We start from the raw sequence: 275,792 nt of genomic DNA, 5'->3' as shown, positions 1-275,792 counted from the left end.
TTATATCTGTACTCAAAGGATTCCTCTTTTTTGTGATGAAGGATTGTTGTTATTGACCTGTCCAGGTTGTATCCCTGCCTGTCACCCAAAGAGAGCTGGGATAGGCTCCAGCAGATCCCTGTGATCCTGGTTAGGAATAAGCGGGTATAGAAAATGGATAGATGGATTTTTGCTACTTCTTAAAAATGCAATTTTTGTATTATCTGTTATTTTTTCGGATTTGTACATTTATTAAGAACATAAGATTTTTAGTAATTATGTATTTTGTTTTTCTTTAATGAAAAAAATCATTGAAAAGCTTTTTTTTTATTTCATAAGGCTTTTTGTAGGGTTTTCCCTTTTGTGAGGGTTCCTTACATCAAATTGATTTTACTGTTATTTGTAGTTAATTTTTTATTATGTACTTTATTTTGTCATGAATCTTACTCATTTCATGTGGATATTGACCATTTTTGTGAAGGTCATAATTTTCTTTACTCTTTGATTAAATATGTATTCTTTGGAAGGCTCTGTGTGGTGTAGTGGTTTGTGCACCCATCCATGAACGTGATTTCGCTGGTTCAACTCCTGGACCAGTTGTCTTATACCGTATGTCTCCCCTTGCTCTCCTTCCACACTCCTTGTCTCTCTCCACCTTCCTGTCAAATAAATGCAAAACTGCTCCAAAAAATAATGAAAAGAAATGTGTATTCCTTGTGATTAAGAAATTGTGTATAGCATTTTTACTATTATTGTTTTCAATGATTTGACTTGCTACCAATACTTTGGATGAGTATACAGAAGCTGTGACATCATACATCAGCATCTGTGAGAACTGCTGTGTTCCATCATGCACCAGGCTGACCTACAATAGTGACAAACCCTTGTTCACAGCTAGTCTGAGACAGCTGAGGTTGTGAAAGAAAAGGCATTTAAGATTTGTGACAGAGCAGAGTTTAAAGAGACTGAGTACAGGTTTAGCAAGGCAGTGAGTCAAGCTAAATGTCTGTACTCCCAGAATCTTCAAAATCAGTTCTCCTCCAACGACTCTGTTTCTGTCCAGAGGGGGCTCAGACGAATCACCAACTACAAGCCAAGAGCCCCAAGTTCTGCCAATGATCGACTTGCCAACAGCCTGAACAACTTCTGTCACTTTGAAAGACAATGGAACAGCCCTGACATCAACCACTATACATCCTACACATCCTCCCACCAGATCCAGCCCCAACCCCCTTCTCACACCCAGAACTAAACTCTCACATCTTCCTCCACCACAGCTTCCCCCAAATATGTTACACTCTCGCCCAACGTTCACACCTCTGTCCGTCCGTGAACGAGATGGTAACAGACTCTTCAAGAGACAAAATCCCCAGAAAGCTGCTGGACCAGACTCTGTCTTTCCATCCTGCTGAAGCATTGTCCTAATCAGCTGTCTCCTAGTGTTCACAGAACACTGGAAACATACCATTTGCCAGCCTGTGTCAAGACCTCCAGCATCATCCCTGTCCCCAAAAAACCTGGGCCCACAGGATTAAAGGACTATATACCAGTCAACCTGTACTCTGTAGTTATAAAATCCTTTGGGCACCTGGTTCTGTCCCACCTCAAGACCATCACTGACCCTCTCTTGGAACCCCTACAGTTTGCCTACAGAGCCAACAGGTTTGTAGACGATGCTGTGAACCTCGCCCTTCACTTCATTCTCCAGTACCAGCACCTGGACTCTGGGATCCTACTTCAGGATTCTGTTTATGGATTTTCAGCTCTGCCTTCAACACGATTGTCCCAGCTCTCCTTCAGGACAATGCTCTCCCAACATCTGTCCCAAACACCTCTCAGGACCCATCAGTCTATGTAAAAGGTTGGTTTTCTACCTCAGCATAAAAGACTAGTCCTCACTTGATGAATGCTGTAGGCTACTTCTTTGTAATGTCTTTAGATATTCTCAGACAGTACAGACCAATCATAATGTACAGGGGTAAGTTTGATCATTTATGAGTTGATACAGGGGTAAGTTTGATCATTTCTGAGTTGATGTGGGCTCCACACTTACATTGCTGTGATATTTGTGAGGTACAATTTAATCTATACTTTGTCTCCAAACAGTAAATGATGGTGTAATATGTTTGGATGAGCCTTCTGCCACAACAGAACTCCATGGGCTACTGTTGTAAGTATTTTATTCTTCGTAATGAACAGAACAGAATGGAGACTAGAGTGGTAAATTGTTTTCCATTATAGGAGGATGATGATGAGGAGGAAACCTTGTCTGCTGCCACACAGACAGGACGCCCTGAGAATACTATTGAGGTATACAAGTTTACAGAGCATTTAATAGTTTATGCCACCATACAATAGTATAACACACATTTTTATGCCAAAGAGCAATGCTGAATGTGGTAATGAAGAGGAATCATCCATCCATCCATCTACATCCACATCCACTGCCCAACTAGTCACTGTAAGATTGTGTCTCCTGTTAAACATATGTATAAAATATATATACTTAATATAATTTTTATAAGTTTTAATATAATGAAAACAATAAATATATTATAAAATATATAACTTAATGTTCTAGAATGGCACCGCACCTGTTAGGTGGCAGCCAGTTACAGCAGCTCCTCTGTTTGTTTTTTGTTTTCAGTTTTTTTTTACTGAATTATCATCTGTTAATCCAAGTCAAGTCAAAGTCTATGCTTTCTCTCTGATAACAGATGAAAGTGGATGAGTTGAGATCTTCTAATTCCTGTGGAGAGACATATGGAGATTATGGAAACTGCATCAGAAAATATACGTTTCTGTGGCAACAGCATCTATACAAGGGAGCAACTGCTAGCTCTCAAGGGAACAAGTCTGCTTCATGGTATAAAACCTGAAATCCCCCAAGACCTGAGGAGGCGTAGGAGGGGCTGCAGAGCAGGAGTGAAGCATTGAGAAAAAAGTCGGAGATTTAAACCATTTCTCCCAACAATTATTATGGGGAATGTGAGGTCAATGCAAAAAAGTGGATGAACTTTCTGCTTTAGCAAGCAACCAGCAAGAGTACAGAGAGTTTAGCTTGCTTTGCTTCACCGACACCTGGCTGCATGAAAATATACCGGACAGCTCGCTTGAACTGCCTGGGTTCTCACTAGTGCGAGTGGACAGAGGGAAACAGAGCGTCAAGAAAAGAGGAGGTGGTCTCGCTGTTTTTGTAAACTCCAAATGGTGCAACTCTGGACATATAACAGTGAAGGACTGCATCTGCACTCCAGACATTGAGCTGTTGGTTGTTGGACTGAGACCATACTACCTGCCCCGTGAATTTTCACATGCCATTGTTGTGACTGGTTGCATTCCTCCATCAGCTGCAGCACAGAGTGCATGTGACAGCATCCATACAGTGGTTGCTGGTCTCCAGAAAAAACACCCCAGTGCCCTTATAGTAGTTAACGGGGATTTTAACCATGTCAGTATTTTGGGAACTCTGACCAATTTCAAACAGTATGTGGACTGTGCAACACGAGAAAATAAAATTCTTGATCTCCTTTATGCCAATGTGAAGGAGGCATACAGCTCTTCAGCCCTCCCCCCATTTGGTGGATCAGACCACAACTTAATATATCCAGTACCAACATACAAGCAGACAACAGTCTGCTACCAAGAAGTATGTGAAGGTTTGGTGAAAGGATGCTGAGGAGGCCCTGCAGGAGTGATTCAGGGTTACAAACTGGGACCTTTTTCATGGGCGTTCATGGTGACGACATCGAAGGCATCTCTCACTGTATCACAGATTACATCCACTTCTTTGAAGACAATGTTGTTCCATTCAAAAACAGTTTGTTGTTTCCCCAGTAATAAGCCATGGCTAAATAAGGACATTAACGGCCTCCTCAACAAGAATAAGAGGGCGTTCATGGCAAGAGACAAGGAGGAACTCTGAGCTGTGCCGAAAGAACTCAAGAGGAAGCTGAGGGACAGAAAGCAGCTCTATAGAGACAGAGTAGAGCACAAGTTGAGACAGAATAATATCAAAGAGGTGTGGAATGGGATGAAAATAATGACTGGCTATAAGAAGTCACACACTGCTGTGGAAGGAGACTCGAAGTTTGCTGATGAACTTAACCTGTTCTTTAATAGATTTGATACCACCGCTGCTTCTTACTCTGACCCAGTGTCCTCACACACAATACCTCCTCCCTCCACCACCTTAGCTGATGCCTTGGGGTCTCTTCACATCCCTCCACCCAACATCTCTTCCAATGCTGCCTCCCCATTGCCCACTGATACCATCTCCTCTATCAGCAGCCATATAACATTGAAGTAAACCTCACCTCCAATACCTGCTCCCCTGCCCTCACCATCTGACTCCTCATCAACACAATACACAGGTTGGTTGGAAACTCTTCAACCTCTCTCTGAGGCTCAAAAAGGTGCCTAACTTATGGAAAACTTCCTGTATTGTCCCATTACCAAAAAAGAGGCCGTCCCAGTACCCTTAGTGACTTCAGACCAGTAGCGCTAGCATCACATGTCATGAAAATGTTTGAGAGACTGGTTCTGCAACACCTGAGGTCTCAAGTGTCTGAATTTCTGGACCCCCTGCAGTTTGCATATCATGAACACATCGGAGTGGAAGATGCCATCATCTTCTTAACGCACGGAGCATACTCCCATCTGGAGAGGCAGGTCAACACTGTGAGAGTCATGTTCTTTGACTTTTCAAGTGCTTTCAACACTATTCAGCCCCACCTGCTAAGTGCAAAGATGCAGGATATGGAAGTTCCCACAGACATGGAGGAGTGGATCAAAGACTACCTCACTGGGCGGCCACAGTTTGTTCGCTTAGATGGATGCATATCTGATGTGGTGATGAGCAGCACTGGTGCACCCCAAGGAACTGTACTAGCACCATTCCTGTTTACACTCTACAATTCAATTCAATTCAATTTTATTTGTATAGCGCCAAATCACAATACAAATCATCTCAAGGCACTTTACAAAAACTAAAACTAAAAACCCAACAATTCCCTTATGAGCAAGCACTTGGCGACAGTGGAGAGGAAAAAACTCCCTTTAACGGAAGAAAAAAACCTCCAGCAGAACCGGGCTCAGTTTGGGCGGCCATCTGCCTCGACCGGTTGGGGTGAGTGGAGAGAGCAGAGAGAAAAGAACAGCAACAATAAACAACAAATAGACACTGCAAGTTGGTGGGGCCAGTAACTGCACATCAGCGATAAACAGCTCCAGTACCAGGGACACCTGCAGAAGGTACAGAGAGAGAGAGAGAGAGAGAGGGAGGGAGAGAGCACAAACTAGGGGAGAGAGAGAGCACAAGGTTAGTAACATTCAATGGTGGAATATACATGAGGTGGGAGAGAAGGGGGGGGGGGGGGGGGGGTGGGGTAGGGGAGCTCAGTGCACCGATGGTCCTCGGGCAGTCTAGGCCTATAGCAGCATAACTAACTAAGGGATGGTTCAGGGTTGCCTGAAGCCAGCCCTAACTATATGCTTTGTCAAAGAGGAAGGTTTTAAGTCTAGCCTTAAAAGTACAGAGAGTGTCTGCCTCCTGAACCCAGGCTGAGAGCTGGTTCCACAGGAGAGGAGCTTGATAGCTAAAGGCTCTGCCTCCCATTCTGCTTTTGAGAACTCTGGGAACCACAAGTAGGCCTGCACTCTGAGAGCGAAGTGGTCTATTGGGATAATATGGTACTATGAGGTCTTTAAGGTATGAAGGAGCTTGATTATGAAGGGATTTGTATGTGAGAAGAAGGATTTTAAATTCTATTCTATATTTTACAGGGAGCCAATGAAGAGAAGCCAATATAGGAGAAATATGATCTCTCTTGCTAGTTCCTGTCAGGACTCTGGCTGCGGCATTCTGGATTAATTGGAGGCTTTTTATTAAGATATTAGGACATCCAGATAGTAATGAGTTACAGTAATCTAGCCTTGAGGAAACAAACGCATGGACTAGTTTTTCTGCATCATTTTGAGACAGGATGTTCCTAATTTTGGAAATGTTGCGCAGGTGAAAGAATGCAGTTCTAGAAATTTGTTTTATGTGTGAGTTAAAGGACATGTCCTGGTCAAAAATAACTCCAAGGTTTTTTACAGTAGTGCTGGAGGCCAGGGCTATGCCATCTAGAGTAGCTATAATTTTAGAAAAGTTATTTCTGAGATTTTTAGGCCCAAATATAATGACTTCTGTTTTCTCCGAGTTTAAAAGTAAAAAGTTACTGGTCATCCAAGCCTTTATGTCAGTTAGACAGGCTTGAAGTCTGGTTAACTGGTTTGTGTTAACAGGTTTAATAGATAGATATAACTGAGTGTCATCCGCATAGCAGTGGTAATTAATAGAGTGCTTCCTAATGATATATCCTAAAAGAAGCATGTACAGGGTGAACAGAATCGGTCCTAGCACAGAACCTTGTGGAACTCCATAACTAACTTTTGTTCGTGTGGAAGGTTCATCATGGACATGAACAAACTGGAATCTGTCCGATAAATAGGATTGGAACCACTTTAACGCTGTTCCTCTGATACCAATCACATGCTCCAGTCTCTGTAATAAGATGTTGTGGTCAATGGTGTCGAATGCTGCACTAAGGTCTAGGAGGACAAGTATCGAAACAAGTCCATTATCTGAGGCTAAGAGAAGATCGTTGGTAACTTTCAACAGTGCTGTTTCTGTACTATGATGTGCTCTAAATCCTGATTGGAAATCTTCAAATAGTTCATTCCTGTGTAAGTGGTCTGATAGCTGCTTAGCAACAGCTTTTTCTAGGATTTTAGAAATAAATGGCAGGTTGGATATTGGTCTATAATTAGCCAAGACACCTGGATCAAGACTAGGCTTTTTGAGTAAAGGTTTGATTACTGCAGTCTTAAAGGCCTGTGGTACGTAGCCTGATACTAGAGATAAATTTACCAAGTCCAATAAAGATGAGTTCATTAATGGCAGGGTGCCTTATAGCAGTCTAGTCGGGATGGGGTCCAAGAGACACGTTGATGATTTCGATGAAGCAACTACTGATGTAAATTCAGAGAGATCTATAGGAGAGAAGCAGTCTAAACATAACTGAGGTCCTACAGATGATTCAAGAGCTACTGTAGTAAAAGATTCATTTATTGCAGGTATAGGAAGCATCTGCTGAATTTTATCTCTAATAGTTGTGATTTTATTTGTAAAGAAACTCATAAATTCATCACTGCTGAGAGCTAAGGGAACACTGGGCTCAACGGAGCTGTGACTTTTTGTCAGCCTGGCTACAGTGCTGAAAAGAAACCTGGGATTGTTCTTATTTTCCTCTATTAGTGATGAATAGTATGCAGTTCTGGCTTTACGGAGAGCTTTTTTATATGTTAGTAGACTGTTTTTCCAGGCTAGAAAAATTTCCTCTAAGTTTGTGGAACGCCACTTCCTTTCCAGCCTTCGTGATGCCTGCTTTAAGGTACGAACATGTAAATTATACCATGGGGCTAGTCTTCTCTGAATCACTAACTTCTTTTTCAGAGGGGCTACAGAATCAAGCGTTTCACGCAGTGAGGTTACAGCGCTGTCAACAACATGATCAATTTGGTAGGGAGTAGGATTAAGGCAGCTGCCCTCCACTATGTTTATACTTGGCATAGATGCAAATAAAGATGGAATCATTTTCTTAAATTTATTAACAGCGTTGTCGGATAAACATCTGCTGTAGTGGAATTTTCTTCCAGACGCTGCATGATCCATCATTTTAATTTCGAAAGTTATTAAAGAATGATCTGACAAAACAGGATTTGGGGGGAAAATTATTAGATGTTCAATTTCGATGCCATAGGTCAGAACAAGATCAAGGGTGTGATTAAAACAGTGGGTGGGTTTATTAACGTTTTGAATGAAACCAATTGAATCTAATATAGAATTAAATGCAATGCTGAGGCTGTTATTTTCAACATCTACATGAATGTTAAAATCTCCCACTATAATGACTTTATCTGATCTAAGCACTAAATCAGACAGGAAGTCAGGGAATTCAGTTAAAAACTCTGAGTAAGGAACAGGTGGACGGTACAAAATGACAAGTAGAACTGGTTTTTGTGTTTTCCAGTTTGTATGTGAGAGACTAAGAGTGAGGCTCTCAAATGAGTTATAACTGTTCTGAGGATGAAAGTTTAATAATAAGTTTGACTGGAAGATTGCAGCTACTCCTCCACCTCGACCTGTGCTTCGAGGAACATGATAATTTTTATGACTGAGGGGGGTTGATTCATTCAGACTGACATATTCATCCTGCTGTAACCAGGTTTCAGTAAGATAAAGTAGGTCAATTTGGTGATCAGTTATCAAATCATTTACTAACAGAGATTTAGAAGAAAGGGACCTAATATTTAATAATCCACATTTGACAGTTCTGTTTTTCTGTTCAATAAGAGGAGTGGTCTTAATTTTTATTAAGTTTTTATGAATAACTCCTCTTCTGTTAACTTCTGATTTGTTTGATTTATATGTTCGAGGGGCAGACACAGTCTCTATGTGGTTTGAAGGGGGCGGCGGCTCTAAGGAAACACCTCAGACTTCCACTACAACTCAGAAACCTTTCACCTCCAGAAGTTCTCTGATGACTCTTTAATCATTGGATGCATCAATAATAATAACGATGAGTACAGACACTTAATAAAAAGCTTTGCTGATTGGTGTAACAACAACTGTCTAAAGCTCAATATCAAGAAAACCAGAGAACTGGTGGTGGCCTTTAGGAGGAGCAGGAAGACCCCAATCCCTGTCTCCATCCTTGGAGACAAAGTAGAGATTGTAGACTCCTACATATACCTTGGAGTCCACATTAACAACAAACTGGACTGGTCAAACGATACAGATGCACTCTTCAAGAAAGGACAGAGCAGACTGGTCTTCCTCAGGAGACTTTGTTCCTTCGGTGTGTGCAACAAGCTATTGAAGACGTTCTATCAGTCTGTAGTAGCGAGTGCACTGTTCTTTGCAGTTGTGTGCTGGGGAGGTGGCATCAAGGCTGGTGAGGCCAACAGACTAAACAAGTTGATCAGGAAGGTAAAATCTGTTGTTGGACTGGAACTGGACAGTCTGGAGGCTGTGGCAGAGAGGAGGATGGTGAACAAAATCAACTCCATACTGGACAATCATGCCCACGCACTCCATGAGGAACTGTGGTGAATGGGAAGTTCATTCAGCCACAGACTAATTCCTCCTAAAGCCAAGACTGAGAGATTCAGGAAGTCTTTTGTGTCCACGGCCATAAGACTCTACAATTCCACAATATAAACAATAACACGCACACGCACACGCACACACACACACACACACACACACACACCACATACACACACCACATACACACGCATGCGCGTGCACACATACACACAAACCCCCAAAATAATTACTTTGTTACTTTTCTACACACAAATTTATTACTTTATTATATATTTAAATATTATTAAATTGAATAACTTTAAATTACAGTAACTGCTGTAACAATTGAATTTCCCCTTGGGGATTAATAAAGTACTTCTTCTTCTTCTTCTTCTCCTTCTAAATAATGACTTGCAATAATACTAAGTGGCTATGGCACTATGAACATCATTCTTTTTGTGTTTTTCTAGCCCCCAATGAAACAACTGTACAAAGTATAATTGGAAAAGCAAATACACAAAACAAATCTGGAGATGGATCATTTAAAACTCCATATTACTAAGACCCAATGAGAAATCCAGCTGCTGGAATACAAGTTAACAGTGGGTAAGGTGATATGGTGCTACTGGTGTATGATGGTTTTAGCATAAAATTACCATTTATTGCATCTGTACTTGCGAGAAATAAAGAAGACTTGATATATATATATGTTCTCTTCGTTTTATTATGTAAAATGATAGTAACAAATTGTGTACCTAATTATTCCGCCATCTGGCACATCTTGAGGGTAGTCAAGATGGACTGTTTCACTTTCTGTTAGTGCAGGCCCTGTCTGGTGTGACCCTGAGCCTGCAAAGGCACTGGAACCCAGCCTTGAGTATGCCCGTGGTCATTTCAATTCTGGCCCGTATAGAGATACATGAATAATGGAACATAGGGAGGTGTATGTTAATGCAACCACAGGGGGGCACAATCCAGTGTCTTCATGTGTCGGTCCCAGGTCTGGGTAAATGCAGAGGGTTGTGTCAGGAAGGGCATCCGACATAAAATTTAAGCCAAATCAAACATGCGAATCACAAAAATGACTTCCATACTGGCCCGCGTTAACAACGACCGCCACTGGTGCTGTTGACTTACAGTCTGCCAGTGGAAATTGGACTACTGTTGGTCGAAGAAGGAGAGGAGGAAGGCGTGTTCGTAGGCAAAGAGAGAAGAGAAAGGGCAAGAGTGTAGGACTTAGAGTAGGGACTTTGAATGTAGGGACTTTGTCAGGGAAAACTAGAGAGTTGGCTGATATGATGAAGAGAAGAAAGGTGGATATCTTGTGTGTTCAGGAGACCAGGTGGAAAGGTAGCAAGGCCTATAGATTAGGAGCCGGGTTCAAGCTGTTTTATCATGGTGTGGATGGAAAGAGGAATGGAGTAGGAGTTATCCTGAAGGAGGATTTTGCTAGGAATGTTCTGGAGGTGAAGAGAGTGTCAGATAGGGTGATGAGTCTGAAGCTGGAAGTTGAAGGTGTGATGTTGAATGTTGTCCGTGGTTATGCCCCACAGGTAGGATGTGAGTTAGAAGATAAGGACAAATACTGGAGGGAGATGGATGAGGTGATTCAGGGTATCCCTATTGGTGAGAGAGTGGTGATTGGGGCAGACTTCAACGGACATGTTGGTGAGGGAAACAGAGGTGACGAGGAAGTGATGGGTAAGTTTGGTATGCAGGACAGGAATGCAGAAGGACAGATGGTGGTAGACTTCGCCAAAAGGATGGAAATGGCTGTAGTGAACACATTTTGACAGAAAAGGGAGGAGCATAGGGTGACATATAAGAGTGGAGGCAGGAGCACACAAGTTGATTACATCTTGTGCAGACGTTACAACCTGAAAGAGATCAGTGACTGCAAAGTAGTGGCTGGGGAGAGTGTAGCCAGACAGCATAGGATGGTGGTGTGTAGGATGACTCTGGTGGTGAGGAAGATGAAGAGGACAAGGGCAGAGCAGAGGACCAAGTGGTGGAAGTTAAAAAAGGAAGAGTGTTGTGTGGCTTTCAGGGAGGAGCTGAAACAGGCTCTGGGAGGTCAGGAAGTTCTTCCAGATGACTGGACAGCTACAGCTAAAGTGATCAGGGAGACAGGTAGGAGGGTACTTGGTGTGTCATCTGGAAAGAGGAAAGCAGATAAGGAGACTTGGTGGTGGAATGAGGAAGTTCAGGAGCGTGTTAAGAGGAAAAGGTTAGCTAAGAAGAAGTGGGACACTGAGAGGACAGAAGAGAACAGAGGAGTACAGGGAGATGCAGCGTAAAGTGAAGGTAGAGGTGGCAAAGACCAAACAAAGGGCATATGAGGATTTGTATGATAGGTTGGACTCTAAGGAGGGAGAGGTGGATTTGTACAGGTTGGCGAGGCAGAGAGACAGAGATGGGAAGGATGTGCAGCAAGTTGGTGATTAAGGACAGGGATGGAAATGTGTTGTCAGATGCCACAAATGTGATGGAAAGATGGAAGGAATACTTTGAAGAGTTGATAAATGAGGAAAATGTTAGAGAGCACAGAGTAGAAGAGGTGACTGTTGTGGAGCAGGAAGTAGCAAAGATTAGCAAGGATGAAGTGAGGAAGGCGTTGAAGAGGATGAAGAGTGGAAAGGCAGTTGGTCCTGATGACATACCCGTGGAGGTATGGAAGTGTTTAGGAGAGGTGGCAGTAGAGTTTTTGACTGGGCTACTTAACAAGATCTTGGAGAGTGAGAGGATGCCTGAGGAATGGAGGAGAAGTGTACTGGTGCCCATCTTTAAGAACAAGGGAAACGTGCAGAGTTGTGGAAACTACAGAGGAATAAAGTTGATGAGTCACACAATGAAGTTATGGGAAAGAGTATTGGAGGCTAGGCTGAGGTCAGAAGTGAGCATTTGTGATCAGCAGTATGGTTTCATGCCAAGAAAGAGAACCACAGATGTAGTATTTGTTTTGAGAATGCTGATGGAGAAGTACAGAGAAGGCCAGAAGGAGCTGCATTGTGTCTTTGTAGATTTGGAAAAAGCATATGACAGAGTGCCGAGAGAGGAGCTGTGGTTTTGTATGAGGAAGTCTGGAGTGGCAGAGAAGTATGTTCGAGTGGTGCAGGACATGTATGAGAGCTGTAAGACAGTGGTGAGGTGTGCTGTGTGTGAATCTCCGTGGACCATGATGTTTGCACATGACATGTCTTCTGTAGTGAGAGCAGGGAGCAGGTTGAGGAAAATCTAGAGAGGTGGAGGTTTGCTCTGGAAAGGCGAGGAATGAAGGTTAGCTGCAGTAAAACAGGGTACATGTGTGTAAATGAGAGGGACTCAAGTAGAACGGTGAGGTTACAGGGAGTAGAGGTAAAGAAGGTGGAGGATTTTAAGTACCTAGGGTCAACAGTCCAGAGCAACGGAGAGTGTGGAAAAGAAGTGAAAAGACGTGTGCAAGCAGGTTGGAAAGGGTGGAGGAAAGTGTCAGGTGTGATGTGTGACAAAAGAGTGTCTGCAAGAATGAAAGGAAAGGTGGACAAGACAGCGGTGAGACCAGCAATGTTGTATGGTTTAGAGAACAGGGCTGAGCATGTTGAGGTTCTCTCTGGGAGAACCTCAACATGAACCTCGTTCATGTTGAGGTTCTCGTTCTCACTCGTTCTCACTCGCACTAGTGAGAACGAGGATGGATAGGATCAGGAATGAGTCCATCAGAGGATGGTTTGGAGAAAAAGCCAGGGAAGCCAGATTGAGATGGTTTGGACATGTTCAGAGGAGGGACAGTAATATATACATTGGTAAAGAATAGAATTTAAAATCCTTCTTCTCACATACAAATCCCTTCATAATCAAGCTCCTTCATACCTTAAAGACCTCATAGTACCATATTATCCCAATAGACCACTTCGCTCTCAGAGTGCAGGCCTACTTGTGGTTCCCAGAGTTCTCAAAAGCAGAATGGGAGGCAGAGCCTTTAGCTATCAAGCTCCTCTCCTGTGGAACCAGCTCTCAGCCTGGGTTCAGGAGGCAGACACTCTCTGTACTTTTAAGGCTAGACTTAAAACCTTCCTCTTTGACAAAGCATATAGTTAGGGCTGGCTTCAGGCAACCCTGAACCATCCCTTAGTTAGTTATGCTGCTATAGGCCTAGACTGCCCGAGGACCATCGGTGCACTGAGCGCCCCCCCCCCCCTTCCCCTCCCCTCTCTTCTCTCCTCCCACCTCATGTATATTCCACCATTGAATGTCACTAACCTTGTGCTCTCTCTCTCCCCTAGTTTGTGCTCTCTCCCTCTCTCTCTGTTCTCTCTGTACCTTCTGCAGGTGTCCCTGGTCCTGGAGCTGTTTATCGCTGATGTGCAGTTACTGGCCCCACCAACTTGCAGTGTCTATTTGTTGTTTATTGTTGCTGTTCTTTTCTCTCTGCTCTATCCACTCACCCCAACCGGTCGAGGCAGATGGCCGCCCAAACTGAGCCCGGTTCTGCTGGAGGTTTTTTTCTTCCGTTAAAGGGAGTTTTTTCTCTCCACTGTCGCCAAGTGCTTGCTCATAAGGGAATTGTTGGGTTTTTAGTTTTAGTTTTTGTAAAGTGCCTTGAGATGATTTGTATTGTGATTTGGCGCTATACAAATAAAATTGAATTGAATTGAATTGAATTAAAGGATGCTGAGGTTAGAACTGCCAGGAAGGAGGCCTAGAGGAAGACCAAAGAGGAGGTTCTTGGATGTAGTGAAGGAGGATGTGAGGATAGTTGCTGTGGGTGAGGAGGATACAGGGGATAGGGTTAAATGGAGGCAGATGATTCGCTGTTGCGACCCCTGAAGGGAGCAGCCGAAAGGAGAAGAAGAAGGGAGGTGTATGTTAGTACTCAACACAGGCAAATGTGTGGCTTAGTGCACACAAAGTGGCACACAAAGTGGCCTGGATCTGCACAAAAATTTGTGCACAGATCCAGGCCACTTTGCTTCCACATTCATTGTTACATGATGCATCACATATGACCTTAAGCACACAGAACAAAAAAATCAGCATTAGCTGTGATGGAATTATCTTTCATAACGAATGCTAAAGGCCTTACCTGTACATTAATGCTGTGGAAGGACTTCCTATTGACATAAAGGAGTCACAATAGGGATATGAGTCGCATCTATGCAGCTGATCACACCTGAAAACCCTAAAATATACAAATTGATTTGTGCATAAAGTGTCAAAGTTACAGGCTGAATGTGCCAATTGTTGCTTGTAGTCATACCTGCAATTTTGTAGAATTCCTGAAAAACAAATCTCATCTCCACAAGTAGAGCGGACTAAACCTGTACTCCCTCTACCCTGAGACTGCTGCTTAGGAACATGTTCGGTCAGTGTTTTGTTAGTGTTAAGGTGTTATTTCTTCAAAGGAGGGAATAGGCTGAGAGATGATGAGACAGAGGAAGTCATATTTGTGGGGAGAACATCCCTTGTACATGCAGTGCAATGAGTGTACAAAAGACTGTGGCAAATTTTATAAATGCAGTGATTTTTTTACTATAGATATTCTTACGATATATTCCTATATCTCGGAAGCTAAGCAGGGCTGTGCCTGCTTAGTACTTGGATGGAAGACCAACTTGGAAGCCCAGGGGCCACTATCCTCAGCCACCGAGGTTGCGACAAAACGTGTGCCAAATCAACTATACGGCTCAACTGATCCACTGTAGTGATCCCAAATGAGAGTAGCCAAAAGAAAAAAAAATTAAAAACACAAAAGTCATACATCCACATTACAGCAAACTAAATTTAGAATCAAAATCATGTTTATTGCCCCATGTGTTGGACACACAGGTATTTGACTACGGTGCAGTTCACACATTATGTACATAGATTAAATATTTAAATATTCATAATTCACATAATTCGCCTATTCACAATATTTACAGATGTTATAGATACGGTGTTTACAGTTATTCACAGTTAATGCACCAGTTACAATTATTGCACTTGGACAGATATTGCAGATATTGGGGTTGTAGATATTACCTGAAAAAAGAAGTATCCAAAATTGAATTCAGGCACATCATTTAAATCTTAATACAGAATCAACCATCTTGACCACATGAATTGTGAATTACTGATGAAGTGTAAAAATACTTGACTAATCAAAATGACATATACACAACTATTAAAGTTGAATTAAAATAGGGTTTGTAATATAAATCATAGTGATGATTTCAAAAGACTTTGTATGTGTTAAAATATTAACAAATTATATTATGACATTTATTGACCTAACAGTGTGCTGGTCTGCTATATCTGCCTTCAGGAACATTACAGTACGGTGGCCGACAAGGGCAAACGCACTGCAAAACAGAAACGCTGCAAAACAGAAACGCTGCAAAAGAGAAACGCTGCAAAAGAGAAACGCTGCAAAACAAAAACGCTGCAAAAGAGAAACGCTGCAAAAGAGAAACGCTGCAAAAGAGAAACGCTGCAAAACAGAAACGCTGCAAAAGAGAAACGCTGCAAAACAGGAACGCTGCAAAACAGGAACGCTGCAAAAGAGAAACGCTTTATTAGGAGTGATATCGAGCGATACTTAAGAAAGTATCGACTCCAAAGTATGGAAGTATCGATTCCAGAGAGTCGATATTCCCATCCCTACTTAGCGTGGCTACGGCTGAAACAGTAGCCTGTTACCTGTTACCTGTTCTGACTAAAAACTTAATAAAGCAAAGTGACAAAAGAACGTCTGCTGGCTGTGAATTTAGCGGGCATTAGAGTACGTTTTACATTTATTATTTTTCAAACACTTGGCCGTCATGTTTTACAGTATTATAAAAGTACAATGTTGTAAAAGATGACGGCCAAGTGTTAAGTAACAAATGGAAAACGCACCTTCAGATCTCCCAACCCCCCCACGTTGTATGACATTTTGATCAAGTAAACAAATGTAACAGAACATTGTTAGCACATATTAGCACATGAGAACAATCTTCAGAGGTCGCTCATTCAATTCTTTTGCAATTCAACACTATAACCTGCGTCATTACGCAGCCTCCAAAATGAGACGTGACTTATGTCACTACATGTGTCTCTCTCGCCTCGGTAAAAGTTCTTTGTTCATTGCACCCCTCAGTTCGGGGTCCCCCTATCGGCCTGGCGCACTTCCGTTGTGTTCTCTCTTTTGCAGCGTTTCTGTTTTGCAGCGTTTCTGTTTTGCAGCGTTTCTCTTTTGCAGCGTTTTGGTTTTGCAGCGCGTTTGCCCTTCTCGGCCACCGTATTACGGAACTACAAACCACATAACAGGACTACAAAACGTCACAAAACGATGGCGTCACAAGACAACGACGGATCTAAGGCATAGAGGATAAAAAATATAGCTATTTATTTTTTTATATTTTTGCAGTCAGAACAAGTTAGTGAACGTGACAACAAGTTTGGTAACAATCACATGATAACCATAAAACTGGCCGAATAAAGCAGACTGTGTATATATGTCTATGGTTTTACTGTAGAAATAAATTGCATCAGCCCTTGTGAAAGGACCCCGTTTCGTCTAACGTACTGGCTCAAATCAAGCAAATTACAAACCAAAAAATAAATGTATGCCACACCGCGTGTATAACATAATCTATTATATCTATTTCATATCTATTTACTACTAAACTATAAGGTAAAAATCGCATGTGTTTTTTTGTTACTGTTTAAAAATGACGGGTGTCATGGTCTGATCAGGCAATCGCTAGGGCTGCTTCTCCCTTTTCATTCAAGATGGCGGGCGACGAGTCAGGCACGACGCTTGGCCAGCCTCACCTGGCTAAACAAGACCTAAGTTCTCTGGTAGGTGTCAGGGAAAAGGATCCTACGCTCACCTACATTTGTGCGGATGGTTGTCGGTCAGTGGTTTTGCCGAGACGGGTACACAAAGAGTGAACTGTCGTAACGTTAATGGTTCACGTGAATGTTAGCATCATTTGCTAATTTGAGGTGAAATGTTACAAAGAGTCAATGGGATTGATAAAAGTCATTAAAGCATTGATGTAATTTAAAATAACATAACCATCGCAAGATTTTCCTCGTTTAGACCTCAAGTTAATACAGTAAACGGGAGTGTTGAAGGTGTTCTTGGTGTTACTCATCGCTTATGGACATGGCTGAGCGGCGTGTTTCGCTGTATCATCAGCTCACTCATTCATTTTATGTATCTTTATATTTATATTGCCTGGAGACACAGATGCTTCTTTGAGCTCCTGTAACTGAGTGTTGCTAAATTATGTTACTGAAAAATCATTATTTAATGGACTGTAGAGACCTCACCGAGCATGGTGGGTCATGTTCAGCTTTCACAAGGTTATCTATCATCTGGTAGCACAGTTTCCTCTTGACACAATTTAGTTTTTTAGGCTTGTGTGTTATGTATAAATACGAAGACTGTGGGTGACTGGGGTGTAAGGATGTAGTAGGTGATAAAGAAGCCATAATATTCAGAATCAATGTCTTCATGGCGTATATATATGTCAGGAAAGGCGATACATAAACTGAAAGCATTTGTTTTACCTGAAACAACTTATTTCTTTGCTAGTGTTGGCAATGAGCCTTCAGCACATACATTTGTAGTCCTGTGCGCTGGCCCTGTTTGTTCCTATTTATCTCCTGGATTGAACAGAGAGAAGGAGTGCAGCTGTGTTCAAAGTGAAAATCTGTCAAATACTGTGTTGGTATTCTGTGTGATCACCATAATGTCCTCTTGGCAGGATGTGTCCAGCCTGACACCTCTATCTCCAGAGATCATTAGCAGACAGGCCACCATAAACATTGGTAAGAAAATCAGTCAGAAATAGATCAGACGCAGTGAATGTTATCTTAACAAATGAGGATGGCTTGTCTTAATTTTGATCCTCCTCTCTCCTAGGTACCATTGGTCATGTGGCTCATGGAAAGTCCACAGTAGTGAAGGCCATTTCAGGTGTGCACACTGTCAGGTTCAAGAATGAGCTGGAAAGGAACATCACCATCAAGCTGGGATATGCTAATGCTAAGGTAAATTCAGAAACAGGTTTGTACCTGTACGATTTGTGATTTATGCTGATGATCATTTCCATGTTTTGCCTGTTCCACATGTTGTAGATCTACAAATTGGATGACCCAAGCTGTCCCAGGCCAGAATGCTACAGGTCATGTGGCAGCAGCACTCCTGATGAGTTTCCCACAGACATCCCTGGCACTAAGGGCAACTTTAAACTTGTCAGGTATGACTTGAGAGAGAGGTGGGCATTTCAGCTTAGGCTTTCAGCTGTGAAGCATACGTGCATTTCAGGTAACTTAGCGAAATGGTAAAATCTGTAAACTATTTGTTTATCAAGCAGTGGGACTTTTTGTTGTTGTTGTTGTCAGACACGTGTCATTTGTGGACTGTCCTGGTCATGACATTTTGATGGCAACTATGTTGAACGGGGCTGCCATCATGGATGCAGCCCTCCTCCTTATTGGTGAGTCTCTCATTGCTTCTAACAAGACAAACTGCTTTAATTCATGTTTTTTTTTTTTTTTTTTTTACTTTTTGTTGAAAATCATCTGAATTTGGTTCTTGTCTCAATTTGCCAGCGGGAAATGAGTCGTGTCCTCAGCCCCAGACATCAGAGCATCTGGCAGCCATTGAGATCATGAAGCTGAAGCACATCCTCATCCTTCAAAATAAGATTGACCTTGTGAAGGAAAGTCAGGCCAAAGAGCAGTACGAGCAGATTCTTGCCTTCGTACAAGGTAAGTCAGCAGGAATCTGCACTCTGTGTGCACCTTCTCACCTGTCTAGCTAAGTGTAATATAACTGAAAGTAAGTTTTTATATAGTTTTTTAAAAAAACTGTCAACCTTCAAGTTCATTTTAGGTATTTCAACTTAGATATTTCTGACAGTTTAGTCTGCTTTAAATATAATCATGCCTGAAAGTTACATACAAAGGTACATAATGGTTAAATTTGATCAGAAAGTAAAATACTGCCTGATTAGTTTCATCTGTGTTACAAAATTCAGGTTTTGTTTTTCACTTTGTTCATCTTGGTCATTCTCTAAACCATTTGAGATGGTCATCTGATGTAATGGATTTTTTTTTTTTTTATTCTCCTGCAGGCACAGTGGCAGAGGGTGCTCCCATCATTCCTATCTCAGCCCAGCTGAAGTACAACATTGAAGTGGTTTGTGAATACATTGTCAAAAAGATCCCAGTGCCCATTAGAGACTTCACTTCTGAGCCCAGACTCATTGGTAAGAGGAAAAAAAATGTGCTACTTGCACATTAACTTTGTCATTTCTGTGTTTGCGTTATAGCGGATAGCACTTACACTTCAAAAAAAAAAAAAATCATGTTGGTCAATGTTTAATTTTTGGTATGAATGAAAGAAGAAGCCCTCTGATAAAGCTTTTTATTTTTGGCTTTCTAGTCATTAGATCATTTGATGTGAACAAGCCTGGGTGTGAAGTTGATGACCTGAAAGGAGGTGTGGCTGGAGGAAGTATTCTGAAGGGTGTGCTCAAGGTGAGATGTGTTCTTCATTGAACAATACTTGGACCCATTTTCAGACTGCAGCCTCAAGCAACGTACGCTGACATGTATGAATAATAACTTAGCAGCTAAGTTGAACAGTGCTAGTTCCTCTTTTTAAATAATGAGAGGCAACTGTGACTGCTTATTTCACATTATAATCTCGATTTTTAGCATTATTTTAGCCCAGGTAGAGTGTACCTTAAAACTGTACCATAATAAATACATCTTTGAAGCCTTCATTTCAGGTTCAGTTGAGTCAGGTTAGATCATCAGGTTTTAGGTTTATATGTGGTGCCTATATTTAATGGTCAGTTTTTTTAAAACAATTCAGTTCAAATAGAAAACATTTATAGCATTTGGAGCACCTTTCATGTACATATGGGTTCTTTTCATTTTAGCTATGTGTACCTGAAAAAGAGAGTAATTATAAATCACTTGAGGCCATCATCTGCCACTTGAATTGCACTTTTTCTAGATTTTTCTCTGTCTCTCCAGGTGGGTCAGGAGATTGAGGTGCGGCCGGGTATCGTGTCCAAAGACCAGGAAGGAAAACTGATGTGCAAACCCATCTTCTCCAAAATCGTCTCTCTGTTTGCTGAGCACAACGACCTGCAGTACGCTGCACCTGGAGGTCTTATTGGTAAGTCCATGTAAACGCATTCAGCATGTTGTCCACCATCAACACAGAGACTGTTTCAGGTTGACATCCACAAACTCTCTGTTTATACTTATGCTCTTCTGCGCGCACACACACACACACACACCACATTGGGGTATTCAGGGACACAGATTAGAAATAATTACACATAAGGTAGCACATAAGTATGTTGCAGACATTAAAGTAGACAGGAATTGGTCATGTCAAGCTAACATCTAGCAGCATCAAGTGAGAAGAGTCACATCTTACTCAGATAATTATTTACAACTCAATATATGTAAAATAAATCAAAGAATTAAAGCATTTCCTTGTGTGAAATAGAGCAGTAGAAGGTGCAAAACCTCAAAACAGTCCTGGAAAAAATATATACATTTTGTGTGCAGGTGTGGGCACTAAAATCGACCCGACGCTGTGCCGTGCGGATCGAATGGTTGGTCAGGTCCTGGGTGCTGTTGGAGCGCTGCCAGAAATCTTCACCGAGCTCGAGATCTCCTATTTCCTCCTCAGGAGGCTGCTCGGAGTCCGCACAGAGGGAGACAAGAAGGCTGCCAAGGTGAACTGTGAATGGCAACTGTAGTTCAAAGTTTCTGAACTATGAGAAAGTAATGTCTTTCTGAGCTGTAAGTTTAGTAAAGATGCAGAGACATGGTGGAGGGCAGGGTTGGAAATTAGCGCCTGTTACCTGCCCATACCTCCCTAAGAATTTAAATATTTATAACATAAAGAAATAAAGAAAGAAAAAGGCCTATTTACCTAAATAATCATGCTTAAATATTTCAAATTAAATACTGCTGTTTAAAACAAAGCTTATAAGAAAATAGATTTGCTGGTGGATTTTTAAATCAGAGGAACGTGGATGAAAAAGCTAACCTGGTGGAGGGCATTAGCTGGTTCTGAAAATATGGATATTGATGGTGATACTCAAGACCATGACACATATTTATTCATTTACAGATCTTACAGCTGGTCTGTGAAGATGTTTTAAAATGAGGAAATTTTAGTTGTGTTTTTATAAACCATGATGCTTGCTTACAAATCAACCAGAAATGCTATTTTAAGAGTCTGGGAAGAACAGGGTGATCTTAGCATTATGAATCTTTTCTCTACAGGTCCAGAAGCTTTCAAAGAATGAGGTGCTAATGGTGAATATCGGCTCGCTGTCGACAGGCGGCCGTGTTAGTGCCGTCAAGGCTGATCTGGCCAAAATTGTCCTCACTAACCCTGTCTGTACAGAGGTTGGAGAGAAGATCGCTCTGAGTCGACGTGTGGAGAAACACTGGCGGTAAGGATATTGAGTAAAATATTAAAGTACATATAATGACCATATTTTCAACATTCCTCATATAAAGACTAAAATCAAAATTGAATTTCATCTACTCACAGTTAATGTCAGTGAATCTCCAATCTGGATTAGCTTGTTTCTTCCTCCATTGTTGTTCAGGAACAATTAGAAACGTACAAATCAACTGAACCGTCATGCTGCTGAGCAGACCCCGACCAGTCAGTTTTACTCTTTGACAATTCCAGCTATGTTTATCAAAACAATATGGCTGTATTCTCAGTGCTGACAAAAAAATGTTTAAAGCACGTTACTTGGTGCAAAGAACATGAAGTAGGAAGAGAAAATGAAAAATATGCAGCAGCAGATGACTGAAGGATGTGTTCTGTTCTTCAGCAAAGCTCAGTTTTGTACCACGGCCATTGCCAGACTACAGTTTTAGCCACATCATGAAAAATACTTTGCAGGTACTAGTTAAACAAGCTCACTGCAGATAACTGTTTTTTCTGACACAGCCCATAAATGAAATTGTTGAGCAGTCAGTCAAGCAGAAATGATAAGACGCTGAATAAAAATAAAAAGATCTGTTTGGAAAAAAAAAAAATATATATATATATATATATATATATACACATATATATACACATACCCCCCACAAAGAAAGGTGATTCTCTTCTTCCTGCACAGGGAAACAAGCTCCACAAAAAATAGTCAAGGAGATATGGTACACTGATGTTCTGCTCTGGTACTAGATTATATCAAGCAGGCTGCATTAATTACATTTCTAACACTGAAAAAGAATTTCAGCTAAAGTTGGGCATTACAGCTTCATCACAGGACAAGCAGCGAACAGTGCCTGGAAGAAGCAACTATTCGTAGTCATTAAGTTGCTTCTTTATTCCAGATCAAGTTCAAAAAAAAGTTGCCGCTACTCCCACCATCTGTTTGATCAGTGATCTAGGAAAGTTTTTACACATCTCCCTTTTCTCTGTACATATCACAATGGCTGCTGCCAGTTTTAGATTTAAGCACCCTGAAGGCTGTTTTGTTAAATCTGTTTTAGGGAGGGAAAACACCATTTGAGTTGGACGGACTGCCAGTGCGGAGAGAAAGATGTGCTTATGAATTAATGTTGTTGTAGTGTAAATGTTTAATAGGTGCAGCCCTAGAAACTTAAATCACCAAGTCTGCAATCACACAACTGACAGTGGTGCTGATGTAAATGCTAACAAGCTGTAAGCATTGGAATTTGTGACATTAACTAATTTCATTCACCAGCCCAGCTCATTGCAAATACATTTATTCAAGCGGTTATTGGGCATTAAGTGTTGGAGGATCCTTTTTGCTATCTAACCATCTCCATCTCCTGTTTTTTTTTTTTTTTTTTTTTTTTTTTCTCGTCAGACTGATTGGTTGGGGACAGATTCGGAGGGGTGTGACCATCACACCCACTGTGGACGATGACTGAGGACAATAACATGGGACACACAGCCATCACATTCTTCTTAGCTTTTTGTTTTATTGTATTTTTTCATGGAGGAAGGAAGCAAATTGTGGTACCTCCTCCCTCTGCACCACTTTTCTTTCTCTGCAGTGACATGTAGACATGCAGTGATTCAGGTGATGTACTTTCTGACACTTGTTACATAATTTTACTGCAGATGGAGAGCAACAGAGAAAGTGGTTTTTTTTTTTGGTTTTTTTAAATGCCATAATGCTCCAAATAAGGTTATCGTGCAGTCACCTGCAGAATGAATTAAAGGTTTTATTCATTACCAAGGTTATCCTGTACTGTCCACAGATTTCAGTTGGATCTAATAAATTTAGAAGAGAAGTGCTGTCAGGTGTCGTCCATTAATACAGTGTCACAGCTAAAAATATGCCAACTACACGTAAATTACAATGGCAAACAGGCATAACTGTCCAAAAGATCAAAATGGTTTGATGGAAATCAGCAAATCTACCAGTCTGTGTCTAAATTGGGACAAATAATTTAACAAATTATTTAATGTGACTGCTGGGATGTTTAAAATGGATGTTCAACCTGTTCACCTTTCTGTTTCTGTTGGTAAAGGTGGAGCTAATGTTAACTACTTTATATACTTATATTTTGAAGTACTTTAGACAGTGCTGGGGGGGCTTGTGAATTTCCCAGCGGGCATTAATAAAGTTTACTAGACATTGTTTGATTCATCTGATTCTGAAAAGGAACTAAAGTTGTCAGATAAATTGGTGCAGTAAAAAATACCGGATTTATGAAATGTAGAGAAGTCCAAGTACGAAATAGCACAAATTGGACATACTCAGGTAAGTATATATATATATATATATATATATATAAATTAATTAATGTGAAATATAATGCTGACCACTTTTACTTATGGTACTTGAAGTATATTTTGGCTGGGAGTGCTTTTTACACGCAGGTATTCCACAAGGTATTTCCTTGAGAAACGTGTTCATCCAGCGGACAATGTGTTTTCAGAGACATTTATTTTGAAATATTTTTTAAATTAATTGGGCATTTCCGTTTTGAAGACGTTTGTTTTCGCAGTGATATTTTTTCTGTAAGTAAAGTGACAGCAGGGCAAGTTCATCCTTGAAACAAGTGATGCCGATGTTTACTAAAGGTGTTGCTGCACTTCCTGGATCATCACCTGACGAGCACGCGACACGACGTCACCCAGGTGTCAAACCAGGACCAGAGCGACGTAAAGAGTTTGCACCTTTAAACTAAGCCGAGTCGGGGATATTTGGGTTTGCAGGCGCGAGTAAGATAAGGATGGGTTTACAAACAGCTGTGCGCGGCTGATTTGATCGCGGACTTGTTTTAATTATCTTTACACGGTGGCACATCTCGGTCCAAACACAACCTGCACCAGTCGAACTGATAATCCAGCAAGCGGGCTTTTTCCACTTTCTCACCATTTGTTTCTGTTTTGGAGCTGAACTCTTCAAACCCCAGCTCATGGAGGCTTCAGGTAAGATGTGGTGCTGAGTAGACGAGCAGTAGCAAACCTGCATGACTGAAACGAAAACAATGGTTTCTATGCTCCTTCCTCTAGAAGAAAATATTTCAATTCACACCACTGTAGGCCTACCTCAGTTTTCCTTTTCGGGCCATTGTTTGATTTCTGGCTGTGCAGCAATTAGGTGATCAGTTAAAAGAAAATCAATCTGCCAATAGTGAAATGATTGTTTGAGACAGTTTTAATGCAGAAAAGCCAAATATTCTCTCGTTCCCGCTGAGAATATGTTACTACAGGGTCAAAGAACCATGAAGGAACTGTAAATCAAGTTCAGAAACTACAAAAAAGCACAAAATTATAAAAAAGATTGGTGCAATAACTACAAAGAAATACAGAAACACTAAAGAGAGACACAAGGACATAGAAAAGACATTGATTTATGGAGGATCTCATAATTAAGGAACTTGTAATTCCTTACTTGACATCGCAGTTCAAAATAACTGTTATGTAATGTTATTTTCTTATGAATGCATCATCAATTAATCTAGAGGTTGAGTCATGGCAACTGAACTTTCAGTTTTTTAAGTCGAAACATTTCACCACTCATCCAAGTGGCTTCATCAGCCTGAGAGAAAACTGGTATGGAACCTCCAATTTATCTTCCAGGTTGGTTTCACTCCACCCCTAGACCTATAGACTCTTTAGGTGATCTATGTAAATCAGGTGACAGTCTTTAGACCCACACTCCTGAGTTGGTTTCTCTTCATACCTGGTTTGAATAGGCTTGTTAGGTGAACAAAAGAAGTGAGCTCAGGTGAGGGTCATTAGGATCTAATGGTGGATCTTTCATTTTCACCAACTGGCTGCAGAGTGTGTCCTCCCTCGAAAACATTTGATTTGTTCCTTAATTTCCTGGGAACAGATGAAAGGGCAGCCTGTGGATTGAAGACAGGTTATGTCTGAGCTCTCCACCTGTGAAGGGAGGGTTTTTCCACTTGAACATATATAGCTTCTCTGACCCCTCTCTCAAACCATCCAAAATATGTACATCACTGTCTTCAAAAGAGTGTCCTGTTTCCTATAAATGGAGCATATACTACATTGCTCCTCTTTTGTTTTGGTGTCTGGTCTTTAGGGTGAACCAGTCTCTGCCTCAGTGTGTTGGTGGGTTTGAAGTGAACTGGTATCTGATGTTTCCCAAAAATCCATTTAAGCCTCTCTGAAACACCTGCTACACAGGGAATGAGCAGGTTTTTCTTCTGTGGATCTTGAGGCTCAGCCATGTCTCTTGTTTTTCTGCCTGATGTGGATGTTGACTTGTTGAAGGTCCACTTGGGGTAGCCACAGGTTTTGAGGGCTGTCTTCAAGTGTGTGTTCTCCTTTCTCTTGGTCTTCATGGAAGTAGGGATGTTGTTTGTGTTAGATAGGCCATTGTTGCAAATGGCAGATTCTGTGGTGGTGAAACGTTTCGACTTAAAAAACTGAAAGTCCAGTTGCTGTGACTCAACCTTTAGATAACCCCCCCTGGATGACTGAGAATCTTCACACACATCATCAATTAATGCTAAACCTGCTTAAAATTAGTGGGCATCCAATGCTGTGGAGCAGTTGGGGGTTTCTGTGCCTTGCTCAAGTACGGTGGCTGACAAGGACAAACGTGCCGCAACGGCCAAAACACACGCAAGAGAGAAAACACAACGGAAGTGCGCCAGGCGATAGGGGGACCCCGAACTGAAGGATGCTATGAACAAAGTTTGGCTAAGTTACAGAGGCAAGAGAGACGTAGTGATATAATCCACGTCTCATTTCAGAGGCTGCGCGATGAGATGCAGCTATAGTTTTGAAATGCAACAGAATGAGCATACTCTGATGATTGTTCCCATATGCACTAATATGTGCTAAAAATGGTCTATTACAGTTGTTTACTTGATCAGAAGTGTCATACAATGTTGGGAGACGGGTGGGACATCTGAAGGTACGTTTTCCATGTTTTATAGTACTGTACTTTTATAATATTGTAAAACATGACAGCTCTCAGTTCAGGGTCCCCCTACAGGCCTGGCTCACTTCCATTGTGTTTTCTCTCTCGTATGTGTTTTGGCCATTGCAGCGCGTTTGCCCTTGTCGGCCACTGTACTCAAGGGCCTCACCTCAGTCGGCAGCAACCACTAGCTGCTGTTAAAGCTTTCACATTTTACATAATTGTACCTTTAATCTTATTTCCTAATTTATAAGATAATGGTGTGTCATTTACGAAGAAATAGCAAATACTTTTGCTCATCAGTCACAGGTCATTAAATAACTTATGTCACAATACTTGCCTATTAATTACCATGTAAACATGCAAATAAGAATAGAAATCCCTTAATCACTGGAGCCTCAATGGGTCAACTATTAACACAATTTATAAAAACCCAGAATTTTCACCTGTATACTGTTTAAACTCTAATTTTATGAGGAATTAATCTTGGTGTGAGAGAGAGAGGCATTAAAGGGCTTTAAAGAGATACAACAATTTTTGTGTTAAAGAGATATCAGATTAAACTGCCTGTCATTATCAGATGGACAGCGTGTGCGGGACAGTCACAGGCGCTCTCCTCTTGACGTCATCATGAGCCAGATCCGCAGAAAACGCACGGCCTCAGACAGGAAACCGCTGGGACGTTTTCTGTCCCAGACCTCAGACCGAGCAGGTATCCCTGAGGATGGAGAGATGGAGGGCAGGGAGGAGAGAGGTTTGTTCTCATTATCTTGTTAGTTGTATCTTGTTAATGTAAATCTTTCTATTACAACATTCCCCTTTTGTGGTAATTGCTGTTCTTCCAGCACAGTATTTTTGGAAGATATTCCACATACTTCAAACTCATATCAGCTTCAGCTTAGTCAGTGAAGCCTTTTTAAACTTGTCCCTAGTCGCTTACATTAGGATTGCATTAGGCAGTGATGTCTTTTGATAAAGCATCTAATAATAATATAAATTTGGGCATGTGAAAGTAGTTTCAAGAACGGCTTCAGAAACGTGAACCTGTCTTGTAACATCTATTATGTTGCTGAAACTACCATAGACAAGGTAAGTTTATTTGTAGACCACGTTTTTGTAAACACACTCAATATTTCACATGATACATCTGAAGAAAGTCAGCATTGTCAGACTCTACAATGATCACTGCTAACTGGACGCTTGTCATCCATCAGCTGAAATCATGTACAATAGTGTAGCATAATGTAAATCACATCAGTGCAATATACTGTAGTCACTTTACCTGGTATTTATTTATATATCCAGTGATGTCCATATACTGTACATACCCATAGGCACATATTGTATATACTTATAGTCTTTGTAGCTTCATAGTTTTATTCCACTTAGTACTTTTTAATATTTTTAATTTCCTATTTATCTCACATCTTGCTACGTCTGGCTCTCGGCTGTGTGCTGTACTTACTGTTGCAACAATGCAATTTCCCCATTGCGGGACAAATAAAGGTTTTCTTATTCTTATAAAAACAATAAAATGACAATTAAAAAAAACTATTGAAATATTAAAAGAAAATACATGAGAAAATGTCAAAAAAATGTAAGAGATTAAATATAAAATGAATAGATAAGAGACAAATCAAGATTACAAAATATTAATGATAAAAGCATTGGTCAAAGCAACAGGGTTTATCTCAGAAATATGAAAATATACTTGTGACCTGAGTCAGGTTAATGTGACAAAAGAAAGCAAGTGAAACACATGAACATGTCAGCGCCTTCCTGATCAGGTTGTACATGTGGGTTTCAGGTGTTGGAGAAGCAGCAGACACTGAGCAGGATGTGGGCTGGGGCCAAGTCTGTGTTTTCCTGCAAAGGTTGGGGAAGAAAGCTGACAGCAGGAGCCTCAGTCTGGCTCACTGTGACCTGACTGCCACAGACCTGCTGGAGCTAGGTGCACACCCATACACACAGTTAAAATGCTTTATTTCAATCTGTTAGTTACATTACACATGCAGGGCATTCAGTGTAAAAAATGTTAAATCAGTATAATTCTGAATAGAAAGTAACCTCAAATTTAATTGAGGTTAATTTCAGTGGTGCAATTGTAAAGCTGCTCTTTCATATGGTGTAGTGTCTTAAGAATTAAGAAAGCAGTTGTATAATATGCTCACTTTTTAAGACTTTTGAATTATTGGAAAACTTTGCTCCTCCAGGACTTTTTTGAAACGTGTTGCGTTCAAAATGACCTTACTTTTTCTTAAAATGATTTTCTCAGTTTAAACATTTGATATGTTTGTATGTTTTATTGTGAATAAAATATGGGTTTGTGATTTGCAAATCATTGCATTCTGTTTTTATGGAGATGTTACACAGCGTCCCAAGTTTGTTGGATTTGGGGTTATATTTATAAAGGCATTGAAAATCTAAAAAAAGAGGAAAGCACAATGAGGACTATATAGTGTAGGAGGTGTTTTTTTAAGGGGTCACAAGTCCAAAAGTTTGGAAACTGCCTTTTTTACTGTATTACTTTATGTCATGTTGCAGTAGGAAAAATTCACACACAGATAAAATGAATTATGTCTGAAATCTGTTTAGTTGCTTGACAGTCACTGGTCTATATGCAGCTTTAGAGGCATTGATGCATACAAGCAACAAATGTCAGCACATCCACATTTGCACACTTTTCTCTGCAGCGACGTTGCTCCAGTTTCTCCCTCAGCTGGAGGAGATGGACCTGTCCTGGAACGAGCTGATTGGTGGATGTTTGAAGGCACTGACCTCTTACCTCCACTATGTTAGTGGAGTCAGGACACTGAGGCTCTGCAGCTGTAGGCTGAATGCTGAGGACATTGTTGCAATGGGTGAGTTGTTTCTGTTTACTGTTGTTTATTTCTGTCTACAGCATCTTTCAGATGTTAAGTACATTTATTCAAGAGCTTCTGTCGTCAAAATAGCAGCAGCTGTGCAAATTTTTTAATTATCACTTATTCTACTAATTTTTACAGCAGAAATACAGAATATTATCTAGTTCTAGCTTCTTTAGTGCAATTTTTTGCTTCTTTGTGATGTGATTGAAAACTGAATATCTTCTGACAAATTAATATGAGGACAACCTTTGGCTTTGTGAAGAGCTTTTCAAAAAACATAATTAGTGGATTACTCAATTATGAGGGTTAGAAGGGTTAGAAAAAATAGCTACAGCTCATGGGAAATGTTGTTTCTGAATGCTAAACTTTATATAGTGGCCAGTTTTATTAAAATTTTCAACTGTTTATGGATTAAATAACCAAACAAACAAGTAACATACAACATTTAGTCTGTGTGTTTTTGTAGGTGATGGTCTTAGCTGCGCCCTTCGTTTGGAGCTTCTCGATTTGTCCTGGAACGGCAGTGTTGGTGGTGGAGGGTTGCAAGGCCTTCTGGGTAAACTTCACCCAGTGCTGAGAGAGCTCCACTTGGTGGGCTGCCAGCTCACTGCAGCTGATATTACTGTACTGGGTACTAATGTTAAATTATTATTAAATATTAAAATAGGTAGTTATCTTATAAATTCTCAAAAACACTTTTACAAAAAGAAACTCATTATATATATATATATATACATTAAAAGCTACACCATACTCTGGTCTGAATGTAGGACTGGACTTTTTACTTTCTCTCTAATTATCTCTGTCTTAATCACCTTGGAATAATGTCTTAATGTCATGTCCATCCTGTCTGGTTTGTATTGAAAACTTAAATATTTAGGTTTATTTATTTGAATATTATTGTTTGACTTTCACAGAAATTGTCGCCTTTACAAATATGTGGCTTTTGAACCACCAATAATGTAACTTAAGAAAAATAAGTACAGATGGCAGGACATTGAAACTGTTAAAATAAGAATCAACAATGAAAGAGCTATTTAAAACCATATGTTTCTGCATAAAGGTTTTTTGTCTGACAGACTTCATAAACACTTACATTGTGTCCTTTCTCATTCCTTCCTAGGAGGACTGGTGTCTGCTCTCCCCACACTCTGCGTGCTGGACCTCTCCTGTAACCCTCAGCTCGCACAGGAATTCAGTGGTGGTGGTTTCAAAGAGCTCGCCGCCACTCTCTCTCATACCACCTCCCTGACCACACTTCGGCTCCAAGCCTGCAGCCTGACGACAGAGTGCCTCGATGCTCTCGGTAGGAGACCTGCTGTTTGTGATTACCGTCAGCACAGTGTGTAGGAGAAGAGTGGGTGTATGTAACCTGACGGTGGAGCTGACTAAAGTGAAGTTGTGGTTTTTTGCTGTTTTTTTGCTGTTGTGGACAGAGATGTTATATACCAGTCACTTCTAACTGGGAGTTTATATCTTAGCTACTATTTGTCTCATAGTCACCCACACATTTCAAAACATACTCACAGGAAATGCAAACAAGAAGAAGTGATGTGTTTTTGGTGCAGATCACACCAACATGTGGCAGTTTTCTCCTCAGAATGTTTTTCATTGTTTTTGTGTATGTGCATATTCTGTCTGTATCCCTATGATAACTCAGTTGTAACTCAAAAAGTTTTCTGTTCTCACCGTAAAACACCTTTTCAACATGCTGCTATACAAACAAACCTGAATTGCACTAAATTCTTCACCAAATATAATTTAAATTAAATGTCGATATTTAATATTAACTACCTGTCCAATTCAAGCACCTGTTATTTCTTAACAGTAAACATTTTAGGAAACCTTTTACATTTTTAAGCTGCAGCTGAATCAGATGTTATCTCACATGGTTTACAATCTTACTACACCAACAGGATGTTCATATGTTGCCATAAATTTTTTAATGCATTGTGCAAATTCAGATTACATGTGCAACTATCTTCTCAACTAGCAACTGTATGAAATGTGATGGTGTTTTATATATGGGTGGTGAAATAGCAACATAAACAGTCTCTATGGACACAACTCAGTCTTCATGGACAGGGAAGCAGAAGTGATGAGATTTCATCTTTTTACTAGAAAGAGCAGGAAATGAGAGGAGAGTGAGGAGGGTGATGACCTACAAAAAAGGTTGGACTCCATCTGGGCACTAACTAAAACTGAGTGTCATACTGGATTATTTGGTATATTTACATTAGAAAACATTTGGAAAAACCTGTTGGGTTTACAAGGTAATTTGTTATTTATGCCCCTACGTGCAGGTGGTTCACTCCGCTGCCTCCCCTCAGTGCGAGAGTTGGACCTGTCCTGTAATAAAAGTCTGTCTGGAGGACTCAACCGCCTCACTGTACACCTGTCTCACCTGACACAACTGGAGAGCCTCAACCTTCACCTGTGCTGTCTCACACGTGCCGACCTCGAGGCCCTGAGTGAGTGAGTGAGTGAGTGAGTGAGTGAGTGAGTGAGTGAGTGAGTGAGTGAGTGAGTGAGTGAGTGAGTGAGTGAGTGAGTGAGTGAGTGAGTGAGTGAGTGAGTGAGTGAGTGAGTGAGTGAGTGAGTGAGTGAGTGTATATACACACCATGTTTTTGCTACATTGTGGTGACCTGTTTACACAGTCAGGACTCACTGAATTTTAAAGGGACAGCTTGGGTTAAAGTTAGGGTGAGGGTAAGGTTAGGGAAAGGTTTGGGTAAAGGTAGGTAGTGGCGCAGGTCAAGATTATCTTGATGCAGAGTGCATGTTCCATTTGTTCTGGTCTTTCACACACTAACTAAAACTGTAGCCTCACCACTGAAATTCAATCTTCTGGGTATGGGAAATTCAGAAGAAACTTATTTACTTTACGTCAATTGACATGAAAGCTATAAACAGATATAGACCCCACACATAACTGCCACACATAATATAAAGCAATATAAAGTTCATTTCCAATGACTACCAGCTACTGTTTATGCAGCTTATTTAGTGTTAAACTCCTAATATCAAGTGCCAAAATTTCCATGTAGCAAACCGTGCACAGACTGGGCTGTTTCTGTCAGAGGACATGTTAATAATTGGACATTAGGCAAAGCTCGATGGTAGCTAGCGCCTGACTGTTAGCTGGATGTTTAGGCTAATGTTAGCTGAATGGATACTTGCCTCATTATAGTTAATAATAATGGGGTTGAGCTAGTAGTTGAAACCTCATCTTCCACTTGAATATCTTTTTGGTATAGTTCCTTGCCATTTTCTCCTTTTAGTGTTTCTATTCTTTTCTGAGCACCAAACTTTGGCGATGGGCTGTCTCTGCTAACACCATTACAGTTGTACCTGCAGAATTTATTACAAGCCACAGCATTTCCGGCACCAAAACAAACAATGAGTAAATATAAGACCCTGTAGCTGCTCAGCCATGTATTGCTCCTAACCATAATGCCCGCCCACACGCATCAATTGAATGACTTAACAGCAGTATTATACAGAGTTTGTAGGTTTAGACACACACACACACCATACAAACACAGTCTTAGACTAATAATAACGACATACACACAAAGAACATTTGCAATAATACTGTAAATCACATTACCACAGGTAAACAGCACAGGTTTGACTTGATGGTTATGGTAGGAGACAGTGGGGCTTTGTTTTGCACCTAATACCTGAATTTATCTAAATAAGAACAAAGTGCTTTGTTCAGCCAATCACGAGGAATGAGCCATCACATTCAGCCAATGTGATGTTCCCACGAGGAATGAAAACTAATGTGTCCGTGTGAAGCTCAAACCTCAGATATATCGAATGATCAGCAGGTACCTGCAGCAGTCATGTGACTCTTTGTCTCCAGTCCAGGTGCTTCCAGCTCTGATGGCGCTGACAGAGCTTGATGTGTCGTCTAATAAGGAGGCTGGAGGTGTGGTCCACCCGCTGGTGTCTGCCCTCCCACTGACACAAATGAAGAGGCTGCCACTCAGCAGTTGCAGCCTCAATGAGGAGTCCTGCACCGCTCTGGGTAGACACACATACACACACTTAATTGTGCTTCTCCTTGTGATTGTTTTGCTTCTCTTTGCAGCTGTTTACTATCTGCAGACATTTTGTGCATCTTTGAGACCATTTTACAGCTCTTTGTAATTGTTTTGTGAGTCTTTGTAGTCTTTTTCTGCTTGTGCTGGGTCTCTGTGTGGTTGTGTTTTGTCACGGTGATTGTGTTTTCTCTCTGTGGTTGTGTTGTTGTGTCTCTCGGTGGCTGTGTTGTGTCTCTTGGTGGCTGTGTTGTTGTGTCTCTCGGTGGCTGTGTTGTTGTGTCTCTCGGTGGCTGTGTTGTGTCTCTCGGTGGTGGTGTTGTTGTGTCTCTCGGTGGTTGTTGTTTTCTCTGTGGTTGTGTTGTTGTGTCTCTCGGTGGTTGTGTTGTTGTGTCTCTCGGTGGCTGTGTTGTTGTGTCTCTCGGTGGCTGTGTTGTTGTGTCTCTCGGTGGTTGTTGTTTTCTCGGTGGCTGTGTTGTTGTGTCTCTCGGTGGCTGGGTTGTTGTGTCTCTCGGTGGTTGTTGTGTCTCTCGGTGGCTGTGTTGTTGTGTCTCTCGGTGGTTGTTGTTTTCTCGGTGGCTGTGTTGTTGTGTCTCTCGGTGGTTGTTGTGTCTCTCGGTGGCTGGGTTGTTGTGTCTCTCGGTGGTTGTTGTGTCTCTCGGTGGCTGGGTTGTTGTGTCTCTCGGTGGTTGTTGTGTCTCTCGGTGGCTGTGTTGTTGTGTCTCTCGGTGGTTGTTGTGTCTCTCGGTGGCTGTGTTGTTTTCTCTGTGGTTGTGTTGTTGTGTCATAATTTCTGCTTTTGCTAAAGTGACAGTACTCCTGAAACTATAGTGACCTCTAGTGTGTCTAGTTGTGTCCTTCTGTGTCCTCCTTCTGTGTTTCTGTGATTGGTTGTTTTTTTTCTCTTTTTTTTTGTTGCGCTCTCAGGGCAGCCATCAGTGTGTGAAAAATGACAATAATAAATAATAAATAAATCCTGTGTGTTAAAGTGTGAATTTCGAAGTTCAGATGTAGATTTAGGGCCTTAAGTCTATCGCTGCGTTAAATTGCTCAGTAAGTAGGTTATTGCGGATATTGCTTACTACTGATTAATTAAAGAGTGTGTGTGTCTGTGTGTGTGTCAGCTCTGGCAGTGCCGTACCTCCACAGTATGGATGTCTCCTGGTGTAAAGTGGTTGGCGGACGGTTAGCACTGCTGCTGGATGCTTTGCAGCCTTCAGTCATCACAGAGCTTTGTCTCAGCAGCTGTGACCTCACCACTGACGACCTGCGTCATCTCGGTACTAAACGCACACACACACACACACACACACACACACACACACACACACACATTAACTACCTTGTATACTTTAAATACTTTCCATACTGCTGGGTAGCTTGGAATTTCTGAAACTGAAGAGAAACCTAAACTGATTCTAAGCTTAAAGTTACAATGTGTAAAATGTGAAATATTTAGCAGCATTTACTGGTGAGATAGCAGAGTGCAACCTTCTGAGCACCCCTCATATCCTACAACCCCCAATCTCCAGGCCCAAGGGAGGGTACAGTGGCTAGTGGTCATCACCTTTAAAATGAAATCTTTGTCCATTCTGGGTTACTGTAGAAACATGGAAGTGCAATGTGGTTGCCTCAAAAAAAGGAGATCTGCTCCCTATGTAGATTTAAAAGGCTCATTCTAAGATTGAGAAAACTCAACAGTTGGTATTTTCCATTGATTACACAAAAATGACAACATATTTATGAGTACTATATTCATTCATCCATCCATCCATCATCTATACCCCCTTATTCCTAACCAGGGTCACAGGGATCTGCTGGAGCCTATCCCAGCTCTCTTTGGGTGAAAGGCAAGGGTCCACCCTAGACAGGTCCCCAGTCCATCACAGGGCCACATAGAGACAAACAACCTCACACACTCACACTCACACTCACTTCTATGGGCAATTTAGAGTCACCAATCAACCTGACATACATGTTTTTGGACTGTGGGACGAAACCAGAGTACCTGGAGAAAACCCACACAAGCACAGGGGGAACATGCAAACTCCACACAGAAAGGCCCCTGATGGGTTGCAAACCCTAGGTCCTAATTGATGTGAGGCAACAGTGCTAACCACTCTTCCATTGTGCTGCCCATATTGTATTCAATTTCTGCTAATACTTCGCTCCAAATATAACTCATTGAACCTCTTAAACCAAAAATTGACAATGACATTAACAATAAAAACATGTGCACGAACACAAAAGTTATTGGATTTTTTTTTTTTTTAACAAAATGTACTATATCGGCTTTATCTGCATATGGAAAGACTAAAAAACAGACTTGTACACACGAGTGTGAAATTTCTTCAGACCAGTTGTTCTTAATTGCATTAAACAGCTTTAGTTTTTTTGGCCAGGGAGTGTCATTTTTAACATCATGCAGGGCCTGATTAAATAAAGGAGAGAAGTTAGCAAAAAGAAAGTGCATACTTAGGAAAAGAAAAATTTATGTTAATTAAATTCTCTAAATCTCAGAGAATTATTTGCTCAGACAAAGCTGTTTCAATCCAGATGTTAATACCTGACAAAAACATTTTTTCATGGTGAATGGAAAACCCATCAGATACACGTAGATACATGTAGTGGAGTAAATACAGTTTTTACACCTCAAGTGTTTAGCAAAAGTACATCCTGCGTCTTAATTCATTTTATCAGAAATTGCTCTGCCATAATTGTCCTGTGCAGCTGCAGTGTGCAGAAGGGGGTGTCTGTCCTCTCTCCGAGTGCTGGATGTGTCTTACAATGGCTTTGTGGGCGACGATGGCTGGTCAGCTCTGTTTGCCGCAGGAGGTCTGGGCTCGCTGGAAGACATTGATCTCAGCCTACGACCTTCGACCTCTGCATCCTGTGCAGTCTGGTTGCCAGTGCTGCTCTGTGCTCTCCCTCAACTCCCAGCACTGACTCGGCTGGCAGCACAGCGATGGACGATCGGCTCTCAGGACCGACAGCAGCTGAACCACTGCCTGAAGAAGAGGAGTGTCCTGCTGGAGTGGGATCCAGACATTAGAGATGCAACTTCATCATTTAAACTGACCAGTTATGAAGAGAGTCAGCCTGAGGAGTAAGCAAACTTCCTAAAGGTGCTGGAGAAACTAGATCCAAATTTAAAAACATCACCAACACCCATTCATTTCACTTAATTGTTGAAGTTTTAACACATTAATGCACCTTGTAAAAGAAACACATGGTTTTCTAATACTAATCAACTTCAAAGCAAGTCATATATTTGTCTGGTTTTACATCAAGAATATCTGGAAAAATATGAAAAATAGTCACAAACACTTACATTTGTACATTACTTACTTACTTACGTACATTTGTGAGTACAAACAAAATAACACCCCCCCTCCAAAAAAAAAAAAAAAAAAAAAAAAAAATCACCTGATATTCATCCACACTGACCATTTTGAATATTTGAACAATTGATTACTCATGCACATTCCTACTATACACACTATTGGTCAAAGGTTTGGGGTCACCTCCATTTTTCTGTTTTTAGTGACATGAATGTGTGAGCGAATGGGTGAATGGACAAATAGTATAAAAGCGCTTTGAGTACACTTGAGTGCAGAAAAGCGCTATACAAGTATAAGACCATTTTCCATTTGTTCAGGTCCAGTGATGAACCTTAAATAGTACAAAGAAAAAGTTAACTTGTCAGAGATTTAAAAAAAATACATGTATATATAAAAAAACTAATGAAGTCATGTGTTAACCTCCATGTTTTCTGCAGCAGTAGAAGTAAATGAAGCCTTGAAACTGGATGCAAACTGTTCCTACAGGTGTCCCAGCTTTTGTTGAGTCCTTCCAACCAACTGTGAGTGTATAAAGGCAGTGTTGGAAAAGACTGTGTTACTACACTACACTGAAGTATTATTTGGACAATACAGCCCAGCAGGTAGTAGTACTGGATTTTACTATTATAATGGTGAGGAAAAGACAATGAACACAGGGAGTCAGGATAATGAGACAAAAACTACTTCCAGGCTGTGGAAGAAAAGAACAAATGATGAACAGCAGCACAGTCTCCAGACTCTCCAGGTGAAGAGTGAAAGCAAAGAAACCTACAAGTGCAGCACATTTGTGGGAACTTCTGCAACAGTGCTGTCTAACAGTATTTGTTTTGTGTTTTAATTTTGGAGACATTACAGTAAATTACTGCCTGGAAGTGTTTATAGAATAAGATAAACATATTTATAATAATTTTAAAATACTCAAACTACATACCAGAGAAACTACAGCTGTGACATGATGATTTGAAAGTCTGAGCATCTTTATCAGGTTGAACATAAATTGCAGAGAAATCAAATATAACTGCACAAACCCAATCTGCTGAGGAGGTCTGTGTGAAATGATTAAAAGCTCCAAAAAAGCTTTTATGACTGGACCAACACCCTATGCCGAGGAAGACTGTGTGATATAATCAAAAGCTCAGTGACTGAATACATAGCCTTTCTTTTGTGTGACCAGTTTTGTTAATCATGGAAAATGGACTTAGCTTGTGTACAATATTAAATGAACTCAGGTGCACTTAACACTTGCACTGCAGTGTGTTTTCAGAAACTTAAATCTTTGCAGTTCACATTTTGCATGTTTTAACAGTGCATGATACATTTAAATAAGAAAGATCTCAAGATACAGATGTCTATTTTGGATGCATCTTGATTAAAAACAATCTCACAAGAAACGGTTTGTTGTTCAATACATTTATTTTATCACCAAATGCTTGAGAATATATGGCTTTGGCATATTTGTATTTAATATTTTCTGGTTGGTGTCTCTTTTATATCTGTTGTTGGGTCTCAGCATTTGGTGCAGTGCTGGAGTCCAAGCATTTGTCTATGAGATCACTGTTTGAGCTGTAATGTCTCCTCAAACCTTGGAAGACTTCTGCCAGAAACACTTGGCCATCTACCTCGTACACACTGACATCTGTCTGCTCTGGCAGCAAGCGTCCACTGGATATCAGCTCTCTGAAGGCCTGGGGGAGCAATGGTGTAGGTTTCATAAATAAAATTTTAGTTAGTGTATCTAGGATGCATACCATGTGTGTGTAAGTTACCTGGCAGACAGGTTCATCCAGGTGGTTTCCCCAGATGTAGATGTTTGTTAGAGTAGTGGCACCTTTCCTGGCCTGAGCCAAAGACAGTAAACCCTCTGTCCTGATATTGTTACTGTTGACAGATAGTCTGACAGACAATGTCACATGTAAATAGTTAGAGACAGTGCGGTCTGATAGTGGCTGTAAAAATATAGTTCCCTATCAGGAAGTCAGGACCCTACAAAATGTCCTAGGGGACAGACGTCAAACTCCAGTTCTTGAGGGCCACTGTCCTGCTTGTTTTCCAACTCTCCCTGCCCTGCCCACTGCTGATTACCTGGATCGAAGTGTTTAGTCAATCAGAAGCTGCAAGGGCAGGGATAGTTGGAAAACAAGCAGGACCATGACCTGCGAGGACTGGAGTTTGTCACCACTGTTATAGAAATCTGATGGCTCAACAGGTAATAAACAACTAAACAAAGATACATGTTACGTAAAGTTTGTACCTTCCTTAATTTTGTGCATTTTTTTCTGTTTAGTTAAATACAGGATACTTTCAGGCTTCTAAGAGTTTATAAAAATTGAACACTTCTAAAGGAAAAATAGAACATTCTCCTATTTAGACCTTTTAGGAGGTGTAAATAATTAGAATAATTGAAACTGGATATTGCTTCTTCTTCAGGCCTCTAACCTTTTGTGCCCATGGATGTCGTAAAATATGAGTAATATTGAATACCTTAATACACTTCAGGCCCATAAAAATCAAATACCAGATAACTTCACCTCTAGAAGTAAACATGGCTCCATTTTAAGGGAATCTGAATATTTCTTAAAAGCAAACTCATGTTTGATATGACTTTCTGATAAAGTTTGAAAGCAAGTGTTTGGACTGTCCCTCTTACTTTTTAATGGTTCATTAACAGTGCAAGAACAATACTGTCTCAGTGTGTTAGACTCACTCTCTCAGGCCACAGCCCGGCCAGGTGATGGCTTCACTCAAGTACATGGCCCCCTCATCTTCAATCCGATTGGATGACAGATCTATGATCTCCAGGGTCGGGTTCTGCTTCAGCACTTGGGCGAGATGGCGTACACCGTCACGAGTCACACGGTTACTACATACAATGAAAATATCAGCTAGATCAAAGGAAGATTAACAGTCTGTTTATTTAAAAAAGTGTTATGAATATAAATATATCAGCCTCCAGTGGCTGACGTGTTACTGATTAGAATGTCTGATGTTTGTTCCTACCACCGCAGGTCCAGGTAGCGCAAGCTGTGGTTGAGTCTCAGGCCTTCACTCAGCCTCTCCATCCCAGTGTCAGTCATCTCCATCTTCCCTATGTGGAGCTCCACCAGCCTGCTGTTCACCGCAAGCATCTCAGAGAAGTGCACTGCCCACTCCTCCTGAGAGACGGACAGAGAGTCATATATCCTGCTGACGTATTTTGGGCCTTATACCAAAACCTTGTTGATCTTCTTTGCACCTGGTGGCTGAAAAGCAGTGGTCGGCTGATGTCGACAGAGCAAAGAGTCTTGTTGCTTTTCAACACAATGGCAAGTGCTATCACACTCTGAGTGGCCTAAAAGGACAGAGGCAGTCAAAGAAAATAGCTGCTGATTGGTAGGTCTGAACCTTCCCTGGATGAACAGGATAACTGCTCTGACAATAAAATCTGTTTTTTACAAATTAAAAAATTCAATTTTTTTTCATACATATATTTGGTATTACCACAAAAATCTAAGCCTTTACACACTTTACAAACAAAGGATATAGAGCAATGTTGTTATAAGTCATTCTGTGTGTCTGTTTACCAGATCGCAGTCAGCTAGCTCAAGCTCCTGCAGGGTGTTGTTCACCTGCAGCATGCTGGCCAGGTGCATTGCTCCTCTGTTTCCAATTTTATTACCCGACAGCCTGAGAGACAGCAAGCTGCTATTACACTGCAGAGACAAAAAGAGAGGGATACTGAAATAAATGCATCTTTTGGGGTTATTAATTAATACCCACTTTGATACTAGGGATGGCCATTATAATTATTTGGATAAGTAAAATAATCCAGACAATTTAACTTGATTATTTGATTAGTTGTCTTTTCGTTTACTTAGAGGGAATCATATTTTTGTGGTTATTTTGTCAATGACTTTATCATGATAGTAGATCCATGGAAAGATAGCTTCATTCTGTAGAGTGAGCACTCAACTTCATTGTTGAATAAAGTTAAATACCACCACATTACTTTTGTGCCAACATCTGCTCTGATCTTTCGCCTGCTCTGATCTTTCACCTGCCAGAAACTAAAGTGAGCACACTATCACAAACATAAGTTCCGCTTTTCTAGGAGGCAAAAAAATAAATACCCCAAAACCACATCTGACTTTTTCCTCCTAATATTCAACAGTGTTGATAATTTTGACTAATCAAGTAATTGATTATTCATGCACAGCCCGAACAGAAAGAAGAGTTATTAAAGGAGAAATTTTGACATAATTGAAAAATCTGACAAGGGTGAATAATAAAAAAACTAGTTACTGTCAAGAACATACCTTAAAAATGAATCTTATTCTTCAGTGCAATAGAGCTCCAAACATACTAAAAACACATCAGTGTGCCATGCCATCATCACCATTAAGGTCATCACCATACATTCTCCTGCTGCCTCTAGTACTCACTAGAACACCAGATGTTAAATAATGCACTGTGTGGTAGAAATTTCTTTAAGTTTGAGAGTTGCTAATTCTCAGAAAACAACCACAAGTGTGATGAATCATCTCAGTTTAATCACCGGGCCCGTGATTAAACTGAGATGATTCATCACACTTGTGGTTGTTTTCTGAGAATTAGCAACTCTCAAACTTAAAGAAATTTCTAACACAATTTGGCGACGAGGATGGGATGGACAGGCCACTGACCGGCGCTTGTTCTGGACCGAAGGAACCACCGGTGGTAAAATTTAAAAATGAAGGGAAAGTTCCGCTCCGACAAACGGAGGGCTGGAATCCCGCCTGAGGTCAGAACGGGTGGCGGACAGTGGATGCTCCATTCATTTAATAAGTGAGTACAGTGTTATGAATCATTTCTTCTGTATGTCTGTTAAGTGTTGATTTATGTTTTTGGTCTATTTTTGGTCTGCGTCAAAATGAAAAACCCTAGGTGTGTGTGTGTGTTTGGTAATCACGTGATCTTTGTAATCCCTCCTGGTAATGAGACCAGTGTGTCTGAGGGACAGACGCCAGATGATGAAAAAATAATCCTAACAAAACAAAAAACAAAAAAGAAGAAAAAAATAGAAACAACGAGAAAACCCCACTGGCTGAGGATTACAAAAGTAAGTCTTCCTTCGGGAAGCCATATGGTTTATTAAGGAAACGACCCGTACGTGGAAAACATGAAAAAATTAAGACAGTACTGAAGAAGTAAGCTCTGATTGTTAATGAGAAGTTCGATAATGTTGTTAATGTGAACTAAGCTGTTAAATGAGAAGTATGCTATTGTTAATGAGAAGTATGCTATTGTCTATGAGGAGTGAACTATTATTGTCTATAAGAACCACCTTAGAATTTGTCCCATATCATGAACTGGGCATATGAATGTGGTGATAATTTTATAAGCTTTGTGGTGACTGCTTCAGTGTCTTGTATGCACAATGTGTGTACAGTAAGGGTACGTTGCTCGGAACGAAAGTGTCATACAAACTACCTGGCTGAAGACAGTTACCCAAAGTTAGTGTTTGTCTGATAAGATCTGACCATACGATGAGATGGGAAGATCAGTGTGAATGAGAATTTATTGTGTGTGTGTTATAAGCCCAATGAAAGTGTAAGCACCAGCCCCAGTGCTAAATGATGGTAGATAAATGGGTTAAAAATGTGGTTATAGAATGTTGTTGAGAAGGAGAAGAGGAAGTGAAAGAAGGAAAACAAAGAAGGAAGAAATAAATTGGCACTCTTTTCAAGAGTTTAGAAAGGGAGGCAGAAATAGAAGTAAGAAAAAACTGCTGCAGAATTAAGGGTAAAGTTAGAGAAGTGATGTTGAGGAGAATAAGAAGGTAAAATTGAAATGTAGGGTGAGAAAGTAGAAGTTATGTTTTGCAGGTTCGTCAAACTCCGATGGGGACACATCAGACCCACAACACAGCACCAGTGGGATCACAACAATTCACCGCTACGATGGACACCTTGGATGAAGCTGTGCGGACTGCAATTCCTCTGAGAGTCTGCTGGTTTCAGATTCATGATACTGGACAAAAGGGGGGTGAGTCACCCACTGATTATTGCACCCGCATGGAAACTGTATTCACTGCACACTCCGGATAATGCAGCATACAGTCACCTGTGGAAGACTGCATTAATAAATGTCTCAACCTGGCCCAAGGAGCTGCGTCATGATGTCATGTGTCGGCTGGGAAACAAAGACTGAAAAATGTATGGACACATGTCTTACACGCAGAAAGGAACCGAGAGGAGTCAGACATGGACCGGGTAAAAAAATAAAATTCTCCGCTCACCAGCAGGAAACTACACAACCTCGCAGAAGGAGCCTGCGATCTCGACAGAACAATGCAAGGAGATGTCAGGGAAATCAAGGATTTGTTCAGAATCAGCTTCAAAAAAGGACAGTTTCACACTTTAAAGGACATGGACACATATCCTATAACTGAATCAACAAAGACTGATGAAATACAATTGAATGATTGGACCTCAGGAAACCCATATGACAGTGCTATAGAAATACCCTGACTAATAATGTAATGTTTTTTTCCCTCTGATTGGTAATTATAATTGTGTTGACACTTTGTGTCAAAAAGGGGGAATGTGAGGATTTTACAACAGAACAAATGGTCACTAACTTAAACCAATGTGGGGGGTGAATGTTTGCTTGACCCTTTCATGGTACAGTGGGTACTGAAAGTATTCAGACCCCTTTAAATTTTTCACTCTTTGTGTCATTGCAGCCATTTGCCTAAATCCAAAAAGTTCATTTTATTTCTCATTAATGTACACTCAGCACCCCATCTTGACAGAAAAAAACAGAAATGTAGAAATTTTTGCAAATTTATTAAAAAAGAAGAACTGAAATATCACATGGTCATAAGTATTCAGACCCTTTGCAGTGACACTCATATTTAACTCACATGCTGTCCATTTCTTCTGATCCTCCTTGAGATGGTTCTGCTCCTTCATTGGAGTCCAGCTGTGTTTAATTAAACTGATTGGACTTGATTAGGAAAGGCACACACCTGTCTATATAAGACCTTACAGCTCACAGTGCATGTTAGAGCAAATGAGAATCATGAGGTCGAAGGAACTGCCCAAGGAGCTCAGAGACAGAATTGTGGCAAGGCACAGATCTGGCCAAGGTTACAAAAGAATTTCTGCAGCACTGAAGGTTCCTAGAGCACAGTGGCCTCCATAATCCTCAAATGGAAAAAGTTTGGGACGACCAGAACTCTTCCTAGACCTGGCCGTCCAGCCAAACTGAGCAATCGTGGGAGAAGAGCCTTGGTGAGAGAGGTAAAGAAGAACCCAAAGATCACTGTGGCTGAGCTCCAGAGATGCAGTAGGGAGATGGGAGAAAGTTCCACAAAGTCAACTATCACTGCAGCCCTCCACCAGTCGGGGCTTTATGGCAGAGTGGCCCAATGGAAGCCTCTCCTCAGTGCAAGACACATGAAAGCCCGCATAGAGTTTGCCAAAAAACACATGAAGGACTCCCAGACTATGAGAAATAAGATTCTCTGGTCTGATGAGACCAAGATTGAACTTTTTGGCGTTAATTCTAAGCGGTATGTGTGGAGAAAACCAGGCATTGCTAATCACCTGCCCAATACAATCCCTACAGTGAAACATGGTGGTGGGAGCATCATGTTGTGGGGGTGTTTTTCAGCTGCAGGGACAGGACGACTGGTTGCAACTGAAGGAAAGATGAATGCGGCCAAGTACAGAGATATCCTGGAAGAAAACCTCTTCCAGAGTGCTCAGGACCTCAGACTGGGCCGAAGGTTCACCTTTCAACAGGACAATGACCCTAAGCACACAGCTAAAATAACAAAGGAGTGGCTTCGGAACAACTCTGTGACTGTTCTTGACTGGCCCAGCCAGAGCCCTGACCTAAACCCAATTGAGCATCTCTGGAGAGACCTGAAAATGGCTGTTCACCAACGTTGACCATCCAACCTGACAGAACTGGAGAGGATCTGCAAGGAAGAATGGCAGAGGATCCCCAAATCCAGGTGTGAAACACTTGTTGCATCATTCCCAAGAAGACTCATGGCTGTACTAGCTCAAAAGGGAGCTTCTACTCAATACTGAACACAGGGTCTGAATACTTATGACCATGTGATATTTCAGTTTTTCTTTTTTAATAAATTTGCAAAAATTTCTACATTTCTGTTTTTTTCTGTCAAGATGGGGTGCTGAGTGTACATTAATGAGAAATAAAATGAACTTTTTTGATTTTGGCAAATGGCTGCAATGACACAAAGACTGAAAAATTTAAAGGGGTCTGAATACTTTCCGTACCCACTGTATGTGGTTCTGTCTGTTTTATTGGTTTAGTGTTTTAGGGTAGGAAGTTGTAAATAACTGCCAACAATTTGTTTCTTTGATGGTAAGAAGACTGAAGATAGTACCTGAACAAACGTGGAGTCTGTTCAAGATTAGTCCACCCCTTTCTTGTCAAAATGTATATAAACTGGTCTTTTAACACAGACGGGAGAGGACATTCTGCAAGAACGTCGTCTCCGGGCCCGTGATTGAACTGAGATGATTCATCACACTTGTGGTTGTTTTCTGAGAATTAGCAACTCTCAAACTTAAAGAAATTTCTACCACAACTGTTCAAAACAGTTGAGGCCCTAGGAGGATTAGAGAAGATTGGGAAGTCTTCAAAAAAATGAAAATGTGTATTTACTATGTGTTTTTAAAGATTTACATCTTCAGTGGGACAAAAGGCTGGAGCTTAGTGCCACAGGATCAATTTTTTGTGGGATTTGTCAAAAATACAGACTCGTTATCCCTTAAACCCATAAGCAAAGAAAAAATAACCAGGAATTATGTCTATGTGTCTATGCATGGCAGTTTTGTGTGTGTATATATGTATGCATGTGTGTGTGTGAGAGAGAGAACCTGCAGGCTCTTGGCAAGAGCTTCAGCTCCATCTGTCTGAATATCATTGAACTTCAGGTCCAGAGAGCACAGAGATGAATTTTCACCCTGGTCAGTAAAAACACAGCCTATTGTAAATTACACCAACAGCATAAATATGAGCTACAACAAAAAACAAACTTTAGATTTGGAGTACATGTGATCTCATGTGTTTGTTTTTAAACTTTTAACATCAGCCTTTTTGTAGACTGCACATGAAACTAACCATTTCACTACTGTAAATCAGGTACATTTTCATTATAATGATATCATCTAATGTGTGGAGTGGCCCTAAACAGCAAAGCTTTTACAAGGTTGTGTCATTAAATTAATTAAAAATGTAATGTAATTTAATGTATGATAATCAACGAAATGATAAACTGCTCACTTGTAGGAGGTCAGCAAGGTGTCCAACTCCTTTATCAGTTATGTTATTGTAACACACATCAAGACCTGTTGATACGAAGGAAAGCAAAACTTATTACTTATTATTATTACTATAATGGTTAACATATTCATGCGAACCTGACTGCTTACTTGTCACACGCGTGTTGTTTTGCAGACATTTAGAGAGAACAAAAATGTCATCATTGTTGAGTCTCTGAACTTGTCTGTTGTTTCCTGACAGTTTTAAGACTAATTTTCTGAAAACAGGAAACAGAGTTTAATTAAGTTTTCAATCAGGGACATGTGCACTTGTAAAGTGGAGTTTACTTTGTGCAAAACTAAACAGAGTAGCTGCAATCTAAACTGCTGTTTGTTGTTTGACACAAATAATAAGCAACTATTTAGATAACCCATTAATTGTAAACAATTACAAAGCAAAAATAACAGATATTTGGCTTAACAACTCTGAAAACTATATGCTTTTGTGAGTCATGTAATATAATCAACTGTCCCCTGTTGACTAAATAAAACAAACTGAACATATTCAAAGTATAATGTGGATTTCTGACTATTTAACGCTATGTGTTGAAATAAAACAATCATTTAATTGTGAAAATAACTGCTTGTTTCGTCCCTATATTATATACTTTGGGGTATAACCTATAACAAAAATACATTTGACCCTAATAAATAGCTAGCTCAGTGTAAAGGTCAACATTGTACTTCAGTTGCCATATTTAGGATTTATAGCATTTTAGTATAATAAAGTAAATAAAGTATTTATTAATGTACCCACGGTATGTGTCATCGCCAGCTATAATGAAATAATACTGGATTTTACTTTGTCATTCATCATTTCCTTATAAGGAAGCCTCGTTTACAATGGGACCTATTAACTGTTATAGAAAATCCATTAATAAACGTGCGGAGTGATAGTTACTTCAAATCGCCACTTTTAAGTAAATAATTAAAGGACTTTTACAAAGTGATGTTGAATTCACCTCAGACACTAGAAAATCTCAATTTTTGTCGAGAGCACCTGAAGGCAACATTAGCTAGCTTGGCTAAAATCCTTACTTTTAATCTCAATTTTAGTTAAGTGTCTCTTTAACCACTTACTTCGGTGCTGTCGACTCCTTCAAAACCTCTAAAACGTGTGGATTTATTTTTATCTGATGTTCTCTGCAAACAGCTTCGTAAAACTCTAAAATATTTTCGTTAGCCATGGCTAAGCTTAATGTAAAGTTTGAGTTACTATGGCAACAAGGAAAGGATGGCATCTCATAAAGGACAAAAATAGAAAAAAAAACTCAAAGCAAAAGTTTTTTTCCCAGGAAGATACTTTTATATATATTTTCATACAGTGAAGAATTTTTTCTGTTCACAAAGGTAGATATCCTTACTTTTCTTACAGATATCCAAGGTACCTCTTTTTTGTCAAGTACCAAGTCAACGCACACCCCTGAAAAAAGGATTTATTGTTTTAATTTACTATTTGCACCCATTAAACTATTATAGATAGTCTCTGTTTTAATTCCTGGCATCTGTCTAATGGTCATTTTTATAATTCGTTATCGTGTCATACAAATACAAGTGTCCAGCCCACATGGAGACAGACACATACATATACTGATTGTGGCTAAATTTGAAAAAAAGCTAGCCCATTAAATTTGAGTTGTAGTGGAGTGGGTATTTTAAACCAAGAAGGTGAACTGTAAAACAGCACACAGGCTAGAAACCTGAGAAAATGTATTTTTATATCATACAAAAAGTTTCCTTTTTAACTGACCTCCTCAGTTTATATTGTAGATAACTGGGTTTTGATTTTACTGATTTAACTGGCGCTACACATGAAGGACATTATGGGATCAAGAACTGGACACTATGGACGTCTGTGAGGGAGTGCAGGTCCCACTTTGAGAAGCTCATTTGCAAGGCTGTTGAGATTAGGAAAGAGTTTGCCTGGGGATTCTTTTTGGGCAAAGGGGCCAAAATAGGTCAGGTGGGGAGAAAGATTATTCAAAGTTTGTATGTTACATTTATTTTGCTGTGCTCATGGAATGTGAACAAATGCACAGATATCACAGTGTACCAACCAAAGACCCTAGAGATTCCATTCATCCATAATCTAGCACTTACTCTTTCAGGGTCAGGGTTTGAACCTTCTTGCTGTGAGGTCACCTCAGCGCCAAGCCCCTCAGAGAGTCTATTTCAATGTGTTGGATATGTGGATATACAGTGCATTTAGATAGTATTCAGACCCCCTTCACATTTTTCAATTGTGTTATCTTGCAGCTTAATAGTATAACTGTTTGAATTCATCTATTTCCTTATTAATTCAGTACCACAAAATAACAAAATGAAAACTGAATTTTAGGAATTATTGTATATTTATTAAAAAGGAAAACCTGATACTTTAAAAATATTATGAAATATGCACACAGCGATCCTCACATACACACAACAGATATTCCACATTTGTCTTTAGTTTTATTATCCTGTCCTGATGTACAGAATGTATACAGTAGTGAAGTTGTACATGTAATTCATATTTCTGTACAAATATTTCAGACATTTTATCCAAAATGAAACAAAAAAATAAAAACAAAAATGAGATTAAAAAATGGAAAGGAAACTACTATTACTATCATTAGGTGTCACAAATGCTCTATATAATGCAGTTTTCCAACATGAAGCACAAACACATTTGCTGGAAGATCTGAAACAGCTGCTCTAAAAAGCACATTACCTATGCTGTTTACGCCATTAAAGCCACCATCAAGCCAAACACACGTGAAACATTTATGATAAACAAAACCATATTTTATGGTAATAACTATGCTTCTACAAACTAACTTACCTATTAAATAAATGTGACTTTTGCCATCTGTCTCATTATTTCTAATCAACATTAAAGACTAATCCAAGACTAATTTCATCCAGTGAGAACTGTAGCAGAGTAGTAACTTCTGCCTTGTCAAGGACAATGTTAGTGAAGTTTTTTGGGGGGAAATTTAAGTACCTGACACGGAACCTGTTTCGTTACAGTAGTGAATGAAAAAGCTGTTTCTAAACTGGAAGACAACATAAACCAGAGAGAACATTGTAGTTGAAGTTGCTGATGTTACATTTAGCTTGTTATTCAAAGTGTGAGGTTAGTGATGAAGGGAGCCAACTCTAAAAGTGGAATGACACAGATTCTGCAGAGCATTTCCACCTTTATATCACAGATTGCTCAAAGTTAGTCCCCCCCCCAATTTTTATCTTTGACCCAAAACTAGGAATAATTTGCATTTTCTTTTGAATGGCCGTGGAGTTTAGGAATATGGGCTATGGGATATGGAGTGGAGTGTTTCTCCCCTGAACACAGACTGCCATTAATGATTGTGTCTAGCACACACCTCGTCATTTTATTATGGTATGGATAAGTGATCCATGTACCCCACTGAAGATTTTAGACAATTTTCACAAGCAACAAATGAACATAAATTCATCTACAGTTGCAAAACTTTTCCAAGCAATGTAAAAACCTGCTCTTTTCAACCTCTCAAATATTAATCTTTCCTACCTCTCAAATATTAATCTTTCCTATTTTATATCACAGTGAATGGATACATTTACGCTTCTAACTGTTAACTGGATAAAACAAGAAATCATCTTGGAGATGGAAAAAATGCCCTTTTTAGATACCCTAAACTCTGTTTGATTTTATTTACAACTGCGAGAAACATGTTAGTTAAAGAATAATTCTAGTTGTTTTATTATGATCAGGTCATATTTTTGTAGGTTCTGCCATCATTTCTACAAGTAATAATAAACATTATATTAAGTCCAAGTTATTAGTGGGACCTCGGACCAGAGCAGTTTGACAAAGTCAGAAAAACAAGCAGTCAGGTACCAGATGCAGCTCAGGCCAAATCAGTGAGTGATGTTTACAATTGTACGAATTACAATTTTACTGTCTAATCATCAAAATGCTTGGAGTTCTTGATATCTGAATGCTTTTTTTTCATATTGTGTTTACACAGAGACCTCTGATCCTGCTGTGGCTTGGTCATCACTGCTGAGGAGGGTTGTTCTCGGATGTGTCCACCGTTCTGATGATAACGATCTGCTCCAGGCCCTGGGCGGGGGAGGGCGGAGGCCGCAACTGCTCCACCAGAGCATGGAGGGTGTCAGAGTTGATTGTTTGCTCTTGGTCAGCTTCGAAGGTCACCTGGTCAGTAGTGGTGATAGGGGGGTGTGTGGGCTCCGGCTTGAAGGCCTGGATGATGGTGGCAGTAGAGTCGATAGAGGAGGTGGTGGAGGTTTCAGCATCAGCAGTGGTGCCTTCTGCAGATGGCACTGTAGCTTTGAGGTTGGGAGTGGCTGGTTCAGGGTTGGGTGGCTCACCTTCAGGGACAGAAGCCAAACCTTTGTTTTCCTGGGAGAGTTTGCTCTGGACGAAGGCCACAGGATGACTGGAAGCCAGGAGGACCACTGCTCAGACACACACAAACACAAATTCAGCTTTTAGCAACGGGAATGTCAAACTGAACACTTGAAACAGAAATTAGTTGGTGAAAGGTTTGATAAGCAGTTCAAGAATGACACAGTCAAGCAAGGCCAGTTAGACACCTTCCACCCTCTGGAGCTCTCTGCCAAGTGGCCCTTCATGGTTGGTTGCTCAAAATGACTCATGGTTTAAATACACTTCTTATATCCTTTCATGGGTGGCAAGTAGGTATAATTTAGGGACCTATTAGTTTACAGCAGTGCACCACATTCCGTCCGATTCCCACTGGATTTATCAGACAGTATGTAAAATCTTAGTTATTGCATGTTTAGGTCTTACGCGTTCAGATTCACAACTGAAAATATTTAAAATTAAGCAGATGGTCAATATGGGCTTTTTGTCGGGACAACTTGCTGCCCCATACATGCTGTAACATTGTTGTCTGCAATATTATCATTCATGATAGGTAATTCTGCATAGTATTTGTAAGTTTTTCTGCTTTTCAATGTAAATAAATAAAAGCTAATCTTCACACACAGAGAAACACATCCACAGCCTAAAAGCTCACCAGCTCTGGCCCTTTCCTTGTGTTGCCGCACTTCATCAGCATGAGCCTTCTCCTGGTGTTTGATCATGTTCTTCACACTGGCAAATCTGTTTCCACACAGCAGGCACTGCACACCAGCATTACCCTCTGAAGAAAAAAAAAAAAAAAAGCACACACACGACATTTGTGTGAGAAATACTAAATCCATCAGCTCTGATTGTGTTGCTTGTCTTAAGTCTAACAATTACATGACAATGCAGTCTTAAAGTATTCTTGAAGACCAAGACAATATGGAAATAGCTGATGGTCCAAATTGCCTAGATTTAAACATCTGGAAACAACTAGTCAGCTAATATTTGTTTTTAAATGCCTAAACATGATTTGGCCTTTTGACAAAAATGTAGATTTAGTAAAAGTATAAATATTAAATTTAATAAAAATCTTTTGGAGTTTGTTCAAACCATTTTGAAGCTATGGCTATTGTTATTTTGGTTGTGCACCATAACAATTTTACAACAACAGCTGTTGTTCTCATCTATCTCAAGGTTTGTAGAAATTTTGTCATGGTTTGTTCAGTGTCCGTTTGCTCTGGATGAATTAGATTCACTCACATTTTTAATAAAACACCATTCATTGTCTGATTCATCATGAAAAACTCATCAATGAATATTTTTTCTTGATAAACAAATTCACTAGTAACTCCAAATTTCCACACCTTGTCAGTGGGGTTTTTTCTGTCTTGCAGATTTTACTTTAATTTCCACCATCTGTGGACTGATCCAATTTAAATAATGTTCTGTTCAGTTTTAAATTCTAATAATTAAAGGTGTAATGTTTCAGTATGCACTGGGTAATAAGTACAATACATTTTTAGATAAGTTTAAAAGTGTAAATTATGACTTCACATAGGAGGAAAAAAAATAATGCTAGTTATATTTTTCAGTGTTTTACTACAAACCAAGCTTAGGTTCAATGACTTTATGGGGTTAGAAAAACATACCTGGATGAAGACGTCGCATGTGTTTCTTTAGTTCGGAAGATGTCACAAAACGCGCATCACATTTTGGTTGTGAACATTTATATGGGGTTTCCCCTGAAACAAACACATTCACACACATAAACATCAAAATATTCAGCAGTATATTTAGGACTGTAACAAGACAACTGGTTTGAAGAAAAAAGCCCACAGGTTTTGGCTGTGAAATTACATACTGGCTGAACCTTAGTCTCCTCATTCACTGTACAGAAACTGTCTCACCTGTGTGTTTTCGTGCATGTGCGATGAGGGAAGAGGAGACGGAAAAGGACATGCCACACAGATCACACTGGTATGGTTTCTCTCCGGTGTGACGCCGTTTATGATATGTCAGGGTGCTGGACTGCGCAAACGCCTGACCGCAGATGTCACAAACATATGGTTTCTCGCCACTATGCAGTCTGTAGAAAACACAGACACATAAAAACAAGTTAGGGAGTCACACTTGGGCTTTAAATGTGCCCCCCCAGACAAACATAAAAAAACCCCCAAAGTTACCTGCAGGTAAATGAGGGGTCTCATCTCCTCTGAAAAAACTTGTCTATTAAAGATTTATAGGTCACTATGGGGATTCAGGCTAGTTTAAAGTCTAGAACATCCATAATTAAAACTGGAAAAACAGCAGCTTTTATCATTTAAGTCGTTCATGAAATCATCCAATGTGCTGCTTTTCTTCTTTCATTCTAACTTGAATATTTTTGAGCGGGGTGGACCAAAATGAGATATCTGAAGATGTCTGCAGGGCCTGTTCTGATGAGCATTTTTTCCACTGTCTTGTACTAGTTTTGGACTACACTAAATAGACAAAAAATAAATAAATAAAATTTTAAACATTAATAAAAATAACTGCAGCCTTATGGTATCTATGCTTCAAACAAAGCGCTTCTACAGTAGTCACTTTCCCAATGTTAAATCTCAGAGGGCTGCATTTTTTGTGACTTGACAAAATTGACTTGATATGCTAGTAAGTAAGGCATCACTTATACCTGATGTGTATTTTGTAGTTGGAAGAGGTAGCAAACTTGAAACCACAGCGGTCACAGGTGTAAGGCTTCTCTTCTCCGTGGTGCATTCGACGATGAGCAACCAGCTGGCACTTCTGAGCAAAACACTTGTCACAGTCACTGCAACTAAACGGCTTCTCACCTGCAACAAACAGAGAGGCATGGTTGAAAAAATTAAACTTTTAGAACATTGTAAAAACATCTTGGTAATGGTAATTAAACCCTTGTTCGGGATATGTTTGATTTTGATACCAGTCTGATGATACCAGACCAGTATTTAACGCAATGGGAATGTATAATGTAATCAATCAAACAATCATCTTATAAATTGAATCATACAGATCCTGTTATCTATGTACAGTTGTCGCTGACAGATTAAATAGTTGCTCAATAAATAGTTATACTCAATAAGTACACTGACATGATGTTACACCTAAGCATGTTTTTTCAAAAGCTCACCGTTATAAGCCACTAAAATCCTAGATGAGTTATTAAAAGTTAATGACAAAATCTTTGTTGTTTATTTAGAAAAACTAGCAAATGTTCCCCGGTTTCAGTTTCTCAAATGTGACGATTTTGATATGATAATATTGTAAAAGGTATTTATTTAAAGGTAAAAGGTAATTATTGCCTATTATATTGGTGTATGGACAAAAAGGAAATTTCAAGTGGTCACATTTAACCAGTTGGGCATTTGCTATAGACCAAACAATTAATATAACAACATAAACGACATGACAGTAATGACAATGATCATTTGGATTAGCTTGATTCTGCTGTACCATTATGCCAGAAACTGCTCTATTAGGTTTTTTTTATTATTCATAACTCAACTCACCTGTGTGTATACGCAGGTGTGTTTTCAACTGAGTGGCCTGTCTGAAGGTTTTGGAGCAAAAGATGCAGACAAATGGCTTCAACCCCTTGTGGATTTTCTCATGCCTGCGCAGGCTGCTTGCATCTTTAAAAAGTTTGTTGCACTCGGTGCATGACAGCGACAGCTCATCCATTTCTAATGAATCCTCTTCCCCAACCTCATCCCCCTGCTCCTCGTCATTGGTTTCCATAAAACTGCTCTCCTGTTCCTCCTCTGGAGTCTTCTTCCTGGGTCGGCCCCTGCCTCTCCCTTTCCCCCGGCCTCGTCCTCTCCGTCCCTCTCCACTGCTCAGTTGTAGTTTCTTGCCTAGATACTTATCAGTCTGCGAGGGGCTCCAGTCTGCAGAGGTGTCCCCAAAGTCCTTCACACTTGTATCAGAATCTTCCAAAAACAGATATTCACTTGTAAAACTACTTCTGCCCCTACCTCTTCCTCTGCCTCTCCCCCTGCCCCTGTAGCTCTGGGTTTTGGGGTTGCTGTCACCTGAGCTGCTGGGCTCCACTTGCTCAAAGCTGAAACTCTTGGGTCTTCTCCCCCTCTTCCTGCCCTGTCCTCGTCCAGCGCTCTTTGAAATTGTGGGGATGTACTCTTCATCATTTTTATCTCTCTCCTCTACACCTACATCTTTAACGTCACCATCCTGGTCTTTGTCATCCATCACAACATCATGGCATTCTCCCACAACAGAGACAATAGTCAAGGGTAGAGGAGAGCTGGGGCTGCCAGGAGAGACAGGACTAGATGGAGAGAGACCACTTTCTCTATCTGGGTCTGACTGAGATGTTTTGCTCGGCTCAGACCAGTGGGGGATTTCCTCCAGGTACTTTGTGGCTTCAGACATTCCAAGGAACACAGCTGCTCGACGTACAGCTGCTTGTCTGGTGCTAAAATCATGAAACCAACATTTTATTCATTAAATGAACTGAAAAATGGTATTGTATTTTCCGGAGTATATGTTGCAATTTTTTAAACTCTTTTGGCTTGTAGCATGACTTATACAGCGAAGCAACTTTTGTGTGTATATTTCCAGTAATTTTGTTGAGTAGTCTCTAGTATTAGATGACACTCTTGACTCAATTGAAGATAACATTACACTGCCAAAAAGTAAAAACATTTATGTTCACGCTAAACTCTATCTCCTAGTGTAAGAAGTGAAAATGTTACCTAAAACAAAGAGCTATACTGCAGACTTCAAAGTGCATGTAATAAAGTCTGCAGCTGAAACAAGGTTTGGAATGAGTGTCGGCATTCAGACAACCTGAGAGAGGAGACTGCACACGCCTTTTCATCTTCTCCCTGACGTTGGTGCAGTTGTTCAACGTTACTTGACCCGAGTGAAGGAGTTTTGTAATGCAATTCTGCCTGTTATGTCTAGCTTACGTTTTTCATAGGCTAATTTAGAACTAGCATAACTAGCATAACTAGAAATGCAACACACCAAAGCGACTTATAGGTTTTTTTTCTGTTCTGTTTTTGCTAAAAGTGACTAATATTCCCGTTGGACTTATAGCCCGGAAAATACAGTGATTTTAATTCTCTTTTAACAGCACCACAATTTATAGTATATTAAACTGGTATTACCTGCTGAGGTTCATCTGTCCTGTGTAGATAAACTCCAACAGCTTCTCCAGAGCATACCGGCTGACCTTGTCAGGGTCCAGGGTTGTGACATCTTGACCCTTTTCAGCCTGGCAGGAGAAGTACTTGCTGAAAGCAGCCAGGATGTTGCGGTGGGCTCTGAACTCAACATCTCTGACCATTATGGTGATGTCACATAAGAAGTCCATCTCCCGCTGCTCATGTAATCGTTGTAAGAGGAGCTTCCCATGATTGGTGACATGAGCCATCTTTGTTGCAGGTTAGTGAAGAAGAGAAAATGAACATGGCAAACACAGTAAATTATACAACTGTATTTCAAATCAATAAAATAGTTAATAAATTAAATAAATCTTTATTCTAAACAGTCTAAAGCCTGTTACAGGAGAACACACTAAATTTGGTCAACTCCAAATAAATAAATCAAAATTTGATCATTAACGCTGACACTCAAGTTGTTGTCAACATTTTCCGAATATACACTATTTCACAGCCAAAACAACTGTAGTTTCCCACTTATATGTATCCTTCACTGTCCACTCAACAAAAATGTCTCATTTGAAGCACAGATTTGCTCAGTAACGTTAAATACCGCTACAATGAAGACATACAGTGCACAGATACACAAATACTGTGTACTATTATAAAACTGTGTATATTTATTTAAATAATGTGTATAATTAGTTATTTCATAATGCCCTACTTATTTATTTAATTTTGAACACTCTGGGGTTCCATACTTTAGCAACGCTGTAACAAAAAACGCTATAGTAAATCTGTGTCAGGAGAGGGATGTCATCCGACAGTGTATATGTATGTTCACTGTATAAATATTTTTGTGGACGGATGGCTTTGAGATCTTTCAAGTTGGTCTTAAAACAATACTGATGTGCCCATATGTACATAAGAATTGGTCTTAGTTGCTGTAACATTTTCTACTCTCCATATCAACTCTTAAACCTTCCACAGAAACACAACTACACTGTTCGTACAGGGACAAATAAACAGCTCTTGTTCTGGAAAAATTCATTTCATCTCAGTGAAGCTCAGATAAAACTCTAGTTTTTCCACTAAGTTAATCTGAGTCAGTATCCTTTATAGTTAGTGTATTTAAGCCAAATTTCCCCCTTTTGTTTACGAGGACAGTAGCTCTGGGAAGTCCCCCCCCCCCAACACTACTTGGCCAGGAACTGCTATTCTGGGAAACAAAAAACGGAAAATCTGTGTTAAGTCATCTTAACAGGATGACTGTAGCTTGATATAGGCCTCAGACAAACTTCTGAGTGAATTTTTGCATGGAGCAGCTATGCATTTGGCCATATTTTTTACAGCCTCATTCTGGGTGAAAAACTGCAGAGGACAATAGGAAAAGTTAAAGCAACTCAGACCTATTCTCACATATATATATATATATATATGGGCACATCATTATTGTTTTAAAACCCCAAACGTATCCTTTCATAGCCATACATGGAAAAAATCCATGAATGCATCTTACAGTGCAATATTTTTAGAGTGGATTGTTACGTTGTGTATTATGTGTGTACAATGTAAATTAGTTCCTATTCTTTTTTAGACTTTTTTCAATTCTTTAAAATTTTTACTTTATTGGGTATTAGGCTTTTGCATATCATTTTGCCTTTAATTGTATATATCCTTGAATACCTTGTTTGTTACTGTGAATCTGTGAAGCACCTGATACAACACAAGAATGTCCCTTTGGAATGAATATAGTATTTTATTTATTTATTTTTATATCAAATATTTCTAAACAAAGATGATTAATTTGGTTAACCAGAAAATTGCACACTCATTGTTAGTTCTGGCCTTTTCTAATAAATTTAGAAAAAAAAAAAAAAACTTACCAGAACTCTCCTTTATATTTCTCAGACACCAGGTGAAAATCCAATATCTGACCTAGAAAACATAATAAGATTCAAATACTACCAAAAACTGTCTCAAAGCTCAGAAAATTTGCTGCTGGAATTGTAAACTTACAAGAAAATAAAAACTTACTCTTAATGGTGTATCAGTGATGGTGAGTGGTTGAGTTACAGCTCCAACTCCAATTTATTTGTAGATATCTCTGTTGGTAATGGCAACACAAAAGGGAGTACAAGAATGTGAAAAAAAAGGACAATCCATCAGTGATAATGAGACAAAACAGGAGCACAAATAGACATTTCACATTAAAATAAACATTTATTAATATTTAATTATCCAAAAACTGCAGCCTTGACAGATGTGATGCAGAAGCAGTTTTGTAAAATAAAAGCTCCCGCCTGCTTGTTGTACAGGCCTCCAGGTCTGGCTAATGCTAACAACACTGTCCTAGATACGTTAAAATGACTTCTGGCGGTTGTTTGTCATTTCACATACACGTATGAATCCTGTGTGTGCTGTACAAGTCGCGTCATAATAGGATGTAGTCCGTCAGTGTCTAATAAAATTGGTTAGTGTATAAAGCTAAAGCTAACTGTTTTCGTAGTGGTAAAAAGCGCGGAAAACATTGTGCTCTTATTTCGAAGGTTCGACGGTTTGTCCCGGCGGTGTCGACGTAAGTTGGAACAAAATGCTAGAAACGCTTATTTCACACACGGGCTGCAAAACACGTCGTTGATTATAATAAACCGATTAACTAAATGCATTAATTTTATCCAGAGCAAACTAAAATAAAAGCAGAAAACTACCTTCTCATATCCGCGATCTCCAGCCATTAACCGGTGACGTCAAAGGTATCGCGAGACCTTGCTCATCAAAGATACTTGGTTAGATCAAGATGAATGCTGTCACATCCCGACAACGGAAGGGACTTAAGCATGATTCTTATCACTACTTATAGGACCCAGGGCCAGGTTTGTGGCCCTAGGCTGTTGATATTTCAGGCCCCTGTTTGTTGTTTTAAAACAAATAAAAATTTAAGTCCACAGAGCTGCTATGCTAGTGATTAAAAATAAACCTAATCAGAGATTTATATCTTCATCACTGTTGTAATATGATGCTATTGTGTTTCTTAGTGGTGATGAATCATGAAGTTCCATGTATAAAGTTGTGCTAGATTTTCAAAAACAAACATCAATACTAAAGAGTAGGACAGCACTCTTCTGGAATAATTTATTCACATGTTGCATGGACATTTTGGGCAACAGCCCTTTCTTGGTGTACAAACCAAGAAACCTTGGTGTACAGGTAAGGCAAGGCAAGGCCAGGCAAGTTTATTTATATAGCACAATTTATACACAGAGTAATTCAAAGTGCTTTACAGAAATAAAAGACAAGTTAAAAGTACATAGGCAAAAATCAAAATAAGAAACAGCAAATAGTGGAAGATGAACTTGAAACAAAATTAAAGGAGACTGAGTGCAGATAAATAACTTTGGATAAAACACTGTCAGTTTTCATATGTTATATGCCACTCTATAAAGAAAAGTTTTTAGCTTGGACTTAAACATTGTCAGAGATGAGGCTTGTCATCATCAGGAAGACTATTCCAGGTTTTAGCCGCATAGAACTGAAACGCTGCTTCTTCCTGTTTAGTCTTGAGTCTGGGCACAAGCAGAAGGCCTGTCCCTGATGTTCTCAGAGTTTGAGATGGTTCATATGGCATCAACATGTCAGAGATGTAATGTGGTGCTGAGCCATTATACACAAGCAGTGCTGTTTTAAAGTCTATTCTCTGAGCAACAGGAAGCCAGTGCAGAGACCTGAGAACAGGAGATGATGTGGTTGTACTTCCTGGTTCTAGTCAGGACCAAGCAGCAGCGTTCTGAATGCACTGCAGCTGCCTTACAGCTCGTTTTGAGAGCCCCATGAACAGGCCGTTACAGTAATCTACCTGCTAGAGAGAAATGCATGGACGAGTCTCTCTAAGTCTGGTTTGGACATGATCCTTTTGATTCTGGCAATGTTTTTGAGATGATCATGTTTACAACTCATGATTACAACTCCTGGTCAGCGGATGCCCCCAATAGCCAATGAGAGAGAGCAGTCCGGAAAACGTCACCAACCGGATGTCATGTACCTTGACGCCATACTTATTATTTACTACTTATTTTACACTTTTTAATTGTATTTAAGTGTAGAATAAGTTGAAATGTTTCACCAAAATTGTTAATTTCCTACTAGGATATTAAATAAACAAAAATATGAACAGTTACAAAATACATTAAAAAATCATATTGATGTTAACAAATCATATTTACTATGATAATCATGAATGTGTTTATCACAGATTAGCTGTTTGTGTAAAAGCCCAAACTGTCCTTTGCAGCACATGTAAATAAATAATTCTTAATTATCTAATTCAGTCTCAAAAAGTAGGCTAACATCTGGAAACAGCTGGAAATTCAAGTTTTCACATCTCTAGTGGCCGAAATACTTATTGATGGCATTGCTGCATTAGATAGGTCAGGGACAGTTAATATGAAGAGATGAATGGGTTAAGTTCAACTCATCCTTTGGTTACTACTAGATCAAAGCCCATAAAATACTATGTAAAGGCTTATATTCAGGGATTGATCTGGTTTCTGGTCCTCAGCATTTTATACTAAACTCATCCTCTCTAGTCCTCAACAATCCTGTAATATTCAGATGTGTTTAAACCTTTAATGGGAAGATAACTTAGCTGAATATTGCACTAATAAACACCATCAGCTTCTCAGTGTCTCTCCTCATCTCTTTTAATTTCCTGGCCAGGAGGCTTGTTCAAATTATTATATTGCTCTCAAGTAACCAGCATCAATTGCTCTGCTTATATTTAATGCCACTTGAGCCATTTGACTGTTCCATATTCAACCTACCATCTAGTGAACTTGTTTTAGCTCATGAATACCATCAGTAAAGGTTCTCTCATACAGAAGAGAATAAGAACAACACAGCTCTCCACAGCCATATTTATTTTTGATAGGCAATGAAATTTATATATTTGTCTTAATGGACTGAAATACTGAACATCACAGAAAATCTAATGTTATCAAAGCTGATCCATCCTGATCCTAATTTTCGACCACATGCATGTCACAAGAACATATTGGTAATTTCTAAAGCATTTGAAGTCTGGCTAAATAAAATGATTACATTGCTAAATGATTTGGTAAACAGACTGTGACTGTGACTTAACTTAACAAAAATAATGAATTAAATAAATAAATAAATAAAATGTGTGCAAGAAGAGACTTAAAGTGATGTTTCTGCTCTGCTGTGGCTGCTACGTAAAATAAAGACATTAAAACATATTTAAATAAACAATCTGCATAGTGGAGTTTTTGTCGAAAAACTTAACAGTTTATTTTAAGTTAGTAATTAAAACTAACTATTACCAGCTGACATTTAATAAATTATTTATAATACACTGTGATAGCTAAACACATAAAAGGACTTTATAAGTATTCATTTATGCATAGTACTGTACTCATAGTTGTAGTTCTTGAGAAATACAATAACTGTTATGTCTATACAATACACTACTGTATAGTGTGTTATAAACCATTTATTGAACATTTGTAGACTCAACTTTTAAATGTTACTGAAAGACATTGTGACTATGCCAATACATTTATTAATCTTTTTTCCTGAAAATACGAATAAAATAATGTTGCAAAAGTGATAAATGTTACATGGGTGTACCGTCATCTGAAGCTTTTGTTGGTGCATATTACTGTTTGGCCCCAAGATCTGTTTCCTGTCTGTCTTTTATTTTGGTAAGTTTCCTGTGTTCTGGTTCTGTGTGATCCCAGGTAGCTTTGTGTTTCGTTTGGTCATTAGTTTGATTACTTTCACCCGTGTCCTTGGTTCTGTGTATATATGTCCCCTGCATTCCTTTATTCTTTGTCGAAGCATTAATATGGCAATGTGTGTGATGGTTACCGCCGAAGGTGCTTTTCCCAATCTGCCCGCCTACCTGCCTACCTGCCTGCCTGCCTGCCTGCCTGCCTGCCTGCCTGCCTGCCTGCCTGCCTGCCTGCCTGCCTGCCTGCCTGCCTGCCTGCCTGCCTGCCTGTCCACTGAGTAGTGGAGGTAATTTGTGTTTTGCCTGAGTCCTGGATGATCCAGGGGAAATAAAGCCTGTTCGTGTCCAGCATTTGGGTCCTCACTTGTTCCTTCATCACCGACATCACCAGTTCGTAACAATTACTGGCATTGATGTGCATTTCACTAAAAGAGCAAATTGCACCAGAAATTCCCCCTGGTCAGTGACTTGAAGCTGCCGATGTAGCATCTGTCACCTAAACACGTCAATATGGTGTTTTCAGCCTTGAAAACACAGGCGTATGTTCAAGAAAACCTGTTTAAACCTAAACTCTGAGATTTCTACCGAAAACAGTATTAACTTTATTTTTTACATGTAGTACATTTACTATGCAGCCTGTAGATAAAAAAACTCACCTTTCAATTACAAATTGCCCAGTTTTAAAACTACAATCGTCCTCATAAACATTCACACAGTCTTTAATACAATATGATAACCATGATAAGAATATTCCAACAATCACAGCATGAGAAATTATTCTTCATCGAGTCGATTCTGCTGTAGTGAACAACACTGCAACAACACTGCCCTTATTGTCCCTATGGAGACATGCTGTGGCTTTTCTTCCCAACAGGATCTGCAGGAATGTTTGGCTGCTTTGAAATGGAAATTTTTCATCAAGCGCTCCCATGAGCACACATATGCTCGGTGTTCAAACATACCTGTTTAACTTGTATCACCACTACATATGGCTGCATGACTAACATCTGCAAAATGTGGGATCAAATATAATTAATGCACCTAAACTGATGAAAGTGATAATGAGACTGTTAACTTCATAGTAATTTTTCTGTTTTACTAATTGGTGTTTTTATTGTTTTGTTCATGTGGCATGTGCTGCATTATACTCTGTTTGGATGTGAATTGGAGGGACAGTTTGTTTGCAGGACTGTTGGATTTGTTTGCATCAGTTTTACCTTGGTGTAGCCTACTCGATAAACTGCCAGCTGAGTGTTTTTTATATGTGGTGGTGAAGTGATGGAAATAATATTTAATTATATTTAAATGTGGTTTAAAGTTGTAAACGCATACAGCTCTGTTTTTCTCAGCGGCCTTGGTATGTTACTCATAAGCAAAAGCACAAGAGCCTTTCTCAAAACAGTTCTTACAAACAGCACCACACCCTTGCTGAAAATCCTTAGATTATCTCTCAAAAATATTTTTGTCAGTGAATGTGTCAGTGACATCAGGATGTTCTTGTGTTGTTATTCACAGACTTGTCAAACTGCTCAGTCATGTTGTCAATACAACAGTGGACTGTATTTCTTTTATGTAAACTGTTACTGTGTTACGATGTATGTATGTATGTATTACTGTATTGTGAAATACTGTCCTACGTAATATGAAGCATAACAAGTACACAGTGTTATAATACAGTGCACAATGTTGAATTAAATATTTTTCATCTCTAAAAAATGTTTGAGTGATTTAGGACATAATTCGATATAATTGTAATATTCAGCTGCATCTTTCGGCCATGACTGACAACATGATCCACCAGTGTGGCCTTTATTTCCTCAGGAACGTATCTGTGTCCTCGGTCTCTTCTACCCTTTCCTCTGTTTTACCCTTCCACCAGGCAGCACCCCTCTCTTCTAGCACCTTATTCCCCTTCATCAGTCAAGGTCAAGAGTCACTCACAATACAAATAACAGTCTGATGGAAATGTGTGGAAATATGATTAACAGATTAACCATTGTACTGACCTCTGTAATGAACTAATGCCTGGGTGTTTTGGAGGTAAGACTATTCAACATTGAACCAGTATAACACATTTTGATCAGCATGACATAAGCAGTTGACATTTGTAGACAGTCATTTACATAAATGTGCAACAGCTTTGTGTTCAGAAGAATGACAAATTGCTTAAGTGATGTGCACAAGCTACTAGACTCAACATTTGTGAGAATTTTGAAAAACAATAGGCCTGCTTGTCTCCATCAGCAGGTCAGTGAGATTTTACAAGCTCCAGGAAAAAAAAATCACAGCTTTTACTTCCACCTAGTCAAAGATCTAAATGAGAGAGTGAAAAACAGCCTTGTAATAATGAGTCAGTGAAACTGATGTTGTTGACCCTGTTTTATAAACGTTGAAATGCAGCTGTACTAAATGTAATGCACTGTAAATGAAGCACAACAATGCAGCACGATCAGCGCATTTGGTACTTTGGAGAAACACTTGTGCCATGCTCTGAGAAACTAATTGCAGCAGCAGGTCACATTTTCTGCTACAGTTAGAGGAGTTAATGATGCAGTGGTTTTAAAAATATTAACTAATAAACATATGTGCTAAGGTATCATATCACAGCCTAATAAGTAATTGACACTGTTTTAAAATGACAACTGAACACAGTTCAGTACATGACACCACATTTATATAGTTCAGATGTGTAAATATCAGAAGTATAGATTCATAAAGTATGCAACGGCTTATTGATGGTTTAAGATGAGCACTATATTTATATTATTATATGTGAACCTAATTATGTTTTAAAACTTGAAAGTTTTGCAGCAATGTGGTACTTATTTTTTAAATTTACATGAATGCTTCCGAGAGTCATGACAAGCTGGCAAAACAAATGGCTCTCACTTCCTACGTGAGCACTGCAGAAAATGCAAATTGTGTCAGAAAGAAAAAGAGAAGAATATTTTGAGAGACTGTGTTTAGTTGGGTTTATGATATTGTGACTAAATATGTTACTGGAAAAAACTACATTTACCCAGTAGACTCTACTTAGAAAACTGCTGCTTCTATCTGCTGGACATATCTTTGCAAGTATGAAAGAAAAAGAGGACAGAGGAGGGGTTACAGTGGTTTAGCACTGTAAACAGTTTTCCCGTCCATCTAAAAGAGACAGGACACTCATTTGAAGACAGTGATGTACATATTTTGGACAGAGAAGATAGATGATTTGAGAGAGGGGTCAGAGAAGCTATATATGTTCAAGTGGAAAAACCCTCCCTTCACAGGTGGAGAGCTCAGACATAACCTGTCTTCAATCCACAGGCTGCCCTTTCATCTGTTCCCAGGAAATTAAGGAACAAATCAAATGTTTTCGAGGGAGGACACACTCTGCAGCCAGTTGGTGAAAAAGAGGGGTCACATAAGTCCACCACTAGATCCTAATGACCCTCACCTGAGCTCACCTCTTTTGTTCACCTAACGAGCCTATTCAAACCAGGTATGAAGAGAAACCAACTCAACCTGGAGTGTGGGTCTAAAGACTCTCACCTGATTTACATAGATCACCTAAAGAGTCTATAGGTCTAGGGGTGGAGTGAAACCAACCTGGAAGATAAATTGGAGGTTCCATACCAGCTTTCTCTTAGACTGATGAAGCTACTTGGATGAGTGGTGAGACGTTTCAACCTAAAAACTAGAAGTCATAGACATAGAAACTAACCTAGACAGGATAATGAATAATTGTCTATTTAATTCACTTCAGGTTGATATGAATCATCATGGCTTTTACAGATAAAGCAGCCATGATTGTGGCCCTTAATTTAACAATGCCATAATATCAGCTGTAGAGCAGTGCTTGGATGATCAGATTTTATACATGTAATGAAAGTGAACTGAAAAATATAGCAGCTTGTGGTTTATATATGGAACTTAAACACAATTCTAAGCTGTAAAATTATCTACTATACAAAAACCAGTTCAACAAATGGACTGTTTGTAATATCAGGTTATATAAATACCTCAAGGTCATATTAAGGGTGATGAAAGAAAACAGGTTTTATCATGATTAAGTTCAATGTATAAATGAACAATGAACGTACTATTTAAATTGCCCACATATGTGAAAGCGAATTTTATTTCTAGCCAGACCAAAAGAATTGAATACTTATGTTTAAGTGACATAGGTAGGTTTAAGCTGCGGTGTGTTTTATCACTGCTGTGCCCCATTGTTTTTTGTTGTTTTCTCTATGTAAACATGCAAGTTAAATAAAATGGGAAATCAGAACAAAATATGGTTTTAAACAATATATAGAACGTTCATAAGGCTTTATCTAAGCAGAACTGAGTTCTGAGTTCTGCTGTATTATAAAAGGACCAGTGGTGTCCAGATCCTTAAATTAAAAGCATAATTACCTGTGTAAATTCTTTCAACATGTTCGAATTGTACTTGAATATAATCAGCAAAACATACATAATTAATATGTAACAACTGCCAAATAGATTTTAATATATTTTTAACATATTTCTGAAATACAGTTAAGTACAATTATGAACTAAATAAGAGCTAAATACTCACTGTACAAACATTTCAGTAGTAAACGTGCTGGTTGTATTTTAAAGACAACATCTCAGCAGTAGTCAAACATACTCACTGAAGCTACATTGTTTTAGCTCTGAGAAAAGATGAAAATGCAAATAATGAGGTGAAGTGATGCTAATCACAGAGGGAAATTGCAACAGCTGGTTAAGTTGTCATAAAACTAAAGAGGATCAGTCCTTGAACACACCACAGGCTTGTAACAATTATTTATTTTAGAATTTAGAATTACACATCCATCCACACATTGTCTTCCTTTTGATGAGTCCAAGGGCCCTGGTATCACTCCCAAATGGCACTATGTGAGATGTGATGTACACTCTGGACAGATCTCCAGTCTATCAGAGGGCTGACTCAGAGACAGACATCTACATTCCCACCTATGGGTAATTTACAGTAACCAATTAACCTAACCCGAAACTGCATGTTTTTGGACTGCAGGACAAAGGTGGAGCACCCAGAGAAAACCCACACAGACATGGGAAGAACATGTAAAACATAGAAAGGGCCCGATTTCAAATGGGATTCAAACCCAGAACATTTTTACTCTGAGGTGACTGGTAACTGCTGCATTACCATGCTGTCCAAAATTAGACATACTGCTCATTTAAATTAACTTTAAGAATGACACCTCTGTTTCTTCAGCTGAGCTCTGTTTGTGTATCAGTATGTTTGTGCAGCGTTCATGCAAACAAATGCCTTCAGTTGTCCGACTGAGTCAGTGTGGCTGTGTGTAGGTGAGAGTGTGTTTGAATATGTGGTTTTACTGGCTCTCTGCAGAGATAACTGTAGCTGTAAATTAAGGTGGAGGCTGGTGATGTGGCTCAGGGAGGGAGATCTTTCCTGTCTGACTGCTCACGTTTCTGCATGGTCACAAACCACACTTTTGATACTTCCTGCACACAGCTTTTATGGATAAGGGTTGTTTTGGCTTGCTTTGCTTAGAATAAAGGTGAATGAATCTCTGACATGTATTTTTGTAAGAGTCCTATTTTTACAGCAAAGCACTGAGTGAAATGTTAAATGTCATCCCTTTCTCCTATTTGTATATTGTCCAATTTGTCTTGATAAACATGTTTTAGAGGAAATGCAATAAGAACCTGCAGCATTTTTCCTGACACTGCTTTTGTGTGAATGAAGGAAGTTGTACTTTCATGAACTGCACAGACTCTGTCAGTGGCTGGCTGAGGCAACAGAAGCAGCTAAGTTCATCCATCTACCCATTATTAGTCACTCATCAGCGTGACTAATCTGCAACGTTGGTTGAAGATTTAGTAGACAGTCCAGACATCTTTCTTCCCAGCATTATTTTTCAGCTAGTCCTGGGAGACACTGAGGCTTGATGAGATTCATAAACTCATCAGCACATACAGGACACCTAGAAAACACATTTAGCATATTTTAGTTGCTTTGAGTGGATGTTTCAGTGGCATATTTAAAAAAAAAAGGAAAAAAAAGCATTAGTAAAACAGGTGGTGACAAATGAAAAGAAAAAACCTTAATGTCTGACCCCTGTAGTGAGGGAATCTGGTGGATCTGTGATGCTGTGATGCTGTGGGGGCCATTTCACTCACTTCCACTGCAGCTCAGTCAGGTCAATAATGTCACTTTTATCCTATGACATTTGACATTTGAAACACCTGTCTGATAAAACCATCAGGTTTGTATGATGGAATCAACTGAAGCAGGACTGAGCAGAAGACAACACTCAGAAATGAGAAAACAAAAGTTTATTATAGCTATCAAAAAGTTAAAACAATACACTGATGTACATTGATGTATGGGGCCAAGTCCTTAAAATTGTTAAGCTAGAGGGAAATATCAGGAATAGTAAATGTCTCTCATCAGGTTAAAACAGGAGAGGAAAGGGCCAATTCATACTGAGTCCAACAATAGAAGCAAGAGACTACAGATCCGTCTGCCACCTATTGCTTGCTTGTCACTCAGAAAACAGCTCTTGGGGTCATTGTGGTTCTGCTTGTTAGGCCACCCTCGCCTGGCTGGAACAGACTTCCTGCTCAACTAGCCTGAAGACAGACATGGGGCGGTATAGGTCAAACACAGAGAGAATGAACACACACTAAGTCCACATGTACATACAGTTACATCCTAATAGTACATACACAGCAGAAGCAGAAGAAAATAAACTCTAAATAAATCCACATCTGGAACATATATACCATACATATCTAACAGCACCGGCACAGAGGAAACACCCAAGAGAATAAAAGCTGATGGTGGCTGTCACATGTTCTCCCACATAGCCTACAGGGTGGAGACCACACACATACACCTGTGATCAATCCACTCACTGCAAATTAATCATGAAACCACCACTTCACTCATGCACATCTAACAACAAAAGATTCACCCTCTTACGCATTTCTATCCTGATGGGAGAGGTCTCTTTTTTCTTTTTTGTGTTTTTAATTGTTTGCATCTCATTGTAGGTGTTTTGTTCCTCTTCTTTTTGTTCTACATGATTTGTAGTTGCAGTTACAAAGCCTTTTTTTATTAATTTGCGTCTCTTTGTAGCTGTTTTGTATCTACTTTTTTGTCATTTTATGGCTTATAGTTGTTTTATAGTCATTTGATAGACTTTGTGATGGAAAGTTAACAGTCCCTTCACAGTTCTTTGGTCTAGTGTGCCAACCAACCTCAATGCACAGGGTGTGAGAGGTCACTGGTTTGATGAAAATGATGTGGATCACCTATGGGAGATTTTATAGTAATGTGACATACAAATATTGTTTTTCTTAGAAAGAAAGAAAAACTGATCTCTTAGAACAGCACCGTTCTCAAAAGCCCCCACTGTGCCACACTGACCAACATTCATGATTTTTTATTTCAGAATTGGACTTTTTTTTACCAAATGCAACATTAATATGTTCCTGAGATTATTGCAGTGTTGTGCAGCTATTAAAAACATAGTTATTTACACTTGTGTTTGAGTCATAACTAGGATGTCTTTATTGCGCACCTGATTTAAGAAAATGTAAGCTTAATTTAATAAAACTCACAGTTAGTCAGACAGAGGATACTGGAGTTACTCTGAAACCATATTCTCTCTTCAACTCTCACACTCTTCCACCTCCTCCCTCCCGAGTTCCCTCAAACACAAAGATCCGGACACAGTGATTATGTGGTTCAGCTGACTGCAGACAGCTTCTCACTGCACAGACAGGTTTGTGTGTTTAACGTGCATGTGCGTGTGTACACTGGTGATGTGATGCTTCCTATTTCTAAATGTGACCATAAGTTATTGCAGCACTCCTTTATTGTTCCAAGACTTTGTTTGCTTTGATCTAATGTGATTTTGTGGTGGTATTTTTTTATTTTTTAGCCTTTTGCTGTCATTTATTAGTATCTTTCAAAACTTGGACATCTTTAAGTGTGCGAAGAGACCACAGCGGTTTCAAGCGTGGTTTGTCAAAGCAATCCTCTCACTGTGATCACCAGTGTGAGAACGCGACTGTATCCGGAAGTAAGTGCTACACGTCCTTCAAAATAAACATGTGCATTTAAGTAACCAGTAAGTTTTTAAATAATCTTTGTTTTTTTAAATATAAATATATATTTTAAAGTACCGATTAATCCTTACATCTAGTCTTACATGTTTTCCTCCATTTTGCATCTGTTTGACAAATGCCAATTGATTATTATCAAACCTGTTCCCAGTCTTTTCAATTACTACTCAACTCAGTATCTGTCTGTCTGTCTGTCTGTCTGTCTGTCTGTCTGTCTGTCTGTCTGCCTGTCTTTTTTGATATTTTTTGGCTGCTCAAATTCAGTGATGAACCTTAAATGCTACAAAGCAAATTGTTGAACTGCCAGAGATAAAAAGAAAATATGAATGTAAATGTCCAAGATGAAATAATGGGGTTTCTCCATCTTCTCTGCAGCAGTAGAACAATGCTATCCATCGCAATGATATTTCATTTCAGATGGAGAAATACTGAAACAAGCTGGATGAATCAAACATTTAGGATCTAATGATTCTTGTTTTAAAAGTCCAAAGGTTTATTTGTATTGGCTTTAATTTCAGTAACAATGTGCATTTCAGTAATAGCTAAATCTTTTGAGTCTGGCCCAGTATTAGAGGTTTTCATGCTGGGTTTATTTTGAAGGTAAGATCGGAAGTCGTCTTGATGGTTATTGTTGTTGGCATACACTATACTGGTGGTTTGGTCACTGGCTCTCAGTGTCTACGCACACTCAAACCAGCAGCCGCCTTTTCTTCACACCCGGAGGTAAGATACTAGTCAGACTTTTATTTTTCCAGCATGGTTTGCCCACTCAAATATATAACCTGTACATCGTCGTTGTTTGGTGAAGTTTGTTCGTGTTGTGGCAGCGCAGGAGCGTAAACGCGTAATTATTGATCATTTATCGCTGCGCGTAAAGTTTGCGCGTGATTGGTGATGTGGGGAAGGTAAACAGCTGTGGCGGCGCTATGTCTTGGGTGTTTTTTGTCATGTGAGGGCGTTTATCCTCTGCAGTGACCGGGCTGAGCATCCTGGTGGACTGTGCTGGATCGCAGCGAGCAGGTTTGCCAGCTGTGTGTTGGACTCGGTCATGTGAAATCTCGTGTGGTTTAAAATCATTTTCCTAAGCAGGAGGCAGGTTCGCAGGTTCGTTTCCTGATCAGGATCAGAGCGGGTCAGACCTGTATTTGACGAGTGTGCCAGTACCAGCATGGTTTGACTGTATTGCCCTGTCACAGCGCGTTTCTTCCTTTTTTTGACTCCTCGTTAGATTGTAGTTAAAGCAAACACAAACCACTTCCTCCAAATCAGCCGGGTCATTAAACAGCTTGTAAACTTATCTATTTAATATCAATTTCATGTGCATCTATATTTAAACACAACCACTCGGCCAATATCAGCTTATCAGTTTGCTTTTTCTCAGACTGGGGCCGTGTCTTAAATATTTCCTCCTCCACTTATTGTCAGTTTCTACATGATAAACACTCAGGATTTTAGTGAAGGGAGTCATAAATGGAGATTTCTGACACTTGATTCTTCCTCTCCTGTGACATTGGTCTAATCCAGCAGTCCTGCAGTAAATCCTCTCTTTGCTGAAGGTGCTACTGTTTAGTTTTAGTTTAAACAGTTTTAGAGATGTTGATTTGAGTGTGTGATCATTTTGGAGACTGGAGTTTGTGCTGCTGCTGAACTTTTGTACTAAGGAATCACCCTGTTTATATAAAAACTATTTACGAAACACCTCATGTTAACAAGGTGGGATAAACAGTGAAAGTATCAGTACCACACTGTGGAAATACTCCACTACAAGTAGAAGTACCGCTTTCAAATCTTACAAATGTGTCTAAGTATTATCAGCAAAAGGTACTTGAAGTTATATATGATGTGTTTCAATTACTGTTCCTGCTGCATTAATGTGCATGTTGAACTTTACTGCTGTAGTAGTTTAAGATTGGACCAACTGGAAGTACTGTAATTATCTTAATCTGCAGATGTGCATTATTTTCTACAAGATTTCATATGTCTGAAATTTTCACTGGACAGGAAGGGGATGAAAAACTCATTTGAAAGTCGAAGTAAAACCCTTTGTTTCAACACAAACTACACATAATACTAGTCAAAAAGGTCTGATATACTGCAGTAGCCTGTTAGATTTAATTGATTTTCTTTGGGTGTATCTACCATATAAACTTGCAAATAAGCGCATACTGCAAAAGTGTTACATGCAGGAAGTTACAAATGTAAAACATATTGCACTAGATACCAAATGAGCAATTTCAGACTCATATTTGTTTTGTCATCCTAGGTTTCCCAAAGAAAATTCCAAGTATTTTAAAATTATTGTTAAATATTTTAGCTGAGGTTGAAAGCTAACAATGTCTCACATGGCTCATTGTCAATTTAGTCACAGCTGCACTGGTTACAAGTGGTAAATGTATTCAGAGGATCAGACAGGACAGTACAGTTTTTAGCATAAATGTTAATCGCCCATACAGTGTCAATTATTATCATGATCATAAATATGTTTCAGTAGGGGCAAACTGCACCCACCAGTAGGCCAGAAGCATGTTATGATTAGGTGACTACTACCAGCTGTAGATGTCAGGAGGTTGTGGTAGTTGGGTGTGACAAGAAATTGAAACTCATTTCTTGTTTCAAACCCTACTGTTAATGATGTTATCACAGTAAGTTATTTATTATTGTAACCCAAACCAAGATACCGCCCTAAATCTAATCAAGTTATTTAGGTGCTTAAATTGGACACAATTGGTGTTTATTACCGTGATAGAGAAGGCCCAGCCTGGGTGGATCAGCTATGGTCTGATAATGGTGTGATAAGATGCGGGTGTTTTTGCCGTTTTTTTCCGGACAGCAAGGCACTAGTGTTGTAGTTTAGTATTATTTGTGTGCGTGTGTGAAAAGTCAATATTTGCAGACTTGCATGTTTTCCTGGTGTTGGTAATTCAAATGCATAGAAGTTTCTTCCTTTCTTTTTTTGTTGTCCATTCTGACAAAAGTCTTTAACTCCTGAGGGGAAAACGTGGCTCGTTAGCTGCTAAATGCTCCTTTATGTTCACCAGCTAGTCTCTCGCTGTGTTTACCTGCTGCCTGGAGGTGTGCTAGTATGCTTTTTTTTTAAAAATGAAAATAGGCACCCACTGTAGGTAAATGCAATGGGTAGAGAGTGTGAAGTAAATTTATGGTTTGGACAATGACATGAATGGTTAGTGCAAGCTGTAACTTCTACTTGTCAGTAGCACTGCTTCCTAATGAATTTCAACCATTGGTTTTGGAGATTTCTCTCAGAAAAGCACTTTAGAAGTCTTAGTGTTGAGTGTATGACTTTTTATTAAAGGACCAGATATTGAATTAATTTAATTTGATTGCTTCTGATACTTCAAGTAGATTTTGATCATTTTGTGCTTTCAACATGTTCAATGGAGACTTGAGTGAAAACAAAGAATCTGACCAATGGTCATTCGTCTTTTTGTGGTTGCCTCGTGTCTTTTGATCAATTTTCTTAAATAAATGTTAACAGTTCCTTTAAACTTGTTAACCCCCAGAGTTTTATGGCCAAATGGTTCATTTGCATCGAGCATGATTGTTTTGCAATGACACTGTGCTCATGCTGCAATGCTTGTGGAGTAACAACTCTGGGCATTGAAGGGTTGCTGTAATATCACTGTTACGTGATACATGAGAAGTCAACAAAGGAAGTCTGAGAGATAAGAGAGGAAGAAGGTGGAAAAAATACTTTTTTTGTTCATTTCTATTCAGTTTGTTGTGTCTTCTGCTGGTTTGTGTTTTAAGAAGACCATCTCTTCTGGTGTTTGGATGCAGTTTTTTCATAAATCAATAGGGCTAGCTGACTAACTTGCTCAGTGCCGTGGAGACTGACTAATGGATTTGGCTCTAGTATTGTTATACACAGGTAGGATACTGAGTGTGTGTGTGTGTGTGTGTGTGTGTGTATTATAAAATCAGATACACACCCACAAAGTCAATTAAGCACTCCCATCTCCTGTGCTGTGGACTGTATTTGCTGGAAGAGCAATTACGCAGACATGCATTCACACATACACACACACACCCACACCCACTGATAGGGATAACGGGGAGCACTACAACAACAGCAGGAACTGAGGTCGTAAATTAAAAGACTGAGACTGGAAGTTACCCTAAAGGTTTTTTTCTGTATTTTTTAGTTTTATGTGGTAGTGTTATTCTGAATATATATGAACTTGTTTTTTTAACACTATAACAAAATGTCACCATGGGTTCTAATTATATGACATTTTTCACTAGTTCAATTCAATTCAATTCAATTTTATTTGTATAGCGCCAAATCACAATACAAATCATCTCAAGGCACTTTACAAAAACTAAAACTAAAAACCCAACAATTCCCTTATGAGCAAGCACTTGGCGACAGTGGAGAGGAAAAAAACTCCCTTTAACGGAAGAAAAAAACCTCCAGCAGAACCGGGCTCAGTTTGGGCGGCCATCTGCCTCGACCGGTTGGGGTGAGTGGATAGAGCAGAGAGAAAAGAACAGCAACAATAAACAACAAATAGACACTGCAAGTTGGTGGGGCCAGTAACTGCACATCAGCGATAAACAGCTCCAGTACCAGGGACACCTGCAGAAGGTACAGAGAGAGAGAGAGAGAGAGGGAGGGAGAGAGCACAAACTAGGGGAAAGAGAGAGCACAAGGTTAGTAACATTCAATGGTGGAATATACATGAGGTGGGAGAGAAGGGGGGGGGGGTAGGGTAGGGGAGCTCAGTGCACCGATGGTCCTCGGGCAGTCTAGGCCTATAGCAGCATAACTAACTAAGGGATGGTTCAGGGTTGCCTGAAGCCAGCCCTAACTATATGCTTTGTCAAAGAGGAAGGTTTTAAGTCTAGCCTTAAAAGTACAGAGAGTGTCTGCGTCCTGAACCCAGGCTGAGAGCTGGTTCCACAGGAGAGGAGCTTGATAGCTAAAGGCTCTGCCTCCCATTCTGCTTTTGAGAACTCTGGGAACCACAAGTAGGCCTGCACTCTGAGAGCGAAGTGGTCTATTGGGATAATATGGTACTATGAGGTCTTTAAGGTATGAAGGAGCTTGATTATGAAGGGATTTGTATGTGAGAAGAAGGATTTTAAATTCTATTCTATATTTTACAGGGAGCCAATGAAGAGAAGCCAATATAGGAGAAATATGATCTCTCTTGCTAGTTCCTGTCAGGACTCTGGCTGCGGCATTCTGGATTAATTGGAGGCTTTTTATTAAGATATTAGGACATCCAGATAGTAATGAGTTACAGTAATCTAGCCTTGAGGAAACAAACGCATGGACTAGTTTTTCTGCATCATTTTGAGACAGGATGTTCCTAATTTTGGAAATGTTGCGCAGGTGAAAGAATGCAGTTCTAGAAATTTGTTTTATGTGTGAGTTAAAGGACATGTCCTGGTCAAAAATAACTCCAAGGTTTTTCACAGTAGTGCTGGAGGCCAGGGCTATGCCATCTAGAGTAGCTATAATTTTAGAAAAGTTATTTCTGAGATTTTTAGGCCCAAATATAATGACTTCTGTTTTCTCCGAGTTTAAAAGTAAAAAGTTACTGGTCATCCAAGCCTTTATGTCAGTTAGACAGGCTTGAAGTCTGGTTAACTGGTTTGTGTTAACAGGTTTAATAGATAGTGTCATCCGCATAGCAGTGGTAATTAATAGAGTGCTTCCTAATGATATATCCTAAAGGAAGCATGTACAGGGTGAACAGAATCGGTCCTAGCACAGAACCTTGTGGAACTCCATAACTAACTTTTGTTCGTGTGGAAGGTTCATCATGGACATGAACAAACTGGAATCTGTCCGATAAATAGGATTGGAACCACTTTAACGCTGTTCCTCTGATACCAATCACATGCTCCAGTCTCTGTAATAAGATGTTGTGGTCAATGGTGTCGAATGCTGCACTAAGGTCTAGGAGGACAAGTATCGAAACAAGTCCATTATCTGAGGCTAAGAGAAGATCGTTGGTAACTTTCAACAGTGCTGTTTCTGTACTATGATGTGCTCTAAATCCTGATTGGAAATCTTCAAATAGTTCATTCCTGTGTAAGTGGTCTGATAGCTGCTTAGCAACAGCTTTTTCTAGGATTTTAGAAATAAATGGCAGGTTGGATATTGGTCTGTAATTAGCCAAGACACCTGGATCAAGACTAGGCTTTTTGAGTAAAGGTTTGATTACTGCAGTCTTAAAGGCCTGTGGTACGTAGCCTGATACTAGAGATAAATTTACCAAGTCCAGTAAAGATGAGTTCATTAATGGCAGGGTGCCTTTAAGCAGTCTAGTCGGGATGGGGTCCAAGAGACACGTTGATGATTTCGATGAAGCAACTACTGATGTAAATTCAGAGAGATCTATAGGAGAGAAGCAGTCTAAACATAACCGAGGTCCTACAGATGATTCAAGAGCTACTGTAGTAAAAGATTCATTTATTGCAGGTATAGGAAGCATCTGCTGAATTTTATCTCTAATAGTTGTGATTTTATTTGTAAAGAAACTCATAAATTCATCACTGCTGAGAGCTAAGGGAACACTGGGCTCAACGGAGCTGTGACTTTTTGTCAGCCTGGCTACAGTGCTGAAAAGAAACCTGGGATTGTTCTTATTTTCCTCTATTAGTGATGAATAGTATGCAGTTCTGGCTTTACGGAGAGCTTTTTTATATGTTAATAGACTGTTTTTCCAGGCTAGAAAAATTTCCTCTAAGTTTGTGGAACGCCACTTCCTTTCCAGCCTTCGTGATGCCTGCTTTAAGGTACGAACATGTAAATTATACCATGGGGCTAGTCTTCTCTGAATCACTAACTTCTTTTTCAGAGGGGCTACAGAATCAAGCGTTTCACGCAGTGAGGTTACAGCGCTGTCAACAACATGATCAATTTGGTAGGGAGTAGGATTAAGGCAGCTGCCCTCCATTATGTTTATACTTGGCATAGATGCAAATAAAGATGGAATCATTTTCTTAAATTTATTAACAGCGTTGTCGGATAAACATCTGCTGTAGTGGAATTTTCTTCCAGACGCTGCATGATCCATCATTTTAAATTCGAAAGTTATTAAAGAATGATCTGACAAAACAGGATTTGGGGGGAAAATTATTAGATGTTCAATTTCGATGCCATAGGTCAGAACAAGATCAAGGGTGTGATTAAAACAGTGGGTGGGTTTATTAACGTTTTGAATGAAACCAATTGAATCTAATATAGAATTAAATGCAATGCTGAGGCTGTTATTTTCAACATCTACATGAATGTTAAAATCTCCCACTATAATGACTTTATCTGATCTAAGCACTAAATCAGACAGGAAGTCAGGGAATTCAGTTAAAAACTCTGAGTAAGGAACAGGTGGACGGTACAAAATGACAAGTAGAACTGGTTTTTGTGTTTTCCAGTTTGGATGTGAGAGACTAAGAGTGAGGCTCTCAAATGAGTTATAACTGTTCTGAGGATGAAAGTTTAATAATAAGTTCCTGGCATTTTAGGAACTTAAAGTAGAAAATAATTGCTTATTAATTAAAAGAAACGAAAATATTTTTGTTGCAGTCCTGCAGCATTAATTGCAATGTATTTGTGCATGTTTAAGTATTGTAATCTACCTGGTGAATAAAATGTTAAAACATGTTTTTTCCTTCCAAAATAATCCATATTGGTATTTTTGACTTCTGACACCCTTAAAGTTTAGGTTATAATTGGTGCATAAACTACTTGGTGGGTTTGTGTTCTGGTCATAGTTAAAAGAAACTATCGCTGCTCTTAGGAAACAAGATATGAACAGTGTCAGAGTGACACTGTATTGATCCACTTATCCATCTCTCTAAGATGTTTTTTTGGTGCAGTCATAATTTACAGAGCTGCAAAAGTTAACACTGTTAATATCTGTTGTTTTGGTGAGTGTTGGAAGACATACTCAGATCGTTTGCTTTGTCGAAAGTGTAAAAATATTCTGATGCAAGTCCTGCATTCAGAATATTACTACAGCAAAAGTACAAAAGTATCAGCATCAAAATCTACTTGAAGTATCAAAAGTGAAAGTAGTCATGCAGAATGGCACATTTCGCATGAATGTATCTGATATTATTGGATTCTATTTATTGATTATTGTGTTCATCACTTCAGTGTTGCAGCTGGTAAAGGTGGAGCTACCTTATATTCTTATCTGTTGTCAGATAAATGTAGATGAGTAAAAAGTACAAGATTTGTCTCTGAAATGTAGTGAAGTCCAAGAAAAATCATAAATGGGAATACTCTGTTAAACTTCAGATACCTCAAAACTGTACTTAAGTACAGAACTAACTTGTACTTGTTTAGTTTGTACCACTAGATTTAGTTACTTGAACAAATTATTAATGGAGTTGTTTTTCTGGTGAGGAGAGTTTGTAGAGATTCAGAATTGTATTAGGTATTGGAATCCTTGAGATTTTATAGGGTTAAAATAAGATTTTTAAGCATGTATGTTATTAGGCTGGGTATTGTGCTTTGAAACCAAATGCTGTCTAAACAAAATTGGCATGAATTTGATTTAGATTTAGTTTGAATAAGTAAATAAGACTCTTATGAATCTGATCAAGTCGTAAAACCCGTGAGATGAACAAGTCAGCGTGTACCAAAACCATTACTAGGGCTGAACACCCTAGGTGGTGCTCAGATGAAGCAGCCAGTGTTCCTTAAAACAGCGGGAGTCGGAATATTTTCCTTTTTTCCTGACTTCAAAATGAGGTGTCTGTGATGCCTGAATTTATCCTAGTTTGTTTTACATAAACATATTTTTTTAGATTTTGACAATTTTATGAAGCAACTCAAACAATATAAAAATCAAAAGCAAGAATTATATAAGAAACAGATATTGATTGTTAAAACTATTCACTTACCAACGTGTAGTGCAAGATAGAAATGTTATACTTCCACAAGGGCCCCTGGTGCTACTGAAATATGAAAGAGAAATGTATCTTATCACCATGTTCATAAACACAATGTGCCAGCATTAAGGGCTTGAAGAGATGATTGCATAATTAAAAGGTCACGGTTTTATCTTGACTGCAGCAGTGTGTCATGATAAATTTACTCTTTAAGATGTTGAAGCCCTTGAATCTCTCTTATGTCCATTGTGCCAGGAATTGAAGTGGCTTTGGTTACAAGAACAACATTTGTTTTTTGGGGGGGGACTATATTCAGCTTAATTGCTTACAGCATGTGATTGCTGAATTTAAGCAGAGGATCATGTGTCTGTTTACAGTCTCCACCGTTAGTAATCAGAAGCACAATTCAGACAAATTATGACTCCAGCACTCCACCATATGCAAACTAAAGCCTCGAGCTTCAATTGCATCTTTAATATGCTGCAGTTCTTATTACTGAGGCAGCAGGTTCATTGTGTTACACAGATCTGCATCACTTCATTTAATCCAGAATCTCCTGGAAACTAGGAAACGTTACTTATTTCCACGTTTTGCCGTCGACCGTCTGGTTTTACTCCTGTTTTCCTGTAAGGTCTTTATTGTTTCTATTGAGCCCATCCCACTGCACCAGTCAGCTGGTCTGTGAGTCTGCGTTTAGCTTCTTCCTGCTTCTGCATCATTACACCAGCTTTAAGAAAAGAGGACCGGTAGAATACTGCACTGTATAATGCGGATGCTATGAAAATCTTTGTACTGCGTTAAATCAACAACTCATAAGCACCAAGTCATGAGGTAATCAGTCTCAACTGTGTCAGTTAAGTCACTGAGGCATCTCCACTGCCATAAAGTCTATGTACTATCAGTGAAAAGTTTTAGAACACCTCAGTTTTTCCAGTTTTTAGTGAAATTCATGCAATCTAATGTCTGAGTGTTGGCCTGCTCTGAAATTAAAGCATAGAGGACATAAACAATTGGACAGAAAAAATAAATCATGGAAGCATTTTGCATAACAAAAGTTGATCTAAATTTTTGACCCACAATATAGCCACAGATACGAAGGAAGTAAGTAGATACAGTTGTGCTCATAACTTTACATACCCCTCTATATACACCTCCAGTTTCCAAGTGCCTTTTGATGGTGTAGGAAACTGTGGCCACTGACACTTTGGCTTTCTTTGTAATTTCTCTAAAACAAAGACCTACACTTGTAAGGGTTATAATGGTCTGCCTGTCCTCATTTGTTTTTTCATCATTATGAGAGCAGTGTACTACTTGCTGTATACCAGTACTGTCCAAATATTAAAGGGTGTGGTAACATGCTCTGTTCCAACGCAACTTAAACAGACAGAGGGTCATTAGCCAAGTTTGGGACACCTGTGGGAATTATTAGCATCAACTTTCAAGGCTTAATTTACTTCAAGAGCTTCAAAACAGCTCTAAGTTGTGAACTCATTTCTACATCCCTGAAAAAGGCCTTTTAGTCCAATTCTGAAATTAACATGATTTTTAATTTTCAAATAAAGTTTTTTTTTTTTTTCTTCTTCACTGCTGGCATTTTACGTTTACCTTTGTGCCATTTCAGGTTATTTACTGGACTTCAACTGTTTAAATTTCAGTAAAAACTGGAAAAATGTCTTCTTAGTAAGACGAGCACACACAGAGAGCCTGTTGTATCACGAGTTTGACTGGTAAGGGTCATGTTGTTGTTGTTGATCATCTGATGGAAAATAAGATACTAAGAGGAAACATGCAATAGTGTACTTTGTTACACAAGCATAAACGTGCAGGTTTCAATGCACTGAATCGATAACGATAAAAATGTTTCAATACAAGGGTCCTTAATCATCTCAATCATGCAGTGAGGCATCTCATTTTCCTCCAAAAGAACATTAAAAATTTCTGGCTCCATCATTAGGGATGGGTTTTCCCAGTACCGTCGCCCAATTCTCATCCAACTGCAGCTGTGAAGGTTGCTAGGCAACAGCAGTGGCATTTCATAACTCAACGGTAGGGGCGGGAACATTTCGGTTCAGCCCATAGTTGGTCCTATCTAGTGTACAACAGCTAAGAGGGTCACAGCTTTGTAAAGGCCGCAGCCCCTGAATTGAGATGCACACATCATCTTTATTCTGATAGTGAACAGTGATAGTGGCCCTGAGAGTGGACTGTAGAGGACCTCCGGCCTCCAGAAAATAAAACTAGATCAACCAAAATGTAGTGTTTCTTTTTAGTGTTTTCTTAGTTTTGAATCCAAACCCGAATCTAGGTACTTATGCACAGGGCTGACATATCATCTACCATACAATGAAAAGGACAACATACTGATTTTATACAGGTATGGGACATGGATGGATTATTGTTGGGCCTACCACAGGGACAGGGGAACTGTGAAGAGGGTGTTAAGCCTTTCTGTTGGAAAGTCAAACAGAGGACTACTAAACTATAAAAAGCCAAAAAAAGAAAATATACAGTATCTAAAGGGAGATGATGTCAAAGCAAAATGACTAGAAAATATGGAAAATGACTAGAAAAATATGCAAAATGACAAAATGATACAATAAATTACTACCAAGAGACATAAAACAAAGACTATAAAGTCATGCTAAATGAGTAAAAATAACTAGGTAAAAATAGGAATGTTACCATATTCATCATTATTCATCATCAATAGGAGCTTAGCATATTACCATCTTAATATTTTCAGGTTAGCACAAAATGGAAATGTTAATTCTTTTTCTACATGAAGTCGGGATCACCATGAATATCTGTAGCAAATGTGATGACAGTACATCCAGCAGTTTTTGAAATATTAAAGGCAAATATTGATGGCATCACAGTGAATCACAGTCAGTCCAGTTCATCCCTTTTTTGTCTTCTGTCTTTCTTCCTACTTCTCAAAACATGACAAAAATATCGAGTGATATCAAGGTTTTTAATTCTAAAAGGAAGTAAACTGGTTTCTGAATAATTTTACTTATTTGACTAAGAGTTCATTTTACATTCAGTCAAGATCATCTACATTTTTACCTTTACGTTTTTAGTTGTTTCTTTTTCTCTGGAGGTTGAGGAGTTGATTTGATATTGTTAAACTCAATCCACAAATAAACAAAAAGTAACTGATTTCAGGATTGGCTTATGAAAGTAAAAAAAAGTTTAAAACATCCTTAAAAAGTAACCATTTTCAAAATCCACTTAATTCATAATTCCAGTAATGATAAAACTACAAAGTACAGACAATGATGTGGTCTTGGATTTTCTACCAGACAACTTGCCTGAATGCAAATATTCAAGGTGTAACTGAAGTGATGAAGACTGGGAGTCAACATTAAATAAAGTATTACCTGCTTCAGACACTTACCAGCATCACTGTCGGCAGCAAACAAGCAAAAACGTTGTCAAAGTGGCAGAGGCACTTTGACAGCAAAGACTTTACTCTTTTATATTTTCAATTACATAGTGGCAGCAGTTAGTTGGCCAATAATTTAGTCAGTCAACAGCAACTTAATTGATAACTGATGATAACTGCATCATGTTTCAAGCAACCTGCACACTGCTGATAAGTTTAGTATTTCCTTTACAATGGAGAGCATTGGCCACTGGCCGCAGTTTGTACTCATTAAATGATGGATGAGTTTGGCTGAGCCGGCCACTAGGTGGCAGCGTCATATTGTGTCTTGTTGCATAATGAAATAAGTTTCACATGCCAACAGCCTTGATCAGAGATGCTATTTTTAATTTTCTACTGGCAGCCAAGTCTAGTCAGTAATATATTAGTGGAGTGCAGAGGTAGTTTAAGTCTCTGTGTTTATAAATTACTTTGGGTGAATGTCTGTTTTTCTCTTGAGTCATTGTGGCACTGGCCTCCTGCCACCCTGCTGCAGTGGCACAATGTCACTCATGCATCAAGACAAAAACCTGTTTCTTGTGGGAGCAACAAGAGAAAAACCTGTTTCTCGTGGGAGTAAATCACCTAACAAGTCCACAGTTTTTGACTCTGAAGAAGCTCTGATTGCCAAAAGTAAACGTGTAATCAGCTGAACTTTGTTTTCCCTCCTTATCAAAGACAAATGAAGCAGAGGAGAACAGCTGCATGGTGCTAAATAAGCCAGGTCTTTTTAATGATCTAAGCACTGTAAGATTAGCCAAGAACAATCATGAGGACAGACGTTAAGAGTAACGAAAGCTCAGTTTACAGTGGGTACGGAAAGTATTCAGACCCCTTTTAAATTTTTCACTCTTTGTGTCATTGCAGCCATTTGCCAAAATCAAAAAAGTTCATTTTATTTCTCATTAATGTACACTCAGCACCCCATCTTGACAGAAAAAACCAGAAATGTAGAAATTTTTGCAAATTTATTAAAAAAGAAAAACTGAAATATCACATGGTCATAAGTATTCAGACCCTGTGCTCAGTATTGAGTTGAAGCACCCTTTTGAGCTAGTACAGCCATGAGTCTTCTTGGGAATGATGCAACAAGTGTTTCACACCTGGATTTGGGGATCCTCTGCCATTCTTCCTTGCAGATCCTCTCCAGTTCTGTCAGGTTGGATGGTGAACGTTGGTGGACAGCCATTTTCAGGTCTCTCCAGAGATGCTCAATTGGGTTTAGGTCAGGGCTCTGGCTGGGCCAGTCAAGAACGGTCACAGAGTTGTTCCGAAGCCACTCCTTTGTTATTTTAGCTGTGTGCTTAGGGTCATTGTCCTGTTGAAAGGTGAACCTTCGGCCCAGTCTGAGGTCCTGAGCACTCTGGAAGAGGTTTTCTTCCAGGATATCTCTGTACTTGGCCGCATTCATCTTTCCTTCAATTGCAACCAGTCGTCCTGTCCCTGCAGCTGAAAAACACACCCACAACATGATGCTCCCACCACCATGTTTCACTGTAGGGATTGTATTGGGCAGGTGATGAGCAGTGCCTGGTTTTCTCCACACATACTGCATAGAATTAACGCCAAAAAGTTCAATCTTGGTCTCATCAGACCAGAGAATCTTATTTCTCATAGTCTGGGAGTCCTTCATGTGTCTTTTGGCAAACTGTATGCGGGCTTTCATGTGTCTTGCACTGAGGAGAGGCTTCCGTCGGGCCACTCTGCCATAAAGCCCCGACTGGTGGAGGGCTGCAGTGATAGTTGACTTTGTGGAACTTTCTCCCATCTCCCTACTGCATCTCTGGAGCTCAGCCACAGTGATCTTTGGGTTCTTCTTTACCTCTCTCATCAAGGCTCTTCTCCCACGATTGCTCAGTTTGGCTGGACGGCCAGGTCTAGGAAGAGTTCTGGTCGTCCCAAACTTTTTCCATTTGAGGATTATGGAGGCCACTGTGCTCTTAGGAATCTTGAGTGCTGCAGAAATTCTTTTGTAACCTTGGCCAGATCTGTGCCTTGCCACAATTCTGTCTCTGAGCTCCTTGGGCAGTTCCTTCGACCTCATGATTCTCATTTGCTCTGACATGCACTGTGAGCTGTAAGGTCTTATATAGACAGGTGTGTGCCTTTCCTAATCAAGTCCAATCAGTTTAATTAAACACAGCTGGACTCCAATGAAGGAGCAGAACCATCTCAAGGAGGATCAGAAGAAATGGACAGCATGTGAGTTAAATATGAGTGTCACTGCAAAGGGTCTGAATACTTATGACCATGTGATATTTCAGTTTTTCTTTTTTAATAAATTTGCAAAAATTTCTACATTTCTGTTTTTTTCTGTCAAGATGGGGTGCTGAGTGTACATTAATGAGAAATAAAATGAACTTTTTTGATTTTGGCAAATGGCTGCAATGACACAAAGAGTGAAAAATTTAAAGGGGTCTGAATACTTTCCGTACCCACTGTATTATGTAACGAGCAGCCTTACAAAGCTAAAGTGTTACTCAGTATTGATCAGGAGCAGAAAAGGAGAGGAGAGAGTCAAACACATTGTCTTAAGTAAAATAGATTTGTTGTACATATAACATTGTGTATGAAATCTAACCTCAGTTTGTGGAAAAGTTTTGTTTAAAATGATCAACATCTCAGGAGGTGTCAAAAGAGCTAAATAACCCTAAAAATGAGCATGTCATTATAATAAATAACATTTGAGTGATTAAACACAAAATTATTTGGTAATAAAACTAAACTAAACAATAATGATTTGAGCTCTACTTTAGAAAGATGTTAGTAAAGCATGAAGTGTTCAGAATCACAAAGACCTCTGACATTTTTTTCCATCCTTGACACAAAGAGTGAGTGTATTTTTACTTTCCTCCAGGTCTGATTTACCATTAATATCCAAGTGGCAGAATGTCACTAACTTGCTCATCCCAGTGAGTCGAAGTCAGAGCGACATTAAACTGGCACTTTTCAATCAGCACCTGAGCTAAATTGACACTTAACAATGGAAGGGTTAACTAGCAGGTTCATATCTGTTTGAAGAGTGGGATAAGTGAGTTTCAGACATGTGCCCCCCATCTCAGGTGTAGCCACACTAGAGTTAGAAGACGGTAGGTAGTTGTCTCCTGGTCCGTCAGTGGTTGGTTGGGATTTGGAGTAACTGTTAATTTTTATCAGTGGTTTCATATTAGAATATTTATTTGGAATTAATTAATTTTTACATTGAATAAGCTGAATTTTAGCCAAGACAATGCTGTAGACTTAAGTCTCAACACATTTTTTTTCCCCACTTCTTGAGTTCTGTGCTGGAGAATGTCTCCCCCTGTTCAGAGGTTTTGAAACCCTTTCGTGCTACCGAGGCTGTTTATTTGCAGTTCATAAAACCAAAACAGTGATCTGGAAAATCTGTGGAGATCGGCAGTCTGGTTGATAATTTTATGTTGGTTCATCATCTTCAACTTCTCTGTAGACTCTTCACACAGCTATGGAAACAAATATTGCTCCACATTTTTCCTTCAGTTTGTACTCTAAAACCTTTATGTCTATACAGCTATGACTCTGAGTGTGCACGTGTGTGTGGGTGGGAATCTGAATGCTTTGGTTTGCTTTGCTTTTCTGGAATGTCAACAATGAGTCATGTTGCCCTTCTTGTCTCTGGGCAGGGAACCGCTCAGGCTGCCAACTTTACACACACTCACTTCTACATTTTTTGTACAGGTCCAGCCTGTTTCCTATTACAGTGTTTTCTCAGAGAAATAGTCAAACTGTGCAGATGCACATCATGACCTTGATACTACTACTGCTATTACTACTACTATTAATAATAATAATGATAACAATAACGTTAAAAAACATTCCTATAATAGTTTTTGTGTTTCTTTTCATAGTCTGTTGCCACATTTTATAATGTGAAGACATTACTCATTAATCAGCGACCTTTAATAGTGATCATATGAACTGTAGCAATTAGCTCCAGGCCTCTTGAATTATTGCTATTAAACAGAGAAGCTATTTGAATGAGAAACTGTTTAATTACTTTTTCTAGCAAACATCTGGCAAACTATTCCTATATAAAAGTGAAATAAATATCTTTGTTTTGTGGACTGTTGGTTGGGCCAAACAAATATTGTGAAGATGTTATCTAGTTCTAAAGAAAATGATAATGGGCCTGCATTTTATTATATTTGGTAGAATAAACAAACAGGGAGTAGACTAAAGAAACAGTTCATCATTTTGCACGCTTTGGTTTTTTGGTTAGATGAAAAGATCAGAAAGTTATCAGAAAGATCTGAGAACTGTCTGAGCCAGATACCTGTTAGCTTTGCTTGACATAAAGCCATGCCTTGATTAATGCAGTCCCTCAAGGCTGCAGTGTGATCAGCTGAAAATAAATATAACAAAAACAACCTCTTCTAAAAGTACTTAATTGCCTAATATGCTGGTTCTATCTCAGCCTTTCTTCATCTCTATCTTGTCAAGAAATATGAATCTATCTTTTAAATGACCTATTAATTGACTACAATTGCAACTTCAAATGATGGATGTGTCTTGAAAAATAGAAGAAAACACTCAATTATTCACTGGTCAGCATATTCAAGAATAATTTGCATGGCTGCCCCTTTAATGCAGAGAGGTGCCTCAGATGGGAAGCTGCCTTCTGATTGGCTGTCTTTGGGCTCCTGAAGGTCCTTCAAGCCAATAGCATTTTATCCCTCTCAGCTGCGTCCCGCCTGTTTGAATCTTCCCCTCCTCTGTCTGTGTTGCTGCTGCACTCTGCTCTAAGCCTCCCAGGCTGTCTGTGAGGGCTCCATTGGAGTGCACATCTGTGGACGTGTGTGTTGCTGTAGCAAGGGTAGAAGTGTGTGTGTCTGTGTCTGTGGGAGGAGATTTAGAAAAGATGCTGCAGTGGAGGAGAGCAGCAGATTCTTTTGTTTTAAAAAGAGTGAAGGTTTAGGGAAGTGTAGACCTCAAGATGATGATGGTGATGATGATGATGATGATGATGATGGTGATGATGGGCTTCCCTCAACCTCTGCAGGCTCAGGTTAGTGCATGCCAACACTATAGACATGCCATCTGATGTGTGCATGTTGTCTGTGTGCACATGAAATGAAAATATATGCTCCTCCTGCTGTTATATAATAGTGACAAACTCAGACTATTGGTTGTTTCCAGTTTGGCTGTGTCTGTGTGAACTTGTATTTCTGTCTTTGTGAGGACCATTTTGAGCATAACTCTATTGGATTGAGGATGTTTTGGCAAAGTGAGGACCTGTTGGCCAATCATCACTTTTTCAGATTCCTGTTTGAAGGAGTATATGTGTGTGTGTGTGTGTGTGTGTGTGTGTGTGTGTGTGTGTGTGTACACACAACAATCAAGTTACATATTGGACATTTTTCACTATTTTCTGACATTTTATAGACAAACGGAGCAATTGAATGAGCAAATAATCAGATTATCCAATACTGATTATCCAATTATCCAATACTGAACATTAGTTAGTCTGAAAGGATAATCATGACACCTTTGGATTTGGCAGCATAAATGAAAAATTGTGAACAAATTTAAGGTTGTTGTGAAAATTTTGGTTGTCATTCTTGTGACCAAGGCACTACAACAAATTAAACAACAATGTTATTTTTATTAGACTACATAGAGTGCTTTTTGAATTACATGTCACTTGTTGGTTTGTAAAGAATTGTGACTAGGATACTGTATTGAGCAGAATATTTTACAGGATTACACTTTTTTTTTTTTTTTTAAAGATTATTTTTTGGGCAGTTTTTGCCTTTATTTGGCAGGACAGTGGAGAGAGACAGGAAACTAGGGCAGAGAGGAAGGGAAGACATGCAGGCATACATGACGGCGTCTCCTGCGTTTATGGATGGGCACACTAGATCTGTAGTTTGGGAGATGGTCTGACATAAATAATTATAGTATTATAGTTGATTATAGTATGGACCTTGTGAGAAATGCTCAGATCTTTAGGCTTGTCTGTTTTTCATCAACTTAAAGGCCTGAATGTTCACCTGCTGCTTAATAAACCTCAGTGTTATTCACTTCACTGTCAGTGGTCATAATGTTACGGCTGATCTATGTGTATTTTGTCTGCAGTAACCACTCTAACATGTGTCTTTTGTTAATCACTGTGCAAATGGGGCAAAAGTGTCTCCGATTGATAATTTTCAAATTCAAGAGGCAGGGAGCAGTAAAAGTGATTTTTTTTTTTTTTTTTTTTTTTTTACCTTGTAATTAAAACTTAAAATTAACCACTTAATGTCAGTGATTGCTGGAAAGAGGATGAAGGATTCGAACACTGAGAAATGTCAGTAAGTATGAGTCAGAAACTATGGAAGTTGAGAAAAATAGAAAGATCATGATTTTGTGTGGCAATCAACCTGTTTAAATGGGGTTTTTGAGTGTGTATGAAAGGACTCACCTGGCTGGTGAGCGATGCAGTAGGAGGGGGTTATGATCTACACTGTACCCAATTAATGTAAGTGCTCGCTGGCCTGCGAATAATGCACAAACACACACACAAACTACTGCTTACATAATCTTCTTAATTTTTTTCCAAGGTTAACGCAAACCTTCAAGCCTGTTCTACTTTTTATGCTTTATGACTCAGTTCCTGTCTTCAAAAAATACCATCTAACCTCCTCTCATTAACACAAGAATCACTTTTGGTTCTGAACACACACACATATTTCTTGCCAGTTCTGCAGGTCTTCTTAGCTTCTTTTAGCTCCTGACGTTTTAATTTGTGGCACATATACTATATGGTTCAGTCTTCCAGCAGCAGCAAGCAGGTCTTTTACCTTTAGCCTACTGTAATCTGCGGCTCACCACCAAACTGCAGAACATACAGATTCTTGCTCCATTTAAGAGTACCCGAGGAAATTTTTCCTTCATTTTAATTATGTATTTTTTAAACCTGTCCTGTTTGGCAGCCTGAGAGCACAGAATCGTAGGTCTAATTGCCTTGTAGTGCCAGACAGAGTTGGTCTGCAAGAGGAGTCTGATATAATCCTCCTTTAGCATGTTTTTTATTTATTGACATATCTACTGCAATACACAGAACAGGTGGGTTAGGAAGGAAGGGATAGGGAAGAGGATAGAGATGGAGAAGGGAGTGGGGTGGGACTGGCAGTCAGACAGAGACAGAACAGTAGATCTGTTAAAGCATAGCAAAAAACATAGCTGTCATAATATAACCCTGTCACATACATTTGTATATTCATGCTTTAATAACTGTTCGTGTGTGTGTGTGTGTGTGTGTGGTGTGGGTGTGTACATGTGAGCTTTCTGCATGCCGCATACTCACATGTATATCTATTTGCATTTTTAAGGAACTGCGTATCTAAATCTTTACATTTGCATTATGCTACTTTATCATTTTGACTCCACTGCATATATCTGGCAGCTGCATTAGCTTTTAAAGGTAAAGGGTTAATTCAATTCTCAGTGCACAGATGGTCCTCGGGCAGTCTAGGCCTAGCACAGAGCCTTGTGGAACTCCATAACTAACTTTTGTTCATGTGGAAGGTTCAGGGCGAGGGCACTAAGAAAACTGCAGAGAGGCGTTTTAGACCAAGTCTCTGCGTCCCGGTCCTCACCGTGGATTGTCAGGCTTTAGGTTGGTTAATAAACTCGGTCAAATTTCTAGAGATGTGAGCTGCACCATTCACAATGGGATGGATGCCGTCTCTCGCTACCAGACCGGGTTTTTCCCAGAAAGTGGCCCAATTGTCTATGAAGCCCACATCGTTTGCTGGACACACGATCCATCGAAAAATAGAAAATGTTAAGGATTAAACCTGTGGTTTCACCTTTTTTGCCTGTGCCCTCTTATAAGGAACACTCTACAGGTTCCTCATTAGGATTAAGGAAGAATTTGAGTTATCACTGCCACCAAAGAGACATTTCTCTTGTGGCAACCTGTTATCATCATGAGGAGCAGTGTGACTAGAGACTAAAAATGTATTCACAATGCTTTAGGGCGGTCTGCTGCAAATGAGCATGGAAAACTGAAACTCCAAAAGGGTTTTGCATATGTTTATTTTGAAGAAATTAAAATATTTTTTTAGCAGCTCTTGTACTGACATGATTCCAAATGTATTAAAAAATGTAGTTCAGATGCAGAGAAGAGGTTTGTATTTATTGTGCTGGTAACATTATTCTCTGACAGACAACAAATATGAGTATGCAAAGACTCAAACCAGCAATACAGGAATTATTTAAATCCCATCTTTCTGCTCAGTGCTAGCCAGGTTTTGTCTGGTTGATCCCTACATTCATATTTTATTTCTTTCTTTTCTATTACTTGTTAGTTGACAGATAATTCCTGTATCACCGGTTCCTCATTTCACATACACATCCCAGGCTCACTTTCACACAAAAATTTAAACAGAAACGCACATTATGCTGTGAATGGTTTTACATATATTACATGGTTTTACAAACAGTACTGTACTGTGTACAGTACTCTGTGTTTGTCAGTGCGTGTGGACTGTACAAGAAGATTTACATATCAGGTATTATTCAGTTGGTGTACTAAATACCTGAAATGGATCAGAGGTTGCTGGGCCTGGACATGGTAGCAGAGGCTAGAAAGGAGAAAAACATTAATTGTGATGCAGAAAATTCTGTTTATATTTCTGACTTTTGCTTCTTCTTTGAGAAATATTGTGGCTTCTTCTACTCAGGTATCTGAAAATGATTCATATGAAGTGAAAATCTCTCCTTTTTTTGCGCACAATTTGTATACAGGCAGCTTGTGACAAAGCAGCATAATGAAAAAATGCTCTGGCTTCCTTTAATTTAAGGTCCTCACATGGTCTAGGGGGTTATTAAAAGCTTTTGTGGGCAAATTTGGGATAGGGCAAATAATAATGGTCTGTGTTTACCCTTTATGCAGAGTTGTCTAGATCGTTTGGAACAGAATTATTCAAAAGGTAGGCCTATCTCTACCTATTTTTCATTTTTAAAGTGATGTATATTTTACTCTATTTTAGTAAGAAGTCTACCTGTGTCTGATCTGCTGTTCTTTCAATTTAATATTGATGCAAAATGTAATCTTCGCCCTCAATAATAAATTCCGGATAACATGGAGTCCAACAGCACTGATTCATTTAGTTACTGATTTCAATCACTTCAGCTTAGCTTATTTTGGTTGTTAAAAAAATAGGTCTGATTAAGAAGTAGATGTGTAAGCTGTGCTCACAGTTTCTTTATATAGTGGTTGAAATGGGTGAAACCTTAACAGTGTGTTGCTAAACTGTGGATTAATTGCTGTAAATGCTTGTAATGGCTGTGAGGCTTTTGTGAGTGTGTGTATATATATATATATATATATGTGTGTGTGTGTGTATATGTATATGTGTATATATATATATATATATATATATATATATATACATACATACACACATATACACATATGAGTTTATTTGCCAGTTCATACAGAATCAGGTCAGATGTTGAAACTACTTGGCGAAATACTTTTTTATCTTGTGTCTAAATTCCTACTTTAGATGTTCCATGTGAGGCTTTTAGCTTTTTGTGTCGAACACATTTTGGCCTTGGTGGGGGTTAGGACCTGCCCCTTTTTGGACATCTCGAATGGCCACAGTCGCTGCTGCTGGTGTTTTCTGGAGGAGGAAGTGAAAGGAGACAGACCACAGTGAAACAGAGAACCAAAACATACTCATTCTTTTCTTAGAAAACTGTTGAAACTTCCTAAGACTGTGTGGCCTGAAACGGGTTTTGAGAGATTTACTTAGCCTTGTTAGATCTTGGACCCTTGACTTTAGCACATCTGACACTGTGATATTATTACACATTAGAGGTGCATTAACTAATTTATTTGCAGCCACTAGAGCAGGGATGACAACACTAGTCCTTAAGATCTACTGCCCTGCTGGTTTTCCAGCTGTCCCTGCCCTACCCACTGCTGATTACCTGGGTCAGGTGTGTTCAGGCAAACAGAACATGGAAGGGATCTCAAGGACCAGTGTTGGTGACCCCTGCTCTAGAGTGTCTAGTGAGACCCGAAACAAAATCACACTATAAACCTTTCCTGCGGTGAGGCGCAGTACATGATGTCCCTGGTTGGGACAAACTGCGCCAAAGTCAGGCTCCAGTCCAGAGCTAGTGGTTATGCCAACTAGGTTATGTGTTCTACTGTGTGACAATTTGTCAGTCTAGTGGAAGGCTCTGGTTAGTGGTAAATTTAGTTTTATAAACTGCTTTTTACCTACCTTTCATTTTAAAACTCCTTCACCTTGTTAGATAAATGTGACGGCAATCACATTTTGGTTTGAACAAGCACCTGAGATCTGAGACATCTAAAGAGCAGGATTAGCAGAGGAATAGCACAGGTAGCAGGGGCCTTTTTACAGACATGCCTCAGTAAAAGTGGTTGTTTGGCAGATATGTGGAAAGAAAAAAAACAGGTCAAATATTACTGACTCATGAATGAAAAGAATTGGCTGGGAAGATTTTCTAGAGTGGCCCTGAAATGTGCAAAGCATGTTATGTGTTGGTGGCACAGTGACACAGAGATGACTGGAAATCTGCACCCAAACAACATGCAACAAGCAATCATGTGTCATCAGTGATGCAGCAAAACACTTGAGTTGAAGACACACGTCACACGTGCTTAACAGTTTGACTCAATCAGGTCAATTTATATTGTCAAATTATGAACCTTTCAGTGACTTTCTTTAAACATAGAAACAGAGAAACAAAGGTGAAATGTGGCAGGTTTTATTCAAAATATTTTCAGAAATATGACTCTTTTTACATACAGAGCTTCCTTCAGGTCTATCAGAGTCTAAATGCTGGGACTTTTAATTCTCACATATATTTTCAGAGATACCAGCTGCACCAGTCAGTGTCCAGATTTAATTTATACTGGCAATATGGGAAACATGGATCCATCCATCTTCTTCCTCTTATCTGGGGCCGGGTCGTGGGGGCAGTAGCTTATCCAGCTCATCTGGGGCAACACCGAGGCGTTCCCAGGCCAGCCGAGTGACATAGTCCCTCCAGCGTGACCTGGGTCTTCCGGGGGGTGTCCTCCCGGTCATGCCTGGAACACCTCCCCAGGAAGGCGCCCAGGAGGCATCCGGTATAGATGCCCGAGCCACCTCAGCTGGCTCCTCTTGATGTGGAGGAGCAGTGGCTCTACTCCGAGCTCCTCACGGGTGACTGAGCTCCTCACCCTATTTCTGAGCGAGCGCCCGGCCACCCTGCGAAGGAAGCTCATTTCAGCCGTTTGTATCCGAGATGCCCCACCCTACTTTTTAAAATGATATATTCCTCAGGTTTGACAATGGAGTAGTCCTACTAGCCTGAAATCTAGAGTTTCAGCTAAACCCAGAAGACCAATTTTAAATATATATTTTCTGCGCTAAACATTGACAATTACCTTGAAATGTGCTCTAGAAATAAAGATATTTTTACCTTGACCTTTACATTACAGCTTATCAAGCTTCATGGGAAATGGTGCTAGATCACCCAGACCACATACATAGTCACTATACTGTAGTTACTATATTAATAATAAGATGAGCTACTTTATTTCATACTTTTATGTGGCTTTTATGGATCAAAGCAGCACAGGATGATGTCAAGAAAGAAAAGTCCTAAGTTTACAATTACGTGCTAGACACCAGGTAATATTAGTTTGAAATGCAATACATAATCACCGTAAACTGAAAGTTCATTTTTTTGTTTATTGATCGCCCAGCTAAGGTAACCTCTAGGTTGGAGTAAATGCTTTCTTACAACTTATCTTAAAACCTGGGTGTTGAAGAACTTTGTAACAACTACTATAAGAAATGAAAAAGTTGAAATGACTTAACATTGTATAACTGGAGTTTGTCTACTGGACAAGTGGTCCAGTGGTGCCATATCATCTCCAGATCTCAGTAAGGTTAGTGGGTAAACAGCTGTCAAGACAAGAACTAGATATCTCATGTTGAACATGCTGAACAAAGCTGCTTCAGGTGATCTGCATCTGGGTTATTTTAGGTGTGCTGTGCCTGCACTTTAGTCTGGCTAAGACGAGGAAACTGTAAGGATGTGATTCAAGTTTTACTCTTACATTTGACTTACATCCCTTTCCTGTCCTTTCCTGTCCTTTCCTGTCCTTTCCTGTCCTTTCCTGTCCTTTCCTGTCCTTTCCTGTCCTTTCCTGTCCTTTCCTGTCCTTTCCTGTCCTTTCCTGTCCTTTCCTGTCCCTCCAGGAGAGCCCCAGGCTCCAGACTGAGTGCTAGCCATGCAGTCAGACCCGACCTCCAGCACTCTGCACCTGGTTGCCAATGATATGACTGGTATCATGGAGAAACTAGACACCCGGGAGCTCGACCTGGGAGATGGAGAATACGACACGACAGACACCAACACCCCAGGTGTGTGCATTTTGTCAGTGTGATGTGGTTTAACATAGTATTTTTCTTTTTGTCTTTGTGTGATATCTCATGTATGTTTGCATATGTCTGTTTTTTCAGCGGACCGGTTGCCTTTCACAGCAATCTACCATACAGTAGGTTTCAAGGAGCCTGAGGCCAAAGTCTACCTGTCTTCTCCCATCACCGCCAGGATCTTGGAGGTGGAGCGGTTCACGTCGGCTCAGGACCGCTTTAATGTCACCACACAGAGGAGCGTCAACAAGGTGTGCACAAACACACATTTCACTCTGTGCACTTGTTATATTCTGTGAGAACAGGTTAAAAAGTCAGTAACAGTCAATTCACACACAGAACTCTCACCAATTACACACAAATGCTTATACCAATTTCACAATTACCTTATTTTGTTCTTAAAATGTTACACTTTATGCTACATCTCCCAGCATTTGATATGGTTTCTATGTTCTATTGTGAATAAAATATGGGTTTATGAGATTTGCAAATCGTCTGTTTTTATGTAGATCTTTCACAGTCTTGCAACTTTCTTGGAATTGGATTGTATTGACCAAGATTGCTGTGATTTTTAACAACTTAAAATTTCATTTAAATTAAAAATGAACTGCAAGTCACAGGCTAATATTTTGAATAGACACTGCCATCCCCCAGGTCCTGTGCTCAGCAACACTACCTGTTATCCATCTGTTACTCCAGTCTGTCCAAAAAATAAAACATCAACATGAACAAACAAATGATGACCAAATGTTGACACTACCTTTTTATACAACTTCACTGATACGTTAAAATCCCTGTGCCCTGGAAAGAGGCTATTTATGTTAGCTGACATCATTGTGAAAACGATATTTTAGATCAATACCACACTTGTATCTTTTAGTTCTGCTTGTAGTATTTATATTTGTGAAGTACAAGCATGTGAGATTTACTCCAACTGTAGCTATTAATAAAATTAAGCTACCAACTATTCTTTTTTTCCCACTGCTTCTAATTAATATGATACTTATTCTGTAAATGTGGATTTAAATTTGTTTTTCCTTTCATGCATTACATACAGTAAGGCACTTGAAATTGCATTTTGTGTATGAAAATGTGCTTAACAAATAAATGGCTTGCCTTTATGCTAAGCTTATTGTCTACTACAAGCCGTAGCTTCAGAAAATGTCATTGATCTTCTTGTCTGACTCTAAACAAAAAGCTAATTAATCAATATTAACATTTAAAAAGTTTCTTTAAATCTTCATTTAATAACTAATAACCAGTAACCACTGATCATTTGCCTGGGTAAGTATTTCAAACCTCATGTGAGTAATTAAGTAATGAAATTGGGTTTATTGAAAAACAGTCAGAAGTATAAAGCACTAAAAGTAAACATTAACTTGATCATCACTGATGTCTGTTCAGGCGATGCCGGCTGTGTTTAAGATAGAGTTGAAACATGGTGAGTTTACATGGCTGGTGAAGAGGAAGGAGAAACACTTCATGGATCTCCACAGAGAGCTCAGGACCTACAAGACCTTCATGAGGCTGCCGTTGCCGTCACGCAGGTGAGCACTCCTGTACTTTTGTCCTGTTTGACGTTTGGATTTATTAAGGCTGCATACACTTAGATGAGAGGGGGTGTAAACAGGAAGAGGAGATGATTACTGGAGCTATATTAACTTGTATCATATCAGATCCGCAAAGCACATTTTGTCTTCAGTATACAGTGTTTCTTAAATGCCTCCATCTTCTAAACCTTACACCAAATTGCTAAATTACATTAGAAACATTATTGGTTAAACGTTTTACCTGATTCATGTAATTTCCCTCTGCAGTCACACAGTAAAGAGGCAAACGGTGATGATGAGTGAGGTGAGGCAGATGCCAAACCTCCCCAGAGGAGGAGAAGGAGAGCTGGATAGGGAGGGCCAGGTTTCTAGTCGCAGGGTATGTCATTCGCCAGAGCAATAGTCATTCATTAGTCTCTCTTATTTGATACTTGGTGAACTTTATTTTTTTACTGTGTTTCAGAAACAACTGGAAGATTACTTGAATAAGCTGCTAAAGATGCCAATGTACAGGAACTATCATGCTACGGTAAGGATGACACTAGGGTTTAAAAAGGTTCTCCCACACATCTTAGAAAGCTTTGAGAAACCCCACAAGTCCTGGAAACTGATAAAAAAATAAAGCAAAAGAAGTTAGAGGTTGGTGGTCTCCTCCTGCATAAAAAAACTTTGTTGTTTTTCAGATGGAATTCATTGATGTTAGCCAACTGTCCTTTATCCACGACCTGGGACCAAAAGGCTTGTAAGAACTACTTGTTGTCATATATGCTTGCCATTCACTCTTGGTTTTTGTATTGACATCTTAAACTTTAGCCCTCAAAACAACTATGGAAGTGTATTGGTTCATGCAAAATGAGCAGAGAATGCACATTTGTACAAATATCCTCAGCACTCAATTAACCCCACCAAGAATTGTGGCTGATATTTAACTTCAGAAGAAAGGTTTCAAATTTGCAGCACTGCTGTCGGCACAGCGGCTGTTATTCATTTGAGAAGTTGTCAACATTAACTACAAATTTTAGGAAGGAGAGGGTGTTTCTACATTACATGTTTATGAGAGACTTTTTAAGACTTTCCAGTCAAGTGTGAAGATGATTGAAGTTCAGAAATGGGGTTATTGGTTAGCAGTTCTACATGTGTGCATTACAGGCACTGTATTCAGATTAACATTGCCATGTTTGTGCTCATTCACATCATCTTTGTTGGTAAATTCACTGGAAAATTCAAATACAGTAACACAATATATTACTTTAAGGCATTGGGAATCTAATCTATTGAAGGAAAGGGTCTACTTTCTTGGCAGGAGTTCAGTCTCCTGCCAAGAAACGACACTGGACGACACTGTTCATACCCTGATGTCCTTAAGCCTCCAGTTCCTGGAGCCGGTTCTTCGTACATGGATTAACTGGTGAGCTGGATAATTGTGTTGACAATTTGACATGATCCCGAATCTCAGTTTTGCTGAGCTGGTTGTCCTGACAACATATCCAAACTCTCAAATCTGGTCTGGAGCAGGTTTATTCTCAGGTTTAGTCATTGTAAGCAGGTTAACCTCCTGGATATAATCGATGTCGGACCAAGTCCATTCAACTATCGATGCACCGTTTTTACCGACATTTGGACAGTTATAAGACAGGCTGAATACAGTGCTGCATGATCGGTAGGACTGTTTCCCAGTAGAAATATTTAGTCAGGAGGGCATCTTCTACTTGAGTGGCTCGTCAGTGCCTCATATCAAAGGCCAAACAAAAAGGATCCGTACACTAATACACAGTCAGGGTGCATTATACTGCACTTCTTAACAACTGGCAGTTTCCTTTGTACAGTAGGAAATGCAGCACATTTAGGGAAAAGGGCTGTTTACAGTGTAGTAAGAAAAGCATAGCCTACCTGGATTCTAAACATGTTTCTACAGTATAGCTTAAAGAACACACCCGCTTGCAGGAATATTCTTGTATTTTACTTTCATTTACACATTTTCACAGGTTTTAGTTGTGCTTGTGCTTGGTCTGTTGAATGCAGTCAATTAGAGATCTGTCATGTTGCTGTCATTGTAGATGATACCATATTGGTGGCAACAGAAAGGATTAAAATCATTTTGCATTTAATTTGAGTGACACTTCTTGCCATACATTTTTCTGCATTTTCATTTGATACTGTAGCCAGTGGGAACCCGGCTGATCATGGTTTCTGTGGTTGATACATATGGGCTTGTCAACCATGGCAAGAGCATGCAATATATCTCAGATGACTGAATCTGAATCCAGCTTTTGTAATCAATCTTTCAGCTGTGTTTGAAGAACCAGCATAATTGAATATCCTTATCCATGATTAGAATTTTAAGCATTACGTATCTTATCTTGGATCTGTTAAGCCACGTACGAAGAACTGGGCCCTGGTCTGCCGTACATGCTTGGTCAGGCCAGATATAAATTCTTTCTCTGCTTCTAGAGACCAGGAAAACTTGTCTGGTGAAGAGTTAAGGGCACAGAGAGGCATGCCAATACTGCTATACCCACAATTGAACAGCCTGTAGAAATGGGTGAACCCATCTACCATTGGAACGGTTTATGGGAGATGTAAGTGGGCCAGTTCATCACCACCTGCGCTTAGTTTGGGTCAGTGTGTTGTGTTTGGTGTTAAAATAGTCCTGGAAAGAGCACAGAGGGCAGGGTGGAATTTACATTTCCTTACTTTGAGGAATAGCTGGTTCTTCAGTAATCTCTGCAATACCTTTGGCACATGACACATGGAGGTCTTTTAAGAAAATTACAGTATGTTTCGATTACAGGATACCCGTTTTTAACTGTAACATCATTTAGGCCACTGAAAACCTTACAAGGAGTAAGTTATTTTGTTTTTCACAATGAGGAAAGATGGACAGCTCTTGCAGCTAGAGATTTTACAATATATTTCTCTATAGTCCCCATTTGCAGGCTTGTATAGGGATTTACAGATAGGTGGTCTGTAACACAGGCAGGAATGATGCAGTGGCAGATATACAGTGAGTCATAATAAATATGTTTTTTTTATATAGTAACTGGGATTCAATGTGAGTTCTCCGATACAGTATTTTGGTAGGATCAACAGCTCTCTTGTTTTTCAGAGAAGGAATGGTGTTGAAGCGATCTGGTGGCCATCGGATTCCTGGAATGAACTGCTGTGGTCACAGCAAAATGTGCTACCGCTGGTCCAAACGGTTGGTTAACACAGATGGACAGCTAGGATGTTCTCTTGGTTTTGGTCATAACACCAAATTCTTATTGAATTGCTGAAGCCTAATGACACATGCTAACATTTTAGTTACAACCTCTATCATTTGACCGCCTCTGTAGTTGCAGTCCTGTTGGTCTTATGAAAGAAAATTTCCCTTCAAGTATATTGAAATAAGGTAGTAATATAGTGTTTAGTAAAAATTATATTGAAATTCCAGGACCTGTACTTAAGTGTGCAGAATCATTTTATAGTAGATTTGCAGAAGTTTCTGTGCCCTCTGGGTTGAAATATGAAATTTATGACCACATGTGTGTATAGATGGCTGGTGGTAAAGGACTCATTCCTGCTATATATGAAGCCGGATTCGGGTGCCATCTCCTTTGTGATGCTGGTTGACAAAGAGTTCAGCATTAAGATGGACTCCAAAGACACAGAAACCAAGCACGGCGTTCGTATCGACAGCCTCTCCAGGTTTGTGATATGTATTTACTTTATGAAACTGGTATTAAGGAAACTACTGTAGAAACAGCAAGATCGGTGAATATTTAGTTTTCTAACTTATCCAAGCAGCTTCTTTCTTTTTTGTAATATAAGTAGTAATAGGTTCAGTATCACAGGACTATGCTATTAAAACTAAGCATTCATAATGTGTCAGTTATTACACTGGCTTAGCTTTCTTGTGCTATACATCCATTGTTGTCCAAAAACTGTTAAAAACACACCACTGAGTCACACCACTGCAAAGAGTGGTGTGTTCTTTCTTCATAATGTGAGACCTGTCTGTTTTTAAAATCAGCTCCAAAGGTTAAAAACAGATGTCACCTTTTACAGTTTTTGATGTAAGAAAGTGTCAATGTGATATGCTGTTTAAACTACTCCAGTATCTTTGTGAATTTACAGGGATGAGTGCACAAAATTCATAGTTTTTATGAGGTTTGTGGAAAAATAACAAGAGCATACTGTTGCTACACTTTAACCACAACATGACAGCCCAACATCAAGCAGGAATTAAATAATTGGCTTGTGTGAGTGATATCTTTGGCCATGATCTGTAAATGACAAAAAATCTGACTCACTGACAATATCCAACAGGAGAACAAATGTAAGAGAATTTAGCAAAGATGAAATTAGATTTTACATGAAAGTAATGTTACTGAAATAATTAAAGTGCGATTGCTGATCAATAATTCATGTAATTGCATTGCACACATGCTAATTTAGCTTTTTATGTCATGCACCAGGTAAAACTTGATGCAGGACACAGAAAATACAGTTCAAGGGTCATTCCTTCCTTGCCATAAGGCAGTCAAGCAGACAAGGGTTTCAGACATAATGCGGTCAGGTTTCAGGTTGGGTTGTATGCAGGTGACAATGTATAAGACCAGACAGACAGGGTCAGAGGACTCAGCTGAGTTTGTTCTTCTGGACAGATCGTACTCTCTCTAGGTAAAACTCAACAGCACAACTCAGGACACAGAGAATACAGTGGTTCCTTTAATTTGGCATGTTCAAGCAGGAATGAACAAAGTACAGGAACAGGCAGAAGCAGAGCATGAGTAGAATAGACAAAGTACATTTACATAAGTAGATAAAAACAAGTAAAGCCACTCTGACAAAGAAGTACTGAGAAGACAGGTAAGTAATGTGTCATGAAAACTAGAGGCAAAGGAGTCTTGTTGAAATGCCTGTTGTGGGAAATGTGAATATCAGGTGGAAATGGATAGCGTCTGGGTTAGTGACTTTCGATAAATGCCCTCTGCTTTAATGGGCAGATCCTGTGTGGACATCCACTTTATACTTACATACATAATAATAGGGAGATCAAAAATATATTGTTGGCTCACAAGCAGAGCAATGGAGAAGGCTGGCCCAAGCCTGGGCCCAGATCCTACAGCGGTGGTAAATGAAGACCTTAACAGATGGGACAGCGACATTCTTCTCTATGCAGAAGAGAGAGAGGTGGTTGATACCCATATGCACACTGTAGAAGGATGGTCCAGAGGAAATGAAGGTGTGTCTTGCGCATATTCTAGCCAGACAAACTTTTAAGACCAGGAATTGGGATTGTCTCCGTGGCCAACGGTAGTTTTGATAGAGGCAAGACACAAGTCAACTTACTGAATAAGTCTACAATAGTAAATATCATTTTATTACATTTGAAGTGGATAAAACAGTAACCGAATTCATGGAGATATGAGACCAAGGACAGCGACAGATGTATAGAGGGTGAACGTGGCTACTCGGACAGTGATGAGAAACCGTATTCTCTAAGCAGGCTGGAAAGGCTGTCACAAACTCCCACATGACTTCATTTCCAGAGACAAGGTCAGACTCAGTATGTGCAGCCCCAGAGGTAAAGGCCATGCTGGAGGAATGCCCCCACTGCAACACCTAAGAATGGAGATTGGAAGGAAGATACAATCAATTAGGACAACAATTGCTTAGGGCTCGATGTGTAGTAAGAGCATCCTTCACCCTCTGTTCCACCTCCCATGTTACAGCTCCCACACAGCATGAGACAGGATCTTCTCTGGCTTTCTGGGTTGTCCACCTAATGGATGCAGGATGAGGTATTGGGCTTGATGTCTCTGGTACCACTATGAAAATAGTAAAAAATGGAATCTATTGAAGAAAAGGACCTACTTGGCTCGCCAGCAATTCAGATTGCTGAACACTGGGTTATGAATAGCTGTCAGTTTTCTGCTTTTAGCTCACTGCGGGTGGAAAACTCAGGGTTCTTGGCATGGTTCTCCCAGGGTTGGAGTGATTTTTTTAAAAAATGGACAAGAGTCTGTGCTCTGAGACAGACGTTCTGAAAGTGGTCACTCTGAGGCTGTTTTAGGTGTGCTTGATGAGCTGACATCTGCTTACCTAGATAAATGTGAGTTGCCATCTGAGTCCATTCTTCTGGCCAGATAGTACTGTCACTGAGCAGGTAAGACTCAACAGCTCAATTTAGAACAAAGGGACAGTCCAAAAGTGCCTCCCTGAAAGCCATATGTTCAAGCAGGCAGGGGTTGCGGGCTATAATAACGTACAGGAACAGAGAAGATATACAAGGAGATGAGGGGCAAAGGCTGGAAAGCTATGGCAAAATAGCCATAGCTCTCTAGAAAAATCTGGCAATAAATGAAGTAAATATAGAGGGAATAGGATGGAAGTGCACAGGATGGGATGCAAGAGATCTGTCAGCTGAGTGAAATGATGGGAGAAATCGAACGCTTCATCAGGTAAAAGGGGAGCACTGGACAAAGAATGAGAACTGAAAAGGTGGCATCCTGGAGCAGACTGTGATAATATAAGAGAAATTAAAAGTATTTCTTTGTGTAGGTCTCTGGTGCTGAAGTGCAGCAGTTACAGACATGCCCGCTGGTGGGGTCAAGCCATTGAAGGCTTCATCCAGAAGCACGGGTCAGCCTTCCTCACTGACCACCGCTTTGGATCCTTCGCTAGACAGGAAGAAAACATCCCCGCCAAATGGTAACCAAAGTAGTTAATTTAACCTTTTCCTCTAAGCTAAGCCTTTGACCTGCCATTCATTTACACTTGCATATAAGAATAGATATAGAGTAAGTGAAGTGCACGATTTAATAGTTAATTCAGTCTGCAGGTTCAGTTCAGTTCAGTTCAGTTCAGTCTATTAAAAAAATGTTTCTGTGGCTTTCACAATCGTTTATTAAGCTTTTATTAAAGAACTAAAGTGCAGTTGCTGAAAACGTTGCTCTTAGTCCCCTGTGAGGAGCTAAAAATGACTGATTCAGTTATTTACAATAGTGATTCAGTTCAGCTAGTTTACTTTGTAAAAGGTACAAAGACATTTGTTTGTACAGTACTGTGGAAAAGTTTTAGGGGAAGATGTTAAGATTCTTATCCATCAGGCAACACCATCTGGATCAGATTTCACTGATCCTAAATTCAGTCTGCAGCATGAAAACAAGCCTATATATATATAACTATACAAAGTCATAAAGAGCTATACCTAGAGATAAGAAGAACACTGAGTGCTGCAGTAGATGTTCTCATCTCCACCTCCTGATCTCAGCATCATAGAGACAGTGTGGGATCAAATAAACTGACAGAAGACAACAAAAGAAGTTGGACAACCTAGTGTCAATCGTCTGGCTTCCATATTACTTAGAGCAATCTTGAAAAATGCTCAGACCTCAAAAGATGTTGAAAGTGAACTAACGTTTGTTGAATATAAACTATGAGGTGGTTTCTAGTTCAGTTTAACCTTATGAAAGCAATCAAATATTAAGTGGTGCTCTAATTTTGCCTCTAGGCCTGCTGTTTAGTATTGGGATTGATATTGTGACAATAACAGTGAGTAACATCATAAAGTTCTGGGCATCCAGCAACAAAAATTTCCCTTCAGTGGTGATTCCATTTGTTGTTGTTGTCACCTCCTTCAAATCATCTGAGTTTTTTAAACTGCAGATGTCATGGTGGCATAAGAACAGAAAAACAACAGCCACTTCAGCGAAAAGGTTGCATGCAAAATGTTGTGTTCTCATTGGAAATTATTATAATGTGGTATCCCAGGCTGCTGCAATGTGTTCTGTGTGATCAGGGCAGAACAGTAACAACATATGTGCCAAGTAAATTGTATGTAAGTGTTCTGAGTAGAATTGCTACTACACTTTGTATCCTCACTTTACTACCTAAAATGTTTTCACAGTACTGTACATGTACTAAAACACCACATTATTTAATAATGTGTGTTAATGAGGAAAACAGCTTTGAACTGACCCAAAATTACACTGGCTGAAAAAGTGTGGATGAGGTCTGTTCCAGTTGGCAGAGAGTAAGTGCTCACTGGAGTAATCTGACACAAAGAGAGGGAAAGTGAGCCTCACCTACTCATCACCTGTCCCTCTGCTAGGGAACACTATACTGTCTGTGAGACAGGTGTGTGTGTGTGTGTGTGTGTGTGTGTGTGTGTGTGTGTTTGTGTGCGTCCGTCCGTCCGTCTGTCCGTCCGCCAGTCCGTCCATCCTGGACAAAAAGCATAATGATTGGACATATTGAAAGTGAGCAAGGGAAGTGTGTGTTTGGCTTGTTGCTCTCTACATGTGTACATGTGTGTGTGGACCTGTGTGTGTTTGTACATGCATGTGGAGATGATTTATGTCTTTGTGCATGTGTGTATGTTTTCTACAGGTATGTGAATGGGAAAACATACATGGAGGATGTGGCTGATGCTCTTGAAGACGCCAAAGAGGAAATATTCATCACAGACTGGTGGTGAGTGGGTGTGACTGTGTGTATGCTGAGTGTTGGTCCATCACACTAAGATGAGATTTAGCACAATGTGAGGTGGTGTGGGATTTACTCTGTTTGTGTGATTCAGAGTGCAGTGAGTACACTTGGCGGTCACCTCTAGGGGAGGTGTTCTGGTCAAACAGATCAGTTACAGTTTGAGGCTCAAACTACTGTGATACTAGTACACACACTGAGACTCACATGTCAGTACTAGAAGCAACAACTATCTATTTATTAGGAATTCACTGTATATGCAGTGTCAGAAAAATCGCTTGAATACAGGAGCTCTAACACAAAAAAAAAACTACATCCATCAACATTTTAGAATTTTAGTATTAGCACTAAACCATGCTGTAGTTTCCAAAAGTGAAAAAAGAAAAGTTCAGTTTTTATGTTATTAAAGCTTGGTCTCTTCAGTTTGAAGTCGTTTGATGCTTTAAGATCCATTAAAGAAGTTCAATTAGGAAAAACAGAAGACATATTTAAGAGATAACAGAGTCATAAAGCAAATGAAAGAAAAATGAGAGAAAAGGAGAACAGAAGTAAAGGTTAACTAAGGAAGAGATGGAAACACAAAATTACAAAGACATATAAAGCAAATATACTTTTAGTGTACCTGTGGAAATGTTCAATAGTATAGTTGTGCCTTTGTTATATCTTGCAGTGTGTTTTCCCCCCAGGTTGAGTCCAGAGATCTTCCTGAAGAGGCCGGTTGTTGAAGGAAACCGCTGGCGCCTGGACTGCATACTAAAACGCAAAGCGGTGAGCAGAAAAAGTAATCTTTCTTAAGTGAACTGCTTTCATGCTGAACACCTACCACCCTCTGTACTGACACTGAGACAGTTTTCCATATATAGACCCATGATTCATATGTGACGGTTCTCCGGTTCTGCTGGAGGTGTTTTTCTTCCATTAAAGGGAGTTTTTCCTCTCCACTGTCCCCAAGTGCTTGCTCATAAGGGATTTGTTGGGTTTTTTTGTTTTTTTTTTTGTAAAGTGCCCTGAGATGATTTGTATTGTGATTTGGCACCATACAAATAAACTGAATTGAATTGAATTGAATTGTCAGTGTAAAGCTTTCTTAGTACGTACACTGAAAAAAATATGATCATCTTAAACTGTCTCATTTAAACCTTAAGGTTATCTAGAGGTTGAGTCATGGAAACTGGACTTTCAGTTCTTTTAAAGGTGAAACATTTCGCCACCCATCCAAGTGGGTTAAGGTCTAATGATGGACTCATTCTGATTCCCCAACATTCTGCAGAACATGCAGAATCTGTCGTTCCTGAGAAACATTGGGTTTGTTCCTTAATTTCCTGGGAACAGTTGGACACCAGCTGGTTCCCAGTTGGTAGATTGAAGACAGGTTATATCTGAGTCCTCCACCCCTGTTGAGAGAGGGTTTCTCCACTTGGACATATATAGCTTCTCAGACACCTCTTTCAAACCATCTATCTTCTCTGTCCAGAATGTGTACTTCACTGTCTTCAAAAGAGTGTCCTGTTTCCTTTAAATGGAGGTGCACAGCTGACTGTGGTGCTGAGGAGCTGCTCCTCCTGTGCTGGGCCATCCTCCTGCTGAGTGGTTGTTTGGTTTCTCCAATGTAGAGTCTGAGCATTCTTCCTTACACTGGATAGCATACACCTCATTGCTCCTCTTTTGTTTTGGAATCTGGTCTTTAGGGTGAACCAGTCTCTGCCTCAGTGTGTTGGTAGGTTTGAAGTGAACTGGTATCTGATGTTTGCCAAAAATCCATTTAAGCCTCTCATTAACCCCTGCTACATATGGAATGACCAGGTTGTTTCTCTGTGGGTCTTGAGGCTCAGCTGTGTCTCTTGTTTTTCTGCCTGATGTGGATGTTGCCTTGTTGAAAGCCCACTTGGGATAGCTACAGGTTTTGAGGGCTGTCTTCAAGTGAGTGTCCTTTCTCTTGGCCTCCATGGAGGTAGGGATGTTGCTTGCTCTGTGGCGTAAAGTCCTAATGACTTCCAGTTTGCGTTGCAGTGGGTGATGGGAGTCAAAAAGAAGGTATTGGTCTGTGTCTGTGGGTTTCCTGTAGACTTCTATCTCTAGGTTACCATCAGACCCGATGATGACCTCACAGTCCAAAAAGGCCAGCCTGTTCCCTTTGGTGTCCTCTCTGGTGAATTTGATGTTTGCATCTACTGCATTGATGTGATCAGTGAAGGCTTGGACTTCCTGGGTTTTGATTTTAACCCAGGTGTTATCCACATATCTGAACCAATGGGTTGGTGCTGTTCCTGTGAAGGAACTTTCTTTTCTACTTCTTCCATGTACAGATTGGCAACGATGGGTGACACAGGGGAGCCCATAGCACAACCATGTTTCTGTCTGTAAAAGTCACCTCTGTATGAGAAGTATGTGGTGTTGAGGCAAAGTTCCAGCAGCAGGCAGATTTGGTCCGTGTTGAGGCTGCTCCTGGTAGAGAGGGTGCTGTCCTCTTTTAGTCTCCTCCTAACAGATGTTAAAGCATTGGTGGTGGGGATGCTGGTGAAGAGGGATGTAACGTCAAAGGACACCATATTTTCATCTCTTTCCAATTTTAGATGTCTGACTCTGGAGGCAAATTCCCCCGAATTCCGGATGTGGTGGTCTGTGTGGCCTACCAGTGGAGCCATGATAGTGGCAAGATGTTTGGCAATGTTATAAGTCACAGAGTTTATGCTGCTGACAATGGGCCTGAGGGGGGCCCCTTCGTTGGGGAGCCCATATAGGCCGGGGGTGGTCTCCCCCTGGTTACAGTCTGTAGTATGTGGTTCTGTCCAAGGTTTTGTTCATTTCCAGTTGTTTTAAGCAGTGTATCACCTTCTTCTTGTAAGTGCTGGTGTGGTCTCTTTTTAGCTTTTCGTATGTCTGTTGGTCTTCCAAGAGTGAGGGTACTTTTTGATGATAGTCTGTAGTGTTAAGAACCACTGTGCATTTCCCTTTGTCTGCCGGCAGAATGGTGATAGTCTCGTCTTTAGACAGGGATGACTAATTATCCTGGACTCAGCTGGGTTTGATTCAGAGTTACAAAGCCAGGAACAGAAACCATTCACAACATAAGCCACTGTACACCCTCTTTTTTTCAATATCTTTATGTTGAATAAGCACATGCACAAAAAGATAGCATCAACTTAAACTACATGTATTGGTGATGAATGTTCTCTCTCTCAGCAAGCTGACGATGATTCTCTCACCTACAGTAATTGAAAGACAGCGACATACATGAATGTCCGAAATGTCATGTAGTTTGTCATCAGTAATGATCAGTACAAAGTTGAATATACCAAAAGTTGGGTGAAAATTCCATTTAATGAAGAGGTGCAGCCAGAATAACATAGTCTATTAACTTTACCTTATACAAAATATATATGACATTTTCAGAGAAATGTTATTTTGAAGAACCATAAAGGTAAAGAGGTTTAAATTATGTGTGAATTGGTTAAAATTCTTCATGTTTGACCTTTAGCTTCACCTTTGTCTCGTTGTTTACTTAGCAACAAGGAGTGCGAATCTTTGTAATGCTGTACAAAGAGGTGGAGTTGGCGCTGGGTATAAACTCAGGATATAGCAAGAGGACACTGCTGCACCTTCACCCCAACATCAAGGTGAGTGTCTGCGATTTATTTTCACAGATTTATCATACTGTGTAAGGATATTTCCTGTTTCAATTTTGGACTTTTGCTCTCCAGGTGATGCGTGATCCTGACCACGTCTCATCTGCCGTTTACCTGTGGGCTCATCACGAGAAGATTGTCGTCATTGACCAATCAGTGGCCTTTGTGGGTGGCATTGACCTGGCATACGGACGCTGGGATGACAGGGAACACAGACTGACAGACATTGGGAGTGTTACACTTTCTCACTTGGAGCAGGTCTCTCAGTCAGACACAAACACACGACCTTATTTTCTTGTAAATTTCTTCCTTTAATTTCTTAAATTGAATTAAAATGCAATTTGCAAAGTCTCAAAGGTGAACATTCCTTTTTATCTTCAGGGTTTAAAAAAAGGTTCAGGAAATTACAACACTACTGAAAACTCTGTAATGTATCTTTGATGATTTAATCTTTTCAAAAAATCTGAAGAAAACGATCTTTTTAAAACACCACACTGAGCACCCACTAATTTGTTGAAACAAGTTTGTTTATGGCAAAAGGTTACCATATACAGTACCACATTATATCAGTGGTCCGTTTGCATGAATGCAGCGTTCATTGAATCCTCTTTATTGTCGGTGAACTGAGCGATCTGTTTGCATCTAAAGAACATGAACATCAGTGACAGACTTTGTTTACACATTTTTACTGCTGCTACAACTCTGTGAGCTGAAGAAAGAAGTTACACATCTCTTGAACCAAACCTATCAAAGCGTTTTGGACTATTCTGTGCTACATTTTGAAGTTGTAATACCCATTACACTCAGTTGGCACGAGAAGTCTGATCATTCAGACAGTATAATATAGCCTAATGGTTATTAATCTGACCTGAAAAGTACCTAGTAGCTCTGTCCAGCCATCAATCCATATTCCCCCACTTATGAGGGACTGGGCCGTGGTGACAACAGGTTAAGTAAGCTAGCTGTGATGTGTTCCTGTCACTGTACGTTCTGCTGCACTGCTGACACACAGTTCAAAAAGCCTCTTTATATCTGTTCATCTGGGCACAGACCTAACAGCATCTTCTCCAGTGGCCATTTTCCACAGCTGCTCCATGTCTTTTCTGGCAGCTCGCACGGCAGTTTCTAGTTGCAATCTCTTTCTTTGGATCACACCTCAAAGCTTGTGGCCATTGGTGAGTGTTTGAACACAGATTGACAGTTCAATTGAGAGGTTCGCCTTCTGTCTCAGCTCCTTCTTCACTACAATGGTCTCTCACAATGCCTGCATAACAGCTGATGCTGCACCAGTCCATCTGAAAATCTACTGCTCCATTTTACCCCAATTTGAGTACAAGACCCCAAGTTCCACACGTAGACAAAATTGTTGGTAGTCTTCCATTAAAAAAAGAAAAACCCACAATGGTCACTGAAATAAGTAATAAGAAAAAAAAATTTACTGAAAATTAACTAATGAAAATCAGACAGTCCTTTTGAATTGTGGTTCAACGGAAGCATTTAAAAAAACAAATTAATGAAACTGGCCTGGACAAAACTGATAGTACCCTTAATATTTTTTATTTAATTTTTATTTCGGTGACCACTGTGGGGTTTTCTTTAACTGAAGGGTACCAACAATTTTGTCTGTTATCCCAGCCACTTCACATTTGGCTGCAAACCACTGATGAAGCCAGCAGGACCACATCATCTGCAAAAAACAGACCTAGTAGCTCAAGTTATCAAAGTAATTATGTGAGGTAGAAGTATATTTGTCTCTTAAATGTAGTAAAGACGAAGTAAGAAGCAGCAGAAAATGGTAATACCCCAGGAGGTTCTATTGAAAAACGCATTTATTGCTTAGAGAAGCTGGTTTACAAAAATGAAGTGGAATTATTGTGAATTCAGGTCTGGTAAACATATGACTACGACTGAATTGTTGTCTAGCTAAATAAATTTAGGGATTTGAGTCACTGCTACAAGGCCCTAAAATCTTTTAAAAACCCACTGAATCTAACACATTGCCAGAAATGTGACAATATATTTTTCACAAATTTCATGAAAATCTTAAACATATACACTGATTTGAGATATACATAAACAGCACCATTATGATGTAAGAATAAATACAAAAGAATAAATGATTATAATAACCACAGAAATACGCTGACTACTTGCAACCTTTAAGAGCACACAAGAGTTGAATTTCTGTTTCTTTTGTTTTTATTTTTCATTATTGACTGATAACATTATCCTGACTAACGTTGCCTGTGTTAAATTTTTCCTAGGCTAGTGCATCCTCCTTAAATATGGCTGACCCATCTAATGACAGCAGTGCTGTTTCCCAGAGCAATGGAAAGGGCATTTCTACAGTGATGGACTCAATGGACCAGCCCAGACTGAGAAGTCAGGGGAAAATGAAGAGGAGCAGGTTCAGCATCAGGAGACACCTGCAGAAACACGGCCTGGCCCAGGCCGACAGTGACAGTGACAGCGACAGCGACCTGGAAACTGAAGAGAGTGAGTAGTACACCAGTAGTAATTTATGTGTGAAAGAAATGTGACAGCAAGATGAGGTCCTAATAATTATCAAGCAGCTCAATTGCAGCTAGAAAATCTGAAGTTTTAGGTGCTACTTCTAAGGTTTTTTCTTTAACTGACCCCTTTAGTTCATATTTAGTTAATATAAATACGGACTTGTACAGTCAGTCAGATTTTTATTAACTTTCTTGAAAAATAACTGATTTCGCTCCAGAGTTGAATTTATTTTAAGCTGTATTATTAGACAATCACCTTGTCCTGCCCCATTTTTACTTGATGTATTTTTACAGTGTTTAAAATCTGAATGAATGCATTATTAAGCATGTGGCCAAGAACAGAAACTACACCATTTTTTTAGTTTTGGTGAACCTGCCTGTTCGGTTTTCATAACATCTCATCCAGCAATGATAGCCTCGATTTCTGCTGACGGCTCAGTGTTTGCCGCCACTCTGTTTAGGTTGGTCCATCAGCATCACCAGCCAGCACAGTCTGATCCCCAGCAGGCTGGCAGAGCTAAGGGCAGTCACTCCTATCGGCCACTGTCAGGCTGGTGAGTTTGACTGCCCATTGAGCAGGCATGGTGAAATGAGTTGCAGGGTTGCCAGGTCTCAACGATGCCACTCATTTTCCAGTGTGTTTTTCTGTGGTTTTCAGCTTGACTGATCTGCCTTTGGCTCTCTGTGTGTAAGTCTGAAGTCCTTTTCTTTCAATGAGTCAAAGGTCAGTCTCAGGCAGTCTAACTGGACTTGAGACTCTTGTGGACAAGACCTCTAACAACATTGGTTTTGCTGTGAAAAATATTTGTTTGATATCAGACTGAACTAACAGTTACTGTCCCTTTTAATTATTATGGAGATAATAACAATAATAAAATAATTAGTATTATTGGTATTATTATTACATAAATTCATAATTTTGCACTATAAAACGTTAAATGAATCAGCTACATATGTAAATATCAGCAACTTAATAAAAGTGACAATTTGCTGCTTTTCTTCATTGTGTTTACTTGTAAAATTACTGTTTATTTTGGGCTCTTAACATTTGAAGAGAAAATTCTAGAACTTTTGACTAATAGAAAAATTGTCAACAGATTAGTTAAAATTTTCTAGATGTGGATCCATCTGAAGAACTAGAGTAAAAATGGTAGGTAAATGAAAAAGCAATAAATTAAAAGGATAAAAAAGAGATGCAATTACAGAAAAAGGCAACATAAGTCAAGAGAACAAATGAGAATCAGGGTAAAATGTAAAATAAACAACTTTTCCAGTAATAACCCATCTAGTTTGACTGTGGGCAACATCGTCATGTAGTCTGTGTTTTTATTTTCTCTAAGTGTCAGAGGTGAACAAAAGTCAAACAATTGCCGTTAAACAAATTAAGTAATAATTTCTTGGAAAAAACATTTGACTATGTTTTTCACATCTTACTACAATCCAGGTATTGCATCAGAAGGATAGTAGTATTAGTAGTATTTTAATGTATTCCAGGTAAGTAAAACTAAAAAAAATGAAACAGAGCCTACATGTTTCTTTGTCAGTTGTCTGACTGCAATGTCTGTTTTATGCTGAGTTTTTGTAAACCTTGAATGCCTGCCTTTCAGCTGCTGGTTCATTTCTCTCATAACATGAGTGTCTCACTGTCAAGTCCAGCATGGTTCTGTGGTGGTACTATTATAAACAGATGAATTGTCTCATTTCTATAGTCGTGACATTGTTAGTATCAAGTTTAAGGCTGGATTAAAAGGGAAAACACATATAAATGTGTCTGGTAATGAAATTAGAGTTAAAGAATCAAATTGAAATGTATGTCATTGAACTGTGAGAGGAAATCAGAGTACCTGGAGAAAACCCATGCAGACAGTGAGAGAACATGCAAACTCCACTGAGAAAGTCCCTAGATTTAAACAGGACTCAAACCAGAGGAGACGGTGCTAACTATCACAGAACCATGCCACCCACTGGAAATACCACCGGATAGAAATACTCTGTCAAGAAGAGGTTTTCTGGAATTTGTCTTTATGTTTCAGGAAGTGGCTCGATGCGTAGTCTACAGACAGGGGTTGGAGAGCTGTTTGGAAACGCACGGTTCTGGCACGGAAAAGACTACTGCAACTTTGTGCACAAGGACTGGATTCAACTGGACAAACCTTTTGATGGTAAGCACACTGTTAAGCTCAGTCTGTGCTATTGTGGAAAATATATTTCACCTCCTAAATTTCTCACATTCCCATGTCTGTTGTTTTAGATTTCATAGACAGACACACAACTCCCAGAATGCCTTGGCATGACATTGCCTCAGTGGTTCATGGGAAAGCAGCACGAGATGTAGCCAGACACTTCATCCAGCGGTGGAACTTCACCAAGGTCAGAGGTCAATGTGTTGTTGTTGATCTAGGTAAGAGGTTAACATAGGGCACATCCCAGTTCCCTTAATTGAATCCATGCATCCTTCACCTGCATCTTTTCCTTGCATCTTATAACTGCCCACATAAGAGGTGAGGAAAAAATGCAAGGAGAAAGAAAACACGGTTTTACAGACATGAGACATCCTTTCATCAAGTCCTGAAGTAGGATGGTCTCTTGTCTCTTCCATCCTCAGAGCTGGAATAAGAGCTGTGGGACAGTCGACTTCTGGGCCCATTGAGGAGCAATCAAATAATGGAATGGGATGTGTCCATAGTGGCACAACCAATGTGTCATTAAGCTTCTGCGTAATGACACATTGACTTCTGTCTTGGTTTTGATCCTGGGAATATGAATAAAGAATAAGACGGGGTGAAGAATATGAAGGGATAAAAAAAAAGCTTCATTTGTTTGTTTGGAAAAAACATCATCTAAATGCTTAAAAAAATATATTTTTTAAAGTAGTGACCAAGATTTTTCAACAACATAAGAATTGTGACCCCATGTTCATATATTTATCTCACCTCTTATCTGCCCATGTTTAACCATTTTTATCTGTGCCCCTACCCATGAATTCATGCAAATGTTTTTATCTCCTTTACACATAAATAATTTTACCCCACATGGTGCAAAACCCTGGCAGTGATAATTTGAACACACTGGTGCCAGTATTGTTTGTGTGTGGAATGAGATGGAGTGTAGAAGAAAGTGTAGGTTTACTGTGACTGAACTTTAAAATTGGTTAAAGAAAGTAAATTTGGTTCTGCAACTGAAGTTTAGTTTCACCTGAAAGCCTGGAAAAGTCTCACATCTATCTGATGGTGAGATATAGAAACACCCTTACCTTCCTCAAGTATTAGAAACACACACTTCCCCACATTTTTTTTAACATTTCAGGAAGTAGAGGGTGTTAAATGATTTTTTTTTTTGTTTTTTTTTTAATGCTGACAACATAAATTAAAAACAGCCACAAATGTTGAACCTGCTTTCTCTTGGCAGTAAATGTCTTGTTGCAGAGCTGGTAAATCAGAAGCTGAGGGATTTATATAACTTCACTTTCTTTCCTTCCATATTTTGCATCCTGAATGGGAATGCCCTAAAATACATGATGCATGTAACTAAATGCTCCACTTCTTCATTACTGTTGCCTCAAAACCTCATTGTGACTTTAGGAAAAAAGAAGACACACAGCTTTATTGTTTAGTGCCAAAAAACCATGGCACATATGCTCCGTATGCTCCGTATACAGAGCAGACAGAACAGCTGACTCCGGTAAGAACAAAGGTGGCGGAGTGTGCATATACATTAATAATGCCTGGTGTACATCGGCGGACATTATCAGGTCACATTGCTCCCCGGACATCGAATATTTGCAGACCTTTTTACACCCCGAGAGAGTTTGCTGCTATTGTTGTCACAGCTGTCTAGATACCACCACAGGCTAATGCTAAGCTAGCGCTAGAAGAGCTGCATGAAGCTATCAACAGCCAGCTGAATGCAAACCCGGAGGGAGCTGTGATTGTAGCAGGAGACTTCAATCATGTGGATTTAAAAATGGTGATGCCCAAACTACACACCAGCATACACTTTCCAACCAGAGACAATAATATATTGTATCAAGTTTACACCAACATCCCAAGAGCTTACAAAGCAGCCCCATCTCCACACCTAGGCTTATCAGACCACATCTCTATAGACCTGACTCCATCCTACAGACCTCTGATCTGCAGAACAAGACCAACTGTCAAAGCGGTCCAAGTCTGGAATGAGGAATCTACTTCACGCCTGCAGGACTGTTTTGGAAATATAGACTGGGATTTGTTTACAAGCACAGATCTGGAAGAATATAGCTCATCCGTTCTAGCATATAAAGTCTTCTGCACTGACACTGTGCTAACAACCAAGACCAGAATGGTGTACCCAAATCAAAAACCATGGTTTGATAGGAATGTACACTCATTACTGGAAGTGAGGAACGCTGCCTACAGGTCAGGGGACAGGTTGGCTTACAGAAATGCTCGGAAAGATCTCAAGGAGGGCATTAAAGCAGCAAAACACAGATATCAGCAACGCATTGAGGGCCATTTTGAAGATAAATGCAGCATGTGGAAAGGCATCAAAGCCCTAACGGACTATAAGAATAGCCCCTTGTTGTCCAGCCATGATGCCACGCTTCCTGACACCCTGAACCAGTTCTTTGCGCGCTTTGATGGTCACTCCAACAGGATGGAAACCCAGACAGCACCATCACCCATAGAGGAGCCGGTATCTGTCTTCGAACGCCATCAGGTGAGATCCATGCTGAGGAGGATCAATGTCAACAAAGCAGCAGGACCAGACAAGGTCCCAGGCCGCACGCTGAAGTCATGTGCTGACCAACTGGCAGGGGTGTTCACCAACATCTTCAATCTGTCTCTGCAGCAGGCTGCAGTCCCAACAGGCCTCAAATCAACTATCATTATTCCTGTGCAGTCAGGAATAATGTCAGTAAAATGTCTGAATCGCCCGGTCGCTCTGACACCAATTATCATGAAGTGCTTCGAGAGACTTGTTCTTTCACACATCAAAACCAACATCCCTGCTGACCTGGACAGCCTGCAGTTTGCTTACTGCAGGAACAGATCAACAGAGGATGCAGTCTCAATCACACTTCACACCAGCCTTACTCATCTGGAGCATCCCAATACATATGTTAGGATGCTATTTGTAGACTTTAGCTCGACATTCAACGCCATTGTGCCATACAAACTTGTAAACAAGCTGAATGACCTGGGACTAACCACCACACTTTGCTCATAGATTCTGGATTTCCTCACTAATAGGCCACAGAAGGTCAAGGTCGGCAACCTTACATCATCTGTTATCACCATTAACACAGGAGTACCGCAGGGCTGCGTTCTTAGTCCAGCTCTTTTCACCCTATTCACACACGACTGCAAACCCATCCACTCCTCTTCTAACACTATAGTGAAGTCTCACTACAGAGAGGGTCGTTCAACACCTAATCAAATGGTGTGTAAACAACGATCTGGTTCTGAACACTGCCAAAACAAAGGAGATTGTTGTAGACTACAGGAGAGTCAAGAAAACAACACCACCACCCCTCCACATAAATGGTGAGGAAGTTGAGAGGGTGAATGACATCAAATTCCTGGGTCTACACATAACAAAAGAACTCACATGGACCATTAACACATCTCACTTAGTGAAGAAAGCACAACAGAGACTTTTCTTCCTAAGAAAACTCAAAAAAGCAAATGTGCCAACCCAGCTCTTAGTAAATTTTTACAGGAGCACAATAGAGAGCATCCTCTGTCACTGCATCACAGTGTGGTACTCCAGCTGCACTGCAGAAAACCGTCGAGCTCTGACCTGGACCGTCAAAACTGCCCAGAGGATCATAGGAACCAAACTCCCGAACCTCGACACGGTCTATGCTAGCCGTCTACAGAAGCGAGCTAGCAACATCATCAAGGACCCAACTCATCCAAGACACAGACTTTTTGTACCCCTCCCATCAGGGAAAAGATATAGGGCAATCAGAACCCGCACAAATAGACTAAAGAACAGCTTTTTTCCCAGAGCTGTAGCCTGTGTCACCCCCCCAACACACAATAGTTAACTCTCCCTCTCTCTCCTCTACCCCATGTCATGTCTGCTGCTAATGCACAAAGTCATTTACTGGGCGTTAATGTTTGCACTAAATTACCACACTGTAAATACTGTTATATTTATTATCCTAGACACTTTATGGGACATTCATGTTTGCACTCAACTACCAGATTGTAAATACTGTTATATTATATTATACTGTTTGCACTCAACTACCACATTGTAAATACTGTTATATTATATTATACTGTTTGCACTCAACTACTATATTGTAAATACTGTTATATTTCTATCCTTAAATTCCTTTTGTCTATTTACTATACTAAGTGCCTTTTTTATTTTATTTTATATATTTTATACTCTTTCTACGTTTACTATGTTACTATGCTGCTGCTTGTTTTATTGCTGCTGGCCTCTGTGAGCTACCAAACAAATTTCGTTGTATAACTACAATGACAATAAAGTCTCTTTATCTTATCTTTAATCATTACACCAAATCAGTGCGTGGTATATCCCACCCATAATGCCTTGGTTTCACTCTTTTGTTTTTTTTCTATACCAGCTTGTGAAGCCAAAATACAACACCCAGGCCTACCCATGTCTGCTGCCGAAAACTCACACCACTGCTGGAGAGCAGAGGTACCAAGTCCCCGACTGCATCCACACCAAAGTACAGGTTGGTTTTGTTTGAGTTTTTTGACATTGTTCTTCTAATTCTGGTTGATTGTAATGTGTTTAATTTTATTTAATGTTGCTCTTCAAAACAAATTACACCTCCATCGCACTGGTCTTTAACTTCTTCTCCTTCTCTATAACTTCCTGAAACAAAGAAAGTGTGAGGTGATCTGCTATAGTTTTTAATATATAAATTATTAATTTATGTTTTATGTGAAGAATTTTTATACAAAAACTTCATTACTGTATAATGCTCCACAGTGGCTGTGGCTCAGAATTAGTCAGCATTGATTATTTTTTGTTTCAGGGGCTCTTTGGTTGCAGATCTGGGACGTCTAAGTCACTGTTTGCTTTCATAATGTTTTGAATATGCAGTATGATTACACTGGAAACAAAGTCACATATATCGGTACACACAAAACCATCTTTCACGTTAAAAACGTTCAAGTAAATTAAGAGTAAAGTTATTTAAAATAATCATCTTGCAGAGCTGAAGCTGAGTGTTGTGACATTTACACAGAAGACTGAAAACAATTTTCCTGCCTCCCTCCCTAACGTCAACTCATGTCTTCCTACTCTTAGGTCCTGCGCTCGGCCTCTGACTGGTCCGCTGGCATCAAATACCATGAGGAGTCCATCCATAACGCCTATGTCCACGTCATCAAGAACAGCCAGCATTTCATCTACATAGAGGTCATATTTAAAAACATCATGTCCACACTATCACAAGGCTTTGTAAAATATGTCTTTTGTTATTAGCTGGCAGGTGTCTTAAGGGTTATTAAACTGCAGGTAACCTTAGCAACAGCACAGTTGACACTAAACATAACAATGGGTTAGTTGTTCAACATGCGTTCTGCTTCCAAGTCACTCCCCCTTCCTAATGTTGCATGTTCCCAGAAAGGAGCTGTCAGAACTGTCTTTCTCAGAAAATACTAAGAACTGGTGTGTAGTTGATGGAGGCTGGGAGCAAAGTCAGGCCAGTTTTGCAGGTTAAGACATTTTGAGACCTCCATAGTCATCATGGTAAATGAGGAGTGTCTGGCTCACTTCTGAAACATTTGTTAATCTCTGGAGATAAATTATTGGCATTATATAACAAAAGATTTCTTCAAAACAGACATAACAGACATAAGTTACCAAAGTTGTTATTTTCTGAACACACAGTCCAGAAACACACACAGAAAAAAAAGCCTGGAAGCAGCATCATCACTAAAATGCTGTTAAAATAAGTTTCAATAGTATTTGAGGTAGTGGGGAAATCTGTTTTCCACCTTGATGGTTAAGGAGTGCAGCACATAATGCCTCATAGCACAGGGAATTGTACTGTATTTTTTTTTTCACTCACCTTTGCACAGATTAAACGAACAAGATAAAGGATCAAATAAAGATTTGGAGTTCAGAGCTCTGTGGGGATCTCACGATCTGCAACAGAACTTCTGGTTCTTCTTGCCTCTGAAAATAATTATTCAGGAACTCTAGTCAGTTCTTTATGGACTTGTTCTGAACAACAGGCTGCACAATGAATCTGGGATCAGTCAGACACCTGATGCTGTTGTGATAAGAATCTAAAACCTCTAAACTCACTAAAGTGCCTGTAGAATACTGTATAAAAACTTAATAACTGTGTAATAATATATCTGTTTTTACATCAATATGATGTTGCAGCTGGTATAGTGTAGCAAGTTTAAAATTATTTTACATACTAATGTGTAACTGTCTTATCTTTAATGCTCAATTATTTTTGTATTATTAATGTAACTCGTAACTCACAGTACATGGCATTTAATAAATGACATTTATTTTTATCTAACTGAGCACATTTCCTGAAATCATCAGCTACTCCCATAATCCCAGGTGAAGTTTTTTTCAAGATATTTGCTCTTGTTGCCAGTAAGTCAACTGTGAATTTCTGTTTTTATTTTTAGAAAAGCAATGAATAGGATGTTTTGGATTTTTCAATGACTTGAGACCAGAGTAAATGAGAGCTGCTGTTCATTTGGTGACATGTTTTGTTTGCTTTTCTTTCAGAATCAGTTCTTCATCAGCTGTGCAGACAACAGACATGTTTTCAACAAGATAGGAGACACAATTGCTGAGCGCATCATCAGAGCGTACAGGTAACACACTCAGAACCATAAACAAGTGCTTTATCAAATCTTAAATTAAATTAACACACACTTTGTACACTGTTGAATGGCTTCTGTGTGTATTTAGCCTCACCTTGAAATGATTTACAAGAAAAAGTCATAGATACACATAATAATCTCACACACACTCACATTGTTTTTGTGTATGTGCATTTATGGTTTGTCTTGAAATGATTTCCCAGAAACACAGAAACAGTGTACACAAACACACAAAAAACACATGTTGAGGGATGTGTTCCTGTTGCTCTGTGTACCTTCAACATAACTAAGAGACTGATTTTATGTTGTAAGTCATGTATGAATTAGCCTCTGTGAAGATTTATCTCTCTCTCCCTGTGTGTGATGTTTTGTAGTCAGGTATATCAGAGGACATACAAAACATGGACACAAAATGATACACACTCTGTGCACAAAGTTTAGAAGTAGGTGTGTAGAAAAACTGAAACATAACTGAAACAGCACAGTAGATTGAGAGTAGATTTGAGATTTGGTCTTCCATCCAAGACCAAAGATAGATTTGATTGGAAATCCAATACGTTTCCCTGTGTCCATCGCCAGACCAGTGTGCCTTTTAAACAACTCCAGCAAAATTATTTCACTACCACAAAAATATAGTGTGAAAAAAAAAAAAAAAAAAAACCAAACAGTGACACTGATGCTGTTGAACCTGTTCTACAAACTGCAGCTCTACTAAATGTGATGCAATGTTAAGGAAGCACAACAATGCAACACAACCAGTTTTAGCCGTTTGGTAGCTTTGGAGAGTTAGATCTGCCACACTCTGAAAATTGATCAAAATGGTGGCGGCAGATCACATTTTAATAAGAGATACAGCCTGGTCCCAGTATCAGGGCTACCAGGGTGGATTAAAAAAAATGTCATCATCATGTATTTTTGGTCCTCCATTCTGTGTTTTCTTTTGTTTGTCAAATGATTCAATTACATCGATCATCTCTGTGTTTTAACATTATTTTAGGGAGGGTAAAAAGTACAGAGTGTATGTGGTGACGCCTCTGTTGCCAGGCTTTGAAGGCGACATCAACAGTGGAGGGGGCAGTGCCATCCAGGCCGTTATGCACTTCAACTACAGGTGTGTTTGTGTGTGTGAATGTGTCTGTGCGTCTGCACGAGTGCGCCCATGTGATGAACCCATGTGATGAACCCATCTGTGTGTTTGAGTTTGTTTGATGAGCATTAAATCCAGGAAGGAGATCACCACCACACCTTTAACTCTTTAACCACAAGACAAATCAACCTGTGTGTGTGTGTGTGTGTGTGTGTGTGTGTGTGTGTGTGTGTGTGTGTGTGTGTGTGTGTGTGTGTGTGTCATCCCTTTTGAGGTTCACATTTACTGTCTTTCCTGCATTTCTGAGTAAACACTGCCCTCCCTACGCAAACACAACGACACACAGGCACTTGTACTATAAGAAATGTGAATATATGGATCTGCTGCTCATCCACCTTTGTCGGTCTATCCCTGCAGGACCATGAACAGAGGAGATTGCTCCATTATCTCTCAGCTCAAGAGAGAAAGTAAGTCAGACAACGGCAACGCTAAACTCTGCATTCAAACTGTCACTAACTTTAGTGATGTGTCACTGGACCAGCTCTGAGTGAGAAAGACACATGAGGCTTAACAGGTTAAAGACAACTAATATGTTTCTTTGATGCTTTGGTATTTTCAGACACTATGTGAGAGTGTTTTAGAGAATTAACTGAGATAAAGTGCTTGTTAGTTAATACCCCACCAGAGAGCATATTGTTTGTGCACAAGCTCAAAAATAACGTTCCTAAAATTGAAAATCTGAGAAGAGAAACCGAATCAAGGTTACAGATACATGAAGATGGCACAAATTTTCCTTTGCCTCACATGTTCTTTTTTGACATAATAAAGACAAAATAAGGCTTGTACTGGTACCTTTTGAATGGAAAACACTGCCTGGCTGTAAGCCTGAACTCAATCATGGCAAACACAAATAGTGTAAGAGCGCTTTGAGTACACGCTTTGTAGAAAAGCGCTATACCAGTAGGACCATTTACCATTTACCAAACTTGCTCATAATGGCACCAAACATGAGCTTTCTGCATCGTTGAGAAGAAAACAATAGATTGAAGAAACAGACTATAACTCAGGGGGGTCAGCTCATAAAATAAACACATAGAAAGCACACATATACAGCAAGTTATAAAAAATTATGAAAAAAATACTCTTTTTGCTACAACCATTTAAGTTTCTTTAAAGAGAAACCAGACAGCTGCTAGAAATCCTGTTTATGTTGACCTTGTTCATTGCAGATGCAGTACATAACTTCAGTTACCCTTTAATTCCTACTACAGTTAAATTACCAATAATAGTTGTTACTGCTAAAGATAATACTACTACAAGAGAATATCTACAACTGCTAACTAGTGCACCTACTAATGTTAATTTTATTATCATATTATTACTATATTATTATAGTTTATATTATCATTCATCCTTTGTGAAACCTATTTGACAGTAACCTGAAAATAATATATAATTATTAATAAAAATAATTCTCTTAAACAGTATTCTCTACTATCTCACCACTCCTTATACAGGATACAGCTACTGCTCAGGCACTTCTTAAGTAAAAGCATTCAAACTAATACTTAAGTAAAAGTACAATAGTTCATCACTTAAATGTTGGAGCTGCTAAAGGTGGAGCTGATGTTAACTACCTTATATACTTCTAATTTGAAGTACTTTATATACTGCTGGGTAGCTAATGTTAACTACCTTATATACTTCTAATTTGAAGTACTTTATATACTGCTGGGTAGCTAATGTTAACTACCTTATGTACTTCTACTTTGAAGTACTTTATATACTGCTGGGTAGCTAATGTTAACTACCTTATATACTTCTAATTTGAAGTACTTTATATACTGCTGGGTAGCTAATGTTAACTACCTTATGTACTTCTACTTTGAAGTACTTTATATACTGCTGGGTAGCTCATGTTAACTACCTTATATACTTCTAATTTGAAGTACTTTATATACTGCTGGGTAGCTAATGTTAACTACCTTATATACTTCTAATTTGAAGTACTTTATATACTGCTGGGTAGCTAATGTTAACTACCTTATGTACTTCTACTTTGAAGTACTTTATATACTGCTGGGTAGCTCATGTTAACTACCTTATGTACTTCTACTTTGAAGTACTTTATATACTGCTGGGTAGCTCATGTTAACTACCTTATATACTTCTAATTTGAAGTACTTTATATACTGCTGGGTAGCTAATGTTAACTACCTTATGTACTTCTAATTTGAAGTACTTTATATACTGCTGGGTAGCTAATGTTAACTACCTTATGTACTTCTACTTTGAAGTACTTTATATACTGCTGGGTAGCTCATGTTAACTACCTTATATACTTCTAATTTGAAGTACTTTATATACTGCTGGGTAGCTAATGTTAACTACCTTATATACTTCTAATTTGAAGTACTTTATATACTGCTGGGTAGCTAATGTTAACTACCTTATGTACTTCTACTTTGAAGTACTTTATATACTGCTGGGTAGCTAATGTTAACTACCTTATATACTTCTAATTTGAAGTACTTTATATACTGCTGGGTAGCTAATGTTAACTACCTTATGTACTTCTACTTTGAAGTACTTTATATACTGCTGGGTAGCTAATGTTAACTACCTTATATACTTCTAATTTGAAGTACTTTATATACTGCTGGGTAGCTAATGTTAACTACCTTATATACTTCTAATTTGAAGTACTTTATATACTGCTGGGTAGCTAATGTTAACTACCTTATGTACTTCTACTTTGAAGTACTTTATATACTGCTGGGTAGCTCATGTTAACTACCTTATATACTTCTAATTTGAAGTACTTTATATACTGCTGGGTAGCTAATGTTAACTACCTTATATACTTCTAATTTGAAGTACTTTATATACTGCTGGGTAGCTAATGTTAACTACCTTATGTACTTCTACTTTGAAGTACTTTATATACTGCTGGGTAGCTAATGTTAACTACCTTATATACTTCTAATTTGAAGTACTTTATATACTGCTGGGTAGCTAATGTTAACTACCTTATGTACTTCTACTTTGAAGTACTTTATATACTGCTGGGTAGCTCATGTTAACTACCTTATATACTTCTAATTTGAAGTACTTTATATACTGCTGGGTAGCTAATGTTAACTACCTTATGTACTTCTAATTTGAAGTACTTTATATACTGCTGGGTAGCTAATGTTAACTACCTTATGTACTTCTAATTTGAAGTACTTTATATACTGCTGGGTAGCTAATGTTAACTACCTTATGTACTTCTACTTTGAAGTACTTTATATACTGCTGGGTAGCTAATGTTAACTACCTTATATACTTCTAATTTGAAGTACTTTATATACTGCTGGGTAGCTAATGTTAACTACCTTATGTACTTCTAATTTGAAGTACTTTATATACTGCTGGGTAGCTAATGTTAACTACCTTATGTACTTCTACTTTGAAGTACTTTATATACTGCTGGGTAGCTCATGTTAACTACCTTATATACTTCTAATTTGAAGTACTTTATATACTGCTGGGTAGCTAATGTTAACTACCTTATGTACTTCTAATTTGAAGTACTTTATATACTGCTGGGTAGCTAATGTTAACTACCTTATGTACTTCTACTTTGAAGTACTTTATATACTGCTGGGTAGCTAATGTTAACTACCTTATATACTTCTAATTTGAAGTACTTTATATACTGCTGGGTAGCTAATGTTAACTACCTTATATACTTCTAATTTGAAGTACTTTATATACTGCTGGGTAGCTAATGTTAACTACCTTATGTACTTCTACTTTGAAGTACTTTATATACTGCTGGGTAGCTCATGTTAACTACCTTATGTACTTCTACTTTGAAGTACTTTATATACTGCTGGGTAGCTCATGTTAACTACCTTATATACTTCTAATTTGAAGTACTTTATATACTGCTGGGTAGCTAATGTTAACTACCTTATATACTTCTAATTTGAAGTACTTTATATACTGCTGGGTAGCTAATGTTAACTACCTTATGTACTTCTACTTTGAAGTACTTTATATACTGCTGGGTAGCTAATGTTAACTACCTTATATACTTCTAATTTGAAGTACTTTATATACTGCTGGGTAGCTAATGTTAACTACCTTATGTACTTCTACTTTGAAGTACTTTATATACTGCTGGGTAGCTAATGTTAACTACCTTATATACTTCTAATTTGAAGTACTTTATATACTGCTGGGTAGCTAATGTTAACTACCTTATGTACTTCTACTTTGAAGTACTTTATATACTGCTGGGTAGCTCATGTTAACTACCTTATGTACTTCTACTTTGAAGTACTTTATATACTGCTGGGTAGCTCATGTTAACTACCTTATATACTTCTAATTTGAAGTACTTTCCATACTGCTGGGTAGCTAATGTTAACTATTTTTTTTAATAAAGGAGCTAGAAATCTTTGAAATATACGTTCTGTTCAGGCTGATCTCTTCCTCTAGAATTTTATTTATCAAAGCAGAAACTGAATGTTTGTTAAAAGCTAAACTAAAAGTGTCTGGTCCTTGTTTCCAGTGGGAGACCAGTGGATAAACTACATCTCCATTGCTAGTCTGAGGACTCATGCTGAGCTTGAGGGGAAACTCGTCACCGAGCTCATCTATGTTCACAGCAAGTTGCTCATCGCTGATGACAACACCGTCATCATTGGTAAGAGGACATCTTTGCATTTCTGGTTTCACTTACACTTAAACTGACCTTTGTCATGCTGCACACTCACATTTAGCTGACATTGATATTGCAGCTTGAAGCCACACCAACATTACAAGACGACACTAAACATGTATAATAGAGGAGCAAGAAACAAGAGCTGCACAGATGATTGTTTCAGCCTCTATATCTGAGAACGCACTGAGAAGGAAAATGAAAAAAAAAAAAAAATAGAGGTCTTAAGTCGTCTGCATTGAGGTTTGGGGAAACTGCCGCAACATGAGATAAAATGACACACTGTGTTCTGTCAGGAACATGAGGTGCTGAGGATAAAAACGACCAAAACATGTTTTTATGTTTTTGCATTTGAACTTAACATTTAAAGACTTGGTCCTTGGTGAACTGAACAGCGGCTATAAATACTTGAGTACAAGTACAGTCACATTTGATTTAAATTCAGTCAAATACTGCAGACTTGTTGGTGTTTAGGTAGATTTTACATATGAGTTCATGCTTTTTATACTATTTAAGGGATTTTTTTTTTTTACGGAATCTAATTGCATGTATTTTATATATGGATCTTTGAGGCTGTGTTTGGTATTTTGAAGTGTGTGAAACATACTGAAATCAGGAGTTGCATCGCCATCTGCTGGCATATATTCTGTGAGCTATGCCCAGTGTTGTTCCTCTGTGTCCCCGAAGGTTCAGCCAACATCAACGACCGAAGCATGCTGGGTAAGAGGGACAGCGAAGTGGCAGTGCTTATGGAGGACTCGGAGATGGTGGACTCTGTGATGGACGGGCAGCCGTACCAAGCTGGGAAATTCGGTCTGCAGCTCCGCCTCGAGTGCTTCAAGTACCGAAACTGTTTGAATCCTAGTTTATTTGATTCAGTGCTTCTTTTTACGTGTTGTGCAAAATTTAATTTACAGGGCTGCATAATAGTCCCACTAAATAAATATTTGAGCAGGTAGAGATTTAATCCTGTTTAACTAGCATTTGTTCAGTCTGAAGTAATGAAGAAAATGCACAAAGTTTAGTCACTGTTTTCAGTAATAGATTTGTTTTCTGTGCTTTACATGTGAACATTTCTCTGCCTTACATGCATAGTGTTCCCACAAAATAATAAAAACTATTATAAAGAAATTACCATTTTACTGCCAATAAATGACAATATTAGTTTAGTGGCATAAGGCAGTCATACTTTTATTTATAGCTCATTCTTAATACGATCAGATTGTATTGTGTAAGCATAAATTCTAACCCACTTTCTTTTATGTGAACCTGGTTAACATCTTTGCATATTGTGGTGTACAGTGTCTGCAAACTGGGATATAACAGAAGCTGTGTGCCCTTGGAAAGTATTCTTATATTTTTTATTTACCTTCCTCCTACTCTGTTCTTTCTCCCAGGATGATCTTGGGGGCTCACACGGACCCCTCCATCAATGTGTTGGATCCCATCAGTGACCAGTTCTACAAGGAGACCTGGATGGCCACCTGTGCTCGCAACGCCACCATATACCAGAAGGTGAACCTGATTTTATGTTTTCTCTTAGTCTGTGATAAAGCTTTAATTTGCTGTATTAAAACTAAATGCATTAAAACCAAAACAGAGTTTTGGATATTTAGACTTTATATATTCCCAAATAGATTTGGTTTTTTTATGTAAAAGACTATATAATTTTAAAAAACAGAAACCTAGATATTTTCTCTTGATGAACTCTCCACCATGCTCGAAGAATAAGTTTGGGAGTGTGGTTTCAAGTTGGTCTTCAAACAATATTTATGTACCCATATGTTAAGTAGAGAGTAGGTCTTAGTTTTAACTTTTTCTACTCCTCAAACCAGCTCTGAAGGTTTTCACCTAGAATAGGCCTATGTTGTAGGATCACAGCCCACATTGAGGCTCAAATGAAGATCCAGATGTCCCACTAAGCAAAACTGAGTCTGTATGTTGCTAAGGTGCAGTCTATTTAACACAAACGTCACTCATTCTTTCCAAAAATAGAAATTGTAGAAGGTATACCTCTCAGCAAGGAAGTCTGCTTTTGTGAGCAAAGCTTTAGGATCGCTGTGGAGAGCAGGACAAGTTACAGTGTTTAAGACCAGGGTACATCAGTATTTTGTTTTTTAATCCCAAACCTATCCAACAGGATGTTCTCCCTCATGCTTATTACTCGCAACATTTCCATACTGCTATATAATAATTTTCATTTTTTCAATTTTTGTAAAGTGTTGTAATGCTTATATACATACAGTTAGGTTGACGGTCAATTGCCCTTTATCACAAGTTATTGGACCATAATTAATTAATTACCACATTTGTGTTTATGGCCAAAATAATGACAGCATTTCAAACATATGGCACTAATGGAATTATGCATGTGCAAACTTCAGTGTAAATGAAAGGTGCTTTTTTTAAAAATGTAAATGTGTATTTTAACAGATTTATTCTATTATTCTTAAAAGTTCCTTGGTTTAGAAATAGGTTTCTTTATTTGGACACCAGGTTTTCCGTTGTCTGCCGTCCAGCGATGTCCGTAACATCCTGGAGTTGGAGGGCTACCTGACCAAACCAGGCCTGGACAAGGAGGACCCGGCCCGCGCCTATGAGGAGCTAAAGAAAATCCGTGGTTTCCTGGTTCAATTTCCTCTTCAGTTTCTCTGTGAGCAGAACATGCTCCCTCCCATTGGCTCCAAGGAGGCAATGGTACCCATGGAGGTCTGGACCTAAGACAGAAGGAGAGACTCACCTGTGCATTCATGTGTTCATGTACATAATGTGGAAGACTTTGAGGTGGATAAAATCTGCTCTGGTGCCATTTTGGAGGTTCTGGTGGCTGAAAACAGCTGTATGACTCTAAAAGAAAAACTAATTGAACAACTGTTAACATATTAGCAGAACGTGCCTATGCTAAGAAGACAGGTGTTTTTGCCCTGAACAGAGACTCTAAACTTTACCTATAATATGATTTGGGTTCATTAGCGGTGTTGTGTCTGCCAGTCCACAAGGACTGCTTAGCCCAAAATTCACACCAGATACAAGATCTTAGTTGAATCAAATTCAATCCCCACTGACCTCAAAACCAATGGTCCTCTCAGACAGCTCTGCACTGTGCTGCTGAAAAGACACGACTGGTTAGTGTCTTTGCCAGGCTGAGCAGTGTCAGAAATACCAAGAAACCTCTAAGTTCAGTGAATAAAATCACTTCAAGCAGATTACATGACAAATGAACCGGATGGAAACAGGAGTTTATTTATTCATTTAGTCCACTTTCGCTCAGCATGCTTTTAGTGAAACTATAAACAACATAGCAGAACTAAAAGCCTTTAATAAATCACAGATCACAGATGGAATTCATATTCATATTTTCACAATATATAAAGAACAGACTTGTATAATTTAGATGTCTGCTGGTGGAGATTGTGCTGCAGCAAGTGTGCAAGAGAAGAGTGAAGAGGCCATCAGTGAGTCTCACTGAGTTGGTGTACAGTATCTTCAGTTATTTAAACTTCAAACACATTTTAAAAACAATTTTAAAAAGCGCAGCTCATGTGGATTTTGCTGTAGCTGCACCCTATGAGGAAGGTTGTCTGTCTGTACAGGTGACTGTGGTGCTACAGAAAAGATATATTATATCATGGTATGTGTCACCTGACCTGAAGTTACTTTATTTTGTCACCGTAATCAATTAGAAACAAAGATCAGTCATGGACACCACACAGCAAGCTACTGCAGCAGCTCTCCATTTGCAAGCTTTTCCAACATTAGCCTCCGAAATGGCATCAGCTGTGTTTGTAGCAGACTTGTAATGAAGCCTTTGTAATACTAGTGCCACTGAATGCACCTGAATAACATTTAACTGCTTAAATTACATATGCATGTACAAACATGCACAGTTTTACTGTAGACTGCATCGTCTCAAGACTGATATGTACACATATAGTGTGATGTTTTAAACAGATGCACCACACAAACACAAAGAGAAGTTGACCAGCAGATGGGGTGTTAAACTCTACAGTGCCTGAAAACTAGGCCTCACGTTTACAAGAAGAAAAGAAAATAAGGAAATTGAAGTGATTAACGGTGGGCCATGAAGCCTCCTTCTGTCAACATATAACTCTGTCAGTCTGTTCTCTAACAACACTATGCAACATCCAAGGCTGGAGAAAGCAGCTCTGACTTTTCTGTGTTGACACAGGATAGTTTGGAAATACACTAAAAGGAGAGAAGGGGAACAAGTGCTGTCAGACATCACCAGCTGTTTCCTTCTCATATCTCTGAATTCCTGCTTTCAATATTTATGTAAAAAAAAAAAGTCACCAAAGAAGTGCCAAAGAAGACAGACTAGCCTGATGTTCATGCAGTACATATGTTCATTCACATTCCTCAAACTGTGTATTCTGCATTAAGCCTTAAGTGACCTGTTTTTGCACTCTGATCTGGTTTTTGTAGGTCCTTTAGTAGCTCTTTGTTTTACGGGTTTGTAATTTCCTAGGATGTTTTGTGGATAGGTGCGCTGTAATTTACTCCTAATTTTATGAAAACGTTATTTTATTTCAAAATGACTTGTACCCAAGTAAATACTTATCCTTTGCTCATTTGTTAATGGAAACTTTATTTCCCAAAGTGTAGTTTTATTTTTGCCTGTAGACATATGACACTGACTTACTAAGTAGTTATATCTTTCCAAAAAGCTACATGGAAATTGCATACTCTTTTAAAGTGCTACTATTATTCTTTTTTTTTTTTGTTTTGTTTTGTTTATTTTTTTACCTGCAGGTTCATGTATGATAAATTATTATAAGGCTGCAATTCATTTAATGTCAGAATACAGAAATGTTTAAGCAACAATCAACTCTAATATTGATTAGTTTAGCTGTTGCAAGTACAGATTTCATTTAGCACCTGGATGTTTCTAGACATTAAATTCTGTATTAATTGCTCTTTTTTGCCAGCTGGGGGCAGCAGAACACAACAGCTGAATTATAATATGCAGGGAATTATAGTGCAGTTACACATTCAGTAGCATTTTTTTTATCCATTAGAGCAGTGTCTGTTAGTTTTGTTTTTGGAGCGGTGTCTGTTAGTTTTGTTTTTGGTCTCTACCGACTCCTCAGACTCCTAGTTCTGCTAAATAGTAAATAAATAAAGTAAGTAAAATAAATAAAGTAAGTAAACTAAAATAGTCTGCTGGATGTGTAAATAGGAAAACTCTGTTCATGGAATCAGCTTTGAAAGGTGTTTTCATGTTTTCACTTCTCCCAGCTGGCAACAAAATCAGTTAATGCTGGTGTGAGTTCATGTAAATAACAAAAACTAAAATTTAGTAAACTATAAAATTTGCGTCTGTATCCAGAAAAAAAGCCACTCTGGATATCTATTTCTCTGACATTTCTGGAACGCAGCATCTGTGATTGTTACTGTCTGTTGTTGGTGTGTATGTGATCTGCATGATGCTGTATGCTTTTACCAAAAATCAAACAATGTGTAGTGGCAGCACTGACAGCAGCTTGTTGCCATTAAACATCACAGATAAAAGCATGTACCTTGAGAGCTGTATGGTTTCCTTTAAAGCCATGGTCTTTATTGATGCTAAACAGTGTGCCTGACTACAAGCTGTGTGTTGCCAGATACAAGTGAAACTTCTCTAGTGAAACATTTATGGAAAATAGGACCTTAAATGTGCTCTTCTTTTTAATCTTTCTCTCTACCTCCCTGTGTTTCTACCTCCTGCTGCAGTGCAAAAGCTTGCTATTAATGTACATTACTAACCTGTTTACACCTAAATCATAAAGGAAACAGAGATGCAAGTTTAGCAGTAAATAAAGTGAATTTGATGGACAGAAAAGAAAATTATGTCAAAATAACAGTCTAAAAAAATGTGAATATGGTTATTGTTTCGGATGGTTTGGTGGATGTTATTGTAATGAGAACATTTACTGCACATAGAGTCCATGCCAGATGTAAATAGACCTTGAAATAAACCTTCAACCATCACATTTTCTTCAAACCTGGGCTGTAGAGAAACACAGTTGAGAAACACTGACCTATTCTGTCTTATCTCTGTCTTTAATCACTGTGTCTTCATGAAAATGCAATATTTGCACAGACTGTTGTTTTCTTGTGGTGAACCTCAAAATGATTTGCAAAACCATATTATGCTTTTTGTGAACTAGTGGAATAAACAAATTAAGTATTAAGTCATTAAAAGGATATGATCATCACAAGACTTTGTCTTTTTTGTTTTTTTTTTATTTATTCAAAACTTGTCATTTATGTTCACATCATCTGAAACAATGTTAAATTTTATTTTGGCATCTGTATATGAAGTATATCAGTGGGTGTAGTAATGGCCACATTGTCACATTGTCAAGAAAATATGAAGCACAGTTTTAGACTTGTATATTCAAATGCCATTACTATTAGGCCACAAAAGTAAAGCAGTTAGTTCACCACCAGAATGGAGAGGGCTTTGCAGTAGGGCTTAGGCTTTTTAGAAAATCAAAGTTGTACATTTCAGTCTTGTACTGTCATTTTCATTGAATGGTGTGATTTTAATTTATGGAAGTTTTATTCAAGACTCATAAATGGAAAAAGAGAAGAAAGAAAATGATCATGAAAAACCACAGGACCAAAGCAGCACCACTATCCATAGATAGATAGTGCCAAAAATAGAAAATAGGACTATATAGACTATATAAATAACTACACTGTACATTAGTGCACTGCAGGTACATAGCTGCAAAGAGATTAACACTTTTCACACATTATTAAAACCAAGGCTTTCCACAGATAGGGAGAGTGGAGACAAGATGGAGAAAGTCAGGATGCAACAGTAGCGACAGAAATATGGAGCAAAGATGGAAGATGGAATTCAAAATTTAAAGAAAAAGATGGAGGAGGAACCGAGACAGAACCTGTTTCAGATCCAGCTGAGGAGTCAGCTGATATACTGTATAGGCTACAAAATGCTATTTATGTGAAAGTATTTACATCTAAATAGAATTAAAGTAGCAAAGTAGTATTAAGTAGTTATTAAGTAGATCAAGCATGATCAAGCGAGAGTCATTGTACAGGACAGTGGTATGAAGCCAGGTGGTCTCTCGTTGCTGTGCAGATTACTGAAAAGTGAAACTAAAAAACATTGAAAAAAAACAATCTAAAGTTTGTCACTGAAAAATACAACTTACATTTACAAAAACTTAGAAGATTTCAGTTTTTTTAGCAATAATACTCCTTTGAATGCTAATGATTTGTTTTCATTTCTGATTATGTTTTCAGTACCAAGTGTGCCAAAAGTTTCTGTCACTTCTGTTTCTGTCACTGTTCTGGCTCCATGATCTTGTTGCGCTCGGCAGGTGTTAAGAATGGGGTTGTTTACCATGTCAAAAGCTGCAATAATAGTATGTCTATATTCAAGTTGGAGGTCTAGTGTTTGTTTTTATTACAGTATCCAGACAAGGATCAATTAAGGAATTATCAGAGAACAGTTTTGATCATATAAAAAAATCCCTTATTTTTGGTAAAATATTTGGTGATTAAAACATACTGAGATTGCTGTCAGCGATAAAAGTGATCACTATTGGTACCACCCATGCCACCTTCGACCTACTGAGTAATTTGTTGCTCTCTGTGCTCCACCAATCAATTTCTCCTTCCTCCTTTTAAACTATGACTTGTTACTGTTTGCTCATACTAGGCTGCTGACATAAACAACCTAATGACTTTTTTTTACTGGAAAAGTGTCTACTGAATATTTATTTAGACACTATATACTCTAAAACAACAGCCACTCAATAAACCTGACCTTTCTACAGCTTATTATGTTCAGTCTTTGTTGACATTAGATATCTGTGTGAATCACTGGAGAGAAAACTTGTGTGAACTCAGTAACAAGGCAGGCAGCTCACAATGGACAGCATCATATAAAACATAATGTCTTAGACAATAGTAACTAGCACACAACTAGATGACATTAGTGGAGTTTAGGGGCCACCAGACATCTTACAATAATGTAATACAAAATAAAAATAAAAAGCCAAACAGGGCCAGTAAAAGCGATACAATAAAAATGTTAAATGAAAACATTCAAAGTGGAGCTAAAGCATGTATAAAGGTAAGACAGTTTAGTGTGTGCAGGAGTTGTGTTAATAGATTTTGGAAATTGTTTCAGACCTGTCCAGGGTGGACCCCTGACTTTCACCCAAAGAGAGCTGGGATAGGCTCCAGCAGATCCCCGTGACCCTGGTTAGGAATAAGTGAGTATAGATGATGGATGGATGGAAATTGTGTCAAGCTGAGAGCTGAGTATGTTGTATTTATGTTCCAAGACTGCACTTTAACTCTTTTTAAAAGTACAATGTGTAAAATGTGAAAGATTTAGCAGCATCTAATGGTGAGATTGCAAAATGCAACCATCTGTCTGATCCAGTGTTTGGTTTGTCCATTCTGGGCTATTGTAGAAACATGGCTGTGCAACATGGCTGCCTCTGTGAAAGAAGACCCGGTCCCTATGTAGATTTAAAAGGCTTATTCTAAGATTAAGAAAATGCAGTGGTTGGTATTTTCTAGTTTGACCAGCCAGACTAACTCTTTTTCTGTTCTGTACAAAAAATTAGTCTGGACTGTCTTTGGTTGAGATCTGCTTCTAGGGGGCAGGCCAGTGGATACAGAATAAACCAATCAGAGAACGATATGATGCTTGTAGTAGAGTAGAGCCACTAGTGAATGACTGTTGTTGTTTTGTTGTAAAAACATGAGAATACATGGTGTTATCACCAGTTCTGTGCATATTTTTAAAAGGAGTAATCTTAACAGGGTCTTTTCCCTTAATTAAGAAGAATTCTTATTTAAGTGGCACCTACAGCTAGTTCCAAGAAGTCTTTGTCAGGTTTTTGAGTCAAACATTATGGCAGGTTTGTGGGTTCCTCTGGGCTCCTGACAGTTGCACATACACCAGGTAAAGAAGGCGTCCCACCGGGGAGACAAATCCTGAGGAACAATATTCATGCTTAGGCCAGTGAAGATAACTGGGAAGGCCAAACCTGTTTCCTGAGATCTAACCTGACTCCTGCGAGCTAACCTGATACCTGAGAGCTCACCTGTCTTTTAAAGGCAGAACCTGATTAGGCAGAAGACCTAACCTGATTGCTGAGAACCTAACCTGACTTCCGAAGGTGTCACCTGATTCCTGGAGAACTAACCTAATCTAATCTGTATTAATGCCTGTTTTATCCAAGTCCTCTATCACAACCACTCATTTCTGTGCTTCAATAAACACAAGACACTCAGTTCTTCTGTCAAGCCTGTTTCCTGAGCTCAAACTGAAAAACCCAAACCCTAATAGAATATCTTCAGGAGCCTGTTCAGTAGATAACTGACACATTTTACAGAACATATTTCTGAATACTATATTCTGTTTCTGCCAATAGATCTCTAAATATCACACATTGAACCTTTGAAATTCATTAACCGGTCCTTGTTTCCCTCCTGAATTCAACATATTTTTCTACCCAGATTTCAAAGTGATTATGAACTCATAATAAATTTTAGATAATCAACAATAAAAGACTTATAGAGACAAATAGATTAAACCTTGGTTCTACAAACTACCACATATTATTAGCAATAAATATATAATTAAGGGTTCTCATTACAAAACAATGAGAATTATGAATATACACAACCCAACACATTAAGATGATATGTTGTGTAGACTAAAACTGAAAAAAACACTGAGTCTTTAAGACCTAACCTAATCAATAAAGGTCTCTTTCATATCTTATTAATTAGTTCAGTTGTATTTGACCTTTGACTTTTATTCCCCCCTTGTGCGATCCAGTTTGTCCATCCACTTTTGCTTTAATCTCAAGACTTTGGCTTTATACGAGGTAGATACTGGATATATTCTCTGTCTACACTGATCAGCCATCTGCCCAATATTATGCACTTTCCAATCAAGACTCCAAAAAAGATCTGACCCTCCTCCAGGCCTCTGAAGATTCCTCTGGTATCTGACACCAAGACGTTAGCAGCAGATCCTTTAAGTCTTGCAAGTTGTGAGGTGGGGCCTGTCTGTCACAGACAGAATTTAGGTTTTCAGTAGTTTGGGCTACAGTAGCTCTTCTGTGGGATCCAGATGTGCTTTCATCAGTAGCTGCTCTTACATGGACAACATGACTTCAGTTGAAATCATTCTGGTTCGATGTGATATTGCTTAAAAGATCTGTGTTTACGCAAAACATTTAATCAGAATATAATTTTTTTGACATGCACAAAGTCGTTCTGCCCACTACACGTGTTTAATCTGTTATAAATATAACTAGAAGTTTAATTTGGTCAATGGTTTGGTAGATTCTGGCTTGTCTGAATGACTTGTTTCAAACCTTTTGATCATGACTCCTGAAGGCATGACCTGACTCCTCATAGTCTAACGTGATTCCTGATAACCAAACCAGACTCCTGAAGGCATGACCTGACTCCTGATGGTCTAACCTGATTTCTGATTATCTAACTGGATTCCTGAGTACCTGACTTGGACTTTGAGTGAGAATACCATTTACCTGTCTGACCTAAACTTAGCTGTAAGCCTGATTTGGTTTCCCTGAACTTAATCCTGTCTGCTACTTGTTACCTGTTCCTGGCTTCCCTTAGTTTCTGCCTTTGGTAATTAAGTTAAGTTATACATTGTTGTGTTTTGAGAATTTTGTGTTTGGTTCTGTATTAATGCCTGTTTTACCATTGGTCAAAGGTTTGGTAGATTCTGGCTTGTTTGAACAACTTGTTTCAAACCTTTTGATCATGAAGGTGTTCAACAATCCTTAAATCTTAAAAAAAAAAAAAGTATCAGTATCAGTATCATGGTTTAAACAAGGGAGAGGACGCAATTGCAGACAACAGACACAAGGCTAGGAGCATGGGGTTTAATAACTCAAAACAAATAACAAGAAAACAGACAAGGGTTACATGGGGATGAACACAAGATCTTAGAGTCCACACAAATCACCAGCGATAGTCCACAGATACATAGAACACAACCAGAAACAAGAACAGGTAACAACACAAGGCAATTCACTCATCAGAAGACCAGGTGACTAGATACCAAGGAGACAAGACAAACCAGCAAAGCAAGCAAGGGAACTGAGGCAAAAACTAGGACCATAAACGAGACACAGCTGAAAACAATCAGACCCTGATTCACAAAAGTGAAACTAATTAAATTAAGAGACAAACCATGAACAGGAAACACTTCACAATAAGAGACACAAGACAGGAAACAAACAGGGTTTATGACACTGACCAGTTATGTTTTGCTGCCACCATGTTTCTGTGCCTCCTGGAAACTCATCACATCACCTAATGATCCCCCTGTGTGAGGCAAACATGCACAGACAGAATATATTTATTACACAAAGAGATATTTTCAACTCATGTGTTTACATAGCCAATATTTTCCTTTTGAACGTATTATTAAGGGTTTACACCACCCTTCCTATTTAAAATTCCTTCTGATCAGGCCAGATCAGTCTGTTCCCACTGGGGTGGTCACATGCTGCACTTTTGTTGTGATTGGCCTGTTACTCTGATTATTGGAAGAATATTTGGTCCCATGTCAACACAGCTAGTGACCCCTGGGCACCCATGACCCTGTTGTTGGTTCATCATTTGAACCAGAATTTTTTTTCTGGAACCTTAGAAACTTATTTCTCTAGCACTTGGTACAACTGATCCTGGGAAGGGGGATGATATTGTCTGTCTGTTGGGGATATTATGTATTGAAACCAACAGAGTCATGTTAACACCTGAAGGCACGCATATTTTTGGAATTGCCTGTGATCTCCAGCCGTTGACTCCACAGCCAGGAGCCCAGCCACAGCCACAGCTGGCTCTCCAGCCAGCAGTCAAGCCACTGACGCCGAAAGAGGCTTGTGCTATTTGGCAAGAGCTGAAGAACCAATCCATTCAGTCTTCTTCTCCTTGGGACACTCACCAACCAACTCCATTCCTGTGTCTAGATGACAACAGCTTCACCAGAAACAGTCATCAGCAGTCATGCTGACTACAGTCGCTGTCTCCGGTCCACCTGATAGTGTCTCTGCTGCAGCTGTCTCCAAGGTCTCCGTTCCTGTCAGTCCAGCCTGAGCCCACGTACCTTTGCCAGCCCATTGATCAAGTGGTAAATGTGCCCCGCAGCCCAGAGGGGGCCACCCAGTTCGACGCTTCCTGTGGTTGAAACCATGGCATGAGCCTCAAAACATGTAGAATGATTAAAACACAGCTGAACTTTTATTTTTACTTATTAGCAATTAGACATATCAGTTCTTCTAATAATATCCTATGTTTATTTTCATCCTCCAATCCAGCACTGGGGCCCATTTATGTGCCAATACTGTATTTGCAGAATCTAGGGAGTGATAACAGATATAAGGCACATTATGGGTGTGTCTTACAGGTTAGTCAGACACCCTCCTGCTATCTCAGGTGTTATGTCAGCTACAGAGAACAGTGACAGCAAGGTGTGTGAAATCACAGCTGTGCTTTCAAACCTGTGCTTACATGCTCTGAAACCTCAACATGCAGGCTGAGCCAATGAGCTCAGTGGAACAGGTAGGTATGGTTCAGTTCCCGAAAAGGATCCTGCTGCTGAAAAGATGGCCGGAGATGTTAATGGAAAGGAACACACCTCTTCTTTGTGCCTAATATTTTTTATCCATGCTTTATAGTTCCATACAAAATGATGCTTTGTTTTACTTTCTACCTGCACAATAGGCTACAACATTACAACCAATTCAAAAAATAAATGGGTATTTTTTTCTTTCTCATGGGTTGTGTGGATTCTGAAATGCCCTCAGAGCAGCAGTAGGTTTTGTTAACCAACTCTGTATGTTTAGTCTGTTATACAGCCATCTATCCATTACCCATATCTGCTTATTCCTTAACCAGGACCACAGGGATCTGCTGGAGCCTATCCCAGCTCTCTTTGGGTGAAAGGCAGGGGTACACCCTGGACAGGTCACAGGTAAAACTGTAAACCTGTGTTTTGGATTTAACACTAGAGGCCCAAACTGGAGGTAGACTGAACAACACTGCTAAAGTGGTGTTTGAAGGGAATCCCAGGTGGGATTTTAAAGGTTTGAAGCACAAAAGGGCCAGGGTGGGTGCACGCCCCTCAGTCAATGCCTCAGGCTTTGTGATTGTGACTTGCGGCTCAGAATCTCGAGTCATTATCACTGAGATTTGTCCTTAATACGCTGCCATACACCCACATACACATGTGTACATTTGCCTCTTTTCTCGTGTCACACTGGAGGTGGTTTTGTATATGTGAGTGACACTGTGGGCGTCTCTGTCTGTAGTGCAGCCTCCTTACAGGCCACTCCCGGGAAGCGCGCTTCTGTTCTGCTACACTTACGGACCGACTGACGGACCGTGCTCACTGTCAGTGCGCCTCGGCTGCTGAGCGGTTCTGCCGTCGCGGTTCCTGTCTTTTCTTTCTCTATCTCCGCGCGTGTGCAAGTGTGTCCTGTCCTCTCCTGTCCAGATCGGGGTCGAGGTAAAGGCATGTAGCATCGGATTCACGGCGCCAAGCAGCATGTAGCACCTGGAGCTCCGCGCACATCCCTTTCTTCCTGCGCTCCTCATCCATCCTGGAGCTCTCGTTTCTCCTTTCAGGAAACCACAGCCTTCACAACATTGTTTGGGTTGGGTGGGGGGACTTATTTATTTTAGAAGAGTGTCAGTGTGTGTTGAGCTCTGCCGCTCTGTACCTGTCGGTCGATGGTCGTTGAGGACGCTTCCATCTTGAGTCCCGTATCTACCGAGAGAACCATGGCGAGCGACTCCCCTGCGCGGAGTCTGGACGAGATAGACCTGTCTGCCCTACGGGTAAATGTCTCCCTATGTGTACACGTGCGTGTGGTGTCTATGTCTATGTGCGCGTGCGTGTGAGGTTGTTGAGCACCTGTCCGTCCTACTAATTTCCTCCCGTCACTGCTCCCTCCACTCCAAGTAGCGCGCAAAGCTGCGCCTCCTTGGTTTTTTTTTTTTTGCTGGAGCCGCCGCCAGCTTGCGCGTGCATGTGCGATAGTCTGCAAGCCTGTGTGTGATTTTGTGTGTGTGGGCTGTGGTGCTCGTGCGCGGCAGCCAGTGATTGAGGAAATCAGGTCGGATATCAGTGTGGGATCATGTGGCCTCACACTGACGCTCCTGTTGTTGTTTGTGGTTGATGCTTTTTTCCTTTTTTTCCCTTAACAATTGGGACGTGATGTAATGAGGCCCAGAGCTGCTGCCGCCGCTGCTGCTCGCGTGCACCAACCTCCGTGCGCGAAGGCATAATAGAGGCTGGTCTGTCTGTACTATGTGGGGCAGATGTTAAGCTGCCTGCTCACTGGCATATTCACTGCACATCCACACACACACACAAATACACGGATTACAGGTGCACGCGCGCATGCACGCACGCACACTGTGAATAATTGCAATGATAACCGCAACAGGAGCGAGTTCCGCCATTTCGTGATGTTGTGGCGACAGCAGCATTGCATCGCAGTGGCTGTTTGTGGATATGTGCGCATGCATGTGTGCGCTTGCGTGTATAAGAGGTGTACAGAAGGAGACAGTGCAGGAATGTGAGTGTGTATGTGTGTGTGAGAGGGACACGTAGAGACACAGAGACTGATGATACACTCATGGAAGTATAAACTTCAGATTGGCTTTGTGGGTTTAACGTGCTCAGCTCAGGATGGACTGTAGCTGTCACATGTGACTTCTGCACAGCTCCTCTTTCTTCTCCCCTCCTTGTGCCTGCTGCTTACGCAATACACTTGTACCTGCAGAGCAACAATCAAGTCTGGACATGATCGACCGGGTGGGACTGCATGTCTGTGTGTGTGTGTTAGAGATAGAGACACAAAGAAAGACGGGAAAGAAAGCAGGATCAGAAGAGATGTGCATGTTCTGATAAAAATGAGAATCCTTGCTCTCTCCCTCAGTGGCATGACAAGAAGAAATTAGGTCACCCAGGACAGAGCAGAGAGAGCTGGGGGGGGACATTTCATTGTGACGCAAAGTTTGTCGCAAACACACTTCCTATCAGGTCTCCGAATTTTAAGCCAAAATGAATTGATTAAGGGGGAAATTAATGTTTATTTCATGCTGGCCTATTACAGCATATCTGTTAGGGTCCCAGCTTCAGTACTGTGAGATGTTGGGAAATGGTGATATCTCAAGAAGAGTCCAACATGTCAGGAACATGAATGACATCTTATCTCAGACTGTAAACAAACAGTGGTGTCAGAGTGTACAAATCACTGATTGGAAAATGATCCAAAGCCCCCAAAATATCAGCATTATCCACCGCTTTCAAAATGTGTCTGCTCAAAGCTGCCGTAGTTTTACTGGTTTAAAGTAACCTACATTTTCTAGACATTCACACTTGTGTGTGTCCTTTTTGTAACATATTCACCAGTGTCTCTCAGAAGAAAAGGCAGCAGTGAGTCTTAACTCTACAAAACCTCTTAGGGTGATGATTGGTTTTGACAAAGGAGATCACTGGTTCTCACTTCTTACTAACAATAAATGCTGATTTCTTCTAACCAAAATATTTTTAACACCAATACATTTGTTTAGTGCCTAAAAAAGGCCAAACTTTAAAACCAGGGTTGTTTGATTAAGAAAACGCTCGTATTACCTGGTGGAGAGTAGATGTTTCATGGAGAGTGTTGGTCCAGACTTACACACAGCCTTATGTTCATGCTTTTGGGGAATGTGCAGTCTCAGTGTCCACCTAGTTGAAGCAAGATGCAGGTGGGTCTTGGTTAAAATGTAAATTAGCTCCCTTTATCTTTATTTCTTCACGGGTGTGTGTGCATACGTTAGATTGTTTCCATCAGGATTAGATGTGCTTCTGTTTGACCTTCAGTGAAAAAGATCACTACATTCAAAGTTAATCCCCTTTAGGAGGCTCTCCCATAATAGTCTCACCACACTGGCCTACTGTCAGCTCCATCACCCACATACACACAGACGCATCACACACACATACACTCATGCAGGAATGCTAAAGATTAGGATCTCTCTTTGTTTATTAATCAGCCTCAAGATAAGATTATATTCTGCGTACTTGTGTGTGTTTTGCTTGTGTGATGTGTTTGAATTTTCCATCTGTACACAAGGTCCCCTTTACTGAAGTTTCCTTGGTCATTTCTCTGCATAAAGTAAAGGTTTGCCGGATGTTTATGAATGATCTTAGCGCATTGCACAACCACATAAAAACACAGTGACATTACTAAGAACATTTGTAGTGATTCACATGACTAAAAACACAACAGTATGTGGTGCGATTCCCTTTATTTGTCTTGACAGCAATTGTAAAGTTTTCAAAAACACTGTGAGGTTTAAATAGAGAAATAAAAACAGAAATAGAAATAGTAGGGAATTCTTAATGAGATTTAACACTCTGGTGTCTTTGTGTTAGATACAAAGCTACAGTTAGCAGACAATTAGTCTACCTACCTTAGCATAAAGACCAAAAAATGGAGAAAGAAACCAGCCTGAATCTGTCCAGAGGTTAAAAAGTCCACCAACTATCCACTGTAAATCTCACATACGGGACAGGTTATATATTTGTGTAATTCATACAAACGCCAGTGTTAAAATAACAGGTTGTGGTTTTATGGGTAGTGACATGCTTGAGATATTTTAGGGGCTGCCATAAGGGAGGTGACACACAACCCACCTAACATCTAGTTTTTAGTATAGATTAAACAAACAATACTTAATGTGGGGGCAGCACGGTGAATTAGTGGTTGGCACTGTGGCCTCACAGTAAGAAGGGTCCTGGTTTGAAACCCATCAGGGGCCTTTCTGTGTGGAGTCTGCATGTTCTCCCTGTGCTTGTGTGGGTTTTCTCCAGGTACTCTGGTTTCCTCCCACAGTCCAAAAACATGTATGTCAGGTTGATTGGTGACTCTAAATTGCCCATAGGAGTGAGTGTGAGTGTGTGTGAGGTTGTTTGTCTCTATGTGGCCCTGTGATGGACTGGGGACCTGTCCAGGGTGGACCCCTGCCTTTCACCCAAAGAGAGCTGGGATAGGCTCCAGCAGATCCCTGGGACTATAAATAGGAGTGCCAGGTATAGATAATGAATAGATGTAGTGTGTTAATGTGCAGGTAAGTAACAGTTTCCTCCCTTTTGCTAAGCTAAGCTAACTAGTTGCTGACTATAGCCTCATAGTTTAAAGGCCATGAAAAAAGTCAGTTTTCCATCATTATACATAATGTAGGAATAATAATAGTGCAGTGATGAAGAGAGGGTTTTACACATTAGCACCTCAGGTATGCAGTGCTCAGTCAAGGATGTATGTGTGAAGGTCAAATTGCACATTAAATTCCTACATCCATCTTGTCTCGGGTTTAGTGAGTGTTATGTTCTCTTATATAACTTTGTCTTTTTTGTGTATTGTCTTTGTTCTTTCTCTATCTCCGCCTCATTCACTTGTCTCTCTCTCTGTCTTAGGACCCTGCTGGTATCTTTGAGCTGGTTGAACTGGTTGGAAATGGCACCTATGGGCAGGTCTACAAGGTAAGACCTCAAAATCTTCATCTCTCGTCCTGTGTACACATGTGCAACTATGAACAACGTCTGCAAACAAGCCTAATGCATTGTGATGCATTTTATGTCAAAAATCCAGAGACCAGTAGAAAAAAAACACATATTTATAAAAAAGGACAAACATTGACACATGTTGAAAATCCTCAAATGCAACAAAAGGAAAAAGATGTGCAAAAAGATAAATGCTGCCATTTGAATCTGCGACAGTGGAAGTTCTGGGGTCAGTAGGTGGAGAGATGAGCTCAATTTGGACAGATGGTTAGAATTTTTCATCAGATGTTATGCTTATTTTACTCACTACCCACTATACTGTATAGATTGTTCATCATTGTATTGTGGTATGGTGTTTCTGGCCATTCTCTCAGGTTGCCTGAATGCAGACACTCACTTCAAACTTTGTTTCATCTGCAGACTTTACCTGCAGCTTGAGGTCAGCAGTATAGCTCTATGTTTTGGGTGGCTACTTCAATGCCTAACATTGCCTAACAAACCTTAAATAACTGCATCTCAAACCTAATCACCTTCAGTTGGCTCAGAAGGCAGAAATTACTGCTCACAACAGAAAATGAAATGAGTGGTTATGATCATATTAAAACGCTGATGTATTAATGTTTATATAGAAGCTTCTCAAAATGACATGAGGTATTTTTCTAGAGAAGAGACTATTGAACTACAAAAGCTCACAGTCCTGCTGGTCGTACACTGGTGTTATCTATTAATAATAATCTATTGTTTGCAAATAAGAATAGTGAGGACTGATAAAGAGTTGTATTTGCTTTTGTTTGAGCTTAATGAATCACAGTATTTTGAGCAGATGCAAAATGTACCGGTCATCAAATGTATTGTTTAGTTCCTGTGGTGGAAATGCATTAGTAGCCACTACAGATAAAGCTTGGAAAAATTACGTGGTATAAAACTTTCAAACAGCAAAAAACAAACATTTATTTTCGAATTGCCTATAAAAGCAACTTTTTACCTTTGCCTTTTTTACACTTCATTAGGAAATAATCTGTTGATTTAATGGAGCATGAAGGGAATTTTAGGAATGAATTCATGTGTAGTGTGAGCTCAGAGTGTCTGCTGCTCATGTGAGTTTTGAAAAATGTGATTTTCAGATTTGTTGACTCACTAATGAGTCACCTCATCCTTTTCTCCTCCCAGTCCCATCTTGAACACCCTGAATCGACAACATCTAATTCTGACAAAAATTGAAGTCACTGACTTTCTCCTTTGTCAGGCAAGCGGAAGGCGCCCACACAGACTGTACCAACACAGCAAAGAGGCTGTGTGTGTTTCTGTGTGTTACTGTTATCTCGCTTTGAAAGCAATTAACACTCATGTAGGCTGATGCACACAGACACACAAAGCATTAACAAACTAATTGTGTTTGTTGGATGTTCTGTACTGTTCAGCTTTGTCCCTAGAAGATGAGGCCTCCTTTAACAGAAATGATTGATATAACGAAATTAACACAAGTGGTCGGGTAAAATAAAGATCTTATTAGGCTAATTCACATTGCAGACCTTCACACTATACTCAGATCTTGATTGTTCACGTTCATGTTTGTCAGTGACATTTTCCTAAACTGACACACATGCACGGTCTTAAATGAAATGTGAGCAACTTGCACACAAGAACAAGAACGTCACTTTTATTATTTCCTTTAAACCTGCTCAGTGTCGATATGTTCCTTCCAGTATAGCTTGATCAAAAGCTTCTCCAACATGTCCAGCAGATTGGAAGCTTCCTTGCTTTCTCATACTAGTCATTTCAAACATCCAGCCATGGAGCTCTCTGCAGCTAAAAGTCAAAAACAGTCAGGGCACAGATTGTTGTTTTGCACAGAGATAGTGGGACAAAGAGCAAAAACCAGGGTTAACAACAGTTACAACAACAGTCTTTTTGACATGGAGAGAGTTAAAACAGCCAAAAGACTCACAATAGATCCAGGCTATTTTTTCTGGATGTTGTTAGCATCCATCCATCATCTATACCCCCTTATTCCTAACCAGGGTCCCAGGGATCAGCTGGAGCCTATCCCAGCTCTCTTTGGGTGAAAGGCAGGGGTCCACCCTGGACAGGTCACCAGTCCATCACAGGGCCACATAGAGACAAACAACCTCACACACTCACACTCACTCCTATGGGCAATTTAGAGTCACCAATCAACCTGACATACATGTTTTTGGACTGTGGGAGGAAACCAGAGTACCTGGAGAAAACCCACACAAGCACAGGGAGAACATGCAAACTCCACACAGAAAGGCCCCTGATGGGTTTCAAACCAGGAACCTTCTTGCTGTGAGGCAACAGTGCTAGATGTGTTAGCATCTAAAGCTAATATGTTTGTTTTGGTAGCATTACCAACATTTAATCAAAATCGGATTTATTGCCAACTATGTTGGACACACAAGGAATTTGAAATAATGAAATAGATTTAATTTGAGAGTAATGCAAATTTTATCTAACATTAATGTGTCACATTAGCATTAACAAGGTTCTACTGGATTGGCAAATTTATTTGACATTTAGACCTATAGTAGTTGTATGTATGGTAGTATGCATCATAAAGATGGTGTTGCTGTAATGCTGCCGTAGAGCCAAGACTCATGGTGGTTAGTTAATACTAGCTTTGTATTGGAGGCTGCCTTTTGTAAAGTTCATCCTAATTAGGCATAGCTCACATTGATGTGAAGAAATAGGACATGATGGGAGGGACATATGCGTTTGGGCTTTAAGTCTCACTAGGTCTGAAAATAAATTCCAGCATTTAATGCACTTTTAAATCACATACAGAACAGTGACAAACAAACAGTTGCTGTGATCACAACACACTGTCTGTCTGCATGTGTGCCTGGATACAGTGATCACCTTGTTAGCTGAGAGAAGACACATGGGTTGCTTGTGGCCGAACGAAAGAGGAGCATCATTTTGACATATTTTACATGTTGTAGGTAATTATAAAGTAATGAGAAGACAAGAAAAGCTTAACAAATCAGCAATAAAAATGTATTCACAGGAAGGTTAGTAATGATGGATAGTATATTAGCAGGTTGCATCATGGGAATGTGTTATGAAAACTCCACAGCACAAGACAAAAAATGTGGATGAAATGGTTCTAACTGCATAAAAAACATCTTCAATTGAAAGAAGAAAGATTCAGAAATCCTCTCCAACATGTTCTCTTAAAGTCCTGAAGTGTGGTAGATTTATTCGCATTCCTGTATGACTCTAACATTACCTGATGATCTGCACAGGAGTGTCTTTGAGTCTTTATAAAAGTCTGTGCCATTTCTGTACAGAGGAGCAGTGTTTTTATTATTTATGGCCTATTTAAAAATTCACATTCAATTCCTTTTTCCTCTCATTATACAACTTGCATTGAACACTTTTGGCCTGCATTGAAACTGGTAGATCATTTTATATGCAGTATGTTTAACAGCCGAATGGCTGAGCATTAAGCATTAAAATATGTGCTTTATGTTTATTATGTTTAACTGTAGTGATCTGTCCAAGGTGTCCACATCAGTGTCAGCTGGGATTAGCTCCAGTCTCCCATGAGAATATTTGTATTTTTCATCATGGCCACATCTGTATCTGCAGGAATGTCTAGACAGATTCTTGTTGACTTCAGCATTAACCTTAGTTAAATATTAAAGCGTGTTCACCTGCAAAATGTCCCTAAATCAGCCGCTTCCACAGTTTTTGCTGACAGTGCTATAAATAAGTGAAACTCACAGTTTTTTTTTAATGGTTTCAGCCTCAGCAGGTCACTCAGTCACACAGCTGTGCCTTTAGGTTTTTAATGGAGTATGGTGCCATGTTTTTGACAGCTGCTGTTCAGAGGAAAACATATGGATTTAGAGTCGGTACAAGGAATGAAAATGCCTGGATTTATTGGCTCAGGACACCAGTGACTTTACTGCTTTGGTTTACACATAAAGGTGTTTGTAGCAGTTTTATATTTTAACCACTGATTTTAAGTCCCAGTGTGGTTACTTTATTGTATGTGATGTGAAGTTTTACTTTGTTTTTTTCTATGACAGCTCACCAACCAAATTCAAGTCAGCCATACTGAATTGTGGACACAAGTTACACAATAACGATATAAAACTTTGTTTTATATCATCTAATTAACATCACCTGCTTGTTATGAAGTTGCTTGTTAACCAACTACAAGAGAGAAACTACAAACTGCTCTGCAAGAATTAAAATATGGCACAAACCTATCCTGTGTGGAAACACTCAAACTTGTACCACAAGGGCTGATAAAAAGAGGGATGTCATAAATGCAAAGTGAAAAGAAACTGTAGAAATGTGGAAAAATGTTCCCAGTAGCACAATAATATATATAATCTAAAACAAATATCAGAGCAAAGGAAAGTTTCTATAGAGGCAATTTAACTCCAACCAAAAAAAAAAAAAAAAAGTTTTAATTAGGAATGTACATAATGACTTTGATTTTGTTTATGTGCTGGAAAAACTAAAGATTTTAATGAAAAACAAAAGATAGAATTATGTGTAAATTTTTCTAGGTTCTTGAATGTTATTTGATCTTCTAGACATTCAGTAAAAGACAATTAATGTTATACATCTCTGCTTTAAACACATTATTTGTGTCAAATTGCACCATTTATCTCAGGACACTTGATAAGAAAAAACAATTGCATGTCTGCTGATTTTTAAAAAACATATTATTAAGAGTTTTCAGTCATGAAAAAAATATTTTCATTCTGAAATCCTGGAGGACACAAGAAGAAATTATTCCAATATATACAAATTCTTAAGTTCTGCAGTGAAAAATCTTAGGAACCCGCCAGTTTTGTGACTTTTCTCAACCCAGAGCAGCATTTTTCATTCATCCTCCGTGCCACCGTTTTACAGCTGCTCTTAAATAATTTTTCTACCCTCAGGGCTGCTGATGCTTCCCCTGCTGGCTCTCAGTTTTAATAATCTTACACAGTTACAGATGGTAAGCGGGCATTAAAAAGAAATCTCTGAATAGTGGTGGAACAGTGTCAGTTTTGAGACGGCATTAAATTATGAGAAATACATTTAAACTTCACATTTTATCACACAGAATGACTAGTTTAAGTTAGTTTTAGTTTGTAATGAGACCTTTCTGATCACAGTTGTTTGAGTTTCAGTATTTCTGGTGTGTAACAAATAGGGATGAGAGTTTTCACTAGATTTAATGAATCTTTGATTCAGTGTCACAGAGTGGGTTTCATCCAATTTATTTTATTGATCAACATGCAGATAGGCTCCTGCAACCTGCAAGCCGTGTCTTACTCAATGTCACCCTCCTTTTGTCTCACTGTATTTTTGTCATTCTTGATGACAATTACTTTTTAATCTTCTTAACAGGTTAAATGAGGATTTTCATGCAGTTATTCAATCACAAGAGACATTTTATATTGGAAATAATAGTCTGACACTAAGAAAATATATGTGACGTCTAGTGTTTTTTTTAAAGTGGCAGTAGCTGTTAAGCAAATATATAAATATTAAACAGTTGGATATATGTAAACATGATAATTCTTGGGGGCATATAATCAAAGTTTATCTAGAGCTCATTTGTCAAATCTACAGTTAATTTTTGCACTGGAGGCATTTAGGTTGATAAACAAAGCATAGATTTACCTCCAAGGAACATCTCCCCCCTCATTCATGCCTTGTTTTCATCAGATTACTTAGTTTTTATGCAGCAAACACAATAAAACTGAGGTGTTTGATTTACACCGATCAGCCATAACATTATGACCACTGACAGATAAGGTGAATAACACTGATTATCTTGTTACTGTGGCACCTGTCAGTGTGTTGGGTACATTAAGCAGCAGGTGAACATTAAGTCCTCAAAGTTGATGTGTTGGAAACAGGAAGAACAGCCAAGTGTAAAGATGTGAGTGGCTTTGACAGGGGCCAAAGTGTGGTGGCTGGATGACTGGGTCAGATCATCTGTCAAACTACAGATCTTGTTGGGTGTTCCTGGTCTGCAGTGGTTAGTAATAATAATAATAATCCATTTTATTTCAAGCGCCTTTCAAAAAACTCAAGGTCGCTATACAAAACAAAGACAATAAGAAACACTGATAAAACTCTGGCTGGGTTATGGATGGCCTTGAATGTATGGAGGAGGATTTTCAACTCAACTCTGATTTTGACCGGTAGCCAGTGCAGCTCTTGTAGGACGGGGTTGATACGGTGAAAAGAGGGGGTTTTGGTGATGATACGAGCGGCTGAGTTCCGGACCAGTTGAAGCTTATGGAAGGAATTGTGAGGGAGACCATAGAGGAGAGAATTATAATAATCTATACAGGAGGTGACGAGGCTACGGACAAGGATAGAGGTGGAATGGACGGTGAGGGAGGGGCGGAGACGATTAATGTTTCTAAGATGGAAGTATGCAGACCGAGTTATATTATTGATATGTGACTGAAATGATAATGAGCTGTCAAGGATGACACCCAGACTCTTAACGTGAGGGGAGGGGGAAACTGAGGAGCTGTCGATATTGAGAGAAAGGCTGTCAACTTTAGAAAGTGTAGATTTAGTGCCAACAAGAAGAATTTCTGTCTTATCACTGTTTAATTTTTGGAAGTTTGAAGTGAACCAGGATTTTATTTCAGATAAGCAGTTGGTGAAAGAGGAGGGTGGAAGTGTGGAACTGGGTCTGCTGGATAGGATAGGTAAATTATTCAATCAAGTAAATCAAGTTTAATCTGAGCACCCTGAAGACTAATATTGCCCTGATAAATCCTGTTTAACATGATTTCTTGATCAGCACTAGCTGTAGAGTGACAATACTTACTTTTAGGGGAAATACAGCAGGTTAAAAACAAAGTTATCCTTTATAGCTTTAATTCTTCTTAAAAGCATTTTATTAGCATATACAGTAAAAGAGCTTCGGCTAAAGCATCTGACCATCTTTATACTGCTGACTTGAGGGTTATTACTGCAGGCAGTAGGAGGGAAGAGAAATCTCTGGGTTGTTTTGGAGGTTTGAGGCAGAGGAACTTAGCTTTTGGATATCAGGGTAGTCTCATGCACTCAGGTCTCCATTTATTGAATGCCACTCTGCTCTGAGCTGGTAATGGAGGCCTGGATGTGTCATTAAGCAACATACTGCTGCAGATACTTTGTAATTTTCTGAAATAGGTAATCAGACACTGTAAGTGTGCCCATTTATTGCAGCAGTTGGCCTTGAAGAGAGCTGAGAAAGTAGGCACTATGTGATTTTTTTTTTTCTTTCACTGTTTTTGTCATTCTCCACACAGCTATTTCTGTCACTTTGTGTGAACAACCAAGTGCTATACTATGACTGTCTTTCTGAAGAAGCTGTGCACCGTTATCCCAGTTTGAACAATTATCGAGGCTCACCCCTCTTTCTAAGGCAGGAGTTTACCCAACCTTTGAACGTGGTCGTTAGGATCGTTAGAAACACTTTTTGCCTGCAGACATTTCTTGAGAACACCTTATACAAATGACTTCATTTTTAGCTTTTATTCTTAAAAATTTTATTACAGGCTTGCTGCTGAGTTTATAGAGCGAAAATTATGACCATTTTAATAGCTTATGCACATACATAATACAGTACTCATTTCACAGTCACAGTATGAGGGAAACTCAGTAGAGACCTATGACCTAGAATTATTTATTCTTATACCACATTTGTCAATACTTTTCAGTTTTCAGTATTTCTCAGTAGTATATAACAATAATTAAAAATAACATGACTTGAACCCATTTACGCACCAGAAAACTGATTAATTAAATCAGTTGAAATTTCATTTACGTTCATTTGCCTTTTTGCTAAACTCTTCACCATTATGCTCCACTCTAGCTGGCAGTAGTGACTGTTTTCCGCAAAACTGGAGCGAATAGCCTTCTGCACCACAATCCACTGTCACAACAATCTCACTTTTAGTTTGGTGTGTATGTCTCCTGACAGCTTACAGACACAAACAGAAACATTTTCTAACATCACCACCTACAGCAGGAAAGAGAGATGTTTTAAGAGTTTTCTAAATTAATTTTTAAACATTTAATTCCTGCTATGGCTTCTTTTAAAAAAAAAAAAAACCCTTTAAGGACTTTTTCTAGACTTGCAGATATTCTGCACATAGCTACACTGTAAGCTTCCAATTTAGAGCAGCAAGTGGAAAATTTTGATTCAGTTTTGTTACTGTATTACCAATATTTGAATGCAGATCTGAGGCATTTAGCTACATAAATTTTATAGCAATGAAAATCAGATGTGGAGTAGACATTCTTGTTTCAGTCCATGCCTCAGTCTACAGTTAGCTATGAAACGTCCATACAAGCACACACATGCTAAATGTCATGGGTTCCTGCTGATATTTTACTTGGAAACAGGTTGAAAATGGCAGAAATTCCCAGGAATTCATTGATCTCTGTTTTTTGTTCTTGGTGAATTTGGCACAGTATCAGTTTCCTGCACAACAAAAACTGGCAGTGATTACCCAAATGTGCTGTTTTCATATAACTTTGTACAGTGCAGTGATGGAAACCAACTTGCATATCTTGCCCCTCTCTCTTGGTTTCTGTCTCAATCATAATGTGTCAGGGCTTGTGTTCAGGTTAGGAATCTGAGGCTTGTCTGAACGTGGGGCCTGAGATGTGTTTGTATGCCTCGGGCTGCCTCAAAAGGATATTCTGCTCTACCTCCAGTCACCATCCTCCTCCTCACCTGCCACCTCCCTCTGTTCTTGTTCTGTTGCTATCTTTATCTCTCCCTCACTGCATCTGTGTGTCGATTCATGTGCTCTTCTAATACAGCTTCCTCGTGCCATCTTGATACTGCCATAATCTCTTTTTCGCTCTCACCAACACATGCAAACACACATTGTGTCACCTTTGGGAGATTGTTTGGCTTGCCATCAGTGTCGGAGGATGGGAGATAGTAAAACAAAGCCTCTCTGAGGCGGTATCTCTTCCTCTCATCTCCTCTGTTTTATCTGCCTCGCCTTTTATTGCTTCATTGTGGTGGATCGCTGCCATTTGTCATGCAGTCACAGCAATACTTCACACACTTAACCTAAGAGCCAAGAAACAGGTTTTTTTGAGTTCCCTAGATAATAACATTTCAGGTTAAATCCCAGGAACCTCCCAAGTCTGGAACTTGGCCTAATCTGGAAACACTTTTTCCTGCCTATTATTCAACAAAGTTACTAAAGTTACAACACTGAATCCTGAAACAGTAAATCTAACCTTTGGCAAAAATCAAGTCCCCAAAGCTTGTGGCCATAGCTTGTCCAAACTGATCCAAAGATTGAGAGGAGCTGAACAGTGTAGGAATTGTTGGCAAGCCAGTGACACAGCCCCACTGTACAGATGTGAATGTCAGTTGGATGGTTCATGTTTTTGGACCCAAATAAAATAACAACTATTAAATCTATTGTCATGACATTTTGTTTCTATAATCACAGCTACTATCGAAAATATAACCATGAAATTTGGTACAAATTTGGTTCAGAGGGTGAGTTGTAAAGACATCAGGTAAAAGTTTTAAAGTTTATGACTTAATACCTGGGCACTAGTGGCATTCCTGCCAGCCTGTGGTGTACTTTGTGTTTTACTGGTTTGGAAAATGTTACCATTTTAACACACTCATGTTGATCATGATAAACAGTGTTCCTAGTAAGGGTCAGCATTTTAGCATGCTGACATTACATTGTGGCCAAGTACAGCCTCAGAGAGGAGCTTTCATGACTGGAGACTCGGCATAAAATATAGCAACATTAAAGCTATAACTGCACACTTTTATTTTGCTAGTAAAATGGAAGAGCCTTTTCTAAATAAGAGCAAATTTATTGTTTAACTTATTGTTTAAAAATCAACAAGTCATATTGCTGTAGTAAATATTCACTAAATCCAGGAAACACCCTTAGTTTTGCAGATGAAAGAAATGCTTTATGAGTGATGGCAATGAGGTGTAGGTGCTGGTGGACCAGCAGCTAGTGCAGAGGAAACACAAAAGTAACAAATTCCATGGATGATAAAATTGGGATTTTATTTATTTGTTTTGTTATTATGGCAGTGGTATAGTTAAAACCAGCGAGGCATAGCTATCCCCATCCCCGTCTTTCAGGTACTGGAAAGGGAAAAGCCCAGTTTAATTGCATACTGCTGAGATTATACAGTGAATTTCTTGGTAGCTTTTAAATCACATATAGTATAGTTGTGCAACTTGTAAAAAAATTGGAAGATATGATTGGTTGGCATTTGGTCTTCGGCTTCGGAACAACAAAATATACTCTCTGATCTACTAATCCCAATTATTTTATTTTCATCTATATTCCCCTCCCTTGCTTATTTTATTTCCATCTTTGTCCTGCCCCTGGAAGAGGAAGAGGTGCACAGAAAATTCATAAAGACAAAAATGAAGGATATTTGCATGAAATGTCCTTTTTTAATGGTGTTTAAAGTGTCATGTCAGTTCCTAAAAGATTTCCACAAAGGATGGACTTGTGTGTCCCAACGCATGGCTCCTTGAGGTGGCCTCCTTGATCCTCAGAGCAGGAATAAGAGCTCTGGGAGCACATTCAAGATGGCGGACGAATTCGACTTCCGGGTTGAGCAAGAAGGGTTAAAATGAGAGAACTAGGATGTGCACCCATTGTGTGGGGTACACAGAAGAGGTTAATTATGATCAGTTTATTTAAAGATTCAATGTGTAATAATTAGAGCTATATATTAGCAGAAATGGAATATAGTATTCATCAATATGATCATCATTAGTGTGTAATCACCTGGACATAGCTACTGCTGCAGTTTTTTAACCTGAGAAAAAACCTTTTAAATCTACAGAAAGAGCAGGTCTCCTCTCACAGAGGCAGCCATGTTGCACTGCCCATTTTCTACAGTAGCCCAGAATGGACAAACCAAACACTGGATCTACAAAGGGAATCATGTTTTTTTTTAAAGCCATTGTAACCTCCCTCGCTGCTGAAAATGAGGTGTTTTCCTGTGGCCTTGTTATTGCCTTATATTATCCTCCACCATATTCTGTCCTGTTTCTACAGCAGAACTGATTTAAAGACAGAGTTGGTGATTTATAGCAGGAAAAAAGATGGGAGATATGAAGAGACAGACAGAAAGATGAGAAAAAGAGAACAGAGGCTTTCTATACACTGAGGTGGTTTTGGCCTGTCAGATACGTTCTGTGTCTGATGCAACACTGAGAAACCAAGACACTGTGTGTGTGTGTGTGTGTGTGTGTGTGTGTGTGTGTGTGTGTGTGTGTGTGTGTGTGTGTGTGTGTGTGTGTGTGTGTGTGTGTGTGTGCGTGCGTGTGTGTGTGTGTGCGTGTGTGAGAATCTGAGAACTCACATGTGCAAGTGACCGAGGGTGTAAAATGTTGTAGTCTCCTAACACACATATACACAAAAACCCACACCCAGACACACACACCCTATCATTACTTTGCCTCCTTCAGCCCCCCTTTGTTGGCCTCAGTAAACAACCTGCCAGACCTGTTGCTAAGTTACCACGAGGAAATGGTATGTTTGTGATGGGGCTGGGGGTGTGAAGGGGGTTGGTGCTGATGGTGGGGAGGTGGATGAATTTTCACTGTCTCACTTTAACAGCTGTGATGCTGAATTCAGAGTTTGGAGGAGGAGATGTTCGATTTGCACGGTACATTTCAGTTTCACAGGGTACATTTTCATGGGCTACAGAGCACTGGCTTCCAACCTGCAGGTCAGGATCCTCTACACAGGCCACGAGATTAAACTGAAGGGTCAAATTTTCAGCAGTTAAAGCAGTGCGATAATGATGATGCTGACGTGACAAAATAAGGTATCACCACTGAAAGTGCAACTGTCATTTTTCACCTAATTTCGGATGTTATCACGTCGTCATGGCTTGTTGTCATTGTTATTAGATCATAGATTCAGGAGGTCCCTACTTCATCTGCCAGGAGGGTCAATAGGTCATTATTATGCCCCATTGGTTACAATTTAGTTGCACAGAAAAAGTACTTGTTTAGATTTAGGAACATACTTGGTTTCACACCAGAATCAAACCCCTGTCTCTAATGGAAAAATCATGACACATCCACCCACCTCATCCTCCTCACATGGATTTTCTTGCTGTCTCGTTTCCTCCTCAGATTGGGTCATAATTACTACGCCCATTAGAGATCACTTATGAACCACATCTGTCAATACTGGGAGGTGCGTGAGGTGGTCCCTCAGTCATATTTATAGGTGTGATAACGACTGATAGTAGCTCCTGAATGACAGGACAGCTTTCAAAGCACCTGAGATTTACTGTGAGTTCTACATGTCACTAAAAAGTAAAAATAGTTGAAAGTCCTGAGATAGTTTGAGTGTCTCATTTGGCAGTGAAGCAACACTGATGGGAGCAATTATTTAATTATTTTCTGTAATTTTTGTGCGTAATTATTTAATTTACTGATAGCGTGCAGCCATCAACTATATTCATTCTTTTTTCTTTGTACTAAACTGTTTTGTGAATATTTTTAAATTCCAGCTCAGGTTTTGACTGGACTACGTTTATGATTGATTTTCAGCATCAAGAACTAATAAAACAGCCACAGTATATTGCAGCTACATGTACACATACACATATTCTTATGTGCCAGATTGTCCAGGGATATATAGATGACATCATTTTCTCTGTCAGGAATTTATGAATACACATAATAAACATGTCAACTTCAACTACTGCAACCAGTATAGACTTTTATCTCACAAAATGAAAAAAATCAACATTCCTTTTATTGGTTTTTCTGGAATTTTATGGATTTTGCACTACTTTTCATTTGTGTACAAAAATACATAATGATGTATTTAGTGATGGAAAGAGTTGACAAAACCTTTCTTTTTGATTTTATTTGCCGTATTTTATTTGTGATCCTTTTTATCTTTATCTTTTAGGGTCGGCATGTCAAAACAGGACAACTTGCTGCTATCAAGGTCATGGATGTCACTGGAGTAAGTAAACCACACACTCACTGAAAACAACAACAACAAATGAAACTAATAATAAGAATAAAAAAATGCAGAGCAGCGCTATTGAATAAAATGCTTTTCCCTGAGGACACTGAGCAGGAGTTTGTCCTCACTTTCTTCTTTATTTATTGTATCAGTGAATGTGTGTTATCTTTGTTTTGTGTCTGCATGGGTGTTAGGATGAGGAGGAGGAGATTAAAGCAGAGATCAACATGTTGAAGAAGTACAGCCACCACAGGAACATTGCAACCTACTATGGAGCATTTATCAAGAAAAACCCTCCTGGAATGGACGACCAGTTATGGGTATGTACATCATGGAGCAGATGGTAAAGCTTTCTAACCTGTTGTAGGCTAAGGCGCTGGAATATATTTTTCTACAAAGTCATTCTTGGCGATTCTTGTTCTCAAACACCTGATTTATGGATGTGAAACCTTACTAACCTCTGCAGCCAGAGATGATGAACAATGGACAAACTGCAGGTTATTCTGCAAAAATCTTTGAATATCTTATTGTTTTTTACATCAACAAATATTGAAAGTTGTTGGAGACAATATTTCCTCCGTTTAAAAAGCAGCATAGGACATTTTTTTTTTGTAACTCAGCTAAGCTAGCTGCCTACGGCTACGTTTGATAAAACAACAGTTGCTTTTAGGGTTTGTGCAGTATGAGGAAAAAACTGACATTGCTGTATATTACATTGTATTGCAATATTAAAATATGCAGAAAATGGGGTTTGGAATTGGTCAACATCTACCTTTCCGTAGATTAAATGAGATGAATACAGAAATGAAAACCATGAAAGTTTTACTTCATTATCAATGAAGAAAGAAGCAGTGATGTCAGAGACTTGAAACATACTTGACACAAGTCGCTTTAAGCTGTGCGTACAGTAAATGGTTTCATGTGTCACCTGGAAATCCTTGCATCACACATGTGTGAGCTACAGTCTGAGAGCTGGGGGTGCAGAAAATCCCCAACCTTATCCCTTAAATCTGTGCTAAGTGACTAAATTTAGTATATAGATGAGATGGAGTATATAGATTATATTCAGCCTGTACCTCCTTTAAAACCAAAAAATGGATCTTCAAAATAGTTCATAATTAGTCAATGTCTACACATTAAAATATTTAACTGCAGTATGTTTTTTTTTTTTTCAATTAAGTAATCAAAGGAGTTCTGTGATATCTGTTTTTTAATTTTAAAACAGATGTGGACTGAACAGACCGTAACAAATTCAGTGTTCACCTATTAAGCAGCTTAGCCGGAGAACAAACTGTTCCAATGGAGATTTCTCTGCAAACATTTAGTCCATAAGGAATCCATGCTTATGATGCTAGTATGATAGAAGTGGATGAAAGTATGTGTAGTAACGTTGTATGTGTGCAGCTGGTGATGGAGTTCTGCGGGGCCGGCTCGGTGACAGATCTGATCAAAAACACCAAAGGGAACTCTCTGAAGGAGGAGTGGATCGCCTACATCTGCAGAGAGATCCTCAGGGTGAGAACAGAACGAAAATAAACACCAGCACCATCTTTGTCTCAGCATGAAAACCTCAACTGCACACTGCCTCTTATTTTTGAAAAGTAAATATTAGGTAAGAATCTTGACAGCTGGAGTCGCACTGAATCTCAGACAACTCAGAAACACCAACATTTAATCTTATGTGTTATTTCAGTGCTGGTCCACTTTGTGCATTTCATTGCCGATAATTTTCAATAAAAGCGCCTCACGACAACATATGCGCAGGAACCATGTAGGGCTATTGAGTCAAAAGTGTGTTGCTGTTATCAGAGTTTATATTAGATCTGAGAGGAAAACTCTAATGAACCACAAGTATGTAGAGTTAACAGTTATGTTACTGCTACGTGTAATTATCAACCATATAAAACAAATTGCCACTTAATAACTCTATCAGAAATCTAATATTTTGAGGGGTTATAACTTAAGATCTAGTTGACAGTCGCAGTTATAATGAACACATGAAGTTTTCTTGTTTCTGTTGTCATACTAGCTTCACATAAATATTTAATTTAATTAATTCATTATAACCTGTTTAAAATTATTTTAGCTTTTTTTAAAAGAGAATTGAACATGAATAAATTAGTTTTTTACATGTACTTGTAGTACAGGAATTACAGAAGAACTGCAAACCCTGTGTTCTGTCACAGTGAAGTCTCTGTAACAAGGCCTTTGTTGAAAAGCTGTGAAAATGTTTTTCTTTGTCTCCAGGGTCTGACTCATCTCCACCAGCACAAGGTCATCCACAGAGATATCAAGGGCCAGAACGTGTTGCTGACAGAGAATGCAGAAGTTAAACTAGGCAAGAGGACACATACACAAACCTACAGATACTGTACACACAATAATATTGTGTAACTTACTATAAAATCCTTTGCTTCCGGGTGTGTGCTCGTGCAGTGGATTTTGGTGTGAGCGCACAGCTCGATCGTACGGTGGGACGAAGGAACACATTTATTGGGACGCCATACTGGATGGCCCCGGAGGTCATCGCCTGTGACGAGAACCCTGACGCCACATATGACTTCAAGGTAGAGAAGAACATGTTTGTGAACTGACCAGGCTGCTTGTCTAACTCCAAGTGAACACTGTTGTAAATGTAAACTGTAGACACACAAGCCACTCACTTATAGGTGTTTGCCTTTTGCTGCTTGTCAGGTAGCTACACTTGACTACCTAAGTTGGTTTTTCTAGAAACAGACTTTGTTTTGTTTGGGGAGGTCTGTCAAAGCCAAAACAATGAATTACACTGTCATTAGGAGTGAAGTATGTATATTTACCACATCAGCAGAAGACTTCATTTGTTGTTTTGTGTCTACCTTTAGTCATTTTGCATCAACCTTTAGTCGATTTGTGTCTTTGTCTTTTCTCTTTGTTTTGCATCTAATTTTACTGGTTTTGTATCTACATTTACTCATTTTATATCGTTTTGTACTCATTTTTTATTGTGCTCATTTTGCCTCTGCTTTTAGTCATTTTATATTTTGCATTACTGGTGGTCACAATGGGAGCAATGTCATTTTTACAATATTATAGAATGAAGTGAACCATGCTCGACTTTAGATGTTGACAATGTAAGATAAAAGAACAGAAAACATAAAACCAACAGAGAGCTAGAGAGTTTGTTGATTCTTACAAATCTCAAATTTGATTTGACATTGAAGTGTTAATTAATACAGATTTTATTCTAGTCATGAGATATTTTTTCAGCCTTCAGTCACTCTCACTCTTCTAGAGGTGAAAACATCTCTAGCTGACCTTTATCACCACATTCGCTTGCTACACTTAGTGAAAAAGTTCTACGCTACCTAAACAACAGTACAGTCATTGGTTATTTTAGACACCATACAAATAAATCTTATTCTGTGAGCTTCATCAACTAGAAATGATGTCAATAAGTTTCTTGCACTAGTGAAAACAATAAACATTTGGGACAAAATTACAGTTTTGCTCTTTCTCCTTCCATTTCCTTTGTTGAGCCCCAAAAGTTCAATTAGCCACTAGTCAGAAAGTTAGAATGATTGCAGCTCTGATCAAGTAACACTCTGCACAAACCAGTGAAGTCTGCTCAAAGGAGCAGTGACTGAAAACACTCAGTCTGCAGTGTTCAGACAATGAAGCATGTGCAGTAATGGGATGGGGTGAATAGCAGCAGCAATCAAGGACATGTGTCAAGAATCCTTCATGTCACAGCACAATACAACTTTAAAAAGCAGTTCTTTGTTAAAATATGCAGATAAATTATGTTAGAAACAGAAGCAGAAAGCTAATAATTGGTGAAATGTAAGGATGAAACCAGAACGCCACAGTATCAGTGACAGATGGGTAATTTTTTTATCTGTATTTTTATCACTTAACAAGTACACCAACCAGTGGACCAGCCTCTCAAAAACATGATGTGTTAAATCGGTAACAGGTTTTGAGGATGTGAAAGTTTTCAGTTTTCTGTTTCTCTCACTCTTTCTGCAGAGTGATTTGTGGTCGCTCGGTATCACAGCTATAGAGATGGCCGAGGGAGCACCGCGTAAGTGTGAAACATCAGACACTATTATCACTGGACAGTGTGTCTTCAAGTTAAAAGTTTTAATGTTTCATTTCTTGTTGTTTCCGCTCTGCTCTTCTCTTCATCTTTTCTTTTACTTCCTTTCATCTAATGCAATTTTTATTGTTTTTCTCCTATTGTTATTATTGTCCCTTTATTTCTTTATATCTTTCTTATTCTTATCTTTCTTATTATATTTCTTTCTTTTGCCCATTTTCTTTTCAAATCATGTTTTTTTCTTCTCCATTTTCTCCATTTTTGACTTTTTCTTTTCTTATCTTCTGACCTTTTCTCTCTGACCCTTCTTCTTTCCTCATCTCCTGCACCTTTTCCTCCTCATTTGTTTCTTTTGTTTTCCCTTTTTCTTGTCACCTTTTCCTTCCCTTGTCTCTTATTTCCTCTTCCATTATTTTTAATTTTCTTTCCTCTCTTGTGCTTTCTTCTTGTCTCGTGTTCTTTCCATTTTCTCTTTTCCTTTCCTCTTTTTTCTTTCCTTTTCATCATTCTTTTACTGTTGTCCCATCTCCACTAATTTCATGCTCTTTTGTTTTTCCCCTTTCTGTCTTCTTGTCTTCTCTCCCCTTGTCTACTGTTGTTTTCTGTCCCTCCCTCTACCTCTCCTTTCCTTTCTCGCCCCCACAGCACTGTGTGACATGCATCCAATGAGAGCACTCTTCCTCATCCCCAGAAATCCTGCCCCCAGACTCAAGTCTAAGAAGTGGTGAGTCACTTCACACAGAAACACATTCCTACAGACACACACGAAGGGATGAATATTTGCTCTGCACCTGCACAATTCTGCTTCTATTTTCCAGTGTCATTATCACATTATGCCTCCTCTGCCTCTGCTCCGTGATTTTGTTGTGTTCATACTGTATGTGCTGTGACACACCGTTGACTCGGCACATTTGCACTAATCTCATTTCCAGCACAGATTCATGCACAGATTCATGTGTTGGCAAAGGTGCAGTCTAAAAATTAAAAAAACGATGTGACCTACATGTGACCTTTGAATGTTTTAGCTGAATGAGGTGAAATGATTTAAATGTAGAAATAACTTAATTTACAAAAACAATTTAAAGACAGAATAAAAAATATTTATAAAAACAATGGAGGACAGCCTCATCAGCCATATTGCCCAAAGACGAATAATTGTATTTATTTTTTTAATTACGAGCGGCACACAGTAATCAGCATTTTTAACATTTTATATACTGTTCAAATTATTGCTTAGTTTATAATCAAATCAGTTATTCACACTGATCAAAAGCAACTAAGTACATTTACTCAAGTACACTGAAAATAGATAAATATTAGTACAACTTAATTATATTATGTCCATTGGTAACACACATTGTTTTTAAAACAGTTTTATGGATTTATATAAAGATTGAGGTTTTTTGATTTACCATATGAACCATTTGGTCATGTGATGCGTTAAATTAGATGAAACACCTGACTGACTGCTAGTGTTATTGAACTATATGGTGTTTTTTTGTGTGTCCAGGTCAAAGAAGTTCCAGTCTTTCATCGAGAGCTGTTTGGTGAAGAGTCACAGTCAGAGGCCGAGCACCGAGCAGCTCCTCAAACACCCGTTCATCAGGGACCTTCCCAACGAGCGGCAGGTCCGCATCCAGCTGAAGGACCACATCGACCGCACCAAGAAGAGGAGGGGGGAGAGGGGTGAGGATGCACCTCGCGCCATTCACCTCACAGCTGCAAACAACTGCCCGATGAATCAGTCTACGTCTTGTACAAACTGAACCTAACATCTGAGTTTGTTCCTGTAGATGAGACAGAGTATGAGTACAGTGGCAGTGAAGAAGAGGACGAAGAGCGTGACATCGGAGAGCCCAGGTACAACTACTACTACTGACAGTACTGCAACTAGCACCATTACTACAAGTGCTAATGTTACTGCTACTGTCACTGATACTAATACAGCCATTGCTAATTCTAATGCTTCTATACTCCTACTTACCACTATTTGAGCAGCTCCTGCTACTACTGCTTGTGCACCTATTGTTACTGCTAGTGTAGTACTACCACATATACTGGTATTACTACTGGTAATGAATCACTTCTATTGCTACTACTGGTAGTAGTAATTCAACTGATACTACTATTTCAGTCTTTGATATGGTGTTACAGCAACAGCTTTTTTTGTCTTTTTAGCTACTGCTACTATACTAGTACTACTACTGCTATTAGAACTACTGTAGCTACTGCTAATCCCACTACTACTACTACTATAACAATACAGCTATTAATGCTGATTTTACTGCAGCTACATAGGGCAGTGTGATTAACAATACTTCTATTCTTACTGACACTACAGTCAGTGATACTGCTGCTACCACTACCAGCATGTTACTATTTCTGCACTACTACTACTACAGGTCACTACCAGAACTACTAGTACTGCTACAGAGTCACTGCTTTATCTGCTACTTCAGCAATTAGGCCTGTAGCTGCGATTTCTACTGTAGTACTACTATTACTTGTACTGTACTGCCCCAGTACATGCCCCATCTGATGAGGAAAATTATATACATGTAGAAATGCTCTATGAACTACATAGTACTATACATACTACACAATATGCATTTTCTCTTTCATCTTGTTTCATTTAAAATTTAGATTTTGATCTGATTTCTATTCAAAATTCATCTTTTCATATTCCTGTGGTTAAATAATAACCTCACTGGACCTTTAAATGAACGATGTGATTACCATTAGATTTATGTTATGAAATCATACATCTGCCATTACATATGAATCAGAAGAACCGTTACAACATCCAGTCCAGATCAAAAGTTTGATTAAAAAAATGTAATCAGATTGTCATGACTGCTTCTCCTCCAGTTCCATCATCAACATCCCCGGGGAGTCCACTCTGAGGCGGGACTTCCTGCGTCTCCAGCTGGCCAATAAGGAGCGTTCAGAGCTGATTCGGCGTCAGCAGCTGGAACAGCAGCAGAACGAGGAACACAAGCGCCAACTACTGGCCGAGAGGCAGAAACGTATCGAGGAGCAGAAAGAACAGAGACGACGGCTGGAGGAGGTAGCTTTGAGTTGAGATAAATACATTTAAACATGGGAAACTTTTTTTGTTCCTAAACACAAGCCGGTGAGCCTATAAAAGATCTCCAATTTTTTGTCATCTCTAAAACTTACAGTGATAGGAAACCGTAGATCTTAACACATATGGTTTTCATACCTACATTGTGCTGTGGTTATTCCTCTTGTAGAGTGTAAAAACTGATCTGCACACAAGAAACAATCATGTTGATGTATCTATATGGACTTTTAGCTGCTGGCTGCTAAAGTCTTTGTTTGAGGGCAGAAATCACCAAGCTTTCATTCATATGGCTTGGAGTAATGATCTGTAAGAAGTAATGCTTCTTACCATCTGTTTATGTGTAGACAACCTGCTGCAAAGACACTGCACACTATACTTACACACTTGTGTGCTTTTATTTTCCACACAAAATCTCACACAGAAAAAAAAACAGCAACAAATTGTATGTACTCACCATAATGTGAATCCATAAGCTGTTAAACACACAGCAGTGAGCTACACCACTGCACTGAGAGGTATGTCTTTGTGTGGGGCATGTCTTTTTTCAAGAAACAGCTTTTTATGGACAGACAGTGTCCACTTTGTGTGTCATTCTCACATCTAATGCCAACACAGAAACAATGCATACTGGTTTCACTGACACTGACACTTTCACTTCAATGTGGCCTCTGGTCTCTTTGTGAAGAGTAGCTGAAAAATAGAAAATCACCAGTCTTATCCCTTGAGGAGGATTAAAGCTACATGTACCAGCTGACAGTTTAGGACGTAATTACACCTGCCAGAAACTGGAGTATATTCTTTGACGACTTGTGTGTAAAAATAACTTAATACTCAACAAGTCTGCTACATACTTAAGTTAAGTTTATAAAAGAAAATGTGAAATGGAGACCAGGCTATTACACTCTCTCCACTCTCTCCAAGACTGTGGTTTGTTCACAGGCTGCTGCTGATACACTGCCACCTCTGGTCAGTGTCTTTAACAGTTGCATCTTGTGGAGTACAGGCCATGTAAAGTCGTCAGGACTCATACACAAAGCATAGGTGGAAGTGTAATAGTGTTGTAAATAAAATGAAAATCTTTAGAAACGTAAGACTACATACAGTATCAAATGACTTAGATGGCGTGATTATCATTATTAAAAGCATAAAACAGATCGAGAGAAAAGAAAGAAAGAAATGCTGGTGCTAAAAATCAGATTTATTGTACAATGATATGCCTTTAATGCAGAACCCACCACACCCATAGTGTTAGCATTTCAGCTCATCCAAACGCCAGGAAAACGCACCAAAGTTGAAGATTTGATGCGTAAAATGTTTTCTACCTACAGCAACAGCGTCGGGAACGAGAGATTAGGAAGCAGCAGGAGCGAGAGCAGAGGAGGAGGTATGAAGAGATGGAGCAGCTCCGCCGAGAGGAGGAGAGGAGGCACGCAGAGAGAGAGCAGGTAGGAAAACACCTGACCGACAGACATTACATCACAGGTGTTATCTCCAGGGACACGGCTTCTCGACTCTTGAAACCTCTCTGCTCAGCTGGCTCATCCCAATACGACTAATTTCTTTTTTCTGCCCTTGTCAGCTATGTGTTAAATCTACATAGTGTAGCTAACCAGATCACTAGAATTCACCCTCATGTAGTCACAAGATAAATCTGTGTAGTCACAAGATGTTGAAGAGGATAGGAAAACAAAAAATGAAACCATAACTCTGCAAATTTAGCTTTTTCTTATGCCATTTCAATATAATTTTTCTTCTTCAGGTGTCTAAAAGACTTAAAATAATCTAAGAAGAGAAAACCTGTCTTTGATTAAACCACTCAAAATTTGCAAGTAAGCATCGCTGTATTTTAAGGACTCACCTTTTGTTTTGTTTTTTTTTTGTTTTGTTTTGTTTTTTTTGTTTTTTTTGTCACCCCTTAAAATTAAGGAATTATAAGTTGTATATGTTTACAAGCCAAAGACTGATTTTCATTTTAATTTAATGAATTAAATTTAGTTCATTTCACACATTTCACACTCATAAACAACTCAGAACACTTCTTTATTAGTTCTCAGCTTCAGTGGACGTTAATCTGGCCTTTTCATCTCCTTTTGTGCACAAAGCTACTTCTAATTGGAGTTCACACTCATCAGGTCAGAATTATTTAACATGGTCACTCTAGTCTTTGTACACATCATGGTGAGTACTAATAAAACAACTCTATGATGTCCAATGATACAGTATATATAGCCTAATATTAGTATTAATTATCAAGAGATAGTATAGAATCCCAGACAGCCTTGCACCTTACGTCTAATATAGAGGACAACAGAGGAGACTGGAGGCTTTACAAATGACTGAATGACTAATGGGTAATTTTTCCTGCAGTGCAATGCTTTCTTAAGGGCCTTTTAGATATACATTTCTACCTCTTGCACATCTGATGTCAAGCTGATTTTTAACATCCTTCCTTCAATAATAAGTACATCTTTCTCTTCCACTTAATCACGGCCTCATGCTGATTCTCTCCTTTTATCTCTTGTTTATTTCTGACTAAATTGCTGCTTTCACGTGTCTTCAATAAATCTCCTACTTTTTTCCTCTTTCATCTTCTTTGCTCCTATTTCCTGCTCTGCTGATGTCACTGGTTGCCTGGGCTTGTATTTGCTTCTCACCTTCCTGCGTGCTCTTTGATTGGCTGCATCTCATGGTGTCCTGGGTGCTGACTGGTTAGGAGTATATCCGTAGACAGCTGGAGGAGGAGCAGAGGCAACTGGAGATCCTGCAGCAGCAGCTCCTGCAGGAGCAGGCCTTACTGCTGGTAACATAACACACCAACACATGCACATCAATGGATGGGACAGGTTTTGCAACTTTCTTCAAGGAAAGTTTTCTTTCTTTCTTTAAGGAGACCAATAGTCAATAAGGGCTGACACAAAATCACACATCAGCTCAAAAAAAGTGAATAAACATCAAATCAATCTCTTAGCAGTGGGCATGTCGTAGAACTACACTTTATTCAACTTAATTATTTCAGTAACGTAGAATCAGACGTCTGCCATGTCACACCGATCAATTGTTTAAGAGGGAGTCCAGTTTATTCCACCAGGGTTTCAGCAGCAGCTGCGTCTTGAAAGGACACACACTGGCTGCTTTAGACTTTCACATGCAGCTCAGATAAATGCCAGACATTTGAACTGACAAGAAGCTGTGAGAAAGTTGCATTGACAGGTTCAAACTGGGCTTCGCGGTTGGTCAGTCTGTGGCATTTGTCAAGTGTTGTTACAAAAAGAGTCTCTCAACAAAACAAAACACCACTATGGAAAAACTGCCCTGACAGTCTTTTTCTCCTTTAGACATTGATTTGTTCTGCTATGGCTCTAACAATTAATATTTTATGTAAGAGCAGTAATGTATGAATCAGTGTTGTTTGCCTTCACCACACTCACCACAATCTGGTTACGTTTTAGCATCTAGTAACAGTCTGACTCAGGTTTCAATCTAACATAAATTGCATTTCTGATGTAACCAGTAAATGCCAGTAATTTCTTGCATGACCCTGTTAAAATCTGAAGATTACTATCAACAAACACTCCAGATCTTCAGAGAGTCATTTTGGCTTTCGAAAACCCTTATTAAAAATTATGTTTGTTTCTCAATGAAAATTTAAAAAATGGTTATAATTCAATAAACTCTCATACAGTAAACTCAAAAAGTGAAAAAAATCAACTTATGTTTATCTACATATTTTTTTTATCAATTTTGTTATCAAGCAATTTGAGTGACCAAAATGTGCTTCACTTTCATGCTGAAGTCAGCCCTACCTAATTTTGAAACAAGGGTCATTGTCTTGACTTTGCCTATTTACGGTTTTTACACTCATTGACCTGTTGCCCTTTCGATGTTATGTTTAATGTGCAGGAGTATAAGAGGAAGCAGATAGAGGAGCAGCGGCAGGCTGAGCGGTTGCAGAGACAGCTGCAGCAGGAGCGAGCGTACCTGGTGTCCCTGCAGCAGCAGCAGCAGCAGGAGCCACCACGACCACCACAAGACAAGAAGCAGCTGTACCACTACAAAGACCAGGCGCCCAGCAGTAACGACAAGCCTGCCTGGGCCAAAGAGGTACAGCACAGCCTGAGACACACACAAACCAACAACTGAACAGTGTTTTTCTTTCTTACTTTGCAAAATTGACTTTTTCATGCTTAACCAAAAATGACTTTTGAAGGTAATATGCTAAAATATTTTTCATTCATACTGTTAACAGGTTGAACTAATCTCTGTGCTGGTGTTTTCACATTTCAAGAAACAATTAAGCTTTTAAACACAGCTTTAGACAAAAATGAACTGATAAGGTAAACAGAGTACATATCAGAAAATATAACAGCGCATAAGATCTTAGTATATTAAAAATCTATTGCTATAAGGAATAAAACCAAGTAATATAATTATAAATGTAAAGTAGCATAATTGTGGAGTCTAAAGTAGAATTTTAATCAACTTGATTTTCATTAGAAACACCAGATCCTAGTGACATATTTTCTTATTGCTTAAAGAAATAAGACTAAAAACCTTGACAGCATTTATAAGTTCACTTGATCTTTTCCATGTTGTTTGCCCTGATGTATAATCCAACTGTGTGCACAGACGTTCAGGTGCAATTTGACAAAAGACAGGTTTGCATGTGGGAACAAGAATAGACCCGCTGAGCCACAGAGCTGCTTGTACATAAGAACACAGACACAAACACACACAAAGGCAGAAGTAGAAACTGCTGCTCAGCCACAATGAACGAGCTGAGCTGCTCACTCATGAAAACACAAACGGATCAGCTGGTGTTGGAGGCTTGTACAGGGCCAGCAGAGCTCCCTGGAGTTAACAGCGTGTTGTTGTTGTTTTTGTTGACTTTTGGGTCCTGCAGGTATCATCTGAACTGTTCCTGCAGAAGAGCTGTTCTCATATGTGAGGATGTTAAAAGTGACTGTTTATAAATAAATAAATATCTGTTTGTTTTTTAGCTGTAAGAATGGGGAAATGTTTTATGTGCTGTGAAAACCCTTTTGTTGTCCATGCTTGTCACCTGGAGAGCTTCCTTCCAAAAATATAATTTAAAACAATACTCATGTTTTTCAGAATTGAAACACCTCCAGAAATTCCCCAGAAATGTATAATGAAAAGAAGTCTAAAAAGGTTTTTATTCATAGACTGGACTGCATATTTTAGAATGAAGCTCTTTTATGGTTTTGCCAGATATCGAACATACATGGAGCCCTGGAGATGTTACTTCATATTTCTTTAGTCATAAAACATTACTTAGAGGTGCTGTTGCATGGTTAATTACTCTGTTATTAGCTATACTGTTTTATCTGCTCAACATGACCACATGAATAAATAAATATATTAATTGTATATTGTGCCCACAGTTTGGCAAAAAGTGGTGGGAACAAGTTATATTTCGTGCTCTTTCAGCGTTTTGAAGGCTTGACGTTGTGAAACATGGCGTCCATAATTAGTTTTTTTCCTCTCTGTGACCCCTCCAGGGCCCCACACATGTGGAAGCTTTGTGTACGAACCACGATCCTCTTGCAGCCACAGCTAAAATGACACTATAGAAGTCCTCTTTTGATTTGGCCCTTAGGTTTTTCTTTTTTTTTTTTTACTTATTGTGTAACCTCAATAAGTAAAGTTTCCCATACTCAATTTGATAATTGGTGCAAAAGCGTCTTTAAGGTGTAAAATTAAAAAAATGGCAGTGTTTGCATTTGACACAGAAATAGTATAGTTAGTATCTGTTAGTGAAGCATCAACGAGCTCCTGTTCAATTGTATATGCTAGCTGTTATCAAAATCAGTCACTTACATTTAGAAATACAGCTGATCTGTGACTATCCAAAATGGCTGCCAGGGTGTGTCTTCGTCACCTGCATGTTCTTATAAACACCTTTTCCAGGCTCTTATGTTTTTTTGGCCTGGTTTGTTGTAAACACTGACCTTGCTCTCTAGGTGATGCGTCGAGCTCAGAGTAACTCGCCTCGCATCCCCCCCAAGAAATACCACTCCTTCAAGGAGACACGAGATGTCAACCTTGCCGACCTCCTCTTACTCCCTGGTTACAAACCTCGCCCCCGTCCCCCTTCCTACCCTGCCAATGTCAGTCTCTCCAGCGATCACCCACATCTTCCTCGAATCCGTATCACCTGTGCCCCTGAACCTGACTACTCTGAGCCTGTGATGCGCCGGCAAAGCCCCGACTCGTCTCCAAATGTCAGCTCTGACTCCAGGGGTCGAAGCCCAGCACGCCGGGTCAGTCGGGCGCTGACACTTCACTCTTTCATCTTTCCCTCGTTTCCTTTTCATCCTGCGGCCTATCCAGGCTGACTCACTAACCCTGGCTGGTGGGCTGATTTTTCCTTTAACAGCTTGTAATTAATTTATGTCTCTAACTATTCACGCACATTAACTCTGGGCTGCCGGCAGAAATTATTTGTACTGGCTGATGAATTTTCTTTTTAAATAGTGGTATCCGTGCTTCCAGTCTTCCAACACTTAAAGATTGTTATTGCAAAACTGAGACTAATATCCACAATGTGCATGGTAGTAGACTTTTTCAAAGCAAAACCTTCCACAAATTAAAAATCTAACCTGATGTATAGAAATCAGAATCAGCTTCAGTGACTTAGTAGAGACATGTCTTTACAAATTCATATACCTTTTGATTTTACAACTGGGCATGTTTGCAGATATCTGGTAATACAGACACATATGATTCACTGGTAATGAGAGTGATGCATTAAATCTACAAATATTTCTAGGAAAGGACACTAATGTCTTTACCAAATTTAATAACACTCAGTCTGAAACGCCAACCTCATGATTGTACTTCCTCAACACGCCCAAATCTGAAAAACTCTTTTTATTACATTTTAAAGAAATAAAAAAAGAGAGATTTGGTTAAAGTTAAGTGCACTTTCTGTCATCTGTTGTGAATATCAAATCAGTTTTACAGACTGACGCTGATTTGTGGGTATTGTTGTATTGTCCAGAAAAGAAAATTCACTAGGGACATTTAGGGACCAGAAAAGAGAAAACTGTAGGGAACCTTTTTTATTTGAATTTACCTCCACAGCTTTTAATCTTAAACAATGTATTTTTAATTTACAGGGAACTGATACTGGGTGCTGCAGGTCAATCCTCACTAGTGCAACTGTTCCTCATCTTTACTGCAGTGGCTCTCAACCTGGAGGTCTCATTGCCATGAATACCCTGATTAATGTGATTAAAAATGAAAGGGAAAGTTCATTCCCAACCAATTTTGCTGAAACAAGGAGAAACAAGTAGACATAATTCTAACTCTGTGGGTTAATGAACCAAACAGGATGAGAGCTTCTGTTTTATTGCATGCTGTGGTGGGATATGCACTGGACATACATACATACTGTATAAACTGTATATATGTATATACTAACATCAGCTTTTCTTCTTCAGGAAAGTTTTACTGACCAGGATTCTCATAAACTCCAGTTCGGTAGTCTTTACTTTTCTTTCTTTCTCATTTCACAGCCCTACACATTAACAAACTGGGCATTTTCTCACAGCTGTCCATACTACGCCACTGATTTTGTGTTAACTTTAATCTTTTGTTGGTTGTAAAGTCACCATGTACCCAAATGCAAGTAACACCACTGTGTTTTCTCAAGAAGACACAAATGCAGAAAATGCAGGTCAATGCTTCACATTTGAACTTTGCTGTTTTTTTACCACCATATTGAAAGAACACACACATCTAGGGCACATTTCAAGGCTTCTGTTAAAAAAAAAAAAAAAAAAAAAAGCAGACTTCTGGTCGTAGCTAGTGGACTAATGTAGGGCAGGTGCAGCTATATTGGTCTCTCTCCCTCTGGACACCAGGCATGGAAACACTTTGTACAGATAGGTCTAACCTCATCTTAGCTTCACAGGATTTCCCTCAGAGCTTTAGAGTAGGAAACATTTCCATTACATACATAATGCTCCACTCCTAAAACAGATGACCACTATTTAGAAAGAAAAATAAACCTTTTCCACAATCACTATAGGCATGAACTTATTATTAGGGACTGCAGGTGATCTTTGGAGCCAAGTGAAGCTCAGTGTTTTAATGTTTAAATGTGTTGCCTTTGTGCAATATTGATTATAGTAATGTCAGTGTGAACTTACCATCCAATAGCTTTAACACCTGTAACCATGGCAGCCTTTATCACAGAGAAACAAGTATTGACCCACCTTGTCCCTTTTCTTACTTTACTCTTTGATATCAGATTGAAAAAATACACAAAACACAAATGTTGTTTCTGCCTGACTCTATTAAGCAGTTGTATAAGATGTACAGTAATATTTAGCTTTCATTATCAAACTGCTGGTGAGTGCACATCAAGAAAAACTGCAATGTGAACCAGGGCAAATTAAATTATCTACCCCCAAACTAAGATTTTTTTTTTTTTTCTTGACTTCCTGACCTGCAGATTACAAATTTTAACAATTTTAAATGAACTTTGCAACTTTGTTCATCTATGAAAATCATGTATTAATTTTATTGGAGTTATTATTTTTTACAATTAGTTTAATTTAAGTCTTGCCTACAGACAAAGTACATCTTTTCTTATTTGGAAATGTTTACAGCGAGAGCACATTTGTTAAACAGTGTGTATTTAACTTATAATTTGTATAATTAAAACAAATTCATTATACTTAGTTATAAATTTACAGACCTAATTTAGCTTTTTTATGTCTAACATGACGACAATGTTGATTAGTTGATAGTAAATCATTCTGTTTTTTACTCTTCCACTAAAGAAAGGACTTTATCCACACAGAGCCAGCAGAAACACAAAAATTCACCATTGTAGATGTTTGGACAGATTGTTATTTTTTATTTGCTCGTGAGAAAAGTTCATTTTTTTACATTAAGGAAATGTCTGAGTGGTGTTCATACCAAAAGACATCTCTTGTCTCATATAAAAGTACAGGAAAGCTTCTATAAAAGATTTTGTTATTTAGATTAAATAAGAGTTTAAAAATCCAGTGGGGTAAAAATGTTTCCTTTGCCTGCTGGTGTACAAAACATTAGCACAGCAGCACGGCGGCTTTTACACTTCACTGCATGCTGAGTGACTGTGGTCTGATGTGTGTGTGTCAGGTGGAGGAGCATTATAAGATGAACAGACAGACCTCTCCTACATTGCAGCATAAAATCTCCAACCGGATCTCTGACCCGTCACTGCCGCCGCGCTCTGAGTCTTTCAGCAGTGGAGGAATCCAACAGGCCAGAACCCCCCCCATGCACCGCTCTGTTGAACCACAGGTGTGTATCCTTGTCTTTATCCAACTGCATGGCTGTGATTACAAACTTTTTTGTGATGCAGTGAAACTTCTGGTTTGGTTTCTTTGGTCTGAATGGCAGAATTTTTATTGACAATGAAGCACCTCTTGAACATTAAAGAGTATTAGTATTTGATTTACCAGTTGAACTACACTTCACTCAAACCTATAAATTATGAGATTGATAAACATTCCTGCCTAAAAAGTAGTTTCTGAGTTGGTGTTAAAACCTGGCTGGGTGTAGGTTTACAGCACACTGTGTATCTAAACAGGAAGCATTCATCCAGAATTTATTTTATTCTCTTCAGCTTTCCTCTGGTGAAAAATTAAACATGTTGGATTCTTATTGTGAATTTTTAGTATATGTCCTGTCCCTAACATGGAGGGGGCGGGGTTTATGACGAGCCACCAGGGGGCGATGGATCTTCTGAGGCTTCACTATTGGGAGCTGTCACATTGTCCATCTTTATATACAGTCTGTGATTCAAGGTTGTCAGAGGAAACCTTGTCACAGGAACAAAGTAATTGAACAAAAGACGTGAGCACTCCAGACTTTTTGAACATAATTGGTGTGAATACACCCTGAAGCATGTGTTTCTTACCTTCTCCACCTTCTTTCTCACCTCTTATCACCCTGCTTTCTGCCTCCCCCTCAACACTCCTCCTGCATCGTTTTCTCTTGACTTGCCTCTTGATCACATTGTGGAAACACAAGTCATAATCATCCCAACCCTGCCTGTTTCCTGCTGTGTGTGTGTCCAGATGGCCCACCTGGTGCAGATGAGGAGTCACGGCCTGTCAGGCTCCCAATCTCTGTATGATCCCCACGGTGTCTCCTCCTCCTCTGTGACACCCTCCCCCTCCCGGCCTCCTATGCCTCGGCAGAACTCCGACCCAACCTCAGACACCCCACCCCCCCTGCCCCTCTCACGCCTGGCACCCCCCCTTGACAAGCTGGATCGCAGCTCCTGGCTGCGACAGGATGAAGACACCCCCCCCAAGGTCTCTGCATGTCACAACCTGTGTGTATTTGGCTGTAAAGAAAACATGGCTTTTTTTTAAAAATAACGTGTGAATGTGTTTTTGTGTGTGTGGTGATTTTCCGGTGTATTGTTTCTGTTATTTTTAGAACAGAACATGTGGTTTCTTAAAGGAAGACAAATAAGGGCAGAGCAAATCTGCACAAACCTCTGTTAAAATCCACCTATAAAAATGCACTTTATTCGAGGAGTTTAATAAACAAACGTGTGTTTCAAATTTGTGTGCAGAAAATGAAGGCAGTACAACGGTGCAGTGGTTAGCGATGTCACAGCACGAAGGTTCTCAGTTCATACCCCAGTAAAGCCCAGGACCTTTTTTTGTGGGGTTTGCATGTTCTCCCCTTGTTTGTACAGGTTCCGTCACCCCGTGTCACCCTCTATGTAACAGGATAAGTGGTAGACGATGGCTGTAGAAGCTGTTTTACAGATGTCTCGTGATTTGAATACAGTTGTTATGTTTCTGTCTCCAGGTGCCATTATAGGACCCTATAGTGATGTCAGTAAGCAGCTCAACATATATTATTAGCTTGTTCATACTGAACACAAAGGCTCACAGAGCTGGGTAATTGATATGATCATTTTTTACAGCTGCAAATTCTGGACCAAATCAAACAGAATAGCAAAGATCTTGTCAGATTTCAGCTGGCGACTGTGATGAAATGTAGTAAATGTGGTGCATGTCCTGAGGTCCAGTGTGCTGTGCTTCCAGGTTCCTCAGAGGACAACCTCCATCTCTCCCGCTTTGGTCAGGAAGAACTCTCCTGGAAATGGACCTGGTCTCGGACCTAGGGCTGGAGCTCATCTGATACGGGCTAGGTGCGTACACACGTTTTGTACACACACAGATGTACTACACGGGGGTTAATCCACAGAAATGACCCCCCCCCCCCCCACCCCAATCCCAGTCCTAGTTATTAGACAGGTATATGATCAATACTTATACATAAACAGTAATATACAGTTTACATTCATGTGTAAAACTTTTCTTATACAGTTAATTGAGTTTAGTCTTTACCATGTTAGAAATGACCATTTCCCACTGTGATTTAGAAAAAAATCTAAACTGCTGATCCCATCCCTGTAGCCAGTCGCATGTCGAATGGGATTGGCTACAGCCCCCTGTGACCCTGAATTGGACTAAACAGTATAGAGATAGATAAATGGATGGGAGCATATTCTAGCAGTGAGCAGCATAATAGCTAAAAGCCATTTCACCATGTTTGTACTTTAGTTTTCACCACCAGCTTTCACACCTTCCTGGTTTGTATTCAGCAAACATATATCTGATATTTTTTGGGCCCAACCGTATGAGCAAAGTCTTAATTTAAATTCAACATTTAACTGGAAACCAGTGCAGGTCAATATTGGAGTAATATGCTCTCTCGTCTTAGTCCTTAGTGTTTTGGATGAGCTTGGTGATATTCTTGGGGTGGCCAATTAGGAGTTCATTACAGTAGTCTAGCTGAAATAAAAGCTTTTCTAAAATGTGTTTAGACATTGTTTGGTTTTAGGTATGTTTTTAAGATGATTATGTTGTTGAAGCTTTGATAAGGCTGCTTACGTATAAATCCTCATCAAAATGACACCAAGATTTAAGATGTTTGACATTTTACTGTCTTTGACTACATTCCCCTGCCCTCTAAATATGATCTGATTCATCTGAGGAATGTTCCTGAAATCCTCCTCCAGTCTTTCAAGAAATAATTTATGATCAGTGTTGTACTGGTTTGCACTAATATCTAGTAACACTAATATCTAGAGTCGTTATTCAGCTAAATAGGATTTTGAGCAGTGTTGTTATGTGAGTGGAAACCTGATGAAACATCTCAAGATGGTAATTTGTCTCCAGTTAGATACAGATCAGATTCAAACAAATTTCTCAATAAATCTCACTTATGAAGGTGAGATTAGATAGGCCTGCAGTAATTAATATTAGAGATCCAGCTTTTTCTTCTTCAGTAGGGGCCTAATAAGTGCCTGAGCAATACAGCATATAGCAGACCTACTGCCAAATATTTAAAAACACTGGTAGGTAGAATATCTAATGAGAAAGTTTAGGGGCTATGCTTTTTTTCAAGAATTTTGTCTGCAAACTGCAATTAAATTAGACAAAAAAGACATATTTGTAGAGGGTGAAACTAACATATAGTGTTTCTGCTGCTAATCTGATATAGAACAGTACATGGGTACATGTGCTTAATTATTTTCGACTACTGCAAATATGCATATATTTTGAGTTATGGGATTTTTGATTATTGTAATTATAAACATATATATATATACACATACACTGATGAAGCACATTTCAAATACACAAACACAGACTTGTTTTTATACCTTGAGGGGTTATTACATTGCCTTACATTAATTTCCTTGGGACACCCTAACCTCAAACCAAGTTATGATTTACATGGTGGGGATCTTGATTTGGTCCCCACAGGGAAGCTGTGTCCCCACTAGTCACTGTGTGAGCAGTTTCTGGCCCCACAATGTAGGAGAAACATGTACACACACACAGCTCTGTTGGAGAGCTGTGGGAATGCAGGTGTGATGTTTTTTTTAGTTCAGAGCAGGGTTTCAACATGAATGAGATGATGCTATGTTTGTGTTGCTGTAGCAACCCTGACCTGCGGAGGACTGATGTTTCCATGGAGACGCCCCTGAAGAGGACGAGCAGTGGCAGCTCCTCCAGCTCCAGCACACTGAGCTCACAGGGAGGCTCCAATGAGCGAGGTACACATACACACACACACGCACGCACGCACACACACACACACACACACACACACACACACACACACAAACGTGTTATTTTTTGTGTTGTACAATTATTAGCCAATATAAAAAGGCTTGCAATAAGAAAATACATCACATTAAAACCTCTGGCAGGTCAAAAGACTAATATTGACTGTTGACCTCAATGAAATGGCAACAAGTTTGATATGGTAGGCAGCAAGTGTCAAATCAGTTCTTGAAATTGTGTTGAAAGCAGGAAAAGCTGACATACATAAGTATCTAAGTGACTTTGGCAAGGTTCAAACTGGTCAGAGCATCTCCAAAGCTGCAGGTGTTGTTGGCTGTGCCCAGTCTGCAGGGCCAATATCTGACAAAAGTATCTAAGAAGGGACAAACTTATGAACCAGCAGCAGGGTCATGGGTGCCCAAGGAGAAGTGATGTGGAGCAAAGGCCCGTCTGGTCCGATCCAACAGAAGAGCTTCTGTAATAAAAACTATTGAAAAATGTAAAGCTGCCTGTGACAGACAGATGTTAGAACACAGTTTCAGTTTTTCATTTTGAGAGTAAAATATCGGCATATTTTAAAAAATGAGCAAGCTGTAATGCAGTCCCATAAGAGCACATGTACACACATGTTCCATTGCCAGATAACAGGCTTGTTTTTGACAATACAGTAATTCTCATGTGTGTGCATGTGCTTGCGTTTGTTCGGTAATTCAGCCACAAAGACCGACAACTCGACGATATCTTCCCACGAGACCAAAGACGACAGCAGAGAAGTGACAAGACCCAGCAGGCCTGCAGTGAGTACACACACTCAAACACGCATGCTTGTCTTTCTACACTCATTGACATAATGAATTCTCGAGCCCTGTGACATTAACCACAATAACTATATATTCAACATCAGCCTAAACCAAGTCTTAACCCTCAAACAACCCTTTCAAATTACAAAGAGTAGTCAAAATATCCACACGATGATGATTTCCTGCTAAAGGTTGTTCACACAGCTATGGACGCACGCACGCACGCACGCACACACACATACACACATACACACATACACACACACACACACACACACACACATCTATAAAAAACTAGCTCATAAACAGCAACTATGCTTCACTGTGACACAAAGCCCCATATGAACAAACAGCACAGATTTTTTTTTTGGAGAACATGTAAATATGTTCACACCCTGACAAGTCCAGTCTTCTCCCTAAACTAATGACACTGCTGTTCATTTTCACTCCTCCTCTTCCTCTTCTCATCCTTCCCTCCATCTTCCTTCAGAGCTATAAGAAAGCTGTAGACGAGGTTAGTGACATTTCTCTCTTTCTATCTTTTTCGTCTCTTTCTCTATCTTGTGTTCACTAAGTTCAACATGTCTGTGAGAACTATGCAATAATCCAGAGGTCTTTAAAAGTTTTTTTAATGCTTTTACAGTTTGTATTCTTCCACATTAAAAACAATTAAGAAGCCTACTTGGCTGGTTGTGTGCAGCAGTGGCCTCTGGCTGTTTTTAGACTGTTGTAAATGAAAAAATACAGCCTTGTTTTTAGTTTATGTGAGACTACTTCATTGTCACAGTGGAAAGGCTGATTAGAAAGCTTTAGGAACAACAATACAACATCAACCAGCAAAGGAAATTTAATAATTTGGCGGCAACTAAGAAAATACATGCAAGCAGTAATTACAGGTAGATTGTTTAGTCTGCATGGCTTGATTGCTGTGATAACTGTCCTGTTAGCAAAATACTTCCTCATTATGGCTCTTTCCAATTATATTTAATGGCAATCGCAATCAAAAGTGGTCTGGTCTTTGTGTTGCTTTGTGTTTCTTTCAGTTCATTAACCCTAGCAGCACCAGTACTGGGACCAGACTGAATCTGTTATTAAAATGTGACTTGCTACTGTCACTTTTGAGGTCTGGGAGTGTTGCATTGTTATGCTTTGTTCACACTGTTGAATTTTCAGAACAAGTTGAATTTTTATAACAACTTCAACAGCGTCAGTGTCACTGGCTCATTATTACAAGGCTGATTTTCACTCTCTCATTTATTATTTTGAGTTAGTGGAAGTAAAATGTGAATATTTGCTTAAGTGTTTGTATGATCTCACGCAGGTGTGGTGATGGAGACAGACAAACAGATATTTAGTATTTCTAAATTCTTCCAGATGTTTTTGATGATGTTTGATGTTCGAGGAGCCCAAGGTTGTTCATTTTGGCCTCACAGTTGTGCAGCTGTGACTTTACAAATTTAGGCAAAGTAAAGTGAGAATTCTTCAAAATAATGTCATGAATAGCTTTTATTTGTATTTATATTTTTCTCGCTGTGTATTCTGTCTGTTGTAGTGATTAGATCATGTTCTCCATTGCTCTGTTTTCCTGTTGTATCAGGCATGAAGCTGTTGTTGATAGGTTATCAGGCCCTGTAGGATTCATGTCATCATGTATCTACTTACTGTTACCACTTTAGACATTCATGTTTTATTTCACACACTATTGTCTCTCTCTGTCTTCCTTCTGTTTTATCTCTTGTCTTTCTCAGGAGGAGTTGGTAAGATAACAACCCTCCCCAATTTCTCCCACCACCACCTCCTGTCACTTAACCTGTCACATGCACAACCTTTTTGCTGCAAATTGTGAAAATGTCACAGAGGCTGGATTTTAAGGGCATACGTCCTCTCAACTTTGAAGTTTGGCTTTTCTGCCTTGAGGCATGGTGGCATCTATAGACTAATTTCCCCCCTGCACTTCCCTGCTGCTCACTGCCTTCCTCATGATGGAGAATCATTACATTGTACAAAAAAACTATTCTTTTCTCCTGCTTCATTTTTTAATGACTTCAGCATATTTTTTATGAATCACTGCAGTGCAGTGCAAAAATTTGCTAGGAGGATCGTTAACAAGTACCAAAAGAAAAGAGCACAAACCTGCTTTAAAATGGCTAGTATTATAAATGATGCTGCTAGTTTATAAACCACCTAAACATGTCTGAGCAAAATGCATGTCTGAGAATGCTTGACGGTACACTTAGCTCCTCACAGATGGGACTGGTTCCTTATTAAATAGGCTAGTTTCAAAACTCCAGATTGAAAACTTTCCTGTTTTTCTGCATCTTTGAGCAATATTCTAAAACTGAACCTTTAAGCCATTTATGGAATTATTACCACATGCTTTCTACATTATCCTCGTTTATCACAGTAGTTTATTTTATTTTATGTAACCATATCGATTCTACCCAATGTAAACCAGTGAGACAGTACTATATTAATGCTAAATTTCACTAAGCATTTCTTTGACAGCTCTTAGGTTATTCCAGACAGTGATTTACAAAAAAATGCTTAATGTCATAACCTTAATGTTTCTGCCATTTAGAGTTTAAATTATTGAAAAACTTTGTACAAAAACATCCAGGCAGTGTTTTGAGAACTCTAATTGTGGTTCCCTGTAACCTGAGTGTTACATAAGCTGTGGTGTACAACAGGACCAAAGATTTCTCTGGTTGTTGTCTGCCCTCCACTGAAAACTACAGTATAATTTACCACTTCCACTGGTAAATTACTTACTACATTTTACACAGCTAATTAAACACTATGTGCTGATAATATAGCTCTAAAATTTGTCAGACCTTGTCACAAATTGTGCCATAGCACCAGACAGAAGAAGGGTTCTGGAGGCAGGTTTCAGTGGACATGTGACTTTAGCACATGACTCAGGCTGGTGAACTGAAGATCCATAGACCTCGGGCAGACAACCTAAAGGCTGGAGAACAGAGGATCTGTAAACTTTGGCATAGAGCCTGAAGGCTGGAGAACAGAAGCTCTCTAAACTTTGCCCAGATGGAGTGAAGATTGGTGATTAGAAGATCCATACACCTCGGCCAGATAGCCTGGAAGCTGGAGAACAGAAACCTTCAGTAGTCAGCTACAAGGCTGTAGAAGAGTAGATCTGGAGATCTTGGACAGATGACTTGGAGACTGGAGAGATGATGATCCGTAGTGTTTGGGCAGATTGCTTAGAGGCTGAAGAACAGAAGCTCGAGAGACCTTGAGTTGATGTTCCAGGGGCTGGAGGAGCAAGAAACCCCAGGTGAATGGATGGAAAGCTGGAGAACAGAATATCCAGAAACATTTAACAGAAAGCCTAAAGTCTTGAGGACCAGAAGAGCATGAGCAGATGGCCTGGAGGCTGGAAAGCCAAGGAACAGAAAGTTTAAGAAAGGACCAGACAAGAGGGAAGACACTGAGAAACAAATAAGACATCTGCAAGGACATCCAATACATGGGCAGACTCAGGAATAAGCTGGGTGTCAGCAAGAATGGCTGACACAGGGGTGAATTAAGGAGCAAACAGGACATCAGTATGGATGGCGAATTCAGGCACTGACTTAGGAAGTGAGGACATCAGCAGGGATGGACAACCCTAGGGGAAAATTCAGGAACATACAGAACCTCATCAAGGATGTCTAATTCACAGGTATACTGAACACTTTTCAAAGTGCCAGTTCACTGAGGATTTATGATGTAGAGCAATAAGGCTTTGGAATGCTGCAGACTTGATGCTCAAGGATGTTGAGAAGCTGAGGCTAAGGGATGCTGAGAAACTGTAGCTCAAATGTGCTGGGTACGGGAACCTGGGTCTGCTGCAGGCACCAATCTAAAGACTAATGTCATCAAGAGCATTGATATTTTTCTAGGGGCTCCTTGAAAAAGATAAGTGCCAAGTGTCTCAGCTGACTGAGTCAAGGACAAGAGGAGACTGGGAGATATGGGGCCTGTGACTGGTGACAAACTGACTGGGAAAGTGGTAGAGGTCTAAGTAACCCCCTTGCATGTTCTAACATAACCGCCCTAGTCCCATCCATCTGAGTAATAGGCAGATGGTAGGTTGACTGGGAGGCAGACTGGCAACTGCTAGTGTATCTAAAGCTAACTCTACAAGGAGCTGTTGGGGAATCAGGGTGGAGAAAGTTGGCAGCGCTGCAGGAGACTCAGGCTCAGGAGTAACAGAAGCTGAAGATAGCCAAGGGAAAACAGGCTGGGAAGTCGACTGAAGATTAGCAAATCCAGTGCCAACTGGCTGGAAAACAGGCTGAGGACTAGCACAATTGACATACTAGAAGGAAACTGGTAGGAAATCAGGAGCAGGCTGATGGCTAGCAGACCTGGTGCTAACCACAGGAGAAGCAAATGGTGTTGAAGAGATGGTTGAAGAGGTAGGCTTAGGAAAAATAAACTTTCACTCGAAGAAGACTACCTCCTGGGCAAAAACTGGTTCCTAAGAGAGACAGCAACAACAACAGCAAAATCAGGCTACTCATTTAAAATAGTTTCATGGTTTCATCTTGGACAGGCAAACATAGTTTGTCCAAATGGAGGTCAGAGACATGCAAACATTAAGAACCAAACAATAAATTCAGGAGAGTAGTTGAGAGCCAGAGTCCAAAGAACAAGCAGTACAGAATTGCTCAGGAAATATATACATGCATATGGCAATAACACTGAGATGTGAAAGCACAAATGCTATGAAGAGCACATAAGATGAGCTGACAGAGCTGATTAGAAAAGTGGAAACAGGTGTGGTAAGTGTGGGAGTGAGAACTGAGTAATGAGAAAATGGGAGGCAGGATGTCTAGGGACAACTGGAGACTGCATGGGGAAATGACAGTAAACAGGAAAGTTTGGAAAACAAAACCAGAAGCAGAATTGTGACAGTCCTACTGAGTGGAGGGTTGGGCAGCCCTTCCTGATAAAGCCTTTGACCAGACCTTTTTAGCAGCTGTCACAACGACTAAATGAGATTATAGGAGTTATAAACATTTTTCACCAATAATGTAGACCAATGAAGGAAAATGGGAACAAAACTATCATTAATATATGATACAGAAAATTCTCTGATGTTAACTTTCCAACCATCCAACAAATAGTAAAAAAAAATCTTTATATTTGGTAGGAGAAGCCAATGGATGGGCAGAGCTTAATGATTAGATCAACACACTGGAAAGAATGATATTAAACCTAAATCCTTTTTTTTAAATAAAACAAGTTAAACAAAAACATCATACCTATGTATGATGGACAGCAGCAGGCACTCTGTGTGTATATAAAAATAATGCAGTGATACTTTTAATTTAGTGCATGAATGCAAGAATCACAAGCATTTAACACATGCCACCTGTAGTCTGTAGAGATCACTCTCTCAATGGAATGGGAATAAAAATCGTTTACACCAGGAAGTTTGTGACTTCTCGGTTGATTTCCTGTCCTCCAGGACCTGACTGCTCTGGCCAAAGAGCTGAGAGAGCTGCGACAGGGGGAGGAAACCAGCCGCCCACCTGTCAAAGTGACTGACTACTCATCATCCAGTGAGGAGTCTCACAGCAGTGAGGATGAAGAAGGAGAGGGTGGGGCTAATGATGGAACAGTGGCTGTCAGCGATATCCCACGTATTATGTGAGTTTTTTGTTTTTGTTTTTTTTTGTTTTTTTGTGCTTCCTACTCAGAGAATTTCACAAGTCGCAAAATACAAGTCTCAAGTCTCTGAGGTTCAAGTGTGTCAAGACCATTTCCTCCTTTGAATTGTATCCACTGTATTAACTAATGAGGGTTTATAATGGATTAATACTTTGCAGACATTTAAAAAATGAGTCAAAATATAGCTATTCTAGGACCAACTGGAGGCAATGAGTGCAACATTATCAACACTTGATGAATAGGTTAGCTATCTTGCATGCTGACGTGTTTTGAGTCTAGCAGTAAGCATAACTAGATTAATTAGAACTGGAGGCTAAGCTAACCTAAAGCTTACCTATGTACAATGCTGACCTATCTGGATGAGTTTGATCAGTTTTGATGAGCGTGATCAGCCAGCAGTCTTAATCTTTTTCCCACATTCTTTACAGGAGCCTGTTTTTCTGTAAAGCCCAAAATTTCAGTGTGTGTCACCAGCACAAGCACCCATTTCTATTCCTGCTCAATTTCAGTATTTTTCTGTCCTAAGAAAGGTGTTGCAACTGCAAACAAAGATGTCATCCTTCACTGGACTCCTTTGTGTTTGAGGGTCACACTGGAGGTCTTGTTGCTTTGATTGAACTACTGTGCTTTTTCCATGCACCACCTTTGTAAGCGTCTCCAGTTGATTTTAAAGAGTAACTTAAACTCCACTGAAAATGTTGCTTTTGATGACCATTGGTTTAGCTCCTCACCTTGTGGCAGTGACTTACAAGTGTCCTCCAGCACCCCGAAACAACGCTGTTGGTTGGTGAAACCACACCCAAAGAAGGGACAGGCTTGAAAACTGCCACCAGCGAGGGCAACAAGACAGTGCTTTTTGGCATTGTGTTTGTTATTCTTTAATAATTTTTATTCTTTAAATTTTCCTCAACTTTGTTGCAAGTACAGTTCAAATTCTGACTCTATACAGTGGGTACGGAAAGTATTCAGACCCCTTTTAAATTTTTCACTCTTTGTGTCATTGCAGCCATTTGCCAAAATCAAAAAAGTTCATTTTATTTCTCATTAATGTACACTCAGCACCCCATCTTGACAGAAAAAAACTGAAATGTAGAAATTTTTGCAAATTTATTAAAAAAGAAAAACAGCTAAAATAGTGGCTGAAACAGCTCACATCCAAGCTTTGAAAATATGCTCTTCTTGTATTTTGACAATAAAAATATATTTTTAAATAATGTACAGTATTAAGGTTTATTGTGTGTGTAACATAAATCAGTAACCTGTTTTTATGTAACAGGAATACCTGTGCAAATAGTAAATGGATTATGGATGGACACCGAGAAGTATATTTAAAAAATTAATGAATAACAATATTAACAAATGTTGACTTGTGTCTTTCAGGCCAGCTGCTAGTCAAGTTCCAAATGAATCCTTTGGTATGATAGCGGGTCACAATGACACCCACAGCGACTCATATGGCGACAGCTCCCAGGACAGCACCACGATGATGCGTGAGGTGAGAGCTACTTTTTTTTTTTTTGTTTGTTTGTTTGTTTTATTAATCTTTGCCCTAGGCACTGTGGCTTCGCTGACTCCACAGAAACCAACAGTTAGTGCTCATTCATCAGTTCTGTTTTTGTTCTAGTTACTGAATTACACACACTGGTAATGAATAGTTTGTGTGATTGTCCATCATGTGTGTATTAAACTCAAATTTAAACACTCAGCTTCATCTAGAGCTGGATGGTATGTCCTAAAATGAATGTATATCTTGATGAATTACAAGTTTTATCTTGGTAACAATAAATGCAACAATAAGTAATTTTAATACATCATAAGTTAATTTTCTATACACTACCCAGGTAATATAAAGCTCAACATGCATCTGTGTGTAAATACAATTAGTACGGTCATCAAATATGCTATATTTTATTGGTATTGGGGTGTTGTTGGAAGGTTTTCATATTTTTTATGGTTGATAATAGATTTCAGAATATCTTACACTTAAAAGGAAGGAAAAGGAAAAACTACAAGTGGACAGATTAAGTTAATAGTTATTTGGTTGGATTTTGATTGACATTAAGATTGTTAATACTGACAGAGCAGTTTATTGGGAACACCTGTACACCTGGACTCAACCTGTATTGTGCCACCAGTCCAGGCTGGTAGCGGTGGTGTAATGGTATGGGGTAATGTTGATCTTTTAATGCCAGTAAGTTATTTGAATGTCACAGTTTGTCTGTGCATCGTTGCTGATCATGTGCATGCATTTGTGGCTAAAATATCCATAATTACTACTTTGACACAATTTCAAACAAAAACACCTCAAACTGGCTGAATCCAGCTGAATATCTTTGGGATGTGGTAGGACAGGAGATTCGCAACATACATGCACATCTGATAGATCTGCAGAACCTGCTGTGAACCTGTCACCATGGACTAAATCTCAAAATAACATTTCCAATATCTTTTGAAATTCCGGCCATGAATAATTTATGCTGTTTTGAGAGTAGCAGGATGCATTAATGTGGTGTTCCTAGTCAAGTGCTTGGTGAGCCTCAAGCGAAAATACTGGAAATTAGCACAAAATATTGACTTTAGGCTACTTTAATCCCAAATCACATCACCGTTAGAGGACATATTATTCTAAGCAGCCTCTTAGTGTGTGTGCTATGCTCTATGTTGTTTGTGTTCAGTGCCTCTGTTGAAAGCCTGTGGGTTCAGTTCCCACACTCCCTTCTAAAAATTAGCACAAACACAAAAATTTAACACACCTGCACACAGGAGGATTCAGCTTGCCCTCCCCCCACCTGACCTGTCAATCACTGCCTTGCTGCACAGTAGCCTGCCCCCCTTTCTCTCTTTTTACAGAAACATGGGGAACAGAGGCGAAGCTCTACTGCCAGCAATGGTTTCCCCAGCAATGCTAATCTGTTCCTTGGCAACACCAATCTACCAGATTTGGTGCAGCAAAGCACCTCCCCCCTGGTCTCCCCAGGCGATGCCTCTGGGGCCCAAGTAGGTGGAGCAAGCACCCAACTATCGGCCCCCAAAACCCCCACACCTTATCCTGACTGATGTCCCCCAGTCACCTGTTCACCCTGTTACCTGCAAGAGATTGTCCTTTATAGGGTGGGAAATTACTAACAGCCACCAAATACCAGTAAGTTTAAGATGGCTGATTTTAAAATCTGAAGATGAAAGCTGATTTCCATCATTTTATTAGATATTATCAAGCTGATTTGTGTACAAGTGGCCATTTTATCACAACATGTCTATTTTTGATGATTGACATCTTTGATTGGCACCCTGAAACTGTGGCGTCACCTCTATATGCTACTGTGCAGTCTGGTTGAAAAATGCAGCACAAGAAGATGACAGCCCATATATTTGCTTTATTTTGGCTTCAGTTTTATATAGTGGCAGGAAGTGGTGACACATTGCCCATCTTTGTATACAGTGGTTATCACATTGGCCAGAAAAGAAAAAAAAAATGTTATTAACATGGTGCTATATATAATATGTTACCATCATTGCTTTGGGATGTTAGTGTTGGTTTAAATGAACAAGAAGGTGGCCATCTGCATCTGCTCTTACATTTTGAATTTACTTTTGGTGAGTTGGATTTGGATTGAGTTTTCTCTGCAGCTCATTTAAAACACTTTTCCAATTGCAAAACCTCATCCCCCAAGCGGCGACTGATAGTTACTGATCTGTTTTTCACAAACAGAGAATTAATGAGTTTGAGCTTTAAAACATGACATTTTGAAACACTTTGAATTTGCACTGAATTTACATTTCAAGTACTGCACAATATTTCTTCCAGTATAGGCTCTGCAAATATTTTAGGCACTAAAAATAAAGACTGCTTTAAAAAATAATGTTATGAACAGCAGTAAACAAAGTGTATCTCCTAATATCAATAATGTTACGTGTTACACGTAGACTGCATGCGCACACTATCCATGCTTTGGTTCAGCACTTTTTGCAGGTACAAGAGGTGAAGTGGGCACTCTGTGTTGTTGGTGTTGGCAATTTAGCTGTGGCTTAGATATTGGAGTGTAATCTGTTGTCCTTTAGGGCAGTGGTTGTTGGCTATCCCCCTGCTCCTCTTTTACTATCCTGGGCTTCTGAGTGTTATTGTCAGTTTGTGCTGGCTTGCTCAACAACTAGGTGATGTCTTAAATGATTGCTTGCCAGATGTTCAGGTCACAGGTGTTAACACTGTAGCAAACGTAATAATGTTTATAATGTCTGGTTTACACACTTAAGGAAATCATTTGATATTAATCCTGCACCTGTTAGGCAACTGACAGCAGGGTTGTTCCCATTGATGCTAGTGCTAGTTGTTGGTGCTTTGCTGGAGGTTTCGCTCACAATTTGTGGCTTTACACAACTGTTGTCCAGGCTGCAGCCCACTAAGATAGAGATATGTGTGCACTTTACAGAACAAATGGCTTGTGCCTAGTGGGAGATTCATTGTTTGCGGTCAGGTTTCCAGATGTATTCCTTTGTGCTTTGTAAGGGAAAGACACATAGAGATGTGGTTACATAGGCCACAGTGTTTGTGTGTGTTTTTGTGTGGAGAATAGCTGCAGTTGGAAGACAAACACGTACTTTTCCTCCTGAGGTCACCTTTGGGAGGCACTGTCAGCCCCCTGCATTAACTGTTGTATTTTACCTCTGTCTGAGAAACGCAGCAGGTGGACGAACTCCTCTTGGGTGAGGGCCTCTTCTTGCCCTTTCTCAGGAGCAAGCATGTCCTGGTCCATAGTGTTTCATGTCAGTCAGGTCACTGAAGTGTCTGTGGGAGGCTCTGAGGCCCCCATTAGAGAGGACGCTGCAACCTGGTGTGAATGATCTGGGACCACTATGGTATGGCCCAGGTGGATCTTTTTTGTCTCACAATGCCCAAAACATTGTAAGACCAGTACCATGATGGGGGTGGATGCTCTAGTGAATAAGTAGCCAGGAGTCAATCTCCTATTGTACTGTATGTCTTTTCCCCAGTTCCTCTGACATCACTCATTTTGCACAGAGTGTGACTGTCAGCACTTCTGGTCAGCCCCCCGGTGGCCTCAAAGCATCTGACTGGGAAGAATAAAGGCCAAGCACTGCCTAAACACAGGCTTTCCCAATAGTTGTTAGACGCTATTAACCGCTGATAAGTCTGCCCCCAGGGGAGATTTATTGCCTTTAAACCACGGGGGTTGGCAACATCTTGGGCAGCAATGATGAGGATGCAGATTTGTCCAGCAGCATCCAGTACAGTTTAAGTCATCCACTTTTATAGAGTGAATTCCCAGATGACTGCCAGCAATGACAGTCACTCAGAACTTGGGTGCAAGAAAATGTCAAGAGGCTGGGTATAGGTGTGGAATATTTGCTGCAGGGACACCCATGTAGCCTACTACTTCGGGCGGCTGTGGTTCAGGAGGTAGAGCAGGTCGACCATGAACTAGTGGTTTGATTCTTGGATTCCCTGGTCCACAGGCCGAAGTGTCCTTGGGCAAGACACTCAATCCCAAGTTGCCCCCAGTGGCTGTGAGTGAGTGAACGAGTGAGCAAGTGGGTGAATGAACAAACAGTGTAAACACACTATACCAGTATAAGACCATTTACCATTTACTTCTCATCCACATGACTTAGTTGATATTAGGTCTCAACTTGTACAAAGTGCGAGGAGACATATACACTTTGTTTACTGCCACTGCCAGTTATCCAGGAATTCACAGGACCACAGTTACCTTTGTAACAAGGTAGTTTATTTCAACCGTCTCAGAGAACCTGCCACAGTTCTTCAGTAGATTTAGTCTGTACTTATTAATGACTGAATCAATTGAAGTATACTTTTCAGCTTCATTAAATTTTTAGCTCTTTGGATTTCAGAGAAACAGTTTAAATGAGATTTGAAAAAGGAAGTCGAAAACATGTGGCACCGTTAATTTCCTGCCCTCTCCTGTGCAAATCTATCCCACTTTTGCTCCAGTGTTTTCCCACAGATGGAAAAAAAACTAAGATATTCCCACCCCCTTTTGATCCTTCTCTTTCTCCTTCCTGTCTCAGTTTTATAGACTCTGATCCAGAACGGGTCCTGCACCCTCTTCCTGAGCACATGATACAAGTACCTGACTCAATAAAGGAAACCTTGATGGTTTAATGAAAGTGCTGTTATCCAGCATGCTGAGGCTAATTTTGGATCCTCAGGATAAATTTTAATTATTGGAACACACAATAAAGCCAATAAAGATTGAAACAAGAAACCACAGTCAAAGAATTCTAAAGAAGTTTCACAGCATGTTTCCTTTATTTTGACCTGCAACCTGTTTCATTCATTAATTTTCCCCAAACTAGCAAAACATCAGACAAGCATGAGAATGTAACCTGTGTTTCTGTAATCTGCAGTATGGGATTGGAGGTGGTGGCGGTTCCAAGGCTTCCTTCACACCGTTTGTTGATCCAAGGGTGTATGGGACTTCCCCAACTGATGACGATGATAAAACCTCTGCATCAGGTATGATTCTTATTATGATTCAAAATGGCATCACAGAGTTACCTGGTGGTTCTGACCACAACACAGGACACAACAGGAAGAATGAAAAGGCTCTTGATATAATTATTGAGCTGGAAATAAGAAAAATAATATTTTGCTACTTAACTTTATGTTTTAAATACAACCAGTGGTGCTCACAGGTATATCCCTTCTGTAGTGTGTGAATAGCAATAATAGTAATCATTATTGTCATTTAGATCATTTGAACCACTATTTAAGTAAACAAAACACATTTTATGTAAATATAAAAAATTTGTCATAAAGAAATGATAGTCAATTATTACAATTATATATACATATGTAATATTCATATATCAATATTAATATTTACATAATTTGAAATATATATTTATCTTTAAAACATTGTAAATGCAGCTGTTGCTAAACCGGTTAATGATTCATTCTTTCAGTTGTTTTCTTCTCTTTACTCATTTACATGCCAATAGGCTTCAAATAATTATGTTAGAAGCCATATTTATGTTTATCCTTCCATCATATAACAGTCATGTTATATGATGTCTCTAAGTTGGTTTGGCTCTAGTGAGTCAAATTATCCATCTGATGTTGAGTTGTATGTCATGTTCTTTCTATTTTGTGCTGCAGCTCTGTTTGCTGATGAGCTGTTGAAGCAGGAACAGGAGCAGGCAAGGCTCAACGAGGCCAGAAAAATCTCAGTGGTCAATGTCAACCCCACCAATATCAGACCACACAGTGACACACCTGAAATCCGCAAATACAAGAAACGCTTCAACTCTGAAATCCTCTGTGCAGCCCTCTGGGGTGAGACAGTCAGTGAAACACCTCCATAAAGATAACAAAACATCTGGAGTTGCACATGCAGTAAAATCCAGCTGTGTGTGTTTATGCAGGAGTTAACCTGCTGGTGGGGACGGAGAATGGCCTGATGCTGCTGGACCGAAGTGGTCAGGGCAAAGTTTATAATCTGATCAACCGACGGCGTTTCCAGCAGATGGATGTCCTTGAGGGACTTAACGTCCTGGTCACCATCTCAGGTTGGTAAACCTGTTTAAAGCCGCACCTTTAACTGTTGGATAGGACGCAAGGAGGGCAGGAAAAAGTGGCTGTATTAACTGTCAAGAACTAGAGTCTGGAAAGGTCCCATTAGTTTATGTTTAATTATGTCACTAAAAAAGATTAAATGCTCCTAAAAGCTAGTAAGGGCACTTCTAAGCATCTATTTTTTTCTCACACAAAAAATCTTACTTGCAGTCCTGCGGGTTGTCTTTTGTTTCTTTGTGTATGTAAGTTTCCACTATGTATGTTCTGGCTCCTTGTGTTCTGTTCACCACTACATCTAAATCCTTAGGTTTCCTCAGCAAGTCTTGTTTGTTGTTAATTTTATTCAGTAAATTTCCTTTTTCTGGGAGTATTTTTTCAGTGCATCAACCTTGTCTGTTGACGCACATGAAAATGAGTCAGGATGTATAAACCATCACTGGACACATATTATGTTACTTACAAACCAGGAAAGAAGAACAAGCTGCGTGTTTATTACCTGTCCTGGCTTAGAAATAGGATATTACACAACGACCCTGAAGTGGAAAAAAAACAGGGGTGGATCACTGTTGGAGACCTTGAGGGCTGTGTGCACTACAAAGTCGGTAAGAAAACTTATTTCTGTGTGACAGTGTTAACATATAATTAACTATGTTTACAAACTGGGAAAAAGTTGTTTTTCACAAAGTTAACCATTGCATTACCTGCAGTTACATGGAGGTATTTTTTCAACCAAAATTAATATGGAGGCAAAGCTGATAAGTTGTGAAAATTCCTGCTGATTGGGGCGGATCAGTCTGTTCCAACTTAAGCAGTCACATGATGCATTTTTATTTTTATTGGCCTGTTCACATTATTATACATACGATAATATCTTATTATACAAGATATACTCAGGTGCATATAAATGCAGCTAGTGTTTATCATTCAGGTTAAGATTTGAAAAGATGTTTAATGTTGTATTTATTTCAGGCCAGCTTTCAGTTAATCTGGAAACTGCAAAGCATGAAAATAGTCACTTTTTTTTTACCCAATTCATAGTTTACAAACACCAGGATACATGCATGGTTTTTGAGCAGCAGATTAAGCCTACTGTGGTTGGAAGTCCACTGATTGTTCACTGCATTTCTGACTTGATTCCACTTTGTTTGGCTCCATCCTCCAGTGAAGTATGAGAGGATTAAATTCTTGGTGATTGCTTTGAAGAACTCAGTGGAGATTTACGCATGGGCACCTAAACCTTACCACAAGTTTATGGCCTTCAAGGTAAGATGCGCCAGGATGGCCAGAACTTTAAACACGTGTGCCCACAAGACAGAAGTGGAAGAGCTACATGATTATATTTTCCAAATTCTTATTAAGATAATGGATCTCTTTTACAGTAGAAAACTTTTCTGAGTTAGTCAATGAATCACTGACTACCAACACATGTAATTACATAATCTGAAAAGTAAAGCTTGTTACAACAATGCTCTACAAATGAGCCTTTAAATAACACTGCATGAGAATCAAGATGTTCAGAAATTATACTTATTCTACATGTTGATTTGATTTCAAGAAACAGATTGAAAGTGATTTACTTACAGCAGTTTATTTTAGTGGATGTTTTCATCCTGAACATAACGAAATTTGCCCACAGTGTATTATTGAGCTAAATCATATTTTCAAAATTTATGTCAAATTAAGGTTTGTCACCAAAAATCATTCCATTCAGTGAAGTACAGTGAATGTTATGGCCAAATTAAGAGAGAAAAATGACCCTTGGTGGATGAAAACACCTTGAAGAGTACAGGGTTAATACATTCATAATACATTTTAATGTCAACTCCCAATATTTCTACCTAAAAAAAGATTTGTCTATATATGCTTGAAATAATCAATTGACCTTGCAGGGATATTGGAAGTACCCTTGTTGTGGTTGGAGAGTTTTTGTTCATATATGGAGTTGGTGGTTTTAAGTTACTAACACATTTTAATTTCTATTATTTTGTTGCTTATACCACAGGTGTTTATTGAATCCCTCTTTCGCTTTTTTCTGTCAGTCATTTACCGACCTGCAGCATCGCCCCCTGCTCGTTGATTTGACTGTGGAGGAGGGACAGAGGTTAAAAGTCATCTACGGCTCCACTGTTGGTTTCCATGTCATTGATGTGGACTCTGGCAACCCCTATGATATCTACATCCCTTCACATGTAAGTCTTCCTGTTTGGGTATCTGAATAAAGCATGTTTAAATTCAGTAATTTTATGAATTAAATAGAGAGAAAATGGGAGACTGAGTCACTAGTGAGTAAATATATCAGATAGTGATTTTTCCTATATTTACATCCAAGTAAAGCTTGAGACTTCACATGTAAGTCTTCCTGTTTGGGTATCTGAATAAAGCATGTTTAAATTCAGTAATTTTATGAATTAAATAGAGAGAAAATGGGAGACTGAGTCACTAGTGAGTAAATATATCAGATAGTGATTTTTCCTATATTTACATCCAAGTAAAGCTTGAGACTTCACATGTAAGTCTTCCTGTTTGGGTATCTGAATAAAGCATGTTTAAATTCAGTAATTTTATGAATTAAATAGAGAGAAAATGGGAGACTGAGTCACTAGTGAGTAAATATATCAGATAGTGATTTTTCCTATATTTACATCCAAGGCAACACATGGGAGATGAAAGCCAAGAAAGAGTTTTTAGACCATAACAACCACACCCATAAGATATTCCACCTCAGGTCAATAAAGTAACAGCATGTTTCCTTCAACCTCAAAAAATATGTGTTTCTGAACTAATGGTATTTAACACCCCATTCCATTTCCAGGGTGCATAAAAAGAAGTTTTACCAAACTCTGAGGGCACTCTGCAGACTTATAAAAGAATTTGAGTGTTCTGGTGCTATAGAGGCTAGTATCATCAGGATGCAAGGTTGGTGATATATGTTGGTAATTTAGCTAACAGTGACTTCATGATAAACAACATTTTCCTAGCATGAAATAAAGAGACATCACCACAATATATGACATCACCACAGTCCAATACAGATAGAAAAGAGCTTTGCACAATTTTCATTCTCCTCAAATGGAAAACATTATTTAATGTAAGAAATATTGCAATATTTTCCAGACTATAAGTTGCACCTTTTAGTCCTCTGACTTGCAGTGCGACTTATATAGCGGAGCGACTTATATGTGTATATTTATAGTAATTGTGTTGAGTAGTCACTAGCATTAAATGACACTCTTGGCTCAATTGAAAATAATATTATACCATCAAAGAAGTAAAAACATATGTTCAAGCTAAACTCTAACTCCTAGTGTAACAAGCAAAAATTCTGCCCAAAACAAAGCGCTATACTGCAGACTTCAAAGATGAGGTAATAAAGTCTGCAGCTGAAACACAGTTTGGACTGAGTGTTGGCATTAAGGCAACCTGAGAGAGGAGGAGGACATTGAATAAAATAGAGTAAAGTAAAAAACAAGAGGATGAATAAATGAGCAAGGAAGTAACTTAAGAAACTAAGTTCAAAGTTCAAATTTATTATATCAGCTTAAACCTCATGAGATAAATTATCTAATTTTCCAACGGTTCATAACACAGACAATAACAAGACCAAGTATACAATATTATAATTAGAATCATATAATTATCATATAATAATAATAATAATACATTATTAATAATACATTTATTTATACAGGGGGAGTCTATCCAGTGTGTTATGTATCACATTAAGTGGCAACAGATTAGGTATAGATATACAGTTGATATAGAAAACACCAAAACAAAACTTTATTAATACTATGAATGAGTAAAGCAGAATGAGGATGTTATTGGTGATCAATGAACAAAATTGATGTAAAATTGAGTAAAAATATGGAGTTAATGACTTATGACTTACTAATGAATTTATTCATTAATGCGTGGATGGCAATGAGTGCAATGATGTGTTAATTAATTACTTACTGATTAAGTCATTGAATTAATGAAAAAAGTAAGTAATAAGTAATCTGTATGTGAGTGAGTTAATCAATACCTGACTAAGTAAATAATAAGTGAAGAACCAATAAATGTGTGAGAGAATGAATATGTGGATTAATAAAGAATCACTGACTCTAAGATTGTGAGAGCATGAATGAAGTAAAGCTTGAGTAGGTTAGTGAATGAATTCTCAGTGAGGCAATGAATTACTGAGCTACAGTATGAATTGGTGAGTTAGAATGAGGGAATGAGTGTATGATGCTGTGATCCTGGAAATGAACTTAGTGAATGAATGATTGTTTCAGTGGAGAGACTGAATAGGTGAGTGAGTGCGTGAGCAATGGAGTGGGTGAATCTACCTTCTCTAACCCTGGTCTGGTTCCAGTCAGAGATGGACGGGGGAAAGAGATGGTAACCACAGCAACCGCCTCAGATTGCCTATAGCAATCATGAATCACACTATGCTCATGTCTGTTTCCATGGTGATGCGTGGCTGAGGAGCAGGAGACTATTGTTGCAGCAGTTTCTTCTTTCTCAGGGTGGGGTAGGTGGGGTTAGGGGAAGGTCCACACACCCTGTAGGCTCATGGCAGCCTCTAACCCCCTGCCCCCACCCCCTTCAACCCCATTCCATGTGTTGCCCCGGCAGATTCAGGGTCAGGTGACCCCGCACGCCATTGTGGTTCTGCCCAAGACGGATGGCATGGAGATGCTGCTGTGCTACGAGGATGAAGGTGTCTACGTCAACACCTACGGACGCATCACCAAAGACGTGGTGCTGCAGTGGGGCGAGATGCCCACCTCCGTCGGTACGTCAACCAATTAGCTCGATTCTCCCTGACTCATGACCTCTGACCTCTATGAGCGATATCAGCAGATCATCTTTTACCCTCTCTATTTACCACACACTTTCTGCGTTCAAAGCAACACTTCTCTTTCTTCTCCTGCCCTTTGCTTTAAGTTACACCTGTAAACTAGAAACCAAGACTATAGTCTCACCTGGTGTATTAACTGCTTAAAGGAATACAAAAGGTTTTTGGGAAATTAAATAACAGTGCACCACTTTAGTGTAAGTGATGAGACCCCACGTCACATGCCCATTTTGCATCATGCTTCACTGACACTGAGTGATATCACGTGATGACATTTGGCTTTATTGTGAATAAGTGGTACAAAGTGAAAACAATATAAATAAATAACTATACCTTCTGAATAAGGGATCATTTTAAAAAGCCGGTATTACAGATATTTTTATATCATATTTAAAAATATTGACTGTATACATCGGTGAGATTTTTTTCCCAAAGCTGCTGAGATTTCTCTAAATCCATCTTTACAAACAGGTCAGATTCCCCTCTGTCCTCTCGCAGCTGTTTCTGAAATTATAAACCATAAAATGTACATTATTCATCTGCACCTACTGTGGTGACTCATGTTCACCCCAGCCAATCAGAATAGGACCTCATGAATAATGTAAGTCCTGTTACAGTTGGTGTTTACCCTGTGTAATGGCTGCCGCTGGAAACAGACAGTTTATAGAGATTTATGAGCCAGAGTCTGATCCTATAATGGGAAACAGAGGATCCTGCTGCTGCAGACTAGAGACTTCAACTGGATGGTCATTGTATTAAACACAGCCAGAGGCAGCTAGTTTACCTTTAGCACAGATATTTTCATTTAGCTCAGTAACAAAAGAAACCATGGTTACTGCTGCTTTTGCTAACAGAGGGAGTATTGTCTTCTGAAATTAATTTCAGCCATTCCTGATGTAAATTCCCATCTTGTAGAACGATGTGTAAAGACTTTTAAATTCAGAACAATTTGCAATAGCACACTTACTGTGTCATCCTTTGCTCATTATCTCTGGCTGCAAACTCTGACTGCAGAGGTTAGTACACTTCCTAATGCTCTCCCTGTACTGCTGCGTAGGGCGTGGGCCTTTTCCACACATATCCGATTTCACAGTTGGGTTGTGACATCGTCCTTATACATCAAAATTTTAAAATTTCTGTTTTCCAGAATATGGTTTATCAAGCAATACCAACTCTTTACAGGTATATATATCCTTATATACACATCTAACTCTATATAGTACATATTTAAAATTGGGCAATACACCCTAATAATAGTCTCACTATACCTAAAATACTTAAATGAATCTTCCAACTGTGTTCAATTACAATGCATTAGGGAAAAAAGATTGACAAAAAACATTTATATTCTTGAATAAAGTGAATTTACAGTATTCAGAAGTGCAATAACTGCATTCAATTTGTAAAATTTCAAAAAACAGAATGAGTCACTTGGAGGGAAGCCAATGAGGGATCACATTTTTGCTGCTAGTGTACTGAGATCTGGAGTGGATAGCAAGAATGAACCGTCTTACATCCTCCTGGTGATGTGTCTTCCTGTCAGCCAGGATACCAAACCTGCACAGGAACTGGTTGATATGGAGCACAAAACACATCCATGTTGAGTTGTGCTAGCATCACTCAACAAACTGTTTTATTAAGAGTTAGTGATCTACTGGAAACACATGGAGGGCTTTGTCAAAATCCTCATCACGAATAGTTTGACCAAAAGTATGACAACCCAAAAACTCAACGTATCCCTTTAATGTCAAGTGTTGAACATTCATCTAATGCATGAGTTGACAACCACATGTTCCTCAGAGCATTACCTCTTCCCTTTACCTCATTACAATCTGCACAGAGTCTACATGTTTTACTTGGGCACTTTATGCATTTGAGTATATCTTTATGTACTTTTAAGCTTGGGGGAAATACTCATGTGTTGTTTTTGTCCAGTTCTGTCATCTTGTTCTGAATGACTGTTAACTGTGAAATATTTCAACAGGAATTTCTCATACTTTCATCCTTGACTGTGTGACTTCTAAAATAACTCCAACCAAACGTTAGATCAGATTCAGCAGCCTAAAAGTGAGATCAAATTTATGCATTACTACATAGCACAGTGCAATGAATCTCAATCATTCTATTTCTCATTATTTTAATCAAACCACAAGGAAGAAACAGGACACAGCTGAGTTGAGCAGAGTTGAACACATCAAGGATGGCTCTTGGATCTTATGATCCAAGTCGATCAATATCTCTGTGTTTTTCCATTCAGCCTTCATTCTCTGATTCTCAGATGTCAGTGTGCAATATCCTGATTAATTGAATTTGTATGTCTTTGTCCTGGAGCACTGGTGGTTATGTCCTGTGTTTTCCATGTGGACATCATATCCTGTTAACATGTTTGTTTGTATTTTACTGTCACACCAGAGTTTCTCACAGCCAAGGCCTGCCTCAGCCCCCACCTCCCACACAAAACAATAAACCTTGCACTGTAGCAGTTTATTCTGCACATATAGTAGTGAGTTGCTGGTTGATCCCTGTCCTCAGCAGGTGGGATCAGTCCCCTCTCCAAAAAAAGATAGACATGCAAGAAAGTATGGGGGTAAAACACACAGGGCAACTTGAAACCGACACAGAGCGACTGTGATAATGAAATCATCACTGAAGAGAGCACAGACAGGTGCTTTATTAAGTGTCTGTTTGTATAGCCTTGGACCACTGTGGAAGCCCTATCTCTGTCAAAAATATTCTCAGTTAATCAATTTGCACCACATTAAGAGATATTTCTAAGATTAGGTACATTTTCCAGTTCACAAATACTCTAATGCCAAAGAATGCACAAAAGACAAATGTGTACATCTCTGCTGACTCTTGACCACTGTTTCATACTGGACAGATTAGTAGTGCCAAAAGGAGATGGCCTCTTCACTTGACCACGTTTCATTGCACTAAACTAATTGGCTGCCAATAAGAGGGGATGTTTTTAAAATGTTCCTGTTTCCTAAAAGCAGCTTCGATCTGATCCTGGTCTTACTTTCATGGAAAAGCATCAAATTTTTGGACTTGACCTCTTTCACTGTCATGTCAAACTTATAACTTCTGCGTTAAGCTTCTAATGATAGTCAGAAAACCCAGCCAAATTTGCCTCAGAAATTATCAGTGACGCTCGAATAATTCATTTAAATCAAATACTTATATCAGTCTGGTCAAACCCAGCTTTGTATGCTGTCCACCATCACCTAATGTTATCACAGCTTCCTTCCCAACATCAAACTAATATGAAGGGCTCAGAGGTCGTGATCATTCAATTCCCTCAGAAACTGCTGCAATAATCTCCTCCCAGAGGCGAGGCAGAGGAGACCTCGAGGTGTGACTGACTTCGGTTTGAGGCTGCTGCTGAGTCATCTCCTGTCCAATCCCCCTCTGTGTGTGTGCGTGCGTGTGTGTGTGTGTGTGTGTGTGTGTGTGTGTGTGTGTGTGTGTGCGTGTGCGTGTGTGTGTGTGTGTGTGTGTGCCCTTTCCTGTACCTGTAGCCTACATCCACTCCAACCAGATCATGGGCTGGGGAGAGAAGGCCATTGAGATCCGCTCAGTGGAGACAGGACACCTCGATGGAGTTTTCATGCACAAACGGGCTCAACGGCTAAAGTTCTTGTCAGAGAGGAACGACAAGGTGCGTCTAAGCAGAACAGGGGTACATTTCATTTGCCATAATGACATCCACATTTCCCTAACTTCCATCTTTTCCTTGAGTCTTAGTCCTGCCCATGTATGATGCAAGAAAAAGATGTAAGGAAAAAATGCAAGGACAGAGGAATCAGGGAAACATGATTAGAGACATCGAACATTATTTTCTCCCATCTGAAATGTCTGGTTAGACAATGATTTCCAGTAAAGATGTGTGTCTATAAAAGACATCAGGAAAGGATGGTCTCTTGATTCCTTGCTCATGGATCCTGAGTGCAGGAATAAAGGTGTCTTCATATTTTTGTAGGACAACAGCTTTTGCTCACCATGGATGTGTATGTGTAGTCTCTGAAATGTAGAGCTGGGTTTTTCCCTAATAATGTGAACATATCTGTAAGAGTGCTGGGATAGTCATCAAGATGACTGGCTGGAATCATTTCTGGATCGATCGAGGAACAACTGTTATGGGAATTGGGATGTACCAAGCAAAAAAATATTTAAAGACATCAAACAGATCATTTATAAAAAATAGATGTTTTGTGTTTTTAGTAGCCAAGTAGAAAAGAGACATTCAATATAATGGCAACTTTCATTTCTAGCTGTTTGTTTTTAGCATCATACCCCTTTTTCTTTCTCCCCTTCCATTTTCTTGTCTTTAACATCCAATATAAGGAAAAATACTAGAAAATGATCTACCATTAAAACAGAATCAACTTCTGTCACTATTTCTGTAGTCATTCTGAAATCAATAATGAGTCATTTATTTAATTTCATACTTTTTATTTTTTTTAAATATGAGGACATACTAAATGTCCAAAAATAGGCTGACTATAATGTTGTCAAGTATGTATACTGTAATTCAACAACAAAGACAAAATTCCTCTGCAGGTTACAATTTTGTTAGCTACGTTTTTTTATGTCCTAGTAAATCACATTAGTTTTTTGATCCTTTGCTTCTGTGGTGCCTGACCTTTAAAGCAAATTACTGTATATAAGTACTGCATGTATGTCTTTGAAGGGTAGTTAATACCATGCAATATTTATAGTTGGTACAATAAAATGCAATTTTATTTAAAACATGTAGATTGTTAAGCTACATTTAATGATATTTTTTTCTACCACTAATAATTGAGTGTTTTGGAAATGGGCCTTTCACACCCTTATTTATTGCAATAAAGGAACTGTGATATCCACTATATTAGGAATGGCTATTATCCAAATAAAAAATAAAAAGCTAACACCTGTGATCAAGCTGAAATATCTGCTAAAATAAACCTGTTGCACACCAGAAACAGCTGTTCAGTCTGACACTGTCCTTTCCACATCTCATGTACCTGCAGGTTTTCTTTGCCTCTGTGCGTTCTGGAGGCAGCAGTCAAGTCTTCTTCATGACGCTCAACAGAAGCTCCATGATGAATTGGTAATCATTCTTTCGACCAACAACCCTCCTCTTCTTCACTCTGGAGATTGCCCACCACCAGGAGACAGGGACAGAGGAATGACAGGAGGATCATTTGTGTTTGTGTGTGTGCATGTGTGTTTGTGGAGGATGAACAACAAGCTGCTGAACAGATTACCAAACAGAGAGGTAAAACACAGGCATGTGTCCCTCATATAAACACCTTCCAACTGTATTGGGCACTACAGGCCCCACGAATGGTGTCACTGAGCAAAGGTGACTCCACATACTGTCAGTGGACAATGTCTTTGCCTTCTCTGTGGACTCTTCGATTGGGATGATGGTTGTTCTTGAGACTTTAAAGGACACTGACATCATGCCGAGTAGCCTTTGACCTCCCCATTTGTTTGAATGGGGAGCTTCGGATAAGTTCTTTGTGTAGCACATCAATGATTTTCTTACAAAGTGTTCACACTGCGAGTACATAGATTTGTCACTCTGCTTATTAGTGGTGATGCAGGTGTTGTGACAGCGTTTATTTCAGCAAATCAGACATATTTTTTACTGTGCTGTGTTGTTATAGTTAGTAAACATTTTCTGGTTATTAAGGTAGCATCAGTATAGGAAGAAAGCTTGACATCAACCCAAACAGTGGATGCAACAGTTTCATCACGTCAGAAAATCACTTTGCAGTGTATGTCCTCACAAAGATGGAACTTCCCCCCAAGTATTTCTCTCCAATCTGGCCAAATAGGACAGTGGATAAATAAACAAATTGTTTTACTTTGGATAAGCTGAGATTTTGTGGATTGCTTGACACTAAACTTAAGATGCAACCTCTGACCAGATGTGGTTATGTTTCATTATTATCAGGACAACAAGTAGTCTCAAGTCCCTTGTACACTAAGCATTTTGGGCTGCTGCAGACAGAAGTAGACAGTTATGAGAGAAATTAGCTGAAATCTTCAGTAATCGAGCCAGCACAGTCCTAGATCGCACTGCTGACACATCCACCAGAGGCTGATTTACAGCTTTGTAGGATCTGGTATCAAATACCAGTAGGTATCAGAATTGTCTGACCAAGATCAAATACTGATCTACAAATCTAGTCAGTTCAAATGCTGTGTAAAATTATACAAAATGCAGTGAGGAATTAGTTTAATGCTACTGGTAAAAATACATTTACCTCAAACTCATGGTGCAAACGTTTCCCACAATCTCCTCCTCATTCAGAGTTTACTGAGGCATGTAGTTGCTATTACCATAGTCACATCCTACTGATTTTCATGCTGCATCTGCAACGAATCAGAGCTTTGCAAGTTAAGTGTGTGAGTTGATAACCTGGACCTGCTAGCTTCACTTTTAAATTCACACATCTCTGATTCAGCAGAGGTTCATCTCACTCTTCGATTTATATTGTGCAATCTAACACAAGTTGTGTACAAGACTTCGCTATACTTGTTACACAATGTGACATGAAGTGATCATGTAAGACTGTTATCGCGCAGTGTACAGTGTAAGGCACTTTAAAATTAGATGTTTGCATTTCATATTGCTTTCAAAATATGTAAATGCTAATGTGAACACAACGTTTTCAGATGGACATGACACTTTCAAAATAACTGGGTCAAAGTAGAAAAAGTCTGAATCACCTTATAACCTCTCTGAGCCACAGGCTACATGTGAACTCAGATCTTAATTATTGGTCAACAACATTTTTCTGACTAACATGTTCTAAAATAACTTACATTTTTCCTATTTTGCACTGTATGTTTTCTTCATAAAGCAGAAATCCACCAGGGTGACTGAAATATGTTGACCTTTTAAAAGTTAATCTGTGGCCAACATACCTGTTGTTTCTTTGATCGCTAGTCATTCTCTGTAGGAAATGAGCAGAACCTGCTGTGCCTTGATGGTGGTGTTGCTCACAGTGTGAACACACATTTCGAGTGCTACTGCTGAAACACTTCACCATCTCTTCCCCACTGGGAGAGAAAATACTACAAACAAGCAGGTAGTGTCACAGGGAAAAATGAGACACTCTACACTTGTCATTGCAGATGCTGCACAGTGTTTCAGCTAATGTGGCTGCTCTGTCCTAGTAAATGTCTGGCAGGAGAAAGGAGGTTGTAGATATTATTGCTGCTGCTGCTACCCAATAACATAATATCAACATTATTTGTCACTAGAACGTGATGTAGGGTAGTTGCTATTTTCTGGACATTTCTGCTGCCCTTTTTTTGCTCTTCACCTTTTACTGTTTCTGTGTGTGCTGCACTTGTATAAATACACACCTTGATGTTAAGGACAGACTTCACAAAGCAGGTGAAAACACTGTAGAGAAATGGCTGTGCTTTTTTGCCATACCTCTGTAAATCTTTGCGTTCTGTAGTTTCTCTCAGACAGGAGGTTTTTCTGACTATACAAGCCAAGCAAGGACTTACATACATGTTTAGTTTGGATTAAGGCTTTTTCTTCGTAGTTCATCACAGTTTATTTAGTTGTGCATTTTGCATGGTGATATACCTGTTTTACCTGTCATCACTTGTTATAAATTGTAATTTAAAGGCAATACACTGTCTGATTGTAGGAGCTGGACAGTGAGACACAAACTTTCTACATGAGCCCAAAAGCATTTTTCTCAGCAGTACACTAAAACTTGTCTTGAAATTGAACAACCTTACATAGCACCTGGAAACTTGTTTATTATGTAACAGTCGAAAAGTCAGGATTACTCACTGAATAATTTTACATTTACCATTTAAATGACATTTTAGGCATTTTTTTTCTATGCTTATACTCTGAGCAACTCATGAAGAGTGGGAAGATGTTTTTTATTGTTTTTGGGGGTGAGGTTAGGGTGACCCGTTGTTACTTGTTTGTGGGATTGTAATCGGCCAATGAGAGAGGAAAGCGGTTATTCTTTTACTTACTATGTTTTTATTGTTTATTGATCTTAAAGGACCATGACCGGTGTAAGTGATGCTGCTTTCAGGCCAGCTGAAGCCTTTTACATGTGCAGGCTGTTACTGTAATCAGCACCTGTGAATAAAGGTCAGGGGTAGGGTCAGTTTGAGAAACTATTGATAAAAGGATATATACATATATATAAATATATAAATACACTGTAAGAATTTCGTTATGATGATATCTTACTAACCATTTTAGAGAAAGACAAAAAATAATGTTCACTTATTAAAGCTTAGGTGTCTTTCTACAGAATAGAGAACATAGCTATAAGAATTTCTAAAAAATACAATGTTTCTATTGTGGTATTATTTGTATTTGTATTTCAATTTTTGTACGTATTAAGACTGTGAACATATGTACGGCTTCCAGCCTGAGTGTGAGTGTGTTCGAGTGTGTAGGTGCACGGGTGTGTGACATGCAAGTGAGTGTTTGTTTCCACCCTGTTTGAATCACTGGAACCAGTTAAAAGACAACCTCAGTCTGGTAAAACACAGCTCTAATCTTGAAAAATTCTACAATAAATGTCCTCTCCTTGTACAGCAACATTACCTGCTCCACTTTTGTTCTTCACTTCTCATTTGTACAAGGTTTTTGCCTAACAAAGTCAGCTGGATGAAAAACTGAAGAAACCAAAGAATCCCACATGTTGTGTGTCACCTCTACCTGTAAATAAGTGATCACTGCAACAGATTTCTTGCATAAAACATAAATCTCATACATTTGACCTCGCTTTATTAACACATTGTTCTGGATTCTTTGACTTATTTATATGTGATGAGACAAATTTTGTGCTTAGTGTTGGTCAACAGATTAGTCTAACAAGACAAAATCTGTTTTTTCATGTGTTAATCAAACAAAAATGTTTCCTGGTTATAAAAAACATTATCTTTCTTATTTAAAGTTCAATTGTTTTTGTTGTTTTGCTTATTATCCTTGAGGCCAATTTGTTTAATGTCTAGGCTCAAGGAGCCAGGAGCAACACTACAAAGAAGATGAAAAAGTCCGTCATAGGTATAAATGTGATCTGTGCTAGCATTGCTGGGAAAACAAGCAAATTCAGACAAACGGGAAGGTTCACATATTGAACCAGCCCCGAACTAGCTTAGTTCCTGTTTGATCAAAAAGGGCTAAAGGAGGAATATGTGTCATGGTTAGAGGAGGGCCCTGATGGAGGTATCCTCCTCTGATAAGAATGAGACCCTTAGTGCTGAACCTCCTGTTGTCTTTCAAACACCAACAGACATGTTACCCTATAATATTATTTAGATGGGCTTGACAGAAGAAAGTCCCATTTGTCATCTCTAGTATAGGCGTCTCAACCTAAGGTGTCATGAAGAGCTGACAGTATATCTGGTGGGGCTTGACTCCATTTTGATGACGACAGCAGTATCAGGTGTAGCTGTTCATTCGTGTGGGGAATGTCTGTTTTTCCTGGGGTCAAAAATGATTGTAGAAGGGGTGGACATAGCAAGCCCACTTTCAAGCCATATAGGAAATAGCCGTTGACTCCAATAAGCCCTGGCTCCCATTGACTTGCATTCAAAAATCCGCACCAGTTACCAAGTCACTATTGTTGCCACAGTAATCACTGTGGCTTGGTTTGAACACGCTCTTAATATTCCTAATTTTTTATGTCTATTTATTCCTTAACATATGATATTAAGATAAATAACTGACCAATCCGATGCCTCCTTTCATCCATGTCACCTCTTTCCACCCCCAGCGGGGACGATTGGTAGGTTTGATTGACAAGTTGCTTTACCCATACACATTATGGCTTTAGGCTACCTGCTCTTCCATGGTAGGAATGGATTTGCTGCTGCTTGGACATTTAAGAACAGTGTAGAAAAATTGTAGTCTGGCCAGCCAGACCCACTCCTTTCTTAGTGGCAGAATATACAGAATAGGAAAAGAGTTAGTCTGGCTGGCCAGGCTAGAAAAATCACTGACGCCCATCATTTTACATATGGAATTAATTGTGCAAAAAGAGATATTGATATTTAGCCTTATTGTCCAAATATGGTTCTAGCTCTAAAAAAGCTACATGGTGACATCTATAACAGAGATATAAAATATTTTGTGTCTGTATGGACCGTAATGGCCAAAAATAGCAACTGGCCTGGCTTCATTCTTGCAGTGTGTAACACTATTGATGACGTCACACTGTATAGGTCCACCCCCTATACACCCAACAAAATACAAGATGCTATCCTTCATAACAGAAGTTGCTTTTTTTTCCAAATGTTATGAATAAAAATCTGTATTTGGAAATGAATTAAGGCTAATCTCAGAAATGTTATTGTGATTTGTATATTTTTCCATTAACAAATAGTAAGCATTATAGATGCATAGGTTTTATATTGCTAGGGTCAAAATGACCTCAAGGATAAGCAATGATAATACATTTGAGGATAACAAAAGGATTAAAGATGTCATGGAATCTGATAGCTGGTGATGGTAATTACAACTGTCATTTATTGTTCAGTGAATAATCAATTAAAGGAAATAAGAAAATATTTACTTCAACCCTACTTGACATTTTTGCATGGATGGATTATGAGAAAATGGACCCCTGAGGACCGACATATAAAAGGCCTCTACATCTTCTACATTTGTAGGAGCTACAATTTGATTTGTAGTCTGTTTGTGTCTTCTTGTGGTTGTTTTGTGCCTGTTTGTATCATTGTCTTTTTTAGCCATACTGTGCCCATTTTAGCTCGTATCTCTTCGAAAAAAATGTTTTTTTATATTTTTTTCTTTGTATTTTGGTCATTTTGCAGCGTTTGGGATTATTTTCTAATATGTTATATTTCTATAATGAAGGACATTAACAGTCACAATGCTCTAAGGACCCCTGACCTCTTGGGCACCTGAGCCTGTGCTGGGTTGGCCCATTCAGTCATTCATCTATTCAGTAAGTGCTTCGCTCTTTCCTGTTTTTTTGAAGTGCACTTAAATTAGACTTTTCCAGCACCAACAAAAACTACTTCATTTCTGGTCAATGTTTGAACCAGTAAAACGCAGCAGGGAAAATTTACAGCCCCAGTCATACCCCATTAAAAAAATTGTTTCTTTTTTTTTCAATTATAATAGACATAGAATACATGTAGCACATAGGACTAAAGGGACAAAGAAAAGGCACATACACAATCACACAGTACTATTAGAATGTTTAGTACTGACTAAGAAAAAAAATTGTTGAATGAACATTACAAGTACCACTATTAGGATGTTGGAGACAACAGGACACCTTCTTTTATGGATGACAGGAATGGGTTTCATTGTTTATAAATATATGTTTGTATGTCCTCGCAGAAAGAAATGAATCTTTTCTAACTTCAGGACGAAAAGTAAACCATTTACCCATTGGATAAAAGTGGGTGGCAGAATGTCTTTCCATTTTAAAAGGATGATGCGATGGGCTAAGAGTGTGGCAAAGGCAGTGAAGTCTGATTCGGCCTTGGACAAAGCCAAAGAAGTAGATGAGATTCCAAAAACAGCCGGTAGAGGGCATGGTTGAATTGGTTTACCAAGAGAAGTACTAATTAGTGCATGTTATGCCAAAACTGTTTAAGTTTGGAACAAGACATTGTTTCATTTCTAATGAACAATGTGTCTGCTGTTTGTTTTCTATCATTTTGTTAATTGGCCCCTAAGAAGAATAAACACACAACCACCTTTGTACCAAATCCACACCACCAAGAAATGTTTTGCTGTCAAGGATGGGGAATAAAACTTTTTTAATCAATTTTTATTGCGTTAATCTGAACTCCAGCATATATATTTAAAACCAAAATTCGTTACTGCAAGTTCAAGGTAATTTACCGTCCTTTTTTATATCTGTCACTTGACCCTTGATCCATTTTTACTCAGAGAGGAGATAACGGCTCTTGTCCTGATTGCACTTACAGTTTAAGAAACTGGTTGAGAAAGATGAAGTCATACATCGTTCACATTTGTGGACAGTTCATTTACCTCCTCTTTGGGTTAGCACTTTGGCAGAGATGGGTAACAGCATGTACAAATGTTTCAGACGTATCTGTGAAAACCTTCTTTTTAAAAAGGTCAACTTAGGTTAAATATAATAATGACATTAACATGAATCTATTATGAACATTTCTGTGTTTTGTGTTTTAAACCTGGAATGGACTCAAATTAGTCTTGCTTGTGTGATCTGCTATGACATCTAGAGTACTTATTGAAAGATTATTTAAAATAGCAAATGTAATAGTTAAACATATATTTTACCAAAAATTTTCATACAGAATAACAGGTTACTGCATTAAATTCCAACATTCCAACTGCATACAAAGGCAAATTGTATTTTGAGTTATTTGTACGGTTCTGCTGGAGGTTTTTTCTTCCGTTAAAGGGAGTTTTTTCCTCTCCACTGTCGCCAAGTGCTTGCTCATAAAGGATTTGTTGGGTTTTTAGTTTTAGTTTTTGTAAAGTGCCTTGAGATGATTTGTATTGTGATTTGGCGCTATACAAATAAAATTGAATTGAATTGAATTACTCTAGTTTACTGGATGTTGACATATTTATAAGAGATTAAATTTCAACATGAACTGAGAATTAGTTTTACTATGTTGTTGCAAGTTTATACATACATTTAATCAAATGTTTTAATGCCAATTTAGGTTTTTCTTTTGTTGTTTTTATAATGTACTTTTTACTCTACTGTTTGTTAATAATTCTTTTCATATATGGAAAATAATATATAAAAAAGACATGATACTTCCCTATTGTCCACTGTGGCTTTACCCAATAATTAACTTTTAAATAAAACTGAATTTTTGTAAAAATCTAAAATTATTTCAATTTCAGCACAATTTGGGATAAAAAAAAATCTTTTAACTTTTTTCTTATCCAATCAAACAATATCCAATATCCTGGTAAAGGTGGAGCTAATGTTAACTACCTTATATACTTCTAATTTGAAGTACTTTGCATACTGCTGGGTAGCTGTTAGCTACCTTGAAGAACAGATTGAGTGGTGACAAGGTTAATGAATATCACAAAGCAGTGAGAAATGTTCTGAAAGCCTTGCAGTGCTTTAGCACAACAGAACAGGTTTAGGTAGTAAATTACTGTAATTTTTATTAGAGTCAATGTCAGACTGTCTAGAAATTGGTCTATAATCACAATTTGAGATATAAATTGTCACAGTGGTCAACAGCCTTCCTTTCAGTTCCATTGCAACCTGACAGCTTTACTTTCAGCAACATCAGCAAAATAAATGGCAGAGAACTGATCAGAGTTTCTGCTAAATGGTTGTGATATATACTAGTGACAAAAGATACTGATGGCCTTAATAAATATACAAGTATGAGAACATAGATATGTCTATAACATGTGGTTTATGAATTATGAATGTCATAATCCGTCTTCAGAATTTGTGGGCACCAAATCCTTTAAGTCAACCAGTCAATTAATGAGCAGTGCAGGTTTGGAGAGAGGGCAGGAGTGTGCTTTTAGACTCAAAGTCCAGAAGGCAGACATCCACTGGAGAAGATAGGGAAAAGTGAGGATGACTTTAGATTGTGATCAGGACTTTATATATGGCTTTAAATGTGTTAGTTGGACAATGAAATCTAAGGTTTATATGTGCGTTAAAACAAAACCAAATTTTAAATATAAAATTAAGGTTCAAAGCCTATTTGTTAATATGTTGCTAAGGCTTCAGCTCACCTCTGAGTCAGTCAAAAAAAAAAACTATGGCAGTATGATTTCCAAAACTGGTAAACTGGATGAGGCCTAGTAAAGGGAAAAATCTCTGACTTTGCAAGTTAAAGGAGTCAGGAAAAGGTTAAAAAAAAAAAAAGAACAAAAAAGAAAAAGGTATTTCTGTGCTTTAAACTTCTGCATTCCTGGGCTGCATGAACAAGCCTCTCAATTTGCTGTAAGACATTTCTGTTTTGCATTAATCTACAGGACCTGCTTCAGACTCTATCCATCTCGATGTTTTGTTCCATTCCTCAACAAATATCTTTGAGAAGGATTTTTTAAGGTTTTAACACTTGGGAATTCACTTCAGGGGGAAAAAATGTGTGGTTACTAAGGAGGACATGTTGGTTACATCAACAGTAACAAAGTCATGTTGGTCTAGATAGATATGAGTTTGCAATGATCCTTTAGGTCACACTCTCCAACATTTGGGAGTTTTTCTCAAAGGTTAATAACATTTACATCTGAGATACGCAGTTTTGATACAGCAGCTTTTTTACAAGGTTCATATTCTGCTTCCAGGTTCAAATCCCTTTTGACCACCGTGATACACTGCTCATCTATCCAGGGTGTCCCGACTCTCAGCTGGGATTGACTCCATTCCCCAGTGACTCTGGATGTGCCAGAATGAGACAGATGATGGAAGGATAGATAGATATTCTGTACTGAATTCATAATATACTTAAGGATTTTTATTCATTAGCTTTCAAAAAAGAAAGTGTATATACAAATAAACTCTCAATCTGCATTTTTTAGGTTCTTTTTATATGCATTTGTGCAAGTAAAGAACAGTGTGTCTGGTAAAATTAAAAAAAGAAGCAGAAGCATTAGTTACTAGAGTATTATTTGGGGCCTTTACAATAGTCTTTACTTTTAAAAATCTAACATGTTTTCCCTTTGTTCTTTTTATCTTTTAGTTGTTTGAGTGATTTTTTGTTTCATTTTGTTTTCATTTTTGCACTCCTACCTCACCAGCAATGGACCCCTCATCAGCCAAGGATCCCCCTCTGACAGCACTTCCATTGGTGCTCCCTCCACTGCCAAATTCCAAAAATTCCCAAAATAGGGATGAAATTAAACCTCCTAAAATGTGAATTATTTCTGATTCTTAAAACCCAGTTATCAACAATTTTGTTGTTTTGTTTTGTTTTGACTTTCCAGGTGACTTTCCCAGTTATCAACAAAACTGTTAAATACTTACATACAAAATAAAATGAAAGCTAAATAATTTGCTTACAAAAATGGAATGGTTAGATTATGAAGAGAGGGAGGTGGATTAATGGTACTTTTAAAACAAACTGGCTTAGGATATTTCTAAAGAATCAAAACAAACTTTCATATCCCAAAAAGTATTTTTTAATTAACTAGGAGGCACAAACATCCTGCTAAGATGCGACTATAACTTGAGCTCCCTTTTAACATATTAAATTTTCATCAACAGGTTGTACTTCATTAGAAGATTCTTTATAAGTACCATTTTAGTCCTTTATGAAATATGGTCTGTATAGCATTCATCAGATAATTCTGGAAACATTATAGCTTTTGAAATATTCTGCTCAAACATATAAAAGTTATATGGCCAAAAACAGTATGACAGGTTTATCAAAGCAATACTAAAAGATATATTTTTGATGTCTCATTATTTATTTCAATCTATTGAAAAGTTTATCTTTCCCAACTTTATGGTTGTCCACTCACAAAATTAAAATTACCTAAAATCACAATATGGAAATTCTTGCCAAAGAGTTTTATCAAGTTTATCAAATTTGACAAATATTTTGGTTACATTTAGTGAGATGTTTTTTATCTTTCAATTATTATTTGTGCTAAGCTTTAATTTCACAATACACTGAAACATTATAGTAAACCCCATATATTTCAGTAACCGTTAGAAAGTTTAAGTGACACAAAACATTTGACTGGTAGTTTAAGTATTGCCTATACATTTGAATCAGGTTCTTATTGTCATGTCAAAAATACTAGACTTATTTACATATCCTTTAGTTAGCACATATATCAGAGTTGTTGGGTTGCCACGTTTGTCTCAGACCTGGCATCCCTTTCTGCTGGGCTGCCACCGGAAGACACGCGCCCTCCCCCCTCCCGCTCTCGTGTTCATCCGTGCTGCAGTTAAAGTTGCCCGCGCATGCGCAACTTCGGTCCTCTTTTTCTTGTACGGTAAGTGTGGCATGGCGCGTGTTTCTGCCGTGGGGGGTAGAAACAGGGTCTTAATGGTGTTTAGAGTGAAGTCGCAATGGTTTCAGATGTGTTGACGTTGCTTTGTAGTGGTCTGTGAAGCCGATGGAGTAGTTTAATTTGTCGGTGGCGGGGTGTGTGCTAAGATTGCCAGGCTGATTCAAAGGGACATGCGGCCTTTAGCGGCGCGGTCGGTGGAAGTCGTTTGTCATTCCCCGTGCTAATGTGTGCTTTGGCGCTACGTGTTTGCTGATCGCGGATGTTTGCCGTCTAACGTTATTATGGTAGCTAAACGTTAAGACCTACCCATGGTGCACATATTAGCTGCTTTTGTCCGGGCACCAGTCGCTGCTTGTGTTTGGATGGAGCTGAATGGACGGCTAGCATGACTGGTCGCTGTTAGCATCGTGCTAGCTCACACAGGGGAAACAGCAGCATATGTTGTCACAGTTATACAAGCTCCTGTTGTCATAAGCGTCTCACAACGACACGCGGTAGCTCGATGTAAATTGGTTAAACCAATATTTTAAGTAGGTATTAGCTAAACACAGTTAGCTGACTGTGTAACGGTACCGGTAACTCTTTTGACGTCCCTGTGATTTTAAAATCTAGGCCCGAAAACTTGTCGGAGCTTGGGCTAATGTGGTGTTGTCCAGCAGCACAATTCCCCACGTCAATCCCTTAGAGTTAATGTTTAATGTCTCTAAGGCGCTTCGTTTCTGTCAGCCAAATAATGGTAGTTAACGTTTGTCTAAAAGTCTTGACTTTAACTTGATCTGAAGCTCTGTTTACCGCGGCAAAAGCCTGTTAAGACCCAGATTAGTTTTCTGTATCCGTATCTGGTTGTCACTTACTGCTTGTTTGTATTTTACGCATTTTTTTTTTCTCAGCATATTTCACTTTAATTTGCGGGACAGATTTGGTAGATGCCCCTTAACAAAGATCTCGCGATATTTATTAACGAGGTGGCGCTGCAGTTATGTGAGCCGGTCCAGTTTAAAGGTGTACAATATTTTTATCAGGTTGTTGCATCAAAGGTTTTAAATGTAACCTGCCATGTGAGATTATTTTATGTAATATTTTTGTGTTGTGTAATTTATAAAAAAATAGCTTTCTTTTTTCATGGTAGTACTTAGGTATGACCCTTCCTTAAAGTAAAAGAAAAAACAGTATGGGGGATGATATAGTTCCATCTAATGGTAACAACTCCCTGTAAAGACCATGTATTTGTTGGATTATATCAAGTCTCATGTATACAGATCAGTTTTGTATTTGATTTCTAATCAAGATGCGTCTAAACTTTGTTTTCTACAGTGCCCCTGACCTATCATACCATGGCAGATCCCGATCTTGACTTCCAGACTGGTGAGTCTGGCGCCTCTGCCACCTATCCCATGCAGTGCTCTGCTCTGCGCAAGAATGGGTATGTGGTGCTGAAGGGACGTCCCTGCAAAATCGTGGAGATGTCCACCTCCAAGACCGGCAAGCACGGACATGCTAAGGTAAAATTATACTTGAGGAAATATTATTGAAGCTCCTTAAAACAGAAAGCAACATCAAGTTTGCAGTGAAAGGGTCCAAGTGTTGGCTTCATACATGGTCTCCTTATCTTTTTCTTTGAATAACAGGGTGCTCCAGCATGTACTTTGCTCTCCTTTGGCATTTGCTCACAATATGTGGATTCTGGCTGTATGTTTTTGAGGTTTATCACTTATGTAGTTATTAAAACTTAATGTAAAATATTTGAGAGTTCCATTGCACATGCATCAGGAGAAGAATTGTCATTGGTTAGTAACGTGTGATACGTTGTAACTAACAGTTTAAACAATGTTCCTCCTACAATAAAGCTACTTAATGAGCTTTGCTATTGTACTGTCCACGTTATTCAGACAATACTACCTAGTGCTAATATTACCATACATAGGTGAACAAAGAACCAAGGTGTTGTCAAAATGCTGCAGCACAAAACAACACTGTGGTAACACACTTTTCTTCTTTAGGTTAACCTTGTTGGTATCGACATCTTCACCAACAAGAAATATGAAGATATGTGTCCTTCCACCCACAACATGGATGTTCCTTCCATTAAGAGGATAGACTACCAGGTATGCAGGCAGTCAAAAAAAATCTCTGAAACTTATCGTCTCAAAAATGCCTCAGCAGCTAAGAGAATACATGATTGGGTTACTAAGGGTGTGTGACTGTGTTTATTGAAATGCTCTGACACATTTATAGGGTGGAGTGGAAATATTGAGTGTCTGAAGTGTGTATATTTGTTTGCTTTAACTCGTGCTGAAAAAGCATCTATAATGACTAGGGTTCTGTGGACCGGTATCCTCTAGATGTTAGCATAAAACATTGTTGTAGAATATTCAAATTTAGGTTTTTGTGGTCAGAATTTACTTTAATCTGATGAGGTACATTTCCTAGTCAGTATTATAGGTGCTTGTTTACCCGCTTCCACCCTTCCCTCGTTATGAAGTGATTAATTGTAATTATGCTCGACAGAACAAATCATACAGGAAGTGCATTGACAAGGAAATGTTGGTATTTCTGCAGGATAAATACACAAATTTCAATTGCTGCAGGTTGTCTGAGTGAACTGAATTGGCAATGTTTCTAGTCTGTCATGTTGCAGCGCCTTTCAAAGATCTGTCAAACTCTGCGAACAAGTAACATTACACTGAGGATAAATGCTAAGAATAATAATTCATCCTCTGAAATACTGCTTTGAGAAAACTGATAAACTGAAATTTTGTTTGAACACAATCTCAAATGACTGAAATAAGTTTCAAACAATTGGCATCCAAATCCTAGACTGTCAGAAGCTGAGCTCTTGTAGCCATATGAATTAAATCACCATTGGCCCCAAACTACCGAAAATATCAGGCTCTTTGAATAGTTTAACTAGTTAAATTGGTTGTTTATCTTTTTAAGATATCTGAGGTACTGTGATATGAAGATATAAGTTCTATTCTCAGGTGTGCACATGTTCATCTGACTGTCCTTGGGCTGCAGCTGAAATAAATTTTTGCAAAGTTTTTGTAATATTAACACATTCATCCTCATGAAATCTCATCCTAGTCTGGATCTGCTGCTTGAGTAATGACCAAAATGACACTTAAATTTATGGATTGTCACTTTTCTACAAAAGACCCAGAATATTCGATTCTGATAAAGCTGCAGCTATTGAATATTTTAGCAATCAAGTATTCTATCACTAATTCATTTGAGTAATCAGATTTTTTTTTTAAAATGCTTTAATAAAGAGCTGAAGTAAATTTAAAAAATAGAAAATAAAAAAAATAATTGGTTTTCTTTCAAAAACTCAATTTTTATTGCTTAAACTGCAGACATTGTCAAAACTAAAACCATGTAGTGCATTAAAGCGCCTTCTTATATTCTGCATCTAAAAAAAGAAACATTTTCTGGAAAGTCAAAAGCAAATTTTAAATTAATTTAAAAAGGTATTCATACAATCAAACTAGGATATAAATACAACCCCCCAAAAAGAATGCCTTCAAGTTGTGCAACTTTACTTTTATAATTTCAGGTTTTAAACTAACTGCAGCTCAGGCATAATCTCAGCCTTTACTGTCTTCCTGGACCGTGTGTGGCTTTTGCGGCGGTGCTACAATTCAACTATTAGTCATATTTATTAGACTATTTATTTTTTGTAGTACACAACAGTGGATCTCTGCATCTAGAATGCTTCTTCTAGATAACAAAGCTCAATACACATCACCAGCACCAGTATAGGCTGGTTGCTTTCTGTTGATGCTGAAGCATCGACGTTATGCTGTTGTGATAAGCTAGTTCGGCTTTAAATTACATACTGTAGAGTGTTTTTGTTTTTGTTTTTCCTTTCCTCCCTCCCCCAGTTGAAATGATCCTAAACTTTGGACATTTTCTATCATTTTCTCTGGCCTGTCTCTTCTCCTTGCCACTTGCTACTTTCTTTTGCTTTCTCCATTTTGCAACCTGTGCCATCACACAAATAAAAAATTTCCCATCACATGCCCACAGCGTAGGATGTTGTGCGATGCTGATGATCTTCCATGTGAGTTCAATATAGTTGTATGGATTATATGAAGCTCTGAGCCAAAGAATTTGAATTGAGCATTTTTAATAATTGAGTTTCTCGTGAAATCGTTTCAGCCCTAGATTCTGATATGTTGTTCAATGTCAAGTGAAGGCCATAAATACTGAAATATTTCAACACAGAAGAGATTTTAGGGCACAGGTGTCAAACTCTGGTCTTTGAGGGCCTCTGTCCTGCTTGTTTTCCAACTATCCCTACCCTACCCACTGCTAATTACCTAGATCAGGTGTGTTTGTCCAATCAGAAACTGCAAGGGCAGTTGGCCTGTGGCCCACAAGGACTGGAGTTTAATGCCCTTGCTTTAGGGGATGCTGATAAGGCCACCAGACATTGGTTATGTCAAGAAGTGATCCAGAAAGACCTTACAGTCCATGTTTTGACCTGTCTCAACAGTACCTGGGTGATGAGTCCCACAATAAATGACAGCACCAGGGTTAATACATAATTAATACATATATGGTGGGTGACAACTGACATCAGATGAGAACAGTTCCTGATCTTTGGCCTGTCTCTGTTCAATAACAGAAAGAGAGGTGGAGAAAAATAGTTTAGTCAGCAGTATGTGTAAATTGCAGCTCTTATACATGTTATATTTGACAGTTTTGTCATGTCTTTCTTTCCAGTTGGTTAACATCAATGAGAACTACATGTCCTTGATGAGCGACAACGGTGACATCAGGGAGGACCTACGTGTCCCTGACAACGAAGTTGGCAAGGAAATTGAGGCAAAATTTGATGCGGGTGATGAATTCATAGTAAGTATCAAAGCTCAGGGCTGTTAAATTCTGCAGACTTTTTTGTCAACAGAGGTGGGCCAAAATGAAAATGCTGAGAGATTTAAGTGTTAGCTAACCATTAAACATAATGGTTAGCTAATTCCTAGGCTGTAAACAAATTTTGAATCATGTTTTTGTAGAAATTAAGCATCTGACACCTGAACTCAAAAGATAAAAATAATATGGCAAATACTTGACATAATTGGCAGTGTTGAGAATATAAATACCATCTTGCACATGAATCAGAAATGTCTGCCATCTGTTTCATAATTTTGAAATTATTTCTCACACTTTTTTAAAGCAGACAGGAGTCCTAGATTAGAACACAAATCTTTCCTGGGAAAAATGCAAGGAGTGTGAGCTGCAGTATAAAGTTTCACATGATTGACTCGAACATGCTGCACTCTCCACAGGTCACCGTGATTTCTGCCATGGGGGAGGAATGTGCTGTCGCTACCAAGGTCTTGGCCAGCAAATAGGGAGATGGACTTTGCTGCCCAAGCAACAAGCACCACCCACAACCAGTCTCTTGCATCCTCATTGGTTCTGTCACCAAAGCACTGTGACATCCTGTCACAAAGCATCGGCCTTCACAGACAACCTCAATCATCCTGTTGTCATTTCTCTCATCATTGATCTTTTATTTTGGCCCCTTTTATTGTTTTTTCCATTGCTGTTGAGAATGGCTGCAATTCAGCGTGTGGTCCTCTGATCACAGAGGTTTTGTTTGGTAATAATCTACATAAAACAAGTTAAAAAAAAAAAATCAGTTGGTCATTCCTGCTTATTTTTGCTTTCAAAGTGTTGGTTTTGCCACTCACATTCCTGAATGTTTAAATAACAACGGGATTCAGCTTTTATGATTTTTTTTTTGTTTGTTTGTTTTTTTTTTGTTCTTTCAATTGACTATAACAGGTCTAGAGCCTTTTTAGATGGAAAGGAGAGGGATGTTTTTGTGCTGTTAAGCAGTGAAAAGGAAGGTTGTGTTGTAGATACTATATTTCGGTTTTGGCTGTCCCGCAAGCATACTGCTTTCCAGCATGGCCTCTGCTCTGGTTCCTTAATGGATTGGATGCGACAAGGTCCGTTTTTCTCCTGTAATTGCTGGAATTGGTGGTGACTAGCTCTTAAAAGCACTTGAGGGTCACCCGAGCATTATAAAAGATGTAAAACCAAGAATTCCCCCCCCCCTACCCATAAGAAATGCTGAAAAAAAAAAAAAAGCTTCAGTGAATTAACCCTCAAGATGCCAGTCTTGTCTGTGTAGAGGTTTGAGGAGCTTGAGGGTCTTGTGTATTCACAACCCTTTTATATGGGTGGTTCAGGGCTCATCCCACTGCCTTTGCCATCCACCAATAAAGTGTTATTTCCTTTTGAGAGTATAGCAGTGTGTGCCTCCCAAATGAAGGAGGTAGTTTGCAGTGAGGTGTATTTCTTTTAAGGGACTCCATCGGACTGGGGAGGGTGGTATAGTTGCAAAGTTCTTGTTCACCTGAGGCCTTTGTTACCTGACTGGAGATGGCAAAAATAAAATGAAACAAATGCACAAAAACTGCAAAGGTTTGTTGGTTTTCTGTTTTAAAAAAATAAGCTGATTGAAAAGATTATAGCAATACCCCAAAACTAATGGTGTTATTCTCAGCTATTGAGTTTACCTACAGCAGTGGCCGTGCAATGATTAAGAGTTAAAATCCCTTTGCAGATCAGCTCTTTTATAACTTCAGTGCTCAAAGCTATGCTTGACTTCAGGTAGAAAACAAGTTGAAATTGCAAAAAGCATGTTTAGTAAGTTAAAATTGCTGCTTTTTTTTAAAAGTTCTCCAGCATATTTTGCAGATCCATGTTTTAACAGCTGTCCAGTTCTGGAAAGTAGTTTAATTAAAATATAAAGCAAAAGCCTTGTGTTCAGACTTTCATTTGAGGTGAACTATCCAATTTTACTCCATCACAGTGAAGTGTAGAATGGTTTAATGCATTAGCTGAATTAGGGGAAGTGCTGCTAGCTAACAAAGTTTCAGTGGGTGGTGCATGTTTCCTATGTCCCATAAACCTGGAAAGCTGAGTCAGTGGGCTCCTGGACACAGTAAAACTTCCCTATCTCTGTGTTTGTAGCCTTTTTGCATTTTTTTTTTTCTTCCTGTTTTGCTGGATCTGCTGGACAGTGTCTGAATCCCAGTGTTTTGCCTGATGAGGCAAAAACTGAACTCTGGGGTTAATGGATGTAATATAATAAGTACTATAACTACAAGTGTGCAAAAACTAATTTCCCCTGGTCCTGTTCATGAAATTCAAACTGCACTGCAGTTAACTTTCTTCTGTGTGACAGCATGTTTTGTGTCTACTGTATTTGAAGTCATGGTAGTAGAGAAGTGGTACATTAACAGCCACACCCTGCCTGAGTCTCAGACTGAAGATGAATCATATGTGCACACTGAACCACACTGACCTGTTACAGCTTCTGTGACTCACTAGGAGAGCTTGTATTTTCTGTCTGTGTACACAGAAATGCAGCTGGATGAACATGGGTGGTGTGTGCATGTCTGTCAAGATCTTTCAATTATTGACCAGACAGCAGGTTTATTATCAGGGTATCTGGGTGCTTGTGGCTGATCATTGCACTTGCAACTGAAAACTGCTAGAGCAGACAAAAAAAATCAACTCTCTTGTGTTCAGATACTTAAGGCTGAACGTAGCTGAAGCATGGTGAGCTTTGTGTGTAAGTGTGTGGGCTGTAGGTTAGCACCATATAAAAGGTTAAAGGCATAGGTGCAAATGTTTATTCACGTTATATGGGTTTACCAAATATGGTAAGGACCTACAGGCTACGCGTTCACGTCACCTCACGTCATGTCCGGTTCTCCCTTTCCCGTCTGATCTCTTGACATGGCGCCGGTGAGTTTAGCAAGTTCCTCTGTGTTTTGCTTAATGTAATGTTAATTTTTCTGTCATTGTGTATATTTCGATGCGTAACAATTAAACTACACCAGTGCGTCAGATGTACACGTGTTTCAGTGACCTTAACCGGTTTTTATTAAGACAAGAAATCAAGGAGTTAATAGAGTTAGCACTAGCATTAGCTCGTGGTGGACTGGATTACACGTGTTCCATTCGTTAGTGTAACGTTAACAGGTGCCAATATCTATACCAGAAAAACGTGTTTTAAAGTATATAAATGGATTCCCCCCACCTGACTACAAAATTATTCATCGACCTCAAATATTGAGGTAATTTTATGTCCAGTAATGAATTCGGCGTAACTTTTATACGAGCTGTCCATCTGATTCGCCAGGGAAAAAAAGCAGAAATTTTTGTTTAGCCTTTTAACATTTGCTAAAATGAGTGCCGAGTAGTGTAGTTTATACTCCCTGAAAATATACTGTATAGCCTTTATTCATCTGTTTTAAGTAGCGGCAAGATGTAGGTTGTAGTCTCAGACTTTATTCTGTTGTTCAAGAGCCACCTAAAGAAAGAGACTAAATAAAACCGATCCACCAATCACGAATGAAGCAACAAGATAACGTCTACAAACAAGAAAAACATTCACATAAATGATATAAAACATCCGATGATAGTTTTATTATTAGCCAGGGAAATGGACTAACTTCATTTGAAAAGGGCATAGTACCTAAAAGCATTCCTGCCAATGTGAGCAGTCTGTAAAGTCAAATGTATATTAGATTCTGTATTGAGAAAAGAGATGTGAGATTAATTAGAGTATGATAATAAGATTCTGTATTTATATCAGCAGTTGCTTACTCCTTTTTTGTCATCAGTGAAGTTCAGCCAGTTTTATCATATAAAGACAATGATGAGTAAAGAGTTCATGGTTAGTGATGAACCACTGTGTTCAGCTGCTGAAGTGCTTTTTGGAGCATCATGGCAGCACAGAGTATCAGCATTTAATAAAGCAATTAATATTACCAATCATTTTTATTTTTTACATGTGGGAACATTATTTTGAATCAAGTTTCTATGTCAAAGTATTTCTAATGTTCAGTAGTAATTGTACTTGCTAATGTTCACTAAGGTATGTTTTGTACTAGTGTACCTCAAATTTTTTCAAACTTATTTGAGATTTTAAATGTAACTTAAACATGTTTCTAAAGTACAACTGTTATATAAGATAAAAAAAATCTACATAGAGCTGAACAACTTAGATATTTGTCAGATGTCTTCATATTTGCTAGTAGTGAAATTAGTGAATAAGAAAGAAGTCTTGGTTGCAAGAAAAAGAAAAGTGACATGTAGACGCTAAAATACTAACGTCAGATATTTTGTGACTCTAACATTAAAAAAGTTTTTTGATCTTTTCGCTGGTGATTAACATCTCAGATCAAACAGAAGAGGCCGATTGTTGGCAAGAAGGCCAAAAAGGCAGCTGCATGGAAGTTCACCCTGGACCTGACCCACCCTGTGGAAGATGGGATCCTGGATTCTGCAAACTTTGTAAGACTTTACTGCAGTTGTGAAATACTTGGTGTTTGAGTAGGAAAAAGAAAAAAAATTAAAAAAAAAAAAACTGAAAAATGACTAGCAGCTTTTGTGAAGGGTTAATGTAATATTCTTTGCGAGCAGCTAACCCTGTGGCCGGACTAGGGCCCCCTTCCCTAGCTCCACATTTACTAGGGTTCTCTTCCCTAGTGCATTACTGTGCTCTGTCCAATAGGAAACCTTCCTCAAAGAGAGGATAAAGGTCAACGGAAAGACGGGAAATCTGGGAAACATAGTACAGGTCGGTCGCATGAAGAACAAGATCAATGTCACATCTGAGAAGCAGTTTTCCAAAAGGTGAGGCCAGATGTGTTGCACCTCCTGAACTTCAAAAAAAATTTTTATACATCACATTAATGAAAATTTGTTTTAAAAAATACATAAATAGAAGTATTGCCTTTTTAACATTTGTGAATTAACACAATCCTCCCTTTCTCTGACAGGTATCTGAAGTACCTAACGAAGAAGTACCTGAAAAAGAACAACCTCCGTGACTGGCTCAGAGTGGTGGCGTCTGACAAGGAGACGTACGAGCTACGTTACTTCCAGATCAGTCAGGACGATGAGGAGTCGGAGGCAGACGAGTAAACAGCTGCAGCGTAGCAACACAACTGTGTGTGTCATGAGCTTGAGCAGAAAGGAGAATAAATGTGAAAAACAAGTTTGGTCTTGTCTTGTGGTGTTGACACATACAAGCATTGTACTAAACACCCACCAGATGGTACTGCAGATAACTTTTTTTGTCAAGATCAGGCCGTGTGGTTCAACAGCAGCACAAATTACAACATTCAAAAGATTGAACACAAATTGAAGATTATGAAGTATTTATTGCAATGCTGTGGGGTTGGACTGGATTAGTTTTATCTTGGTCTACCTAATAAACTGGCAACTAAGTGTAGAAGATAAAGGGATGGAAAATCTGAGCTGTTGGGATAACGGCACTAAGTTTACTGGCCAGTTCATTGAGATTTGTGGTTTTCAGTGTTTAACAGTAAATAATTACGAAATAATGAATTACCTAGATTATGAAACTTAGCTTTATACTTAAAAAGAAGAATATGCAACCTGGTTTGGTTTATTAGTCTAAATGTTACATGTGAACCACTAGTCGGGTTTCCAGTTGTAGTCAAAGCAGATTATACTGATTAAAAAAATTTAAGCAAAGAATGGATCCCCACAATTATTTATACTGAAGAGACGTCCTCAAAGATCAACATTACTAGGAAAACATTAATGCTACAATCATGGGATTAAAGAGTTATAGCCATATCTATCAGCTTCAAAAGCAACCACAACCAAAGAACCTTCTTCTACTCACAAAACCTTCCACAGTTCAGACTGACTGTCTCCCTCAGTTTTTTGCTCCTGTATGAATTTTTTCAGGCAGCCAACAAAAACTGTTATTCCCTTAAACAGAAAAGGATGCTTTGTTCACTTTCTGTTCTACGTCTGTGTGTGTGTGTGTCTGGATTCATTCCTATTTGCTCATCTGTTATGTATAAAGCATTATACTCTCAGGAATTCACCCACCTTCAGCTGCACTATGGTCGACTGGAATCGCAGGTTTCTCCAATCTTCACAGAAGGACTCATAGTTACTGTGTTTTATCCCACAGACAGTATCTAGTCTAGAGTTACATTCATTTGTTTAGAATAGTGCACATTTGAAAGAAAAATGAGGGAAAACTATTACAGAAATGTAATAAGTAGAAGATTTGTATGAGTGTTATAAAGCTGTTTCAGTGTCAGTAAATTAACCCCATGTGTTTTGCTCATATTTTCTGTGCTGTAAATTCTTATAACTCAGTAGCAGTTTACAGGGTTTCATATTTCAGTCAAAGATTTATGGCCTCTTTATACTTGTTGATCAGTCAGGAAAACTAAGATGAGGGTTTTCGATGGTTCCTCCCTCCACTTACTGATAGATTGAAGTTAAGAGAACCACACAGAATTTTCTTTTACAAAACCCAACAGCAGGATTTCTTACCTGTCAGGACTTTTCCACAGGCAGGCTGATGCTGGGACAAGTCTCCGAACAGAACACTTACATGTAAATAAGAATATTTTGTATTGTTCCAAAACTTTAGTAAAATCAATTTTATTTGACTCTCCTAAAATATCACATACTAAGAAACATTGCCTATGGCATGAGACTATGGGGGTATTGTGAGTGGTATGCTTGAGAGTTTTGATGTTAAACTTAAATTGTTGAAACCAGAAAAATTATATTGAAAATTCTAGCTGAGATGCTTGAATTAAAAAAATAAATACAATGTGATCAAATTAATACTAATTTAAACTTATAGTTTGATAAGTCATTAAAGGCAGCACGATGGCTTAGTGGTTAGCACTGTTTCCTCACAGCAAGAAGGTTCCTGATTGTAAACCCAGTAGGGGCCTTCCTGTGTGAAGTTTGCATGTTCTCACTGTGCTTGTGTGGGTTTTCTCCAGGTACTCTGGTTTCTTCCCCATGATGGCTATGCCTACAGCCACACATTAAAGATGCAGGTTTGGCACACTTACAGCAATTTTGTAGTTATTATATTCAGTTGCAGACACTTTATTTCTAAGTTAAATAATAGTCAGTTTGTTTATAGGATATAATTTAGTTTTGACACAGCATTGTTTCTGAATGAAGCGTGCACATTTAGGTAACATTGTTCTGTCATTTGAGTTATTAGTTTACCTTTCCTTGTTTGAGTTACCTGTTACCTGTTCCTCTTCCTGGTGTGGCAAAAGAGGTAGCTGAGAGGGGAGCCTGGTCTTATGCCAAGGCCCCTTTCAAGGACCATTCCATGGTCTGGAAGATGAAAGGGGAACTGGGATCTCTCAATTTAAAAGCGTTCTTCATTTTGCTTAGTCTACAATTTTGATGCATTTGTTTTCATTTTACTTTAAGCTGTTGGGAGCTTAATGGTTTATTTATCTGTATGTTTTATTTAGTTAGTTATGTATGTTATGTAATTTCCCTCTTGTGTCAAATAGCCTGATCAGTCAGTATATAAGGTTCCCTTGTGTGTTCCATTTTTTTGTCTTTGTTTGGCCAATCTAGTCAAAAAATAATAATTTAGAAAAAATTTTCTAAACTAATGAGATAAGAATCTACATCACGTTGCGGTGTGCAAAAACTGAAATTGTTCAAAAACTTCTTTAACAATGTAATGTGACATAAAGGAAACATGAAAGCTCAAGACACCAGAGTTTTACAGGGGATAAGCATCCGAAAGAGAGACAAAAGAGTGGATTAAATATAAATGTAGCAGCATATGGTTAAAGCAGGTTCTACATGAGGTTCCACATGAGCAACTCATCAAGTTGAGAATAAAATTTGAGGTGATACTGAACATTTGCAAGCAACTCTTCAGCAAAAGCCTAAATACAACAACTGCTTCCAGACTACAAGGTTCATGATAAATCATGCACCAAAATACATTGGTTCAGTTCTGGATGTGTTCTCTGTGCCAGAGCTGGGCTAAGGTCTGAAAGCTGGGCCTGCTCATCAAACACCAACAATTGTGTGATTGAAGACATGTCTTATCTGAACTAGCTCACAAGTTTTTACCCAGCTCAGGTTGAGTGGGAAGGCTTCAATATATTCTCCAAAATCGGAGACAAGTGTCTAGTTCCTCCTGCCATCATGCAACCTGTAATCTGACTCTGCATATCAAGTTTACTGCACATTTCAACAACAATGCACTGCATACATCCAGCCTTCACACATACAGTGGCATAGCCTGGATGGGGAGTTATCTTGTGTGCAGACTGAAACTGCAGGAGCCCTGGGCTGTCTCTTACATGTGTTTCAGTAACAGGATGGGTGTAACGCTGGTGAGGAAATGCATGTGTGGTTTGTAGCATGTTGGACAAAATTATCTCAGAAGACTATAATACACATACCGAAACATGGAGTGTAGTGTTGCGCAGGCTATTATACACAAACTGACCCAGTTGGATTTTGCACATGAATGTCATTTACCTGTCATTGCAAGTACTGCAAAAACATTTGTGAAGTATCCTTTGAAATTCCTGAAGAAAAAGTGAGACTTCCCTCTAGATGGCACCACTGTTGGAAAAAGACTAAAGCATACCGTATAAGAGAGTCAAGTTTAATGGAAAACGTCTTGCTGTTCTCTCCATAACAAAATGTTGCCTACACAAAAACTGACATATAAAAAATATATAAACTAAAATTGTACCTTTTCTTATTAAAGTAAGTGCTAGGAATAAATGTGGTTTAACAAATAAAGGTCAGAATAAAACATAGTTTTAGTGATAATATAATCCATATAACAATAAAAAGTGGCATCAAGAATAAGTTCATATCTACAGAATGAATATAAACTTAATTAAGTATAAATGTAAAAAAAGCTAATGATGATAAATAATCAGATGCAGGTTGCAATTCTGGTACACAGTCAAATACATTACGAATTTTCATTTTTAATATAATAATACCTTCCTTGAGTAAATTATACAAACTGAACTAATACATCCTGTTAATATTCCATGTTTATTATTTTAGTATAAATAAAGTAAAATAAAAGAAAGGTTCTGAAAGTATTGATGAAAACATGGTACAAAGCTCCACAAAAAACTAGCAAGGACCTGTATTTGGGATTTCTTTGACCCAAAAGACATATGAGATAATGAGATGAGATAAACTTTATTAATCCCAGGAGGGACATTCAGGAATCCCATATTAAGACTCACATCAACAGCTACTAGGATGTATGCTGGTATAGACATGTGGATAAACTTCTCGTTCGGGTAAAAATTTGTAAAACCAATATAACTTTCCAAAACATACCAGGTTATCAAACACACACACAACTGGCTACTTCCCAGACTGCATACAAACAGCTGTGGCACAAAGTTAACTCACACAGCAGCTGTCCTAGCTTCTTTGCTATGGGATAGTGATGGCAGGTAAAAGCATACTGTACACCTGCACACTCAGGTGTTGAATATTTGATCTACATGGTCACATGGTGTCAGGCCGGAATGATTAACGCTGCCATCTCCCAGCGTCACCATTTCCTGCGGGTCTGCAGAGGACTGGGACTCAACAAAACAGCTCAGACATTTCCTCAGGAGGGAAGATTCACAGTGAGTTAGTTGTTACCTTTCTGCTCAGGTTTGCATCTTTGAGCTACATGGTGGACGTTTTATTCAGCATTCATATGTGACAAACTATGTGTTCTTGTCCCGGTCTTGAATCCAATGTGTTGATGCTTATCTGCTGCTGTTGGCTTCAGTTTTGGTGTTAATTAAACTCATCTGTATGAGCGTGAAGTAATTTCAGAGCAGGAGAAGTTGGTACAAGTCTGCATATTTTTTAGTTTCAGCTTCCATTGTTGTACCTTTCCATTGTGAAAATAGACACTTGGTTTTCATTAATTTTTCAGAGAGGGAGTCTCGCTCTAGTGAGTGAGGTGAACAGCTGACGGTATATCATCATCACCTGCTGGGTCACATCATTAGAGTTAGGGATACTGTGATGACCTTTTTTACATGACAAAATGAATAAATCAATCAATACAAAGCATAGTAACACCTATCTAAGTCTCAATGGCACAAAAAGACAATACTGGCTGTGGAAAGCATGGTTACAGCATTTGAGAAATCAAAGAATCACAGTTAGTATTGCATATCCCTTACAAAAAGTAATGGCATAAAAATTTGGTATACTGTGAAACTGCACCATGTTACTGTGTGAGCTTATGTCACTCATTATCACCTCCATATTAACTGATTACTGGTATTTCTGTTACATGAAGGTGTTGAACTATTATTGTTGGATATAATAATATAATATAATATAATATATGGTGATAATATAGATGGATGGACTCCAAAATTAGAGAGGCAAAGTACAGCGACTGCTACCAAATAAATAAATGAATAAATCCACTCAAAAATAAATTTTTACATATTTTTATACCCCACAAATATCTGCCGTCCATAATACCGACTGATGTATGAGCACAGTTTTTTAATAACACGTTGTTTTCTGAAATCCAGTCATGGTTCATAGTTTAAATATTTGCCGATTTCAGGAGTGTGATGCTAAACCTGATCAGAGTCCCCTGAACTAACTTTCCAGTGACCAAAAGTGTTAGCAAAAGTTTCATTTCTTGCAGTAAATATATCAAAATGTGCAGTGTTTGGATGTAGATCAGATCCTGCAGCTTCTTCCCACAATATATTTATCCACATAAGCATAAAATCTTTTGCTTGAAAAATAACTAAAACTATTAATGTATTATTACCAACTTGTCAATTGACCAATCATTTAACAAAATAATCATTTCAGCTGGACAACCAATTCCTTCCATATCATAGCTGCTTCAAACTGTGTTGAGTTTCAGAAATCACCAGTAGAAAAAGATCAGTTTACAGTGAGTGGTAATTCTCTTGGTTATTTTGGCATAAAAAAATGTAGAGATTTACTGTCCAAAACACTACTGAGCTGCAGCATCTGGATATCTCCAGTCCAATTCCAAGCACTATTTTCTTAATTAGAAAAATCGAATTAAATGTTTAGTGTTTTAAAAAAAATCTTTCAGCTGTTTTTTACCATACAGGGAAAAAAAACATGCTTGATATGTGCTGCTACTTGTGTTCCGCTTGTTGTTTCTGTTATTGTCAGTCCTAATACATTTTCCACCTCTGCTTTCAGTGTCTGTGCCCTCCATTTGGATCTTTGTTTCCTGATACAAACAGACAGAAGAGGACAGCCAAAGTCCAGACACGTGATGAGAATGACAGAATGATAGACTGACAGGTAGAAGAGTGAGAAACACTTTAACATAGGTAGGTAATTAACAGATAGGTGCAGTGATGGCAGCGTGGCTCCGCCGGGTGTCTTTGGGTGATGCCTGGTACAATATGTACTCCCGCCTGCTGCGAACCAAACCTGTGGGCTCCATGGGCCAGAGCTCTGATGACCTCACTGAGCTGGTGGAGGGGTCAGCAGTTGGGCTGGCAAAGGTCCTGACTACAATGGACTTAGTGTCACTGGGGGTGGGCAGCTGTGTTGGAACAGGGATGTACGTGGTGGCTGGACTGGTGGCAAAGGCCATGGCCGGACCTGGGGTCATCCTGTCCTTCATCATTGCAGCGGTGGCCTCCGTATTGTCAGGTGAAGATACAAAGAGGTGCCCAGCGGTGGAAAGTAATAATAAGTTTAGTATATTTTAGAGTATGAATCCATTTGGCGGTTTATTGAGTTGGTCCTAAAGCAGACCAGTGCATGTTCCTAACTGTGAGGCCAGCATGAATAACTTTGGGATCTCTGTGGATCAGCCACAATACACTGAGTCTCCAGGCCAGAGCAACATTTGAAAAACTCCTGCAAAGATTCACATTTCTAATTACGCCTAAGTAAAATGATATATTAGAGTGAAAAACAAAAAAAAACTAGCTTCCCATTAAAACAGTATGCTACAATGAGGGATGCAAATTCACACATGAATTATTTCATTAACTATTAATACTTCATTGTTGTGTGTGTGCTGCACTGACAACTATCTGTGAATTACTTTGATAGTGATGAAATCTTAAAAACCGTATAAGTTCTAAAACTGTTCAGGTCCTGCTTAGTACAGGTACACAATGAGTTAAGCTTCTTTTGTTTAAGTACACTGATTTAGTCATTCACACTTTTGCATCTGTTCTAGCAATTACAAAATCAGGATCTTGTAATTATGAGTTCATAATGGTTTGTTTTTGGTGAATGCATTTTCTACATTCCTGTTATACCATACCTTTTTTGTTTCCTTCTCTCTTTTCTTTTGTATCTCATAGTCTGTTGCAGACCTCTGAATTTAATGAGATTTTTTTAAAGATTAAAATAATTTTTATGTTTACTTATTTATTTCCATTCCTAAACTGATCTGAAAGCACAGAAATCTCCCAAAATTTTATTTTATACTTTGAAGTTTACAGAAAATTTTAACTCTTGATTGTAAAAAAACCTAAATGTCTCAGATTGTTCAAAAAATTGTTGAGTATCTACAGATGGATACTTGCCTTACTGCTTAATACAGTATTCTCTAACCTTAACTCAAAGCACACAGTGATATTTATTGTAAATGTCTACATTTCCTTCAAGGTGTGTGCTATGCAGAGTTTGGTGTCCGGGTCCCCAAGACGACCGGCTCAGCCTACACCTACAGCTATGTGACGGTCGGAGAGTTTGTGGCCTTTTTCATTGGCTGGAACTTGATCCTGGAGTATCTGATTGGCACAGCCGCGGGGGCGTCAGCTTTAAGCAGCATGTTTGACTCTTTGTCCAATCATAGCATCAGTAACTACATGATAGTACACCTGGGCACGCTCAGAGGACTTGGTCAGTGTGATAACTCTGTCATTTTCATTTTTTGTTGTTTTAATAACATAATAGGAAGAATGTAGAAGGTAGTAAAAATAATATTCAAAAGACTTGGAAAGTAATTAATAATGTTATTCAAAAAAAAATTTAAATAAAAACCAAAGTAATTCCAATATTTAATAGGTAGCTTAATTTGATAGGAATGCAGGCAGGCATTATAAGCTTTTAGAACCTTTTGCTTCTGCATAAGCCTTTGCAGTCACTACTTTTTTGTATCTATTTTATTGCTAAACAGTATTGTTATTGCATTACTGCATGTGTGGTGGCTGAATAAAAAAAAGAACAAAAGATTCTACAGAGGCACATAAGTTAGTTTACATGGGGCGACAGAATTAAGTCCAATTTCATTTCTGAGAAAAATGCTGTAATATTACAGGAATAATGTCAAACATTTACAAGACAAATGCAATAAAACTGTAATAATAATATAATATATAATATAATTACAATATATATAAATTTGTATTTAAGTGCTTCTGTCACTCTTTGTATCAGGTAAGGGCGAGGACACATACCCTGACCTGCTGGCCCTGTTTATTGCCCTGCTGGTCACAGTGATCATTGCTCTTGGTGTACATAATTCAGTGGGTTTTAACAATATACTCAACGTGGTCAACCTGGTGGTCTGGGTGTTCATGATCATCGCTGGACTCTTCTTCGTTTCTGCCAGCAACTGGGAGGATGGCAAGTTTCTACCTTATGGCTGGTCAGGGGTAAGATACTGAACCACTCTGGTTTATTATAATTCTGCAATTAAACTAGATATGTTGGGGTGGTGATACTGTAGCTAAAATGCCACCTGTCAAATAGAACATGACCCGATTGTATAAATGCACAGTTTTCACAATCCTTTGTGTAACAGACACAATCGCCTCACCACAACAAAATGTAACAATCGTGTGTTCCTGTTCAGGTGATGCAGGGAGCAGCTACCTGTTTTTACGCCTTCATTGGCTTTGACATTATCGCAACGACTGGAGAAGAGGCGAAAAACCCTAACACTTCCATCCCATATGCCATCACCGCCTCACTGGTCACCTGCCTCACTGCCTATGTGTCGGTTAGTAAGCACTGTTTGTGTAACTAGAGCTGAAAATGTTCATAAATAAATTGGTTCTGTCTTCTCACCTGGTTGGTGATGTTTCTTCATCAGTTCATTCACGACTGTGGATTCCTGTTCAATATTGTATCACTGTTGCTTTAATAATAAAATGTAGAGACTCTGAGACACTTGGTAGCATGGGGAGTTTGTCTATAAACCTCTCCATGCTCTCCAGACAGTTCTGACCACCTTTGACTCTGTAAAGCCGCCAAGATTGTAGGGGCAGCCTTAGCTAGAAGGCATCCACTAATGTTGGACTTTAAATTATGTAAAAGTAATCTTCTCCTCATACTTCTTACAGGGAAATGTTAGATATTGTAAACACTCTCTTTTTGTAGGCTATGATGTGTTTTTGTAATTCTTAGCAACTTGTGATTAGTTGTGGAGCGCAAATATTTTAATTTGGATAGTGGAGCTCAGAAGGGATAAGTTGGTGGCAGTAACCATTAGTGATTGGCTGGTGAACCTATAAATCCAGCAAAATCATTACACATAAACAAAAACATATTATTCCACCATTTTTCATGTATTTGGATCCACCTGAAATCACCATAGTTGGAGTTCTTTGGTGCAGTCATTGGAAAAAGAGCAAAAAAGGCACCATGTTCAAAAACAGTAGAGATAAATTCATGTATTTAGGCATCTGATCACTATTGAAACTTTTATTAATAGTCTCTGGAGAGCAAAATGTTTTTGTGTAACCAACAGCGTAGCTTTACTCAGACACTTTTCTTTGTATAGGTGAGTGTGATCCTGACACTAATGGTTCCTTACAATCTGATTGATGGCTCGGCTCCCCTCATGGAGATGTTTGCAGTGCATGGCTTCCTGTGGGGGAAATACATTGTGGCTGTAGGCTCCATAGCTGGGCTGACAGTCTCTCTGCTGGGCTCCTTGTTCCCCATGCCCAGGGTCATCTATGCCATGGCCCGGGATGGACTGCTGTTCAGGTTAGCAGGAATGTACAAACGAACAAACACATGCAAAGGCCATTTTACTTTGTTCTTACTAACCCTAAAGTGCTAACTCCATGATAAATGTGTCTGCAGGTTCCTGTCCCATGTGTCTGCACTGACACACACTCCCACAGTGGCGTGTGCAGTGTCAGGGAGCTTCGCAGCCCTCCTCGCTCTTTTGGTGAGTCTGAGAGACTTGATCGAGATGATGTCCATTGGCACCCTGCTGGCCTACACTCTGGTCAGTGTATGTGTGCTCTTACTGCGCTACCAGCCTGATGAACAGACTGACACAGACCAGTATACCTTAGGGGAGGAGGTGGATGGACTGAAGTACCAGGATGACAGAGCAGACCTCACAAAAGATGAGCAGTTGGTGATTGAAGACTCAGAAGTTGATGGATCATCATCCTACCACACTGGTGTCACAGAGGGGGCTGGTGACGACTCTGGTTTCCACACAGGCCACTTCTCTTTGTTGAAAAGGCTTCTAGGAGGGCATTACTACACTTTCCGTCTGTGGCTCGGAATGCCCAACGCATCCGCCCAGCCCACTCCTGCCACTGGCCGCATAGTGACCCGATGCACACTCCTCCTCTTCCTCATGTCCTTCTTGCTCTGGTCCACCATCATATTTGGCGTTGAGCAGGGAACAGGGGTCAGGGCAGTCTTTTCAGGTCTGATGGCTACAATGATGGCAGGGTCCATGGCAAAGCTTTTGATTATGATTTTACAGCAGCCAGAAAGCACACGGACCCTTCAATACATGGCACCTTGTGTGCCCTTTGTCCCTGCAGCAGCCATATTGGTAAACAGCTACCTCATGCTAAAACTGTCTCCACTCACTTGGGTCAGGTTTACCATCTGGTGCCTCATAGGTAAGTTCACATATTCTTGATTATGGATTTTCTAGATCATTTCTGCAAATGATTGTTTACTGATATTGTAATTCACATGGGGATTGTCAAACTGAGCTGTCAGTACAACAATCCTATATTCACTACAAAGACCTTTTCACCACATCACAACACATATCCAAAGGCACTGGACATGACTGTGTAGTTCTTGTTCATTGCATCCCTGTGGCTAAGCAGACAGGTCTTTGACACCGCTCTTAGGTGTCTTTGATACACTGGTACCTCCAAACACCAAGAGAGCCATATTTGTAGTGACTGAATCAAGGTTTGCTGTTCCCACAGTCAAAATGGAACAGCTGTTTGCAGTACCAATAAGCTAATGGCGCCAACCTGTTCTTTCTTCAAGAACATTACCTGCAACCTGCAAACAGGCTCTCTTGCTGAACACATCTGTTCAAATCAACACTGTTTGCACCTGTCAGTACAGCTTCTCAGTACAAGACTCATCTAAACTGTCACTATGATGCCTTCATCCATCCATAACAGCTACTGGGAAAGGGGCAGGTCATCAGACAGCTCTCCAGGGTATATGAGCACAGAGGCAAAGTGACACAGGTGTGCAAGAGCTCTGTTCCTACTTAAGGTCAATGATTGACCTTTGTACACATTTGTGTTGTGGCATTAGGCTCAGTTGTAAATGTTGGCAGTGGCATGTGTATTGTAGAGGGAGGACTCTGTGGCTGGTCTGGTGTTCTGAGTGGCCTCATGATTGTTCAATTCAATTCAATTAAGTTCAATTTTATTTGTATAGCGCCAAATCACAATACAAATCATCTCAAGGCACTTTACAAAAACTAAAACTAAAAACCCAACAAATCCCTTATGAGCAAGCACTTGGCGACAGTGGAGAGGAGAAACTCCCTTTAACGGAAGAAAAAACCTCCAGCAGAACCGGGAAGAAAATACTTAGAAATACTTTAAAGATGTGAGATGTTTATGTCGTCATGTGTTCATGAGGATCTGATAGCATTGCTTTGCAGATGTGTTTATGTGCAAACAGAAACATCAGTGATGGTGGCAAAAGAGAGATCAAATTGTTCTCAGCACAAATTGTGGACAACTACATCTTTCACATTAAACACCAAACTCTCTAAAGGTTTCTGTTTTATCCTAGTTTCATGTCAGAGTGTTTCCAAGATGTGTAAAAAAGTGCAATCAGATTAATGTGACACATACAAACTTAACTACATGCATGTCTCCATATGTGTGGTTTGTAAATAGAGTCACCACCAGATGTATTGAAAATCCAATGTTCTGTTCATAAATCTTCATTAGATGTCAAACTCAACATGTGAAACATTTTTGAATGAGCTGAGTGAATATAGCTATCCTGGATTCAGGAAGCGGACTCTACAAGTGAGAAACCTACAGAATCTGCTTACCTTTTGCTTTTTTTCCACCATCCTGTAACACAAACTGCAATAAGGACAAGGTCAGTTATATCTCCTCTGAATGACAAACTCCAGTATATGCAGTTATAAGCCTATGTAAACCTGTCTTCACACACTGAGACCCTACAGTCTCTATAATGTGACAGTCTGACATCAAAGATTATAATGACTTGTATGAGTTATTACAAAAGACAGTCTCCCCAGGTGGACAGTTTCTCTGGGTATGACATTTCTACCTGCTGTCCAACTCTAAAAATGTCTTATTCTGAGTTATTCTGTCCTCAGGTCTGTTAATCTATGGTTGTTACGGAGTGTGGCACAGCACGCTGGAGCTGAATGCTCGTGAGCAGCAGGCACGCGCCAGCTCCTATCAGCGCTATGACGACACCTTTGATGACACCTTCTCACCCGATGATGACCTGTACCCCCAGGAACAAGATGAGAGACCCTACCAAGGCTGGTCTGCCCCTGATGAGAGGGGATATCACCACCAGCAGCATAGCCAGTATGAGCGGGAGAACCAGAATGAGGACCAGCAAGGACAGCAGCAGGAGAACTATTATGAGGATAATGGAGACCAGTATGGATACCAGTCTGGACCAGGAGGCCAGTATATGAGCAGCAGGTCTAGGGGAAGGACCAATCATGGGTTTGATGCTGGTATTGAGGAGGACTGAAGGGCTTTCCTAAGGTTTTGCTTTGATTCAGTGTCACAATGCAACACTTAAAACTGAGATGAAAATATAAAAAATTAAACTCTGTCATATGCTGTGTGTAAGATATATTAAATCATAAATCTGTTGAGTCAGTTTTGGATTTTATGTTAATATTTACCAGTGAGTCCATCTTTTGGTCTGCTCCCTGTGGATGTTTTTCTTGGATCTGAACGGAAGAAGGAAAGGATATGGTAGGAGCCTTCCTTCACAGATGTTTTACTCAGTGATCCCTGCAGCAGCCACAGAAGCTTCAGTAAATTCATAAATGCTGGTGTCTCTACCCACCTCCCTCCATCACTACGCCAGCAGCTTGATGGTGACACAAACCCACCACCAACATCTGGAGTACATCTTGGTTCTTATGCTCAGCTTCTATTTGCGTGTGATGTTGCAATACAACACAGTGATTTTGCAATACAACATTTTCATCAGTAAAAATGTGTCTCCAAATTTTTAATCACCATACATGAACACCTTTCTACTGTTATTACTGTATAGTATAGTATATTATATGTTATATATATATATTATATGTATTATATATTAATATACTGTATAGCATATTACTGTATAGTCGAGTCTAATAGTCTCTGATAAATTCACTGATATTTTATGCCACCTTGGATATTTTGAGTCATATTTCATCATCTCACTGTAACCTGAAATAACACATCCACCAGCAGAAACTCTTTGCAGGGCTGTTTTCAATCTGAATGTCCACTTCTGGCCTTTTTTATGAGGCAGTGGTCAAGTGGACACAGATGTGTAAAAACCCCCTTTTACCTACTTTTGCTGTTGGGGTCTCATGACATGTGGAAGGATACAGTGTTTTATTCCATGCTGAAATTATTTTATTATCTTATAACTCATCCTAAAGGGATGTTTCCTATACTCAAATCTATGTTTGTGAATCTGACTTTAGCAGATTCTGTAGCAGAAATGTTTTTACAGGCATTTCCACAAGACAGGGTTTCTCTTTAGGGAGACAACTGAACTAACTAGAAAAGATGCATCTCTGGTAATTTTATTGTTTCTTTATTCACAATCCTGGCAGTAAGTGTGGCATAAAGCACCTTAATATGGGTTTCTGTATCCACTGTAGCCAGAAAATGTAGGCCCTTAGATTTTCTCTCTCACTGAGTAGAAAATTTGTTTTAGTTTATGTCTGACAGAAGGCTCCAGCAGATCCCCGTGAACCTGGTTAAGGAATAAGCGGGTATAGAAAATGGATGGATGGATGGATGGAGGGATGGATGGATGGAGGGATGGATGGATGACAGAGATTGGTGTCAGCATTTTGCTTTGCAAGTTGAACTTTACTCAAACTAAACTCTCAGAGACCTTTAATGACATACAATAATTTTTTCTATGCCTCTGGTTTTATGTGTGGGTTATAGTCAAACAATTCACTGAACATTTTTGAAATTTGTTCTTTTTCTTTCTTGTGTAACTGAATGGTGTTTAGCGTTAAAAAGCATGTGCTCTATGTAGTCTTTGTTTGCAAATGATAATTGGCATGGTAATTGTTCATGTTACAGGAATAAATGTGTCTTTTCGAGTGAAATGATTTATCCAGACCAGTAAAAATGACTTTAAATCTTTATTATTTGTAGCACCAGCTAGAAATCTTACAATACACAGTTACATACAGAGATACATATGTTATATGAGTAATTTTCTTTGTTGTTATATGAGATCTGTGCCAAATAAATGTGAGCAGGTAAACTTTTCTGTAAATGCATTTATGCTATTTAAAATATAGGAGCCAATAAAAGAACATTACAATGTTTGAAGATACCAACAAATCAAAAAACTGGAAAATCTTCATGAAGAAGACAAACAAGGAAACAGCTAAATGGAGTAAAAGCATCATGCATCACAACTAAAAGAGCTTTGTTTGGACAAGAGACTAGTGAATTGATTCCAACATAGACACTGTCGAGCTAACCTTATTCTTCAGACAGGACATGGTTAAGTTAAGTCATGTGTTGATGAAACCAGAGGTCATGGTCGCTTAAACAGACTTTCCTTCCTGTCTAGCATAAGATGGGGAAGGGAACGTACTGATACTGCAAATACAGCAAGTTAACAGTACTATGTAGAATTTGAATAGAAGGCACATGTTTGACACCATGAACACCCACTGCAATGACCCTCCTCTGATAATGCACAACATTTTAAAACAAGTGACTTTAATGCTTTTAAAGATAGAAGTGAGACACTAGTTTCCAACATGTAAATACCACTAACATCAACTTTGTAATTATGCATGGAAAATGATTTTTTTTTAGTTTTTCATGTTCACCAGGTACTGGTGAAATATTGATGTTAACACTGAAAACACAGGATGAGAAAAGTTTCCAATGGATGTGGCGTGGGGTAGCCAAGTGCACATTAAAACTAACCACTGCTTCCCATTCTTTAATTTCTCACTACATAATGGGTTTGACTCAATTCAGCTCAGGCTGATTCACCTGATGGTAATTCCAGCTCATGTACTATCGCAACATTTCCCACAGATGCACATATTATGTTAAACATAAGAACATATCCTTGATCCCATTCATTCAGCGTGAAATGAGACAAAAAAGATGATTGTATAACTTTGATCTAAGGCAAAGAATTGATTATCTGAAGCTATATTACATCATCAGAAAACTCTAGCATTTTTTGGCTCCAACACGTAAGATTTAATTGAACTAATGAGATTATTTTAGTCTCTGTAACTCCTGGCTGCCATTGTGTAAGCCACTAAGCCCCTACAAATATAACTCATATTTGCATCTGCTAAATGTAAAAATAAAAATGCACAGACTTGATTATAATAATGTATAGTCCATAAAGTGAAGGATGGAGAATCTCGTCTTCACACCTGTGCACTCTTGGCATGGTTGGCGGGGCGGTCAACTGATGTGGCCGTGCCTCTCTTTCTAGAGTAGTAGAAGCTGCTGTCCCTGCTCGGGATCCAGGAATCAGTGCTGTGGCAACACAAGATCATGGATCCCCCCACAAGACAAAGAGCAGAGCCAACCCAGCCGGCATATAGAGAGAAGCCAAACGACATCAGACTTTTGTTTTGGTGAGCGCCGATTGGAAACCAGACAGTGGATATGATGCCACACACAGCTGAAAAGACAGAAAAGAAGGGAAAATCAAACCACATCGATTTACTATTTGAAGCAGTTTTGGCATGGGTATCAGTTTTTGTATAGTGTGCATGTGTCTGTCTGGTTGCCTGTGCCTCAGGCTGTTGACTGGAACTACCTGTGTTGTCCCACAGGAAGCAGGGCAATCTGACAGATGAATCTAGTCAGGGTAAGGCCTGGCCTGAAAGACCCTGACCCTCTTCCTACATCCCACCATTTGATTTTAACAGGATGGTGTGTCTCATGTCAGAAGCACAGACTCTTCATAAAGACGGATGATGCATCACCACTTCATGCCACTATGCGAAAGTGAAGCCAAAATACCATGAATACGCATACAGGCATCTCGCTGTTCTGATGCCATTTGCAACTCGATTCTGCACCATGTCAACCAGCGGTTGAGCCACTGTATGTTACATTTTGAGAACTGTGGACCCAAATGCTCATCTGCCCATCTGAAGACAAGAACATTAACACGACCTGAGGTGGTGTCGACAACCCCCTTGAAGACCGGAACAAGAGCTGAAGCAGTGCCATCTAAAAACTTAGAGGGAAGGGCTAAGGTGTTGTCAGTGGCCTTGGAGCCAAAGGGGCCATCGTTGACCCCCTGGAAACAATTGCTGAGGTGGCATTGGCAGCCCACCCTGAGACAATAAGATGAACAGGATTTGAGGTGGAATCAGCCAATTAATTCATTCATTTTAAGGCTATTTTTAAACATCCACACAAACAGTTCACTCAACATATTAATTGTAGTTTTTAGAGAAAGAAGATTAGCAGACTTCCCATCATGCATTGTTTGAGAGCCGAAATCCTTTACATGCAGCTTAGACTGTACAACAGACCCCAAAACTATTGCTGACACAGAGGCATCAATGGCTTCCACAGCTGCAGCTTTAGGTTCTTCATGTCAAATGAAAACCTGAAGCTGTGAACAAATAACTGTCCACGTGATTAAAATGTTCAATTAGTTTATTGCGCTTGTTTTCTTAATTTTATGCTCTCAAAACTCACATAATGTGACACTGAACTAACTGATGAACCTAAGTGAAGTTAATTTAAAGGCAGCAGGAGACCTGCATTTGTAAGCTGAACCAGCTTGAAACGATTTACAGCATGCACTGCATTTTGGTCTTTGGTCAAACAGTGCTTTATTGGTAGAGACTAGGTCACCAGTCCATCACAGGGCCAGATTTAAATTTTTAAATCAAATTCAACATTTGCAGAATTTGCAACTGGTGTGTGTGTGTGTGTGTGCATTTGGGTGTCTGCTCACCCATGAGGATGAAGAGAACCCCTCCCACCCGGGCACGGCGCGTCTTGATGGCTGAGGTGTCATTCTGCAGCCGGACACAGGGCGTTGACATGAGGACCAGCAGAATGGCAGGAAGACCCATCAGACATGCGCAGATCATCAGAGCACGAGATGTCTGGACGTAGGCTGAGAGAGTGAAATTTTATAGTCCTGCAGCTGAAGCACGTTTGGTTTTAAATACTCAAGACAGACCTGTTTGTTTTCATTCCTCATGAAGACTTTACATCATAAGTCTTCCCTTTTATAACCCACTTTATAAAAAATAATAACCCAGTCCTGGGTTTATGTGCTTGTCACAACAGTTCACACAAATAATAGGAAAACAAATAGAAAATAAAAATAGAATTAGGAATAGCTCAAGTGCAGAGGGGGACTTTCCATTAGGCGAATGTAGGCGGTCGCCTAGGGCCCCTAACTATCAGGGCCCCATAATTGATGGTTAAGGTACTTTTCACCACTTAAACTAACCTTGCATTTTCTTGTGTCAACAATCTAAAACTGCGTCTGAATGTCAGTTCGTGACACGACTTGCAGAACACGACAGTGATTCGCTGCAGTTTGTTTTGAGCCAGACACGGTTAGGCTGGGCACTGGGCACACACTAGACGATTTTAAATTCTTAAACATTTTAAGAACGTGGACAGTGTCTGCTGATTTTTAATATTACAATCTTTGGGCCGCACACACTAGAGGTTTCAACAAGACCAGAAAGCCACACACTTTGTAGTGTAGATTGACACGAGCTTTCACAAACACTCGCGGGACTAAACGTGACGTCGTGAGGCACGCCTGTTCATTGTTGGATCTGCTGTAGTAACGTTATCTCACGCACAATACGTTAAAAAGACACTCGTGTTGTTGGCATAATTCAACAAACCTGGCTGCAATGCTGGTTTTGTTTTGATTTGCTATGATGTTTGTGAGACCTTCAGGTACACGACATCCGCTTGGTGACGTTTTTCGGACTGCTCTCTCTCTCATTGGCTATTGGGGGCATTCACTTGGAGCCTCCCCAACCAGGAATCGTGAAACATGTTTGATATTTACGATCGAGGCTCCGATCCGATCAGAAGCAGTAAAATAATCGTGTTGATACCACACACTTCGGGCCACACCCCCACGATCACAGGATGGGGCAAATCGGGCAGAGAAAACGAGATGAGAGCAAAATGTTATTAGCATCTTTAGCAAAAGTAATATTTCAGAGACAAAAGACAAAATGAGGAAAGACATGAGAATAATAACAAGAAGAAAATATAGGGATGACATAGAAGAAACAGTGTAAGACATGAGAAAAAAAGAGTCAAGAAAGAGAACGTAATCAGTCAAAGAATAGCAGGAGTAATACAAGGGAAGTTAAAGGCATGACTAAAAGAGCCCTGGATGTGGATGGCCCCATTCGCATGTCCGCCTTGGGCCCCCAAATTGCTAAGTCCGCCACTGAGCTAAAGTGCAGAGAGTAGAAAAGATTCTGGATGAGTCTTGTATACAGTAATACAATATACAATAATTACAGATTTACAATTGTTATTCAGTTATTGGACTTATATATAAACAAATTAATAAATAAATACATTCATGTATTTTTTAAAGATTCAAACTGTAATTTATGTGCCCTGCTCTGTTACGCGTTTATCTGTTATGCAGTCATCCATCCATCTCTCACCTGGCAGGGTCAGGATCTGGTCGAGGGCCACGCAGTGGTAAAGCGCTGGGGAGATGACGCACTCTGCCCAAAGCCCCCTGGAGCCAAGCTCTTCCATGCGGACGCAGGTGGCCATCTTGTAGTCGCAGGTCCGGACCCAGTCGTTGGTGGCCGTGGCAACGATGACCCCAACCCAGCCGGCGCAACTCGCCGCGCTGCCCGTGAGCTGCCTGCACATATGCGCCATGGAGACCCGCCGTGCGTTTTTACGCGCTCCAAAAAGAAAAATCACTCGGGCTGTAAAGGTGTTGTTGCAATATTTTTTCACTGTCTGCAACAATTAAAACGTATATTTACTATTAAATAATACACGCAAGCGAATATCCCTGACCTTTTCTCCGCTGTCATTAAAATGAAGAGGTAAACTATATCTCCAAAATCAGTTCAGTAATAACAATTGTAGAGTTTATCGCTGTTTTTTAGATCTAATAAAAATATATTTTATCCCAAAAACAGGCTACTGCTGCTCTCTGCGGTCCAGGCTGATCTGCAGAAAAATACCTAGAATAAGCTTTATCTTAGGGTGTGGTGGAAAACATACACTTCAGCCCAAGTTTTAAGCCAATCAGAGCGCATCTGAGATCCTAACCTAAACCAGACATGGAGAGACAGGCAGCCTAGACAGAAAAACAAAAATCTAAATCCATCAGAGGCATAGCTTGCCAGGGACATGTCCAAATCTGGGTTCTGTCAAAAGTCTTCAGGAGGAACTTGAAGCCATGAATTCAAATCATTTGATTTATTAAACATGTTTCTCTTCCGCATTGTGGCCCTCTGCTGGTGTTAGCGCCATCCTCATCTAGTAAAAGCATCTTTAAATCTCCTCTTCTATAAGAAACAATGCAATAAACCAATCAGTGTGATTCATTGTTTATTAAATAATTTCAAGCAGGATACCATAAAAATGTGACAATTGAAGACACCAGTCTCTACCCTGATAGTGACTTTTTTAAATCCACAGACATGTTTTTGTCCAGAATATAGTGATATAAAACATTAAACTTTCCTTAATCACTTACAAAGTCTACATATTATTATCATTAATATTTTTTTCTTTTACACACACTGGTTATGTTAGCTACTGGATAGATTTCTTATTGACGTCACATCTAAAAAAACTAAATAGACAAATTTTATATATTAAATGTTCAAAATCCTTCATGAAATAGCTTCAAATTTACACTCTCCAGTGGCATGTAAAATATACACAAAGTTACAAAAATCCCACTGCTCTCCTGCTACAGTTAATGGGCCCAAAACAAATGAAATTTCTCTGGACTCTGGTGTCTTCAAGCTTCTGCACATCTCTGTTCCTGTTTGCTAAGGCCTCTCCTTGATTTTTAATCTCATAAATTACCACATTTCTCTTTTTGTGACTTTGTTCTGTCATCCATGGTGTCAGCTTTTGTTTTTACACTCCCTATTTTCATCTTTTAAATTGTCCGATTTTTGTTATCCCATGTCTTCATTGCCTATTTTTATTCTGCAACAAACTCAGACTTTAGTTCTCCTGGTGTCTCTGTGTTTTTTTTCTCTCACTGGTTTTTCAGTGCATTGATGTGAGCACAGATCTTGAGAGCCGGCCCTAGTTTGATGTTCATGCTGGTCATCAGGTGGTCCTCCGTCAGTAGCATCAGAGCCTGACCGTCGATCTCCTGGAGCCGAAAAGCCTCCGCCACATCACTGCAGCCTGAAATCAACAACAGCACCACAGAAACGTTGAGAGGGATTAAAACAAATGATTTATTTATTGTATGTTGCTGTTCAGAATCACATGGGGCTGAATCTGGGTACACAAGTGTACTTTGGTGCCCCAAAGCTGCATTCATCAAAGTATAAGAGAAACAGCATAAAAACAAAGTATGTTTTAAAAGAAAGAATGAAGAATAATCAATTAGACAGAAAAAACATCCATCCATTGTCTACATTGTTTATTCCCATCATTTTCATGGGGCTGGAGCAAAGGTTAGATCAAAATAATAAGAGATGAGTTACAGTTTTGCTCTGGCCATTTTTAAAAACTATAAGTGAAATTTTTTTATAAGGAAAGATAGTAGTAACTGCAGTTATTATGAGTTTAAAAAGGCAGTCACAGGTTTTGCCTATTCAGATATACTTTGGAAAAACGGCCAATATTTCTAAAAACAGTGCCATGCAGGAGTATGTAAATTTGTGAGCACAGATATGTAGGATAAAATAAACGTGTGTTTATAATTTCATTAATATGAATGTCACTAACCTCGCTCTCTCCCCTAGTTTGTTCTCTCTCTCTCTCTCTCTCTCTCCCTCTCTCTCCCTCTCTCTCTGTTATCTCTCTGTACCTTCTGCAGGTGTCCCTGGTCCTGGAGCTGTTTATCGCTGATGTGCAGTTACTGGCCCCACCAACTTGCAGTGTCTATTTGTTGTTTATTGTTGCTGTTCTTTTCTCTCTGCTCTATCCACTCACCCCAACCGGTCGAGGCAGATGGCCGCCCAAACTGAGCCCGGTTCTGCTGGAGGTTTTTTCTTCCGTTAAAGGGAGTTTTTTCCTCTCCACTGTCGCCAAGTGCTTGCTCATAAGGGATTTGTTGGGTTTTTATTTTTAGTTTTTGTAAAGTGCCTTGAGATGATTTGTATTGTGATTTGGCGCTATACAAATAAAATTGAGTTGAATTGAATTGAATTGAATCTGCATGCACATACACTGGGTAGTCCAAGCCATTGAAAACACAACTGGTACATGTGATCTGATATATTTGAGATATATTTTATTTTAGTTCCTTATAAAGCATGATTCAGTCCTTTTTAAAGGGTGACTTTGCTGATTTCCAAACCGATTCCTGTATTTTTGTTATGAGTCCCCTTTTGGGACTTCCTCCCGGGGACCTTATACTGAAAGGACTTTCTGTTTTCCTCCCCGTCTCGGTCCCCAGCAGCTTTACGTTTCCCACTGATTGTTTTCACCTGTTCCCAATTATCTGCTGTCCCAGCTCCTATAAGTTCTCCTGATGTTCTTTTGTTTGCTGCAGAAGCACTAACCTGTCTTCCCTGTTTCCTTGTTAATCTGTTTATCCAGTGCTAGAGAGTGTTGGTTTTGTTATTCGTCTCTGTAACGCCACGCCGTCCTGTCGGCGATTCTATATTATTACTACAGGTAAATTTGTGTTCCTTTTCCTGATCCCTGGGACATTCAGGGAAAATAATTAAAACCTCTGCACTGCATCAAGTTAAGTTTACCATACCTGTGTATGAGTGCCTCGTATCTGCCCTTGCCTGCTTGCCCGCTGTGCGGCGGAGAATTTTGGTTTTACTGCCTGAGCCTTGGAATAAAAGCTTGCCCTGTTGTCTGCACTTGGGTCCTCCTCTTGTTCTCTGGTCTGCACTACACACCGACGCGTGACAATTTAAGATGCATTTCAGATGTTTCTCTCAGTAAACAGTAAAGTAAGTTACACAAAACTTTCCTCAGTTTTACTTAAGAGTTCTTTGTAAACTCTTACAAAAACAATGGAAGAAAGCAGAACGTCCAGTAGAACTCCATCCTGGACGCCATGATGACTAAAACAGCCATTTGTGATCAGCTGCACTGGCTGCAATGAATCCTCCGTCTTTAGGATTTTTGGGAATAAGACATTTTCACTGTTTTTTACAGTCATAGGGCATTCATATATTTTTTTCCTTGTCTGAACACATAAAGGGTCTGGGTGAGTTACATGACCAGCAGTCTTAGACCTTAGTAACTTAGACCTTATTCAGTAAATGAAATTTTGCAAAGACATAAGCTCCACAAAATCCATACATCCATCACCTATACCCACTTATTCCTAACCAGGGTCACAGGGATCAGCTGGAGCCTATCCCAGCTCTCTTTGGGTGAAAGGCAGGGGTCCACCCTGGACAGGTCACCAGACCATTGCAGGGCCGCTACACAAAGTAGTGAGTAAAATTTAAACATTAACAGGCTGTAACAGGGTTAGTGACTCCCACAACTGTGAATTGAAAGAAGGCAACTGAAAACCTCTACAGTGTTCACAACAGAACCATTTTTGCTTATGAAGTGAGTTGGAGTTAATTTGCAGCTTCTTCTGATTAGTCTGGGAATGACACCCACAGTTCCACAGTTCAGTGTTTTGATTTTCTGCCACATTTCACACAGATCTCACTCACACTGTGGTTCAAAGTATGCTTGTTACCTCACCCAGCATTTAATTTGAACGTTTTGCGAAACACTTAATTAGATGAGAAGCTGAGCATGAACCTTCTGTCATCTGCTGATAATTAAGATATTTAAGTGTATAAATCACTCTGAGCATTTGGACAGAAGCTGAATGTTCCAGGACGAGCTTCACATGCATTTTTCATATCAACTCGTTTGTCTCTGAGTTGAGTAGATTAGTTTACCTGGCAGTGTGTGTATGAAGGCGGTTACTTCCTCCACACTCCATTGGGAAGGGGAGGGTTTGAACGTAGTTGTGGGAGTAGAGGTGGTGATGGCGGGTGCAGACGCCCTCCTCGTTCTCCGGGCCGCCCGATGGTCCATCCTCACTTGCATGGCAACGGCGGGGTCCTCCTCCGCTCTGTCGTCATCTTCCTCCTCCCCTCCTGCCATCATGTCATCCTCGTCCTCTGCCACCACTGCCTTCTCCTTTCCCTCTTTCTCACGTCGACCAGCGCTCCAGAGATCACGAGGCTGTTGAAAAAAGAGAGAAAGAAACGCTCAGTATAAAGGAGAGAAGAAGACATGTGAGTTCATCCCTCATTATTTCTATACTTGACAAGCCAGCCCGCTAAAATGTTTGGCTCTTAAAAGTCTCAATAAAAGTGGTGTGAATTCAATCAAGTCGTGCTGATCTAAATTTTTATAAATCTTTATTCTTTTTTATTCTTTCATTTCATTAATTTATATGTTAACAATGGACATATATAAAGAAGGTTTTTCAATCTTTTTTCAGTGCTGGAAATTTAACCTTAACAGTTTTTTTATCTATTTCTTGTTGTATGATAATAATATATTTTTAAAGTCTTTCTGATTTATACCCATTTATTTTGGACTGATCTTGCTGGTTTTATATATCTTGGTAAGTATCAGTAGCTTATCTCTGTTTAAGTAAATGTAATTGCCTTCCACCACCGGATAAAACCATGTGGACAGTCAAGGAAAAAACTACAGCACTGCAGATGCAGGTTTTTAAATGGCCACTAGAGGCTGAATGCACGCAGATGAAGAGTGCACTGAAGTCAATAAAACCACATTTTATTTACACGTTCTCTACAAGTTTAAATTTTTAGAAGCTAATTTAATTTTTAACTTTTTAAAATGATTTGGATTTTTGAAAACATTATAGGGCAGCACGGTGACTGAGTGGTTAGCACTGTTGCCTCACAACAAAAAACCTGCAGGGCCTTTTCTGTGTGGAGTCTGCATGTTCTCCCTGTGCTTGTGTGGGGTTTCTCCAGGTACTCTGGTTTCCCCCCACAGTCCAAAAACATGTATGTCAGGTTGATTGGTGACTCTAAATTGCCCATAGGAGTGAGTGTGAGTGTGTGAGGTTGTTTGTCTCTATGTGGCCCTGTGATGGACTGGTGATCTGTCCAGGGTGGACCGCTGCCTTTCACCCAAAGAGAGCTGGGATAGGCTCCAGCAGATCCCTGGGACCCTGGTTAGGAATAAGTGGGTATAGATAATGGATAGAAAACATTGCATTCAATTAACTATATAAAAAAAAACTGCTTCTCATTTTTGTTTTCCAACATGAAAATTTAAGTACTCATTCAAAGCCTCCTTTCACCGCCAAGAGTAAAATTCATTATTTACTTCTCTCTTTATTAAGTAGCCTAAAACATAAGCAGCTGCATTTATATTTGTATAGTATCTAAAACTGACTGCAGACAGCTGAATCAAGATTTTTAGCATGTCTCTAAATTCTGCATCAACAACCTGCTGCTTAATATAAAAACTGATATTTGAGTGTAAAAACACTTAACAATATATTAAATGTATATTTCTAAAATGAACAATTTATATAGACAACCCACATTTAGTTATTTAAGAATTGTGATCAAGCAACGACTTGTTTGGCAAACTACAGCATACATCTCTGCTGGTGCTCGTAAATATGTAATATAACAATATGATAAAATCTGGTCATGTATCACCTGGGCTCAGTTTTGAGGATTTGTATGCGGTTCAGCAATGAAATGATTAATGAAGCATTTGAACAATGAACAGAACAATTTTTTTTAAATTTATGTTAATTAAAATATGTCAAATTTCTGATTTTTCAGTTTTCTATCACTTTAAGGAGAATATGTTTGAGTTTTAGGTTGTCCTTCAAACAAATCATCTAAAGCCATCGCTGTGTTTAGTAACTTATGACGGGGCACAAATAAATAACACCTGAGAGGAAGAGAATGAAATATGAAGAGATGAATTTAATTGTTCTCAGGTACTTTTCAAATTAATGCAGAGATGTTAGTTTGCAGTCAGTCTTGGATCATAAGCATCTATAATGGGTATTTTCTGTGTTTTGTACATTTCAAAAATATGCATTAATGAAAATGATTATTAATTCCTGAATTGTGTTTATATGTTGAGTGAAATTTTGAAAATGAAGAAAAATACTTTGAAATTGTGAATAATCTCCATCTCTTAGCCTGTTGAGCTTTAAACAGCATTGGTGCACAGCCTTTTAAGCTGGTGGTTAGTTCAGAGCCCGTACCAATCGCAGTAACAGAGGTTTTCCAGGGACTGACTCTGCCCTGTTCAGAGCTGGCCTCGGTCTCTCTGCCCGACTGCCTGCGCTAAGAGCTCGCAGACGCTTTGTCAGACGGACGTTAAACCTGATAGAGAAAGACACAGAGAGAGGGAGAGACAACAAGAGATGTTGTGATATTTCCTTGTTCTGCTTTGATTCACACTCATATCTGTATTTAACACCTGTCGGCCTCTACACCACATCCTGCCTGCACTGCTGCTTTGACAGCAACACCCACAAACACAGAAAACGCTGCTTCTTTGAGAAAGACTGTCTTAGGGTCACATGATGTAGCAGCTGCCCTCTGCCTCCCTTTGTCTCTTGCATTTGAGCCAATAAAATCAGGTCTCACCCGCGTGCACAGGAAGTGGAGCAGAATCGTTTGGACCGCATGAAGTTGTGTGCGTGGCCTCTCTTCCCACAGAACTGGCAGTGCAGCACCGTTCGGTCCCTGTGACTCGACCCTATACATGTGAGACAAACATGTTGTTCCTGAGACTTGTTAAAGCTGCAAAAGGTGCTAATCATAATCTAAAATATGCACAGTGGGCTGCAACACAAAAATGTGAGTTTATTGTTCTTGAGTATCAGGTTCATTTAGTAGGAGGATCAATCACAAGAACCAGTTTATTTGAAGTCTAGTATTTTTGACTTTGTAGAACTAGATGCAGCATGCATAAATATCCTTATTCACATGAACTGGATTGCAAATAACACTTTTCATTATCAATTCAGCTTCATTATTGATTAATCAAATAATTCAACTACTTACAATTATCTAAGGACTTCAGTTGTTTTCGTTCAACACACAGTCCAACGCCCTAAAAATACCAGTTTACTGTCACTTAAGACAAAAAGTAACAAATCTATACATGTGAAAAGCCATAACCAGAGTATTTCACATTTCTGTTTAAAAACCACTTAATCAGTTATCGAAACAGTGGCAGATGAATTTTCTGCCAATTGACAAATGATAATTTCAGCTTTAAAATTCAACACATTATCGATAGCCTCTTTCTAAACTATGAAATAATATACATTTCAAGGTTTTGATTCAACCTTCCAGGCAATTGTTGGCTTTAGTTAATTTGAGTATGCTATGAAAATCTACCTGAAGCTTCAGCCTTCCAGCAACTAAATCACTGCTTTAAATATTTTAAATATATTACACTGGACTCTGATAAATTGGGATGGGGATTTGGTGCCATTTGGAGAGAAACCTTTTTCAGTGACAGAAATTACCTAATTTCTTTCTGGTATCTCCAACCACATTGGGTCTGACTGATCATATAAGGCGACGCAGGTTCCAGACCTGACTATCTTCCCAAATATTTTGTCTTCTTCATGACTTTCGCTAGCTTTAAATGACAAATATCAACTATAAATGGCAGCACTAAAAAATCTGCAATGGAACATATGTAGACGTGTTTACATCAATGCCATCGTGTTGCACAGATCTTTAACTTCTCAACACTGAGTGATTATCAGTTTACAGCAGTTTAAACTTGCAGAGCTGCAAAACTTTTATAAAACAAGCTTGTTGTGGAGGTAAACACTTTATAAGGCTCTTACTAGTCCCTGGGTCATCTGCATCTCCTCCCTCTTCTTCATCTGAATCTGTGGAGTGTACACTTTGTTTTACTGTGTCCATCACAGGCAACGACGTTTTCCCATTGGTCCCATTCGCTTCTTGGGGTTTGGTCACCTGCTCTGGAACCAGCAAGGATGAGCGGTTCACCTGCACAGCAAAAAGATAATTAAATCCATTGCAACAAACTGTGGCTGGGACAGATCTGGATAGTTTGGGTTTATGTGTGTGAGCGGCATCATACGTAATAAATTAATAATCTCTTTTTCTCTTAGGAAAGCTGTTTAAGACACCCCAAATCGACATATCTGGAATCCAGTAAATTCAGGTGAAGATAAATCCTTCAACCATGTTTATAATTATTGCTACATTTCTTCACACAAGAAATATGCAGAAAAAGCTTCAAATAATTTTTCACACCTAATCAATTTTGCTAAATTAATGTCGGACTCCGTAGTTTTCTCTGGACCCCTCCCCAATCTGACCAGCGATGACATGTTTAGCCGCATGTCGTCGTTCCGTCGCTGGCTGTCTAGGTGGTGTCCAGCAAACGATGTGGGCTTCATAGACAATTGGGCCACTTTCTGGGGAAAACCTGGTCTGGTAGCGAGAGACGGCATCCATCCCACTTTGAATGGTGCAGCTCTCATTTCTAGAAATTTGTTTATTAGTTTATTAGCCGACCTAAAGCCTGACAATCCAGGGTGGGGACCGGGATGCAGAGACTCAGTCTAAAACGCCTCTCTGCAGTTTCCTCAGAGCCGCCGCCCCCCTCAAACCACATAGAGACTGTGTCTGCCCCTCGAACATATAAATCAAATAAATCAGAAGTTAACAGAAGAGGAGTTATTCATAAAAACTTAATAAAAATTAAGACCACTCCTCTTATTGAACAGAAAAACAGAACTGTCAAATGTGGATTATTAAATATTAGGTCTCTTTCTTCTAAATATCTGTTAGTAAATGATTTGATAACTGATCACCAAATTGACCTACTTTATCTTACTGAAACCTGGCTACAGCAGGATGAATATGTCAGTCTGAATGAATCAACCCCCCTCAGTCATAAAAATTATCATGTTCCTTGAAGCACAGGTCGAGGTGGAGGAGTAGCTGCAATCTTCCACTCAAACTTATTATTAAACTTTCATCCTCAGAACAATTTTAACTCATTTGAGAGCCTCACTCTTAGTCTCTCACATACAAACTGGAAAACACAAAAACCAGTTCTACTTGTCACTGTGTACCGTCCACCTGTCCCTTACTCAGAGTTTTTAAACTGAATTTCCAGACTTCCTGTCTGATTTAGTGCTTAGATCAGATAAAGTCATTATAGTGGGAGATTTTAACATTCATGTAGATGTTGAAAATAACAGCCTCGGCATTGCATTTAATTCTATATTAGATTCAATTGGTTTCATTCAAAACGTTAATAAACCCACCCACTGTTTTAATCACACCCTTGATCTTGTTCTGATCTATGGCATCGAAATTGAACATCTAATAGTTTTTCCCCCAAATCCTGTTTTGTCAGATCATTCTTTAATAACTTTTGAATTTAAAATGATGGATCATGCAGCGTCTGGAAGAAAATTCCACTACAGCAGATGATTATCCGACAACGCTGTTAATAAATTTAAGAAAATGATTCCATCTTTATTTACATCTATGCCAAGTATAAACATAGTGGAGGGCAGCTGCCTTAATCCCACTCCCTACCAAATTGATCATATTGTTGACAGCGCTGTAGCCTCACTGCGTGAAACGCTTGATACTGTAGCCCCTCTGAAAAAGAAGTTAGTGATTCAGAGAAGACTAGCCCCATGGTATAATTTACATATTCGTACCTTAAAGCAGGCATCACGTAGGCTGGAAAGGAAGTGGCGTTCCACAAACTTAGAGGAAATTTTTCTAGCCTGGAAAAACAGTCTACTAACATATAAAAAAGCTCTCCCTAAAGCCAGAACTGCATACTATTCATCACTAATAGAGGAAAATAAGAACAATCCCAGGTTTCTTTTCAGCACTGTAGCCAGGATGACAAAAAGTCACAGCTGTGTTGAGCCCAGTGTTCCCTTAGCTCTCAGCAGTGATGAATTTATGAGTTTCTTTACAAATAAAATCACAACTATTAGAGATAAAATTCAGCAGATGCTTCCTATACCTGCAATAAATGAATCTTTTACTACAGTAGCTCTTGAATCATCTGTAGGACCTCAGTTATGTTTAGACTGCTTCTCTCCCATAGATCTCTCTGAATTTACATCAGTAGTTGCTTCATCTAAATCCTCAACGTGTTTCTTAGACCCCATCCCGACTAGACTGCTTAAAGACACCCTGCCATTAATTAACTCATCTTTATTAGACTTAGTAAATTTATCTCTAGTATCAGGCTACGTACCACAGGCCTTTAAGACTGCAGTAATCAAACCTTTACTCAAAAAGCCTAGTCTTGATCCAGGAGTCTTGGCTAATTATAGACCAATATCCAAACTACCATTTATTTCTAAAATCCTAGAAAAAGCTGTTGCTAAGCAGCTATCAGACCACTTACACAGGAATGAACTATTTGAAGATTTTCAATCAGGATTTAGAGCACATCATAGTACAGAAACAGCACTGTTGAAAGTTACCAACGATCTTCTCTTAGCCTCAGATAATGGACTTGTTTCTATACTTGTCCTGCTAGACCTTAGTGCTGCATTCGACACCATTGACCACAACATCTTATTACAGAGACTGGAGCATATGACTGGTATCAGAGGAACAGCGTTAAAATGGTTCCAATCCTATTTATCGGACAGATTCCAGTTTGTTCATGTCCATGATGAACTTTCCACACGAACAAAAGTTAGTTATGGAGTTCCACAAGGCTCTGTGCTAGGACCGATTCTGTTCACCCTGTACATGCTTCCTTTAGGCTATGTCATTAGGAAGCACTCTATTAATTACCACTGCTATGCAGATGCCACTCAGTTATATCTATCTATTAAACCTGTTAACACAAACCAGTTAACCAGACTTCAAGCCTGTCTAACTGACATAAAGGCCTGGATGACCAGTAACTTTTTACTTTTAAACTCAGAGAAAACAGAAGTCATTATATTTGGGCCAAAAAATCTCAGAAATAACTTTTCTAAAATTATAGCTACTCTAGATGGCATAACCCTGGCCTCCAGCACTACTGTAAAAATCCTTGGAGTTATTTTTGACCAGGACATGTCCTTTAACTCACACATAAAACAAATCTCTAGAACTGCATTCTTTCACCTGCGCAACATTTCCAAAATTAGGAACATCCTGTCTCAAAATGATGCAGAAAAACTAGTCCATGCATTTGTTACCTCAAGGCTAGATTACTGAAACTCATTACTATCAGGATGTCCTAATATCTCCATAAAAAGCCTCCAATTAATCCAGAATGCCGCAGCCAGAGTCCTGAGGCTAGACTTAAAACCTTCCTCTTTGACAAAGCATATAGTTAGGGCTGGCTTCAGGCAACCCTGAACCATCCCTTAGTTATGCTGCTATAGGCCTAGACTGCCCAAGGACCATCGGTGCACTGAGCTCCCCTACCCTAACCCCCCTCCCTTCCCCTCCCCTCTCTTCTCTCCTCCCACCTCATGTATATTCCACCATTGAATGTTACTAACCTTGTGCTCTCTCTCTCCCCTAGTTTGTGCTCTCTCCCTCTCTCTCTGTTCTCTCTGTACCTTCTGCAGGTGTCCCTGGTCCTGGAGCTGTATATCACTGATGTGCAGTTACTGGTCCCACCAACCTGCAGTGTCTATTTGTTGTTTATTGTTGCTGTTCTTTTCTCCCTCCTCTATCCACTCACCCCAACCGGTCGAGGCAGATGGCCACCCAAACTGAGCCCGGTTCTGCTGGAGGTTTTTTCTTCCATTAAAGGGAGTTTTTCATCTCCACTGTCGCCAAGTGCTTGCTCATATGGGAATTGTTGGGTTTTTAGTTTTAGTTTTAGTTTTTGTAAAGTGCCTTGAGATGATTTGTATTGTGATTTGGCGCTATACAAATAAAATTGAATTGAATTGAATTGAATTTATGGTCCTTTTAATTAAGAGACAGTTCTTAAAACTGCAGAATTGTACACAACATAGTTACGTAGATATCATACTGATTTGTGTACAAGTGGTCATTTTTCTCATAGATTTGTTTTATAAAACGTAATAAAAATAAGTGAATGTCAGACGATTGACAGCTGTGACCTGATACTGCAGCTCCACTTCTGGTCATTACTGGGTCCAAAATGGGTCATAAAAGCAAGATGTCAGCTGGTGTATTGATGATATTTTGTGCATCTTTCTATACAACCTATATATAAAATTACATGTCCTTAGTGCTTGTGCTTGTGTGTGTGTGTGTGTGTGTGTGTGTGTGTGTGTGTGTGTACAGGAAATGGTTGCAGCCCCTCCTGGATGACAAATCCTTCCACCAGGTGAGTCAGAACCTGTCGTCCCTCAGGCCACACCCTCGGCTCCCAGGGGCTGCTCAGGAATTGGCTGAAGTTCTCTGTTTCTTCTTCTGATTGATCAAGGAGCTCTGTCTTGGGCTCAGCAACATGCTGCGAATCACTGACAGTTTCATCCACTTTCTCTGCCTCTTGTTGTGACAAACTGAGGTCAGTAGGGTGGGCGGTTTGGGCAGGGACAAGTGGGGGTGGGTTTTCCGCCAAGGTGGTGATGAATGGTGAGGAGGGGGGAGACTGGGAGGAGAGGCTGGACAGCGCTGTAAGGAGCAGAGACAGTGAACATAGTTAGTGCAATAGTAGCAGGGCGCTGCATCAAAAAATATGTACACAATATCCAATCAAACTGTCCTTTCTTCAGACAATGAATATATAAGTATTTAATCCCAATAAAAACATTACATTTTTGCATTTCACTGCTTCATGCAGATGTAATAAGATATCTCATAAAGAGGAAATACAGAATGTGAGATGAGACCAAATTGCCTTCTGCTCTGAGAATGTGTGCCAGTTTTAACATGTAAGGTTTAATAGGTGCATTGTTTGCATCTGTAAACACAAACAAACACTCAGGAGCTTGGATGAGACTTGGGATGCTAAGAATTTGTCTAGAGAGCCTTTCCTCTCCCTTTGTCTCAAAAATTTCCCATAAATCTATTTTCTTCTTAAAGCAAAGTCAAATTCTCCAGTGGGTGTAATAATATAGCTTTGCACAGAAAGATTAGTGTTCTCCTCTAGTTTTGTGGTGTGAAAAATCAATCAGGTTGCACTCATGCAGATGTGACATGGTGGAATAGCTCACATCTCAGTAAATCCTGTTTTCTGCCACAGTAGTAAGGCAAAATAATGAATAAATATAAATTTATGAAGTAAACAACTGAAGGCATGTCAAAGTACAGCTGTAAGCTGACATAAATCTGTAAAAAGATCCTGCTTGTTGTGCATTCCCTGACACTATACAATCTAATCTTTGACAATCAGATGCCAAAAAGTATCATGATTCATGATTTTAAAAAACAAACTTAAAAGATATTGGCTGCCCAGGATCCATAGACATTGAGTCATTTCTGGGAACAACGTGGAGAAAGCTTGCACCCGGTCCATCTACAATTCATCTCTTCACCGATAAGCCATCAATGCTGGCTCTTCACTTTGCCTCTCCAAGCCAATAGAGGCAACACTTGACATGACACTCAGAAGAACCCATGCAGTTTGGTCACCTCCATACTCTCTGGGTGTGTCCTCTACAACACAGCAAATTCTTGCTCTCAGATTCATTTCTGTAGTTCGCAGTATTTTTTGATTCTGGGGTGGACACCAACTTCATATACCATTATTAGCCAGACAGCTGAAGTTGTGGACCAAGCCCTTTCATAAACCCATGCAGATAACAGCCTTGGACAACCACCTGTTGCTCTGTGCCAGTCACTGCCCCAAATCTGTCCATCAAGTTCTCTCAGGTGACCATCTCAAACATCTCAGTTTCCGCATTACCTACTCACCTCAGTTATCTCACTTCCTGTGTTATACCTGGCTCAGTAAGCACTACCCCCATGTCAACTGGGCAATGGGTGCCATTTTAGGCATTTTAGTAAGGTCTATGATCACCTCCCTTCCTGATTCAAACCCTGTGGATTCCTTTCTGGATGTCAGTAGCATTTCAACACTGTTTAATAAAACCAAGTCCACCTCCCGTCCTCCACATCACTCTTACAACTTTACCATCAACCTGTTTACTGGAGACTATGCCACCCAAGGGGCACCTGTCTGTTCTCAGAGACAGGCAAGCAGTGGAAAAGTATATTGATGAGTCGTAAGCAGCAGAGAAAATGCAGCCACCTTCTCCTTCAACAGTGATTTATTTTTGTTAAAAAGTGCAAGACACTCCGCTCTTACTTCATCTACTGAGGACTGTCTTGGTCTTCATCTACCTTGACAATAATTTGATCTTATCTAGGTTTTTATGGCAACACAATCAATGTTTCAGACCTGTGCTTCAATGATTCCTGGAGTCATGTGTCTTTGAAGCCTGAAAAAAGCCAGTTTCATTCTTCTACCATCTCTTTTGTGGTTTCATAATATCTGCAGCAATGTACAGATCTCAGAAAAGTCAAGGCAGTGCTGGATTGCCTCATTCTAGATTCCCAAAGACAGCTGAAATGCTACCTGAGTTTTGCTTATCTTTGTAGGATAACTGTTAGAGGTTTCAGCACACTCCAAGCCCCTCTGCACAAGCTCCTCAGCCCATGTTCCATTTGCCTGGTCTCTGGAAGTCAAGGTCACCTTCCAAGAGCCTAGAAGAAGTTTCAACCCAGCACCTATCCTCATTGTTCTTGGCTGTTATCTACAATTCATGGTTGAGGTCAGTGCCTCTGACAGGTGTCAGGGGTGTACTATCCCAACGGTTAGAGCGTTTACCGATGTACTTCGTTTTCCAGGAAGCTCTTGGCACAACAAAAATATTTGGCCTGTTCTAATTATGAATGAATAGAGTATGTGAATAACCCTGTTCTCACCAGTCTGGGCCTTCCCTAGACATTGTTGGTGAATCTGAGTCAAAGATAGAAGTGTTCTCCCTAGGGCTTCCCAGTACCTACATACATTGCAAGTTCACAATGCATCCCAGGATAGAAAGCTCTCAACTTGAGACTTAGCTCTCTTGGTGGAATCAAGAAAGCTCTTTTTTGGTCATTTCTCCATTTCTAAGGTTAGGTGAACCTGGCAGGGGTGAGGCTGAGACATCACATTAACCCTACTTTCCATGTCTCACGGATCAAGACCATCAAGGAAAGTCCACCTATTACCATCACCTGACATGTCCTTCCTCCCATACTCATCTGCCCTGCATTAGCAGTCACCAAATGTATATAAGCCATCAGTCAGCATTCAGTCCTTGAAGCATTGCTGTATACTCACCCGCTTGTTGTAAACCTGCTTTGTTCTCTGGATTCTTGACTTTGCCTGCCACTAATAGAAAAAAGGTATTCATCTTGTGTACTCTGTTTCTCGCTTAGAACTGTATTTTGTCTCTGTCTCTGAGGTTTTGGGAAACTCTGCTTTGCTTGTAACAGCGTATGCAATGAACCGACCATATTCGCTTACAGCCCTGTACACCTTGCTTGTACGCCTTGCCTTCAAAGACTCTTACCCATATTGCATGTTGATCTTGTTACTTATTTGTAACCTCCAAAGTTAAAACCTGTTAATGAGTTTGCTACGTTCTTGTATTTTTTCTAATTAAAATGACATTTTATTTTAAATGTATTCAGTATCCCATGGTGTTACATTTGAGTCCAGAAACCAAAACAATTAAAGCTTGCTTTAGAAAATGGTCAGTACTGATGTACAATTTATTAATGTGACTAATATATGCAAAACTACCAGTGGAAATTGTTGAGTCAGGATGTGTGGTTGAAGCTACCTGACTGGTTGTCAGACTGGGTTGACATGATCTCGCAGAAGTCCTCCTGGTTCACAGCCTGGAGGTCCCGATGAAACTCTGGTAACCTCTGATTCTGGATAGGGACTGGAGCTGGTACTGGGACAGGGGATGACATTGGAGCTGGTCCAGAGGAAGGGGTCTGAGGTTGAACTGATGCTGAAGTGAGATCCAGGATAGGTTTTAGTTCTGTGCCAGAGTCTTTACTAGTATCAGGCTTTGGAGTAGGATCCATGTTCTGGTACTGATTAGTCAGGTCATCAGACTGGTCCTTGGCAGCCTCTTCTTCCACTCCCTCCATCACCTTCTTCTCCTCACCTTCCTCTCTCCTCTCTCTGTCACTCTGGCCTTCTTCTGTCACTTCCATTTGTTCTTCCTCTTTGCCTGTTTGAACTTCCTGTTCCTTATAACCAATTTCCTTCCCAGTCTCTGCCATTTTCTCTACATTTTCTCTTTGGTCATCCTTCTCCACCTTCAGGTCTTTACAAACACGCCCCTCATCTTTCATTGGTTCGTTCACTCGTCCTTTTTCTCTCTGCTCCTCCCTCTCTGTCACCTCTCTTTTTTGAACCAGAATTTGTGTTTGGGATTCAGTCTGACTTGGAGGTGAGACTAGAGTCAGGAGAGATGGAGGGGAGGGTGGTGGAGAGGTTGTTTTTGGCAAGGAAGGGTTCAGAGGAAGTGGAAGCACATCATCATTGCTCAAAGTCGTCTTTGATTGGCTGGAAAGCTCAGGTGACTCAACAACTGGAGTTGACGACTGCCGTAAAGCATGGGTGTATGTGCCAGGTTGTGGTTGGCGACCCGAAGACAGGGCGATGATTTGAAGCTGCCTAGCTGCAGAAGGGGAGCGCTCAAAATGGGAAGTAGGAGATATGGAGTTGGTCGCGGACAACGAGCTCTGCTTGGACTGGTTGGGACAGAGGATAGGTTGAGATAGCGGACAGCTCTTTGGGCCAACCAAAGGCCTGGTGCTAGGCGAGGCCTGACTGAAGGGAGCAGCAGCAATCGGTTGGGTGGTGGAGGTTTGTCGAGGTGTCACCACTCTGTGCCCATTCGGAGAAAGAAGTCTGGGCCTCAGGGGGACGGCTCGAACTGGAGAGTAGAGCGCTGTGGAAGCAGAAGGAACAAAAAGCAGTGAATTGCTTGTGAAACCTAAACAATTCAGTAAATTTTCTAATAATTAAATAATTTGTCCATATATACTTGGCTGCATTCAGAAATAAAAAATAAAGCATTATCAAAAGGTTTATTAGTAAATACCCCTTCTGATTATGTACCCTTCTCTACACTCGGTATTATACAGCATGTACCAAACTTGCTGGATATTTGACTGTTTTAATACAGCAATATTTCATAATTTTTAGATAAGAAAAAAAAAGAAAATATTTCTATTATACCCATTTACCTGCAATGCTGCATAAATACTTGCTCCAAATTTAGATCTTGACAAAATATGGATTGCAACTAATGTATATTAGCATTGAATCTTTTGACAAATTTTTAAAACTTAAAGAATTGTTTATCTATAAAATGTATATAAAATATTTTTTAAAATAGCCATAAGCTGATGTTTTTAAATTGCTACTTATGTGGATTTGAACAGTGTGTTTGTAGAGCTGAGTCATGCTTTGTTAAAGAACTTAAACGCCCAGCTGCTCAGGTACAGTCTGCTCTGAGACCTGAACGCTCAGCACCTGGGGGGCTCAGTGATGGCTCCCTGATGAAAACCTGATCCAGGATGTTGTAAGGACATTTCTTCATTTTCATTAAATGTTCATTTCATGTGTTTTGCCAGTTTCAGATGACAGAACCTCACTATCTTTATGCAATTAAATCTAAATGCTCCAAATAATATAAAAAAATCAAATCAAATATGTCGACGACACAAAATATTCATTTAAAAACATCTCATTAAGCTTGAAGAACATGGAATGGTATTTTTCCACATTTAAGAAATTTTAAAATTTCTTAAATGATCCAAACATTATGACCTAATCACCTGATAAAGTAGATTTTATTGGTACCGTATTGCATCCTGCTCTGAAGAAATATACTGGAACCGCCCAGTGTTTTTGGATAATAACAAATATAAACTTAGCTATAGTTCAATTTACAGTATATATTTATTCATCCTAAAAAGAAACATATATACCGGTATGTACTGTACCAGATCATTTTGTTACAGGACTTTATGTACATTACAGATATATACCAAATGCAATGTAACAGGAATCAACAGCAGGCCTGATCCGTGTGAACCATTTGTTTAAAATTTCAAATTGTATTTAATAAATCACAAGCCAGCTTTTTCCCCTACTGTACTGAACTAATAGCATATCTATAAAGAAAGATATAGATTAACATATAGATATAGAAATAGATAAATATACAGCATCATTATGGAAAACCATTTGTATCATAATGTGTTACAATATGATACAAATGCCTGGAAACACAGTGAAAAATAAATAAAACTTATTTTCTATTGATTGTCTCCCACCATTTTTACACAGGTGTTAAAGATCCTTCTGGGACCTACTTGGAGGAGGAACGGCGAGGTGATGGCGGCTGGGTGTGGTTGGGCTGTCCGTTGCCGTGGTGCTGGGCTGCGGTCGAGGCCTGAGCGGGGGGAAGGTGGGGGTGTGGGGGCGGGAGAGGGGAGGCGGGGCAGAGGAGGGGGGCTTGAGGCGTAAAGAGGGAGGAATGGTGAGGGCCCCAGGGGGAGGCGGTCTCAGGGTGAGACTCTGGAGCTGGACAGGGAAAGCAGACAGAGACCTGTTAATTTAGATCGCAAACACACCGTTTTACATACATGCTTGTCTGTTTCAATTCAAGGTGTTCGCTAAACCCCACCCCCAAACAGAGACTGTCCAATCATAGATAAACAAACCTTACCAGACACCCAAGTATGTTGGAACAGTGGAGGGGACGTAGTACAAGCAAAATAGCCTACTAATCATACCACACTTACTCAAATACTGCACCAAAGAATATATTTGAAGAACTTGATATTTACTTGAGTATTTTCATTTCCTACTTCTACTCTATAGCTGCAACTAACAATTGTTTTCATTCTCAGTTACTCTGCAGATTATTTTGTTTGTCTACAATGTGTCAGAAAAAAGTAAAAAATATTTCTCCAAGTCCAAAGTGATATTGTTTGACCAACATTACCCAAGGGTGTTCAATTTACTGTGATTTCAAACAGACAAACAGAAAATCTTATCTCAGAGCTGTTTTTCCAGAATTCTTACTGAAACTATGACATAAATGATTGATTTTCTTGTGATAAACTAATCAAATAATCATAACTCCACTAATACAAAATATAATAAACAAATAATTACTGTATCATGATTGGTTAAGCCTATTCTGCATAAGACAGAATTACATCCATTAAAATTAAGTTTTCATGTGTGATGTTTACTTGTAAATATTTCTACACTGCTCTACACTACATAAAAAGGTTTAAGTAGTGTTTTGTATTTATAGATGTCAAACTGACTGAAAATCAGAACTTTCAAATAAAAAAAACATCGGCCCCTGGAACATGAATGAATTAATAGTGATAATCGTCAAAGACATCCAGAAAAATCATTGGCTCTCACCACTGTCATTCAGAGTCGACTGGCCAATGAGTAATCTGTGTTGTGATCAGAGATGCAGCCAAAAGATTTTCGTCTGCAAGTTTTTTATTCAAAACCAAAAACCTAGTCTCTGCAAACAAAAAACCTGTGCACTAGAGGCAAAAAAGGTGCATCCAAAACAAAAAAACAAAAAACAACAATAACAAAAAAAAAAAAACATCGCTGTGATCAGGGCAAAGATCCGTGTAAACATACAATAGGTGGCACTTTCCAACAAAGGAGAGAGCCCTGGGTCTTTGGACAGATGTAAACACTGCTTTTTTCTGCTGATGACTTTCCACAATAAGGAGTACTATCGCCACCAAGTGTTGATTTATACTGTCCTTAGTAGTTCCCAAGATATTATCACATCATTAGAAAAGAATGATTTATTGTCAGCAGATTTGATTTCTTCCTTCAACTTCATCAACATCTTTTTCTCGTTACTGTGTTGACAGCATTCGAAAAAAATCATGTCCCACTGTCTTCTCTTGATAGCAAGTAGTTCCCATTTGGACATTTCATAAGGATGACTGTAGTAAATGATTCTGATAAACCGAGTCTCTTTCAAATTATCTTTCTATCCCTTTCTTTTACGATATAATAAAAATGCCTACCTTTTTCATCCTCACCCCATAAGCTTTTCCACTGACTTCTAATTACCTGCCATATAAAGGATTTCACTTCTGCTTTGCTTAGTGAACTTGGTAGTGAACTTGACCAGATTTTAGTCTCTGTTTTGCACTGCTGAGTGAGCCGGTACCCACAGGAGCCATTCCTAAACAGTTGCTTCTGTATATTAAATGCAATATCTCATACAAAACACCTAAAAGAAAGATTTTAATACTCTTCAAGGTTGCACTAGAACTTGAACACAGCAGCACTCCCAAGGGTTTCAGTTCTTCTAACCACTGCAGGGACTGGCATCAACTTGTCCGACAGTCGCTGCACTATCCTGCACTCTGAGGGGCTACGTTATGAAACGACTTGTGCATTTGAATAGATGCTGATTCAAATATCAACAATAGTTTGTCACAAACTATACCTTTAACTGCATTACCATACAGAAATACTGTCACATTGACAAAACAACATACATACTCGATGTTCGCTGTGATGGGTTACACAAATAAATCAAGTTTCAAGTGTTTTCTTCTTTATTTTCACAAGCTAGAAAAACTCTTTTGTCTATAGTTGCTGTTGTTATCACTGTTGTTATCACTGTTAAAAGCAAATGCCAAATGCAAACCTTTGAGACCTTGATGGGTACAGCATCAGTACACAAAGGCTTGGATTTAGTGAAATATGCATACAGAAAAAACTGGCACGCTCACCTGAGCAGGGGCAGCTTTAGAGGAAGGGGGAGAGGAAGAGGAGGAAGAAGAGGAGGAAGATGGGACGGGCCGCAGCGTAGACGTAAGAATCAGCTGCCGGTGGAACAAAGAGAAGGAAAAGAAGGGCAAAATACACAGGGGAGGAAATAAACAGAAGAGAGCAGGGATTAAAGCACAGTCTAACTACATTGAAGCACTTGGGGATGAATGTGTATGTTTGTGTGTGACTGACTCTTACCAGCATCACTTTAAATAAGTCCCCCTTGCATATTCTCTTCCTGCACTACTGGGTCCACCATGAAAACCAAAAAGCAATTTCAGCATCTACTCTTATTTTCAATTTTTCTGCAGTAGAATACATGATCATCCAAGAGTCAAAATCAAAATCAAAAATCTGTTATTTATAGCAAACCAGAGCTGAAAACTTCAGACTTGAATTCAGGTATGACTGATCCTGTTCTGTCCTATTGTGAACCAATCCCAAACCGGCAGTGTGTCTGTACATCTATCAGCATTTTCTAAATAGCTCTTTAACAAATCCAAACTAGTGCATTTGTTCAGAACTCTTTCCAGCACATTTGGAGCTGCAGTGAGTATTTGCGGCTGCAGGATAGTGTATGGGACACTGAATGCAACACTGTAGCTCACTGAGGTGTTTAATAGTTTAAGACTATTATAAAATAAGATATGTATCAGGGTAGGATGTTGATTTTACTCTTTTCTTGGAATTTGTTTAGAATAAAATAAAAGTAATATATTACCTGACTGTTACATGTAATGATCAGTGTTTTTGTATAATGGACACTTGTGACTCGACTGTGATTCGGTGCATTAACTAATTTATTCTTAGACATTAGAAGGTGTAGTGAGACCCAAAACAAACTAACACCATTTGCTCCACCCAGCACCTCTATGGCACCATTACAGCAGCACAATGTCAAGTGACACGGTGCACGGTTGAGAGATTTGTGACCCATACTTTATACATTAGGCTATCGATATTTATAAAGGAATATTTACTTAGTCATGTGTCTTTTAATGAGATACACAGCTCACACTCTTATACTAACTGGGTTTTGTTATGTCAGACAACAAAACTACTGTGTGGTCATGATATGCAAACTGAGCTCAGCATATAACTCAGCAGATCTAAAATTATTACTCATAATAATTCAATAGAAAGGTAAAACCATGACCATTCTAGGTCACTAATGCGACCAAAACCAACATGTTAGCTATAACATTAGGACCACCTGCCTAACTCTGTGTACACAGGAGTCAATGCAGCAGTAGGTTGGCACTTGCGTCACTCTGCAGCTCACTGTGCATCTTCTGTGAATCTGTTTGCTTCCATAGTTGTACAAATTTGTCTGCCATTTGTCACACATTTGTCTGCCATTCAACACCCAATACGATCACAAATAAGCTCTGACCATCACAGTTTGGCCCTTGTCAATGTCGCTCACATCCTTACACTTGGCTGTTTTTCAACACATCAACCTCAAGGTCTGAATGTTTACCTGCAGCTTAATATACTCCACACACTGATAGGTGGCAGAGCAACAAGATAGTCAATAATATTCACTTTACCCACTGATTGGTAAAGATGCTAACACATCCAGAAAAAAACAGCGTCTGGATCTACTCTGAGTCTTTGGCTGTTGTATCTCTGTCCATGTCAGAAAGACAAACTAATGTTAACGCTGGTTTTTGCTCTTTGTCCCACTTTCTCTATGCAAAACAACACAGCTTCTTGGCTCTGGCAGCCACAGCTTCTGACTTCTGGCTGCAGAAAGCTCGTCCACGGCTGGATGTTTGAAATGACTACTGTATTTTCCAGACTATAAGTTACATTTTTTTACTCCTCTGGCTTGTCCTGCAATTAGTATAGCGAAGTGACTTATGTGTGAATATTTGCAGTCATTTTCTTGAGTAGTCACTAGCGTTAAATGACACTCGACTTAATTAAAGATAAAATTGTACCACTGAAAAAGTAAAAACGTTTATGTTCATGCTAAACTCTAACTCCTAGTGTAACACAAGTGAAAATGCAGCCCAAAAGAAAGAGCTATACTGCAGACTTAAAGCTGCAGGTGAAACAACGTGCCGCTTCATCTCATCCCCCACCCACAGTTGTTTACCATTACTTAACATAGATGAATGAATACTGTAATGCACTTCTGCTTGTTGTTATGCCTAGCCTACGTTCTTCATAGGCTAATTTAGACTATAACTACTATCATTAGAAATGTGGGAAGAGGGGCAAGATTCAGTACGTTTGCATCATTAAATATAGAGGGCGGAAATATGACTCATAACGTTACCTGATATATGTTTGTCTGTTTGACATTTTGCTGTGTTGATTTATACCATGGTGTCTATACCTTTAATACAGCTGGGTGTATTAAATTAGTAATTTGCAAATCAATAAGGATAAATTTATGAAAAACAGACATTTCTATGTGGTTATTTTAGCTGTACACAGGTACTGTATTGGTTTTCCAATTTTTTTCCAATTATTCAATAATATATATTATTATATATATTATAAAGGTATACTTATAGAGGGTTTTAACCACCCATTATTATTATTGTCATTATTTAGACTGTTTATCAGTTACTGGAATATTAAGGTATTTCAAGAGGTTTATCCAGAATCCATTTAAACACTGTTGTGAAACACATTTTCAAATAGAAAGCTCATAGTGTTTGCTTTTCCTACACAACCTGAATGCATCATGAATCGGCAGTCCACTCCTCCCAGCAGCTCGCTGATTTTAATTCTAGTAATCTCCTCTGTGTTGTTTACATTCCCAGAAACAAGCCAGAGTCCTTGTACAAATCTAGGTAAATGTGGATATGTGTGTGTATCTGTGTTTACCATCTGAGCTCTGAGCAGCACCTGGTCCTGACCAGACCCTTTGAGACCTTTCCCTAGGAGCAGTGTCTGCTGGGATACCCTCTGCCTGACAGGGGAGGGGTTCTGATTGGCTCGTACAAGACCAGGTGTGCCAACAGCCTGAGCCTGTGATACCTGGAACAAAGAGGAGAAAGAAGGGGAGGGGAAGGAAGCAATTAGTGAAGATCTTTACAGAAACATGGTTTTGTCACTCCATTTCCTAAAAAAGCAAAACAGTAGTGTGTGAGATGGGTTCATATTAATTATAAATCTGTATGATGATTACATATCAATGAAAGAAAGTGAGTCCAAACCTTGGACTAGTAGTGTATACTAGTCACACATCACTGGCTTCCATACCTGCATGCTCACCTCTGCTGATCATAATTTAAATTTCTGATTGGCTAAGAGTATTTATGACCCTGCCCTCAGTTTTGACATATCTTTGAATACATCTAGGCAAAGCAAGGCAATCATATGTATGTACAACAATTCATTGAAATGAGAAAGATTAGAAACAAATTAGAAACAGGATTCAGAACCTTTACAGTGTAATGTTTTAATATTTGTAACATCATCAAATTAAAACTTACTCGAGAACAACATGAGTTATTCACCAAATGTTTTCAGCTTTGGTAACTTCACCAGTTTTCACTTATTAATCATAAATACTAACATTACCAGTTTTGTTGTTATGAAATACATAGTTTGCACCTAATGTAGTAAAAAGAAAATTCTAAACCAAAAAAACAAAAGCTGTTTTCTCTTGACAATTTATCTTAAGAAATTTGCCATTTATTTTCACAAAACAATGAAATAAATTAATCCACTATCACAAGAAAATCTGTATTGTTATCTCAAGGTGGTATTAAAACAAAAAGAACTGCAAGCATGGACATGTCTCAGCATCTGTACAGGTCTGCATGTTTTTGTATGTGCTTTCTCAAACTTCAAACCTGAGCATTACTCTAATTACTTACCCACTGCAGGATTTAACAGTGTCTAAATAGTTCTAGCTCCTTCCTGACAGCTGTTACAATCAATTCTGTGCCAAACCAGCAGTAAACATGATAACACCAACTTCTGCAGCATAATCCAAGTGTCCACATTTTCCAAACAATGAGTTTCTTCACAACATACAACTACTGCTGTGCCTTGCTAATACCTTATCCAAGCTCTAAACTAAATAATTTACCAATTTATTAGTGTAGTTAAATGTTTGGAACAACTACAGAGATGTGGACTGTGCTGCTAGAGTGGTGGGTGTGACTTTAAAAGAGATTTCACAGTCTGTACACACATTTTTCTGTCACTGGATCACTAATTCAATCGATTGTAAATAAATACAAACTTCTCTTTAATTTAGAAAGCTATAAACCTTTCAGAGATGGATTGTGAGCCTACAGCATTGACTAGGCTTGGAATATAATGAAAAGTATCAGCTTTAATCTTAATCTCTTTCTACAAAAACAAAATCTACCCCGGGATCAGGCAGTCTTTGTTTTACATAATTACCCCTAGAAATACCTCTCTGTCTGGCTTTGCATGTGTGTATATGTCACTGGGGCTTGCGTACAGCTCAACTACAAATTTACTCTCAAAGCAAACAAAGCCTTAGACACATTACCTAAGGCTAAACATGTGAAACTCCTCAGATGAACACAAACAGAAAGGCAACTGTAACCCCAGACAGAAGCAGACAAATACTGACCCAGACAGCGGATAATGTGGATGGCTGCAAGGCGGCTCTGCTTGTATATAAATGTGCTGAAAAGCAAGTTTTGCCTCGCCCACATACAGTCAGTACGTCAGGGCTGATGTGTTATCTGCTAAGTCATCCTAATATATAGATCCATATTTGCATAAATGTATCTCTGGAAACTCTTTGATTTTTATGTGTTTAAGCTTCTTGGTCAATGACCATGAGTTTATGTCAGCAGCGAACAGGATTAAGGTTCAAATCATCTAAATTTGGATGTCAGTGGTGAGGTTTTTAATTAAAGGCCCCAGGTTTAGCATTAATGTTAGGACTGGCAATCGTCTGAAATTCTTGGATAACAGCTAAATTTCACAAAGGTTTAATGGTATAAAAAGAATTATATCTACAACTTGTAAAATTAATGCTCTCCTTTCTGGATGCTGCAGCTCAAACAACCTTCACCTATGAGGTAGACTGAAGACTCTGTACAGCCCTCCCTGCACATGTTGGGCTCCCTTTTCTTACTGTTTTGGGCACAACAAAATAAATAAAAGCAACTCAGGTGAGTGTATCAACAAACTGCCCCTCCTGTTTTCCAGCTATGTCGGCCCTACCCACTGCTGATTACCTTGATTAGGTGTGTTCAGAAGCTGGTAGACTCCAGTAGGTCAGTAGAATTTGACATTTGAGACTATTTACTGCCCTGCAGTAAATAGATTAAGACGTTACGTCATCACACTGATCTGCACAAAACCTAAAGTGTAAAAGGAAGTCTATGTGCCCCACAACAAAAAGATGTAGCATACAACTCCATGTAAAACCACAGTGTGTCATCTTTATGTTTTAGCAGCTGGTTTTTCTACACATGAAACCAACAAGATCACATTAGTTTGTGAGCTTTAGAGACATGCTGGTTGGTGGGATCTATTAACTTTGAACAGAGATGTTTCCACGTTTCCCATCTTTGTGCTTAGCTGAGCTAACTGGCTGCTGATTGTAGCAGCATATTTCGCACATAGAAAGACAGCAAGAAATTAATCCCAGATTAATTCCAAAATGTCGAACTACTCTCTTAAAGCAATATGTGGTGTCAGTTCATGTCTTTCATATGTGAGTATATTCATTTTGTGTATCTGCAACCATTACCTGTCGGCCAGGTGGACTGGCTGTTGTGTGAAAGGGCGTTATTGGTGTAGAAGGTGGTGTGGATAGAGGCTTTGTGTTTCCATTGGTCAGGCTGATGGAGGATCTGACTGACATGGTGGTGTTGCTCTGCGTTGCAGAGGAGGAAGACGAGGGCGGCGGGGTGGCTGTGCTGGCTGCAGCAGGAGAGGAGGAAGATAAAGGGGAGGATGGAGGGAGAAGAGATGAGGAGGTGGAGGACTGTGTGACAGGAGATGTTTTGGAGATAGCTGTTGTGGAGGGAAGAATTGGGCGAGCATATGTGCGAAGAGCGGGCGGGTTCGCTGTAGAGGTAAGCTTAGGGGGAGCAGGGACAAGGATGTGGGGAGACGGACTACCAGCCACTGCTGTCTTTGAGCCATGGGTTGCGGAAACAGATGGAGCAGGAGTGAGAGGAGGTGGAGGGGAGGAGGTGGTGGGTGTCAGCGTGGGCACCGGAGAATCCAGGAGCATGGGGTTGGGGGTGAGCCGAGGAGGGGTGGGTGTAGTAGGGGTGGAAGAGTCAGGCGTGGTGGTGGAGATCTGAGAGCTGGGTCCATTTGTGGACTCCACGTGGTCGAATTTGCTCTGAACCAGCTCCTTGTCCATCGTTCAACACTGTAGAGCACTGTGATGGACAGACAGACCGAGAGAATTAACATATCAGACTGCTGCATTCATCATAAAAGTTTCTCCATACACCAGTTCAAAGTCTGGGACCACTGCCATTTTTCAGTTTTTATTGACATGTAAGTCATTCAGGTCATTGATATACCTTACAAAGCAAAGTGTTAAACTTCCAGAGGTAAGGAATGTTTTGTGCAGCAGTAGAAGTAAATGAAGCCTTGAAACTGGATGCAAACTGTTTCTACAGGTGTCCCAGCTTGTAAGTGTATAAAGGCAGTGTTGGAAAAGACTGTTACTACACTAAACTGAAGTATTATTTGGACAATACAGCCCAGCAGGTAGTAGTACTGGATTTTACTATTATAATGGTGAGGAAAAGACAATGAACACAGGGAGTCAGGATAATGAGACAAAAACTACTTCCAGGCTGTGGAAGAAAAGAACAAATGATGAACAGCAGCACAGTCTCCAGACTCTCCAGGTGAAGAGTGAAAGCAAAGAAACCTACAAGTGCAAAACATTTGTGGGAACTTCTGCAGCAGTGCGGTCTATCCCAACAATATTTGGTTTCAGCTGGAGAGACAGTGATACAGTGTGTTAGGCTGCTGGATGATGCAAATATTTAGATTACATTTAGTTAAACCAAAATATATTTTTTTAACCTCCAGATGTTTATTTGGTTTGTATTTTAATTTCAGAGACACTGAGATATTACACTGACCCCAGAGTTGTCTGGTAGTGTAGATGTCAAGGAGCCCCTGAGCACCGTGTGCAGATCCCGTCTCATGTTCAAACTTCCTTTGTCAGTTTCATCATCATGCACTTCAAATGTTCTGTTACTCTTAATCCAGGTGCTTCTAATAATTTCATCAAATCAATGCAGTTCAGTTAACACACATACAATATGTACATTACATTATATTGTTATATACAAAGACATCTCTACAAGTATTAACTTGTTCACAAGTGAGCCTGGACCAATATGCAAACTTGCCAACTGTCCGTATTTTCCCATGAGATTAATGTTTTTCACTCCCCTGTTTCCTACCATGGTCTGCATTTCTCCAGATTTATGACAAAATTTCACACTTTGCCTCACTTTTCTTATCACGACCTGCTCCTGGTACAGTGCATCATATGACTATTGTTTCCACCTGGAAAACAATACAGCTACACCTTCTTAGCACCCAGCTAAGCACTGCTCACACCTACACCACACCTACAGTATGGTCCCGTAAGGATGGTGCTACAGGTTGCACGGCATTGCACTTTTTACTGCAGTATGCATTAGTAGATGTCCACAGAGGGAAGTGGCATGCACAGACTGTTTAAGCAGGCAGGAGCGGAACTGGAATAAATGTTGCTCAGGTACTGTACTGCCAAAACATTTGATTTTTAAATGGTTTGTAAAGCAGGAGACCGTTCCTTCACATTAGCTCACTGGCCTGACAGAGGTGAAATTGCACTTAGACACAATCCTTTAGATTGCACAATTGCACTAAAACATCTCAGGTTGCTAATTTGCTTTATAAATGGATGGTTAATTGTGTTTTCACAATCCTTTTTTTTACATTTTTGTTGTTCATTGTTGTTAACCCAAAGTATTTTACATAAAAATGCTATTGTGGTGTACTTTTTATTTAACTATTTTCATTCTCTAAATTCACCAGAATGTTGGAAACAATGTCTTTAAAGATAAAGGTTTTCCAAGGGGGGGGACACAGACCCTTTGTAGACCACTTTGTAGAAAAAAATCCTCCCTATTTTCTGGGTCTGCCAGATAGGGGCTGTGCACTCTACCCACTATCATCATGTTCCTCCAGTGATTGAAAAGGACATATACTTAAAACAGTGTTTACATACTTGTACTTTTAAGTTAGTATTCTCAATTTATATTACCTTCTGCTGCACTACATTTCCAGGGTAAATATCATAGTACTGTGCAACATTTAAACTGAAGAAAAGACGTGAAGCAGACAGCTCCATTTACTAGTTATCCCTGTATATTATTTTCCATAATACAGTAGATCAGGATGATGCACCATGTAGAGGAAAGACAAAAAAGTTAGTATTTTTTACATTAAAGTGAGTTCTAGTCCAAAATATATGACATTTCAGTGAGTGTTTCAATCAGTTGTCAGTGCAAATCCTTTTGTTATAAAAAAGACTGTTTAACTATTTTTAATAACTCTAGTGCTGATCTGTTGTTTCAGGATGACAGAAATGTTTTCTACAGTATTTTAGCTGTTAAAAACAAATATTCTTACTGCACTGCAAAACAAGGTTTCAATAAATATTATAAAATCAACTCCACTTCAATCAGCTACAGCAAAAATGTATTTGTAATACATAGTAATACAGTACACTAACAGGACTTAGTCAACATAAACATTTTAGAGTTCTTGCTCTTACCTGTTATTTTAGTTTAAAAGGATTGTTACCTATTGTAGAGTATGTTTACATTGCTGTATTACCCCTTTGATTAAATAACAAGTCTTTTCTCCTCGTCTGTTTCCCTATACTTTGTGTCCATGCTGCACATACTAGGGTGCAAAGACTTTAGGTTTAGATTTTGAGTCTATTGCACTTTGCATTAAATGAACTGGTGAATAAAAAGTATTTATCTCAGTATTTTTAAAATGTCTTCACTTTAATGTGCCTTGCTGTATACTGTATATTATATACTTGTCATGTTAAAATGGCAAAGTTATAAAACTTGCAGTTTAGTTAGTTATATTTAAACTATATATATATATATATATATATATATATATATATATATATATATATATATATTTCAACTGCCTATTGATTCCCTGATGAATTTTCTTGAATATAATAAAATAGATTTTAAATATACCTTGTTTGTTTGTTTGTTTGGGGGGTTTGTGTGAGAGACGTTTGCAGCACTATTCCTGATGACCTGTCTGTGGCGCTTCCTAACTTGTTAAATGTATTTTTCCTCCAGCTGTGAGGAGCAAAGACAGGATTAAAAATATGGATCCTCAGATGCAACTAAAACAAATATTTAGTCTGACTAAACTGAATGTCGACCCACACCCACAGATCAAGTCTACACCCACAACATAAAACAAATATTAGTTTTTTATTATGCGTTTGGTAGTTAAGTGTTAAACAATTTCTCCAGTGTGTTTTGAGGACATGTGACAGCTGCTCTTCATCTGGACTATTTATCATAACTGCAGAGCTAGATACTAAATGCCAGACCTCACCACTAACTTTACCTTCACCAGCTCAGCGGACTGACTGACACATGACACCATTAGTATCAACTTCAGCCATGTGTTTTGGATTGGAGCCATGGCAGCCACTGCAGAGCAAACTGAAAAATCATCCTACACTGTCACCACGGTCCATTCTGCTGCCTTTTTTTTATCACAATTGCCTCATTTCTGCTCTTCTACAATCATTTTCATTTCATTTTCAACCTGCAACAATTGGTCCTAAACAAAAGAATAAATGGCAGAAAAATAATCTGCAGCTATTTCAATGATCTATTGTTAATTTTAAATAAATGGTCACTTATTCAAAAAATACCAAATAATCTCTAGCATCTCAAATGTTTTTCTTTGTCATACATGATGGTTTTGGACTTTTGTTTAAAGACATTTCACCAATCACCAATTTCTGAAATTTTCCAGATTTTTCAATTAAATGATTAACCTCAAATGAAACAGAGTGAAAATAATAATTTACTGTGGCTCTTGTGTCCTTATAATAATTTGACCAAGTTTAAGGTTTCTCAATGTAACTACAATGCAAATATTGTACAAATTCACTTTAAATTTGTCGTTTTTTAGACCCACCACGTACAATTTTTCATAATGCTTTGTACTTTGTATGTTTTTAACTACTCTAGTATCAATTTAATATGTTTATGGGAATTTGAATATGAAGGTGTAGTATCTGTGTGGTAATCAGTATATAATGCCAATAATGCCATACAATACACATCATCACTACATACACACCATTTGCAAATGTCCAATAATTAACTTACACACACACACACACACACACACACATATATTTCTAGTTTAGCATCACATCTGTAATTTTACCCTGTTGGGATAGTTTGGGTTTGGTTTTATACAAAAGACTTTTGTTGCATTGTTTCCAATTGTGTTTTTGCAGGGGCATTTTCAGGCACTGCAATAAACAGTTTTACCTTTGTTATTACACATTTATAGTCTTATGTACTTCCTGTTCAATGGCACTGCTGAGTTTTTATACTTAGCAGGTGTCAGATGGCTGGAAGAAACTTAAATGTATATAAAATCAAGGTCCTTAGGAGGTTTACACAAACTCAGTCAAATACTACTGCAAATACTGTGTCACCTCAGGATTTAATTGAATGATTATTAATAATGGGTGCAGCTGATTATTTTATCGACTGGCTGATAAATGGTTTTGTCAATAACATGCCTGAAAATTGTGAAAAATGATCGTGTAGGCCTGTTAGGGGACATCTTTAAATGCCTTGTCTGAACAGCGCTCCAAGAACAATCCTCTCATCATAAACATATAGTTTCATCTGGAGAAACGATGCACGTGGATTTTGTACAGTCAGAATCAGCCGGACCGGTTTTGGAGCCCAGGGGCGACACCGTGTCCAGAAGCACCACCGTGTGCAAGATCAGCTCGCAGCTACCTCAATATTTAAGATGCAGCTATGAGGAAATGGGTTCATGGGCTCAAACTGGCTCAAACTGCAGCCTGAACTGTGCCTAGTTCACGCAACAACACCACGCAAGCAGGTGCCACTCCATGCACAGCGGGCAGATGCTGACATCTGGCCTGCAGCCTGTTAACACACCGCGTCAGTCTCACTTTCTTCCTACAGACAGGAGCGACGGCACTGACGAGTCACACTGGCCGCCCGGTGACAGCTAGGCCAGAGATCATGCATGTGACTGTTGAAAAAGATGGAGACAGGCCTTGACAGTGCAGAAGTCTCACGGCATTAACAATTTGGGGGAACTGTCACGTCCACGTTATGCGTAAAGCGCTGCGGCCACTTACCTCTTGTAATCGGCGTCGTCCTGCAGGTTACTCCCGGTGCCGTCCATCCGAAAGTGAGCGCATGTTCATGAAGTCGGTTGTTGTGTTATCAGATGAACGGGTCTAGCTTTTTTGGCAGGGTCGACAGGCTGAAATGGGCGTGTATGAAGCCTCACTTCCTCGTCTGACAGCGCAGGGGCTGCTGAGAGGAGCGCGTCACCTCCCTCCAAACAATAATTTCACCGCCCTCACCTCTGATTATGTTCCGTCAAGCCTGAGAGAAGCTGAAACGCAAAGTTGCATTGCAACACGGGCCCGTTTAAGATGTGCGAGAGCTCCTGTGTCGCACTTTGTTTAAGGTTTCATCACAGCCGGGGCTTTTCCCGCGGAGCAGTCCCGAGATCCGGCAGTCAGGTGGGGTTTGCCGGCCGCCGTTCTCCGGTGCACCACCACGGTCGCACCTGCCGGGTCTGTAGTGGGAATCAGCCCGGATCTGGGGCCACTGGAAAGCGGTTCCGATGGGCCTGGTTGATCCGGTGGTGGAGAAATGCAATGGAAGACAGTTTTCACAGTGCGACAGAGGCGAGACAGCACCACTCAGAGCTCAGGAGGACCGAGAAACACTAATACAGCCCGCCTGAAAACAGACTGTAGTGTAGTGTCTCACTAACATGCAGTGGCTCAGCACACAGAAGTTTAACAATGACAAAATCACAACATAAAAATAAATTACAAAAAAAGCTACATAAACATTTTACTTCTGATGATTGAAAATAATTGGACATAAAAAAATCAAAGGTATAAGGCAGAATATACTCTCTACATGTATTAGCTTATTATAACTAATGTATAATGAATTTAGGGTTGTAAAAAGCACAATAGGCCTAATGCAGTATAAGCTGCACAGAGCATAGGCTTTTGTACATCTGGTTTTACAACATACATTATATACAGCTTATATTGTTTAAAATATATATCATTTACATCTGTCTGCATATCAGAGAAAACAAGTAAGATCATATAAAGAATTTAAATAATAAAGTGACTAGATGTGTCAAATTCTTTAGTAAACTAAAAAAAATGCAGCAAAAGTAAAACAACACTGTGGCACCTGTAGGTGGAGCAAGTTTTAGCTACAGTGGGTACGGAAAGTATTCAGACCCCTTTAAATTTTTCACTCTTTGTGTCATTGCAGCCATTTGCCAAAATCAAAAAAGTTCATTTTATTTCTCATTAATGTACACTCAGCACCCCATCTTGACAGAAAAAACCAGAAATATAGAAATTTTTGCAAATTTATTAAAAAAGAAAAACTGAAATATCACATGGTCATAAGTATTCAGACCCTTTGCAGTGACACTCATATTTAACTCACATGCTGTCCATTTCTTCTGATCCTCCTTGAGATGGTTCTGCTCCTTCATTGGAGTCCAGCTGTGTTTAATTAAACTGATTGGACTTGATTAGGAAAGGCACACACCTGTCTATATAAGACCTTACAGCTCACAGTGCATGTCAGAGCAAATGAGAATCATGAGGTCGAAGGAACCGCCCAAGGAGCTCAGAGACAGAATTGTGGCAAGGCACAGATCTGGCCATGGTTACAAAAGAATTTCTGCAGCACTCAAGGTTCCTAAGAGCACAGTGGCCTCCATAATCCTCAAATGGAAAAAGTTTGGGACGACCAGAACTCTTCCTAGACCTGGCCGTCCAGCCAAACTGAGCAATCTTGGGAGAAGAGCCTTGGTGAGAGAGGTAAAAAAGAACCCAAAGATCACTGTGGCTGAGCTCCAGAGATGCAGTAGGGAGATGGGAGAAAGTTCCACAAAGTCAACTATCACTGCAGCCCTCCACCAGTCGGGGCTTTATGGCAGAGTGGCCCGACGGAAGCCTCTCCTCAGTGCAAGACACATGAAAGCCTGCATAGAGTTTGCCAAAAAACACATGAAGGACTCCCAGACTATGAGAAATAAGATTCTCTGGTCTGATGAGACCAAGATTGAACTTTTTGGCGTTAATTCTAAGCGGCATGTGTGGAGAAAACCAGGCACTGCTCATCACCTGCCCAATACAATCCCTACAGTGAAACATGGTGGTGGGAGCATGGGTGTTTTTCAGCTGCAGGGACAGGACGACTGGTTGCAATTGAAGGAAAGATGAACGTGGACAAGTACAGAGTACTCAGACTGGGCCGAAGGTTCACCTTTCAACAGGACAATGACCCTAAGCACACAGCTAAAATAACAAAGGAGTGGCTTCAGAACAACTCTGTGACTGTTCTTGACTGGCCCAGCCAGAGCCCTGACCTAAACCCAATTGAGCATCTCTGGAGAGACCTGAAAATGGCTGTCCACCAACGTTCACCATCCAACCTGACAGAACTGGAGAGGATCTGCAAGGAAGAATGGCAGAGGATCCCCAAATCCAGGTGTGAAAAACTTGTTGCATCATTCCCAAGAAGACTCATGGCTGTACTAGCTCAAAAGGGTGATTCTACTCAATACTGAGCACAGGGTCTGAATACTTATGACCATGTGATATTTCAGTTTTTCTTTTTTAATAAATTTGCAAAAATTTCTACATTTCTGTTTTTTTCTGTCAAGATGGGGTGCTGAGTGTACATTAATGAGAAATAAAATGAACTTTTTTGATTTTGGCAAATGGCTGCAATGACACAAAGAGTGAAAAATTTAAAGGGGTCTGAATACTTTCCGTACCCACTGTATTTGCTCATAATTGTTGTGGTTACTCTGGATATCACTGCCAAAGCTGTGATTATAATGAAGTGGTAACAGCAGGTTTGATTAGATGGGCCTTCCGCTAGACAGTGCTGACAGTGACTAGGGGTGGAGGAAAGTGGTGTATGTTGGGGTGAGCGGATTGATAAGAGGAGAAGGCAGTGGAAAAAGATGAAGTGCAGAGGAAATGAAGAGAAAGATAGGAACAAGGAACTTTTAGGGAAAGGAGAACACTGCAAAAAACATCTTTGAGTTTTTTTTTTTTTTTTGTTATTTTATCAAACACAAGAGAATCCAGCATAAATATATACATTATAACTAGTTTCTAGCACAAAAATAATATGCACAAATTTATATTGGTAAACAATAACACAACGCTTCAAAAAAACAATTAGTCAAATTCTTTAGGAATGTTGATTTGCATTGGAAACACATTTGAATCTTGCAATGTGCATGGTGTGTATTGTTTTTCATTTGTAACAATAGAATCAACATTTTAAGATTCTGTTGTGAACAAAAGTACCTTAATGGAAATCCATGCAGTGGACAGCAAAGTAGTGAGAGAAGCTCACAAGACTAAACAGAAGGGTCAGGCCAGAGTAAAAGAAATGAGGAACTCCACTGTTGTAAATCAGCTGACTTTAGCAGAACCTGCACTTCCTCCAGAAGCAGCCAGAGCTCAGAATTGCTTTTTAGCTCATGGTTCATTTTAAGGCTGTAATCCTACATAAAGATTTTTTTAAGAACAGACTAACAGACCAGAACATCAAATATATGAGCATGCACACAAAGATGTTCCTGGATGCTACAGTAAACACAT

The 275,792-nt window shown here is 39.2% G+C and overlaps 11 protein-coding genes across 23 annotated transcripts; 7 read left to right on the top strand and 4 right to left on the bottom strand.

Moving 5' to 3' along the window:
* The first annotated feature begins 16,798 nt into the window (after positions 1-16,798).
* eif2s3 (eukaryotic translation initiation factor 2, subunit 3 gamma) lies at positions 16,799-23,390 on the top strand. Its single transcript, XM_026305790.1, has 12 exons — positions 16,799-16,912; positions 17,827-17,890; positions 17,985-18,112; positions 18,200-18,321; positions 18,467-18,561; positions 18,677-18,835; positions 19,201-19,335; positions 19,512-19,606; positions 20,111-20,255; positions 20,657-20,826; positions 21,383-21,555; positions 22,957-23,390. Exons 1-12 carry the CDS (start codon positions 16,844-16,846, stop codon positions 23,018-23,020), a joined length of 1,419 nt encoding a protein of 472 aa, XP_026161575.1. The 5' UTR covers positions 16,799-16,843; the 3' UTR covers positions 23,021-23,390.
* A 766-nt stretch (positions 23,391-24,156) lies between these two features.
* lrrc31 (leucine rich repeat containing 31) lies at positions 24,157-37,976 on the top strand. Of its 3 annotated transcripts, none has more exons than XM_026305796.1 (10): positions 24,157-24,533; positions 27,083-27,256; positions 28,310-28,453; positions 29,196-29,363; positions 29,836-29,925; positions 30,493-30,675; positions 31,673-31,840; positions 33,239-33,403; positions 34,541-34,696; positions 36,147-37,976. In XM_026305796.1, exons 1-10 carry the CDS (start codon positions 24,521-24,523, stop codon positions 36,524-36,526), a joined length of 1,641 nt encoding a protein of 546 aa, XP_026161581.1. In that variant the 5' UTR covers positions 24,157-24,520; the 3' UTR covers positions 36,527-37,976. The 3 variants fall into 3 exon arrangements, with proteins under 3 accessions (XP_026161581.1, XP_026161580.1, XP_026161582.1); XM_026305795.1 differs by having other exon boundaries at positions 29,836-30,000; XM_026305797.1 differs by lacking the exon at positions 29,836-29,925.
* Positions 37,977-38,236: 260 nt separating this feature from the next.
* Positions 38,237-47,285, bottom strand: lrrc34 (leucine rich repeat containing 34). Of its 2 annotated transcripts, XM_026305798.1 has the most exons (10): positions 47,155-47,285; positions 46,186-46,292; positions 46,037-46,101; positions 45,631-45,717; positions 40,318-40,446; positions 39,990-40,085; positions 39,755-39,909; positions 39,462-39,617; positions 38,524-38,650; positions 38,237-38,442 (listed from the first exon to the last, which is right to left on the bottom strand). In XM_026305798.1, exons 1-10 carry the CDS (start codon positions 47,259-47,261, stop codon positions 38,245-38,247), a joined length of 1,227 nt encoding a protein of 408 aa, XP_026161583.1. In that variant the 5' UTR covers positions 47,262-47,285; the 3' UTR covers positions 38,237-38,244. The 2 variants fall into 2 exon arrangements, with proteins under 2 accessions (XP_026161583.1, XP_026161584.1); XM_026305799.1 differs by lacking the exon at positions 39,990-40,085.
* Positions 47,286-48,451: 1,166 nt separating this feature from the next.
* Positions 48,452-58,330, bottom strand: mynn (myoneurin). Of its 2 annotated transcripts, none has more exons than XM_026305718.1 (10): positions 58,281-58,330; positions 57,607-57,676; positions 57,456-57,507; positions 55,576-55,841; positions 53,956-54,878; positions 53,100-53,259; positions 52,336-52,514; positions 52,078-52,170; positions 51,099-51,224; positions 48,452-50,514 (listed from the first exon to the last, which is right to left on the bottom strand). In XM_026305718.1, exons 4-10 carry the CDS (start codon positions 55,839-55,841, stop codon positions 50,093-50,095), a joined length of 2,169 nt encoding a protein of 722 aa, XP_026161503.1. In that variant the 5' UTR covers positions 57,456-57,507; positions 57,607-57,676; positions 58,281-58,330; the 3' UTR covers positions 48,452-50,092. The 2 variants fall into 2 exon arrangements, with proteins under 2 accessions (XP_026161503.1, XP_026161504.1); XM_026305719.1 differs by lacking the exon at positions 58,281-58,330 and adding an exon at positions 57,970-58,258.
* Positions 58,331-70,065: 11,735 nt separating this feature from the next.
* Positions 70,066-129,231, top strand: pld1b (phospholipase D1b). 2 transcript variants are annotated; one of them, XR_003295628.1, is made up of 26 exons: positions 70,066-70,147; positions 93,950-94,114; positions 94,214-94,377; positions 95,531-95,673; positions 95,944-96,055; positions 96,140-96,205; positions 96,360-96,418; positions 98,783-98,875; positions 99,211-99,363; positions 102,223-102,372; positions 104,053-104,136; positions 104,835-104,916; positions 107,655-107,765; positions 107,850-108,032; positions 110,039-110,270; positions 112,321-112,449; positions 112,539-112,657; positions 116,871-116,984; positions 117,566-117,676; positions 119,015-119,103; positions 120,110-120,223; positions 120,617-120,666; positions 124,761-124,895; positions 125,598-125,723; positions 126,308-126,425; positions 127,407-127,418. XR_003295628.1 is itself a non-coding variant. In XM_026305700.1 (26 exons), exons 2-26 carry the CDS (start codon positions 93,982-93,984, stop codon positions 127,629-127,631), a joined length of 3,123 nt encoding a protein of 1,040 aa, XP_026161485.1. In that variant the 5' UTR covers positions 70,066-70,147; positions 93,950-93,981; the 3' UTR covers positions 127,632-129,231. The 2 variants fall into 2 exon arrangements, 1 of the variants encoding a protein (XP_026161485.1); XM_026305700.1 differs by having other exon boundaries at positions 125,598-125,751; positions 127,407-129,231.
* A 9,096-nt stretch (positions 129,232-138,327) lies between these two features.
* tnikb (TRAF2 and NCK interacting kinase b) lies at positions 138,328-203,230 on the top strand. 4 transcript variants are annotated; one of them, XM_026305694.1, is made up of 32 exons: positions 138,328-138,785; positions 142,417-142,482; positions 155,439-155,495; positions 155,693-155,818; positions 156,903-157,013; positions 157,746-157,836; positions 157,935-158,065; positions 159,504-159,558; positions 160,219-160,297; positions 161,084-161,259; positions 161,367-161,433; positions 162,442-162,640; positions 163,987-164,103; positions 166,559-166,759; positions 168,640-168,939; positions 171,812-171,976; positions 172,756-172,995; positions 173,743-173,849; positions 175,651-175,766; positions 176,491-176,573; positions 182,050-182,231; positions 183,633-183,747; positions 185,103-185,249; positions 188,637-188,745; positions 189,388-189,564; positions 189,654-189,797; positions 190,272-190,406; positions 190,967-191,067; positions 191,844-191,993; positions 194,422-194,581; positions 198,163-198,302; positions 199,657-203,230. In XM_026305694.1, the coding sequence occupies exons 1-32, from the start codon at positions 138,678-138,680 to the stop codon at positions 199,738-199,740; spliced, it is 4,239 nt and encodes a 1,412-aa protein (XP_026161479.1). In that variant the 5' UTR covers positions 138,328-138,677; the 3' UTR covers positions 199,741-203,230. The 4 variants fall into 4 exon arrangements, with proteins under 4 accessions (XP_026161479.1, XP_026161476.1, XP_026161477.1 ...); XM_026305691.1 differs by lacking the exon at positions 185,103-185,249; XM_026305692.1 differs by lacking the exons at positions 168,640-168,939; positions 185,103-185,249.
* Positions 203,231-210,484: 7,254 nt separating this feature from the next.
* Positions 210,485-217,045, top strand: eif5a (eukaryotic translation initiation factor 5A). Of its 2 annotated transcripts, none has more exons than XM_026305771.1 (5): positions 210,485-210,590; positions 211,923-212,110; positions 212,609-212,713; positions 215,334-215,465; positions 215,900-217,045. In XM_026305771.1, the coding sequence occupies exons 2-5, from the start codon at positions 211,943-211,945 to the stop codon at positions 215,963-215,965; spliced, it is 471 nt and encodes a 156-aa protein (XP_026161556.1). In that variant the 5' UTR covers positions 210,485-210,590; positions 211,923-211,942; the 3' UTR covers positions 215,966-217,045. The 2 variants fall into 2 exon arrangements, with proteins under 2 accessions (XP_026161556.1, XP_026161555.1); XM_026305770.1 differs by lacking the exon at positions 210,485-210,590 and adding an exon at positions 211,765-211,807.
* A 1,288-nt stretch (positions 217,046-218,333) lies between these two features.
* Positions 218,334-220,638, top strand: rpl22l1 (ribosomal protein L22-like 1). Its single transcript, XM_026305775.1, has 4 exons — positions 218,334-218,378; positions 219,819-219,932; positions 220,153-220,274; positions 220,421-220,638. The coding sequence occupies exons 1-4, from the start codon at positions 218,370-218,372 to the stop codon at positions 220,563-220,565; spliced, it is 390 nt and encodes a 129-aa protein (XP_026161560.1). The 5' UTR covers positions 218,334-218,369; the 3' UTR covers positions 220,566-220,638.
* A 6,178-nt stretch (positions 220,639-226,816) lies between these two features.
* LOC113129673 (probable cationic amino acid transporter) lies at positions 226,817-233,411 on the top strand. The gene is made up of 7 exons (XM_026305680.1): positions 226,817-227,117; positions 228,090-228,326; positions 228,864-229,081; positions 229,282-229,428; positions 230,212-230,420; positions 230,520-231,304; positions 233,020-233,411. Exons 1-7 carry the CDS (start codon positions 226,817-226,819, stop codon positions 233,409-233,411), a joined length of 2,289 nt encoding a protein of 762 aa, XP_026161465.1.
* Positions 233,412-235,191: 1,780 nt separating this feature from the next.
* Positions 235,192-240,123, bottom strand: cldn11b (claudin 11b). The gene is made up of 3 exons (XM_026305767.1): positions 239,578-240,123; positions 237,873-238,037; positions 235,192-236,576 (listed from the first exon to the last, which is right to left on the bottom strand). The coding sequence occupies exons 1-3, from the start codon at positions 239,801-239,803 to the stop codon at positions 236,317-236,319; spliced, it is 651 nt and encodes a 216-aa protein (XP_026161552.1). The 5' UTR covers positions 239,804-240,123; the 3' UTR covers positions 235,192-236,316.
* A 349-nt stretch (positions 240,124-240,472) lies between these two features.
* Positions 240,473-272,975, bottom strand: LOC113129679 (polyhomeotic homolog 3). 4 transcript variants are annotated; one of them, XM_026305696.1, is made up of 13 exons: positions 272,256-272,962; positions 266,571-267,213; positions 263,708-263,860; positions 260,827-260,919; positions 258,406-258,616; positions 255,846-256,973; positions 255,341-255,391; positions 252,350-252,684; positions 247,923-248,088; positions 246,703-246,814; positions 246,315-246,435; positions 243,997-244,285; positions 240,473-241,306 (listed from the first exon to the last, which is right to left on the bottom strand). In XM_026305696.1, the coding sequence occupies exons 2-13, from the start codon at positions 267,192-267,194 to the stop codon at positions 241,152-241,154; spliced, it is 3,438 nt and encodes a 1,145-aa protein (XP_026161481.1). In that variant the 5' UTR covers positions 267,195-267,213; positions 272,256-272,962; the 3' UTR covers positions 240,473-241,151. The 4 variants fall into 4 exon arrangements, with proteins under 4 accessions (XP_026161481.1, XP_026161483.1, XP_026161482.1 ...); XM_026305698.1 differs by lacking the exon at positions 260,827-260,919 and having other exon boundaries at positions 272,256-272,960; XM_026305697.1 differs by lacking the exon at positions 255,341-255,391 and having other exon boundaries at positions 272,256-272,959.
* Between the last annotated feature and the right edge of the window lie 2,817 nt (positions 272,976-275,792).

Source organism: Mastacembelus armatus, unplaced genomic scaffold, assembly GCF_900324485.2.
Source record: "Mastacembelus armatus unplaced genomic scaffold, fMasArm1.2, whole genome shotgun sequence".
Lineage (NCBI taxonomy): Eukaryota > Metazoa > Chordata > Actinopteri > Synbranchiformes > Mastacembelidae > Mastacembelus > Mastacembelus armatus.
Note: the sequence above shows the minus strand (reverse complement) of the source record. Positions and strands in the feature narration are given on the sequence as shown.

Bases quoted from the DNA above. Each gene is read 5' to 3' on its own strand.
- eif2s3 (XM_026305790.1), top strand. From the start codon at position 16,844: ATGGCGGGCGACGAGTCAGGCACGACGCTTGGCCAGCCTCACCTGGCT. The intron at 18,322-18,466 runs GTATGACTTGAG...TGTTGTTGTCAG, and splicing joins GGCAACTTTAAACTTGTCAG to ACACGTGTCATTTGTGGACT. The intron at 20,256-20,656 runs GTAAGTCCATGT...TTTTGTGTGCAG, and splicing joins TGCACCTGGAGGTCTTATTG to GTGTGGGCACTAAAATCGAC.
- lrrc31 (XM_026305795.1), top strand. The intron at 29,364-29,835 runs GTGAGTTGTTTC...GTGTTTTTGTAG, and splicing joins TGAGGACATTGTTGCAATGG to GTGATGGTCTTAGCTGCGCC. The intron at 30,001-30,492 runs GTACTAATGTTA...ATTCCTTCCTAG, and splicing joins AGCTGATATTACTGTACTGG to GAGGACTGGTGTCTGCTCTC.
- lrrc34 (XM_026305798.1), bottom strand. From the start codon at position 47,261: ATGGCTAACGAAAATATTTTAGAGTTTTACGAAGCTGTTTGCAGAGAA. The intron at 40,086-40,317 runs GTAAACAGACAC...CTGTCCTTTTAG, and splicing joins AGCTAGCTGACTGCGATCTG to GCCACTCAGAGTGTGATAGC. The intron at 39,910-39,989 runs GTGCAAAGAAGA...TCCGTCTCTCAG, and splicing joins CACTGCTTTTCAGCCACCAG to GAGGAGTGGGCAGTGCACTT.
- mynn (XM_026305718.1), bottom strand. From the start codon at position 55,841: ATGGCTCATGTCACCAATCATGGGAAGCTCCTCTTACAACGATTACAT. The intron at 52,515-53,099 runs GTATAAGTGATG...TGTTTTCTACAG, and splicing joins AACTACAAAATACACATCAG to ACTGCATAGTGGCGAGAAAC. The intron at 51,225-52,077 runs GTATGTTTTTCT...TTTTTTCTTCAG, and splicing joins CATGCGACGTCTTCATCCAG to AGGGTAATGCTGGTGTGCAG.
- pld1b (XM_026305700.1), top strand. From the start codon at position 93,982: ATGCAGTCAGACCCGACCTCCAGCACTCTGCACCTGGTTGCCAATGAT. The intron at 110,271-112,320 runs GTGAGTAGTACA...TTTATGTTTCAG, and splicing joins CGACCTGGAAACTGAAGAGA to GAAGTGGCTCGATGCGTAGT. The intron at 112,450-112,538 runs GTAAGCACACTG...CTGTTGTTTTAG, and splicing joins ACTGGACAAACCTTTTGATG to ATTTCATAGACAGACACACA.
- tnikb (XM_026305694.1), top strand. From the start codon at position 138,678: ATGGTCGTTGAGGACGCTTCCATCTTGAGTCCCGTATCTACCGAGAGA. The intron at 164,104-166,558 runs GTAGGAAAACAC...TTTAATGTGCAG, and splicing joins GGCACGCAGAGAGAGAGCAG to GAGTATAAGAGGAAGCAGAT. The intron at 194,582-198,162 runs GTACGTCAACCA...CTGTACCTGTAG, and splicing joins CGAGATGCCCACCTCCGTCG to CCTACATCCACTCCAACCAG.
- eif5a (XM_026305770.1), top strand. From the start codon at position 211,780: ATGGGGGATGATATAGTTCCATCTAATG. The intron at 212,111-212,608 runs GTAAAATTATAC...TTTCTTCTTTAG, and splicing joins GCAAGCACGGACATGCTAAG to GTTAACCTTGTTGGTATCGA. The intron at 212,714-215,333 runs GTATGCAGGCAG...CTTTCTTTCCAG, and splicing joins TTAAGAGGATAGACTACCAG to TTGGTTAACATCAATGAGAA.
- rpl22l1 (XM_026305775.1), top strand. The intron at 219,933-220,152 runs GTAAGACTTTAC...TCTGTCCAATAG, and splicing joins TCCTGGATTCTGCAAACTTT to GAAACCTTCCTCAAAGAGAG. The intron at 220,275-220,420 runs GTGAGGCCAGAT...TTTCTCTGACAG, and splicing joins GAGAAGCAGTTTTCCAAAAG to GTATCTGAAGTACCTAACGA.
- LOC113129673 (XM_026305680.1), top strand. From the start codon at position 226,817: ATGGCAGCGTGGCTCCGCCGGGTGTCTTTGGGTGATGCCTGGTACAAT. The intron at 229,429-230,211 runs GTTAGTAAGCAC...TTCTTTGTATAG, and splicing joins GCCTCACTGCCTATGTGTCG to GTGAGTGTGATCCTGACACT. The intron at 231,305-233,019 runs GTAAGTTCACAT...TTCTGTCCTCAG, and splicing joins TACCATCTGGTGCCTCATAG to GTCTGTTAATCTATGGTTGT.
- cldn11b (XM_026305767.1), bottom strand. From the start codon at position 239,803: ATGGCGCATATGTGCAGGCAGCTCACGGGCAGCGCGGCGAGTTGCGCC. The intron at 238,038-239,577 runs GTGAGAGATGGA...TCACTCTCTCAG, and splicing joins CCAGATCCTGACCCTGCCAG to CCTACGTCCAGACATCTCGT. The intron at 236,577-237,872 runs GTGAGCAGACAC...CTGTCTTTTCAG, and splicing joins GGTTCTCTTCATCCTCATGG to CTGTGTGTGGCATCATATCC.
- LOC113129679 (XM_026305696.1), bottom strand. From the start codon at position 267,194: ATGGACAAGGAGCTGGTTCAGAGCAAATTCGACCACGTGGAGTCCACA. The intron at 246,436-246,702 runs GTGAGACCTGAT...TTTCTCTATCAG, and splicing joins TCCACTTCCTGTGCACGCGG to GTTTAACGTCCGTCTGACAA. The intron at 241,307-243,996 runs GTAAACTAATCT...TGTTGATTTCAG, and splicing joins CTTCATACACACACTGCCAG to GCTGCAGTGATGTGGCGGAG.